Source organism: Heteronotia binoei, chromosome 8 (genome assembly GCF_032191835.1).
Source record: "Heteronotia binoei isolate CCM8104 ecotype False Entrance Well chromosome 8, APGP_CSIRO_Hbin_v1, whole genome shotgun sequence".
NCBI lineage: Eukaryota > Metazoa > Chordata > Lepidosauria > Squamata > Gekkonidae > Heteronotia > Heteronotia binoei.
The window spans coordinates 84,223,421-84,507,270 of record NC_083230.1 but is presented as its reverse complement, the minus strand read 5'-3'; the positions used below and the strand labels follow the sequence as shown (position 1 = coordinate 84,507,270).

General features: G+C 44.5%; 9 protein-coding genes across 12 annotated transcripts; 6 read left to right on the top strand and 3 right to left on the bottom strand.

The window, feature by feature from the left end:
* Positions 1 to 42,132: 42,132 nt before the first annotated feature.
* LGALS1 (galectin 1) lies at positions 42,133 to 53,450 on the top strand. The gene is made up of 4 exons (XM_060245490.1): positions 42,133 to 42,286; positions 46,188 to 46,267; positions 52,340 to 52,511; positions 53,228 to 53,450. Exons 1-4 carry the CDS (start codon positions 42,281 to 42,283, stop codon positions 53,372 to 53,374), a joined length of 405 nt encoding a protein of 134 aa, XP_060101473.1. The 5' UTR covers positions 42,133 to 42,280; the 3' UTR covers positions 53,375 to 53,450.
* Positions 53,451 to 61,507: 8,057 nt separating this feature from the next.
* On the bottom strand, positions 61,508 to 62,837 carry LOC132575742 (urotensin-2 receptor-like). The gene has a single exon (XM_060244433.1). The coding sequence runs from the start codon at positions 62,735 to 62,737 to the stop codon at positions 61,508 to 61,510; it is 1,230 nt and encodes a 409-aa protein (XP_060100416.1). The 5' UTR covers positions 62,738 to 62,837.
* A 10,225-nt stretch (positions 62,838 to 73,062) lies between these two features.
* On the bottom strand, positions 73,063 to 93,954 carry LOC132576388 (arf-GAP with dual PH domain-containing protein 1-like). Of its 3 annotated transcripts, none has more exons than XM_060245485.1 (11): positions 93,816 to 93,954; positions 91,625 to 91,755; positions 90,213 to 90,304; positions 89,822 to 89,904; positions 87,300 to 87,412; positions 81,208 to 81,354; positions 80,702 to 80,785; positions 79,852 to 79,914; positions 78,255 to 78,326; positions 76,388 to 76,619; positions 73,063 to 73,570 (listed from the first exon to the last, which is right to left on the bottom strand). In XM_060245485.1, the coding sequence occupies exons 1-11, from the start codon at positions 93,904 to 93,906 to the stop codon at positions 73,542 to 73,544; spliced, it is 1,137 nt and encodes a 378-aa protein (XP_060101468.1). In that variant the 5' UTR covers positions 93,907 to 93,954; the 3' UTR covers positions 73,063 to 73,541. The 3 variants fall into 3 exon arrangements, with proteins under 3 accessions (XP_060101468.1, XP_060101467.1, XP_060101469.1); XM_060245484.1 differs by having other exon boundaries at positions 91,625 to 91,834; positions 93,816 to 93,952; XM_060245486.1 differs by having other exon boundaries at positions 91,625 to 91,817; positions 93,816 to 93,936.
* NOL12 (nucleolar protein 12) lies at positions 82,107 to 111,144 on the top strand. 2 transcript variants are annotated; one of them, XM_060245489.1, is made up of 7 exons: positions 82,107 to 82,247; positions 100,990 to 101,226; positions 103,435 to 103,540; positions 105,223 to 105,271; positions 105,660 to 105,802; positions 107,854 to 107,939; positions 110,397 to 111,144. In XM_060245489.1, exons 2-7 carry the CDS (start codon positions 101,144 to 101,146, stop codon positions 110,566 to 110,568), a joined length of 639 nt encoding a protein of 212 aa, XP_060101472.1. In that variant the 5' UTR covers positions 82,107 to 82,247; positions 100,990 to 101,143; the 3' UTR covers positions 110,569 to 111,144. The 2 variants fall into 2 exon arrangements, with proteins under 2 accessions (XP_060101472.1, XP_060101471.1); XM_060245488.1 differs by having other exon boundaries at positions 82,150 to 82,196.
* Positions 111,145 to 118,177: 7,033 nt separating this feature from the next.
* Positions 118,178 to 185,538, top strand: TRIOBP (TRIO and F-actin binding protein). Its single transcript, XM_060245483.1, has 21 exons — positions 118,178 to 118,263; positions 120,613 to 120,777; positions 129,988 to 130,136; positions 131,037 to 131,178; positions 132,133 to 132,316; positions 134,559 to 134,955; positions 135,523 to 135,655; positions 136,748 to 139,147; positions 140,501 to 140,587; positions 166,072 to 166,128; positions 166,722 to 166,790; positions 167,148 to 167,237; positions 168,784 to 168,893; positions 170,391 to 170,940; positions 171,728 to 171,823; positions 176,116 to 176,263; positions 176,501 to 176,612; positions 177,538 to 177,697; positions 178,418 to 178,525; positions 181,272 to 181,358; positions 185,321 to 185,538. Exons 2-21 carry the CDS (start codon positions 120,664 to 120,666, stop codon positions 185,480 to 185,482), a joined length of 5,355 nt encoding a protein of 1,784 aa, XP_060101466.1. The 5' UTR covers positions 118,178 to 118,263; positions 120,613 to 120,663; the 3' UTR covers positions 185,483 to 185,538.
* Positions 185,539 to 193,920: 8,382 nt separating this feature from the next.
* LOC132576385 (histone H1.0) lies at positions 193,921 to 196,174 on the top strand. Its single transcript, XM_060245482.1, has one exon. It carries the CDS (start codon positions 194,448 to 194,450, stop codon positions 195,024 to 195,026), a length of 579 nt encoding a protein of 192 aa, XP_060101465.1. The 5' UTR covers positions 193,921 to 194,447; the 3' UTR covers positions 195,027 to 196,174.
* A 15,784-nt stretch (positions 196,175 to 211,958) lies between these two features.
* GCAT (glycine C-acetyltransferase) lies at positions 211,959 to 236,820 on the top strand. Its single transcript, XM_060245481.1, has 9 exons — positions 211,959 to 212,261; positions 215,435 to 215,565; positions 216,439 to 216,540; positions 221,082 to 221,228; positions 221,920 to 222,074; positions 232,032 to 232,114; positions 232,968 to 233,139; positions 234,118 to 234,239; positions 236,330 to 236,820. The coding sequence occupies exons 1-9, from the start codon at positions 212,063 to 212,065 to the stop codon at positions 236,479 to 236,481; spliced, it is 1,263 nt and encodes a 420-aa protein (XP_060101464.1). The 5' UTR covers positions 211,959 to 212,062; the 3' UTR covers positions 236,482 to 236,820.
* A 5,115-nt stretch (positions 236,821 to 241,935) lies between these two features.
* On the bottom strand, positions 241,936 to 243,031 carry LOC132575741 (noggin-like). The gene has a single exon (XM_060244432.1). It carries the CDS (start codon positions 243,029 to 243,031, stop codon positions 242,225 to 242,227), a length of 807 nt encoding a protein of 268 aa, XP_060100415.1. The 3' UTR covers positions 241,936 to 242,224.
* An 8,195-nt stretch (positions 243,032 to 251,226) lies between these two features.
* On the top strand, positions 251,227 to 259,694 carry GALR3 (galanin receptor 3). The gene is made up of 3 exons (XM_060244589.1): positions 251,227 to 251,415; positions 257,114 to 257,485; positions 258,532 to 259,694. The coding sequence occupies exons 2-3, from the start codon at positions 257,136 to 257,138 to the stop codon at positions 259,415 to 259,417; spliced, it is 1,236 nt and encodes a 411-aa protein (XP_060100572.1). The 5' UTR covers positions 251,227 to 251,415; positions 257,114 to 257,135; the 3' UTR covers positions 259,418 to 259,694.
* The last annotated feature ends 24,156 nt before the right edge of the window (positions 259,695 to 283,850 follow it).

The following is a 283,850-nucleotide window of genomic DNA, read 5'->3' as shown; positions in this document are numbered from 1 at the left end:
AAAAGGAAAAGAAAAGGATGTAAGCTACTATGGTTCCCCCCTGTGGAGAAAGGAGGGGTAGAAATGAATGAAGTAAGTCAATAATAAATATAGTTGAAGATGGGAGGCAACTCAAAAGTGGGTTGGTGAATGGCTGAAAAGGAGAGAATGAGGCAGGGAAAGAAGGGAAGATATGGGAGTTGCCAGGAGGAGGCAGGGGAGAAATAATGAGGGGAGGGAATATAGGGAAAGTGATGCGATCAGTGGTGCTGCTTCCTGAATGTTGCTGATCGTGCAGGGGCCACATACTTGTGGAGGAAGTATGTTCACACCATGCAGGTTACTCGATGATTGCATGGATACAGGGGGTGGGGCTACTGTGTGCCTGCCTGCTGCCCCCTCCCTTCGTAGTCAGTCAACATGCAGACAGGTTATTTGTACCAAGCTTTAGTGGGGGGCTGGCTGGGGGCAAATAAGCCTGATTCAAAATGATGCCATATTTGAAGGTAAAGCAGGGATAACCTTATTGTAGGCACAGGCATGTTCCTACCCCTTGCCACCTCTTGGAAGACTGAGATACAGCCCATGGAAGACTGCAGCCCATGAGAAGGATAGCCTTGTGGCAACAATAGAAAATTTAGGCAGTATGAATACTAGGAAAATGCTATTTCTAGGAAAATGGGAACGAGCACTTTCTTCAGGCAAATTAGTTGGGTTAAGTTAGGATTAGGCTCCTTGCAGCTTCCTTCCTCAACAGAATTTCAGCAACTGAACATTTATTTTATATTATTATTATTGCTATTAAGTCACAGCTGGCTTACGGTGACCCAGTGATGTTTTCAAGGCAAGAGGCATTCAGAGGTGGTTGGCCATGGCCTGGGTCTGTGTCATGAGTGACCCTGGTATTCCTTGGAGGTCTCCCATCCAAATGCCCCTGCTTAGCATCTGACGGGCAGACTAGTCTGCACCATCCGAGTCAGGGCAGCTAAACAGTTATTACACCTCAGTCAGGTTGAAAGGATAGGAAAGCTGCTAAGTGCCAATCTTACCCAGCAGAGGGCTCTCCAGTGTAGCTGTCAAAATGAAAGAGACATGCCTACTCCAGACCATAGTGGTGTGTGTGCATGCAGGCAGGATGGTTGTGAGATAACTACACCTGTTTTAGGATGTGGGGATCCTTTGTGCATAAAGTAGGAATTTCTTACTGTACAGAGCAGAAAAGAACAAAATGATAGCCCTGTATGCAGAAGAAAATTTCTGCTGATAGAGGGGAATTTACTTGCTCTCATTTGGAGTTTTCATGCTTTTGGAGGAATATGTGATCTGAGTAGGGAAAGGAATCCTCTTCTTTTCATGTCCTTCTGTTTCCAACAGAGAGAACTGGATGGGGCCAAGTATGATCTTATAAGCCAACCCTGTTTTGACTGCTGCACTTGGATAATTATAGTAATATTCAAATGGTTACAACAGGCCCGTAGCTGTGGTGGGGCCCACAGGGTCCTGGCCCCTCTACCCTTACCCTCATGGAAAGCACTTAGCTCCACCAACTGCAGTGGCTTTCTCACACTCACTGCCATTTCCTCTCACTCGACGCCACTCATAGGGTTGCTGTAAGTTGGGAAGGAGAGGAGCCCGGGGAGAGGAGGAGGCGGTGGCCGTGGAGCTTGGCCTGCATTGTGATGCTGCTAAGGGCACATGGGGCTCCAAAGTGGTGGTGGACAGATGGACAGAGAGCTTGGCAGAGACCCGTGCCACCCTGCCCCCTCTCCCCGTCCACCCACACTGCAACACCAAAACAAGAGGAGATGGCTGGCTGGCCCAGCAGGTACTCGCTGTGTTCCGCAGCCACTGTGGTCTCCTGCCACCCTGCTGGGGGACTCATCTGCTACCCTTACAAAGAGAACTAGTTAAACACTTAAGTAGTGAAAGAGGGGGAGTAAAGAGAGAGTTCAAAGTTCTGACTCATTGGCTCCATCAGCAGAGATTTCACCAAGTGAGCTGTTGGTTACTCTCATTCATTTTTCCACACTCTTCTCTAGTATTAAAGCTCTGACCTCAACTTGAGGCCCTTAAGAACATATGAACCCTTTCATTTTGAAACAAAAACTGAAATGACTCTGCCTGACTGGCCTAGTTTTACATAATTTTTTCTTGCTTGAACCATATGTGCTAACCTTTATTTTAAAACCTAGTTCCTATGCAAGGTTTCCTATTTAAAAGTTCTCTGGCCTACCTCCTAGATATAGTTTCCAAGATTCTTAGCAACAAAGCAAAAAGTACAATTAAAATGTAACCAATGTTGTATATTCCTAATTGAATGTCATATAAGGATCCATCAAAGATTCTGTGAAACCCAAAATGAGAAAACGAAGCTCTTTTAATTTTTAATTTTAAAGTCCTGTCTCACCAGTTTTCTAGAATTCTTTGAATATGTTAGTTTTATTTATTTACTTATTTATACATTCCCTTTCTCCCATTGCCTTTATACATTGCATGGGGACCCAAAAGCAACTTACATTGTTCTCCTCTTCTCCATTTTATCCTCACAACTATAGATAAAGGTAAGCGTTTTATACTTGCAATAAAAACAATTTTTTTTTAAAAAAAATAACTAAGTCCCTCACAAAAGACACTTCATAAAGTAAGCAGTTATGGAATGATAGGTTCTCTTAGGAATTGCTTACTTGTTAAAGAGCAGGAAGCAGAAGGTAACATTAAATTTGTACTGAGACTTATAGTATAACTTTCATAAATCAACTGGAGAGAGCAATGAAGCAGGAAAGCTTGCTGACCATGCAAAATTATTCAAGGTGGTGAAATTCAAAGCAGACTGTGAAGAACCCAAGAAGGATCCTTCCAGACTGAGTGAGTGAACAACAAATTGACTAAAGATCCAGTATAAGTGCTAAATGATGGGTATTGAGGCAAAAAGACTGCAGTTCCATACATACAGGGCTTTTTTTGAGCAGGAACGCACAGGAATGCAGTTCCTGCTTGCTTGGCATCAGAGGGTGTGGCCTAATATGCAAACAAGTTCCTGCTGGGCTTTTTCTACAAAAGCCTTGCATACATATGTTGATGGAATCTGCATTGGTGGGACATACACAGAAATGATTTCTTGGGATCACAGTGGACAGTTCACTGAAAACACCCATTGAATGTGCAGTTACAGTAAAAAAACAAAGGGCAGGAATCTTCCTGCCCTGTGAAGGTTTTGTTTCTTGTCTGCTTGGCCAAGGAACAAGCAACAGTTCAGTGCTATTGTGGGACAAGCATGATGCTGCCATAGCCAATCTCATGGATTCTCCTTGGGCCGGCTCAGGTGTACTTCAAACTCCTATTCCCTGCACTAGTGGTGGTGCCTGTTGCCATTGTGATGCTGTGATTTTTAGCTTGTTTATCAGGCTAAGATGGAATGTTCAGCTGCAACCAAAGCCAGCCAGAAAGAAAACCAATGGCTAAACTGGTATATTGGTTGTCGAATTCCCGAGCACGTGAAAAGCCGTAGCCTGAGCTACATGGGTTGTACATTTCAGCACGAAATTCAGTGGTGATGTAATTCTTAGCAATAAAGCTTGGGGACAGGACTGTGTACAACTAGAGCTTTTCTTCTACGTCAAAGAGATATCAAATAATCTTACCTAGATGCATATTGATCCTCCCCCTTTCACCATACAGAATAAAAGTGAAATGTTTTTACATGACAGCAAGCTGGGCGAGGCAAGAAATGTTTCTCACATTCCTTTCCCAGAATCCTACTCCCATAAAGCCACCTTTGAGATAAAGAAAAAAGTGTTTCATTCACATTCTTTAGTTTTGTGATAAAATGATAGCTGATAAGAACCAACAGGTAACTAAATGGAATAAATCTAATACCCTTTATGCTGTTAGAAAACTGGGAGACTTCTTCCCCCTTCTTCCAAGGAACTTCAAGAGAAATCTGGATGATGGAGACAGGTGGCACTTTCTTTAGGCCATCATAAAAGCTGGGTAAGCCTAAATCAAGCTAACCAGGCCTGTGCTTAATTTTTATTTTGTAAACCAGGTTTTAATACACAAATTCCTTTTCAGAGGCAGACCCACACATTTGTCAGTAGGATTGTCAACACTCAGGTGGAACCTGGAAATGTCTCTGTATAATTGATCTCTACGCTACAGAGGTTTGTTCCCCTGGAGAAAATTGATGCCTTGGAGGGTGGACTCTATGGTATTATACCCAGACCCCGCGCTGAGTTTTCCAGCACCCCAGGCCAAAACCTGACCCCACCCCCCTTTTATTTTTATTTTTCACCAGGCTCCTAGGGGGCCGCCTGCTTGGCCTACTCCCACATGCTAGCCCTGATTATACCCTATGGGGGCCTGGCCGCTCTCCAAACCCCACTCTCCACCCCCAAATCTCCAGGAATTTCTCAACAGAGTTGGCAATCCTTGTTCCCAAGGATTAACTATGTCCAAGTGTGCCTGGTGGGAGTTTTTGAACAGCAGATACTCACCTTAGGCCAGAACTCTTATGGCTTTGGGAAGTCCCCTCCCTTTCAGAACTATGTGGATTGGAAGATAAAAATCTGTACATAAAACTGGTTCATCAGCTCTCTAGATCCTGGCCTGTATTTATAAAGAGTCTTGGGTCTCAGTCTCTGATTGAATCATACAGATATCAAAGTCATTAGGGAGCTTCCCTGTGATTAAAAAAGCTGAAATGTAGGGCATGTAAATGCCAAGATCTGCTTCCTAAAAGAATGCAATTGGAATAATGGTGATTTTTAGTTCTTGCCTTTGAAAATGTTACCCTCAGTTGCTTCAGGTAATTCCACATTCACTAGAAAAATGAAATGTGCACATAAATTCCAAGCACCCTTATTATTAGAAAAGCTTCATGAAGTATTTGTATAGCTCTCTCTTGAAAAAGGGGATATTATATATACAAAGCTCCCACACAGTTAGAAAACTAACAGTGTGCGTTGCTGTAGCTTTGATAAGCCAGTGATCACTGAAAGTGTCTGAAAATGAGATGTTCTAACATTTAAAAGTCCAGAAATCAAGGGCATGAATTTTACCTCATGATAGATGGGTAGCACATATACCCACCAAACTATTTAATACACAGACATAAATAAATAGACAGACAGACAGGCAGGTGTGTGTATGTGTGTGTGTGTATTAGATAGTTTGGTGGGCTTCAGGAAGTTCCATTAGCCTTTCTCATATCTGCGTCAACCTTGGAGAAATTGCCAGTAGCATCCAGGGACATCTGTCTATGCATGTATTAGGCAACCTTTGTTCACTTGGCACATAATGAATATTGCTAAATGCCTTTCCAAATGAGACAATGGGCTCCCTCATCAGTAGTCTATGCATCATGCCCTATCTATCGTGTTACTCCTGCAAATTCCAATCTAACAGCAAGTGTTAAGTCCTGACTGCACAGAAAGGACGATGCTGGGTGTAGAGAACGTACAATCCACATAACCCCTTTTATTAGGAACATCCCAAGGGAACATAACAGTGTGCAAACTCTTGTGTTTGCCTCAACTCTTCCTCAGGCCAGATGTTACCAAATATACAAGAGGGGGAAAAGCAGATTTTCCAGGTCATGATTTTCTTGTTATGCCAGGTGTATAGGTATATAAAGTATACCTATTTAGGTATATAATATAGATATATAGAGGTAGGTAAATAGTGATATACATGCTACTGAGGGTTTTTTTCACAAAAACCTGGCTAATAAAAGGCTTCCAGAGGCATGGGGAGAGGGGCTGGCAGTTGTGAGGAATGGGCAGGGGAAAACCATGAATCATCCTGTGGGGACCTTCCATTGCTTCTGCAAATACCTCTGCATTAACAACTCCATTTCAAATGCCTAATAAAGATATCAGTATCAGTAACAACTGCATTGAGTCCACAACAGGAGATTGTCTGATTGTGGAAACAGCCTTAGAGAGATTTTGTACACCCAGCTGTTTTCCTCACAGAAATGACTGGCAAAAAGCAATCATTATATAGGATAAATTAAAAGGGCGTACTAGTGGATTGGAAGTTACATGTATTCCTTAGTCATTAGGAACCAAATGAGCCAGTATGGCGTAGGGGTTAGAGTGTTGGATTAAGATGTGAAAGACAGAAATTCGAATCCCCACTCTACCATGGAAGCTTACTGGGTAACCTTGAGCCAGTCATTCTTTCTTAGCCTATCCTAACTCACAGAGTTCATGTGAGGGCAAAAATTGAGAAAGGAAGAATGATGTAAAATGTTTTGGGTTTCCACTTGGGAGAAAGGTCGAGTTGCCAGCTCAAGGTTGGGAAATTCCTGGAGATTTTGGGGGTGGAGCCTGAGGAAGGCGGTATTTAAGGAGGGAAAGGACTTCAATGGGGTATAATGCCATGGAGTCCACCTTCCAAAGTAGCCATTTTCTCAAAGTGAACTGATCTCTGTCACCTGGAGATCAGTTGTAATAGCAAGAGATCTCCAGCCCCCAGCTGGAGGCTGGTAATCCTAGCTGTATAAATGTAGTAAAAAAATAAAACAGATAAAAGTCAGCCATGTCTATACTCAATCCCTGTCCTGGATACTGCTTCTTAGCCCTGCTAGAGCAGTGGTTTTCAAACTGGGTTCTTGGAAGCCCTGAGCCTCCCCAGGAATTTCTCAACAAAGAAGATCAATTGATAATAGCAGGCAACTTTCCCCATGAGATAGCATGCTCACCATTAGCTTCCTTTGCAAGAGTGTTAAGTGCGCTCTCAAGTTGTATAGTGATGGTGAGGCCCAACAGTCCTGGCCAATGCCTTGCATAAATTGAGTAAGCATGGTAGAATATGCCCTGGCATTCGCTGCAATCTGTAGGAACACCAAGGGGGTTGTCAGCACATTGAAAACTACTGTGATGGAGTGTGCTTGAACGCTATGAGATGTTGGGTTCAAGAACAGTTTTTAAAAGGCCTGGTGGCCAGAGCGTCCTTTGATTTAACATCCTGTTTCTAAGAATGGTCAGTCAGATGCCTCTGGGCAGCCCATGAGCAGGACAGGATGGGATTTTGAGTACCAGATGAAGGATGCTGTAATGCTAACTCAAGCCATCCAAAGCAGAGGTTCATGGGCATGGTGGAGGACAACATGTGTGGGATGTTTACGTAGTTACTGTTTGTCCTATACACAAAACGGGCTAGACACCCAGCTCAACAGGTCCTTGGTTTCACAGGCTGTGAGCTCACCTGAGGAGAAGCCTGAGAACTGAGAGTTTGCTCGGGCTTGTCAAGCTGCAGGCAAATGCAGCTGTGGGGCTTGTAAACCAGGAAAAGGGTGGGGACTCCCCACATAGTTTTGCCATAACCGCACAGTCTTCTCACCAATTATACAGGAGTGTATCCTAGCCACAAATTTTGAGAATTTTCCATAGCCAAAATAGAAGAGGAAAACCCTTTACTCGTCCAGTGTGGTTGGTTCATGACAGCCACGTCCAGCTATTTTGAAAGGACCTAGCAGCCTTTTTCTTCCCTTCCTTTCTTCCTCTTTACTGTCAAAATCCAGCCCTGTGTTTCTTTTTTTGGCAGAATACAGAAGAATATTCAAGTATGGGCAGATGATAAATGACTGATTTAGCTTTTTTAGATGATGCGGGGGGTTCATTTGAGAAGGCCACAATCCCTATTTCATATTTAAACCAGTTAATTATCATTCATTGGTTGGATTTATGTTCTGCCAAAGTGATTCAGAAGACCTGGAAAGGCAATGTACAATTCAAAATCAGTAAAACAAAGCAACATATCTGTAAACTGTAACTGCTACAAAATAAGCCAAATCATCATAAAACACATGCAATTCATGTGTTTTTTAACTGCAGTTTGGAACAGTTCTCATAACACTGCAAGAACAGCAAAAGCAATGGATACATCTGTGATTAATAAGTAAGGTAAAGGTATATAAGGGAGGCGGACAGAGACAAGTCGGTGCTCGGCCCCCCTCCAGTCTGCGGCCCATCCCAAGGGTGACAGGTAGCAGGACCAGGAGCAACCCGCCTCCGTCATTGGTGTTATGCAACGCCAGGTCCATCAATAATAAGACCTCAACTCTCCGAGAGTTCATGCTTGAGCAGAATATGGACCTGGCTTGCGTGACCGAGACCTGGATCCGGGAGGGTGATACAGTGGCCCTCTCGCAAACAGCTCCCCCAGGTTACTCGGTCTTCCACCAATCGCGGACGAGCGGGCGGGGGGGAGGAGTGGCATTATTTGCACGGGAGGCTTACTCCTTTAGGGCGCTCCCGGCCCCAAAGATTGAGGGCATTGAATGTGCCGGGCTGGCGTGGGGGGATGAAGAGGGGTTGGCGATTTGGCTGGTGTACCGTACGCCTAACGCACCGGCCAACGCCTTACCGTCCCTGCTTGAGGCGGCGACAGGCTGGGCGCTGGAGCACCCAAGGCTGATAATCCTGGGTGACTTCAACGTCCATGCCGATGACCCGTCCTCCAGTCAGGCGACGGACCTAGTGTCTTCCATGGCGACACTGGGACTCTCTCAATTCGTTGTGACCCCCACCCACCAGGCCGGGCACATGTTAGACCTGATCTTTGCGGCCGGGATTGTAGTGAGCGATATAACCACAGAGGTTGTGCCATGGTCGGATCACTTCGCCCTCAAGGCCCGTGTGAATATGCCCCCCCCGAACCTGTTTAGGCGAGGAGCCGATTATGGCTCGCCCGCGGAGTCAAATGGACCCGGAACGGTTCCAGATGGCTCTGCGGGACTCCTGGCCCTCTGGCGGCTCCCTTGATGGCCTGATTGAGACCTGGAATAGCCGGCTCTCTAGGGCCATCGAGGAGATCGCACCTCGGCGCCCTCTGCGACCTCGGATTAAGCTGGCTCCGTGGTATACCCCGGAATTACGCCAGCTGAAACAAGGCCTTAGACGGCTAGAGAGGCAATGGCGACGCACTCGTGACGAGGCGACTAGAACATCTTATAGGAAGTTTATGAAGTCCTATGAGATGGCAATCAAGGCCGCAAAGAAAACATACTTTGCGGCTAGGATTGCATCCGCAAATTCGCGCCCAGCCCAATTATTTAGAATAATTCGGAATCTGACTACATTGCCTCAGGGCAATTCTAAAGCTAAGGAATTGGAAATCGGCTGCGAGGCCTTCGCGAAATTCTTTGCGGATAAGGTCCAATCGCTCCGCCAGGACTGCCCCGCCAACTTGGAGGCAGTAAGTGGACTCGAAGCCCAATGCGTGTCTTCTGATTCAACTCTGGATTGCTTCGACCCGCTCAGCTTGGAGGAAGTCGACAGAATTCTTGCCACTGCACGTTCCACGACTTGCGATCTGGACCCCTGCCCCTCCTGGCTAATTAAGGCCTGCCAGGAGGAATTAAGATATCCTATACGGGATATTATAAATCGATCCCTTTCAGAAGGTGTTTTTCCAACACCTCTGAAAGAGGCACTGGTCCGCCCTCTCCTGAAAAAACCGTCATCAGATCCGGCCGAATTGGCACATTACCGGCCGGTCTCAAACTTGCCCTTTTTAGGCAAAATAATCGAGAGGGCCGTGGCGGTGCAGTTACAGGAATTCCTGGAGGACGCTTCCGTCCTAGACCCATGCCAGTCCGGCTTTCGCCCGGGCCATGGGACAGAAACAGTCCTGGTCGCCCTCATGGATGACCTCCGACGGCAACTGGATCGAGGCGGCTCGGCAGTATTGCTGTTGTTAGACCTATCGGCGGCGTTCGATATGGTTGATCATCGGCTGCTGACCCGCCGCCTCGCCGACGCAGGAATTCGGGGGCTAGCCTTACAGTGGCTCTCCTCCTTTCTTGAGGGTCGGGGACAAAGGGTGGCGATCGGGGGGGAACTGTCTCAGAGGTATCCACTCCATTGCGGAGTGCCTCAGGGGGCAGTCCTCTCCCCGATGCTGTTTAACATCTTTATGCGCCCCCTTGCCCAGATTGCACGGAGGTATGGGCTGGGTTGCCATCAATATGCAGATGACACCCAGCTCTATCTATTGATGGACGGCCGGGCTGGTGATGTCCCAGCAAATTTGGACCGGGCACTACAAGCCGTGGCTGACTGGCTCAGGCTGAGCGGGCTGAAGTTGAATCCGGCGAAGACTGAGGTCCTTTGCGTGGGCCGCGGCGGACCGGGAGGGGAGACTACTTTACCGGCCTTTGACGGTGTGCCACTGGTACCGGTGCGCAAAGTCAAGAGCCTGGGGGTGCTACTGGAGTCCTCCCTATCAATGGAGGCCCAAGTAGCTGCCACTGCTAGATCCGCCTTCGTCTATCTCAAGAGGGCGAGGCAGTTGGCCCCCTTCCTGGAACGCACCGACCTGGCAACTGTGATCCACGCAACGGTCACTTCGAGGTTAGACTACTGCAATGCCCTCTACATGGGGCTGCCCTTGTACCGAACACGGAGACTCCAGGTAGTCCAGAACGCGGCGGCCAGGCTGCTGGAGGGACTACCACGGTGGGAGCCTGCACGGCCTGGGCTGCGCAATCTGCACTGGCTGCCGGTTGTCTACCGTGTTCGCTATAAGGTGCTGGTCATTACCTTTAAAGCCCTATATGGCCGAGGACCTGCCTACCTAAAGGACCGCCTCTCCCCATATGTACCCCGGAGAGCACTGAGGTCTGGTTCTCAGAACTTATTAACAATCCCTGGGCCAAGAGAAGTTAGGTTGAAGGCCACTAGGGAGCAGGCCTTCTCGGTGATAGCCCCTCGCTGGTGGAACGATCTCCCAGAGATGGTGCGAGCCCTGCGGGACCTGAACCAATTCCGCAGGGCTTGCAAAACATTTCTTTTTCAGTTAGCATTTGAGTCACCATGTGGCAACTAAGACGGAACCTGATTAATGAATGAATAGACACTCAGCCATCTTAAATACATCATTTTAGCACCTATTTTTATATCTTATATGTTTATATGTTTTTATGTATTTTAAATAATTTATTGTAATTAATGTTTAAGTTGTTATGTTTTATGAATCACGGGACTCCCATGTCTATTATTGTTTAATGTGAATCATGAGACTCCCGTGTCTGTTAGCCGCCCTGAGCCCGCCTAGCGGGGAGGGCGGGATATAAAAATAAAATATTATTATTATTATTATTATTATTATTAGTCCCCTGTGCAAGCACCAGTCGTTTTTGACTCTGGGGTGATGTTGCTTTCACAACGTTTTCACAGCAGGGTGGTTTGCCATTATCTTCCCCAGTCATCTACACTTTCCCCCCAGCAAGCCAGGTACTCATTTTACCGACCTCATGGAAGGCTGTGTCAACCTGGCGCTGGCTACCTGAACCTGCTTTTGCTGGTTCGAACTCAGGTCGTGAGCAAAGGGCTCCAACTGCAGTACTGCAGCTTTACCACTCTGCGCCACAGGGCTCTCGTGATTAATAAGTACACAATACTTATTAAGCAGAAGATCCAGAAAGAACAAGCACTTACCTACACCCAGAATGATCTGGGACCCGGTACTTACTTGAATGCCCTGACCAGGATGGCCCAGGCTAGTCTGATCTTGTTAGATCTTGGAAGTTAACCAGGGTCAGTCCTGGCTAGTATTTGTGTAACACTTCCTAACTTTAGGGGGGGAGGGTTTCAGATCACTAAATGGCAGCACCCTTATGACTTGACAAATGTGAAATTGCTTTAAAAGTATAGAAAAAAACATTCAAGGTGTTATGACTTTCAACATAACAAACATTTATAATGAACCTAACAACTTTACAATTAAAAATAAAACTGAACGATGTCTATGAACATATTAACATTTGAATAGACAGGATCTTCTGTGCCCTTCAAGAAAAGCATTCAGAACAAAGGTGAATTTTAGCAAATTGTTTCCATTAACAGAAGGGAAAAGTAGGGTTGCCAACTCCCAGCAGGGATCCATTGGTTTGGGTGGCTTCTCCCCGACGTGAACCAGCTGGTCAGCAGGGAAAACCCCTCCCCTAAGCAGGGATGTTGCCACATAACACCCCAGACGTAATGACGTCAGCTGGAAGAGATGTTATCATGTTGAGGACATCTTGCAGGAGATGCTCAGGTTTTGGGGCAAACTCCCTGGTTCAAGCCCAATTTAACCATAGAGTCTGCCCAAAAAACAGAGGGTGCCCTGTACAACATCCCCATCCCCACCTGGAATACCTCCCAAATTCCCTTGCCAAATAAGCAAGCCTAAGAAAAAGAGAAAATCCCAAATGTCAACTTAAAGAAATGGAGGGCTGCTTCTTCCCTATATAGTTCTGCTGCTGCGGCTGCTCTGGAATCCTTATTCCAGCTTGGGTTTGCAAAGAAATTAGCAGTTTCCCTCAGTTAAGCTCTGACCTTCTCTCTCCTGCTGCAGGCCAGACTGACTCACTCAAAGGGAAAGAGTTTTAATCATGTCTTTAATCACAACTCAGCTTGAAAAACCTTTTCTTTATAACAAGTCCTAAAAGGGAAATTCTAGGATGTAATTTCTCCCTGGTTGTTGGGCCCATCACAAACCTGCAAAGAAGTTGGCAGTTTCCCTCAGTCAAGCTCTGGGCCTCCTTCAGGTGAGACCAGTGGATCCCCCAGAATTACAACTCATCTCCAGAGATCAGTTCCCTTGGAGAAAATGGATGCTTTGGAGGGTGGACTCTATGGCATTTTTTTCCTACTAATGAACCTGACCTCCCTAGGCTCCATCCCCAGATTGCAAGGTATTTCCCAACCTGGATCTGGCAACCCCATCCTACCCTCCTATTTCCTGCTGGTAGCCAGGGGGGGACCTGGCAACCCTAAGGCCAGACTGGCTGAGGGGGCAGGGCTCTTGCAGCTAGTGATATGTGAGCAACCCAAGTTCTGTGACCTTTTGCTCCCTAGGTAGGGATGCCAACCTCCATGGAATTCCCTGGAATTACTGCTCAGCTCCAGGGAATCCCCTGGAATTACAGTTCATCAGACCAGTGCATCCTGTTTCACACACAGCTCATCTCCAGACTGCAGAAATCAGTTCCCTGCTTGGGAAGGAACCCCACTGAAGTCCCTGTCCTCCCCAGGCCCCACCCCCAAATCTCCAGGAGTTTCCCAACCAGAATCTTGTAACCAATCCCCCGCTGGCAGCCAGGGGAGACCTGGCAACCCTATCCCTAGACCCTAATTTTAAACTGTCTAAACAGAAATAAAATGTTAAAACAAAGTTGGGTTACATTTGGATGGGATATCTCCAGAGAACACCAAGATCATAATGCGGAGACAGGCAGCAAGAACTTCTTTTGTCTTGAAAACCCTACAGGGTAGTCATAAGTCAACTGTGACTTCACGGCACTTTTCACCACACCACATCCCTGGACTGTAGCAAAACTGGCAGAAGCAGTTAGATTTTCATCTTGCCATTCCCATACAAAGCTCAGGGGTATACATGGTTCATCTCTCCTTCATGTTATCCTCACAACCACAAGGGGGGGAGGGAGAGAGAGAGAGACTGGCCTAAGGTTGACTGGTGAGTTTCAAGTCTGAACAGGATTTGAACCCAGGGCTCCCTAATCTCCAGGATTCTAACCACTACAGCACACTTTTTCTCTGGAAACCATGTCTTTGCTGACTCACACATGGTTGAAAACCACTAAAAGCTTCCATTAACCAACTGTTAAAATGTGGAAAGATACAATATCTCTTTCTTGATCTAACTGCATGGTTTCTACTTCTGTGGTCTTGTCCCATGCTGCACCCACAATGGACACAAGGAGTCCACATAGGATAGTTAGACCACATGGTCACTCCTCTTGCCCATAACCCCCATGTGTGACTTTTTAAGAATTTCTTTGAATTTTATAATTTTGATTAATTTAAACTACAAAAGGAAAAAGCAGTGCAGAAAACACATTAAATGGGGGAAAGAGGCATTAACAGAATGGGAAAAACAGAAACAGAAAAAGTACAAATATATCAATTATAATTCTACCTCCAGATAAAATACTCAGATCATTCTACTTGCAAGTATAAAGATCTCCATATATTTTACCATCCTTTCTTTCATTACAATTTTTTTTAATAAACTAGTCCTGGCAATATGAATAAACAATTCTTCTTGTACACAAATAAGTACATAAAGTTAAAAAAAATTCAAAAACATCTCAACGCCAATTTTATCTGATTTAACTTAACCCAATTATAGGCACAAATTAAATCGTTGGTTTAACAAAATCCTTGTTAAAGCAAGCACATAAAACTCATATCTTTATCTTTAACAAATTACAAAAGATACAACTTAATAATTTGTCTATTTCATTCTAAACAGTTTCTCCAAAGGAGCATGTTAGAAACAAATCTACCAGATTACAAAACAATTGTGCTATCTGCCTTTTCGACAGTTAATCCAGCTCTTACATCAGTATGAGCATTTTCACCAAATAAGCATACTATAAATAAATCTACTATATAATGAAATATGTTATCTGCACTCTTTAGCATTAATCCAAATTGACTATATATTTCATTACAATTTTACCAACTCTCTTCCTTCTTTGGGATCTCCCTTGTTCTTTTAAAATCACATATCTATTCATTATTAATAATTGCATATTTGTTTACCCACAAAAAAAAAAAAATCAAAATTCAGGAATCCTTCTTCCCAAAATTTAAAAGCTTTTGAGTTCTTTTAATTTCTATATCCATATTACATCAGAGACAGACCATTTAATGTGACCCAAACATCACACATTGCCTTTTGAAATCGCATGCCACTTCTTAATCAGGGTTCCCTATCCAACCATCCACAAAAGTGAAAAAAAACTCAAGATCCTTCTTCCAGAAAGCTTTCCACATCTTAATTTGCTGGCTGGAGTGTACCTTTTCTCTTCTCAATGTGGCCTGCCCCCTCAACAGTGGGAGGAAGAATTCAACGCCATTTTCCCTCTCAGCATGACTTCACTGGATCTTAATTTCCGGTCTTGTTTTAATACTGCGACATAGGGAACCATTTTGGTTTTCTTTTGTTTGTTTCGGAGCGTATCACTTTCCCATTCCGATTCCACAGATGTCAGCAGAATCTCTTTAGCACTCAACTCCTGTAGATTTGCAATTTCATTAGCTTTCAGCATAAAACAACCCATTTGCTCTTTAATAAGCTGCATAAATGAGCCAAGATCCTGTTTCAGAGATATGATATTTGATAAGATATCTTTTTATAAGACATTTCGCTAGGCAGTGCCATTTTTCTCTGACAGCAAACTCAGTCTCTTAATCCAAGTTGTAAAGCAGCTTCAAGAATCTGCTAAATCCACATTCCACAACAGCTCCAGCTGAGATTTCAAATGTTATCCTTTCAAATACAATCAGGCGATAGAGACAGATCTCTCTAAAATATATCTCCTTTATGTTCAGATCATATTGCATCCTAATAATAATCTCTTTAGTATATGTCCATTTATAATCCGGGTTGATTTTAGTAGTTGTATTCAATCCAATTTAAATAGTTACCGATACTTAAGACTGCTCATAACTTTCCGAGTCCTCATTTCTCTTCCTTTGAGCTAGTCTCTCATTGTTATGCAAAGTAACCCATTAGCCAGCGGAGTTGAAAAGTCACTTACTTGTAAAGTAGAATAGTCACATTAGGAGAAGAAAGACGCTACATCAAAGGCGTACTGAGAAAAGCGAAAGCAAGAAAGCAGTTGGGCGTTCTTCTTTTTCTGCTGGTGTGCCAGCTTTTCATGGCTGCGGAGCCTCAGGACATACAGGAAGCACAGGGGCAGCCGCCGCTGTACCCCTAGCTCCCCGTAAAAGTCCCATGCCAAAGAAAAAACCCCTTCAGGGCTTTCCTATGGGGGCATCACTTCTGTGACACTCCTCCAACAGCCAGACTCAGAAATGCCTCAGGAGGACGATTTGCGGACACCTCTGAAGCCAAGATGATGGAGCCCGGAAGTCCGACTTTTTAAGAATTTCATTATGTTATGTATGTGGACTCAAGGGAAGACTGTAGTGTTTCCACCTGGCTCATTGGAGCCATACGGACTGAGCTTGGCGACTTGGGAACAAAGGGCTGTAGGATTCAAACCCCCGCAGCCCAGGACAAATCACAAGCCCCCACCGGTTTGATTGACCCAATAAAGTGCTTGCGCAGGAACCCAGAGATGTATATAAGTTCGGCCCGTGGGCCCCAACATCAGTCTTGTACTGTGACCTTTTACTATGTGATTCCTATTAAAGAGCTTGTTATCACTTACTCCGAAACTCTGCCATGCATAGAACCCACTATATTATACGTTATTATATTTAATGTTTCAAACATGATCACATCTGTTGTGCTACCCTAGTTCAGCTCACCTATAAAACAGCAGTGCTTCAAAGTTCTGATTCTGGTTTAGTTATTTTGGGCGGCTCCTTGTGTTGACACTGTAGACCACGAGCTACAGGTGAAAGTATCAGTGCTTCATGTACAAATCCATCATTTGGTTACTGTAAACATCATGTGTGATGGAGCCTAGGGTTGCCAACTTTCCAGGTGGGGCTTGGCATTCTCCTGGAATTTCAATTGATCTTTAAGACCACACAGATCAGCTCCTCTGGAGAAAACTAAAGTTAAACAACTATTGTGATATGTTGGCTAACAAAGTTTAATAAAACCATTTAAAAACCTTTATATATTTTAATACTTCATATTGTAACAGAGGTCCAACTCTAACATTCCCATATTACAAAAAAAGGCCTATTTTAATACTTCATATTGTAACAGAGGTTCGATTCTAACATTCTCATATTACAAAAAAAAAGTCCTATGAGCACCCGGATGTAGGCTCATTTTGTCAATAGACTTCCTCAGGAGTAATCCTTTCTATATTTCTTCCAAGGTTAACAACCTCTAGTACCAACCAAATGTAAATGTTCTTCTGCATCATCTTCTCTCAATATATTAAAGGCAAGCTGTTCCTTAGATGGCCAGTGCTTTTTTACTCATTGTACATTTTTAATTTTAATTTCAAGCAAGCCGTTCTTTTGACAGCAATTTAGCTCAAAGCCACAAGTGTATGATTTTAATATACTGTAGACAGCTATAGGCCAGCAAACTCAGAAGGCTTGTGCATCTGGTTAAATGAATAAGTTTGGACTGGCTCAAGCTCCTATATAAAATATATATACATTTAAATGTCATTGACTGGTAAATTTTTTACAACAATATAAAAACTTAAAAAAATTTTATTTCCATTCGGCTTTGTGGTATCTCTTGTTATTATCTTGGTTTGTTCCAGAATGAGAGAGAAGATGTTGCAGAAGAACATTTACATTTGGTTGGTACTAGAGGCTGTTAACCCTGGAAGAAATATAGAAAGGATTACTCCCGAGGAAGTCTATTGATGAAATGAGCCTACATCCGGGTGCTCATAGGACTTTTTTTGTAATATGGGAATGTTAGAGTTGGACCTCTGTTACAATATGAACTATTAAAATATATGAAGGTTTTTAAATGGTTTTATTAAACTTTGTTAGCCAACATATTACAGCAGTTGTTTAACTTTCATAGCTTGTATCGTTAACTGTGATTCCTTTTTTGTTTATTATACTGCCTCCGGAGAAAACGGCTGCTCTGGAGGGTGAACTCTATGGCATTATACCCTGCTCCCCAGGCTCCAGGTCGCCAGGAATTTCCCAACATGGAGCTGGCAACCCTAGGCCAGATTACATACACAGAACTCTGTTTACTTAATATACTTGAGACTACTCCCCCAATTTCTTAATATAGTTCAAATCTCTGTAATCTCTATAGTTCTCTTTACAGTTTTCAAATCTCTCTAATCTGCATGGTAGGATGCTGATTTCACAAGACTTTGGTGTGTGGGGGGGATTTATAGGAATGAATCATGGAGAGGTGCAGCCCAGAACTGAATTCCAATATATTGTTCTGATGCAAGCTGTACTGTAGGTGGAAGGGAAGGCTGGGGGAAGACAGAACCAAGAACAATTCAGCTGGATCAGACCAGTGCATCCTGTTTCATGCACAGCCACCAATCAGGTGCTACTGAAAGGTCTAAAAGCAAGACATAGAGACTAAAGCCTCCCTCTCCACAAGTGGTATTCAGAAGTATGCTGCCTCTAATTGTGGAGGTTCCTTTTAATCACAATGGCTTGAAACCACCAATGGACCTGTCCTCCATCAATCTATCCAATTCCCTTTTGAAGCCATCCATGCTCTTGGCCATCACCACATCCACTAACAGCAAATTTCACAATTTTATTTACTCACTGAGTAAAGAAGAATATCCTCTTGTTTGACCTGAATCTTTGCCTTCAGTGCAACTTCATTGGGTGCCCCCAAGTTCTATTATTATCAGGGTAGGTGAAGAAGCCTTCTCATGGATTGATTGCTGCCTTGATGTGGCGAGAGGGCTTGCGCAGTTCAATGAGGCTGTGGGCTATGCCATGCAGGGCCACTCAAGATGGACAGGCCACAGCTGAGAACCCAGACAAAATGTGATCCACTGGAGAAGAAAATGGCAACCCGCTCCGGGATCTTTGCCAAGAAAACCCCATGGACAGTAACAAAAGGCTAAAAGATATAGCGCTGGAAGATGAGCCCCTCAGGTCAGAAGATGCCCAATATGCTACTGGGGAAGAGCGGAGGGCAAGTCCAAGTAACCACAGAAAGAGTGAAGCGGCTGAGCCAAAGCCAAAAGGATTCTCAGCTGTGGATGTGTCTGATGGTGAAAGAACAGTCCGATGCTGCAAAGAACAGTACTGCATTGGAACATGGAATGTAAGATCTATGAATCAAGGTAAGCTGGATGTAGTCAAACAAGAGATGGCAAGACTGAACATTGACATCTTGGGAATCAGAGAACTAAAATGGACGGGAATGGGGGAATTTAACTCAGAGGATCACTACATCTATTATTGTGGGCACGAGTCCCATAGAAGAAATGGTGTGGCCTTTATAGTTAACAAGAGAGTGAGGAAGGCAGTAATGGGATACTATCTCAAAAAATGACAGAATGATCTCAGTCCGTATCCAAGGCAAACCATTCAATATCACAGTAATCCTATTCTATGCCCCACCCACTGATGCAGAAGAGGCTGAAGTAGACTAGTTCTATGAAGATCTACAACACCTTCTAGAATTAACACCAATCCTCATCATAGGGGACTGGAATGCCAAACTAGGAAGTCAAAAGGTAACTGGAACAACTGACAAGTTTGGCCTTGGAGAACAAAATGAAGCTGGGCAAAGGCTAATAGAGTTTTCTCATGAGAACAAACTGGTCATAGCAAACACCCTCTTCCAACAACCTAAAAGGCGACTCTACACATGGACATCACCTGATGGGCAACACAGAAATCAGATAGATTATATACTCTGCAGTCAAAGATGGAGAAGCTCCTTACAGTCAGCAAAAACAAGACCTGGAGCTGACTATGGCTCAGATCATGAGCTACTCATTGCAAAATGTAGGCTTAAACTGAAGAAAACTGGGGAAGCCATCAGGCCATTCAGGTTTGACCTTGATCACATCCCTTATGAATATACAGTGGAGGTGAAGAATAGGTTTAAGGAACTAGAGTTGATAGACAGAGTGCTGGAAGAACTATGGATGGAGGTTCATGACATTGTACAGAAGGCAGAAATCAGTACCATCCCAAAGAAAAAGAAATGAAAGAAAGCATGATGAGGCTTTACAAATAGCTGAGGAAAGAAGGAAAGTGAAAGGCAAAAGTGAAAAGGAAAGATTCACCGAACTGAATGTGGGTTTCCAGAGAACAGCAAGGATAAGGAGGCCTTCCTGTAGGAACAATGCAAAGCATTAGAGGAAAATAATAGAATGGGAAAAACAAGAGATCTCTTCAAGAAAATTGGAGAAATCAAGGGTACGTTTCGTGCAAAGATGGCCATGATAAAGGACAAAAATGGTAGGAACCTAACAGAAGCAGAAGAGATCAGGAAGAGGTGGCAAGAATACACAGAAGAAATATACAAGAAGGATCTCAATGTCCTTGACAACCATGATGGTGAAATCGCTGACCTTGAGCCAGACATCCTGGAGTGTGAAGTCAAAAGGGCCTTAGAAAGCATTACTAACAACAAAGCGAGCGGAGATGATGGTATCCCAGTTGAGCTATTCAAAGTCCTAAAAGATGATGCTGTTAAAGTGATGCACACATATGTCAACAAATGTGGAAAACGCAAAAGTGGCCACAGGATTGGAATAGGTCAGTTTATATTCCAATCCCAAAGAAGGGTAATGCCAAGGAATGTTCAAACTATCGCACCATTGCACTCATTTCACATGCCAGCAAGGTCATGTTAAAGATCCTACATGCTAGGCTTCAGCAGTATATAGATAAGGAACTATCAGAAGTTCAAGCTGGGTTTCAGAGAGGTAGAGGAACTAGAGATCAAATTGCCAACATTCGCTGGATTATGGAGAAAGCACACGAGTATCAGAAAAATGTCTATTTCTGCTTCATTGACTATGCTAAAGCCTTTGATTGTGTGGATCACAACAAACTGTGGCAAGCCCTTAAAGAGATGGGAATACCAGACCACCTCACATGTCTCCTGAGAAACCTGTATAAGGATCAAGAAGCAACTGTCAGAACGGGATATGGAACAACTGATTGGTTTAGAATAGGAAAAGGAGTTTGACAAGGATGTATATTGTCACCCTGCTTATTTAATTTATATGCAGAATACATCATGCAGAATGCTGGCCTGGATGAAGCACAAGCCAGAATTAAGATTGCCGGGAAAAACATCAACAACTTCAGATAAGCAGATGATACCACTCTAACGGCAGGAAGTGAGGAGGACCTAAAGAACCTCTTGTTGAGGGTAAAAGAGGAGAGCACAAAAGTAGGCTTGAAACTCAACCTCAGAAAAACTAAGATCATGGCATCCGGTCCCATCACACTGTGACAAATAGAAGGGGAAGACATGGAAGTAGTGACAGACGTCACATTTCTGGGATCCAAGATCACTGCAGATGGTGACTGTAGCCATGCAATTAAAAGACGTTTGCTCCTTGGGAGGACAGCTATGGCGAACCTGGGCAGTATAATAAAAAATAGAGACATCACCCTGCCAACAAAAGTCCGTATAGTCAAAGCAATGGTATTCCCAGTAGTAAGGTATGGCTGTGAGAGCTGGACCATAAGGAAGGCCGAGCGCAGAAGAATTGATGCTTTTGAGATGTGGTGCTGGAGAAAAATCTTGAGAGTCCCTTGGACTGCAAGAAGATCAAATCAGTCAGTCCTAAGGGAAATCAACCCAGACTGTTCACTGGAAGATCAGATGCTGAAGCTCAAATACTTTGGCCACCAAATGAGAAGGGAGCACTCCCTGGAGAAGTCCCTGATGCTGGGAAAGACAGAAGGCAAAAGAAGAAGGGGACGGCAAAATATGAGATGGCTGGACAGTGTTGCTGATGTGACAAACATGAATTTGAGCAGACTTCAGGGGATGGTGGAAGACAGGAGGACCTGGTGTGACTTGGTCCATGGGGTCGCAAAGAGTTGGACTGCGACTGAACAACAAAGGTGAAGAAGTTCTCTATGTCCACTTCATACATGATTTTTATAAATGTTTGTCCTGTCTCCCAGCTTGTCCTGTAAAGAGCCTTGGGGTGTGGTTGGATTCTGCACCATCATTGGATAAACAGGTGTCCATGGTAGTGTGGTCAGCATCTTTTCACCTATTCGAAGCCCACCAGCTGGCTTCTTATTTGTCTAGGTCAGACCTTGCCACTTTGACCTGTGCAACAGCCACCTCCAGACTGGACTACTGTAATTTGCTCTGCATAGGGCCATTCTTGAAAATGCTTCAGAAACTGCAGGTGGTCCAGAATGCAGCTGCCAGGTTGCTGACTGGAACATCATGGTCAGCTCATAGAAGAAGCCCTGATGGATCAGACCAGTGGTCCATCTAGTCCGCATCCTGTCTCACACAGTGGCCAGCTAGTTCCTCTGGACAGCAAACAACAGGCAGAGAAGCCGAGGCCTACCCCTGATTACTCCAATTCTGCATCAGCTGCACTGGCTACCAATTAGTCTCTGGATCCAATGCAAGGTGTTGGTGTTAACCTTTTTGTTTTTGAGACTTATAGCCTAGCCTACCCTGTAAGTGGGCTCAGGGCAGCTCACAATATATAATAACTAAAACAATTCATTAAAACATCAATGCACTTAATTTAGTCAACTAATTTCAATAGTTACTAATAGCACAGTGGGTAGACTTTCTTCTTTGGTGTCTGCTGGACTCATGCCAGGGATGGTGGGGTGCATTCTGCATAATCAGATCACTGAATCTAGGTACCCAAGATATACATAGAGGAGCCAGGGTTGCTTAAGCAGGGGAGGCAAAATGATATTTGGCATCCACCTCAACCAAAGGTCTGGCAGAACAGCTCCGATTTGCAGGCCTTTAGAGCCCTTAGCAGTCTGGGACCCTCATAACTATGAGGCCACCTCTGCCATTACAGTTTACCATGCTCCCTTTGGTCATCCTCTAGGGGCCTCTTGCAGGTGCCTCAAGCTAGGAAATATCTGGGGACTTTGGGGGTGGAGCCAGGAGCAAGGTTGTGATAAGCATGACTGAACTCTGAAGGGAGCTCCAGCCATCACATTTAAAGGGACCGTGTTCCTTTTAAATGCCTTCCTTCCACTGGAAATAATGGAGGATAGGGGCACCTTATTTGGGGGCTCATAAAATTGGACCCCCTGGTCCAATTATTTTGAAACTTTTTTTTAGGAGAGGCACCATATGCTATGCTGAAAATTTGGTACCTCTACCTCAAAAAACAGCCCCCCCCCGATAGCCCCAGATCAATTCTCCATTATACCCTATGGGGACTGGTCTATCATTGGATAAACATTTCCCCCACACACACTTTCTGATAACCCCAAAGTAGGGGGAGGGCATCCAAACAAGAGAATCCCCTGCTCCCAATGGGGAATTGGCAACCCTATGCTGGCCCCAGGATGGATCAGTTAGCTCTTACCAGGGGAAGGGCCTTCTCAGTTGTGGCCCCCACACTGGGGAATGCACTCTCTGATGACACCTGTGCCCAGCTAGACTTGTTTTGTTTCCACAAGTCATGCAAGGCTTAATTGTTTAGGTTAGACTTTGGAGAGTAACCACATGTTTGGGCCATTTTAATAATGATGGCCACATATTTTAATAATCTGGTATTTTAATGTTAATATTTTAAGTTTGTTATTGAGCCTGCTTTGCAGGAAGGGTGAGATATAAGTCAAACAAAATAAATAAATACTTTTGTTTTTCTGTTGTTTTGTCTTGAATACCAATCAGAATCAAATCCAAGGTATCTTCTCCTGTAAATGGCTCCAAGACAAACAGCTGTATTTAGGATTTTTTTTCACTTTCTCATGATCAGAACCAGCACCAGCTCATGGACAAATAGCACCTTAGGCAGGCGCCCCCCACTGCCCCCCTGGGTGCACTCTGCTTGCCCCCCCCCCCCGCCACCACTGCTGTCGCCAGCCTTCTTTGGCCCGCTGTTGCACTCCTCTCGAGGCCCCACCACTACCGCACCACAGCCACCACCAGCGTCCTCTGGCCCCCTGCCGCCGCACTCCACTCAGTTTGCTTCCCCCCTCCGTTTGCCGCGACTAAAACAGCCCTACAGTCTTCTCGCAGCCCATGCCTACGTGTTTAATGCACAGGCGCGGGCTGCTAGAAGCCAGTAGGGCTGTAGTCATGGCAAGCGGGGGCGGGGGGGTGAGCAGAGTGCGGTGGGGGGGTCAGCAGAGCTCAGTGGCAGCAGTGGGCCAGAGGAGGCTAGCGGTGGCTGCGGGTGTGGAGTGGGGGGCAAACTAGCTGGTTGCCTTGGGCACCTGAGGGGGGGAGCCCAATTTGGCAGCCCCTGCCGCTCTGTGCCCTAGATTACCACCTAGTTTGCCTAGTGGGCGAGCCAGCCCTGATCAGAACCCATTGAAGCACCCATTACTGCACAACCCCTTTTAGTTCTCTTATTTCTTTCTTCAGTTCAAGAACAGTCTCATCAGGCAAGCAGTAGAATATCCTCAGTATTAAATCCTCGGTTTTCTGTTCATGGTGATTCTCTGAGGCAATGTATTCCTCTTAATTCTTCTAGTTTATTGGACATTCAGAGCCACTCCACTTCTGATACACCCTTCCCTACCCTTCATATGGTGCTTCAAGGGAAGACATATCCCACGGATTTTCCCAATCACACCAGGTTTCTGAAATGTGTTATCATTTAACACCAGCTCTCCCATCTTAGTTTGGGGCCTCTATCATTTCCAAGAAACAACAATACTTCATTTCCTTCTCTAAGTGCCCTCAGCATACACATTTACCCCTACAGCCCTTTATCCTCCTTTGACAGGTGTCATTTCCTGGAACCCTTTCAATGTTCAAATCTAACCTATCTCCATCTCATTATCCTCACCAATTAATCCATCATCACTTACCTCTGAGCTATCCTGAACTGGCTCTTTTCCTGCTTTTATCAGCTTCCTCCCAGGGACATTTTACACCTTCACATATGCTGAACAATTCACTTTCAATCCACTTTCAATGCACTTTGCAACTGGATTTTCACTGTGCAAAATGGTAAAATCTAATTGCAAGCAATTGCTAAAGTGCACTGGAAGAGGACTTAAGAGTGCATGAAAGTGTTAAAGCTGTTCTGCGGCTCTTTTGATATTAAACACCTGCAGGCTCATTCTATTTCTGGTTCAAGTGGAGTCCATCACTTTTGCTTAAGGTTGACTTGTCCCAAATCCTGCCTAGTGCCTAACAAACAAAACCCCTTCCTTCCAATGCACCATGTAATCCACAATTGGAGGTCCTGTGTTTACATGACCATGGACATGGACGAAGCAGCATTTCTGAGAATGCTACCTTAAAGGTCCTCAACATTAACCTCCTTCTTAGCAACCTACATTTTTCCTCCATGACCACACACTTTCATATGTCATTGAGCCACCAACATGAACCACCATTTCTCCCTCACACCAACAGCTATTCTGTTGTGGTGGTTGTTCAGTCGCACAGTCGAGTCTGACTCTTTGCGACCCCATGGACAAAGTCACACCAGGCCTTCCTGTCTTTCATCATCCTCTGAAGTCTGCTCAAATTTGTGTTAGTTACATCAGTATTGCTGTCCAGCCATCTCATCTTTTGCCGTCCCCTTCTTCTTTTGCCTTCTGTCTTTCCCAGCATCAGGATCTTCTCCAGGGAGTGCTCCCTTCAGCTTCACCCTTTGAGCTTCAGCATATGACCTCCCAGGGAACAGTCTGGGTTGATTTCCCTTAGGACTGGCTGATTTGATCTTCTTGATCTTCTTCTCAAGATTCTTCTCCAGCACCACAGCTCAAAAGCATCTATTCTTCTGCGCTCAGCCTTCCTTATGGTACAGCTCTCATAGCTATACATTACTATTGGGAATACCATCGCTTTGACTATACAGACTTTTGTTGGCAGGGTGATATCTCTACTTTTAATTTTTTTTTACTTTTTCTACTATTCTACTGAGACATAATATCTGCATCCTTCACTTCAGGCAAGCAAATCATGGTAAGATATCCAACACAGGCTGTCAGGAAGCCCTAGCCAGGGTCCCTCTGAGCCTCTGCCTCCCAGATTAGTAAACAGTGCTCGGACTCATGGGTCCAAGTTAAATCCACGCAAGAATAAACACAGGTTTATTGAGCAAATAAAATTAAAAATACTTCTGAGCAATGCAGTCTCTAGAGTTAATTAGCAAAAACACAACAAAAGCAAATTTTCCTCCCCTGATACTTTAGCACCCAGCATCAACTTGTGCACCACTCAAAATTGTAGAGTCCAGGCTAGAAGCTTATATGTCTGTCCCATGGGATCAAAAGTTAATGGAGTGTCACACTTATTTAAGTCCCAATTATAGTTTCTTGTTAGAGTGCTCGTTCACTGGAGTCCTTGAAGAGATGATGCAACTTGCTCCTGGCTCCCCTCTCCCACCTAGTTCCTGAACCGAGTGCAAGTTTTTCACTTAGCCGACTACTGCATTCTGATATCAGGCCTTGAAGGAGATACAGTCAGTATCTATGAGAAAGGCTAATTACAAACACCTGAAAGCTGAAGCAGACCCACTTTTATTCCTGTTAATCCTTGGTAAAACTAAGGTGCTTTACCTCACACAGGCCCATTTTGACATTCCTAAGGATCAAATCTCCCACCATCAGTAGCCTTTCTCCCCCTATTCCCAGAAGAGAATTCCTTGTGTGGGAGCATATTGGTTTACCATCTGAGGAATGGGTCCTTTCTGAGCAATCATTCCCCAGTCCTCATGTGGACACCCTCCTACTAAGACTGTCATTTTTCCTGACAGCATAGGAGCTGAACCGTGGGAGCTGAATATTTCTAGCAGATCCCAGGAAGTCATGTCTCTGCCTCTCTCAGACTTTCCGGGTCATCAGGTTCAACCTTATATTTTCCCAAGTTTTCCTATATTGCTCATTCCATGGAAGTGGAAAGCCAGCACAGTACATAAAGGGCAAGGCTATAACTTCTTTGTTTCCTGATGTGCTGCTGTTTTGGCAGGGAGTGGGCAGCATTAAAAACACAACCCCTGACTTGTCCTCTGAAGTGGTATAGCTTATTCTAACTGCTTCATTTTGCTTCATGTGTTATGTAGATCAGACCTTAGTCTTTGACAAGCTGCAACAATGGAAAGCTGTTCTTTGCCTGTAGGGTACATGACTTGCTTGAATGGTACCTCGTATGGCAGAAATAATTTATAACTCTTCTGTATTTGAGCCCCTGCCAAATGAAGATCTTTTAGAACCTTTTTGACAAGAATAAGATTAAAATGTTTCTTATTTTGAAGTCTTTTGATGAGGTACTGGGAAGTTTATGCAGGATAAAATCTAGAGTGAGTGAGGATACTTAAAAAAATTGTATGCAGAGAATACCTGAGTCAGATAACACAGGCCTCATCAGATCTCAGAAGTGAAACAGGGCCGATCCTAGCTAGTATTTAAATGGGAGACCTCCAAGGAATACCAGGGTCATGACACAAAGGCAGGTAATGGCAAGACCCTCTGAACGTCTCTTGCCTTGAAAACCCTATGGGGTCACCATAAGTCAGGTGTGACGACAGCACTTTCCCCTACCACTGTGCAGAGCATACTACCACCTACTAATATGTTGTAGTGTCAGGGGAGATCTGGGTTCACATCCCAATTTAGCCAAAAATCTCACTGGGTAACATATGAGCACATGAAGCTGCCTTCTACTGAGTCTAACCATTGGTTTCCCAAGGTCATGATTGTCTCCTATGATTGGCAGTGGCTCTCCAGGGTGCCAGATGACGGTCCTTCACATCACATACAACCTAACCCTTGTAACTGGAGATTCCAGGATTAAGCCTGGGACCTTATGCATACAGTAAGATTGTTTACCACTAATCCAATCCTTTTGCTCTCTAAACCAATAAATAATCCTTTTATCAGAAGATAAAATGGAGAAGAGTACGGTACCTTGTACTCTGCCCTAAGCTGTTAAAGGAAGAATTAGGGTTTTGTAAAAAAATAAAAATAGATCAGATTTTTAGAGTACCCTGAAAAATTAAGGTTGAAGATGGTGGAATCAGTGAGCAAATCTGACCACCTTTCTGAAAGGCCATAAACAGGGGAAGATCAGTAGTTGTCTCACTAAGTGTCCCTCAAAACCATCTTTCAGCACTGAAACTTTCAGTGGCAGCCCAGAAAATATCAATATGTTAATATCTAAGTGACTTCATTGTATGAAATTGAATCTGGAGATTATTTAATGAAACAGCCCTAGATACAGAAAGATGGTGCCCATTACGTGGTAGAGTTAATGCAAGTAAACTGAGACAGCCCCCTGCTTCATACAGGGCACCTAGTTATGCCTCAAATACTTTATCAGGTTTCCCTATTAAAATTCCATACTTGTATTTTGTATATGTCCTGCTTCTCAATTGACCTTAGGATGTAGAACAAACCTAAGGCTTATCACAACACTCTTCAACCTCACTCACACTGTACCACAGAATATGTCATACTGGCAGCTAGAAGAGCCATGCTACAATCTTTTATTCTGGACTACATGCTGTGAGACATGACTCAGAGGTTCAGCAAGAACTGTAGACATTTTAGTCTCTTTACCTAGTGATCTTATGAGCTCGTCCCTCTTGGTGAAAGATCCAGACACTAACTGACCAGAAAGTCTGCGAGCCAATGCATGTGTCCTTGGGAGTAAACCCAGCTGATCTGTTGGCTGAGGGTTGCTACATAGAGGCAGGGAATGGCAAACCATCTCTAAATGTTTCTTGCTTTCAAAACCCCTCAAGGGGGTAACTTCACAGCACTTTACAGTACGCTGACCTGTTAAATTTATAGGAATTTATTTAAGGGTAAACATGTACAGGGACATGACTCCACACCCTGACTGAGTATGGAGATTGTGACTGTTAGAAAATTCTAAAGGAACATCTGAACAGCATAATGAGAAATAGTTACTTGTGGACTGTTAATGTAAAAAACAGGTGTTCTTTAAATAGTGGATAAATTACATACTTAAGGGGTGAGCAAACCAGAATTCAATTCCCTTACTATTTAGTGATCCCATCCTGCTTCCTACATCTGGGATTAGAGGGAAAGGCCCCAAACCATGAGGGTGTGACCTCAGTGCAAAGCCTTCGCACAACACATAATTACAGAATTTGGTGCCTTAAGATGGAGTGATAACTACTAGTTTGGACAGCTTTGTGGACAAGATTACACAAATTCATTTAGGATGGGTCTATTAGTGGGAACAAAGCAAACAAAAACAAATAAAGTCAGGCCTGTAGCGACCCATGGGGCTCAAAGGCCCCAGCCTCCTTGTGGATTTTACGGGCCCCCTCCCCAAGCCTTGGCTCCCCCCTCCACCTCGGGACCCCTCACCCCTATCACTTCAGCACATGAAGCAGGTAGCAGCACTAGCAAGCTCTCCCTGAAGTACTCTGAGCAGAGTTGGGTGGGTGGGCAGATTCTGAAAGCTGGGTGGGTAGGTAGGCAGCTGGCCTCACCCCCTGCTCTCAGCAGCCCTTAGTCTGGCCATGAAGAGCTGGGGGCTCCATATGCTGTCTTGTTTTCCACCGCCATGAGCCTGAACAGTACATTCTTGAGTTGGTGGGAGGAGAGGCCCCTAGATTGCACAGGCTGCGAGGGCAGTTGTCACAAGCTGGGGCCGGGTCAGGCGAAGCTCAGGGGCAGTCCAAGGCCGGTAGCTGGTGAGCAAAGAGGGTCCGATGCGCCAAAGCCAAATCACAGTCCAGGTATCGCAGGTTAGGAGTTCAGAAGCCGAAGTGGATGCTAGAACGTCAGGTACGTGACTAGTTGCTTCCACAAAGCCTTCTCCCAAAGCCCACAGCTATATAGCCCTCTGCTGTCTGTTGCTCATTTGGGCTAAGTGCTGACTCAGAGGGCGGCCAGGATCCTGCTAAGACTCACGCATCCTTACTCCTAGAAGAGCCAAGATCCTTTCAAAACTCAGGGCTCAGGGAGCATCCTGCTCGTGAGTGTGCCGCCCTCCTTCGATCCCTGAGGTCCTGGCGAAGGCAGTCACGCACCCGAGCCACCTGAGAGGGCAAAGCAGGGGGGCTTGGGTCTTCTCCTGCAGGGGGCAGGGGCACTGGTGCAGGTGGCAGGGGCACAGTTTCTCCTGCAGGCTCGGCTTCTTCTGCAGGGTCCCCAGCACCCATGACAGCAGCTAGAGTCCTTTCAAAGTGGGGAGGGAGGGAGGGTGGCCAGGATGTCTCCCCCAGCCAGCGTGTACAAGCTGTGCATGTTCCCTGCTGCTCCTGGTGGGGGAAGGACATAGGAAAGCAGGGAAGCGGGGAGGGAGCGCAAAGATACAAATCAGCCTTCTTTTGAACTTCAGAATTGGAAGTTGATCACCGCAGGCTGAGCTCCAAGAAAGGTTGAAGGGGAATCAGAGCTTATATGCAATTTAAATCACAGGGGGGGGGGAGAGAGGAGTGGCCTTCAGCCTCTTCAGCTTCTTGCTCTCACCTCCATGCCCCCCCCTCCTACAGCCGCCCCTCTGGCCTCCTTCTCCTGTGACTCTTAGCTACAGGGCTGAAAAACATCTACATTTTCTGTCAGTCATTTCTGACAAGACCTAACACATTGACACAAAAATGTAGCTGAAGGCATACCACTTTCTGCCCGACCCCAAAATAGCTGAACCTTCTGCACAAGAGATTGCCACAGAAAATACACCTAATGGAAACATAAAAACAATAGAAAATTGTAAGTAAAGGTACTAAAATTCACTGATTATTGTTCTTGCTTCTTATGAATGAAAATATAACACCGAGGGCCTCCGCTTCCTCATTTACCTGGAAAGATTGTGCTTGGGAAATCGGGGGGGGGGGGGGGGAGGAAAAACCACCACCTGAAGTGTTGTTGCTATTTATTCAGAAGAAAAGCATTTTTAAAAACTCAAAATCATCTTCTGAAGAGTTAGTTAAAATGAAATCTCAAAGATGATTTGACAAAAGGAAAGCAGAGGAAAAGTAGTTTACCTAAAAATAAAATGAATCTTGTGAGATTTTTATACTCATCCTGCGGAGGAGGAAGAGGCTGGCTTGGAGGTGTTATTGGTTGCAGGACTGAAAGTGTAAATGTGTGTTCCTGGACATAGTTTGCTTTGCCTACCTGTGTGTGCTGTCCTTTAACTGTGCCTCCATTACAGCACAACCCTATGCATATCTGCTTGGAAGTAAGTTCTGATATACATAGGGTAGAGGGTCAATTGTTAGTTCACTCAGCTTTCCTGCTGCTCTAGCTGCCATGCAGTTTGTTACTTCTGTTCTTTCCTCTGTTCCTTTCCCCTGTTGCTTTTGGCTGTTGCTTCTTCCTCCTCTTTTTCATTATATGTGTGTGAGTATCAGGAGGCACATGGTCACACATAGGGGCTCCCTTCTGAACTTCCAGAGTGAGGCTCAAAGGTGGACTCCAGCGATCCACATGTAATGTAACAGCCTCATCTGAAGAAACAACAGCTTCACACTAGCTGAAGCTAGGCAAGTGAGATTGGTATTTAAACTTGCTGTTTGACCCAAATACCCACCCCATTCCAGTCATTTTGGAACCTCTTGATTTTTTAAAAAAAGTTGCATTTGAAAATATGGTTTTTATTTGAATTTGTGGTCACGTGGTGGTGAAAAGTGATGTGAAGTTGTAGTCAACGTATGGCACAATTGTAGGGTTTTCAAAGCAGCATTTCTAAATGGAGTGAGCAGTATTAAACAGCCTCCTCCTCTCAGCAACAGCCGGCATGCAAGAGCTTGTCTGTTATTCTTTTCCTCTAAATATCCCTCTGGAATGAAACTGAGTAGAACAGAAATTGTTTATGATTTGGTTTAACCAAGGATTATGGCTTATTCTTTTTTTTTTTTTACTTAAAACACAACATGGTCAGCTCAGAGGGGCCCCCCTCTTTTATCTCTACGGTCATTAAACTACTAATTCTAAATCAGGTACAGTGCCATAGTAGTGGAGAAGTCAATCTACTACTTTACAAAAACAGTTTGAATAAAGGTCTGAAGTCGAAGGGTTGAGAGGCATTCTTCTTCCGTTCAGACCCATCCACCAACGCCCTTCAAATTTTCCCATTTTTGTATTATGCTATCAAGGAATGAAGTTCAAGAATTTCTGCTGGAGGGATGATGTGATATGAATGTTGCTTCTTTAAACACAAAGACGTTTGAATAGGAGGCAGAGGCCAGAGAGAAAGAGATTTGTTCTGCAGCTCTTGGAGAAAGTCGGCCTGTCTTGTGATTAAAAAACGTAAAGGCAAGCAAAGCCACAAACCACAAAAGCAGACTGTTGGGCCATAGCCTGGATTTTGTCAGTTGTACAGATTTAATTATAGACAGGCTGTTTCCAGTGGAACAACTCCTTCCCTCTCCCCCAAACTCCTCTTTTTGTTTGCGGATAGATTTCAAAATTTCAAAAGATGCAGAATTTCTTGGAACATAGGGCCGGAATACTGTTTGGCTGTTGCATTTGTGACAAACTTTACTGCCACTCATAAGTACAACTTTATGTAATGGCTAGTATCTTAATGAGAATCTAGTTTACCCAGGCTGAAATCCCCACTTTTGTTGTGAAATTTGATGGGTGAGGTTGCCATCCTCCAGGTGGAGTCTGGATATCTTCTACAAGTGATCTCCAGGCAGCAAAGATCAGTTCTCCTGGAGAAAATGGCTGTTTTGGAGGGTGGACTATACCATTATACTTCACTGAGGTTCTTCCCTTCTGCAGAGTCCACCCTCAAGTCTCCAGGAATTTCCCAGTTTATAGTTAGCAACCCCACTCCTGGGTAACTTTGGTCCAGTATTACCTGCTAGGCTTTCTTTGTAGCAGGAACTCCTTTGCATATTAGGCCACACACCCCTGATGTAGCCCATCCTCCAAGAGCTTACAAGGCTGTTAGTAGAGGACCTACTGTAAGCTTCAGGAGGATTGACTACATCAGAGGTGTGTGGTCTAATATGCAAATGAATTCCTGCTACAAAAATAGCCCTGTGGACTGATTCACATAAGTGTTGTGAGGATACAATGAAAGAGGGGAGAACAATGTATGCAGGGGCAGACTGATTCTGAAGCTCTAGGCCAAGGTCCAGGATGGGACCCTAGAATCACTGCTGTCCCACCACTGTCACAGCACACTCTGGCCAAGCTAGAGATTGCCCTTACCCTGTGAAATGTGGGCAGAAGCCACTGCTGCCATTGGAACCCTGCTGCCTGAGCCACGGACAGAACAGGTGCAAACAGTGGCAGAGCAGTGGTATCCCAAAAGGGGATGGAGTGGTCTGCCCCAGTTGCAGCTTAAGCAAGTGAAGGGTGCCCTTGAAGCCTTCATTGTCCAGCTGCCGATAGCCCCGAACGTTTACCTTTCTATTTTTAAGTTGTAGTTTTGACTGCAGCCACTAGGGGTTCAAGGAAGTCTGAGTATGCAAAAAGCTCTAGGATCAGCAGAGTTTCCCTTTTCTTCAAGATTCAAGCAGACTTCCGTAACAGATCGTATTGATAGCTGCTACAGTAGTTGCTGTCAAGAGTCACTCCATCTTGTTCCTCTTGTCATGTGTATTCAATTGTACAATGCTAGGTTGTGCTTCAATGCTATGCTGCGCTTGCTATGCCTTTGATATAACTGTAACTTCTTGCTTATCTGGAGGGAGGATGGCATGTCTAAAAATTGGCTAGTTGCTAGGTAACCAAGGGCAAGAGCTGGAGGAGATGTTAACCATGAAATGATAGCGAGCACCTGCAATGATGAGAGCTTTGCAAAAACCCAGCGCAAACTCCCCGCTTTTGCTTGGCACGCTTTGGCTTGAATTATAACGGTCAGGGCAAAGGTTTATAAGTTGGGGGAACTGACAGAGAGGTCAGTTCCGACAATGTGTGTGTATGCCCATGAAGCTGGAATAAAGATCTTGAACTTCAACTGTATTTTCCTTGACTCTGGCTCTGACAGTTGCCAGCCTGCAGGTCATTTTCTCCAGTAGCCTAGTCCTTCTGTCTCCCCTTGCTGGCACCCAGCTCAGCAGATCTTGCAAAGTAGTAGTTAAGGTGTTGCAACAAGATAAAACAACCTTTCCAGTTTGGTATGAGAGCCAGTTTGGTGTAATGGTTAAGTGTGTGGTTTGATTCCCCACTCCTCCACTTGCACCTGCTGGAATGGCCTTGGGTTAGCCAAAGCTCTGGCAGAGGTTGTCCTTGAAAAGGCAGCTGCTGTGAGAGCCCTCTCAGCCCCTCCCACCTCACAGGGTGTCTGTTGTGGGGGGAGAAGATATGAGAGATTGTAAGCCGCTCTGAGTCTCTGATTCAGGGAGAAGGGTGGGGTATAAATCTGCAATTCTTCTTCTTCTTCCCTCTCTTAATTTCTCTCCCTCTTTCCCACTTGTTTCTCCTAATTTCTTCTGCGTGCCCCTCCCTCAATTTTCACTTATTGGTCTCAAGACTGTCTCCTCCCTATCCTACTTGGTGACAGAATGCATTTAAGAGTAGTAGATTAGCAAACCTTTGTTAATATAATGCTGGGTACTCTGTACATTGCACTGGTTCTGTTTGGGTTCAATGCCACTGGACACAAACTTTGCATTTAGTGGCCAGGAAAGCACAGTGAAAAAATTCTTGTATTTAACTTTGTATGTATAATCATGCCAGTTTTTTTAAAAAAAAATCACATTCCAACATGCTATTCTATCATGAGAGCCAGTGTGGTATAGAGCTTAGTGCTGGATTAGTGGGTGGGAAATTCAGATTTGAATCCCCACTCGTGCCATGGAAGCTTGCTGGGTGACTTTGAGCCAGTCACATTACTCTCAGCCTAGCCCTGAGCTGATAAGCCTGATCTCATCAGATCTCAGAAGCTAAGCAGTGCTGATGTGGAGGCAGGCAATTGCAAGCCACTTCCAAAGCCTCTTGTCCTGAAAACCTTTTTGCTGCTCACTGGCTCAAACTGAATGAAATGCTTTTTAAAAACAAGTACTATCAAAATGTGAACCCACTATTCCCTGAGTGCAGGAGTGAATTAGCAGCAGGGATCCACAGCCACCCATAACTGCAGCAGTAGGGTTCAGCTCCACTTCATGCTTATTGCCCTACTGGAAAAGCGACACAACTTGACATTTTGCTGCTACACCCCCCCTTTGAGGAGTACAATAATTGTTTGTGCACTCTGCATATAGTAAACTCTTTAGCACACTGAATAAAAAGTAGCAAAAGTGGGGAGGGATGGTGGCTCAGTGGTAGAGCATCTGCTTGGTAAGCAGAAGGTCCCAGGTTCAATCCCTGGCATCTCCAAAAAGGGTCCAGGCAAGTAGGCATGAAAATCCTCAGCTTGAGACCCTGGAGAGCCGCTGCCAGTCTGAGAAGACAATACTGACTTTGATGGACCAAGGGTCTGATTCAGTATAAGGCAGCTTCATATGTTCATAGCACTACCTATTCTCCCGTGATGGCAGCGATCCAGGGATCTTTGCATATAATATACATACTACTGTATGTATGCAAGGATAACGTCTCCAAACAGATTGTCTGTGTTGTCAGTCGTCTGTCAGAGTGAAAGATGAACGGGATGCCTTGATTTCAGTAGGCACACCCATGCAGTAACAGTTGAGAAGTTTCCATCTGCTAGCCACACATGCAGCACAAAAACATCGCACATACACTCCCCGTACACAGTAAGCACAATCCCTGTGAACAAAATAAGCACCTTTTGGTGCCTTCATATGGCATCCATACTAATAACCATTTGTTCCCATAACATGAAACTTGAAGGTTATGTTTCTTCTTCTAGATATTTGGATTATGGTACCTATTAGGTTGTATGACTTCTGCCTGTCTGATGGGAATGAGATTTTAGTGCAGAGGACAGAATCAAGTCAGCTGCAGCCATCATAACCAGAGCTGTTTTATCCAGGTCAGTGTTTTGTGGGTTCCATAAACTGCGGAAAGTGTTTTGTCAAATTTGCCATGTGGTCTTTTAATGCCATTATATCAGTACATGCAAAGCTTAGAGTTAAAATCATAAGAAAATTTCCACCCTGCAATGCATCAATGTTACTTAAAGATAAAACCTAGATGTGGCTTCACCACATCAAGTATTTTCCATAAAAACTGGGTGAATTGCTAGAAAATCACTTGATGCAATGACATCCATTCTGGGTTTTCACCTGGAAGTGACATTGATGCATAGCTTGATGCTCCCCTCAAAAGCTCTTGGGGTGTGGGGCAAGTGTCAGGTAAGCTGACATCCATTTCCAGTGCCTGTGGCTAGGTCTGAGCTGCTTAGCTTCTATAATGTTGGCCAGCAGGTTTATAGGCCAGCAGCCTGGCTTGTCCCTCCTGGGCCTTAAACTTACCAGACCATCCCTGATGTGCGTCCATCACAGAACTCAAATGGACATGCATAAGTAGTCATCATTGCTAACTCTCAAAGTACTGAGTTTCATACAGATGAGTACTATGGTTGCCTAGCACATGGAGTGAGATGGTGAAGAGAGTAGAAAAGCATGCCTCCTACTCTGGACCTACAGGTTGGTTTCTGAAGACATTCCGCTCCAAAGTACTGTGTTTTGGTTGGAGACAGCATAGCAATATCTGGAATGCCCAGGAGACAAATCTGTGTGGTCTATTCAAATGCACCTCCCAACTTTGGAATGGGATCCCAAGTCTGTGTATGCACAAGCATGCACTTGGGGCAATGTTTGGCAGAAAATCAAAGAGAGACAGAAAGGAAAACGTTAATTAATCTTTATTGAATACAGCAGTAGTCAGAAAGATCTGACAGTGGTAGGATCTGACGGTTCCCCATGTTGTTAGATGTTTCATGAAGCTGATAGCATTGATGTTTCTCTTAAACAGGTCAAAACCATCAACCAAGTTTGCCAAAAGACTAGGGGCAAATACAGCCTTGACATTATCATGTCAGTAGGTGGAATCCAAGCAATGGATCTTATTATGAACCTGAATTTCTTGCTGAATGTGGGCCAATATCTGTTTCATCTCTCACACACACATCCAGACACATCCATAAGCTCCATGATTGTCCCTGTTGACATAGAAATAAGTTGTTGATAAATCCAGCACCTACCACAAACCACCAGAAGAAACGGTGCCCATTAGAAGTCAAAGTTTCACAACGAAAAATGTTTAGTGGAGATTTGTTGTGCTGTTTGAGATAAGGCATTTCCGCTATATAGGCAAAAGAGTAGCTCAATGAAAGAATGTTAGCTCTTTATTTCCTCTCATTCTCCTTGACTGGCAAATTGTTTTGACTGACATTATGGCAACACTGATCTGAGAAATCCCATCTTATGGTGAGATAGATTTTAACAACGGAATGGAGAACACCTAAATCACCAAATATTTTACAATCATTTAAATTTGACTTTGTGAACTGCTGCCACACCATCGATGATACAAGCAGTTTTTCTGTGGGCTGTATGGGTAAGTTGCTTCTTGTAACACCATCATGGCCTACCTTGGAAGCTTGTGAAGTGGAAACTTCATAGGTTTCTTCAAGGAAATACCTGGGTAGGCTATGGCAGGAGGATGCTGCAACAGCTCAAAGGTTGCCAAGGGCCAATCATGCTAGTCTCAGTTCTGTGGTTTTACTTTTGAACCAACATGGCTGTAAACAACTCCTTTCGGCTAATAATGGTAGTTTTCAGAGGGATTTTGTGAACCTCTATATTGCTTCATGAAAAAATGCAATTACATTGAAATATCTTGCTTTCTTTGAAGACTGCCAGTGTGATCCTCCAGCACTATGCTTGTTTCCGCCCCCTCCCGTACCCCTCTTGCAGGGCTGACGTCAAACTTCAGTCCTTTTCCAGTGGAGTAAGCCACTGGAAAAAACAATAATACTAGGAAAAGTTACAGGCAGCAGGAAAAGAGGAAGATCCAACATGAGATGGATTGACTCAGTCAAGGAGTTCACGACCCTCAGTTTTGCAAGACCTGAGAATGCCTGCTATTGCTAAAACACTTAGGAAGACATTAATGGCATTTTCATTCTAAATAATACAGCTTCAATACACTTCAGCAACTATTTGCATGTGGATTTTGCCATTTTACCCTCTTATGGATTGCTGCCTTGACATGGCAAGAGGGCTTGTGCAGTTCAGTAAGGCTGTGGCCTACGCCATGCAGGGCCACCCAAGATGGACAGGCCACAGCTGAGAACCCAGACAAAATGTGATCCACTGGAGAAGGAAATGGCAACCCACTCCAGTATCCTTGCCAAGATAACCCCATGGACAGTAACAAAAGGCTAAAAGATATAGTGCTGGAAGATGAGCCCCTCAGGTCGGAAGGTGCCCAATATGCTACTGGGGAAGAGCAAAGGGCAAGTCCAAGTAAGATCCTGATGCTGGGAAAGACAGAAGGCAAAAGAAGAAGTGGACGGCAAACACTATTACTGATGTAACTAACATGAATTTGAGCAGACTTCAGAGGATGGTGGAAGACAGGAGGGCCTGGCGTGACTTTGTCCATGGGGTTGCGAAGAGTCGGACTTGATGATGATGATGATATTGGATTTATATCCCGCCCTCCACTCCGAAGAGTCTCAGAGCGGCTCACAATCTCCTTTACCTTCCTCCCCCACAACAGACACCCTGTGAGGTGGGTGGGGCTGGAGAGGGCTCTCACAGCAGCTGCCCTTTCAAGGACAACCTCTGCCAGAGCTATGGCTGACCCAAGGCCATTCCAGCAGGTGCAAGCGGAGGAGTGGGGAATCAAACCCGGTTCTCCCAGATAAGAGACCGCACACTTAACCACTACACCAAACTGGCTCTCCTGACTGTGCAACTGAACAACAACAAAATTTGCCATGTTACACAGTAACATGCTGCACAGTGCATTGAAAGTACATTATTTAGTATGTATAAAAGCACTGTAAAATTCATCCGTCTGCCATAAGTCAGCACTTTAAACATGCACACACATACACACACAAGCCCTATTGAATAACACAGCTTGCAGTGTGAGACTACATTTAGCTATGAGCAGGAAGGAAAGAATCTGTGTGGGCAAATAATACTAACAATAACTGCTTTTTTGGATGATCATCTTGACAGGAAATGTCAGGAAAACTGAGTTATCAATATTATGACATTGCAAACTGAAATTATTCATTTATATTGAGCACATACAGCCTTTTTATTGCTGCTTGTTAATCACTAGTCTGTATCTGATTACAGGGTAGGTGGTGTCCCTTAATATGTAAAAAGTGCCCTTCATTACTTAGTCACTGAGACAGCATCTCCCATCTCCAAAAGAATTCTGCTGACTGCGTGAGAGGGAGAGTTTGAAAATGAAGTGCGCTCATCAAAGAATGAAAAAAGATGCTGGCATGTGTCTGGTTCTTCTGCCTGCTCTGTATATATATGAAAAGGTGCTTCTGTGTGTGGTGGAGGAGAGTCAGTGTACATCTGCTGTAAAATGGTGTTATATTTCTTTTAGAACATGACATATCATATAAGACAGTGCATGAAGAAGTAGAAAAAGGAAGTAGGATGGCTGCATTTTAGATGTGGGTGCATTCAGTTTAGTCTGTGGTCTAGTTACCATCATTACTGTTCACAAAAGCTGCTTCCACACCAGGTTGATTCACCATTGTGCAATTGCTGCTGCAAATGAAGAGGTATTCACAGCGGCATGTTCTCCTTGGCATCCCCTCATGCCCACCAGTTTTCCCACACACACCACTAGCAGAATTTTGTCCACTTCCTAAAAAATGGTAGTAACTATATTGCTTGAGTGTCTTAGCATTATAGCACATTCCAACTACTGGTTTAAAAAAACAAACAAACCTGGGGGCGGGGAGGAGGTGGCGGCAGGTGCTAGGGGTTCCTTAGAGAAAATAGCACCAATGTAGTAGAGAGGTCCAAAAATCTGCACCTTCCAAACTCACTTGGAGTACAATACTTCCAGAAAGATTATGCTATAGCATATTTGAGACCTTGTGAAACCCGAGTGACAATGTTGTGTGCAAGTTCAGGAAAAAAAAATAACCATTAAAACATTTCAGCATTCAAAAGATTCTAAATAAAGAACATATACAATAGTTCAATAAAAACATGTAAACATACATAACACCAAAAACCAGGGAAGGGCCATTTATTGGGGGTATTATTGATTCATCCCTGTGATTCATCAGGGATCTTTCCGCTCTTGAAGAAGCCATCTTTGGACCCTATGGTCCTGCCAACTATCTCCCAGTCTTGGACCTGCCATTCCTAGGCAAGGTAGTTGAGAGAGCAGCAGCTGAGCAATTCAGGCTTTATTGGATGAAGTATCTGTCTTAGTCCCATTTCAGTCTGGCTTCTGTCCTGGACATGGGGTGGAGACAGCGTTGGTCGCCCTCACAGATGACCTCCTGAGACACCTGCATTGAGGCAGGTAGGTGCTTCTGTTTTTATTAGATCTGACAGCAGCATTCAACATGGTCAAACACGATCCATTGGTCCACTACCTTACTGACATGAGGGTTAAGGGGACTGCCTTGCAATGGTTTTAGCCCGAATCCTAGAACATCCCCAGCACGATGTGCCCTGCGCAATGATATCATTTCCAGGTGATGTTATCACAGTGCACGTGTGCATGGAGTCCCCCGCTGCAGCAAGGGTAGGACTTGACAACCCTAATTGCGCCCTTAGGCAAATTGGAAGCCACTGTGGATGGAAACTGGGGAAACCTTGATGGATCAGTGATCTGATTGACTACATGTTAGCTTTATGTGTGACTGCTAACAGAAGCTGGTGCCTGGGGGACATCTCCTTGGACCCCATGCACTTATGCTGTGAGTCCTGCAGAGTTCCATCTTGTTCCTGTTCTGTTCAACATCTTCTTGAAGCTCCTGGCAGAGTTCTTCAGGGAATGTGGAAGGTAGTGTCATCAATATGCTGATGCACTCAACTTCATTGCTTCTTTCCAGCTATCAGACAATTCAGTAGATGTTCCAAACTGATGTCTGGATGATATAGTAGGCTGGATGAAATCCAGTAAGCTGAAACCCAGTCTAGACAAGACTGATGTGCTTCTGGATGATAACATTGCCAACCATGCATCAAGGAGTTTACCTGCACTGCACATGCCCTTGAGTCCATGAGTACAAGGACAGCTCAAGATGGGTAACCATGTATTTTCTACTGCAAGGGAGGCTCAGACCTTCTCTGTGAGTCATAGTGTCTTTGTCCAACTTTGGTGGGTGTAGTAGCAGTGGCTATTCCTAGATGAAACAGCATTCGCCCATGGTTGCTGATGCTCAATCTGAACATACTCTGTTTAGATTATGGAGATACATTCAATGTCAGGCTGCCTTTGGAGATTGTTCAGAAGCTTCACTTAATACAAAATATTGCAGCCATTTCCCTGGTGCTAAGTCTACAAAGTTTCAAATGCCAAGTTAAAACTTTTCCTATGCTTGCCCCTCTTTCTTTTGGCTCTACCTCCATGAATTAACTGATCTAAAACTTTTATTTTGTTGGATTATTTCCTGCACTGACAATTGATTATTAATTATTGTTTTGAATTTGTTTTTTAAACCAATTTGTAAGATGTTTTTAAACCAATTTGTAAGATGTTGCATTTTATGTGTTTGCAGTGGTGCACTATTTTTGGTAGCTGCATTGGAAGCCACTTGACTGAGAGAAGGAATCTAAAATTATAAACTATTTTATGTTACTTGAATTGGAGAAGTATATAATTTTTAAAAATTGGTGGTGAGCGGGAAGGAAAATGTTGCCAATGTGAATAGAACGTTAAAAAATGCATACCTTCCGGTTCATGTTGTATGCAAAAATACTTTGACTATGATGTTTCTCAAAAGCTAGGTTTGGGAAAGATTGCTGCAAAGCAACGGAAAATCCAAAAAGTGGATGATTAGAGGATAAGGTTGTGTAGATGCTCAAAAAACAAAAGCAAAAAACTGTATTCCAGTTTGGATGTCAAACCAAATCAAAACCACCATATGGAAGACCAGGGTTTGTTGTAGAAAGGAATCTTTGGACTCTGCAATGCTGCAAGAGGTCCAGCACATTGCTGGGACCAATCCACTCCCGCCCACCCCATCACATCCCACCATTACGGAAGTAAAGACTGAGGTTTAAAATCTCTGGCAAGGACAGTGGATTTACAGTGCAATAGAATAATATGGGGTGCTAACAAATGCCTGTCATATCAGTTTTTAGATAAATTGATCTTAAATTGGTTTGTGCATTTGAATTCTGGCTTGATAATGGACTAAATAGCCTTGTGGAAGGCTTCGGCAATGCTATTTTCTCCTCCCTCCTCTTTATAAGAGCCTTTATTCAAATATCTCTGCATCTTTTGGCTCTGGTACATCTAGCTGTTCTAGGCTTATTTTTTTCTCCAAACAAAGGGGCCAAGGATCTTGCCTGCCAAGTGCCGTGTTTAAGTTTTTTTGGGGGGAGGGAATCTTGGACAATAAAATCTTCTCACTGTAAAACTATTTTCCATTGGCCTCATCCTTACCAGCCTGAGCAGGACATGCTCTTCCAGTGACTGCCTGGCTACATAACTGCAGGCGATCTTCATCCAAAAGGAGAGGCAAGACTAGGCCACCTCCCCCACAAATTGCTGCCTTGAACGTTCTGCCCCCCCTCTTCCCACCCATTCCCTGTGACTGCTTTTTGATTGGCTGGAAGAGCATGTGACTCATCAGATGCTTGCCTATTTAAAGGCAAGGGAGTGGCACCTCCGTTCCCGCTTCTGCCTGCAGGACCCCAGAGAGCAGTTGCAGCACAGAAAGCTTGAAGATCAGCATCATGCCTGTGAGTCTTGGGGGGCTGGGATGCTGAAGGGGGAATTTCCAAACACACCAGAGGTGTTTGAGTGCCTGCCTTGTGACTCTGCAGGAATGGAAATGGTTGGAGGGAGAGAGGCAGCATACTTTTCAAAAGTTGTGCTGACAGCTTTAGAGTGAAATTGGGTGCAGGCTGTAAAATTAAGCTGACAGTGTGTCCTTTTAAGACTTTGTCACTAAAGCTGGGTAGTGTGGAGATACATCCAGGAGAATCATTCGTAACAATGGACTTCCCAAGTTTGTTTCTCTTGTATCTGATGGAGTGTTCTGCTTAAACTTGCTTCAGTTCTCATTAATTTTCCCCTGGTGCTCAGCCAGCCTTTTTCATCCAGACAGCTGATGGAGAAAGCTGCTGAAACAACTTCTGGCTCAGCCTGAGCATCCTGCCACCAGACTCTCTAATCCCATTTACAGGATCTTGCAGAGAGCCCAGGGCTATCATAAATCCTGAAAAATGAAGCACTTAATAGCACCTGATGGGTGTGAGCAGTGGAAATTTCAAAGGGGTGTGTGAGGCATCTGGGTGTGGTTCAGAACAGTTTAGGCCAGAGGAGATGCTAAATTTAGCCCTGTGACGGAAAATTGTATTACAAGATTGATTGTTCTTCATTATGTGGAAGGGAAGTCAATAGCTTCTTTTCTTACCTTTTTGTTAATGCTCATATGCCACTAATAGCATCCTGAGGATGAAACTAAACAGTGGGGGCTCTCCTGGCTGCAGAGATGGGAAACTCTCCCCACCCCCTTAATTTCTGTCTGGCTGCTATTAAGGGGTAGGGCCAGGGAAATACACACCTGCAGCAAAGGTTGCCATCTGCCATTTTGCATGCATGTCAAATACTGTGCAAAATCTGATCTTGAGCCTCAAAACAGCCCAGTGAGGTAGATCTGTGTTCCCATTTCACTGACAGGGAAGTGAGGCTAGGAATGACTTGCTGAGCAAGCTGCACACAGTTTCCATGGTGATGTAGGCATATTTTTCCTTCTTGCAAAGCAGCAGCCACTGGTGTGTTTCCTACCAATTTCTCTAACGGCAAAAAGGGAAAAGAAGCTCCTTTTGACTACCTAAAGGTGATGGTGGGACTCATGAGGGTCAAAAACAGCATGGAATGGTGGCTCTGATAAAGAAGGGGACTTGGAAGAGATTGAGTGGAAAAGCTGGTAGGATCGAAAGCATTGCCTCTGAGCCAGCTGCCCTTGGTAGTGATGGGTCCACGCTCCCCTTGTGGGGAAGTGTTGCACATAGAAGCAGTGTGCTGCTCTTGGACTTGCTGCTCTGCACATGGGGACTTTCTTGGCTGTGTACAGACAGGGAAAATTCAAAAATCATAGAGGAGTCATGTAGATCTATTTGAGGGGCTGTCAAAATCAACTCTGTTCACACAAAATGAATGCCAATACCCCTTTTCTTCTCCTGACTGACAATTGGATTACTGCTTGATTTCACTAATTGTCTTGACCTCATTGATACCACTTACTTAAATTTACATAATTGTTTTCTGTGTTAATCTAGAAAAACTATTATTCTCAGCTTCTGGATTTAAGCATTCGGCACAAAGTAGAGTCCCCCAGTCCACCCATAAATATGAATTGGATTCTCTGTCCAGAATCAGTGCAACAAGATAAAGGGACAGAAAATCCTGTTATCACATTAATCTCTTATAGCTTCTTTTTTGTTCACACAGGTGACAATAATTTGTATGCAATGCTTTTTAAACATATGCAATGCTTTTCAAACATGATCTTGTATGCCTTTGAGGACCTGAATATCTTTGCTCCAGACTCACTTGTCTGGAATGATGCAACAGCAAAATGGCGACAGTACCCCAGGTAGCTCTCATTACAGCTGTGAATATAGAGGCATTGGCAGCAGCAGTAGGACTTCCATATGGCAGTTTCTCCTGCACTAACCTTGCCTCTGCTTCACCTCACAATGGTAGCCACTCCCTGCCCTCAGCCACTGGAGAGTTTTTAAAAGCATTTGTTTAAAAAAAAATCAGCAGCTGCTAGATCACTACAGCACAATAATCTTTTATTTCTTTTTTAAAAAGCATGAACCATTGCAAATATAAGGAGTGCACCTTTCCCCTTATAGTTCCACAATGAAAAGGGTGAGCTGATAATTCAAAGGGGTTAGTAGGTCATGTTAATATATTGGTATGTTATTATGTAGTATATTTGCCTTTATTAACAAAATAAAAATGTTCTCCAGTGAGAGAAGAATAGTGGTTATAAGGTGGCTGAGACAAGGAAAATGATGCCAGTATAGGTTTGATCTTTAAAAACTGTACCCTTTCCTACCAATATGGCAGTTACAAGTTATTTGATTCTGATCTTTCAAAAAAGATGGCATCAAACTCAATTTAGCAAAGATCACAGCAAAGCAAACCTACAAAATGGATTATTAGGAGATGACATCATGTGAACATTTTTTTTGGGGGGGGGGGCTTGTTCCAGTTTGAATACTCAGCTCAGCTGCAGGAAAACCTCCATGTGGAAGCAGCAGGACCGTCTCTACATGTTTTTTGAGGGGGGGGGATTAAAAAATGGTGCCTCCTTATGGGCCTGTTCTAACTTATGAGCCCATAGAATTGAATGGACTCCATACCCAATTTGGCACACACACACACACCAGTGGAGCCCAGGGCAAGAACCCCCCTCTGCCCTCCCCCCTAGATCCAGCCCTGGGAAGCAGCCTTGGAATTCTAATGCAGACTAGGATCTAATTATACTTATAATTATACCCTTCAGAAGTGTAAAAAAAATTACTTTTTGCAAACTGTCCTTAGTAATAAAAGAGCGGCCTTGGCACTGGGACCTCCCTAGGCTTCCCAACCCTCCCGCCCTGGCGGGGGACCCCAGGATTTCCACCCTCTTCCCCCACTCCCCAAAAAAAGGAAGCAGGGGGAGGGGGGAAATGGCGCCGGGGAGCATGGTGAGCTGCCCGATCCTGGAGCAGGCGAGGCCACCACCCCGCTGCCGCCCCCTCCCCGCCCACCACAGCTGCTCCTCCGAGATGGGCCCAGGCTGAGCCCATCTCGGAGGAGCAGCCAAGAGGCGGCAGCAGCGCAGGCAAAACCAGCGAGGCAAAACCAGAGAAGGGGAGGGCGAGGCAGGCCAGGAGCATGGCGAGCCGCGAATCCGGGCCCTTCTAGGACCTGGACTCGCGGATCGCCACACCCCCGGCCCGCCTCCGCCCCCCCCCTCCGATTCCACCCCAGAGGCGGAGCGGGCGAGGCCGCCATGCCGCTGCCGCCCCCACCCCACCGCAGCTGCTCCTCCGAGATGGGCTCAGCCTGAGCCCATCTGGGAGGAGCAGCCACGGTGAGCAGAGAAGAGGCGGCAGCCGCGCAGCAGCGTCGCCCGCTCCGAGACCGGGCGACTCGCCACGCTCCCCGGCGCCGTTTCCCCCCTCCCCCCTAGCTGCACCCCAGTGTCTCCTGGCTCCACCCCCAAAGTCTCGTGGCTCCACCCCCAAAGTCCCCAGATATTTCTGGGATTGGACTTGGCAACCCTAGACCTCCCATTGCTAAAGCTTCAGTCATGTTTAGCTGCTAAACTTAAAAAGTATATCCTGATTAATGCAATGAATCTTTAATCTTTAGGGTGTGGCAGGACTCCTTGGTTATAAGTGACTCATTTGCCCACTTGTTGCATTTGTTTTTAATAATATTCTGCTTTGCAATTAGTATTATGAATCCAAGTTTGTTTAAATATCTTATGGATAATAAGATGGTCGTGTTGTAGAGCATGAAGATGGAAAGAAGTTCAAAGCATAGTTGTTTGTAATACGATGAGATTCTGTTCATTTTTTTTTGCCAATTAGCAAAGAGAAAAGCCTGTAACCCATCTCTGGATTCCTTCTCTAGGGAATTACTTGCACCAACATCCGTATTGCCCCTGGGCAGCGTGTTGCTGTGAAAGGAGACATTCCAGCAGGACCCAAGAGGTAAACCGAGCCGTGGAGGAGATGCATCTGTGCTGAAAACTTGCCACAATTTTATCCTGTGTTCATTGCCTTGATGGTTTCCCCACAAAGAAACGTGGGGACTCTGTAAAGCCCCTCCTCATTCAGTTACCATTTTCAAGTTTCCCTGGGAATAGAGAATGAGTATTGCATCAGTTTAAGAAAACAAAGTTTGAGTCCACACCAACAAAGTTTAATTCTAGGTTTAAGCTTTCATGTGCATGCAAAGTACATCAAACAAAGCGTTGCATGCACATGAAAGCTTATACCCAGAATTCAATTTTGTTGGTCTTAAAGATGCCGCTGGACTCAAACTTGGTTCTATTGCTTCAGACCAAGCTACCCACCTGAAACTAGTTGAAGAGTTAGACTACAGATAATTTAAAAATTTCTTTTAAAAAAAATCCAAAGTAACCAGGATATGAGAAAGCTGGAGGTGCAGCTCTGTAGAGGCTAATCCTTTAATCATGCACTTTTCCTGATATATCTACCCAAGCTAATTTGTCTCCTGGGGGGAGATATTGTAGGCATCACATGTACTCCTCCATAGGATAGGCAGCAGCTTTGGGAGTGATATTTTTAGATCTGGATCTCACACACACCCTTTAGAAACAAAAGCAGCAATGGGGGTGAGAAGCGGATTTTCCAGCTCTCCTATGTCTCTTGCCTAAGTTGTCCCCTAAGTCTGTAGATATATCCTAGGTGATGGGGATAAAATGATTCTTGCCATGGAGTATAGAAGAGCCAATTACTCTTCCCCCACCCCTCTCTGTTGATGGAGAAGAGCCATTGCTGACTCTTCTCCCCACCCCCGCAAGCATTTTCCAATGAGTCACATCTTAACAAAGATCTGCATCTTCTGCCAAGAAACTAAATAGAAACAGCTGTTGGAGATAGCAGTTTCATTTCTAGTCCGGCTGTCTTCTCTCCCCTCCCTTTCCTGCCACTGTAATAGTCTATTCTAATAGTCTCTCCCCTCTGTTAGCATGTCATCTGTTATACACATTAAACCAACTCCTAGTTCATGTGGCATCACTGCATGTTGAGAAATGAGCAGGGGTGGCCCGATGCCCCATGGTGCCCTAGGCAGACTCGTGGCCTGGCGCCCCCCCCCAAGCACCTCTGCGCCTCCCCCTCCCCACTGCAGCTCCGTGCCCCCCCCCCGGCCTCCTCCCCGCCATACCTCCTCCTCCTCCCTCCCTTCAAACCCTTTCCCACCTTGGCGTGTAAATTTCAACGCCGGAACCGGCTCTAGCGCAGCGTTCCAGCTCTCTAAATCCCCGCCCCCGGACCAAACACTCAAATTGCGGGTAAAACCACGCCACGGGGCCAGGACACGCTCACCATCTCTCAGGAACAACATCCTGAAAGGGCGACCCCTGCTGCCACTGACTCCTCCCCTCCCCACTTCCTGGATGGGAGAGGAGTCAGTGGCAGTGGGAGGTCGCCCTTTCAGGACACTGTTCCTGAGAGACGGTGAGTGTGTCCCAGCCCCGCAGTGCGGTTTTACGTGCGATTCAAGTGTTTTGCCGGGGGGGGGGGGGGGGGCTTTAGAGAGCCGGAACGCAGCGCTAGAGCCGGTTCTGGCATTGAAATCAACATGCCAGAGTGGGAAAGGGTCCAAAGGGAGGGAGGAGGAGGAGGCGAGGGGGGAGGCATGGGGGGACGCAGAGCTGCGGCAGGGAGGGGGGAGGCACAGGGGCGGGTGGGGTGAGGCAAAGGGAGGGAAGGGAATGGAGGGGCAGGCGGCGGCAGCAGTGGTGGCGGGGGGTGGGGGAGGCAGGCAAACTAGGTGTTTGCCTGGGGCACCGGGAGGGGGGTGGGGAGCCCGATTTGGCACCCCCACTTTCCCAGCGCCCTAGGCAACCGCCTAGTTTGCCTAATGGAAGAGCCGCTCCTGGTGATGAGATGAAGCTGCAAGCACATGCTCTTTCCTCCGCTTGCAGTTTCCACTTGCTTCCTTTCACTCAGCTTTGCAAGCTCTTAACCAACATTACAAAAACTTGTAAAAAGTCGTATAATCTTTTAAACAACCATGTGAGCCGCCCTGAACCTGTCTCGGCGGGGAGGACAGGGTATAAATAAAATTTTATTATTATTATTATGTGTCCCAAGGAAGCTCCCTTTTCTCAAACTTGGCTTGGAAGTGTATCTCAACTCGAAGTAGATGTCTTTCAAAAGACAAAAGGCCCATCTCCTTTAACCATGTTCAGAACTAGATAGTTGGACTAATGGTCCTTTGGATTATTTCTGCATTGGGATAGGAAGATACCAAAGAACTTGCCTGTTGGACGTGCAGTTTAATCAGTACTAGTTTGTGATAAAACTGTGCAGATGGTGGAAAGAGATGTGGTTTGCTGTACAGGCAGCCTGAGGGGGAACGAGTTGTAGTAGTCAAAGACCTGATCGGACAGTTTTGCCGGCAGATGGATCCTCTTGCCAAAAGCCAGTAGCACAAGGTGCTTCTGCATTTCATGTGCCGCAGACAGGGTACATGTTGCTGCAGCAAAATTTGGAAGCTGTCCAAGTGCTTCTAGAAATCTTTGCCTAAATTCAAAAGAAAGAGGGAAAGAAGTTTGTGTGATAAAATTCTAGCTGTGCTGATTATCTTAGTCAAAGATCTGTGGTTTGGCATTCGGGGAGAGGGGGGGCTTTTGGCCCAGTAGAAAAAACTTGGCTCCTACAATGGGAACCGATAATTTCAAAGATAAACATGCCCCAGCTCTTCCCTTTCTCCCTATGACATCACTAAATTTTTCCTGGCCTTTATTTCTCAAAAGCTCCTTGGCTCCGAACTACCAGATGGAGCCTTGAGGTAGGGAGGGCTCCTTAGAGAGGAGAGACTCTTCCAAGCCAGTTTTTGAGAACATGGAGCTTCCCTGGGAAACATGCTTGGTAAGAAGAACAAAAGGTTCCCTTTCTTTGTCAAGGCAGAAGAAGGCAAATGATGGTTCTTGAAGGCTGGAAACAGCTCTAATGGGTCTTGTGTGGCCTGCAGCTTGAAAAAGCCACAAGTACTCTAGAAAGGGGCAAGGTACTTTCAAGACCTGTTTTAAATGCTGCAGTTAATGGATATGTGTTTTCATACCTGCACTGTGTACCTGGTCTGTAAAGTTTAAGGGTGTATTTCTCTCATGCACAATATAAAAGACATGCACTAGATAGCACAGGCCAATGCTGCTGTAGGTTTCTGCAGTGCTGCACGGCATACCTGTTGAACTGTAACATGTGAAGCAGTCCTAAGCAAGGGAAGTCCCCCTTGCAATCAGGTCTGTATCTAGGATTTTTTTTTTTTCTGGAAGGGGCACTTGGGGACACTAATTTAATTAACAAAGCTAGAAGTCTTCAAAGTAAAATTGGTGAGTTGGAATGTTTAGTGTTGGGAGAAAACATAGACATTGTGGGAATTTCAGAAAGTAAAATTGGTGAGTTGGAATGTTTAGTGTTGGGAGAAAACATAGACATTGTGGGAATTTCAGAAACTTGGTGGAATGAGGAGAATCAGTGGGACACGGTGATTCCTGGATATAAGTTATACCGGAAGGATAGGGAGGGAAGGGTTGGAGGTGGGGTGGCTCTGTATGTTAGAGAGGACATACGGTCCAGTAAGACTGAGGTCAGAGAATTAGACTCCCTTCTAGAAATGCTTTGGGTTGAAATAGAAGGCCCAAAAGGCAATTTAACTATGGGAGTTCGTTATCGCCCACCAAATCAAAAGATAGAGGATGACTATAATATGATGGAAGGCTTAAAGATGGTGGCTAGATGTAAAAACTGTGTCATCATAGGTGATTTTAACTACCCACAGATTGATTGGGTCAATATGTGTTCTGGTCGAGAGAAAGAGACTGGGTTTCTAGATGCTCTCAATGACTGTGCTATGGAGCAGATGGTCTCAGAACCTACCAGGGGTGGGGCGATCCTGGATTTGGTCCTAAGTAATGCCCAAGACTTGGTGAGAGATGTAAAAGTGATCACACCGCTTGGGAGCAGTGACCATAGCGTTATTGATTTCACTGTTTGTATAAATAGAGAGTTGCTCCAAAAGACCGGCACAACCATGTTTAACTTTAAAAGGGGTAAGTCCTCTGTGATGAGGAGGCATGTGAAGAGGAAACTGAAAGGAAAGGTGAATACAGTCAAACCCTTGGGGAAGCTTGGAGGCTATTTAAAACTACAATCCTAGAAGCTCAGATAAAATATATACCACAAGCTAGGAAAGGTACAAACAGGTATAAGAGAAGGCCTGCATGGTTCACAAACAAAGTAATGGAAGCTGCAAAAGGTAAAAAGGACTCCTTTAAGTGGTGGAAAGCTAGTCCAAATGAAATTAATAAAAGGGAACACAGACAATGGCAAATCAAATGCAAGACTGTGATCAGGCAGGCAAAAAGGGACTATGAGGAGCATATTGCAAAAAACATAAAGGCCAACAATAAAAATTTCTTCAAATATATTAGAAGCAGGAAACCAGCCAGGGAGGCAGTGGGGCCCTTGGATGACCAAGGGGTCAAAGGATTACTGAAGGAGGATAGGGAAATGGCTGAGAAGCTGAATGCATTTTTTGCCTCCATCTTCACTGTGGAAGATGAGAAGTGTTTGCCTGCTCCAGAACCACTTATATTGGAAGGAGTGTTGAAAGACCTGAGTCAGATTAAGGTGACAAGAGAGGAGGTCCTACAACTGATAGACGAATTAAAAACTAATAAGTCACCAGGTCCGGATGGCATACATCCAAGAGTTCTGAAAGAACTCAAAGTTGAACTTGTGGATCTTTTGACAAAAATATTTTTTAGTGTTTTTTTTTAGTTTATTTACGATTTATATCCCGCCCTTCCCACCGAAGTGGCTCAGGGCGGCTCACAGCACATAAAATCTAACATAAAAATATTAAATTTAAACATTTTACACAGTTAAAACATTAAAAAAAACATAACAGCAGTCTAATAGAACTACACTCAGTTTCCAATGCCGGTTCCATTTCTTTGAGGGGGTGAACAAACGTGGACAAAGGAGACCCAATAGATATTTACCTTGACTTCCAGAAAGCTTTTGATAAAGTTCCTCATCAAAGGCTCCTTAGTAAGCTCGAGAGTCATGGAGTAAAAGGACAGGTCCTCTTGTGGATCAAAAACTGGCTAATTAATAGGAAGCAGAAAGTGAGTTTAAATGGGCAGTCTTTGCAGTGGAGGACGGTAAGCAGTGGAGTGCCGCAGGACTCAGTACTGGGTCCCATGCTCTTTAACTTGCTCATAAATGATTTGGAGTTGAGAGTAGGCAGTGAAGTGGCCAAGTTTGCAAATGACACTAAATTGTTCAGGGTGGTAAGAACCAGAGAGGATTGTGAGGAACTCCAAAGGGATTTGTTGAGGCTGGGTACATGGCAGATAATGTTCAATGTGGCCAAATGCAAAGTAATGCACATTGGGGCCAAGAATCCCAGCTACAAATACAAGTTGATGGGGTGTGAACTGGCAGAGACTGACCAAGAGAGAGATCTTGGGGTCGTGGTAGATAACTCACTGAAAATGTCAAGACAGTGTGCGATTACAATAGAAAAAGGCCAACGCCATGCTGGGAATCATTAGGAAGGGAATTGACAACAAATCAGCCAGTATCATAATGCCCCTGTATAAATCGATGGTGCGGTCTCATTTGGAATACTGTGTACAATTCTGGTCACCGCACCTCAAAAAGACCTCAGGTTCAGTCCAGGTATCTTCATCTAAGGGATCTCTTAAAGCTGCCTGGACAATTATTTGGAGCAGAGAAATGTGGAGATACTTTATCTCCAACCCACCTCATCTGCCACTTCTTCATCACATCCCCAGAGGTCTGAGTCTCTTCAGGCTTCCAAAACCACATTTGGTGCCATCTGTTCAGGAATGCTTCAAGTGAAATATTGATGCCAACACCCTCTTCAGGTAGAGATTCTCGAGTCTGCGAGTGTTTGAGCTGGCTGGCCCAAAGTGACCCAAGAGCATGTTGTATTGCTGAAAAATCTACAATTCATGACAATGGCTTTGCAATAACCTCTTCTCATCTGTCTCTCAGTTTCGTAGTTAATCTGGGCAAAAAAGACGATGAACTCATGCTACACTTCAACGCACGTTTTGATGCTCATGGCGATGTGAGGACCATTGTGTGCAACAGCAAGAGTGGTAGCCAGTGGGGGAAAGAACACAGAGAGAGCAATTTTCCCTTCCAGGAGGGCACCACTGCAGAGGTGAGGCTTGAAATGGTTCAGCCTGAGTTGGGTGGATGAGCTCAGAAATGATGTGCACTCTGAACATCTAGTCAAAGTTGGAAGCCGTGATTTCCCATGGACCCTGCTATCTTGTCTAGTGAAAGTCTGGAGTGGAAAAACATTTCCATTTTCAGATGGATGATCTAGTAAGGACAGCATTGGTGTATCATGAGTCATTTTTTTGCTACCCCTGAGGATGAGTAGGCACAATCTTGGGGAGGATGCAGGAGTCCTAAGTGTGCTGGTATTGAATTCCTATCTCAGAGACTAGAATCTGGTTAAAAAGACCTGAGTTCAAATTTCCACATAGGGGAGACAAACAGATGTGACACAGGGGAGGTCTGCAAACAGAGCTCCCTGTGTATTTTTTCCAAAAATTGAGTGTAGGGGCCTGATAAAGACTGGAACCCTGGCACAAGGGAAAGGAGGGTTTAAACCTTCCTTCCCATACCATTTTTGAACTGGGAAAATCCCTTGTGAGCTGGCATTTGCCCCATCAGAGCAAACAGTTCCTCTTGGGCATGTGAAGCTGATCTGCAGGGATAATTGCCCCATTCAAATGAGTCACTGTGCAAGTGCAAATTCCTACCACTAAGCACTCTTCCCTTTAATTTGAACCTTATAGAAGGCTTGAAAAATAACTGGGATTTCAAATGGGGGATAATCTCTTACAATGAACACTTTGTTTATTTTAGATAATTTTCTCTCACAACAAAAATGAGATGACTATTACGCTGCCCGGCAACTCTGAGTTCAAGGTACCCAACACCTCTGGCCAAGAAGGCATCGAATATATCTGCGTAGACGGTGACATTGTATTCAAGGGCATCTCACTTCTTTAATTGTCTCTGTCCTCTCCTAGTTGCCTTTCCTGCTTCATGAGGCAGAAAAATAAAACTCAGCTACATTCTGGTCTTACTTTGTGTAATGTCTATAGTTTTTTCTGCTACGGTTTTGGAAGACCCTGCATCTCTGTGTACACCACACAAATAATGGTTGGTTACAGGGGTGTGGCCTAAGTGTTAGTGGCACATACTGGGAAGGGACAAGGCAAACCAGAGGGCAAAGGCTGTGTGAGTGCTAAAAACATCAACTTCTGTGCTGTCTAATCCATATGCTCCAGTCTGACTAAAAATGTAAGTGTACATATTCTTGCTTAACATGGCCCATTGTGAAAGATGAGCATCAAAGCTGAACACCATAATCACAGGATGTCCTGCTCAACCAATGTTCTGAGGCTTCACTAGGCACGGTCAACAGGTTTCCAAGGCTACTTCTGTACCATTGGTATATCATGGGCATTATCTGCCTGATACTGGAAATACAGGAGTTGTCATGTTTTCTTCACTGCTAATATTTTGTAAGTGTTGCTTGCCATGTCATAGTGCTTCAGGGTCTACAAAAGTCTCCCCTGCCAGAATCACTTGCCCATGTGGCTATTCAAGGTACAGCAGGACTGGCCTTCTACTCTGTCTTAAGGGCATCTACTTGGAAGTCACTGTCATTAAAGCAACGCATTCAAGCACCTCCACACAGGGTCAGCCCTAGTCAGTCTGGCAAAGCTAACTTCTGGCACCCCCTTTGCACTGATTTCACCAAGTCACATGGGGGGCACCCAATTCGTCACCCCCAGAAGGCCAGCACCCTAGGCAATCACCTAGTTTGCCTCAAGGCAGGGCCGGCCCTGCCTCCACACGACTCTGCTAACCCTTACAAAAGACCAGTGGTGTAGCTTGATAGCATACCCCTGTGGCGGGCTGGATGCAGACTAAATTTTCTGATGACATAATGGAATTTTGCTGCCTCCTACTCATCTCTATGAAGTGGTGATCCTGTGGGATGTGGGGGAATTTGCAGATTTAGTCTGGATCCAACCCAATGCCCTAAGGCTACTTCATTCATTTATAGCTGAGGTAAGACCTGAATGCCTGCCCTGGGTTTCTGTTCAATGATCATATCTATGTGCTAGTATTATTTTATTGGAAATGAATGGGGGGAAAACCAGAAGGGCTTGTGTATTGTCCTCAATATGCATGCTGTGAGAGACAGTCAGGGTCAGTGGGTAAACCAGGGACCACTTTGAATTTTGTCACCTTTACCTCAGGAAACCAAACTTAACCTTGTCAGAAATAATGAAGGGACTGATAACGTTTTAATAGCTCAAACAAATTAATAGATTTATTATGTACAAAAAGGCAAGGAAGGGAAGAAATAATACCAGATGAATGTAAATTGAAATCAGTTGTCAGGCAGAAAATCAAGTAATAATAAACTCAATTACTTATTTTGGCAGGCTGATGTTATAATGCAAAAAACAGTGTTTCCCTCACACTGGATAACAGTCTGAATTAGAGAAAGACTTTGAAATAGATGTTTCAGGCTTCTCATATATATCTCCACACATTCTCTTAGTCAGAGGACTGACTGAACTTGTGACAGATCTCCCTTTCACAGACACTTTCCCCTAGTGAATATTAGGTATCCTCTAGACTGTAGAGCTATACCCTGGACAATAACACCCTTGAGGGCTCTTCACACTAGCACCTCACTCACTTGTGTTAAGTCCCCTCACAGCTAGAATCTCTGTCTGCCTTCTGGGATTTCCACACAGCCTCAAGAACCTTTTGTCCCTCTCACAGTGTGTGTGTGTGTGTTCTGTCTTAGAATCAAGAGTCCACCCTTTGGTCTGACAGAACTCCTCAGTAGATTCTTTCAGTCTCACTCTGCCTTGTGACACTCAGTGCCACAGCCTTGAGAGTTTTCCCCAGAAATAGCTATTGTTTTCCCCTTCTCACAAATCAACTCTCAAACAGTCAAGAGCTCTGTCTCAGGAAATGAACTAAATTCCACATTCAAGTCTGCTCTCAGCTCCAAACTCAAAGTCGAACTGAACTCTCAGGAGATTTCTCCCCCTGGCTGCCTCTTTCCACTTGATACATTTGTTACCATGGAAGTGACTCAGCCAATCAGAGTAAGTTTCTTAACTCTCACTCAGGCAGACTGCTTTCAGTCCATCGCAATCACCCTCTACAATGAAGTCCTGTATGTCTTGTTTCAAGGTTGGCAGCTCCTTTGACACTGGAAGCTTTTGACCCTGATTGGCTTTTTCTGATCATGTTAGTAGGCTGGGGTGGTGAAAAAGAGTGCCTGGAAACACAGTCATTTTCAGCATTTCTGCCATTCCATGTAAAGACCTCATTTTCAGCCTGAGATAAGGCTGCCATCTCCAAGTGGAAAATTCCTGGAGATTTGGGGGGGTGGAGCCTGGGGAGGTTGAGACTTGAGGGGAGGGACCTCAGTATGGTATAAGCAGCTGTTTTCTCCAGGGAATTGTTCTCTAGAGTTTGGGGGTCAGTTACAGTTCTGGAAGATCTCCAGGCCCCACTTGAAGGTTGGCAGCCATAGAGGGATAGCAATGTATCAGATTTCAACTGTGCTGCTCCTTCTCAACCTAGAGGAGGCTCTGCCTTTCTGAAGGTCTTGGCTTATACATCAGACACTCGTGAGTTAGATCCCATCTAGAGTTTCATGCACACAAATTTCTCTGGTTTCTCCTTCCTGCCAGAGAGCACAGATTATCTCTAAGTGGTTTCTAGCACTCCCTAACCCCCTACATTTCAAGTGCTATTTTGGATGGCTACTGGAGGGTGAATGGGCAAAAATCACCCTTCCTCCTTGTACCTGTGGAAATCTAGGTGGGATCCAGCCCTTGGTGGAACACAAAAAATAAAATCTATACGTAATGTAGCAAACAATGTTTAATGGAGTGTGTATAGAACACATTAGACTGATAGCACTTAGCTGTGGCTTTAGCAGAGTTTTGCTTTTGGGTTTGGGTTTTGTTTGATTGTGAAAGTTGAAACACTATATATATAACAAAAATATATATAAATGCGCGTATATGTTCCTGCTGGGCTTTTTCTACAAAAACCCTGTGTGGAACAATGATGCAATTAAGGGGTGTGGCCTAAGATGCTAATGAGTTCCTGCTGGGCTTTTTCTACCTTTCTAAAGCAGCATATCCTAATCCACAAACCTACATTAAAATACAGTTTATTCTTCTATTAAAAAACATAGTAAGAACTGCTACAGAAATGTCAAATCTCAAATATACTAAGGGCCCAGCAGAACAGAATCCCCTTCTAAGCCTGACAAACAGATATTGGTATGGCCCTTTGTGAACTTCCCTTGGTAATGTATTTCACAAAACAAACACCACCATAGAGAAAGTATGAAGCCTTACAAAGGCATACAGATCTGGGGTGGGGGCTATAAGTACAGATTGCTATGTAGACCCAAGCCTGTGTGTGGAGTATGGAGTCTTATAGGAAGTAGGGTTACCAGCTGTGGGTTAGAGAATTCCTGGAAATTTGTGGGTGGGGCCTGGGGAGAGCAGAGTTTAGGGACAGGGTTGCAAGTTTCCCCTGGCCTCAGGCAGGGGATGGAGGAGTATGGGCTAGAGCAAGAAAAGCCACGTGGCATAGGGATGGGGAGCTGGCCACCACCTCTGGACTGCCTGGGATGTGGGGACTGCTAGTCTAGGTCAGCCAGACACCTCCCTCCCAAGGCACCTGCATTCTTAGTGCCTCAGCTGGACTGTCCCCGCTTGGCTGCACCACCCACAATGGCAGCCCTGGCAGACATAGGGTTGCCAATCCCCAGGTGGGGGCAGGGGATCCCCCAGTTTGGAGGCCCTCCCCTCGCTTCAGGGTCATCAGAAAGCGGGGGGAGGGGAAGGAAATGTCTGCTGAGAACTCTATTATTCCCTATGGAGATTTATTCCCATAGAAAATAATGGAGATTTGATCCGCGGGTATCTGGGGCTCCGGGGGGGCTGTTTTTTGAGATAGAGGCACCAAATTTTCAGTACAGCATCTAGTGCCTCTCCCCAAAATATCCCCCAAGTTTCAAAACAATTGGACCAGGGGATCCAATTCTATTAGCCCCCAATGAAGGTGCCCCTATCCTTCATTATTTCCTATGGAAGGAAGGCATTGAAAAGGTGTGCCATCCCTTTAAATGTGATGGCCAGAACTCCCTTTGGAGTTCAATTATGCTTGTCACAGCCTTGATCTTGGCTCCACCCCTAATGTCTCCTGGCTCCACCCCCAAAGTCCCCAGATATTTCTTAAAATGGACTTGGCAACCCTAGGCAGACAGCAGAGGAGGAGGCCCACACCAGATCACAGTGGCAGCATTGTCACCCTCACTCAGCTCTGGATGGAAATAGTGGAGTCCTTAAAAGGGACAACGGGTGGATCCTCCTTGTGCACTGCCCCCCCAGGCAGGATAAACAGGGGACCTGGGTTGGATGGGAAGTCAGGGGGTCTTGGTAGAAAGTTGGGGAGGGGGCAGGTCCCAAGTGGCCCCACTGTAGCTACGAGCCTGAGTAGGGTTGCCAGATCCAGGTTGGGAAACACTTGGAGATTTGAAAATGGAGCTTGGGGAGGACAGGGACCTCAGTGGGGTACAATGCCACAGACTCCACCCTCCAAAGCACCCTCCGCCCTCCATTTTTTCCTGGGGAACTGATCTCTGTAGTCTGGAGATGAACTGTAATTACAGAGGATCCTCAGGTCCTCCTGGAGGCTGGCATCCCTATTTGGGGAGGAGGGAACAAAGCTCAGCAGGGTATAATGCTAGAGAATCCACTCTCCAAACCAACTATTTTCCCCACAGGAACTGATCTCCATAGTATGGAGATCTGTTGTAGTTCTGGGAGATCTCCAGCCCCCATCTGGAGGCTGGCAATCTTAACGAGAAGCTGCAGTCCTTCAGGTATGTTGCTCTAGGGTTATGGAGATCCAAGACCTAGAGTTGAACGTGGAAGTAAATGAGAAGCCAGCGGACCTGTTTTAGCTTTTGGGCAACTCCTGACAGCAATCATGGGTGGGCTGCATTTTGGCAAAGATTTCTGTGCTCCCTCAGTCTCTTGGCATCCCTGAGATGACCCTTAAAGCCCCTTAAGCAGTCACAGGATGGTGTGGTCTCCCTGCCCTTCTCTATTTCACTTTGTTTTCTTTTGCCTCCAGAACTAGTCAGGCAATGAGGCATGTTACGGCCACACAAGACATTCCTTCCCTTACTGCTGAAGACCCACCCTGAAAAGCAAAGGCGGTTTCATACCCCTCGACCTACCACTGATGAAAACAGAGACATTTCTTTCCTTACTCTAAGCATCACCACTACCTGACCTCTGCTCTCCATTACATGTCCACATCTCCACAAATGCTTAGATGAGAACAAAAAAGTCTTTCAGCTTCAGCAAGGTACTCTCTTTGTTGCAAAAGACTAAATGCAGCTATCCCTCTAGAACTGTCTCCACCTTCTGTAGGCTGTATTAATCTCCTCAGCAATCAGCTGCCTTGCCCCAACTTCGGAAGAAAAGTGTGTTAATAAACAGACCATCATTTAAAAAAAAAAACTTGACTAGAATGTCTAATTTTACAACAGATCTATATAATAAAATAGCTGTAACCTGAGACAGATTCCAAAACATTTATAATCAGGGTTTTTTTTCTCCCACATTAAAATGATTTATTAAAACATTTGTATAGAGCCTTTCCTCTTGGTTCAATGCAGTTTACAATAATAGCTAAAACATCTCCAACTAATAAAATAACAAGCTCCAAATTCCTTCCCTCTCCCTGCCTTAAAAGACTCCTGGTATTCAAACCTCTTCAAAAGCCTGGCAAACAGGCAGACCTTTGCAGATCCTCCTGAAGATCTTCAGGGAGCGAGCCTCTCTTACCTCTTCAGGGAGTCCATTCCTCAGATCCAGAGTCAAAAGTAATTGCTCAAAGAGGTTATGAGAAGGTAATTGCTCAAAGTAATTGCTCAAAGAGGTTATGAGAAGGATGGAAGCAGTGAACTGGCATTCAGGTCCGGCCCTGCCACTAGGCCTAGGGCATTGGCCTTCTGGGGGTGCCAAATTGGGCATTCCACCATGTGACTCAGTGAAGCTATCAGTGCGGGGTGGGGGGAGCATCAGAAGTTAGCCTTGTCTAGGATGCCAGACAGTCTAGGGCCAGCCCTGCTAGCATTTTAAGACCAGCTACATACATTTAAATACTGAGTGTGAGGAAAACAGCAGGATCCCCCTTGCCTGCTCCCAGTCCAGCTCCATCCCCAACAAGAGGGAAAGAGGGAGACAGAGCAATGGCCTTCCAAAGAGTGAGAAAGCACACTCTGCTAGTGGCGCAGTTAGGTAATTTTAGACTGTGGACTTAATGGATTTAATTTCACAAGTTCTGGGAATACAATGCAGTGACTGTAGCAGAATAAAGACTATCATACATTTGAAAGGACACATTTGGGTCATCAATCATGCTTCACATTCTGAGGTATACACCTTAAAATCTAAAGTGTTGAGGCCTGGTATGTATAGTGGTTAGAGTTTGGGCCAGTCTCAGGACCTATCTCATGGTTTTGTGTGGATAAAATGGAAGAGAAGACAGCAAAATAGGTTACTTTGAGTTTCCACAGAGGAGAAAGGTGGGGTATACATGATATCTCTAAGTGAATAAAATGTTACAAGTGTGAGGTGTGCCTCAGGATAAATTCACAGTTGTTGTCATTGTTGCTGTTGTTGTTGTTTGATTTATGGACCGCCCTCCCCCATACAGGGCTCAGGACAGTGAACAATATTTTGATAAAAACATTAATAAAAACATATATTAGCATTTAGAACAGTAACAGTTCTACATTATATTACCTGTTGAATCACATCAGTTATTGCCTCTTATAGTCTGTGACACTGGTTTCCATTTGAGGGTCATTTGCTTAAGGTGATAGAGAAATATAAAGAGAAGTCTAAAGCAAAAAATGGGCACAGGCATATATTGTTTGTGAGCCCACTGAAGATCTGTGCTTACCTCTTATTTGACTTGATGTACAACTCACGACAATTAGTTTTTTCGAAAGAAAGAAAGAAAGAAAGAAAGAAAGAAAGAAAGAAAGAAAGAAAGAAAGAAAGAAAGAAAGAAAGAAAGAAAGAAAGAAAGAAAGAAAGAAAGAAAGAAAGAAAGCAGTAATTCCTTAGTTATATATAAATATACCAGGTTCCCTAATAACAACAACAAAAGCCAAATGCTTGCATGGATCATCTCAAGATTCAGACCCAAGAATAAAGGCAGAGCAGCGGAGCTCATATTGCAGCAGAAATGTATTGGCTCACATACTGACATAAACAATCAGATGACTGGTCCATCAAAGCACTATTATTCCCAGTTATGCTACTTGAGATCCCGTTAAGTGAAGATATAGACAATAATCTGTGGTTCCTTAAGTAATCAAAAATGGCTGCTGTTTTTCCTTTTGAAACTTTATGAAGGAGTGGGCTGGTAGGCAGGCAGGACCAGAAAGAAGCCTTGCGAGGGCAAGAAAGTGAAGCAAAAAGGAGGGAGATGGGGGCTGGAGTGAGGGAGCAAAGCAACAGGAAAGCGGAAAAGCTGTGTAGCAGCAAGAGAAGGACAGAAAGTGAAGATAGCATGGGGGAGACCAGCAGGGCGGATGAGAATGCCCCCTCCCCATGCGCGCACACACACACACAAGACATTGTAGGTCCCCTGCTTTTGCTCCGTAATAATACTCTAAGTGACTTTAGCCTTATAAATGTAAAGGCTCTGCCATTAAACTATGACTTTTCCTAGAGGGCTTGCACCATCTGGGGGAACCCAGACTTAGATCACAGGAATAAAACTCATATGATACCTCTACACCACATAGTAAAGTGGTATAAAGCAAAGCATGATAGTGATTCATGCTTATAGTTTCACATGGTTTGACTGTCAGCAGATAGCTGCAATGATTATCTTGAGAACAATGTAATGCATGAATACTTCCCAAATGAAAGGAGATAATTGCAGTGCTGTTCAGTAAGAGAAGAGACAGCTTGAAGGGTACAAATATATTTAATACACTGAGTATCCATAGAACTCTTCTGTATCTTGGTTACAATTTGTCTTGGGAGTTAATTATTTTCCTTTGCCTCCTTCATTTAAACATTCCTCCTTGTGACAACATAGCATTTGAGCTCCAGGTAAGCATTCTGCTCGGGACTTTTCATACTTCCTTCTATTGAAGAGAACTTGCCGTCCTCCCTGTCTTTCCCCTCCACGGGCTGCCATGTACTCATGGTAGTTCCTGGTGAGCAGGGTATAAAGGAATGGATTGATACAGCTGTTACCATAAGTCAAGCAGGTCACACCAAAGTTGAGGTAAGCCTGAGCAGTGGGGCCAATCTCCAAATCCTCTGACCAGTACAACTTGGCTAGTTGCCAGGCCCAGAATGGTACAAAGCAGGCCCAGTAGGCTACGATGATGCTGAAGATCCTGGAGAACAGCTTCTGTTTCAAAACCCTGCCCACCACTCGTGGCTGCATTACTTTCATGGAGGTCCAATAGGCCTGGGCAAGGCAGGAATACACTATACCCAAGACCAAACCAGGCCCCAGGATGCTTGTACTGAACAGAATTGTGAGGTAAACTCGAAAAGCATCAGGAGTCCATGTGGGAAAGCAGATATGTTTATGGCTGATGCCTTCTCTCTGCTGGATCATGACCATCATGGGTATGGTAAGCAACAATGAGAGGAGCCATACAGCTACACTGGCAACTTTGCGGTAGCTCTTTCCAGCCCATCTGGCCCTCATTGGCCTAGCCACTGCCCAGTAACGCTCCAAGCTCATGGTGGTAAGCAAGAAGATGCTAGCATGCATGGTGAGCAGGTCCAAACTGAGCAAAATCCTGCAGCCCAAATCCCCAAAGAACCAGTTGCGAGCAAAATATGTGCATACCACAAAGGGGATGGTGGAAAGGTAGAGTAAGTCAGCCAAGGCCAAGTTAATTATGTACACACACAAAGATCCAGTTGAGCGACCAGACAGACCACTAAGTGCCACCACCAATGCATAAATATTCCCTGTCATCCCAATCAGAAACATAATGATGAGAACTGCACCCAAGACTCCTGTGACAGGACTTTCCTCTCCAAGCCTGCCATCATCTGAGAAGTTGCCCCATGAAGCTTCTTCAATGAGCTCTGCCGTCATTGAATATACAAGGTGCGCTCTGATACTAGGAGGAACTATGGCACATACACCATACAGTGGCAGGTTAACAACTGGAGAAACACAAGTGATGATGGGTAAAAAACAGAAATTAGTTGAAGCATCCTGGGTCTCAAATGAAATGACAGAAGTCATCAGGATGCCTCAGTCCTCTTTATGTGTCACAATCATCAATGTCTCTTACCCATCCTGAGAAGCAGGAAGAAGCACATCTGTCCCAGTCCATAGATTAAATTGCGTTGTGTCTTCGCTGCTTTTTTGCCATCATGGAATGCTCTGCTCTCTGTTTGACTTTCCTTCTTCAGGAGCTTACGGCTGGTTCGTGCACTCAAAGAAAATCTACCTCCAGCAGCTGAACAGATTTCTTCCTCACCTTCTTTCCTTTTCATCTCTGAGAGAGACCCAGGAAAGTTGTCGTGCTCCCCACAAGTACTCCACCTATCCAGAAATATAATTTATTTCTGAGTGGAGGAATGTGTCTGATTCATAGCTTCACATTCAAGTGCCAATGATCTCAGTGGCAGCGATGGACTCTTAGCTAGTTACTGAGGAATTGCACAGGACTTAACAGTTTGGGGATTTTTCTTCTGCTTATCTCAGCTGTTTGTCTCTTTTTTCTTCATCCAGTCTTTACTCACCTCCTCCCCCTTTTCTATTGTTTTGTTATTGTTCGAGTTTATAAAGCGGGGCACATATTTTTGATATGGCCAAGAAAGAGAGAGAGAGAGAATTGAATGTAGAAGAACAAGGAGTGTAAATGAGACAAACAATTTCAGATCAGCTCTCAGATTTGTGGGGAGCAATGAACATGGCTCCCCCTCACACAGAATGGAAATTAGCCACTGCAAATATCTAGCAAGAAAAAACACAGAGATGAAATGTCAGCAGTGTGACATAACATCCAACCTCAAGATCAGCTAGTTTCATCATTTTATTGCACGCACACACACACTTTGAACATCAACTATTTCCCTGCTGTGGAAGTGCTGGCTTTTTATTTCATTATGATCAGGATACTTGTCAGCTCTATCCAAATGGTTTTCAACACCAAGATGAGAATTCTAACTGATGAGTTATTTGAGGAGAGCAACAGACACAGGAATTTTGGCACACAGAGAGAGGCTTGTAGTAGATTTTTATGGGTATGTATTTACTGACTCGAACAAGATATTTTTCAAATACACCATGCAGTCAGCAGCAACATTTATACCAGCACAGTAGCAATACTCTATGGACTTCCCTACCCTTTTATTTTCAGTTCTGAAAAGTATCTCAAAAGCAATTAGAATACTGGCTTTCAACCATTCCAGACCTGAGATTGTCCCCATGAGTCCCACTGAGCTGCAAACATGTGACTGGAAGTCATATAAGATCAGAGCCATATGACAGGAAGACAAGAAGCCAGAACTATAATCTCACTGGCATGAAGTCCAGGACCTTTGGAAGCAGCCCTTGAGAGCTGAGGACAAAAAATGCTACAAGATGAAGAATTATTCAAGCATCAAGGCAACTTAGAAATCTTCTCCACCACTTTGTAATGCATCTATTTGTGTACGCCTTAAAGTGAGCTCTCAGAAACTAGTTTTGGTTACCATTCCAAGACCTGTATGAGAGAGGCCTCATTTAATTCTAGCACAGTGTGTGTAAGTGCCTCACCCAATGGAAGCAAAAGAGGAGCCTATTGAAGCCACCAGAGTCTCCTGTGCCCTGACTATCTGGTTAGGTAAGCCTACTCTGACACACCAGGCCCCAGAGGATACTTGAAGGTCTTTTCACTGACTCACAGTATAACTGCTAAACTTTGAGTTTCCTTATTCCTTTTTTAAAAAAAAAAACCTGTTGTCTTTTTGTGGGTTTTCCCTCTTGGTTTCTATGTGCTTTCTCAATTCACCTTTGATCCAATTTGAGAAAGCAGGAAGAAATGACAAGGGAACTACAGAAAAACAAATGGAAAATGAGGAGGCTCACTACAATTAAATGATACATGTGATGGGAGCCAGGTCAGGAGGTCCCTCAACGTTGTGGATTGCAGACACAGACTCAGCTGCAGAAGTGATCATTACATAGGCTAGTGAGAGCTGCAAGAGGGGAGGAGGGGCTTCAGGCTTCCTTCCCCACACTGGTTTCTGAGTGGAAATAGCTGACTTGGGGAGAGCTGTTGGCTCCTCTCTCGGGCTCCAAGTGCCCTCAGTCACATGTTTCAGGGACACACAGAGCCCAAAGAAAAGGGTAAGTAGCCCCCATGACCATTTCTGCTCAGGAAAATGGTGGAGGAGGGAAGCCTGAAGCCCCTCCTCCCCTCTCACAGTACTCACAAGCATCTGCAAGCTATGACTGCTTTTGGCAATCAAGTCCCCCAGTGGTGTGATGGTGAGCCATGTTGGGAGACCCTTGACTCAACTTGCATCACATGTAGCCTTTTTTGTAGCAGGAACTCCTTTGCATATTAGGCCACACACCCCTGATGTAGCCAATCCTCCAAGAGCTTACAGGGCTCTTCGTATAGGGTCTACTGTAGGCTCTAGAAGGACGGGCTACATCGAGGGGGAGGGGTGACCTAATATGCAAAAAAAAAAAAAGCCCTGAATGTATCAGCCCTCAGATAAAAGCAGTCTCGGTTTAGTACCCAAACTACAGACAAATCTCTGTGTGAAAAGTCCTATGAGTGATCTTACCTTGCTATCCTACTGTTCTCAGTATTATGTGGGCAAAGTGAGGCAGGAGACATGACGTTCTTGGACTCTATGCATGCACTTAGCATAAGAATATAAGAAGAGCTCTGGTGGATCAGATGAGTAGCCCATCTAGTTCAGCATCCTGTCTCACACAGTGGCCAACCAGTTCCTCTGGACAGCCAACAATAGGGCATAGAAGCCGTCCCGATGTTGCCTCCTGGCTATGGGATTCAGAGATTTAATACCTCTGTGTATGTGGAAGTTCCCCTCAGTCACCATGGCTAGTAGTCATTGGCTGTTTCTATACTCAGTTGATTCTGATTTTATGAGCATTGAACCTGCCAGTGGAAAACTCCTGTTCAAAAGTACTCTTGTAAAGTGATGAGCAACTCTGGGGTGAAACCGCTTTCGGTGCCAATTCAAGAAAATGAGTGTAGACGACTTAAGATAATGCAAAGCACGACAGAAGTGACGGCGGTATGCAATGTAGATGAACATTTTAAATGTGCACTGAGAGGGGATCTTCTGTCAAGTGTAGAAACAGCCATCGATAGACTAAACAATCCTCCATGAATCTATCGAATGCCTTTTTAAAGCTGTTTATTCCTGTGGCCATCACTACATCCTCTGGCAGCAAATTCCACATTTTAATCACTCACTGTGTAAAGCAGGATTTCCTTTTGCCCATGCTGTACTTACTGCCCATCAGCATGATTGGATACCCTCAAGTTCTTGTATTTTGGCAGAGGGGGGAAAGATTCTCTTTGTCAATTCTCTCCACCCCATGCATAATTTTATCAGCCTCTGTCATGTCCATTAGTAGTCTCTTTTCTAAGTTCTAAGCCTTTCCTCAAAAGGAAGGTGATCCAACCTTCATCATCTTCATTGCCCTCCTCTGTACTTTTTCCAGCTCTGCAATGTTGTTTTGGAGAAACAGTGATCAGAATTGTACACAATATTCCAAGCAAAGCCACACCACAGATCTACATAAGGACTTTACAATATTGGCCATTTTATTCTCAAGTCCTTTCCTAATAACCCCTAACACAGAGTTTGCATTTTCTGCCACTGCTGCACATTGGCTTGACACTTTCACTGAACTATCCACTGCAACCCCAAGATCTTTTCCCCTCTCCATCTCACCAAGTTCAGACCCCATTAGACTCTATTTGAAGTTGGGATTTTTTTTGCCCCAATGTGCCTCACCTCACACCTTAGAAGCATTGTTCTGATTAGGGATGGCACGAAACGAATTACAAACCAAAGTCCATCACAAATAGGGCGCTGTTTGTGCCATCCCATCATCACGTGCTACATGAACCTCCCACAACAGACACACTGGTGCCGGTGGCAGGGTTTGGAGAAGGCAGTCTCTTTAAATGCCTTCTCCAAGCCACACCACCACCACAGCACAGCTCACGAGTGAACTGAGAAGGCATTTAAATGCTTTCTCAGTTGACTTGCTGAGTCGTGCTGCCAGGGAAGGAAGCAATTTCAGTTTGGAAGGGGGCAGGAATGAAATGGATCACTGAAATGGTTTGCAAGAGCCATTTAAAGCAAACAATCCCTTCAAAGGGCTTTTGCACACCATTTCAGCAATCCCTTTCACTCCCCTCTCCCCACTTCCAGCTGTTAGATTGAAACAGATGCAAGCCAAGCTGCCACCAGGTGAATTCCAAGCAGTGAGTTCATCTGGAAGTAGTAAACTTGCCACTTAGACTTCACTTGTACATGGCACCTGCTTGCAAAAGCCATTTAAGGGGAACGTTCTTTTTAAATCAGCGGTGTCAAACATGCAGCCTGGGGGACGGATCAGACCCCCGGAGAGCTCCTATCAGTTCCACAAGCAAGTCTTCTTCTTTTTCCCTCTCTTGTTTCCTTCTGCATCATGGCTTGCTTTGCCAGGCTTGCTCAATCGCACAGGAGCTACAGAGCAAAGCCTCTATTTTCTCCATTGACTGAGGCTCCTCCCTTGGGGAGGAAGAGGGGAGAGGGAAAAATTGTTTTGCCAGGCTCTCTCAGTCACACAGCAGTACTGAGCCAAGCCTCTCTTCCATCCACAGGGTGAGGCTCCTTCCCCTCCTCATCTTCTGGGAAGGGAGGGAAACAGCCAGAGCTTCCTTTGCCCAGTTCCCTAGATCTCATGGATGAGAAACAGAGAAAGCACCTTTTTAAAAGAAGAAAGCACCTCTGTGTCATTTATAAAGTTTGTATCTCTACTTTCTGGCATTACATTTTATGACATACATGGCCTGGCCTGACAAGGTCTCATTTATGTCAGATCTGGCCCTCATAGCAAATGAGTTCAACACCCCTGCTTAAATGGCTTTTGCAAGATCTCCCCCCCCCTTCCGTTCTGCTGGCCTTGGGGAGCTGTTGCCAGCAGAAAGAAGGGAGGGAAGATCCACGAGCCTCACAAACTGAACTGGTTCACAAACCAGGGGAAATTTGTCCCAGTTTGTGGGACCTCACAAACCAGGATGAACCTCCATGTTCCTGGTTTGTGCCCATCCCTAGTTCTGATCTGTGTTACCTACCTGATAGGGTCCTGACCTGTGCCTTGAAGGCAGCTGAATCAAAAGGTGAATCTGCTATTGTTGGATGAACTCTTCTGCAAATTTTACTCGATCATTATAAGGGAAAGCATGACAGTACAGGGCTTGGCAGTAGAACTGACTTTAATATTCTGTCTGGATTTAGTTTAATAAAATAATGCTCCCAAGGAATATTTCTATAGCCCTTCCAAAACTACTGAGATGCCACTTCTTTAAATCCAAGTCCATACCAAACCTTTAATGGCATAACAGTTGCAAATAAAAATACACAGAATATAAAAATTTAAACATTGCAGATAAAATCAAAATGAAACCAAGCTTACAGATGCATTCATACATGGATGAATATTAGAATGAAGTTTCCTCAAGAGAAACAGCAGACGAGGGTCCATTCTCAGGTAACCTAGCTTAATCCATAGTTGGGCTCTATCTATTGAATCAAATGTGCCCTTCAAGTCAATGAAGGCAGCATATAATTTTTTTTGACCCAGTATGCATATATTTTTCAGCAAGGAAGGCCAGAGTGCAGCAATGGTCCATAGCAGATTTGCCTTTGGAGAAGCCAATTTGTTCAGGACCTATGATGTTGCCTAGGCGCATCCAGTCAGTTAATCGGAGTTCTAAATGTTTGGCATACAATTTGCCCACTATAGATAATAAACTAATGGGGCGGAAATTTTCTGGTAACTCCAACCCCCCCTTTTTGTATATTGGGATAATTATAGAATCAGGCCAAGAGTCTGGGACGGAGCCATGCAGATCAATGAAAGAGAACAATTTTGCAAGGGGCAAGACCTACCAATCAGCAAACTTTGTGAATACCTCAGCAGGAAGGCCATCAGGGCCTGGTGCTTTACCCGCTTTTAAATCCTTCAATAAATCATTGATTTCCTCTGGAGTTACTGGAGGCCAGACTGGCATATCAGTAACTGTGGGGTTTGCTAAAATAGGAGGGGATACACATGGAGCAGCAAAAATGTTAGAGAAGTAATCAACCCATATTTGCACAGAAATATTTGGGTCAGTAACAGAATTGTTTTTTAGATTACCCGAAATGATTCTCCAGAAAGCCTTATTATCATTAGATTTTATCGAGTGGTAAAGTTGGTCCCATTTATTCTGAAAGAAAACTTTCTTTTGGGATGTAATAAGCTCCAGGTAGGCTGTCTTACAAGCAATATAGGCCTTAATTTTTGTTGGGTCTTTGGAGTGACAGGCCTCTTTAAATTGTGCTCTCAGTTCTTGTTTCCAAGCTAAACAATCTGTATCTGTAAACAATCCTGACCTGTGCCTTGAAGGCAGCTGAATCAAAAGGTGAATCTGCTATTGTTGGATGAACTCTTCTGCAAATTTTACTTGATCATTATAAGGGAAAGCATGACAGTACAGGGCTTGGCAGTAGAACTGACTTTAATATTCTGTCTGGATTTAGTTTAATAAAATAATGCTCCAAGGAATATTTCTTCAGCCCTTCCTAAACTACTGAGATGCCACTTCTTTAAATCCAAGTCACAAATCATGCTCTTACAGTGTGCATCTAAGACAGCTGTAGTCCTTTTTTGAAAACCATTTCATTTGAAAGAAAGCCAGTTCTTTTCTGTGCTGGCTTCCTGTTCCCCATAATGAACAGAAGCATGGAATTGTGATCATTTCCAGCAGCTGGCCTTCTATCCATTTGCCTTCCCCTTTCCTTCGCTCTTTCCTCAGCCAGTGGGCTCATCTGCCAACCAATGAACAGACACAAAAGCACACAAACACCCCTGCTGATGCTGGAACACAACAACTACTGTTTTGAAACCCCAGGGACCACACCTTGCTGAATATACTGAAAATTATGGAGTTGCAACAGGTATCCTGATAGCATGATGACATTTAGTCTGGTTCTGGAAGAGACATGTGGCTTTCTGGAAGCAGTCTTCTTTTTTGTCCTGAAGGAAGCCACAGAGAACTTTAAAAGGCTAGCAGTATTGCCAGCAATCTGAAAACCAAGGTTGAGATAAATCTGACAAGACATTGAGGAGACAGCAATGGAGGCTGGTCCAGGGCCAGCACCAAGGTTTTTGGTGCCCTAGGCCACAGCCCCTGACTTCCTGCTCCACCCCCATGCAAGAACTTACCCCAGACCTGCCTTTACCTATCCCCAAACCTGCAGGTATTTTAGCAACAGTAGCAACCTCTCCATGTCACGAGCGAGCATGCAAGCTTTCCAGTCACACCTGCTCTGTCCCCAGCAGGAGTGCCCATTGCTGGGCACCCACTCAGCTGCCTCAGCCCCCTTTCCTGCCCAGAGGATCCAAGTCCTCCTCTCTCTACCTTCTCCTGGCTCCACTGCCCAGAAGCACAAGGCCATCGAGGGGCCAGTGGTGGAGGGGGCTGCCCAGGGTTGGAGGTCTTCCTACCTACCTGTGTCCTGGAGGGGGCCCTGCATTGTTGCCGCCACCTCAGAGCATGGTCCCCCAGCCTCCAGCTCCTTGTCCAGCTCCTCCTCTGGCACACGCCATTAAAACTCTGGGCCCAGCATGCGCCTGGGTGGGGATGGGCTGGAGGCTGCCTCACCCCGTTGCCCCTTTCAGGAAGGGCTGGGCAGCTGCTGTGGCTCCTCCTTGCCAGGCCTAGCTCAGGGGTGGCTGCTGTGGCTCACCCTTATGCCAGGAGCATGTGCACCCAGCTGGCATGGTAAGGTAGGCCTGCAGGAACTGTCCCTGCCACCAGATGGTACTCTAGGCAGCTGCCTACCTTGCTGACTTGGTCGTGGTGGCCCTGGGCTGGTCCCCTCCACCAGACAAATGGGACAGTGCCCCACCAACACAGGCTGCCTGCCCACCTCCCACCTCTCCTTGATGTCCTCCCCAGACAGTCTAGCGAGTGGCAAGTTGTCCACTCAGTCTGTCTTTAACTGCATACAAGCAAAGCCCCTTCCTACAGACGCTTGTTTTTCCCTTTAAATTGTTAGGCCCATGCATAGCATTACATAAGTTCATTGGGCAAGGAGCCTTTCTTAAAGCTCCCTCTGTTCCTGATAGAAAATAAGAATCCATTGACCAGCCTGTCAATCATTCTTATTTCCAATGGAGGAGAAGGAAAAAATGGACCAATCTCAGCGATGGAGACATTCACTCAGGAGGCAATCATTTTCTGTTACTAATAGGGGGAACGGATTTACACAGGCAAATGCCTTGCTGCTGCAGACTCCTCCATCTTTAGTGTGAGGGGGGAAATATTGTCCTCCTATTTTGATCAGTATAATCTGCGATAGGACTTAAGAGGTGGGGGCATGCGGCAGGATCTTTCTCCCATATTGATTGTGCTTACTGCTGATGTAAACACAGTTGCAAAAGGAAAGGCTGCACTAGACTGGAACCTACATAAGGCTTGGTGCTCCCATTTTGTACAACGGGTCCGGATGGCATACATCCGAGAGTTCTGAAAGAACTCAAAGTTGAACTTGTGGATCTTCTAACAAAAATCTGTAATCTTTCATTGAAATCTGCCTCCGTTCCTGAGGACTGGAAGGTAGCAAATGTCACCCCCATCTTTAAAAAATGTTTCAGAGGAGATCCAGGAAATTACAGGCCAGTCAGTCTGACTTCAATACCGGGAAAGTTGGTAGAAATCATTATCAAGGACAGAATGAGTAGGCACATTGATGAACACAGGTTATTGAGGAAGACTCAGCATGGGTTCTGTAAGGGAAGATCTTGCCTCACTAACCTGTTACATTTCTTTGAGGGGGTGAACAAACATGTGGACAAAGGAGACCTAATAGATGTTGTTTACCTTGACTTCCAGAAAGCTTTTGATAAAGTTCCTCATCAAAGGCTCCTTAGAAAGCTTGAGAGTCATGGAGTAAAAGGACAGGTCCTCTTGTGGATCAAAAACTGGCTGAGTAATAGGAAGCAGAGAGTGAGTATAAATGGGCAGTCTTTGCAGTGGAGGACGGTAAGCAGTGGGGTGCCGCAGGGCTCGGTACTGGGTCCCATGCTCTTTAACTTGTTCATAAATGATTTAGAGTTGGGAGTGAGCAGTGAAGTGGCCAAGTTTGCGGATGACACTAAATTGTTCAGGGTGGTGAGAACCAGAGAGGATTGTGAGGAACTCCAAAGGGATCTGTTGAGGCTGGGTGAGTGGGCGTCAACGTGGCAGATGCGGTTCAGTGTGGCCAAGTGCAAAGTAATGCACATTGGGGTCAAGAATCCCAGCTACAAATACAAGTTGATGGGGTGTGAACTGGCAGAGACTGACCAAGAGAGAGATCTTGGGGTCGTGGTAGATAACTCACTGAAAATGTCAAGACAGTGTGCGTTTGCAATAAAAAAGGTCAACGCCATGCTGGGAATTATTAGGAAGGGAATTGAAAACAAATCAGCCAGTATCATAATGCCCCTGTATAAATCGATGGTGCGGTCTCATTTGGAGTACTGTGTGCAGTTCTGGTCGCCGCACCTCAAAAAGGATATTATAGCATTGGAGAAAGTCCAGAGAAGGGCAACTAGAATGATTAAAGGGCTGGAGCACTTTCCCTATGAAGAAAGGTTGAAACACTTGGGACTCTTTAGCTTGGAGAAACGTCGACTGCGGGGTGACATGATAGAGGTTTACGAGATAATGCATGGGATGGAGAAAGTAGAGAAAGAAGTACTTTTCTCCCTTTCTCACAATACAAGAACTCGTGGGCATTCGATGAAATTGCTGAGCAGACAGGTTAAAACGGATAAAAGGAAGTACTTCTTCACCCAAAGGGTGATTAACATGTGGAATTCACTGCCACAGGAGGTGGTGGCGGCCACAAGTATAGCCACCTTCAAAAAGGGTTTAGATAAAAATATGGAGCACAGGTCCATCAGTGGCTATTAGCCACAGTGTATATGTGTATATAAAATTTTTTGCCACTGTGTGACACAGAGTGTTGGACTGGATGGGCCGTTGGCCTGATCCAACATGGCTTCTCTTATGTTCTTATGGAGAAGTGTTTCTAGAATGTCTTCTAAATTCTGCTGCCTTCTGCAGTGCTGCAATGGAGGAAGATGGGGATAAAATCAGAATTAGTTAACTCTGTCTATGATGGGTTGTGGCTCCCACTGGGTACCAGCTGCCACTGGTGGACACTTAGTTAGGGAAAGCTAGTAGCCACAAGATCAGAACAATGACGAGGAGAGGCACAGCAACATCACCCCAGAGTCGGAAACAACTGGTGCTTGCACAGGGGACCTTTCCTTTCCGGTGCCTTTAATAGTACTCAGCAGCCAATCAGCAGCAACCAGTAAGGAGCCATTCAGGACGGCACCTATATACATTGGCCAATAGGAAGCAAGTCTACCAGGCCCGTGGTGTGGCAGCACATTGTCCTGCATCAGCAAATCTAGTTCAATCCCTTTGCCTGCCATCCTTGAATCCTTTACCAGGCCAAAGTCTGAGTAGCTGGCAGAATCATCTAATGTGAATTTGAAGCAAACGTTCCTGAACAGTAAGGGTTGGGGCTAGTTGTAATTCATATGAATGCATCCCTCAACAAAGAAGAATGTTTAAAAGGGAAATACAGTCTATTTTGATGCGACGTGGTTCATACATTTAAAGAAGCATACTCCTCATCATGAGACATTGAAGTACCGTATAGCAGCTTATTAGGTGGAGGACTTGTCTCATTCCCACCACACTTCCTGAAGAAAGGAAGTCAAGGAGTTTAGCTGTCAAGTTCTCTCTTTCTGAACATCAGGGCTTGAGCTTGAAATAAGCTTCAGCTGTAGAAGAAGCAGAAACTATGTTAGAGGGGGGAAATAGCAATTCTGCAACTATGTGTTAGCACTGAATTCAGTGTTGAGCATAGGTTTATTTTTTTCTAAAACAAGTTTGTAGACCCTATGACTGTGGACCAAACAGGGCCGGCCCATGCACTAGGCAGACTTAGGCAGCTGCCTGGGGCGCTGACCTGGCAAGGGTGCCAGTGTGGGCCTTGGGATAGGGCCCTTTGGCCCTCTCACCCACCCTCGCCTCTGTGGTGAGGGAAATACTGGCAAAAGTGACTGGAGCGCCAGTGTGCCAGCACCTCAGAGCACACCGTGAGGCTGCCTGTTACTCTGCCTTGTGCATCAGATATAGGGGGCAGAGCTACAGCAGCCTCACAGCGTGTTCTGAGGCACAGGAGCACTGCTGCCCTGGTCACTTTCACTGAGGGTGGGGTGGGGGCAGGGCACCCTGCTTAGGTTGCCAGGCTTGTGGCAGTTCCATAGAGCCAGCGCTGGGACCAAGATAAATGTGACGGCATCCATGGATCGGACTCATGAATGCTGCTGCCATTCTAAAGCCTAATTAAGTGATTTTAAAAATACCATGAGGATCTGATCCTGATTGGTCCACAGAATGGCAGGATGAGGTACTCTTGTTCCTCCCTGTACCCTTTCAAGTTCCAAAACAGCCATAGGGGCAAAACAGCTATAGGGAAAAATGTTTCAGCACTTAAAAAAGGCAAGGAGGGGGGGAGAGGAGCACCTCATCCTTCCACACCTTTGTGGCATTTTTAAATTGCCTCATAAGGCTTTAAAATAGCAGTAGTGTCTGCAGGTCGGACCTGTGGACACTGTTGCATCTACTTTGGCCCTATGAAAAGCTTCAAAATGTATGGGATATTACCTGGTGATAGGATTTTCAAAAGTCTGAGGGCAATGGTGAGGGATAATAACATTTAGTGTTTAGCAATCTCTGCTTTGCCATATTGTAAAGAAATGCCCCTAATTTCCAGAACATCGTAGTCACCCGTCTGGTTGCCAGAGTGCCTGGAGACAGAGCTCACACACATCTGCCAGAAGGACGTGAATTTGCCAACCGACTGGAAGGGACTTATGAGTACTAACAGCCACAACGCTAAAGCAGCGCTCTGTGTCCCTGGAAGAGTGCCAGCAAGGAGAACGGATGGTTTCCAGTTGCTTCAGGCGAACGCTGTCTCTATCTTGGAGCAGAAGAAAGTGCACCATTAGGAGCTATCCAGGCCACGCGGTTTTCAGCCTTGACCATAGAATCCACTTTGGGAGGCTAACACCAGCTATCTTCCAGCAGTGCCAAGACTCCATTTCAGCACAACGGGAAGCACACGTACGCAATAGATGTTACCCACCCAAGGAGCCATCAAGCTTATCCAGGCGTGGACCCCGCCAGACCACCTAAGCCTTTGTCCAACGGAACTCAAGACAAAGACTGGTGGCAAGAAGAACACTAAAGAAGAGGAAGACCATCTTCAGCCAGAGCCAAGTTCCTTTGTGCAAACTGGGTGTTACCTAGGTAGTAATTTGGCCATCTATTGTAACCTTTTTAGATAAGTTTAATAATCTTAAGCACCCCTCCACCCAGTAATTTCTCCTATTCCTCTCCCCCACTGTCATCCTGGAGCCTCCCCCTTGACCCATGATTACCTGTACAGCCAATAAGGTAACCCGGGTCCAAGCTTGTTCATTGGTCAGTTATGGGCACCCAATTAGGTGCCACCAATTAACTTGCTATTGGCTAATGCAGAAGTCCAGCCCTTATGGTCACTGCAGAGCCTCCCCTTTCTCCTCCCCGTACCTCCCATCCCCTGAGGGTTCAAGGTAGTCTATTTAACCTCTGACCCAGCTCCACTCAGGTGTGCATCTAGCAGTACCCCAGTTCCACTGTCTAGATCCATCCCCGATTCTGGCCACAGTTGAGGGTCCCATTTCCCCCGTCCTCTTTTGTCACCATTGGAGCCTTCCTTGAAGACTACGATCGGTAATTATCACCCTGTTTGTCTACCCATGTGTTGTCTCTATATCTCTCTCTATTTTTCTTAGGACTGTATGTGTGTTTTGTGAATTACTTGTCTTGTATGTAAGCCTATATTTTTCTGGAATAAATTTTAATTGCTTTTACTTAATTAGAGTCCTTGATAAATTTAAGCATTAATTTCTGGATGTGGATCCTGTATACATAGGTAAAAAGATCCTGATTAAGCCAGGTGCCCACCTGACAATTCCCCAACCTCAGTTTTGAGGGCATTTTGGCTTACAATATAACTTACAAAAACAGATCAAATTATACTATATAAGTAAATATGTGCATTTTTATTTAATCTGCATGATTTAGACATGTCACAGAATTCGACTTTGGGGCAGTATTTTTACTTAATGACTAAGCTGTGAACCAAAAGGTTCAAAATCTAGCCTGGTGGTACATGAGGCAAACCCACAGTTTCCCACAGTTTCAACTTTATTTCCATATGCAGTATGGGGATGATACTAACTTACCTTGCAAGATTGTTTTCTAAAAATTATAGAACTAACATACAGGAAGCATCTTGAAATTCGTGCTTGAATAAGGACTATTTAAATGTAAGAATTATTATTAATGCTCCTCTTACCTACTTTTATTATTGATAGGATTTTAACAGTTTACAAAATATACTTTTTATTAATCTTGCTATAAGTCGCTTTGGTCATTTTTAAAAATGGGGAACACAGCTATCAGTAATATCAATAAACAAATGATAAATTCTGACACAGAACCCCAGAACAAAAGATACACAAAGTACAGCTACCTCTGGCACTTACTTGCATACTCCTGAGGTGTCATGGGCTGCTCTATAACATGGCTGAAGGCTGCAACCCACTCTTGCTGATCTTGCTCCGTCTCACAGGTAAAAAGGTAATTACGGTCAGGGGTGACAATGGTGATGACGTATGGCCAGGTAAAGCTTCCCTGCACCCCTGCCGGTAACCCTTGCTTGACACTGTACCCATTCTCTCCACTGCCCACAAATACTTCACCTTTAGCAAAAGCATCCTGTGTGATGGAAGAAAATGGGAGACCTGTCAGGATCCATGTTAGTGGCAAAACTTCTAGACCCCATCTAGTTTTTCTGGAAGGGTACCATGAAGGGCCTGTGAGTAGACAGAACAGCGACTCCATCCCTTAAAGTGGCTGGTCATTTTGCGCAACAAAATGAGGTCATAAAATTCTAAATTGGTAGAATGGGCTCTACCATTTTAGACTGCAGATGGAGTGTGTCACATTTCCAGGCAAAAAGTCTTTGCAAGTTTTTTTTTAAAGCACATTAGGGAGAAAAGTTCTAGCTTAGCCCTTTGTGTGCTGTGCTAGATTTCCTCTGCAAAACAGGATTAACATAGGGGAGATTTGAAAAATGTTATCCATATCTGCAGTGGAACATCCTATCACTGTGCCCAATATTACAATATCATTCAGCTGCATGTTTTAGACCAGTTATGTTGCCACAGATGCTACTTTTCCCACACTACTTTTCCCTCTAGGCCAGTAAAAAGCCAAGAAAGAGAAGGCAGCTTATCTAAGTTCCAGGTTCAGGCCACTACAAGTAGACTATAGCTGATCTGATGACAAAGTACAACTGTGTGGTGTTGTGTATCTGGTGCTGAGAGATCTCTTGGAAGTGTCTCAGATGCTGCTTCTGAACAGAAACAAAGCAGAAAAAACTCCCCTTTTTATTGTTGTTGACTTCTAGACAGTGATGTTTTCTTGCTATGGTCCATTATAAAAAAACAAGAGACTGAAACCACAATATGAAGCTGGAAAAACTGAACCACCAAGGTGATCTTCTGGAGAGACTAAAAGAAGGATGATCTTGATCTCTCGCTTTGTATGAGTGTCAAGCAACCAGTTGTTGGATAACTTGGCTGCTGTGAAAACACCAGTCTAAGATTCAAACCCAGTCTGTCTCTCAAGAATTTGAGGTGAGCTAGAAAGTTGGCTCTATGTCATCTTTTAGTTTTCCTTTCCTGTCAGGTCTTAAGCCCTTCACCAGAACCTGAACCAGGAGCATAAGAAACCCCAGACAGACCAGGTTTCTTACATGGCAACCGGCTAGAAAAAGTTATCTGCAAAAACCTGGTCTTCTCTAAAAGCTGCCTGGTCAAGTATGTGCTCCAGTGTACACAACTGGAGAATTTATTTTCCTGTCTTCTGCCTTTCCCCCTTCTCATTTTGCTAACCTGATGTAGCAGCAGCTGGATTTAATAATCTGTCAAGAACAGTACTATTTGGCAGGGGTTGGAGGATGTGAGTGGGAATAAAGCAAGGATCTGGGTGGCAGGAATAGAGGCACAGAATCTGGGGAAGAGAGTGAGCCTTGCCAAGGTATCCTCAATGATTATGACTAATCCTATATGGAAAGAAGGGATCCACAGCCCTAGATTTTTGAGGAGTTGTCCCTTCTCTCTTATTTAGAATTGCCAGTTAGCTAGAGGAAAACTACTGTGGCCAGCTTCTGTTTCCTCTGGCCATGGCTTTGAAGTGCAGAAATCAACAGAAATCAATCCAAATTATGAAAGGAGCTAAAATGGCTTAATTCAGAAGTTGGTCCCCCATATTCTTATTTCAAACAAGAGAATGGCCATATCTAGGCTAAAAGGAGGTAAGGAAAATTCAGTTTGAAGCCTGGCTTACCAAAGGATCCTTGAAGTACATGAGTCTGCGATGGTCCAATGTAAACCAGCGTTTCTTGAAGGGTTCCTTTTGCTGTGAAAGAGAACCAAGACATGAGAGAAGAAAGCCCTCTTCTGGTGAGAATTGGAAAATCACACCACAGTTGCATTCAAGTCTATGGTGCATCTGACAGAGTAGTGGTAGTTTTGGAGTGAAGTGGTTTTGGGATAGCGTGGGTGCAGAATCGTTACATTTCTATCCCAAACTTCCCTAAGAGCTCAATTCCTCAGTAGTGCTGCATTCAGGTACAGACCTGCTTCAGTGAGACAACTACATCAGAAGCAACTGTGAAATTGCCAGTGCAGAAATACAGCCAGACTATGGGTTGCTGGATCCCAAAAAATGTGTAACTTATGTGCAAACAGCAGCTTTGTGTGTGGAGATATTAACTGGGGCCACGGTGATGGGAAAATGGGTTACCTTTTTATCTGTGCCATTTTCCTGATAAAAATGTTCTCCTGGATTATTTCTAAGTGTGTTAAGGGATGAGATGAGAAGGCGGGTCCCTCTACTGTACCTCTCTTCTCCTTTACAGAACTAAAACCAGGGTCATTTTCAACTATAGAAATGGCAAGGGGAAGAGATTATTAATCCCCTTTTTCCCAGTGCCACACACCCAATCCATATTATTGTTCCCTCTACTGATGTTTTTTGCAGCTGACACATTGAGAGATCCAGCCACACATCACTGACATCACATGAACTTGGACTCATCATCTTAGTAATGCCTCTGAATGGAATAAATTTCCACTTCATAGTGGCTGTACATTGGAGGCAGGGGGCAGGGGACTGAAATGGGCCTTCTGTTTGTTTGCATTCAGTACGCAGCCAGTTCTTAGCATTTCCTCTATCTTTGACTTCTTTATGTTTTCCTCTTGGCTAAACTTCAGGTTATTTCTCTTTCACCCATTCACCCTTTCTCTCTTGCTGCTCCCCCTTGGAACTTTCTTTTGAACTCCTGACACCTGACCATCTCCCTCCTGGCTAATATACTTGTCCCAAGGCTCTGACTTTTAACCTCTGCCTCTTCCCCCACTTTCCTTTGTGTACTTTCCTATTTTATGGTCTTGCCTTAAAAAACATGGGAATCCAACAAGCTTTTAAACTGCCTAGTCCCTGAGATTCTTATAAACATTATGAGAGGCGAAACCAATTTCCAGTGCTCATAAAATCCAAGCACAAGTAGCATTTGAAAGTGCCTGAAGATCAACCAGGTTAGGTAGCCTGTGGGGTTCAAGTTGAAATTGGGAAAGGGTCTGGATAATGTTGTGTGGACATAATTGTACACTGTTTTGCTAAAATTTACACAGTTAGCTTCACATTCATGTATTACTAGGGCTGAACCCCCTTCACTGAGGAGACCAGCTCAAGTCAGGAGATAGCTATTATGATCTAGAGGTCCCTTCCAACTCTATGATTCTATGATCTCTCCTTATTTGGGCTATCATTTGGCACTTCATAGCAGTACAAAGTGTTTAAATCTGGTTTGTGTGTGCATGTTTTCAAAAAGCTTTTGAGATTACTTTAAAAAGGAAATATAAATTTAAAAATGAGCTACCCTGGGACCAGTCTTCTCCATGTAGCCTTCTTTCAAGAAGCTCCGTGTCAGCCGACTCTTGAGCTACAATAAAAGAGTACAAGCTACTAGTTTATCAGAATGGCCTGAAAGATATCTAAACTATATCTAAACTGGGGTTGTGGGAGGCAATATAATCGGAGGCTGCTTTCACTTGGTTTTCTTGAGAGCTCTTGTTGCTGCAGCAAATGCAGAGGAATTTGCAAGTACATGGCAACTCTCCTTACCCCTTAGCCCACCATGGCTGCCACACCCCCCCCCCCAATTTTCCCCACTTAATCCCTTATATCTCTGCAAGAAAAGGGTTAGATACTTTTAAAAATGAAAACCTGGGAACTCAGAGAAGTTACTAAATTGGGGTAATATGTAATATTGTTGTGACTTTTTGGTGAATGTTCAAAAAGCAACCCCCCATCCAATGCCTGGTGGTGGTGGGGGGGGGAATACTGATTAAAATGTGGGTGGGAACTTCAGAAAACATGCACCTTCCTAGCACACAGCGTGTAAATTTGCTTTGGCTGCAATCTTTCAAAAAAGATTGAAGCAAAGTGGGGGGAAACATGGAAAGTGGGTTATTAGAGACAACATCATGTGGATTCTTCCCCAGAAAACAGCAAAAATAAAAGCAAAAATTCTGTGTGGAAGCAATCTTACCCAGGATACCAAAAAGCCTAACATTGCTATGGCCATGGAGTGGACACATCTTCATATTGATTATGTCATCTCAGATTGTACATGACTAAAGAGCAATGAGATTTGGAACTTCACTGAGACAATGAGTACTCTGTAGTCCAGCCTTGCCAATACATCTTCTTGCTTGTAATTCTCGTACCTCTTTATCACTGGCAACAGGAAAGGCCACCTTCAGATAGTGGAACAGCACTGCACGGATTGCATTGAACCAATCCACTATTTCCTAGGAAGACATAAAGGCCTTGAAAGGACAATGCAAGAACACAAAGCCCAATAGACTATAACTTCCAAGCAAATGTCTATGATCATCTCCTATAGCTATAATTCAAAACAGCCCCAAAAGAACATCCTCCTCTGTTTCCATCTTAGAAGATATCCTACGAAAGACAGTTTTACAAACTACCGTATGCTTAAGCTTATTTCTCTATGTGTGTTCACCTTGGGAAGAAGATGGGAAGAAAGAATGAGTTCCTGTAACTGCCTGAACCTGAAAGGTCCTAATCCCCGGACAAAGAGAGACCGCAAAATCCTTACTGGAACCAGTGATGGCCTTAGGTCTCTAGGATCATTTAATATAGTGACTCCAGGTTTTCTCCCTCATTTCCTGGACACGCTGCAGCATACAGGTAGGCCAGGCTCATGTACCTTTCCATCCTCATGGTAGAGGAAGATGTTGCGAGTCTTGTTATCTTTCAGATAGGTGATCTGCAGGCCATTGGAGTGCCCAATCTTCTCTGGCTGGAATGTGGCATTGATAGTGTCAACTTTAATCATTACTTTTGGTTCTTTGGCCTAAAGGGGAAAAGAGAATTCAGTGTACATATCTGTTTTCAAAGCTGTCTTTCTATCCCAATGAGCAAACTTTTTCTTATTTATATAATTCCAACAATGCATACAGGACTTTATAGGATTTCACAAGCAAAAAGTTATTGTAACAAGAAGATCACTTTTTTAAAAAAAAGTCTTGCCAAAAAAGAGAGAGAGAGGAAAGAGTAATGCCAGGGCTTCCTTAAAAGAAGAAAAACAGAAATGGACTTAAAACATAGCCACAATTTCTATATGTTAAATATTGATTCTTTCATGAACTTATCACTGAGTTACAAGAGCCTTTGGGTTGGACCATAAAATTCTCAGATGTGAAATTAGGGACAATGCTGCACAAAAATTATGATTTACCTTAGTTTAAGAAATTGGGACAACCAAGATAAGGGTAGAGGGAATCCATAATGAAAAGCTTGGAAACTGCTGCAAAAGAGCCCCACAGAAGAAGAAATGTTTTCTAAAGCCAGTGTTTTGAATGCACTGAGTAGAAGGACTTCAGAGAAGTGACACTTCCAGTTTTATGTTAAGGGCTGTGACCCAGTGACAGAGCACAAGCTTTCCACTCTGAACAGAAAGTGGTGTTTCTGCCTAAGATACTGTAGAGCTGCTCCAAGCCTGAGTAGGTCACAGGTTAATGGCCTGACTTGATAGGTCTGCGCCACTGTTCCATTAAATGTTCCTGGTGAAAACTGTTAAATAAACTCCACACAGCTGTGATAGTTCTTGGGCTTGAGTTTTATTAAGGTCTCTGGTGCTAGAATTATTAATGTGTTGTTGCCAGAGGAGAGTATTGGAGGACTCTGTGCCTGAAGGTAACAGTTTAATGGCTAACACATTCTAGAAATATAATTGAATTAGATTTGGTGAGTATTTTTTGCCACTGGAATTTTAATGATGTCTGACACTGTGTGAAATTCCTGTTTTGTAAAGGAGATTTTTTTGTTTTTAGGTATTGTTGTGCCTTGTGAATAAGTTATCTTATGCCTTATGAAGAAATTGTGATTTTGATAAAAGCTAAGCTGAAACGAGGAGCAACCTTGGACTATCTGTCAGCCAAAGCCCAAGTTTAAAATGAAGGGTGCATTCTATCAAAGTTGAAATTCACAATCTAAAGGCTAATTGTCATTAACAATATTGTGGACTTTATGTGTTTGGCTATTGTAAGACTGAATGTATGAATACTGTATATTTACGGTAATTGCAGAAACTTGTAAAAGGTGTCTTTAAAACCATTTTGTTTTTTTCAGAAAGGGTCCATCATATAAAACATATTATTTATGTATTGATTCTAAATAGCCTGTTCTCACAGTGTTTTGTTTGAATTGTATGTACCATGCTGTGTATCCTTGTTAATCAGTAATTACGTCTAGAGGCTATTATGGCTCAAAGGAGCCATGTTATTGCCTTCAGTGATAGAGATAAGGAAAGGATCTTGTCTAATTCACTAAGAATGTTTGGAGAACATGCAGGTGCAGACAGTAATGTGTGGGCTCAACTCCAATATACTTAAAAAAGAAGAAAGTGAGACTATTTCTACATGCAGTTTCATTAGCTGATTATAGCAAAGTCAGTTGAATCCTCAGAGGGCTTAGAATTCACAAGCCACCAGAAATGTTCCTGGATGACAAAACCTTTAGGTCCAAATGGATCTCTATATTAAATAAATGTTCCTTCAACCTTATGCTCCTAATAACAGAAAGATCATTGAATCCTTTACTGATATTTCTACTGTGGAGCAGTTCTTAAAGTGCAACACTACCACCTCAGTGTCCAATACCTGTATGTCTAAAATTGAAAAGAGTGTAAGTCCATTTGAATCTAAATTAAAAGAGTTTAAATTAAATAAATTTGAGAGAGATACTAAAGATTATAATTTATCTAAAGTCTATAGGTGGTATAGACTAGCTCCTAATAAGAAAAGAGTATCTTGGGCTGATCGTATTGTGATCACTTTGGATATAGAGATGTCTGAAGCTGACGAGTCAGCTACTACTTCAGGAGAAGCATATGGTTCAGGGAGAAGTAATTTGAAACGTCATACTAAAACAAGAGCCTGTGAGTCTTTTTTCTCCTATCACCTGTATTGAAGGGGGAAGAGGAAGTTTTAGTGGTAAATCTATCTTCTAGGGCATTAACATCAACTGCATTGGAAGAATTAAACTTGGGCCTTGGATATACATTGTTCCCTGGATATGACCTGTTTCAGACTCAAGTAGACATTTTCAGGTTAATTCAGCCATTTAAATTAAGAACTTTTTTTGGCAATATGGAATATACAGCTAATAAAGTCTGTAAACCTGTCCATTTTTGTGCTGTCTCTCAACATTCCAAGGCAGTATAATTTAACCAGAGAAGACTATTGATCACATTAACCTGGGATCAATTTTGATCACATTGGCCCGGGATGGGTCAATCATAATAAAAGAGGTGGATAAAGGTGGAGCTACGTGATAAAGAATGTGGAAGATTATTGGCAAGACATCCTTTGCTTATTAAGAAATACTTCTGATCAGGGCTTTTTTTGAACAAGAATGCACAGGAATGCAGTTCTTGCTGGCTTCGCATCAGGCGTGTGGCCTAATATGCAAATGTGTTCCTGCTGGACTTTTTCTACAAAAGAGCCCTGTGTGAAACAATGGTGACATCAGGGGGTGTGGCCTAATATGCAAATGAGTCCCTGCTGGGCTTTTTCTACCAAAAAAAGGTCCTGCTTCTAATTATGTATAACTCAGAGAAGATCCCAAAGCCCATATCCACGGTATTATTAAAATCACAGTGCAAGAGGCTGTAATTATGGGTTGATTGGATGAGTTGACTTCTAAGTTTTTAATTAATAATTTTCTTATGATACCCATGTTCTACATTTTACTGAAGATACTTAAACAGGTTCAGCCCAAATAGAATCATCCTATTGGGGTCCAATTCCTTATCAGAATGTCTCACGCAATATGTAGACTGCTTCCTACAACCCTTTGTGGCTGAGGTTTTTTCCTTTGTAATGACACTAACAATTTTATTAAGATGGTTGAAAATCTACAAGTGCCTCAGAGGAATCAGGTATGGTTACAATGGAATTATGTCCTTGTATACCGATATACCCGCTGTTGAACAAACACTTCTTAAATTATCAGTACAACAGCCTCCAACTTATTTTCTAATGGAGCTAGTTGATATCATTTTAGACAAAAATTACTTTAGATTCAGAGACACTTTCTATTACCAAGTCAAAGGAGTGGCTATGGCCAGCCTGTTTGCCCCATGAGTAAAAATAAAAAAGGTAAAGGTAGTTCCCTATGCAAGCACCAGTCGTTTCCGACTCTGGGGTGACATTGCTTTCACAATTTTTTCACAGCAGACTTTTTACAGGGTGGTTTACCATTGCCTTTCCCAGTCATCTACACTTTCCCTCCCCAGCAAGCTGGGTACTCATTTTACTGGCCTCGGAAGGATGGAAGGCTGAGTCAACCTTGAGCCGGCTACCTGAACCCAGCTTCCACTGGAATCAAACTCAGGTCATGAGCAGAGCTTAGGACTGCAGGACTGCAGCTTTACCACTCTGTGCCCCATGAGTTGCCAACCTCTTAATGATGACTTTGGAGAATACATTAATATGCCATTTAGTACAAAATCTTTTTTTATAATGAAATTGTCCTATATAAATGTTTTATTGAAATAAGCAAAGGTTTGGTGATTTTTAAAAATTAGATGATGTAATACACGTCACAATTAAGTTTAAATTCCATCAGGATGACAGGTCCATTGCATTTTTGGACACTGTAGTGTATAAGGATTCATATATTAGGTTAGGAGTGAGGTTGTTTAGAAAACCCACATAAAAATTCATCCCTCCGTTTTAGGTCCTTCCATACCCACCACACATCAGATATAATCTTATGGACAATTTTTAAGGATTAAGAGAAATTCCATTTTACAGCAGGATTTTGTTAGAGAGAAAGCAAATTAGAACAATTTATATGGAGGGGGTATCCACAAGGAGTGGACTGAATGCTAAAAATAGAGCCCTAGCTGTTAATAGTCATAGTTTATTTGAAGAGGATAAAGAAAAAGTAGTAATAGGATTTCATGGGTTGTGCAGTACGCCTTTGTTAGCTAATCCTATTAAGAGAATCATCAATAAACTAAAAAATCTGATCACTAATCTGATCAGGTTCAAGGATTTGATTTGGCCACTCAAACAGAAGGCTTAATTTGGAATGGGAATGATGGTAAACAAGGCATGATTTCTGACCTTTATAAATTATTACTATCACCAATACATAAATACCCGCAACCCTACAAAAATAAAGGTCTGATTCTTTAAACCCTGCCCTCCCCAAATCTGATTGGAAACAGATATGGAATTCTCCCTCCAACAAATCCCATTGTTGGAACATTAAACTTCAATTTTACAAGTTGTTATCTAATTGGTATTTAACACCACACAAACTGAACCTGATGAACAAGTCTTTGAGTCCACTATGTGGAGATCTTGTAAGCAGGAAGGCACTGCCTTATGTATGTGGTGGAAATGCCATCTTGTTTAGGACTTTTGGAAGGTGGTTCATAAAGAGATATCCAACATGGTGGGTCTTTCATTGTCATATTCCCCAGAATTTTTGTTATTGGATTTTTGGGCCGATTCTCTGCTTGATAAAAATACCAGATCTCTTGTTTCTACATTAGTTGCTTCTGCTCATTTGGCCATTGCCAGAATTTGGAAATCCCTCACAGGATCTTTACTCAAAAAATGGTACCAGAAATTGGGAACAATTTTTGATGGGTAGGATAATGCATTATCCATTTTTTTGGTACATGCATGATAGTTCCTTTATTTGAATATGATGAAAACAGTTCTGGATTTCTTGTGTTCTAAGGATGTAATTCCCTCAATGCAACAAAGTTTAGGTGATTGGTCTTTGTGAATCTTGGCTTTGTAGCAGATTTTTAAATGTTGCTCATTATTTTTTTATGGTTTGGTCTCATGGTTTCTTCCTGTTTGTATCTCATGGTTTTATGGTTCCTTCCTGTTTGTATCTCTGTTTATATGAGCTAAATAAAATATTTTTTTTAAAAAAAATACTTTTTTTCACTATAGTTTGCAGAGGGTAGAAACTATGGAAGGGAGTGATCAAGGCTGGAGAAGGCCTTGCTAATAGTGACCTAACTCCAAAATGATGGAGGTTCAAAACAATAATTTACTTTCTTCTAAACATATGGCAGTTGAAGATTGTGCATTCATGGTCTCCTTTATCCTTGACCACAGAGAGTAACAGGCAAGCCCCTGCGCAGTAGGGCAGGAAAGTTTGAGATCTGTAGGATGCAAGCAGCTTGCCACACTTCTGTTCAGACTAACACAAGCTTCCAGTTAAATCAGCTAAGCACTTTTCTGAAGTGATGAGATGAAAGTTTTTCAGTAATGTCTGCTTCATGTAAGAAAGTGCTATATAGGGCATGAGCCCAGGAGAGGGGCTCAAGAAGTAGAAGGACATTGTGGGATGGGTCCTGGAACATATCAGGATTGCTTCACTTTTGTAGAGGTAAATCCTAGTATTTTAGTTTAACTAGGTGATTAATAGAAATGCTGGCATTTGTCTCTAGAAAGGGGAAGATTGTTTCTCCCTTTCAAAAGCATTTTACAAAAGGAAGTAATGCAGTAGGTGAGTCACCTGATTCAGTGATCAATGATACAATGAACAGTTCAGGGAGTTATTCTCTGGACCATGAGGCTTAAAAGACATTATTGCACAGGATATTAATTATATATTAATTCTAGTATACCTGAGAAAAATTACTTAATTTTACTGACATTTTACAATACCTCAAGAGCACTTATGGAACTAAAATTAGTCTGTCCACCTCTAAGAAAGGAGACATGTTCAAAGGTGGGATACACGCAAAAGCAGATGTTTACTTACATCCTGTTTGGTGAAATACTTGAGACACCCCTCTCTCTCAGACAAGAGGAACCTCCGTGGAAAATACTGCCCATTGTCTCTGCCTCTTTTCCACAGGATCCCTTCTTTTAGACCTAGAAAAGGAAATACAAGCCAGAAGATGTAGGCAAAAGCCAGAGTGATAGTAAGCAGCCTTTATTATTCTTCTGCATACAGTGGTAAAATCCTTTCATCTTTCACTCCAAAGCTCTATTTTGGAAAAGTAGTTTTCTCCTCCAGCCATCTATTTATGAAGGCAGGTGGTAAGGAGTGGGGGGGAGTATCAGGGCTGTCTTAATGCATGGGCCTGATGGGCACTTGCCCGTGGGCCCCACAAGCATAGAGGCCCCATACTAATCTGTGTATGATGCAGGACTTATCAACCATTTACATTTTTATTCCTGTAAGTAGTTGTAGGGGCCCAGTACACTGCTTTGCCCGGGGCCCATAATGCTGTTAAGATGGCCCTGGGGATTATTTTAAGGAACATGCAGCTACAAATATCTTAAGCTACATGCAGCTACAAATATTTGATTTATAGTTGCTAAAGTCTGGCACCTTTCTTCTTTCAGTGCTCCTGTGTATTTCACTTGAAGTCTCAACTGCTGAACTGTTGAATTTCTGTCTGTCAGGTACAGGACTTGTGCCTGAAGAAAAGGTGGCAGCTATATATTTAGCATTTTAGTTCCATGGGACTGAGAAGTGAACCTGAAATTTTGCTTCTCTTCCCTCCTCCTCATTCAGGGGTATGGAAGAAAGTTTCCCCTCCCTACATTCTCACTCTTTTTCTGCTGTGCCAGCCTCATACTTTCAGACAGCGGTAGGGTGCTAGGTACTGAGAGCAAGAATGCTGTCTTGCTGCTGGAAGGTTTTCAGATTGAGTATTTTCTTTTGTGGTTTTCACACAAAAAGATGGTGTCATTTAATGGCGCTGCTTCATAACCTGCCCTTGGGCTCGAAGAAGGCAGAAGAGCATTCTGCAAGGGCCTTAATCTGCCATTGTGGTTTTTCACATATATGCACATAAACAGGGAGAGTGGTGCTATCAGAACCTAACAATGAGAGCTGTGTCCTGTCACTTTGGGGGTGGAGCAATTCTAGGACTCCTGCCAATAGGGTTTCCACATATCAATAACATTTCAAGATCTTCAGAACCAGTGTTCATATTTCAGGACCTTGGGACACAGGAAGCAAATGTATTATTGACAAAGCTTCTCTGAAGATATATTTATGCAGTCAATAACCATTTTGTATTTTCATTAAGGAGCCTTTACTGACAGCAAGCAGCAATGGCACATCTTTAAAAACAAAGACTACATCAGGGTGGAAAAACACAGGGGGCTGCTGCTGAAAATACCATCCCCATATAAGTTTGTGCTTACCTGTGTAGTGCATAGCAACATTTATCTTTGGGATGATATCATATCTTATGCTTCCCTTCCCCACCACCAGAAGCCAATAGGGGAAGTGGGAGCAGGGAAATGCAAAATGTCCTGAGTTAAGTGCAACTTGTTATTATACTGTATGTAGATAGATCCAAGAGGGCAGCCGTGTTGGTCTGAAGCAGCTGAACAAAGGAGGAGTCAAGGTGCACCTTTAAGACCAACCAAGTTTATTCAGAACGTAAGTTTCATGTGCTCTCTAAGCACACTTCATCAGATGAGGGGATCAGGTATTACCCTCGTCTGATGAAGTGTGCTTAGCAAAAGCTTGTGTTCTCAATAAAACTTGGTTGGTCTTAAAGTTGTTATTATACTGCGAGGAGAGGGAAAAGAACTAAAAAATGGGCTGCTGTTTTGAGTGGCAGCCTGCATCTCCTGTACCATGTAGTTGTACTCTCAGTACGAGTTGTTTTATAGAAATAAAACCCATTATGTTATTGTTCGTCACCACCTCCCTGCCTCTCTAGAACCTGACAGTGCAGGATAAGATGATACTGTATTGCTATGATTCACTAATGACTAATGATTATTACAGAGTTAGAGCTGACAAGGTTGTAAGACCTCACCCATTTACCTATGTTGTCCAGTTGGTATGGTGAGCCGATGGACTGTCCAAAATTTGCCAGGTTAACAAACAGCAACTTCCCCTTGAAGGGGAAATCCCACCAAGTGTGGCCACAAGCATAGCCAGCTTCAAGAGGGGTTTAGATAAAAATATGGAGAAGAGGTCCATCAGTGGCTATTAGCCACAGTGTGTGTGTATATATAAAAAAATTTTTGCCACTGTGTGACACAGAGTGTTGGACTGGATGGGCCATTGGCCTGATCTAACATGGCTTCTCTTATGTTCTTATGTTCTCCCATCCTTGTGGTGATATGCCTAGGGAAAGCCTCCCCAGTTGAGATTCTCTCTTCTGTATTAGAAGTACAACACAACCATCAGTCTCATCCAGACCTATGAAAGTTGCACTAAAATTGTAATGTGGGGAGATACCTTCGCACTGTGTCCCAAGGCTGCTGAAAAAACATTCAATGGGACTGATTCCTTTGCAAAATGGTTACCGTTGGAAAATGGCAGTTGCTTTCCTGGCTCCATGAATTCCTTTCGTTGGTATTTGGCTTGTATCCATTGTTCTCTTAGGAGTCTGTGGGGATATTACAATGTAACACATGAAGCTGCCTGAAACTGTGACCATTAGTGTATCAAGGATAGTATTGTTCTGCTGTGACTGGCAGCAGCAATCCAGGGCCTAAGGCTGATATCTTTCACATCTCCTACTACACATACATGTTGACTAGAAACAACAGGGATTGAACCAGGAACCTTCTGCATACAAAGCAGATGCTCTGCCTCTGAGCCACAGCACAGACATGGCAGCTTAATGATAGGTAGAAAAAACCCATAACATCCACTCCGCTTTGCCCTCCTCCCAGATGAACTTATGACACTTACTGGCAGTCAGTGTGCACTGGATGGTAATAATAAATAGGAACATGGGCTTCATATGTGGCTTTGGCCACTGCATTCCCGTGTTGGGTCAAAAACTGTAATGCAAGAAGATGAACAAATTAGCTTGCATTCTCTTCTCTAATGATGCTCCTGCTCCTAAGAGCTGTGAAATCTTACCACCTGCAAACAGTGGAGGGAGATGGATTTCCACTGAATCCTTTTCCAGGACTCCTACCATTGAGCTAAGGGCCATTTCACACACATTACAGCAAAGGCAAACCAGGCAACTCAGCATCCATTCAGTAGGAAGCTACAGCTCTCTGGAAGGTGTCCCCTCTGGCGCAAGTCTTGGCAAGTAGGTATATTTGTTGCATTCATCACTTTTGAAATGCTTTGGGGGATTCTTTTATTTATCTAGCACAATAGATACACATGGTATTTTGTGAAAACAAGCAAAAAAGCTTATGCTACAATTAATCTGTTAGTTGAAGGTGCCACAAGGATACCTTGGTTGTTTCTACAATAGATTATTGTTGCTGCCTTGCTGGCATCTGGTGCTTTGCAAATTAAATTTAAAAGTCACATTTCAACAGATGGATGCTTTAAAAACCTCAGGTGCACGTTTAAAGCTATTGTGTATGAAGTGGCCTTAGAACTGTCAGGTCTTGACCATGAGGGTGGCTTCAAAAGTTGCACAGAAGCTGAACTGTGTGTGGTGCAGCTTTTCCCATCACAGTTCTGACTGGAAAAGCTGCATCTCAGAGAGTCCCTCCTATGCAGATGATGGCAGCCTTTCACTAAGCAAAAATGGAATTATCTTTTTCTGACCTAGCTCCAATGCCTTTGTATAAACTGTATTTTGCTCCTCAAGGTGGCCAGGCAACCAGAACTCAAAAAGTCCTTTATCTATTATTCTCACCGCTGCTCCCTTCTTGAGGTAGAGCAATGCAGAGAATGTTAAAGAACCTCATTTTAGAGAGCATATATTTCATACTGGTTAGCTTCTCCATGAGCGAGCTACAGAAATTGGCACTCACAATTTAGCTAGGTCTCTGTGGAGTATGTAGGATAATAGTTAATCCAAACTTGCTAAAATAATATAGCATTACAGGGCTGAAAAGAGCTTGAACATTTTCTGGTTAAATATTCAATACAGCAGGATTCAATATATTTCCAGACATTTTCAGATTGTTTTGTTTTTCAAGTACGATATAATTTGGTTCAGAACAATACTCAGGATCTAGCTAGCTACTTTCTACCTGGGTTCATTTGGGCACCTGGCAAACAGAAAACCTGAACAGTAATCCTTAAGACAGTACAATCTCTACACCAGTGCCACTGAGAGTGAAAAGGGGAAGAAGGAGGCATGCCCCCAGACATAAGGGGAGCAAAACATTCCTCAAAGCCAAACATACCTGCACCTGTGCATCATCCCAGCGGTCCATCCTGAGCGACTTAACTTTGCTGACACTGGGGATATTGCAATGGATCCTTGAACAGTCTAAGCAGATGAAGACCCCCAAAGTGTAGGAGGCCCAGTCAGGATCTGAGTGGAAGAGAAGTGGGGTCAGGGGTTGGAGGATTGGTTCTTGACAGAGAGGACTATTCCTGAATGACCACTGTGTCTGAACAGAAGTATAAAGGATTCCTGAAATTCCTTAGGTAAAAATCTGAGTACTGCTGATTATCATCTTAATTTATTGTTTATGTTTCTTCAAAGGTCCAAGGCTGAGATCAGAACCAGTAAAAGTTATGGTGAGAATCAGAATAATAGGGAGGGACAGGACTTGGAACCTGCAAGGCCCATTATTTATCTCTGAGCTTTCATATTTCCACTCTCCTGAAACATAACTTACACCATCTAGATTATATAGAAAGTTACAGAGTTAATAAGGTGCTCTATTGCCAAGGGTGCCTGAAAGAGTCCACAGTCCTAGGTTTGAAGGAAGTCATCTTTGTTTTCAAAATAGGGGCCAGGGCACATATAACCTGAGCAAAGTGCTACAAACTATCATCTGTGGCAGAGCCAAATGTTGACGATAATTTCTTGTGGCAACTGAACAGGTTTGCCTGTGGTCAGACTCAGCGGGTAAGGTTTCTGTGCTTAAACTCTCTGATCTTCCTCAGAATTAGCAGGAACAGAATAAATTTTCAGATATGTGTAAATTTACATAATTTGCATGATTTATACAAATTGCTAAGCCAACATGGTACAGTGGGTAGGGTGATGGATTACAGGGGTGCCAAATGTCCATCTCATATGCCAGAACTGGCCTGCCCAGGGCTCTCTTCTCCATCCTCCTTCTCCTCCTGTCTTCATCTTTTGAAACTCTGAGTCTGACACAGTTCCCTGCTCTTTCAGTTCCCTGCCTTTTCCCCTTGTCTTTAAAATAAAAAGTGGAATTTATTTTCCATTAAGGTCTCTGTGCCCAGATAGATAGGGCCCAGAGACCTTAATGGAAAATCCATGTCATGTTTTCCTTGCAACTTTGTCTGTGCTGCAATGTGTTTCAATGGAGTAGAGATCACTTTCAGCATTCCTATATAGACAGCTGAAGCTCATGCCTCCTGGAATTGTGTCCTTGCAAATAAAGCGTTGATGCTTTGAGCCAGCTTTTCTCTACTGAATGGACCTGACCTAGTGAGTACTCTAACCAGGGAACCCACAGCCAAAGGAGGATATTACACTGGAGAGCCATTGCCTATCTGAATAGACCCGGCGGGGGCAGGAGAGACTTGCAAAGCCATTTCATTGTTTTCCCAGGCTCACAGCATTTTATATTTTTAGTTTCTGCTGTGATCCTTGTGCTTTTTCTTGATGTTTTATTTTTTAAATTGCATCGCCAAATCCCACTATTCCACCTTTCCATTTTAAACAAAATATTGCAAAAGTTTTAAGCATGTTTGTATTTTTAAGTTATAAAAATAATATCTTTAATGATGTTTGTCTGTGTCCTTTATAAAGTTTATATCTTCGCTACCTCACATCACATTTTATGACACACATGGCCTGGCCCCGTAAAGTCCCATTTGTGTCAGATCTGGCCCTCCTAAAAAATGAATCCAACCCTCATAGATTAGGATCTGAAAGTCTTAGGTTCAAATCCCAACTGTGCCATGGAAGTTCACTGAGTGACCTTGGGCGAGTCTCTCCCCTGCCCCCCAAACTATCCTACCTCTGAGGATTTTTGTTGGGAGGACAAAATGGAAAAGGTAAGGATGAGGTTTAAGCTGTTTTAGGGTCTCTGTTGCGGAGAGCAATATCTTAACAATGAATTGATATAAATAGTTGGTTTTTTGCACAGAATCATAGAGCTGGGACCCCCCAGGTCACCTAGTTCAATCCCCTGCACAATGCAAGAAATTCACAAATACCTCCCCCTTAATGTATACATTATAAGCACAACTGTGCACAGCATTATGTACACTGACAGGTGACCTGACTTTACAAGGCTTGACAAAATTCAGCATCTCTGACCCCAGAGCCAACATTGCTTAGGGCAGCTGCTCCTTCCTCTCCTTCCCTCTAAGACAGGATCACCTGGTCTAGCCGGGTTCCGCCTGTGCTCTCTTCCATCATCATTCACCACACAAACAGGGTCTTACCAGGTTTCCCACAGTCAGCACATAAGGCATTTTCTTCTCTTCTGCACACTTCCTTGAGGGCCATACCATTCCCGTGATTTTTTGCAGCCATTGGCAGTCTGGACTCCTCTAAACAAAACAGGCTTCCTCTGCAACTGCAGTCACACTTCCACCTTACAAAAGAGAGAGAATTTGAGAAGACTATTTAATGCAAAGAAAAGTGTGGGTGCTAGGATAAGGTAAGCGGGAGGAGTAGAAGCTGGTTGTAGCAGATTAAGGCTGAGGTAAGCTGGGCTCAGGGCGCAGCAGCAAAGGAAGCCAAGCCTGTGGGTGCAAAAGGAAGTACAGCTATGAACCATGAAACCGGTTTTTCCACATCTCTTACAGCTAAAGGACAAGCCATGCACTGGCAGCATGCAAACTGATAAATGCAGCACTGCCCACATGGGGCCCTTAACACCACAATATGTTACTATGCCAGCATTTGATAACAGAACAGAATGATTGGATAGGCTTGCCAACCTCCAGGTGGAGCCTGGAGATCTCCTGGAATTACAACTGATCACCAGACTAAAGAGAAAATGGCTGTTTTTGGAGGGTGGACTTCATGCTATTGCATGCTGTTGAGGTCCTTCCCTTCCCCAAACCCAGCCTTTCCATTCCCAGGCTCTGACCTCAAAATCTCCCAGAATTTCCCAACCTGGAGTTGGCAACCTTAGCTTGTAACCTATAAAAATCATGGCTTTGGAGTTGATGTTTGCGTATTTTTTAAAAAGACAAACTCAAAGGATAGAAAGCATGAGCCACTTGACCAAGGTAATAAAACAAATCAGTAGCAAAGAATGGGAAGGCCTAGAGCAGGGGTGGCCAAACTTGCTTAATGTAAGAGCCACATAGAATAAACATCAGATGTTTGAGAGCTGGAAGACATGAACAAATAACACATACACACCACCCCTTTGTTAAAACTCTTAATATTTTTCTTTGCGCAGAAAAATATGATACACATGTATGACCATGCTAGGAGACTTTTTAAAAAACAAAAGCTGGAAATAACAGTCCCCATAAGACCAACATAGGGAAAGGTTAAAAAGGTAAAGGTAGCCCCCTGTGCAAGCCCCAGTCATTTCCGACTCTGGGGTGACGTTGCTTTCACAACATTTTCACAGCAGACTTTTTATGGAGTGCTTTGCCGTTGCCTTCCCCAGTCATCTACACTTCCCCACACAGAAAGCTGGGTACTCATTTTACCGACCTCGGAAGGATGGAAGGCTGAGTCAACCTCGAGCCAGCTACCTGAACCCAACTTCCGCCAGGATCGAACTCAGGTCATGAGCAGAGCTTAGGACTGCAGTACTGAAGCTTTACCACTCTGTGCCACGGGCTCTAGGGAAAGGTTAGGGAATTATTTTTTGGCACCAGTGGAAGAAGGAAACACATGTACCATATAAATCATTGACCACCATTTACATCCCTTGGTTCTTGCACTCTCTTTCCCCACTTTAGGTCTCCAGGTGACCTCTATGGTGGAGAAAAGCTTGAAAGCCTGCCTATTTCCCCTTCCTTCTTTGCTTCACACATGGCAGAAATGGTTGCCTATCTATGGGTCAGTGATCAGCAGCTGACTGAAGTCCTGATGCTAAGCATGCTTTCTTGATAGCAGGCCTGCATTAAGCTCCTCCTTGACCTCCGGGAGCCACACAATACGTGTGAAAGAGCTGCATGTGACTCCCATGCTGCAGTTTGGCCACCCCTGGCTTAGAGACCCACAGTTCCTGCTCTGCTGATTTCTTCCATGAGAGTAAGATTTCATGGTGGCTTTGAAAGATGTACCTGAACCAGTTAAAGCTGCCAACTCCGGCTTGTGAAATTCCTGGAGATTTAGGGGTGGGGTGGTAGCCAGGAGGGGGTGATGGAGTTTGGGGAGGGAGCTCAATGGGGCTATGATGCCACACAGACTGCCCTCCAAAGCTGCCATGTTCCCCAGGGGAACTGATCTCTATAGTCGGGAGATTCTATAATATGTGTTTCTCATGTCGAGGCTCTGTCAATACTAGATTTTTCTTGTCAGCTGTGAAATGGCCTGCACATGGTCACAGATTGGGATGGAAAACCCCATGCTGTGCTGTCTGGGTGCCCACAAATCCAGATGTTGTTGTTATAATAACCACGAAAAAGTATGTGCACTTCTCATACACTCTGCATCATCTTAACAGACCAAACATCATTTTGTTTAAAAAAAACATAGCATGTGTATAGTGTTTTCAGTGCTAAAATACTGAAACTGAAATGCATTATCTTACTATCTTCAACTGTCCTGCAGTGTACATTAAGATGAATTTCCCCAAATTTCACCAGGATGTGTATGTGTGTGCTATGACACAGTGGCCTTTGCTTAAAACAGCCCCAAGCTGGTGGAATGAGTTGCTGGAAGAGGTCAGGGCCCTGAAAGAGCTCATACAGTTCCGCAGAGCCTGTAAGACGGCACTCTTCCACCAGGCATTTGTGAACTAGGCTGCTGGCCACTACAGTTTACAGCAACACGTGAACCACCACCATCTGCTGTATAGCAGCTGCAGAGAGGATAACTTAAGATCTGCTATACGGAGAACTATAAAATTGGAAAATGTAAGATCATGGCACCGAAACATTTTTTATGTATTTTATGTTTATTTTACTCTATGTTTTATGGTTTTAATGCTGTACTACTATGTCGAATCATGCACATGCATGTCTGTGTGAGCTGCCCTGAGCCCGCCTCGGGGGGAGGGCGGGATATAAGTGGAATAAAATAAATTAAATAAAAATAAATAAATAAAACTATTTTCAGTGCAGTCCTAAACTGTTATACCTTTTTAAGTCCAGTGACTTTAATGGACTTAAGGGTGTGTGACTTTGTTTAGGTCTGAATTGCTGATGTATTCATGGCAAAGTTGAAAGTTGAACTTTGGCACAGTACATCAGCTTCTGGGTGGATTTTATATTCCTAAACCATGATACAACACAGGCTACATACACAAGACCACTTTTTAAATTTATGAATGCCATGAGTATAGAGGGCTTTAAGAGGATATTAGGCAAATCCAGAAAGGACAGGACAATCAATGGCTACCAGGCACAATGACTAAAGGGAACCTCTGCATACACTGGCAGCATCAGCCTTGGCCTCTATGTCATTTGTTGGTCTTCCAGGCCAACTGGTTAGCCACTGGATGAAACAGGATGATAGACTAGATGGGCCACTGGTCTAATCCATAAGGATTCTTCTTATGTGAATGCAATTCATGTAGAACAGAAAGCATATTTTAAATAAAATGCATTTTGTACACTGTAGGTTTTACTTTAAAATGATAGATATGAGAAATGCTAAAATATTATGTACACTTACCCAGTCACTGTCGGAATTTATTTTGGGATAAACACACATAACATCAGGCTGTATGTAAAACATCTGACCATGACTCAAGATAGCACACAGCCTGATATAGCATACTAACTGGGTGGGATGTGAATCCCATTTTGTCAATTGAAGTCACTTTCAAATTAGGATGTTAGAATTCTACTTGCTTAGGTGGAGAAGAGGAAAAAAAGTAAATTAGTATGATTGATAATAGCTACTATTCTTGTCTGCAAAAGAAGCACTATCTTTTTATTGTGTCAGTTTTGTTAGCAGAATGCCAGACTTTTGAGTTGCAGAATTGTTCTGTTTTCTGTACAAAGAACAGAAAGACTACAGTATCATTACATTCTTATTCTACCAGCAGAACCAGATAAACCCAATAGGCCAAGTAGGCACTGCTCTAGGGGCCTTCACGCCTTTAGGGCTCCTGGGCAAGGTCCCCCGCCCCTGCCCCAGTTTGTTCTGTCTGGATAATAAATTATTTGCCAATTCACTCTCTTCCCATGCTTTCTCCCCACCCCCTCTTCTCAAATTGCTGCTTTCCCTCCTCTGCTACCGCCTTTCCCCACCTCCTTTCACTCCAGCTCCAGCCTTCCCACACTCCCAATTCGCTCTCTCCCTGCCCCCCCTTTTCAATTTGCTGCTTTCCCTCCTCGGCCACCACCTCCCCGCTTCCTTCCACCTCAGCTTCAGACTTCCCACACTCCCGATTTGCTTTCTCCCCACCCTCCCTGCCCACCTGATTGTGGTAAGAGCCTGGCGGAGGGGCAAGGAAAGACTAGACCCACTGAACATGGCGGAGTGCCGCTTCTCTCCTGCCCCCCTAGGGCAAGTTGTGCTGATTTTTTTAACAGAGCACAGCACCTTTGCTTTTCTGGATGTGGGAAGGGATTGGGCTGAGTGACAGGAAGCAGTGCTGTCTTTCTCTTTGCTCTGTTGTGCACAGTTCAGGGCACCTTTCCTGTCAAGGCTTGATAGAGCTCACCACCATAGTCACCCAGCTTCCCTAACAGCCCTTGCTCTGATCAGCATCATTTCAGTTCCCTTCCAAGCTGTGGTTGTGCTGTACTCAGAGTGCATGGCTAGTACCTCTTCCATTGTCTCTAATAGTGCAAGCAGTTGATTTGTTAGTTGTGAAAGTGGGATAATCCATGTCGATACAAAACTGTTCTGGGCTCTGCCATTTCACTAATCACCACTGCTTCTAAACAACATGAGGCTTAAAAGTTTTCTGATATAAAATGTTCTTAATAAAACTTTGTTGGTCTTAAAAGTGAAACTTGACTCCTGCTTTGTTCAACTGCTTCAGACCAACACAGCTGCCCACCTGGATTTTTCTGATATATGTTAAAAGCTTCCTAGTTATTGACTATAACTTACTTAAAAGCTGAAAGCAAGACAAATGCAGTGAGATTATGCAGTGAGAAAAATGTAAAATAACATTGTAAATGTATAATGTTAAAGTGAACTACAAGAATTGTGCATCATTGCAGTGTTTGCTTGGTTAATCCAGCACTTCACTTGCTGAGATGGTTGAATTCTGGCTTTGAAATTCTCCAGGCAATATGGGCTGTTTTTCATTTTGTGCAGGTTGAATTGCCTAGCTTCCTTTTACAATGTATTGCTTTTATAATCATTACATGAGTGAGAAAGAGACACTGAATAGCTTGATCTCCTCTCTGAAGGTAAGCAGGGTCAGTACTTGGATGGGAGACCACCAAGGAAGGCTCTGCAGAGGAAGGCAATGGCAAACCACCTGTGTTTCTCACTTGTCCTTAAAGTTCCTCTTCTGGGGTCACCATAAGTCAGCTGTGCCATGCTTTTCATGGACAGAATCATTAAATATAGTTGTGATATTCTTAAGAATAGTACGTATTTTCCTCCAGCTTGTATGTAAACTATTATTATGGTGAATTTTTCAATTAAAATATAATTGTTTTTCTTCATATTTAAATGAAGGGTTTTTTATTATTTAGGCTGTTTCCCTCATCCTTGTCATATTGTCAAAATCACAGACTGATTTTGCATATACTCAGGGGTCATTTCATAGAAAAAGAGATGCCAGAGCTCATTAGCACCTCATTTGCATAACTCTTTTGCATCTGCAACACTGGAAGGTGTACTGAATTATATCAGCTCAGCATCTACCTTAAAATGCTTCTTTTGTCATAATAAAACCTTACTCCCATCATCCACACAGTGTTTATTATAAAACACTGTGTGGATGATGGGAGTAAGCAGGGGTCATTTTGTAGAAAAATAGGTGGTGGAGGGATTGTTATGCAGCTGCACATACTTTTCAATGGACAAGGAGGTGGAACTCTTAGAAGGAGGAGGTGGAACTCTCAGAAAGGTTCAGGAGCTGTGCTCCTGTGAGCTCCCACTGAGTCTGAGACCTGGGAGTAAGGTTTTATCATGACAATTTTATGACAATTGTAATTCAAGAAGCATCCTTTTTAAATTACTTTTTCCTATGTGGCCACAGTGGCATGATGAAGACTTCCATCTGTCTGCTTTATATGTTTTGGTTATTTCCCCATTTTTTGTGAGGAAAAGTATTAGAAAGTTTGTCCAATCCTACAGTTCAGCAAAATTCTCAAAGGGGGTTTGAACAATGAAGCCCAGAAGCAAGGGGGTGTGTTTTTTTTTTGGGGGGGGGGGGGTTAAGAAAGAAAGAGCACAATAAAATTTAGAGGTTCTGGAGCGCCACTCCTGTGATCTTCTGCCCAAAATGAAGAAGAATTGCAGATTTATACCCCGCCCTTCTCTCTGAATCAGAGACTCAGAGTGGCTTACAATCTCCTGTTCTCCCCCCACAGACATCCTGTGAGGGCTCTCACAAGCAGCTGCCCTTTCAAGGACAACCTCTGCCAGAGCTATGGCTAACCCAAGGCCATTCTAGCAGGTGCAAGTGGAGGAGTGGGGAATCAAACCCAGTTCTCCCAGATAAGACTCCACACACTTAACCACTACACTAAACTGGCTCTATGAGACTTACGTATATTTCTGTTAAAGTAAATCCTGCTGTGTTCATAGATCCAAGTAGGCAGCCATGTTGGTCTGAAATAGTAGAGCAAAATAGGAGTAAATTGCACCTTTAAGACCAACTTAGTTTTATTCAGAATGCAAGCTTTCGTGTGCTCTAAGCTGTGTTCAGTGAAAGTTTTTTGCAGGTAAGTGTACAAGGCCAGGCAGGGCCAGATTAACATATAGGTTGAATAGGCGACAATTTGTGAGGGGGGCCCCCAAGATTTCAGCTGCCTAGGGGCCTCCACGGGGTTTAATCTGGCTGTCTACCAGTGCAGTTATTTGAAGTAAAGCTATTAGGCGCATCATTTGAGATGCAACAATGGCACAAGATAACACACCTTGTTATCCAATATCATCTTCTTCTTCTTCTTGTCCAGCATATTTTATCCCCCCAAATAGCTGAAGAGAACGGTTTAGAATAGAAGTGCTCCTCTCGGGTCCCCGTTTTCCAAAGTTAAGATTTACTCCTTTTGGCGCCTGTCAGGGCTTAACCCCGCATGAAAATAAGAGCGGGGTGTCCTTTCACTCCAGGCATTAAAGGCTTGCGAATGAGAAGCAGTTGTTTCCAGAGAAAATTAAGATCCAGGGGCCCACATTTTTGTTGAAATTAATATTTGCAAAGTAAGCAGCAGTTACCCGGTGAAAAGCCTCTTTTCATAAATAGAGGTCTATGACACCTGAACGAGATTTTCACTGTGCCAGAACTTCCATGACTGAATGGAAAGCCATGAGAGAGGAACGTGACTTTTCACCCTTCTTGCCTAGGAGGGAAACGGCCAGCGGGAGGCGCTGTGCAACTGCTCACAACAGCGAAGAGGAACCAGAAGAGGCGGTGTTTGGCATGCCGGGCCTGGGGTAGCCGCTGCTCCTCCTCCGCCTGGGCGGAAGCAACTTCGCTGAGGTGGTGGCGGCCGCCACGATGGGTCGCAAAAACAAGAAGAATCGGCGAGACGCCGCTTCGGAACTCCGGCGAGTCATAATCTTCGATGAGGAGAGTCGACGGTAAGTCGTAGGGAAGGAGGAGGATGAAGAAGTGGTAGACACGGGAGAATGACATTGGGCCACCTTCCTGTAGTTACAGCGAACCCACGTGCATCCTGAGAACAAAACCAGGGACCAGTACATGGGGGCGGGAGGGGGGAGGAACATTGTGCTTTTAGCTGTGTACGAATGACTTAAAGTATGTGCAAAGAAACATCGTATGTATACTGCCCATGCATTGTTTACACGTTAATTGAACCGTGTATACTGGACTGGACTGTTGTGCTACCACGTGGGGAGAGAGGAGACCTTCGCCCCTCTTCTGGATATTGCCCTTCCCACCCTGGCAGAGGAATACCGTGATGATACATTCACTGCCGCAGGTTGCTAATTTGGGAAGCATCGACTTGATCCGTCTGGTACTACTGTCTTTTCCTCTCTCTAACCCTCCATCTCCTCTTAGTGTGCTTAGGGGTACAGCCCATACAGCCTCTTCTTCAGTGGGACTGACTCAGGTCTGAGTGAGAGTATTCGAGTGTGTGATGTTCAAAATAGGCCTGGTTCTTGCTGAGATGTACGTTTTTGTGTCTGAGTTGTAGGGTCTTGTAGGTAGCAGATAGTTAAACAGGCTTCCATACAGAACTAATCCCTGCATATAGAATATATAATTACAAGTCATGAAGAAGGTTAGGTTAGGTGCCTGCAATGTCTCTTTCGAGTTCTCTGTATGGTGTATTCATTCATGCTGGCTCTTGCTATTAGTCTGAAATAGTAAAACCCAGACTCAGGCTTACCACTGATTGAGGACTTCTTCTGGGTGTGGAGCAGATGTCACAGTCTGGGGGGAGGTATTTGTGAGTTTCCTGCACTGTGCAATGGGTTGGAGTAGATAACCCTGGAGGTCCTTTCCTACTCTATGAGTCTGTGATTCTATGACTAGGCTGTTTGGGCTTTGGCTCCAGTGATCTTTGTGGGGTGAAAGAATAGCAGTATTTTTAAATAATAATAAATAATGATTATTGCATGGCAGTGTGTGCAGTAAAGCAAGGAGATCCTAAGATTGTCTGACAGCCAGAAGTTCTAGCTTTTAGCATTATGCATGACTAGGGGCAAACTAGACTTGCTTTCAAGGCAAGAGGCAATTCAGGTGCCTGCAATGTGCATGACTGGGGGCAAGCTAGACTTGCTTTCAAGACAAGAGGCAATTCAGAGGTGGTTTTCCATTGCCTGGCTCTGCATCAGACCCCTGGTATTCCTTGGAGGTTGCCCATCCCAACACTAGCCAGGGCTTGCCTCTGCTTAGCTTCCAAGATCTGAAAAGATCAGACTAGCCTGGGCCATCCAGGTCAGAAATCTTTTAGCTTATGAATGTGCTACAACCAGATCTTGTACCTCAGTGACCCTTCATTCTTTTTATCCCTACCCCACCCCGGTTTAGTGTTTGCATTACAAAAGAGAAATTTAGTTGATTGCTTATATTAATTTTAGAGACCAACATTGTGCTTATTAGATGTCTCCTCTTATTGACTTATAACCACATAATCTTCTTTGAGTCTCATTGAGAACAGTGACTTCCAAATATAGTAAATAAATAAACAGATGTATTTTCTCTTATCACTAAAACAGGAGGAAAAAACACAGAAAACGTAGTTTGCCCATTGGTGAACTGGGCAGCCCTGGACATGTATAGATGTGTCCACATGGAAACTTAGAGGGGTTGTTAAGTGGCCAGGAGCAGGATCCATATAACTTAGCTACTACTTAACTTTGCCATTGGTTTTGGATGAGCGCATAGAGCATCACAGCATGTATCAGGATCCCCCCTGTTGTCCCTTCCTATGACTGAGACCCAAGGCTCATGACCAATTATTACAAGGTCTCTCTTGGGTTTTTTTTGGGGGGGGGGGTGGAATCTACTTATTTCTTTGGAATTTTTTCTGGGAATTTTTACAGTGTGGGGAAAAATTAATTTTATTTATCTTTTCCAAATCTTTTCTAATAGATTTGTGGCATACCCATTGCTTAGGCATTGGTAGTTGCATGGTTTTATTTTATGCTTATGTACAGTTATTCTTTTGTTTTACAAAATGTTACTTGCAGGCAATTTAAATGACATGTTTTGTCTGCTGATTGTTTGTGGTTAGCTTGTTTGTGAAATTCCACAGGAAGAAAATGGCTCTCTTTTTGGCTTACTTCCATGCAGCTAACTTACCATGGTTGTGTTCTCAGGGAATACTTGACAGGATTCCACAAGCGAAAGGTTGAGAGGAGGAAAATAGCTGTGGAGGAGATAAAGCGCAAACTAAAGGAAGAACAACAGAAGATGAAGGAAGAGGTACTGTGTCTTTTAGTGTTTTGGAGTAGAGGGATGGCTGACAGTGCAACAGGCACCAGTGTGTAAAGCAGGGGGCTTTTCTACTGAAACAAATCACAACACCTTCCCTCTTTCCAGTGGAGGCCACAAAGGGCAGCGGGAGCCTGTTCTTGTTACAGGCTTTGTACATTTTTTGATCCCAAAATTATAAAAAGAAATTTTGCTTTTATTAAATGCCACATACATCAGGAATGAGGAATTTGAGATTCAAGCTGGCCTTCTGTAGTTGAGGGATGTGTAGGACTTGATACAAAGAATATGGTGGTAAGGCAAGACAATTCTCTTTTGGAGGCCGTGCCTTTATACAACATCTTGTTTAAATTAGAACAGGCAAAGCACCCAGTTCTGTTCGTACCCTAGATCTCAAAGAGGTTCATAATAGTTCAACATTCTGACAGCCTTTCCTAGTGATAAAGTATAGCTGAACTCTGTAGCATTATGTCTCCACAGCTAATGGAAGCACATGAAAGGTAATTAGGAGTCACCTAGTGTGCTGCTTTCATCCAGTTTTCTTCTCTGTGTTCACTGAAACAGCTTGTGACAATATGAGGGCTTTAGCCCTAAACCAGCTGGGAAGTCCATTTAAGTCCAGTCTGCCAGACTACATGAAAACCGCAGATGTCTTGGAGGATGCTAGCTGCCAATTGCTATTGCCAAGGAAGCTTCTCATAAAATAAACTGGCTGTGGCCAGTTAAAAAGTTATAAATGTTGAAGAGTTACTATTAGATTTATGCATTCATTTCCTGACATTTTGTGGTTGGGTGTACCTCCTGTAGCAACTTTTTTTTAGGGGGTTGCACCTACCGCCCTGTGTCAGAATTCTAAAGTGCCTGCAGGCTCAAAAAGGCTGGAGGTCCCTGCTCTAGGATATCATTGAGTGTGTGTATAATTACACTTTCTTTTACTGTCTTACTTCACTTTGGTGTAGTGGTTAAGTGCGTGGACTCTTATCAGGGAGAACCGGGTTTGATTCCCCGCTCCTCTACTTGCAGCTGCTGGAATGGCCTTGGGTCAGCCATAGCTTTCGAAGGAGTTGTCCTTGAAAAGGCAGTTGCTGTAAGAGCTCTTTTAGCCCCACCTACCTCACAGGGTGTCTGTTGGACGGGGGGGGGGGGCGGGGTAAAGGAGATTGTAACCTCTCTGAGATTCAGAGTATAGGGCGGGATATAAATCCAATATCATCATCACCTTCCATTGTTTCTCCTGGTTTTCTAGTCTTAGAGATGCAACCCAATCCTATAAATGCTTTGGTCCTGCTAAACTCTGCATAATGACTTGTAAGTTAATCTGTGTAGGATTGCAGCTTTAGTAGGGTCAGATACTAGCTTTGTAATATGTGCCTTGATGGCATCGTCTTATGTGTGAACCAGTTTTAAAAATCATTGTTTTAAATGCTTTTCAGTTTTATTATATTTGCATTTTATTAATTGCTGAGCTGCTTTGAGTACTTTTCTTCAAGTGGCATTTTATAAGTAGCTTAAATAAATCATAAATAACTTATTTATGCCACACTCTGGAGGAATCAAAAGCAAGATGGGCATTTAGGGTGGTAGGTTTTCATCTAGTATTTGGGAGAAACCAAGCAAGCGGTTGATAATCCAAAAATGATTGGGGTTTGTTTGTGTTTGTTTTTTATGTGTAGCGCCACAAGGAATACATGAAGATGCTGAAAGAGCGAGAGGAAGCCTTAGGTGAGCATCCTTTCTTATGCTGAAAGGTCAGGTCAGTTATGGGTGGGGAGAGCAGAGTGTATGGAGTGAGTGAGTTGGGAATTGTGGTCTGCACTGCAGTTAATCTTCTATGTCTTTCTTAAGCATGTTTACTATGAGGCACGTTGTATTGTGTATAATACTGTGTGCAGGTTAAATTATAGGCAGGAGGGGGTCAATAAGTTCCTAGTTCCAGAACTGTGAATGCATGGGGAAGGAAGTAGTACTGCAGCATGTGAGAAGAGCTCAGACTTAGAAAGGAGATCCAGCAGTTTCTGTTGTAACATCTCCACTTTGAATGTGGTGGTCTCCAACAGTTTGATTGGGGAAACTGCTTTCAGAATTCTATGTTCTCCTTTAACCTCTTCAGATGAGGCTGACCAGTTGGAGTATATGGTGACCTCACAGAAGGAGTTGGTGAACTACGATCACCCAAACCACACAGTTACTGTTACTACAGTCAGTGACCTCGACCTCTCAGGAGCACGTCTGCTGGGGCTGGACAGTCAAGAGGTAATGCTTCTGTTTGCTTGAAAGTTTTAGGAGTACGTAACACATTTGTGGATTTTGTAGATACAGTGTGAAAAAGTGTCAGAAATTCTGGATTCAGAATTAATCTTTTTTTTTTTTGCCAATCTCCTGCATTTATCAATTAAAAAACCTTAATACAAATACTTTAAAAAAAACAAATGCAATCTAAGACATTCCTTTTTGTATGTAAGAGAAAGGGTAGATTCCTATTTTAAGCTGATGCTGACTTCAACACATGGGCATCATCTTTGTTGTTGTTCAGTTGCATAGTCAAGGTCGACTCTTTGTGACCTCATGGACCAAGTCACGCCAGGCCCTCCTGTCCTCCACCATCCTCTGAAGTCTGCTCAAATTCATGTTGGTTATATAAGTAACACTGTCCAGTCATCTGATCTTTTGCCGTCCCCTTCTTCTTTTGCCTTCTGTCTTTCTCAGCATCAGGGTCTTCTCCAGTGAGTGCTCCCTTCTCATCTACACCCTCAATATACTTAGTTTTAAAAACTATTTTTCTATTATGCAGATTCATTATCTAATACTACTCAGCATTTACTTAGCATTTTGTAGGGTGGTGGGAATGGTTTCAAAGCATTTTATACCCAGCGTTTCAGTAAACCCTACAAGTTGCCAGAAATCAACTGTGACTTGACAGCACTACACACACACACAAATCCTTAGAACACCGCTGTATGGTAGGCCAGTATTATCTGTATGTTGCAGATGGTGGGAGAGATTAGGTTTTTCTGATTCTGCTAAGTGGGTGAAACTTGAATTGGGACTTCCTTGATCACAATAGATCTGCACTTGTAAAACTTATCCTGTTTTTAGGGGTGTGCAAAAAGAAAACAAGAAAGCAGCCCCATGGCGCAGAGTGGTAAAGCTGCAGTACTGCAGTCCAAACTCTCTGCTCATGACTGAGTTCGATCACAGCAGAAGCTGGTTCAGGTAGCTGGCTCAAGGTTGACTCAGCCTTCCATCCTTCCAAGGTTGGTAAAATGAGTACCCAGCTTGCTGGGGGGAAAGGGTAGATGACTGGGGAAGGCAATGGCAAACCACCCCATAAAACGTCTGCTGGGAAAATGTCGTGAAAGCAACGTCACCCCAGAGTCGGAAACGACTGGTGCTTGCACAGGGGACTACCTTTACCTTTTAAAAGAAAACAAAACCCTCTGGTATTTTGGGGGTTTTGGTATATTGAACCCAAAAAATATCGGTATTTCCCGATGTTCCTGAATCCCACTATCGATATGGTATTTGGAGTTGGGAAGTATTTGGGATTCCTGAATTTTTAAAGGTCCAATGGACCCAAGGGGGTGAAAAATGAGAGAACCAGCTGGGGTGACAGGAGCTTAGAGCTCCATGCCACCCCAGCTGATCCTGTGCTGGTTCCTCTTTGCAGGGGCTGATAAGGGGAGCCAGCCCCAGCTGAGTTTTCTCCCTGCAGGCTCTGCTGGGCAGCCCAGTTTAAACCATGGTGCCCAACAGAGCCTGCTCAGGAGCCAAACCTATGGGGAGAGTTCTCCCCAGAGACTCAGCTGGGATTCTGCTAGGCATCCCAGTTTCAACTGCACTGCCTAACATAGCCACCCCATCCTCGATTGTTTTCAGTGGGGGGTAGGGCATTTAAAGGACTGTGGTCCCTTTAAAAGCCTTTGCAAGCTGCAGGTGCCTTTTAACTGCAGCTATCTGGTGGTCCTGAAAATCCTGAATATTTGGGGGATTTTTCAGGACAGCCGGTTTTGGATAGATGAATCAGTAGGCCACTTGGTAACCAGCTGTGTAAATACCCGATAAATACCAATAAGGTATTTTTTGGGGGGAGGGGGGGTGTTTGACTTGGTTTATACCAAGCACACATCCCTACCTGTATTTATAAAAGTGGCTGTCATTCAAAGTGAATAATTTTTGTAACAACCATTTCTGTAATATCCACACTTATTAATCTGCACTTTAGTGAATTATTTGGCTAATTATACTTGGGAAGTAAATGTTTCCTCTGGCAACTTTTTGAATGGTGCTTTCTGGCTTTTCATTAGGAAAATGGTGGGCAAAAAAGAGAAGATGATGACTCAAGAAAATCAACATTGCCTAAGAAATCTAGAGACCCTTTCCTCTCTGAGAGGTAGCTCTAACACTGTTTTTATCTTTTCTTTGACCATAAGGTTCCACATACTATCCTTGTTGAAAAGTTGGTAAAATGTGGTTTGGATCCTGTTACTGTTAGGTGGATCTGTAACTGGTTGACAGATCGCACCCAAAGAGTGCTTGTGAATGGTTCCTCATCCTCTTGGAGAGGAGTGATAAGTGGAGTGCCTCAAGGATCTGTCCTGGGACCTGTTTTGTTCAACATCTTTATAAATGATTTGGATGAAGGAATAGAGGGAATGCTTATTAAATTTGCTGATGATACTAAATTGGGAGGGGTTGAAAAAACAGTAGAAGACAGAAACAGGATACAGGATGACCTTGACAGGCTGGAAAACTGGGCTAAAACCAATAAAATGAATTTTAATAGGGATAAATGTAAAGTTCTGCATTTAGGCAGGAAAAATCCAATGCTTGGTTATAGGATAGGGGAGACTTGTCTTAGCAGTAGTATGTGTGAAAAGGATCTAGGGGTCTTAGTGGATCATACGCTGAACATGAGTCAACAGTGTGATGTGGTGACTAAAAAGGATTTTGGGCTGTATCAACAGAAGTATAGTGTCCAGATCACATGAAGTGATGGTATCACTTTACTCTGCTCTGGTAAGACCTAACCTGGAGTATTGTGTTCAGTTTGGGGCAAATTTTAAGAAGGATATAGATAAGCTGGAACGGGTCCAGAGGAGGGCGACGAAGATGGTTAGGGGTCTGGAGACCAAGTCCTATGAGGAAAGGTTGAAGGAGCTGGGGATGTTTAGCCTGGAGAGGAGGTGGCTGAGAGGTGATATGATCACCATTTTCAAGGACTTGAAGGGCTGGTGGATAGAGGATGGTGTGGAATTGTTTTCTGTGGCCCCGGAAGGTAGGACCAGAACCAATCAAAAGAGTTTCCAGCTTGACATTAGGAAGACCGTTAGAGCGATTCCTCAGTGGAACAGGCTTCCTAGGGAGGTGGTGGGCTCTCCGTCCTTGGAGGTTTTTAAACAGAGGCTAGATGGCCTCCTGCTAATGAAGATCCTGTGAATTTAGGGAGAGGTATTTGTGAGTTTCCTGCACTGTGCAGGGGGTTGGACTAGATGACCCTAGAGGTCCCTTCCAACTCTATGATTCTATAAAAATGTGAATCATTCTATCTATCCTCTGAAGAGCTTGCTGAAAGCTTTGTGTTGGGGGTGGGGAATCTTTCTCCATTTTGATTACAGATCAATCTCTGAAAAATCTGCTGTTGAATGTCTACTCTCTGCAGTGTAGGAAAGAGAAGGATGTTGCACCCTTCTCTTGCCTACCCTTTTCTGCAAGAGCCCGCTAAGGGAGGGTAGAATATGTGTTTAATAAAATAAATATAGAAACCCAGTTTTTAAACTGTTTGGTGGCAACTTGCAGTCTAACACTGGTTGCTTCTTGCTTGGTTAGACTCAAACAGTAAAATTCTGATTCTTTGTTGCGCCACAAGAGGGCAGCCAACTTCCTATTGTCCTTGCTCAATCTATGTTAGGGGCAAATTAAATCTGTGTTGTTTTATGACTTACTTTTAAAAATTCTACTGTTCCAACAATGTGGGTTTTATGCTTTTTAAAAATAAAATTGTATACTATTATGCTTGAAGTGCTTTAACAAAGAAAAACAAGATAAGGAATCCAAAATACACACATATGATACACCAGATAATTTGAGTTGCATTTAGGAAGGCAAGACATAATTGGAGAGACATGGACAAGGACAGCCATGATTGGGGCAGAAGAAGGCTGTGTGGACATGATAGTGTAGCTAAGACTAGGCTGAGGGTGGTCTTTGTAGAAGAAGTAGGTCTCAAGGAAAGAGGTTTGGGGGAGGGATGGTGGCTCAGTGGTAGAGCATCTGCTTGGGAAGCAGAAGGTCCCAGGTTCAATCCCTGGCATCTCCAAAAAAGGGTCCAGGCAAATAGGTGTGAAAAACCTCAGCTTGAGACCCTGGAGAGCCGCTGCCAGTCTGAGAAGACAATACTGACTTTGATGGACCAAGGGTCTGGTTCAGTATAAGGCAGCTTCATATGTTCATATGATTAATAATTTCAGATATAAGAAACAGTACAGTGACTTGCAGGAGGCAGTTCCATGGGTGTGTTTTAGCGTACCACATTCTTTCTTCAAGGAGCCTTAAGTGACTTACATGTGTGTTCCAGTCACTGCTGACGAGTTGCAGAACACTCCCATGTTTACCTTCCTTGGGTCCCATTTGTTCTGGAGAAATGTGGGCTTATATATAGGTATATTAAACAAATAAATACACCTGCTTAATATCAGTTGTAGAACTGCATCATGGGCCTTCTGCTGAAGTTGTCTCCTAGCATTGGGGTAGGGCAAAGAGGGAGGGAAGGCAGTGAGGCAGAAGGAGCTCTATAGTAGACTGGAAACTTTGTATGGCTCTAGAACTAACTGTCTTCCACCCTATACAGGATCTCTTCGCTCACCGCCTCTCTCCATACTCGCAGCGAAAAAAAGACCAAAGGCAAGCTGTCTAAACAGAGTCTAAGAGTAAAGAAGAAAGCCCAGAAACCAAGTACAGGCCGAACAAGCAAGTCCCAGCGTCGAAGAATGACAGGCAAAGGCCATCGTGTTCAAGACTGATGACCAAAAGGAAAGGAAGGTGGTGATGTGAGCAGAAGCAAATGGCTTTTCGGCAGTATGGCTTCCTAGGAAAGCCCATTTTATACAAATTGTGACTCCATTGTTGGAGAATGGCTGTTGAGCTGCAGAAGTCTCCTGAACTAATCCAGGAGTTGAGGAATGTTGGGTAATCTCTTTGTCTTGCACAAAGACTTTCTGCCCCTAAGTGCGCAAGCACACTTCTCCAGGTACAGTGCTCCTGAGGAAGTTTGCTTGTACTGTGTAGGGCTCTCTCAGCATAACTTTTTTTCCCTCCTGTGACAGAAAGGGAGAGTGCTTCCTTCTCTGCCTATCCAGGTGTGGATGACAGCCAGATCCATTTAGTGTCACAAGTCTCCTGGCAGGGTCCACTTGGCATTCGTGTTCTTGCTCTTGCATGAATGGTTTTTCACCTCTGTGATATCCCAGACCATCCCTACCAGGAAATCTGGTGCCATGGGTTCTTACTGTACAACACCGTGTTCCAGTGGGTGAACAGACACAGTAATAGTTCTTCTGAGGTATTTCTGTTGTTGATAAATAAATTTTGTAACAAAATTGTGCATTTTTAGTGTTTGCAGAGCCTTCTAACACTTGATAGGTCAGAAACAGTGCCAGCTACTATTAGTTATGGCAGGCCAGTGACCAAATGCTTAATTACTTACATGTTTATCCTATGTTGCCTCAGATTTTATTCTACTCCTATATCTTTGAAATGAGAACTCGGAGACTTGCTCATGGTTCCAGGCAGAAAGGCTGTTACATAAATGAGTTGGAATCTTAGGTTTCTCAGATCAAAGGCCACCACTGTACACATTAAAAAGTGCCCAGGCTGCAAAAAACAAAAAACCTCCCTCCTCTTTAGGAGCACCTTAAAATATCACAGAGTCATGAGCAAGCTTTTCCGCTTTTCTTTAAACTGATAAAACAGAGCATGTGGAGAGGAGGAGATGTTGTTTATCTAAGCCTACAGATTCTGAAAGTCTGAATATAGACCAGGAGAGTACCCTGCCTTTCTCCCCACTGGGGAACCAAAGCAATTTACACTGTTCTACTGTCCTCCATTTTGATCACACAAGAACCCAGTGAGGTAAGTTAGGCTGAAAGTGGTTGGCCCAAGCTTGCACAGCAATGCAGGAACTGAACCGTGGCTCTCCCAGAGGCTTGTCTGAAAGTCAACACTAGACAACACTGGCTCTCAGTTTCTGAATCTTTCTTAAATTTCAAAAACAAGAAGGGGGTGAAGGCTTTTATTTGGAAAATAGAAGTGGGGAAATCCCTAGGTTATGGGGACAAGCTATAGTTTCTTTGATGACTATCTGTTGCTTGTGTGGAGTTGGGCTGGTAATGAGAATCTTGGGGAGCAGGGAGAATGTATTTTTTTCCAGCAGAAGCTGATAGTTTTTTAAAAGCATCTTATGGGCTGCTATTTACATAATCTCTCTCTACAACTGCAGCAGCAATCAGCTGACCAGGGATCCCTTTAGCCATGCGTGAACTAGAAAAGTCAGCTGTTATCGGCCTCTTGTGCAACTGCACAGACTGGATTGTTCGGGAAATGATTCTAGCTTGCAGATCTGCCAAAAAGGTTCTCTGCTGAACAGCTGTTCAACTAACAACATGTTAAAATTAGGTCTCACTTAACTCTTGGATGCTGCATGACTCTGCTGCAAGGCTGGTCTTAATTAGCACAGCTTCTCCCCTAAATTTGAGATGGCACAGTTTAAAAAAACAGTTATGGCACGTATAGAAGCATGGGTTGAACTGACAGTATGGATCATTGGAAAGCCTGCCCAGATGTCACAGGATAATTTGTTGTTTATATAACTTCTGCTCAGAAAGCTGTAATAGCCTGGTTGGCAACTAATATGTTTTGGGCCATATTTTGCATTCAGCAAGGGCTGCTGAGACTGCAGTATTTACTGTGCCCCCTGACTAGCTTCCACTATGAACCAGAAAGGATTCCTTAAACCTCCTCTGGGCCTGCTCGGTCTTGCTTGCCTTGCATCTGCTTTTGGTGGTAGAGCTCTTATTCACCCACAGCAGGGTGGGGGTTAGAGCCCTTTGACTGGGTCTTGGCTCAGAGAAAAGGTGCTGAAAAAATAATAGGTTCAGGGTGGTGTTTGGCAATCAGGGCCTGTGTTGGAGCAGTGCTGATAAGGAGGCCCTGTGGGCTGGATTTGGGGTCCAAGCTGCTAGTTGCCTACCCCTGCCCTAGAATGTTGGGTCTTGCACCAGCCAATAAAGTTGAGGGTGTTTGGGCTGGGTGAAAGATTGGTATGGTTCTGCACCATGCTGTTGTTGAAGATCAGTGGGAGAATAATGTGCTGTCAGTTCCTTGGAGAAAGAGGTATAGCTGGTCTCAGCCCTGCAGTTTATTCCCAGCAACTCAAATACTATTCCCTTGCAGAGCTTCAGAAACAGGCTTGGACTTTGAGTTCGCAAGGGGTGGTAAGTGCAATGAGGCACTTGCTGACAGAACTTTCCTTCCTGTCGGCAGTGCATGGGTCTACAGTAAGTTCCCCTCTTCTGCTGGGACAGAATGGAAGAAGCATTTGGACGTGTAAGTCAGGACTTTGAATTGTGCTGTGAGGCTGGGGAAAACCAGTGTAGGCGCTGTGAGATTAATACAGCTTTCTGAAATAACCAGCCCACTTCTGGAATAGTCTGCATGTCTATTTGTAAGTGGCAACGGTGATCAGAAGGGTGTTTGAAACTGCCCATGGTGATGCGGGAGGCTGTTTGTCCAAGAGAGTGTGCGTGTCTTGTGACTCTCAAATCCTGTAAGGATTTTGGTATGTAGCTCACAGGATTAAGAATGTAGGCTACTCCTGGTGATGGACTACAAGCCAAAAAGCAGGAGATTTGTGGCATTTAATGGATGTTTTTCAATGCAGCCTGCTGATTTCTAGATTTGCTGCAAGTGATTTTTTTCCCCCATGCTGCTGTGGTTATTACCAAGTTCAGGGCCTGGTCCTTAGCTGGCTTTGGGTGTGTTCTCTCTGCCTAATGCAGCAAGAGAATGGAAAAGGGATGGGTATAAAGTAGGATGTCTTTACACAAAACACAGATAAACAGGATTTCCCACTTCTGAGTAACTAATATTGTCTTCTCACATTCCTGGCCTGGTGAGAACAAATAATATCTAAGCACCTTGCACCCAAACAATGATTTCTGTGAATCTCGCTTTCATTTAACCAGTAGCATGTAATCCTCCGAAACTAACAACATGAAGCAGTCTTCATTCTGAATTTTACAAAATCCAGATTAAATTTCTAATACTGGTTTGCACCATTCTGTTTCACTAGAACGTGCCAAACGACACAATCCTATTCCTAAATTACAGCAGCCAGATGGGGATAAGACTGGTGTGTAAATCCATTATGCTGGCACTGTGGAGTTAACGGTAGTGTAATGATATTGTTACGCCAGCAGAATCTTAAATCCCAGGGATATGAAGGGCATATGATACTGCCGCATTGCTGAAGCTGAGCAGGTGTGGGTCTCTGGCCAGTGCCTGGATGGGAGATCTCTTGGGAAGTGTTGGGTTTCAAGACAATAGAGAAGGCAGAGTATAAATGGAGTTAAGTAGCTGCTGTTATTAAGTGCGGAGAGTTATGTTGTCTGATTCTAATAGCATAAGGGAGAACACGGGTGGAACTGGTGTGTTGAGGGGAAAGAATGGCTAGCTTCATTCAAACCCGGCACTTTTGGTATCTAGATTTCCCTCCCTGCCCATGTAAAAGTGTACTCTAATATAGCTCTTGTAAGTCAGTGCAAATCCTTGGGAGATTATGCAGTGCCCAAGATTGCTCCCTCCCTCCAAAGAATGTCTCCATATGCCATTCCTTAAGAACAGTCTTGCTTCATCAGACCAATAGTCCACCTAATCCATCATTCCTGTTTCCAACGGTAGGCACTCCAATGCCATGGTGAAGCCCACAAATCAGGGCACATAAACAGCGGCCTTCGCTTGTTGATCACTACTCACCAACTGATAACTGAAAGTCCCACTGAGATATCATAGCAGATAGTGAACATAGATCTAGTCCTTCTATAAACCTGTCCAACTTCCCTTTAAATCCATGCATGCTGGTACCAATCATCAGATCTTGTGACAGTGAGTTCCACAAGTCAGCTGCTCAGTGTGTGAAGTGCTGTCTGAACTCTACTGCCGATCAATATCAAGGTTGACCCCAAATTCTACTATGGGAGAAGGAGAAAAGCTTCCATTCACTTTCTCTGTACCATACATAATTTTGTAGACTTCTATCATGTTACCATTCCATTGGCTTTCCCATGCTCATTTTTGATGCCGTTTTCTAGTTCAATATCCCTTCTGACATGAGATGACAAGAACTGTGCCTAGTATTCCACAGCCTTGTATAAGGGTATGAATAAAAGGGCATGAAGCTGGTATGTGGCAGTGGTTAGAATGTAATACTAGGATCTGGGAAACCCGGGTCTGAATCCCCACTATGCCATAGTAGCTTGCTGGGTGACCTTGGCCAGACACACACCCTCAGCCTAACCTACCTCACAGGGTTGTTGCGAGGATAAAATGGAGGAGAGGAAAATGATATGCCTTTTCACTGAGCTATGCAGCACGAGGCAAAAACTTTTTTCTGGTCTATCACCATCAATGCTTAATTTTGTTTTAATGAACTTCCTGCTAAGTGGGGAGATCCTGTATTAATCAGTGAAACACAATTTTGGGAGTACTGTCACAGCAGCTCAGGACAGAGGAAGGCAGAGAGTAAAGAAATGGAGGATGGCTGTGGGAATCAAGCATTTAAGAAAGCAAAAAGACTGCTACAAATGGAATAATTGCTGTGGAATCTAGAGATCAGCCCAGCAGCATGTGAAGATGCATGTTTTATTGTTTCAAATATGACAACCTATCCTTTAAAAAGATGAGAAAAGTATTTGCTTCACGTAGCTTTTTTTACAGAAGATCCTGAATTTCTTCAAAAATACCAGTTTGCATTTTGATGATGTAAAGGAGATTAATCAGAGGAGTTTCCCCTCCTCTTAACAAAACCTGGGACTTCCCACCCACTACAGATTTTAACCAATGTTCCCTCTAAGCTGCAGAGTCTTGTGAGCAAAAATTCTACTTTGTAAGCTACTGGCATTAAAGTTGGGAGCTACTGCATAAATTAGTGTGCTCTGGGGGTCATCCTTCCTAAGCTAAGACAAAAATGTGTGAATTGGAGGCTAAAAATCTGTGAGCTAGCTCATGCTAACTCAACTTAGAGAGAACACTGGCTTTAACTATCCACTTATATAATATAAAAGCCCAAATGTACTAGTCATGACTCACTACATCAGCCATTGGCCCATCAACCACTACTCAAGTTCCATTGTGTTCCATTGGTTGAGTCTACTTACCCACTCTCTGTGGCATTCGAAAGAGAAAGGTGGCAGGGATACGGCAAAGAGACAGGGAACAAAGGTGGTAATGTGACTAGTCAGCAAGGCCTGGCCCTGCTAGGAGTGTTTCCTCAGAGGCCACTTCTTTTCTGTCCCTCCCTCCCTCTTCCCCTCAGTCTCGCTCCAGGACACATGAGGATTAAGCCATTGGGGAAGCTTCTAGGCAGTGGCTGTTGCTAGGTAATGAAGCTTGATTCTGTCAGTAAAGTGAGAGGTCTCAGCTGAATAGAATGCCATGAAGTCCACCCTCCAAAGCAATTATTTTCACCAGGGGGAGAGAGATTTGTTGTCTGGAGTTCAGTTGTAATACCAGGAGATCTTCAGGCTTCACCTGGAGGTTGGCTATACTAGGCCTGGCTGCTTGCTACTGTTCAGTAGCAGTCCCCCTACAACAGCCAGTATGGCATAGGAGCCAGTGCTTCAGAGCAAGGTCTGCCAGACCCAGGTTCTTGCTGTGAAAGCTGACTGGGTGATTTCAGACCAGTCACAGACTCAACCTGTGTTCTGTCCTAGCTCAGAGACTCCAGCCATGCAGTCACAATAATTTTGTAAATTTCAGTACAGTATTATGCAGGAGGCAGAAACAAGGCACCTGTAAATTAATGTCCAGTGGGGGCAGGTATGAGCAGGGCCACCAACAGCGTTGAGGGAGAAAATATGCCCTGTCTCTTTTATAGAGGCTTAATGTGTGGAAATGGGCAACTGAAGCATTCAGTGGTATGCAAGTAAATAATATCATGTACATTAGAAAGGGGACTACATAAATTTATAGAGGATAGGTCCACCAGTGGCTACTAGGGTTGCCAACCTCTAGTTGGGGCCTTGAGATCTCCCACAATTACTACTGATCTCCAAAGCACAGCAATCAGCTCCCCTGCAGAAAATAGCTGCTCTGAAGGGTGAACTCTATGGCACTATGCCCCACTGAGTCCCCCCCCCCCCAATTCTCCGCTCCCCAGACTCCACCTCTACCCCCAAATCACAAAGGATTTCCAAATTCAGAGCTGGCAAACCTATACTGGCCATGGTGATTAAGGGAAACCTTCACAATAAGATTATGTAAATCTCTTGGGTATCAGTGCTGGCCTTGGGAGGCAATATCAGGGGAGGAGCTTGGCCTCTATGTCCTCTGGTTGGCCACTGTGTGAGGCAGGATGCTGGACCAGTGGTCTTATCCAACAGGGCTCTTTCTATGTTCTTCTGTTAAGACCATAACATGCTTCCCTCCCCCACACCCCCATCCAGGCTGTTGGGAACCCTATTTACAGACAGAAAAAAGAAAATAGCAGAAGGGGAGGGTGACAAAGATTCAGTTCTACTTTTTATCTTTGTTTCTTAAAACTAAGCACATGAGAACCAATCTGTATTAAAGCTTCTATGCCTATCTCATTGGTTTGCCAACAATCTGGAGACAATATGCCCCCTTAACAGCGACTTAATCGGGATGTCATTTACCAGCTGAAGCTATTTACTCCCCTGCCATGAAAAGGCTTCAATTGCCCATTTCCACACATTAAGCCCCTGTTAAGCAGCCAGACACTCCCATCCCCCGCCCGCCAGGTTATCGGCAACTCTACCAAGCTCCACCCAAACTTTGTTCCCATTGAAAAGTTTCCTCTACTGTATAGAAAACGTGCCTAGGGTGGCTGGACTTTACAATAATCTTTGAGCTAGGGACCACTCCAAGGGCAAAATGGATAGTAGAGGAAAACCCGGAGAAGTTAACCCGGGGAGGGGGAGGCAGGGTTTCCGTGCTCGCAGAAGAGAAGCGATTCACTGAATAGAGCTAGCACACATGCTCGCCTTTTGGTGTCCTCCTCGTTTCCCTCCCTTCTCATCATTAAGACACATCAGGAAAACATTGCCTTGGCACGCAGGCTTAATACTAGAAGGGGAGCGGGGAATCAATCGCACATCAAGTGTCACTGCAACGTGGGTTACAAAACATGAGAGGAAAAGGCATCGAGTTAATTATATAAAAAGAACAGATTCGCCTCTCAAAAGTTCCAATCGTAATCCGCGTTCCCGAGGTTTCATTCGCCACCAAACCAGTCCACCCCTTTCCCACACAGCCACTCAAGACTCAGCATTCAAATAAAAGTGTCCGCTTAGCCAATTAAAACGAGGCTGGTGGGTGTGGCCTTGGTTCCCCTCCCCGGGGAAAGTTTGTATTCATTGTTTTAAAAAAATTAAAAGGAAAGAAGGCAGCGGTGGGAGCGCTCCGAAGCTAGAGCGATATCTTTGGTACTGTAACATAAAAGACGTGTGTTTGTGTGATGGGGAGGGGTTGTTTTCTACCGGTGTGTTTTTGATAAATGATAGTTTTCCTGGGCTTTGAGCTAAATTGTTAGAAATTTATGTAGTTTAAAAACGGACCAGAAACTTGCCCTTGTCGAAACGCAAACGTGAGAGTGGTGTTACCTCATTAATAGGCAGAACCTGAATTATAAAGTGTTCTTAGCTTCTTAGTAAAATCCTGTTTTTGTGGTTGAGATCTTAAGTAATTGTAAATAGTTCTGCTTCTTTTAAATTAATCCCCAGTTGTGTTGTATGGTAATTGAAAACAGCCACTTTAAAAGGGGAAAACAACAGCTGAAGTCCTCCAACTCTTAGAGGCGAAGATGCTGTCTGTAAAGCACGTGTGGCGTACAAGAACTTCTTTCTGATCCTAGGGAAGAAGTAATGCAGCCTGTTTCAGTTGGCTTTTAGAACTGTGGATTTGAAACACACTTCTGAGTATGCAACTGAGTAATTTATTAATAAATTGCGTCTCTCTTATTGATGAGGGAGCAAGCTGGAGTTAAGGGCTCACAGGTGGCATGGTGTGGTCTTTCTAGCTATGCTTTTTCCAGTGTTATGGGCAGTTTGGTTGAAAAATGGCCAAATGAGAGAGCACAGGGACTTCTTTCAGATAAACTTGCATTGCGGGAAGCTTTGCCAATTGAGAATGCAGAGGTTGTGTATCTGTAAAACAATTACGGTTGAGAAATCTGTTTTAACTCATTGCAAAGGTGGTGTTACAGTTTTTAAAATCCTCTAGTATTATTATTGTATTTGTTCTTATGAGTCAATAGGTTCAAAGGAGGGGTGGCCAGGATCTGTGGGTGATTAAACCGGACCTTATGTTTATGGAAACAGCCATTGATTGCTGCCTTGCTGGTAACATTCATTTAGTGACCTAGCATGTACTTCTGTCTTTTCACCTTACATGATCTTTACTGTTCACGGTGCCTAACAAAGCTGGCACAAGGATGACCGTGACAAAGGCCTTATGTAGGTTTGTAGCAAACTGCTAAGCAGATTCACGCAAGCACTCTGGATGTGTTTAGCAGAGTTGCAGCACTAAAGATGCTCAAATGATAATTTGCACAGAGGACAGTTATCTGCTGTAGCTCTTATTCTTAGCAGTGAAAACCAGTTTCTTCTTAGTACAAATGACTGTTTGGTAGTCCCTGCTTGTATCTATTTCCAATCAGCAAATGTTATCAGTGTGCTTACTGTCAGGCGAAGTGAGCACAAACAACCATGAAATAAGATGAAGGTAGCAAATTTGGGGATAAAATTAAGGGGCCTCAAATTTTACTCAAACTATGTTCCCTCACAGCTGTAGGTGGGCTGACCTCAGTTCTGGGTGATGTAAAAAAATTATAAATCCTGAGCACCTACTTAGGACCTCTTATGTTAAGTTGTTCTACATAGGCACCCTTGCTTTAAAAATTCTTTACTACATAAGACCAAGGTCCCATCATCCAGCATTTATTGTAACCAGCAGACAACAAAAAGTGGCCACTAGTATACCATGATCTTTCTTCTGGTCTCCCATGCCATAGACCATAACCTCACCAACTTGGAACGCTTGCATCTTTGTGTGGGAAACTTACCTAAAACCAACTTCTCTTGGAATTCTGTGTTCATTGCACCTTTCCTGATGCCTTCATGGGGGTGTCCCCTGCTGGAGGAAAAAGAGGCTGAACAGATGCATGAGCTGAGTAAAAGAAGGCCGTTGGTAGTTGTGGGAGGGGGCAGCAGGGGCAATAGAAGTAGCAAGTAGTCCCCGGGCAAGGCAAGGAGTTGGCATCACACTGTCACGTCAGTCAGCACAAAGGCTTACACCTTATCAACTGTGCTATTCTGAGCAGTAGTTATTGATTTTCCTTTGGCAAATGGGACAGACTGAAATGGCTATGTCTACCAGTAAAGATTTAGCTATGTTAGTATTGCACTGAGTTATGTTCAAATGTTCTTGCCGTGTGCGCTGTTTTGTTTGTGCTGGCACACCAACAATCAGTGTTTCAATTGTGCATACTACTAATGTGGACTCTTGGATGGGTCAGCACGTGTGGTTAAGCGCAATTATACATGGTGGGGTGTGAATGCCCCACATTAATGGTTGAGCCCTGGCCTAAATAAGCTCCTCTGATATTATTGAAGATCAAGCTGTTCCCTGCTATTGCCCTTGTATGTCTGGCTATGTGAAGTGTCTGTTCCCTGTCTCTCTTTTTTAAAATAAGACTGGGAAGGCAACTGAGGGTGTTCCTGTGTCTTGTCTTAATTATCCTGTTGCTGCTGCTTTCCTCCCCCCTCCCCCTGCAGTTGCCCCTTAAAACCGCATGCCTGAGGGATCTTCCCTTCCCTGCATGGACCATGTCAGAAATTGCAGATAATACTCTCTGTGAGAAGTTTGAGGCCAACGTGTTTGCCAAGAGCCGGTGCCAGAACTGCTTTCGAGCACTTGGCGCTCATCAGCGTGTTAACCAGGTGAGCTTATCATTTTATATTGGGTAATGGGTATGGAAGTTTGATCACCAGCTGCCTTATTTCGGGCGGAGTGTTCCAGATGGAAGTGCATAAAGTAGAAATTTCTAAACTGATAAGAACAAAGAGTCAAGTTCCCTGGGGCTCAGGTTGTAAGTGGTCAGTCTGAACTCTTCAGAATGATGGGAGGGTATAGCAAAAGCTGTTGGTGAGGTGCTTATTGACATTCATATGGGAGAGGTCTCAGAAGTCTGGACTATGAAGGAGATGTTGTCATGAAGTCAGCTGGCCAAGTTGAAATTGGAACATAGCCAAGAAATGATTTTGCTTCAAAGGATTGGGTTCTATTAGTTACAGCAGTGCAGAGCTAATACTTTAACAACCACAAATGCAGCCTAAATTTTTAAATCTTCAAGGACTATCAACAGTGACATTCCAGGCTCCTAGCTGACCTTGTGTTCCCACAGTATAGTACTAAATCCTTAATAGTGACAGTGTGGTTTCTTGGGAGACAGTCTGACTTGGGTCTAGAATAGAGATAATCCAATTCTGCCCAAGAGATGAATTGGGCAAGCAGTTATCTTCTAGCCCATAGTCCCTTGCAGTGTTCTCTCTAAACTGAGTGGTCACTTGTGCTGTTTAGTGGACTTCCTCATCTCATTGTTGGCTCCAGAACCCATGATTTCCAAATCTTGGGCAGTGCACTCGTGGATCATCTTTCCCCTTCAGCACATACGATTCTATTAGCATGTGGTCTGATTGTAATTCACTTTGGCTTTTACTTCTTTGTGCTCTGCAGTAAGAACTCAGACTTTGTCTGTTAGGGCTTCCATACCTTTGATGGTAGTCAGAGGGAGGGAAATTTGGGCAGCACTGTCTTGTGACATCTTCATTAATGCAGCTGCCCAAACAGAGCAACTGACTGGGCTCCCCTGGTTCCTTTGGGTTTTGGTGTTACAGTAATCTGAGCATTCCTTCTAATAAAGTGGTAGCTTCTCCTGCTGACCTGGAAAAAAAAATCCTTCAAGCAAGTCAATTGAGTGCTGTTTGCAGTTGAGGACTTGGAATGAGCCAGTGGGTCTAGTAGAATAATGTATTAATGCGATATTAATTGTTCTGGCAGGAGGTGCAAAGGACTACAAATGAAGCCTTAATGGCTATTGTGAAAGGTAGTTGTCACCTTACTGAGGAGCTCTGTCTCTTGAATAGCTGCATAACAGGTGAATCAACAGGTGAAGCTTTTCTTATGATTACTCTATGCAAGGGCATAAATACACATAGTGCTTTACAGTCCCTGTGCTGGGAAACATAACATCAGAATTTCAACCAGGGGGAGTAAACCAGAGATGTCAAGGTCCAGCCACACACACACACACCCCAAAAAAAAACTTGGAAGAAAAAAAGCTGGCTTTTTCTAAAAACTCCCCGCCCCCATAACAGGAAAAAATTGAAAGTTTAGGGGGAACACTGGAAGGAGGGAATCTCCAATGAAGTAATCTCTCTTCTCACGATCGCTGTGCAGAATAACATTAGAGGATCACAAAAAAGAAAACCATGCAAATTTGCAAAGATGGGCAGAAAATGGGTGTTACTATGCAGCGGGGCTAGGGCATCAGTGAAAACACCCCCATTGTTTTTCAATTTTTATTTATTTATAAATAAAATTTCTCAATTTAGTGGCACAATACTAAAAAAGCTCTCCAGGGCTTCTGCCAGAGGATTCCTTCACCATACAAATTGCAGCCTTGTGCAAGGTGTGGTGGAGTTGCGACCGACTTTGCATAGGCATGTGTATGCTCGCATAGACACACACACACGTTGCCAATGATCACAGCCTGCAATTCCAATGTCAGTGGATCCTACTGTCCATTCTGTACACTCAACAAGTTCCCCCATATGAGATCATGACTCTTTCCCATTTTTCACAGTGGCTAATAATAAAGCAGAAAATCACCTAGTATTCCTCAGTATGGAAAATGGGGCTTTGCAGCTCCTTGACATTTTCAGAATAAAGTCTGGTCGGTTTCAACAGTGGGTTTTCACCCTTTGCCTACTTTCTTTTCTGTTCCCTTTCATTCAAGAAACTGACACTAAAATGCATGTGTAAAACCTGTACTATGAAGATTTAAATGGAAGGCGCTTGCTTGGACGCTACTGTGTAGCTGTGATATGGCAATGTAAACTTAAAAAAAAAACTGGATGCCTCCCCCACATAGGGTTGCCAAGTCCAATTAAAGAAATATCTGGGGACTTTGGGGGTGGAACCTGGAGACATTGGGGGTGGAGCCGGGAGCAAGGGTGTGACAAGCATAATTGAATTCCAAAGGAAGTTCTGGCCATCACATTTCAAGGGACCGCACACCTTTTAAATGCCTTCCTTCCGTAGGAAATAATGAAGGATAGGGGCACCTTCTTTGGGGGCTCATAGAATTGGACCCCCAGGTCCAATCTTTTTGAAACTTAGGGAGTATATTGGGGAGAGCCACTGGATGCCATCCGGAAAATCTGGTGCCTCTACCTCAAAAAACAGAGCCCCAGATACCCGCAGATCAATTCTCCATTATTTTCTATGGGAATAAGCCTCCTTAGGGAATCATGAGTTCCCAGCAGACATTTCCCTCCCCTCCCCCCCCCTTTCTGTTTACCCTGAATCGGGGGGGAGGGCCTCCAAACCGGAGGATCCCCTGCCCCCACCTGGGGATTGGCAACCCTACCCCCACACGTCACAAGTGATGTTCCACCCTGATTTAGAAAAGTGCAATATTTTTAATTATAGCTACAGAATAAATACACTGGAGGAAAAATGGTGCATAAAGCAGGCACAGAATCTGAAGTCAAGATTAAAGGCTTGCTGCTCTGAAAATGGGCAATAAGATGTGCATGCATAATAGGCCTATGTGAGACTGTTTTGTGCAAATAATACACTATCCTTTGTTTACTATGTACATTGCCTTCTGTGTTCTTATTTCTCAGATAGCACAAACTAAGCTATATGTGCTAAAACACCACTGGGTACAGAAATATGCAGCTGGCTCTGACTTTTTGAGTTTTGCTTGTAGAATTCGGAAACATTTGTATCTTTACATTCCATACATATGCAAACAATTCAATTGTATATGCTACATTAAAATGGTGCCTTTTATGTGAAAATATCAGATGTATCCCCCCACCCCCATTTATGTTTTCTATGGCTTCAGATTTTTTAGAAATGTTGTCTCTAGCCACAACTCTAATGATAATGCCAGAAGACAAGACAAATAATAATGGAATATATATTGGCTGAAGAAGCTGTAGAGAGCAAAGTTCAGCACTTGCATAAAGCACATATCCTAAACTTGGTCCTGCCTATGCTTTACTCGTGATTCCTTTCTGTTCTTCCCCCCTCCATTGTAATAGCTATTTTGTCATGAGTAAAGGAGTATTGAAGTTATAGTACAGATACTTTGGACGATTCTTTCTGCCAATGGCATAGGGGGAAAATATACTGCAAATCCTGAAATTGTCTGTACTGTCCCTTCGTGTTTTTCCTGAGATGCTCATTACTAATAATGGATCTTCCATTGTTAACTGAAGTTATATTATTACTGTTCTAATAAGCAGAATCCTATTGGCTCCTTAAAGGCTAACATGTGTTCCAGCATAAGTGTTTGTGAATATAAACTAACTTTCTCAGATGCTTTGAAAGGTCTTTAAAGGGGAATTAAACAATCATGGATGATAGTTCTGCCAGTGGCTACTCACTATGGTGACTAAAAGGGGCCTCCTTATTTAGAGGCAGGATGCTTCTGAATGCCAGGGGTAGGAGGCAACATGGGGGAAGGCCTCAGCCTCTATGCCCTGTTGCTGGCTACTGTGTGAGACAGACGTTGGACTAGATGGACTGCTGGTTTGAACATATGAACATATGAAGCTGCCTTATACTGAATCAGACCCTCGGTCCATCAAAGTCAGTATTGTCTTCTCAGACTGGCAGCGGCTCTCCAGGGTCTCAAGCTGAGGTTTTTTCACACCTATTTGCTTGGACCCTTTTTAGTTGGAGATGCCGGGGATTGAACCTGGGACTTTCTGCTTCCCAAGCAGATGCTCTACCACTGAGCCACCGTCCCGTTTGATCCAGCAAGGCTGCTCATATAAATTGACTCATGAAAGCTTATGCTAAAATACGCTTTAAGATGTCACTAGGTTTCTGTTTGATTTTACTACAAGAAGCTATCATCTCTGAAATTATCACTGTATTTGGTATCTATTACCTAAAAACAGAACATCCACAGCATTTTCATTAGTGAAGTGTCACTATCCATTCTTGATGTTTTAGATACAAGATTATCATGACTCTTTTACCATTTCAGTAGGAAGATACAGGTTGAAAGAATGGGGTGAGAGGCTCTGAACACATTCTCAGGATAGGAGCAAGGCTACATCTACAAAACAAACTTGGACTGGCTTTTAAACTGTTTTGGTTCATAAAGTACCCTCAATCTTTCAAAGTGCAAGGGTACTAAGAATAGATTAAAACATCTTTAACTTTTACTATAGAACTACAGCTCCCAGAATTCTAGTGGGGATGCAGAACTATAACTGTTTACATACACAGTGAGTAGATGTGCGTGCAGTGTTTCACATCAGTGTTTTGTTTTACTCTTATTATCCTGATTTTTTTGTGCTCTGTAAGATGTAGGAGTCCTGGGCATTGCAATACAAGATGTGTGTTTCTTCAGCATGAAAAGGCTTTTAAATATACAAGGATTAGAAGGCCAGAATGAGTCACCTGTATGGCTTCTGGCTCACCCCCTCGTCTGGGCCAGGTGTAAAACTCCATCTCTCCCTATGGGGTGCCAGCTGGTGTCCTGTTAACAAAAGGTTTCGTGTTGTTCATTGTTTGCTAGGCTAGATCAGTCCAGGATTATGAAATAGTAATGAGGTTCCCTCTCTCCCCAGTCCTGGCCCTCTAGAATTTCCTCCTGGCTCACCTGCGATCTGCTCAGAACTATTCCCTCTGAGTGAATTGCAGCCTGGGCAAGACAATGGAAGGGAAGTGGTGTTGACAGCCAGCCTGCTAGGGACCCTCCCTTTGGTGATCACAGCCTGCTAAGGTAATTGGGGTGAAGGCGGGGGACGTAGCAAACATGCTAGGGCAATGCTGACGGGCTTTAAAGAGACATACAGGTTTGCGAGTCAATTCTAGAACTGAACATGGGGAATAATCTGCTCTGTTGCCTGCAAGAATCTTGTTAAACCCCTTCCATACCCCTTTTTCTCCTTGAAGGGAATGGCACACAGGCAATCGACACTGTTTTCCCAGTCTGTGCTTCAGCTGGCTTGGGCTTTAGCCAGATGACCCTACAGTGCTTCGCCCTGCTGCGCTGCCTGTGGGTCTGAGTGGGTGAGGTGGTAACCACTTGAATCACAGAATTGCAGGACTGGAAGGGGGTGGCCGTGAAGCTTAATTTTCTTTCTGCATCTCTGTCAGATTGGCCCAGGCCATTTAGAAGGTTATGTGCGTGCCACAGTCAAAAAACAGAGACAAGGCATACCATATTGAAGGAGCTGGGAGAGCAAGGATTCTCAAAGTACAAGGCATGAGTCCATGAGTGGGGGCAGGAGACTGTTGCCAAGTGAGGCACAATCTCCTCCCAGTATGTCAGAGTAGTGGGGGGAGAGGACTCTTGTCCTTGATGTTTTCTTAACATTTCCCAAATAATATAACATAGGAGACCATGTGACACATTTGTCTTTGATTGCTAGGGCCTTTGGGATAATCTGCTGTTTGTTTTCAAGCTTTTAGATTCAAGGTTGCCCTAAAGTATCCTTTGGCCTTAAAATTAATACATTCTTAATCCTAGGATTCTTCCATAAACGGACATGAAAAATTGTCTCGCCTGTGGAGGCAGCACTAGGGGCAGTGGGTACAGGCAGGGATGTTGTCTGTGCGTTTCAGGCACATGCTGCCTTTTTGCTGATGCCAGTCTTCTTTCTCTTTGTGTTGGAAGGCTGTGGTGACAACAGTCATCTTCTGGGTCTTCCCACAGCCTGGCAATCCTCCTTTCCCTCCTTCACAACTGAGTTCCTTTGCTCAAAGCACAGCAGCTCAGCTGTTGGCCATGAAAGGGCTGAAAGAGGGGCTTAGCTCTCTTTTAGCCCCAGCTTCCTCTGGTCTCTTTGGCTGAAGATAGAGTTTTGACTTGAAAGCTTCACCCACAGTCACCTTGCATTTCCTAGCTCGAATAGTATTAAAGACAGGTGTCCGTCTTTGATCCAATTGAAACAGGGAAGTCTTGGGAGACTCACAAGTTGTGCTTATTCTGAGCACAATGCTGTTTGGAACCTCCCAGCAATGCAGAGCCTTCCTGTGAGAAAAATCCCCCTGTGGATGCATGCGGCCTTAGTGAAGCAGAAGGCTCCCTTTGTCTCAGCCATCTAGAGACTGACTAAAGGGCTTTTTATTTATTCAGACTATTTCTGTGCTGCCTCTTCAGAGTCCTGCTTGAGGTGGCTTATTACAATTAAAATCACATGCCCTGAATTACCCTTGTGCTAGTTCTGGCAGATTGGGGGGGGGGGGGGACAATTATCCATGTCTGCTGTGTGGCTCCCATCCATGGATCAAGGCCATACTTACCCAAAACAGATTTTTCTACAAACTTGGGGGGATCCCCTAGGTTTGCAGAAAAATCTAAAATGTTTTTTTAAAAAATGCATTCTGGGGGTTGAATTCCCCCCAAATTAAAGCATTGTTTGCTAATGTGCAGTCAATGTACTTACCATTGAGGAGCCCAGTGGCAGTTACTGTGTCAGTGGAGCCCTGGAGCCCAGTCATGCTGGAAGCCAGGGGCTGCCACTGGACCCATCTGAGGTGGTAGATGTCGAGACAGGCTCCAGGCCTGGCCACCACTGGGAGCTGCTCTGGATGGAGTGTCTCCCAGGTGCCGCCACTGGGCTTAAAAGAATGGGGAGGGGGGGAGAAGGGATTGTCTGAGGGAGATGGAAAGAATGAAGAGGGGGAAATTATCTGGTGGGAGAGAAAGAGAGTAGCAAATTGAAAAGGGGAGAAGAGAAGGGAGTAAGAGAAGCTCTGGGGGTCAGAGATGGGCAGATTGACATACAAGAGGGGAAGGGAGAAAGAGGAGTAAGAGAGGACAGCTAAAAGGGGGGTGGGGGAGAAATGGGAAAACTGACATAGAAGGGGTGAGGGAAGATTCATAGGTAAGTGGTAGGGGCAGAAAGAAAGAGGGAATTTTGACAGAGAAGGAAGGAAGCAAAGGCAGGGGAATATCCCTTCCCAAGTTTTTTGCAGAAAAATCTAAAATCTTTAGCAAAAATGAGAGGTTTAAAACCTCCCAAAATGATAAACGGAGTGCCTGCAGCTTTAAACCGCAGATTCCCTTGGAGGCTGCTGCTAGGCAACCACAGTATCCCAGACTTTGTTCTGTCAGTAAAAGGCAGGTTTAGTGGCAGGGACCTATTTTACCCCTGTAGGGAAGATTCATTGGGGCCAGGCAGAGTGAAGGAAGCAGAAAAGGGGAGAGGCTATGGGAGCTTTCAGGAAAGAAAAAGAGGAAATAGTGTGGGAATGGGAAATAAGATCCCTCCTGCAAGTCCTTTGGGGTTCCTGCTTGTACTTGCCTAATCTTATCCAAGTTTGCAGAACTAATTCATTTGTTATAGGGTTGCCAGTTCCTTACCTTGAGCCAGTGGGGAGTGGGAGGGAGCTTTCCAGGAGTGGAAGGTGGGGGTGACATCGCTGAACATGACATCCCCGACATGATGATGTCATGTGGAAGAAGATGATATTGGATTTATATCCCGCCCTCCACTCCAAATCTCAGAGTCTTAGAGGGGCTCACAATCTCCTTTACCTTCCTCCTCCACAACAAACACCCTGTGAGGTGGTTGGGGCTGAGAGGGCTCTCACAGCAGCTGCCCTTTCAAGGACAACTTCTGCCACAGCTAGGACTGGCCCAAGGCTATTGGTGAAGGAGTGGGGAATCAAACCCGGTTCTCCCAGATAAGAGTCCGCACACTTAACCACTACACCAAACTGGAAGTGATGCCATTGCACCAAGGACATCACATGGAGACACTTTTGTTTTTGGGGCAAACTCTGGGCTCATACCATAGAGTTTTGGCCAAAACCCAGAGTGTCAGTGTTCCTGGCATGATGTCATTTCTGCATGATGTCATCACATTGGGAATGTGATGGGTCATGGCTGTTGGGGATGGGGCTTCCCCCTGGCGAACAGGAGCCCATGAAATTGGAGGAATCTCCCACTTTCACCAGGAGACTGGTATCCCATTTGCTAACAGTATAAAGACATTTTAAAATGGTAATATGCAGTAGCTTGTATCCTATTACTATGCTAAGCAAAGTGTGAAGTCTTCCTTGTGCCTAGGCACTCTTCATACCACTTAAGTGGATGGATACCACCCATCACAGTCCCCCTGAACCTTTAAAATCATACCTTTTCATCTCCGCAAAAGTTTAGTTTGAACAAAAAGCTGATTGTGGCCCACCTAAAAGAGCTGACTGAGCAGAGCTTGTTTGTTCTGATGGGAAAGAGTTCAACAATCAAAAGACCTGTACCAGAAACTTGTGGTATGTTTATATGTTTTAAAATAAGATAGCAGATATAAATAAAACGGCACCTTACAGTCCAACAAAACGTATCCCACCTAAGGAACTCTGGAATGTCTTTTATTTTGCTGCAAGACATCTGATGTAGTGAGTGCTGAAAAGCCTGTAGTGGGGTGTATTTTGTTAATCCCTTGAAATAAAATAAAACAGAACTTGAGTGGCACATCAAAATATTCAGTTACTTTTCTGGGATTACATATTGGGGAAATCACAAAACCTATGGGGACTGTACCAATAAATGGCTGTATTGCCCCAAGGAGGGGGAAGACAACAAGGAAGGCATCTTCTCTTCCACTGAGTAAATGCACAAATGGATAAGCCAGTGTCTTTTTATAGGCCTAATCTCTGTTATTAAAAGGAATATGGCCTGTCTTATATTTATATGGTACTCTCTTTGTCAAGCAGAATGGAAAGGGCAGGTAACCTTCCATGCCCATCTCTGCTGAGCTGGTCAGGTAATGGTGGGCAGCAACCTTCCATATCTTTCTCTGTTGAGCTGGGCAGTCCCCATCTTTACCTGCTAAGGGACCAATGTGATAGCATTGATGCCTCTTCTGTTAACTCTCATCATCTCCTTATAGGTACCAGAGGAACGCACAGAGAACACCTCTGGTTGTGGGGATGGTACCAGCAACAAATCCAGCATCAATGATCAGTGGGACCCCTTATGCATCTTAGTGCCTCAGTGTGAACTCTATGTTTGTGTGGGCTCTGAGGAAAGGTCTGAGAGGTAAGTTCTGTGGTGGTGGAAGCACTTAGCAGGTCCTGCTCAACTATCTAAAGCAGAGGTTGATAAGCAACCATGCACTGCTGTGTTTGGGTATAGATGACATTTGATCTGAATCACCGTAATGCAGGCAGGAGCTTTGAATTCCTCAGATGGGCTTAGACAAGCCACAGCCTCTTGGCCTTGGGGTGGTCACCCATTCCTGTAGCCCACCTTACAGAGCTGTTGTATGATTCTACATAAATGCAATGTACAAATGCAAATTCTTGGATGCTACCTTTAGTAAACGGGACTGTGCTAGAATGAAGTTTCATTGCCCTTGGGTAAACTTTAAAAAGTAGATTCCTGCCAGTGGCTGAGGTAATTCTTTTCCCTATCATGTGGCATCCTTAGGGGGAATATACAGAGCCGTGCTAGTATCCTCCCCATACCTGAAGTCAGCCACCCTTTCTTTCCTTCATGGCTGTTGCTGCTGTTATTTCCTGCATTTTATACTATTTTTCCTCCCTAAATTTCAAGGTTGTATACGTGGTTTCCCCACATTATCCTCACAACAATCCTGTGAGGTAAGGTAGGCTGAAAGACTGATCCAGTGAAGCAGAAAGGTTTGTGCCTAAGTAAAGCTTTGAATTCACATCTTCCAAATCCAACTCTTGCAATACTAGAGCACAACTTGTTTACCTGGGAACTAATTATACTGAAGTTGCAGCAGCAAACCATACCTTGTGAACTTGTTCACTTCCTGTTGTTGAGGCAAATGCTGTGTGGCCATCATTGGCTCTTATTGTTGGCAATAAGACTTGCACAGTCTTCTGGATGTATCTGAACCTTTCTGTGAGTGATTAGCTTGGCCATTCTATTCAAAAATGTTGGGTAGCTGACCTCCTTTTGCTTGCCCTTCAGCTGTCAAGAAAGCTTGGAATACACTCAGCTCAGAGGCAGAACTGACGAAGAATCTGAGGAGGAATCAAAAGAAATCACTGCTTATCCTGATGGTAGCACTGGCACCAACATTGATGTGGATACCGATGCCACATTCAGCAGGGTAAGATGGAAACAAGGGGTTGGGTGTGCTTCCTTCGGAGCAGCCAAATTCTCCCAGACCTTGGCTTCTTCCATCTCTCTGAGTTTATTTAGATCAGTGGTCTTCAACCTTTCCAGATCTGGGACTTGCTGAGCACCAAGCACATGACAGGAAGTCATATGACACAAAGAAGCAACATAGTTACATCCTCATGGGGGTCAAGGCCAGATTGCTCCAAACTAGAGAACTGGAGATAGAAAACACAAACTGAGTGCCAGCTGGTGTACTGTTAATAAGGAACAAGTCAATGGTAGGAACCAGGGAGGAATCTTCTGCAGCGCTTGGTGATCACCCATGCTATTCTGCTGTGCCTTTGAGTGTGCGTGCAAAGAGGGGGCACTCTATGGATGTGTACTAGCAGCATGGACCTTCCAAAAAGCAGCAGAAAAATGGCAGCTCTTGTAGGCACTCATGACTCCATGATCCACATGGGGTTCCAGCCTGTGAGCTGAAGATGACTGATTTAGATGACTGCAGAGAAACTCCTGTGTTTCAAGCCCCTAAATAAAGGGAGGCAGGGATAGTTATCTGTCATAAAGGATTAGATGTCTGTGCTGGGGATTCAGTGTTTTGGCCTTATTTACTTTCACACATGCAAACTTCTCTTCCCATTAGCCAGGTACAACTGTAGCTTCCTTATATATTAGCACATATTTATTCTGTGTTTGGATTGGGAAGCTCAAGGCAATGCACACAGTTTTCCTCTCTTCTATTTTATCCTCACAGCAACCACCCCATGAATTAGGTTAGAATCAGAGAGAGTGACTGTCCTAGACCATCCGGGGAACTTCCATGGTGGAGTGAAGATGCCAACCTGGGTATCCCTAGTTTAACACAGTGTTACAACACCCTGGCTGTCTGCATTACTACTCCTCTGCAGGCTCTTTGAGTGACATGGTACAACCTTTTTCTTAGGACTGGGAGATGACTAGGCTCCTCGACAGCATTTTGGGATCTGACAAACAAAACACAATGTACTATGCAGGCAAGAAGCAAGAGATACGGACTGAAAACTTGCATGCTGACAGATCCAGATGGAGTGAGGCCACAACCTCCAGAACCTGTGGGAAAACAGAGCCTTCGGGTTGTCTGAAAGCAGGTATGCCTTAACTCCCACTTACCACCCCCTCCCCCCAATCATCCTGTAGATGATCCTGTACATATGGTTTCTCTATTTCTTGTGCTATACTGAGACCCAGATTTCAGGCCTAGAAGAAGTACCTGTGTATATATTTTCATAATCAGCTGTGCTCCCAGAATTTTAAGTTTTCAAAGATCTGGGAGGTGGTTTGGGTAGGCAAAGCAGTAAAGCAGGGGTGGGGAACGTCAGGCCCGAGGGCCATTTACAGCCCTCGAGATCATTTGGTCTGGCCCTCGGGGATTGCTGGGCCAAGCCTCCCCCCCTCTCTCCCCCCCCTCTCTCGTGGGCATTGTGAAGGACTGCTGCTGGGGTATGTGGGTGCCTTTAAAGATCTGCTGGGAGCAGCTGGAGGGAGGGAGGGCTGGCAGGGGTGGGAGCCAGCTACCCCCAGTTCAATTTGCATGTGATTATCCCAGATGGTGTGGCCTAATATGCTAATGAGTGTGTGACCTAATATGCTAATATTAGGGGATGTGGTCTAATATGCCTGGACCTAGGCATTTGCCTAGGGCAGCAGGCTCACCCCACATGACTTCAAATAGAAAAACAATTATTTACATTAATTTTGCCAGCCTAAATCATTCTCCCTCAGCAGAGCACTGTTTTTTAAGTTGATAATTTTGTATGGCCCGTGAATGATGTTATAAATATCCAAATGACCCTTGGCAGAAAAAAGGTTCCCCACCCCTGCAGTAAAGGAAGGATGGACCATCGAGAACACTGTTAAAAGCAGGCCTGATTTAAAACATGAGTCTTGCAAGGCAAAAATAGCTGCCTGGGTGACTTTGCTCTTGCAGAGCATATAGCATAAACACTAGTATACTAGATAAGCATGTGAAGCTGTTCTGCATGGGAACATCAGCTCAGTTTATATGAGATGGTTGGGAGTGCCCTTACCTGCCAGCATTGTGTTTAAACTAAGCCAAGGGGATGCTGGGTAAGAATAATCCTAAATAAAAAGGATGACTGCACTGCATGTTGGGAGTCCTTCCCATTGTCCTGGGATGATCTCTCAGTCCCTCTTCTTTCAAATCTGCTGTTTATGTCAATAGATATGATGGCAGGAAATGTGTTAGTTTTTATGAGCTCCTTGGGGTATCAGAACTGATTCTACCCATGGTATATTGACTTCATAGTGGCATAGAATAGCCAGAGATTTTTGCTTAGGTTAAAGGCCCTATATCTAAAGCAGTGATCCCCAATGTATTGCCCCTGGTGCCATGGTGTCCAGTAGTGGGTTTCCTAGCACCCATTTGCTTCTTCCCCAAATTAAACAGGCAATCCTGTCTTTCCTCTACCACATCTGAGCAGAAGGTACTTCAGAAGCATTTATTATCCCATTTGGACACAGCTGCCTCCATCACAGCTTTCTAACATTTTTGTGGTTGGTCTCACTCCCCTGTGGTGGCAGTTTTGTTCTGGCACCCACCAGCTGTTCTCAAAATTCCTAGAGCGCCACCGTCTCAATAGGGCTAGGGACCTCTGATCTAAAGATTCTGCCCTTTCACCCATACACAGGTCATTCAAACTTGTTTCTTACCCTACCTGCAGGTATATTTAAGTTTGCCCATCTTAATGGCCAAAATAATCTTCTGAACTGAGTGCAAATAAGCTAGCACCAATTGGTAGTTACAAACCACACCAGTTTGAAGAAAAGTAAGACAGAATGGCTTAATACAGTTTTGTGGGGTTTCTCTCCTAGTCTAAAGGCGCCTGTGCTTGGACTAGTGATTCTGTGCTTCTCATATGAATATGTTGGTTATCCATACCTTGTTTCTTTACTAAAGATGCTAAAAGTAGTTTACAGCTAATCACAGAATAAATAAAAAGCAATATTGTTTGGTGTGGTGTAGCACTGTAGCTACAAAAGTGAACTATGAATTGAGAAGACCCCAGTTTGAATTTTGCCTCCACCATGAGTTGTTGTTGTTGTTATATTTGATTTATAGCCCACCCTTTCCTGGATGGGCTCTGAGCGGGTATATTTAAAGCTACCTAATGCAAGTATTGGCCTTGGTCCCCCTTCTGTGAAATGCCAATAATATTGGTAATCATCTCATAAGAGGAATGTTCTGAACACACAAAAGCATTATACAAATGCTTTTGATTATCATTATCAGTTTGAGTATGGTTCGAGCTCTTACTCCTTTCCTCCTCGTGCTTGGGAAATGCTGTTGCTATGTTATTTCTGGTCATCCAGAGCCCAAGGTCACAAGGCAAGACCACACAGACAAATGGAGAAAGCCTGAAGCAGAGAGTGGCTATTTCTCTCTGGAGCGTCGGAAATCTGAACCAAGCTGTATGTCTTCACCTCCCCCCATCAGTCGCAGTCCTTTGCCTGTTCATGGTGATGCCTCCAGAGCTGGTGGGTACCCCACTTCTTCCATCAGCTCTGCAGACTCCAACCTAAGTTGTCACATGAGTGGCAGAAGTGAGAGCCAACATGGACTTATGAGGCAGGAGTACACAGTGCTGGCTGACCTGCCCAAGCCAAAGCGCATCAGCCACCGGGAAGCCTTTGAGAAAGAGCGCAGCAGTTCCCGCACTCGTAGCCCTGGCCGGGCAGAGGTGGAACGGATCTTTGGCCATGAGCGCAGGTGAGGTGAGGTGAGAGATGGGATGGGGAAGGATGTGTGTACAAACTCTGTCTTGTCCATGCTCCTTTGAGCCAGGGCTGCACTGTGCTAAGGAAGTTATAGCCTCAACCCCCATGAAGGCATGTGGCATATGTGATCACAAGGGCTTACAGGGCCTAGGTCCAAATGAAAAACTGGAGGGTTTTTTTTTAAATGGTAAGTCACTCTGTCAAAGAAGGAGAATGGTAATAGGAACAGCCCAGTAGATGCAGGAAAACATTACGAGATTGGAAAGCACTTCCACATAGGAAATGACCTGCAATCCAACTGCAATTATGTCTTCAAATTTTTAGCTGAACGTAAATACAAAGGGAAAAACACTATTGCCGTTAGTTTCATAGCATATATGTATACATTCAAAAAATGTGTATGTGTGGTCCTCTCAATCTGCATATAGGTTGGAGGTTGTATGCAGCATGGACTTACACAGTCACTAGAACTAGCGAGGTTTTTTTGGCGGCGGGGGGGGACTCACTGAAGCTTAGCAGTGTCAATACTCAATAACTGTCCTTTTTGTTTGGCCATTAGGAAATCGGAGACACTGGGGGCTTTCCAAGCTCTGGAGGAGGGAATCCTGGATCGATTGGATAGTAAGACTCTGAAACTGGCCAAGGAAGGGCGACTAACTAGGAGGAAATCCAGCCCCACTCTGCACAGAGAAGTGAGTGGCTAGGCTAGGGTGTGGGGTCACAGTTGAATCTTAGGGATTGGAATTATCTGTCAGCATTGTTTTGCCAGTTTTGGCTCTGTGCATATCACAGTCCACCTCAAAGAACTAGTGCTTTGTCTCTCTCTCTCTCTCGATAAATCTGTACTAAAATCTTTGCAATTCAGACAACTGGATATCTCTACAGTACAATACTGCATAAGGCTGTACCACCTCCAATAGCACGTGGTGAGGGGAGAGTTGGCCATTCAAAAGCATATTTATTTCAGTTTCTTGGTTGTAATATTCATGTATCTGTGTCTGTTTAAACCCTCCTTAATACCCTGTTTAATTTGCAGCATTAGAATTTTCAGCATTTATTTATGCTACAGTCTGTTAGCTTTTGAGGGGATACAAAATTTTGTTTGGTTTATAAGGAAAGAAAGCAGTTGGAATACACACTAACGTCTTTTACCACAGAGCAATGATCCCTTGTGATGGGTTAATAATTTTATTTATTTCCTTCATTTACAGTTTGCCTTTCTGACTGAGATTATACAATGACAATGAATGCAAATGAGGACAATATGATACAGTGTGATGCAACTGGATTGCAAAGAACAATACACTCCAGCATAGAATAGACAATGAACAATGTAGTTAACTGTCTAAAATTTCAGAATTACAACAGCCCTCCTGAATTATTCTTTTACACGTTCTGCAGAATAATAAAAGTGTGGAGACTTCCCGACCTTTTCAAGCAAGCCAGATTTAACATTAAAGAAATAAAAAATAAAAGTATCCTAAGAAACAGAAGCATTTCCCCCCCCCCAACAGGAATCTTTGTTGCATTGTTTAGGACTAAATATCATGAATCAACCCTGTGGTTGGGAGGGAGCCTCATACTGCAGGAGTAGGGAGAGGGCAGAATTGTGAGGGAATTTGTTGAGGGTGCAGAAAAAATGTGGGAAGAGGAGATTTAAGGCCCGTAAGGCACAAGATTTAACAAGATGCATATTTTCTGAGAAAGTTTAAACTCCAAGGTAAGATACTAAATGTGGCCTTCAACACTGGCTAATTATGGCCTCTTTCTCTTCTTTTTGCCAGATGAGTAAGAGACTCCCATGGGAGCCAGAACAGCCCAAGAGAAACAGAGGAGAATCCTTGCACATGGGAAGACCACAACAGCAGCATGAAAGAATTAGTGGAAGCCCAAGTGGATCTTTGCGCTCAGGGAGTCCAACTCTTCGACTGGAGAGAGAGAGCAGGAGCAAAGGGGGTTCTCTGCACTCAGCAGTCCCTCCTCAGCAAATGAGGGGAGAGAGGAGGAAGCGGGAGGAGTCTGCTCATTCTGCAAAAGGTGATAGAGAGAGGACTCCTCTTCATGCCTCAGCTCATGGAAAACAAATGGATAGCAGTAGAAAGAGTGGCCTGGAAACTGTGCACCAACACACTAGTTCTGGAAAGACCACAGACAGCAAATGGAAGAACTGCTTGGGTGCCCTACACACTCCCAGCCCTGCACAAAACTTGGACAAGAGTCAAACAAAGCAAAGGGTGCAACTGGAAAGGTACAAAGAGAGTGACCGCAGGGCCCGAGGCAAACCTTTGCTCCCTGTGGATACAGCTGAGCATCCAAGGAAGGATGTAAGAGACTGTAGAGAAGTTGTGCATACTCTCAGCCCAGGAAGAGGAATGGCAGCCCCAGGAAAAGATGGACCCACTCTTAGCCCTAGAAGACAAGTAGGGGGTAGCTGGGGAGGCCAAGAAGAGACCAGACACTCTCTCAGGCCAGGGAGTTCCATGGGAACCAGTTTGAAAAGCCACAGGGAGGTTGGGGGTAGGGTTATTCCTGAAAGATGTACAAGGGGCAACCAAGGAGATACCAGGCGTTCCCTCAGTCCAGAGAGATCTGTGGGTACTAGCTTCAGAAGTCATGGGGAGGTTGAGCGTAGTACAAGTCCTCAAAGGTATACAGGGGACAACCAAAGAGAGACCAGGCGCTCTTTCAGTCCAGAAAGATCTATGGGGACTAGCTTCAGAAGTCATGGGGAGGTTGGGCATAGTGCAAGTCCTCAGAGATATACAGGTGGAAGCCAAAGAGAGACCAAGCGCTCCCTCAGTCCAGAGAGATCTATGGTCAGTAGCTTCAAAGGTCATGGGGAGGTTGGGCATAGTGCAAGTCCTCAGAGATATACAGGTGGAAGCCAAAGAGAGACCAGGCGCTCCCTCAGTCCAGAGAGATCTATGGTCAGTAGCTTCAAAGGTCATGGGGAGGTTGGGCATAGTGCAAGTCCTCAGAGATATACAGATGGAAGCCAAAGAGAGACCAGGCGTTCCCTCAGCCCAGAGAGATCTGTGGGCAGTAGCTTCAAAGGTCATGGGGAGGTTGGGCATAGTGCAAGTCCTCAGAGGTATACAGATGGAAGCCAAAGAGAGACCAGGCGTTCCCTCAGCCCAGAGAGATCTGTGGGCAGTAGCTTCAAAGGTCATGGGGAAGTTGGGCATAGTGCAGGTCCTCAGAGATATACAGGTGGAAGCCAAAGAGAGACCAGGCGCTCCCTCAGTCCAGAAAGATCTATGGGGGCTGGCTTCAGAAGTCATGGAGAGGCTGGACATAGTACAAGTCCTCACAAATACACAGGCCAAAGAGAAACTAGGCATTCCCTCAGTCCGGACAGATCTATGGGAATTGACTTCAGAAGTCATGGGGAGGCTGGCCATAGCTTAAGTCCTCACAGGTATACAGGGGAAAGCCAAAGAGAGAGTGGGCGCTCCTTCAGTCCAGAGAGATATACAGGTGAAAGCCAAAGAGAGAGTGGGCGCTCATTCAGTCCAGAGAGATATACAGGTGAAAGCCAAAGAGAGAGTGGACGCTCCTTCAGCCCAGAGAGATACACAGGAAGTAGGGACATCTCTGAGGAGGTCAGACATTATCCTAGTTCTAGAAGGCCAGAAAAGATAAATTGTTCAGGTCCAAGACAATCAAGGTGTCATGTTCCTCCGCAACACCCAGAAAACAGCTGGAAAAGCCAAAAGGAGATTCTTGTCAGAAAACCAAGGATCAGTGCAGATAGTGAATGGCCTAGCAAAGGAGAGCAATCAACCTCTTGGACTTCTAAAAAGGAGGATGACTTAGACAGATACGGGAAATCCTTGTATCCCACAAGTCCACCTGTTGCTGAGGAGATGAGGATTGACCAAGGAGAGCCTTCTCCCCCTGTGAATCCATTTTGGACACTAGAGAATAATGAGGAGAGCCTAGAAGGACCTTTGTGCCACACGCATCCAATGCAGCTCATGGAAAAGGAGCAGATAAGTAGCAGGGAACATCCTCATTCCACAAAGCCAGGACAACAGCATCTAGAGACAGAAAGGAAAACCCAAGCAAGTTCAGCAGGGTGGATCGAGAACAAATGGGTGAATCAAGAAAGGTGTCAGAGTCCTATGAGGCCAGAGAAGAAAGTGGAGAATGATGGGAGTAAGGAGGAGAAGTTCTCGCACCAGGTAAATAAGCCCAAGAAGCAGTAGAATCTCCCTCTGTCTTTGTAACCATGATAGATTCAGGTGGGCAGCCGTGTTGCTCTGAAGCAGCAGAACAAAGTTTGAGTCCCGTGGCTCCTTTAAGACCAACAAAGCCTATGCAGGTATAAGCTTTCGTTTGCAAGCACACGTCTTCAGATACTTTGCTGGTCTTAAAGGTGCCACTGGACTCAAACTTTGTTTTGTAACTATAAATTACTCTTGTTTCTGTAGAGGAAGATTTTTTTTCTTGGTGCCCCCTGCTGCTGAATATAGCCATGGCCAGGTATACCACTTCCATTTTCTGCCTTGAGGACAAATGCAGATATAATTGCTTCTTAAGCCTGTTTAATGTAACATTCAGATATCACATTGATAGGGCCCTAGCAGGTATCACATTGCTAGACCACATGATCTAGATAAAAGGCTGAAATTCAGCGTATCTGTGAACAAAGAGATGCTGATTCTGAAATTGGTACCTTTTGCGTATAAAGGATGCTTGGGTTTTTTTTTTATTTCACAATAAAGTCCACTGAGCCACTTACAGAATAAGATATTAATCTGTGAGTGTGTGTGTCCAGCAAACCACTTACAGGATAAGATATTAATATTGTGGCAGAGGTTGGCATCCTCTGGCATCTGCCAAGGACTGCACCCCAGCAGTACCTCACGCTAGGAGTACCCTGACCCTGATGCCACTTTCGTTTCTCATTGATGCCTGCTCCCTTTGTCCTCCCCAAGAAATGAGCGACAAATGAATTGGCAAGCTACCCCACAACACGCCGTATGCATCTCTTAATTTTTACAAATGAACAAATGTCACATGGAAACAGAAGATCTTTGTGATGACTACTGTCTACACAAGACTAGACTTGGATGTGGAGGCAGGGGTATATTTCAAGCATCATCCAGAAACTTAAGTTTCTGTTTGCAGAATGCAAGTTTTGTATATCCTATTAAATGCACACACACCTAAGTATGCAATACAAGGTCTAGCAGGGTTGTGGACAAGGTAGAAAAGGATGAGCAGATCAGAGCAGTAACTGAGACAGGAGCTTGGAATCACAGTAAGCAAGAAGGATTTGTTAAGGACACAAAAGGTCCCAGTTGACAGTTGCTTATTGCTGCTATCATACACTAGTTAGCATTGGTACCTAACAAACAAGCAAGTGTTGATGCAATCGCAGAAAGCAGTGTTCAATAGCTCAAAAACATGCCCGAGTTTCAGAGTAGAAACTACCACAAAATCTTGAGAGACTGTAAACTGAGTCTTAACGCTGATATTCTTAGAACTAAGCAATTTGAACATGGCTTTCTTCTGTGCTTGTTTCCTTGTAGCCCCAGATAGACAGAGGACCACCTCCAAAAACTGCTTGCTCCTCACAAAGCCAAGACCCTAATCTGAATGCTAATCAAAAGCACCAGGTATGATAAGCCCCATGGAAAACGTATGAGTGAGCAGCTGGAGATGGCTGTCCCAGAAAGGGCTCCAGTGCCTATTAATAATTGCATGACAGGAGAATGATCTACAGATATGGTTTTGCGGTTGCTTTGGTGGTTACGACTGGTCTGTTCTCTGTTGGTTATGCATGAACGGGTGCGTTAGGGTGGTATTTTTTGTTGTCTGTTGATTTGCTGCAAATGTTTATACCCCATGGTTCTAAAAAATTCTGTGGCTTACAAAATTTAAAGACAATAATACTAATTCAGACCCATTAAAATTGCCAATAACTAAAGCAACGAGAAGATGAACAGCAGAACAGCTGCTAAGAACTTAGCAAACATTTTTAAAAAGTCTTTGCCTAAGTGCCAGCAGTTAGGGTACCAGGTGGACCTGACTGTGGAAGGAGTTCAAAAGATATGGTGCCACTTCTATAAAAGCCAGTACCTTTCCTTCACAAGTTGGGGTGAACCCACAGAAAGGCTTCCAAGGACTATCAAAGTGATTCTGCAAATCCATACAAGAGCAAGAGGCTGTTTACATACTCTGGGTATACAGACTATTTGGGATATGAAGTTGGGATAATTTAAATCCAGAACAATTTCCTGTGTTTTTTTCTGGCATGTTTAGTTTTGAAATAGAAATTGGGAGTGGGGGGGGGGAGGAAAGTCAGTGGTCTGTTTGTTAAAAGTGCTCCAGCTGGGGAGCTGGCATCCTTGGCTGTTGCCTCAGCAGGCACTGCAGCAGCACATATCTTCTGTTCTGTGCCTCCAGCCCTTTTGTGCATTGTTTGAGCAAGTCTCTGCTTGGAATGCGGCTACCAAGAGAACAACATCCATCTACCTGTCTGCCTTGAGCAAGCACAACACCTGCATCTCTGTTGCTGGTACAGGCTTTACTGCTGAGCATGCAACATGCCTTTATTGTGACAGTGGCAGGGTAAATAGCTTGAGGGTTCAACTCTCTCCTCCCTACCCCCCATGCATGCACGCTATTGAACAGAGATTGATTTAAGTGACACAAAACCACAGTGTACGTGGCAAAAATTTGAACTGGGATGCAAAATATTTAGCAGTAAGCTTAGATCAGGGATATTGTTTATAGATGTTTTGAGACATCTCTGCAGATACCTAGACATTTATGGGTGCTATGTGATCCCAGCAGAAATTAACCTCTATTAGAATTTTGGGACCAAGCTGTTTGCCGCATCCCAATGCCTGTCCTGGATTGCCCTGAGCAGGATGAGATAGAGCACGTGATAGTTGGATTGACCTAGTAGGGTGTTGGAATAAATATTTTATCTTATGAATGCCTAGGGGAAAATGAGACTTTCTTATAGAAGTACTGTTATATAGAAAAAGTATCTTGTGCAACATATGCGCTGATCACATTGGGTATATATAAACTTTTGCATCTATACCAAAGTGCCCTTGCTGTAAGATTCTGTGAAGCAGCCCTTGGTGGTCATGTGATTTTCCTCTCAACACTCAATGGCAAGTGCCCCCCCCCGCATATATCCTAGCTAATACTCCATCCTCTGCTAAATAATTTTATAACAAACAATTGCAATTTATTCAACAATACCTTGAGATTTCAATGTGTTTATCTAAAGCAAATTACTTCACATGCATTATGTATCCATTCTTGTTTTGGTTGTGTAACATCCCCCCCAATATAATTGGAGAACTTGTGTTTTCTTGTTGAAGAACTTGAAATTATTTGATGCAGTTTGTATAATTTCTTCTGGTGATGGCTCCTGCTTTGTAACTGGGGAAGGTTAGGCAGTGTGCAAACAAACTAGGAAAAACTGCCCTTGTCTTAAAGGGGCACATGTAACCTTAGTTTAGGATTGGTGGAGAGAAGTAGCTTGCTAAGGCAGATGTACTGCTGAGCAGCAAGATGAGCAGTGCCTCTGCCTCCCATCTGCCAAAGAGCTTAAATGAACATGGTATAGGTGACACTTTGCCTATATTGATCTCACTGCATGGGGCATTGCTGATGTTAAGAGCCTCCTTCTCCTGAACAAGCTGCTAAAAGCCACTGAAATGAGGTGGCCTGTTTGTTTATATTAAAAAAGGGACAAGTGGGGAATCCCTAGGCACCTTACGGAGCAGATGAGAATGCTTTGAACTAAGCCTACTCGCCTGTAGTTGAAAGCTGATCCTCTTTGTAGACATGCATTTTTAATGTGCTATTAGAACCTAGTGAAATACAATGAATTTTGCTTATAAGGTGGAAATGCTGCTAGTGGGAAGCACCATTGTTCCCGCAAGAGGTGATCTTCCATCCAGAAGCAGCAAAAGAAATGGAATTGGCCCAGGTCAGACAGTATACAGAAATGGTTTAGGCTATGTCTGCATCGCATAGGGCTGTTAAACCACTGGATATTTTTTATAAAATTTGTAGGGGGCCGTCTTGTTAGGATTCTGAATAAAAGGGACAAAACCAGGCAAGATGTTGGCAGTTTCTTGTATGGAGTGTCTAGGTTTTTGTCTTTTCAGTAGCCATCACATAGGATTCCCCCCCACCCACCCACACACACACTGTTTTCCTGGCCCTAAATTTGCCCTGTTGGGTCAAAGATTCTGATACAATGCAAGCATCCCACTGTGGTCATTTACCATATATAATAGTACGACGGGATAGTAGTTGTGCAAATGCTGAAAGTCATCTGTTGGAGTCATAGAGAGAAGGAAATGAGATATACATGCAGTCTGAACTTCTGGTAAATTCTGAAGGCAGCCAGTTCAGTTTAAGAGTTGCAGTTCCAATAAATACAGCATTGGGTGTTTACCCCCTTGATCACTGGGTATCATTCCTTTAAAGAACTGGAATGAGAATGACTGGTAAATCCATTTAAGTACATCTGTGCCTTATCTCCTGGTAGACTGCTAGGCAGTTTCTATGGAAGTGATCTAGTTCAGGAAAAAAGCATGGTGGGAAAGGGTCACGGTTTTCCTAGCATATTAGCTCTGATCAGTTTTTGAGTGCACTTACTTTAAAAAAAAATAGTTGGGAGAGGAAAGAAGTAGGAAATAATATTGGTCAACACAAATGTTATTAAATGAGTTCCGAACTACAGCAAATAGTGTAGTGATCAGAGTGTTGGACTAGCATCTGGGATACCCAGGTTCCATCCCTCCTCTGCCCTGGGGATGCTTGCAGGGTGAGCATGGGCCAGTCACATGCTCTCAGCATAACGAAGTTTGAGTCCAGTGGCACCTTTTATGACCAAAGTTTTATTCAAGGTATAAACCTGAATGAAACTTTGTTGGTCTTAAAGGTGCCACTGGACTCAAACTTTGTTCTGCTGCTTCAGACCAACATGGCTACCCACTTGACTCTATCTTCACAGGGTTGTTCTGAGGATTAAATGGAGAACAGGAGAATAATGTAAGCTGCTTTGAGTCCCCATCAGAGAGAAAGGCAGGGTGTAAATTAAGTTAGTAAATCATTTATGTTGGTGATCTGTAATAGGATTTCCCAATGTATAGCCTCACTACCTTAAATAGCAGCCACAGGGGAGGAGGGGAGAAGTTTGGATAGGAGCTGAATGGCAGGGAAAGGAGGGGGCATGAATTATTTGCCAGGAGGGGCTAGGTTTCAATCTTGGTAAGCCTTGGCTACAATCCCCCCTCCCAGCTTTGTAAAGGCTATTAGGCTAAACTGCACCTGGAATTCTCCCATGAAGAATCGCAACGTAACTTATAGGTTGGCTCTCAGTCTGTTTAGATGACCTCATTTCTGAACTAAGACAGGAATGAATTTCCAGGCTGGAATTCAAGCATCTGGTAGTTTACAGTAAAGGGGTGGGGGGTGGGGGTTATGGAAATCCTTGAATATGTATAATTCTAGTGTGAGATATAGTAATTTTCAAACTCTTTTGATTAATTCCATCATTGCTAAGCCAAAGCTTGGAGCTTGGAGCCCACAGTGGGGCCTGGGACCCACAATAGTGACCAAATATATAACTGGATGAATTGTGGCTTTTTAGCTTGGTTTAGACTTGTGTGTTCTGTTGGCTTTTTATTAATGTGACTGGATGTATTTGAATATTTCTATGTTTGTAAAGATTTAAACTTCTAGTGTTTTGTTTGATCTCAGAACCTTTTTGAGCAAGGTGTTCTAGAAGTTGAAACTTGTGAATCTGTGGATGATAATACATATCAAAATACAAGGCTTGATTCCATGAGTGAAAAATCCCAGTTGTATAGAAGTTCTGACATCTAGGTCTAGTGTGCTGTTTGCAGTTTTATTATTTATATGCCTTTTGTGTTTATGGACCTGATCTCAGTGTGAGCCCAAGGTTCTTTTCTTGAAATGCAGACATTTAATTAAGGCTCTCCTATGTAGCTTAGGCAGGTCATTTTTCCTTCTCCCTCACTGTCTGATCTGCAATACAAACAATACTGGGTCTACCTTACTGGGCTATTGTAAGGATTACAAAAAGATAATATAATGAAGAAGCTTTGAATACATAGTGTTCTGCTAACACTTTTAGTTTAAAAAAATATGGCATGACAGTAGGATTGCAAGGTCCAGCTCAGGAAATATCCGGGGGCTTTGGGGGTAGAGCCAGGAGCAAGGTTGTGACAACATGACTGAACTCTGAAGGGACCTCCAGCCATCACATTTAAAGGGACCATGACGTTGCTCCTGTTAAATGCCTTCCCTTCACTGGAAATAATATTGGATGGGGGCACCTTCTTTTGGGGCTCATAGAATTGGACCCCCTGATCTAATCTCTAACTTTAGGAGTTTTGAGGAGAGGCACCAGATACTATACTGATAATTTGGTGCCTCTAACTCAAACAAGGATCCCCTGCCCCAGATACTCATGGATCAATTCTCCGTTATACCCTATGGGAAATCAGTCTCCATGTAGGGTATAATGGAGTGCCCAGCAGACATTCAACCCCCCCCCCCCCCGCTTTCTGATAACTCTGAAGGGGGGGGGTGGCAGAGGGGATTCCCTGCCCCCAATGGAGGATTAGCAACACTACACGACAATAGATCCAAGCGGGCAGCTGTCTTGGTCTGAAGCAGTTGAACAAAGCAGGAGTCAAGTCTTACCTTTAAGACCAACCAATTTTTATTTAGAACATAAGCTTTCATGTGCTCTTAAGCACAATTCATCAGATGAGGAATCCAGCACAGTGAGCAAAGCCATACATAGCTGAGCAGAGTCATACATAGCTGGTAAGCAGTGGTCCAGAATGCAACATGGTACAGATTTAAGAACCAATGACAGTGAAGTAAAATTATCTGGTAGGCAGTGGTTTAGAATGTAAAATGGTACAATGACAGAATAGTAAAATTAACAAATTGAGCAAACCTTTGATCTGAGTAGCATGAGCATGCGAAAGCAACAAAACAGCAGTATGCAGTAAAATTATCAAATTGATCAAACCTTTGATCTGAGTAGCATGAACATGCGAAAGCAACAAAACAGTAGTATGTCAAAATGTGAGATTGTCTGTCAATGACAATGGGAGATGGGTTCAGTATATGTAATGAGATAAGCAACCAAAGTCCCTGTTTGAGTGTGTCAATACAGCTAAAAGAAAATACATTGGATAGTGATGTTCTTGTCCACCTAATTTACTTTTTAACATGTAAACATAATTCTAGTTTGCCATAGGAAAAAGGAATACAATAAAATATAGTGAAAATGGGTAAAGGATATGTAATGAGATATACAGCCAATATCCTTATTTTGAGTATGTCAATACAAATAATTATACTGATTATTTGTATTTGTATTGTTTTGTATTGATTTTTATTGTTATTTGTATCACGACAATGAGGCTTTCGAGAAAGAGCTCCTTTCCAGACTGTGTGCACTTGCAAACATAGTTCTTATCTCTGGTATGCTTAACTGCTGACTTGTCTTCTTCAGGTTCAGGTTGCAAGAGTGAGGAAGTCCCATGGGCTGATGCACCAATGCTCTGGTTCTCCTGATGCTCAAGGGAAACAACTTTTGCAATAGTGGTGATTTTTCCAAACAGCCCTCTCCTCAAGGAGGAAATTGCCTTAGGGTTACTGAAACCCTAATGTAATGAATGCATTGAAGGATATAATGTAATGGCCATGAATAGTGGAGTCACATTTTCCTCATATTCACTGGGAACTGGCTAGCCTTTTACTCTCTTGTGCAATTACAAAAGTGATAGGAATCATACAGGGGGAGGAGGAATTGTTGCAATTTCCTAGTGATTGCCACAGGTAAATAGGAATTGCCTTCAAATGTAGGACAGTGCCTAGGGGAATGAAATGCAACCCTCCTGTCAAATGAAATTAGAGATGAGGATTCCCCAATTCACCTGGTGCAGTGTGCTTAAGTGTCCAGGGCTGAGGAGTCCATATTCTTTTCCTATAGGCTTTTTTTTGTGGGGGGGGGGGGGCATATATGCTTGCTTTCTGTCTGTGATGCATAATTGGGTGGTGGTCAAGATCAGGATAATCCTGTTCTGTGTGATCAGAATTAGGAATACTTTACAACTCTACCACAACAATACTTTATGGAAATATAAATGCAACAAATTGGAGATGCAAACCATCAAACAGTCGAAGCACCTGATGTTCTCCAAAGCAAAGCCAGTCTGGACCTGGATAGGAAATTGTCTAGGATGGGAACTCCCTTCTAGTTTTGTGGCACACTTAGAAGTCACTAGTGCTATAGCAGCGTGGGGTTTCTCTAAGGCTCTATGTGTGTGTACTAATGTGCAAAAGAGTTCACTGCCTTCCCTTCACTGGAAATAATATAGGATGGGAGCACCTTTTTGGGCTCATAGAATTGGATGGAATGGGAGCACATTCATCCGGTGCTGAGAGAGCTGCACTGGCTGCCTATAGTGTACTGAATCTGCTTCAAAGTGTTGGCCAAGGACCTGTCTATCAAAGGGACCGCCTTCCCCCATATATACCCCAGAGAGCACTGCATTCAAGAAGTCAACATCTGTTATCCATCCCCGGACCAAGGGAGGCCAAATTATGCTCTACATGGGCGAGGGCCTTCTCGGTGGCAGCCCCTAATTTATGGAATGCACTCCCAGAGGCCACGAGAGCTCTGCAGGATTTCTCTCAATTCCGCAGGTCCTGTAAAACCGACCTTTTCCGGCAGGCCTACAGTAACGCATGAGGAGCTGCCACTGCTTTGCCCCTGAATACTATTATCTATTTATATGACACCCAATACAGAGAATTAAGAGCTAAAATGAAGCTGTACCACCTTTGTAAGAAATTTTATAGCACAATTTTTAAGTTTTAAATTATAAATCGTTTATGTGTTGATTTTATAGCCATAAAGTATTGTTATTGTCGTATTATGACTGTGAGCCACCTGTGAGAAGCAGAAACCAATGTTGTAAGCTGCTTTGAGTCCCAGTTGGGGAGGAAAAGCAAGTTATAAGTAAGCAAATGCATGTTTGTGCAATGAGATTTTGTGTGCCCTTATTGGCCAGGTACAATGCTGTCCCATATTCTTGTGTGGAATAGCGCAAATAGGAGTAGGCCATGTTGAACAATGATTATGAGCATCTGAATAGCCTGCCTTTATAGCATTTTTTGCATTATAATCACTGATTTGGAGACTCTGTGGGTTCCTGGGGGGACTCATGTCTCTGAACAAGAGGTAATATGGCAAAGAATGTTTTGTTGTACATTGTTGATAAGATGTAGGTGGGCAGCCGTGTTGGTCTAGAACAATAGAGCGAAGTTGGGAGTCCAGTGGCACCTCAGACAGAATGAGGAAGTGTGCTTGGCACATGAAAACTCACATTTAATACAACTTTGTTGGTCTTAAAGGTGCCACTGGACTCCAACTTTATTCTGTTGTCTGTGTGCCCTTGACTTAGGAAGCTCACTTCAACATGAGAACTGCTCTAGGGACTTCTTTCTACTATAACTGTTATAAACTGCTTCTGTAGTGCTGGAGCATACAAACAGCTAATTTTATATATCTTGTCTAAGAAAACTGCTTCAGATCAACACAGCTGTCCACCTGGATCTATTGGCCTAGAAAAGAAAGTCTTATTAAAAATGATAATGGCTTCCTAGTTCTAAAAGGCCAGGTCTAAATATGGGAATAAACAACAACTTAATGACAAGTTTTTATTATAGCATAAGATTTCATGAATTAGAACCCAACTTCCACTGAATCCACTTGAGAGTCTGCTAAATGACCCTCCCGCCCCCTGCAACTCACCTCGACTCTGCTGATTCCTCCTGCAATGTCTAAGTGGCATTCAGATGTTGAGGAATGCTGAGAGGCAAAGTCATTATCAACAGATCTCAAGGACTCCTTCCTCGCTTCTGTAAATTGCAACCAGATGTCGTCCCCCACACCCTCTGTCCTTCCCGCCCCCTTAGAGGAGGAAAGTGCAGGAGCCAGCCGAATGAATCTGGGATGTGGAGGCGCAAGAGTACCAATACAGCTTGTATTCAAATCCTGTCATCTGCTCCTTTGCCTGGTGTGTAAAAATTGGTGGTGTTGGATATCTTGTATGACTGCTTATCCAGCTTCTCTAATTGGGACCAGAACCTGAGCCTGTTGGGGGAGGGCAGGATATAAATCTGATAAATCAGATACTCAGGTTGGATAGCCATGTTGGTCTCAAACAAAAGAACAAAATTCGAGTCCAGTGACACTTTTAAGACAAGCAAAGTGTTCTTCTGGGTATAAGCTTTTATGTGCACGCACAATACCTCAGTTAAAACTGTATAGGTCTTAAAGGTGCCCCTGGGCTGCAATCACACACACTAAATAATGCAGCGCACTTTCCGACTAGATTTTGCCAGTTCAGATAGTAAAATTCAGTTGGAAAGTGGATTGAAAGTGCATTATTTAGTGTGTGTGACTGCAGCTCTGGACTCGAATTCTGTTCTGTGTTCAGTGCTTTCCTTTCTCTCCATGAACGATTCAGCCGGCTGCGCTGCTGGCGCAATCGACGGACTGCAGAGGGACTTGCGGGCGCCTCTCGGCTTACGTCCCTCCCGTTCACCCTGCTGCCTCCCCTCCCCTTTTCACTCTCCGCCTCTTCATTGGCTCCCGGCCCTCCACTTTTTGGCGTTGAGTAGCCGGGCTACTCCGCCCCTTTCTTCTTCTGTCGCTTCATTGGCTGTTTATAACTCGGGCTCTGCAACCGTTCCCATTCCATGGTTTCCCATTGGCCGAGAAGGACCCTCCCAGGAAGTTTTAAAAAAAGAAAAGGGAGGAAAAAAAAGTTTCTTTCTAGGCAAATAGAAGAGGCTGGAACTGCAAAGACGGAGAAAGGAGGCAAGAGGAGGAAAATGGATCTCTGTGCTGATCCTGATTTCAGTTCTGGCTGTTTCTAAAAACGCACGAGAAGTTTTTTTTTGGTTTTTAGTAGCTGGTCCACTCGATTTGCAACATGACGGTGAGTTTTTAAGTACTCTTCCGCGGGGCAACGTTGCCTCCTCCCAACTTTCCCATAAGGACTTAGAGGACGTGTACAGGTAGTGAAAACCGTGTCCCAGGCAGCTGGCCCTCGGTTGTAAGATTTGGATTGCCCCTGGTGGTCTGGCGGAGCGCGGAAGCATGGGATGCCGGTCAAACTGCTGCTTTCACCTACGGCCCCGCTCGGGAAGGCTCCCGGGGCGGGTCTGGAGTTGATCCTCCGAGCTAGCTTGTCTCTTCTGGCCTAGTGTTTCCACAGCGTGATCGGGCAGGGCTGGCATGGCTCGGGCGGGGCGGCGATAGGTTGGTGTTGCCATCTTTCCCCTCCATGGCATCTTTTTAGACCGCTTCTCTTGGGAGAGACTGATCCGGCTGGATCAGGCCCCCGACGAAAGAATTCTGCGTGAGCTTGAAAGTCAGCGCACATCCGTCTCGACAAACTAGAAGATCGCTCCATTATCTTCCTTTATATCTTTCTTGCTCCGTCCATACCTCCTCCTGCCTCCTTCCCCGCCCACCCGCGCCACTGCTTCTGCTGCTGGGCTACACGCATGTTTGCGAGTCAGCGAGCGGGATTGTTGCCTCCGTCGGAGCGGTTTTCCGTCTTGGTCATCGGAGGTGCTTAAGCTGTTCCGCAACCGCAGCCCTTCCCCGAGCCCCTCTTCCACTCCCTCCGACCTCCTGGGAGTGGGTGTGCTGTAATTAGTCAGTGGATCTGCTCGCTGTCTTAGTCTTGGCAATGAATTTTAGGTAGATAGCAAATTTCCTGAAGTCCTGAGTTTTCTCTCTAATATGATCATGGTAAAAAGAATCCAAAGGCTTGTCTCTCTGCCACAGTTTTGAAAAGTTCTGTCTCTTTCTGGTGGGTTCTTTATAGACAAGTACAAATTCCACTCGAGGTTAGGCATGTTTAGTCTGTTGCAACAAAACCAAAAGGTTTTGTCACTAAAACTAACAGTGTAATTGCAGCACCAAACTATTATGGGATGGAGCCCACTTCTAAGGACAAGCCTGAGTTTTGCCCTCTCTTTCCCCCTCTGGTTCCATGGGGAGTGGGTGTGCTATTAGATGAGAACAGCATGTAGGTATTATGCAACAAAATCAAAATGGGATGTTGCTGTGTTCAAATTATCTGAGATGAGGGTGGGAAGGATAATATCTCATGTGCATTGTGGGGGTGCAATTTCTTGGGGGGCTGCTGGTGGGATGCTGAAAGAGCTGGGAAGGGGGTGCTTTGGAAATGCAAGATATCGTCTTCCTGTTGGAAGGCAGTTTCTTTCAACTGTGGAGTGGCTCTGTCCACCTAGCATACACAGGCCAGTAGGTCTGTAATATGGCTTGACAGGTGTGTATCAAGCCCTCCCCTCCCCCCCCCCAAGTCTCTTCTGCAGTCTCACATAAGAAACAAAAAGAGGAGGTTTGGGGAACTGTGGGCAGATCATAGTAGCCTGCTTGGTCACACAGTTGATTGCGGAAGAAAAGGCAAAAAATAGTGGAGATGTTAGAGGTTGTAGTCCCTGTAATATATGTAGGTTTAGTAGAAATCTGAAAGAAGACGTTACTTCTGTCTGGGTCAGGAGAGTTGCCTGGTGTAATGCAGAGCATGTGTTGACTCATTAATTGTGACAGCAAGAGCTTGTTGCACAAAGCCTCCAAGAGATGCACAGCCATATTAGGTGAATGCGAGTGACCCTGAGCTCTTTCAGGAGCTCTTGTCCAGTGCTTCCTACAGCCTCACAACATCCTGCAGCCCTTCCTATCCTTCCTGGGGACACCACTCCTTTTCCTCTTTTCCCCTGAAACTCAGACCAAGTTTGATTGCTAATTGAAATGAAGAGGAAGAAACTTGACATGTGAAATCTCATGTCTCTAAGAGGTGGGATTGTATTGAATCCGTTCTTTGTACAGCAGTGGCATGAATTAGAACCACGTCTGCCCCTTCCTCTCTGTGTTTGTGTTTTGCATTTTCTTTGCTTTTGTTGGGTGGTGCTGGTGGATGATTTTGGCTGATAGCCAAACCTTGCCTGAGAGTGCAGAAAAGGAGCTGTTTAATCTCTAGGAGTGTTGGATTCCATCTAATCAGATACGCAAGACTGGAGTAGGTGATGTCTCTCTCTTTTTGCCTGCACAGTTACACTATTGACATACTTCCAGTTGCTCTTCCATGTTCAGAAAAATAGTTAGAGCTAGACTTTCCCTAATGTGCTGTGCATTTCTGAGCAGAGAGAAAAGGGGAACTGACTATTCCATGACTATGTTCCCTTGAACTAAGGCTGTTTGGCCTTGGGTTCTTAAATTGAGACTCATTGTGGCTTACTGGTTAGTATGTTGTTGGATTGGGCAGATCCAGGGTCAAAATCCCCACTCAGCTATAAATCTTGGGTCAGTCATAGGCCTCAACTACCTAATGTGGTTACTTTGAGGATAAAATGGAGGGACAACTGCATGCACCATCAGTAGCTCCATGACAGGACAATAAGAGGAGCCTGTTGGGTCAGGTTAGTAGTCCATGTAGTCTAATACACTTTTTCACACAATGATCAACCAGTCAACCTGGAGGGCCAAATAAACAGGATTCTGACCTACCAATCAAAGAAGCTTATCTGGTGGGCACACAAGGTATGTCCTTTTTGGTGGCAGCCCCACAATTATGGAACAACCTCTCCAGGGAAGTGTATCAGGCCCACTCACTTTCGATGTTCAAGAGTCAGTTGAAGACATTTTTATTTAGGAATGTATTTGACTTACCTAGTTTTTGATTGACATTCTGAAGTTGAGATTTTTAATTGTGGTCTTTTAGGGTTTTTTTTTTAAAAAAAATTACAGTATAATCCGCCTTGTGTTATACAAAATAGAAAGGTGGCAAATAGGAGGCCAAGGCAGCCCCTTGCAGCTGTCTGTCACCACTAGTTTTCAGAGGTTGGCTGCCTCTGTAAATGGAGACTCCCTTCAGTCACCATAGCTAGTATCTGTTGCTGGACCTCTCCATGAATCTGTTGAACCCCCTTTTAAAGCTGTGCTTATGGCCATCACTGCCTCCACTGGCAGTGGATTCTATAGCTTAACCAATCAACATTTCCTTTTGTCTGTCCTGAACCTCTTTCCCAACAATTGCATTGGGTACCCCCATGTTCTAGTATTATGGGAGATGGAGGGAAAATACCCTAGTGCATAATTGTATAAGCCTCTATCAAGTCTCCTCTTAGCAGTCTTTTTTCCTTGGAATGGAAAGAGCCAGGCTCTCCAGCCATTCTTCATATTTAGGAAAGGGACTTCCAATGCCCTCATAATCTTGTTTGCCCTCCTTTGTACTTTTTCCAGCTCTGCAATATCCTTTTGAGATAGAGCAACCAGAACTGCATGTAGTATTCCAAGTTAGGCCACACAATAAATTTATACAATGGCATAATAATACTGGCCATTTTGTTCTCAGTCTCTTTCCTAATAATTCCTAGTATGGAATCTGACCTTTTTCACTGCTGCTACACGCTGGGTCAGCATTTGCATTGGGCTTTTCACTACAGTCCCAAGATCTCTCTCAGTCTCAGTCAGTTCAGACCCCATCAGTATATGTTCCAGTATGCATCACCATAACCACAATGAACCTCATTTGCCACATTGTTGTCCACTCACCCAATTTAAAGAGATCCTCCTCTAGCTATACACAATTTTCCTTGGTTTTTAGCAACCTGGGTAATTTGGTATTGTCTGCAATCTTTACTGCTACCTGTTCACCCCCAATTCCAAATTATGTATGAACAAACAAAATGCCACTGATCCCAGTAGTGATGCTTGTGGGACCCCACTGTTCTCTTCCCTCCATTGTGTGAACTGTTCAAGTATTCCTGTTGTCTATTTCCTGCCATCAACCAACTTTTAATCCATGACAGAACGCATCCCATGACTGCTAAACATAATCAAGAGCCTTTAGTGTAACTTATGAAAAGCCTTTTGGAAATCTGAGTATATGATGTTTACTGGATCATGCTTATCCAAAGGCTTGTTAACCTGCTCAACAAATGAAGGTTGGTGAGGCAGGACTTCCCTTTGCAGGAGACATGCTAATACAGTCTCCAAGTGATGCACAACCATCTGGAGGGCATGATTGAAATGTTATAGATCTGGGCTGATCATGAGGGCTGCCTTCTATATTCTCTGTGTTTCCAAATCACATTTTTCAATGTCTTCTCAAAAAGTACCTGGTAAACCTATGATGGTGTACATACTTTTCCTGAAATGCATATCCATGTTGCAGTTTCTTCCCTCGGAGAGTGGAGAGTTTTACTGAGCCTACTCCTTCTGTCTGCTTTCTGTACAGGTGTTAAAATTAAGTGCTACTTAGAGTAAACTGTGAATATGGATCACACAGTTGATTTGAATATTCACACAGGTCATTTGATTACAGAATCAAGGAACTCGTTGATTTTCAGTTTGGAGTAAGACCAGCTACTTTGTGCTCTTTTACATTGAGAGTGCAAATTCATTTAAGAAACAGCAAATTGTTCCTTGTGAAATGAAAGTGACATGCACTTCTGTAGGTTTGGGCAGATTTGTTCTTAGCTGCTTTCAAGACCAGGAGAAAGATTCTTTAATTGCTGTTCAAGAGTGGTACTTCTGCTCTGACATGTCCTCAGTAGGACTGAAGTTTGGAATGAACATGATACTTCCCAAGTGGGCTTACAGTTCCTAGATTCGCTGTATCAGATGAGAAACTGTGTATGCGGGGGGTGGGGGGAATGGGAGAGGTAATTGAGGAAGATGCAAATGGCAACCTGACAGCCAGCTGCTTACCTTATGGCCACTCTCCACAGTATCCAGGAGATACATCCTGTTGCCAAGATGCGAAGTTAGGACTATACTGCATTCTGCAGTCATAGATGCTTGTTCCTGGCTGTATGGGGCAATGTCAGCTTCCGTGACTAAACCTAAGTAAATTTTAAATGTGAGAAATAGTTTTATTATCAGACTCAAATGTGTGCTACTTAAGGCAGATGAAATGTTCTGTGAACAACTTCTAGAACTGCTTAACACAGGCACCACCCTCAGTATGGATTTTTGTCTTATCGTGCAGAAATAAATTAAATGTGTACTGGAAAAAAAGAGTTAGAAAATAAACATTGCTATGATGTAACTAGGGAGGATTTTTATTTATGTATTCACTTCATTTGTAGGCTGTCTTTCTCACTGAGATGCAAGGTGGGTTACTACTGAAGCAATGCAGTAAGAATAATATACAACCAACAGTTACTCTCTAGTAGCAGTGACTTGATATAGTCAAACTTCATTATATTAAACCTTTCAACATCAGGTGCAATATAGCAGCAAACCTACACATGCTTTGGTATAATCTACACTGTGCGTTATGAGATCTGCCTTCAACTGAACATGCATAGAAGGCTGTGAGTATCCATAGTTATCTGTAGAGAGATTTGCTATTCTGAATGCGTGTATTTTATTTCCATTGAGTCCTATCTTGCTAAATAATATAGCCTTTGAAATGGGAACAGTTTTCTGTAATCAAAGCTGGTGTCTGAAAGCTCTATAGCTTTTTTTTGTCACTTGGAGTTTCATGGATTTTGTAACCAAACTTTAAAGTTATAATAAAGTTTATGCTATGGGGGGGGGGAGAAAAAAGAAAATGGGAATTTTGTACAAAGTGAAACCAGCAGTTTTCTTGCATGTTAGCTTGACTATGCACATGTGCAGTTTACTTTTCTATTATCAGAGTCTAAGGATGGTGCTGGTTTGATAATCAGACAAATTTTGAATGTAACAGCTTTTTGTTTTTTGTTATTTTGTGGCAGTCTAAGTTGTTGATGGAAAAATACTTCAAAATATACAGCCTGGAAAAAAATGGCTCATCCTGATAAAAGGGGGAAAAACAGACTGCACAATTCCATAAGGATTTCCAATTTTTCCACTAAAACAAATGGTGGAAACAATGGAGAGGGGAGCAAATTATGTACCCTCTCCTTCGTGCCACTTCTCCTAACCTTCATGTATTTACTGTGTGCTATAATGCATAGAAGTTATGTTTTTGAGGTAAATTCTGTCTCACGTGCTCACTGCTAGAAGTTTTTAAAAGCTCTATCTTCAGAGTTTTCCTAGTAATCAAGATGTCTTGATCTAGGAATATATCAAATTTCAGCTTTCTAGGGGTAAGTCTGAAGTAACAATTTTGTAGTATGTTTCATTTCCTTACCACATCCCTTGGAAGATGTACAACACTTTGTTTTCTTTCAGAAAGCATTAGAACTTGGGGTTACTTGGCTTAAGTACACCAAATTTCATTCCACTGTGTCAATTTGACCCTTTGAGTTATTCTCTGGATAGGTTCTTCAAATATTGCTGGAAAGGCAGGACCGGATCTATGTGGTTTTTGAGGGGGGGTGGCAAAATTAAAAAAAACGATGCCCCTTTATGGACCTGTTCTATCCTATGGCCCATAGAATAGAATTGACTCCATGCCCAATTTGGTGCCCCCCCCCCCGGTTGGCGCCTGGGGCAAGCACCCCCCTCTGCCCCCCCCAGATCCAACCCTGTGGAAAGGTTCTCCCCACCCCCCACCCTGAAGCCAGATTCTCTAAATTCAGAAATGTTGCAGTATACCAGCTTTTGTTAGTCTCTTGGGTCACATTAAAGACCAGTTTAAATTAGGAGTTGAAACACTAAGGCTTTTTAAAGAATTGGAGGAATATCTTTCTTTCTGTTGTCCTTAACTTCTCTGTTGGCTTTTGCACCTATGTTCCTTTCTTGTATGGCCAACCCATCAAAGCCAACCCATCTCTTTGTGTGTGTTGTTAAAATCCCTCTCATATTTTTGTATAGCTCATTTCACTTGAATGTTTTCTGCTGTTTAATCCCTCTCTGGTATAGTTGGGTTTTTTACTCTGATTTGATTTCCTCAAGTGGCTCTTGATCATGGGAAGACAATAGTTTCTTTGCTTGAATCATGGAGTTGGCCTTGACAGATGGCCTTGGATCATGGAGATGTCCTTGACAACCCTTGAGAGGTTTTTTTGGGGGGGGGGGGTGAGGGTTGACAGTTCTGGAAGAGGGCAATTGTATAGGCTTGAGGTTGGGGGACTTGACTGAGAAGCCCATATCCAAAGACAGTGTTGGAGTGACTAAAATCTTGAGCAAGAGAATGTTATCCTAGGTCAGGGGTGGCCAAACTTGCTTAATGTAAGAGCCACATAAAATAAATGTCAGATGTCTGAGAGTCGGAGGAAGGAAGGAAAACAGATGACGAGGAAGAGGTGGAAATAAAGTGACTTTAACTTTAAATGCCTTCTCCAAGCCAACTGATGGAGCAGAGGGTGGGGCTTCGAGAGCCACACAATATACATGAAAGAGCCACATGTGGTTCCCGAGCCACAGTTTGGCCACCCCTGTCCTAGGTCTTCAAGACAGTTGTGCTTTGATTATGCTGGTCAGACTTGACCACTGAAGAATTAAAGTGGTAAAGGTTAAAACCTAAACTAGGAACAGTATGTTATATTTGGTTTCTCTGTAATCAGTATTGCTGCCTCCTTACCTCATCTCTCTGTCCCATAACCTTTTTAATAAAGTACATATTTGTTTTTCCATAAACTTGATGCTAATTATTGTTTGCTTTGAGGGGAGAGGGTATGCGAGAGGAGCTGGCTGGTGGTGCAATGAAATTTGTGGATCCTAAATGTTTTTCACTGCAAGGAGCATTCTCACGCCCTGATGCATGTGATGGGGGGGCTTCTTTTGCACCACTTTCTGGTGGGTTGTTCAGGGCACTGAGGAACCTGTTGCAGATACCAGTGAGCTTTAAGGGATTATTGCAATTTGGCTGGAAGCAGTTCACTTCTGCTAAGATGTCAATTTAGTAATTTCTCTTATGTTGAAGCTGTGCAGAGATCATGTGTGCCTTTAACCATCAGTACCCATTATTTCCAGCCAGGGAAGCACTGAATCTTGTACAAGACTGGAAAATAGGGTCATAGTAATGGTGGAGGCTTGAGCTTTTGGGTCTCGGGTGCAACTCTCCTTTCTTGCAGATACCCTGTTTGAATTCTTGGGTGATAGGGAGGACTCCTTTGCTTGCTTGAGCTTTTGCTGATTCAACAATCCTTGATTTGCTGCCCTTTTTATCCTCTTTCCAAAGCATGGAGAATAAGAGGTTTACTTTATATTTTGATTTAAACTACTTGCATTTTGATTCTGACACCAGTCCTCTAAAATAGACATTAAAAGTTTGCATTCCGCCTTTCCAAGGTGGATTTCAAATACCTAAAAGAATAGCAGTATCTTGTATAATATGGAAAACATTATATAAAAATAGCAGCCAGGTAAAAATCACATACCAAGATAAAAGGAATTCTTTAAATAGAGCCAGCAATTCCAGAAACAATAAAACCAGTGCTGATTTACAAGTAGCTTAACAGTGGTTGCCAAAAAAAGGTATACTCAAAGAGCTTTTTTCAATACACAGTGAAAGGCCAAAAGGTCAGTCTGACTTTCCTTGAGAGGGCATTCCAGAATCACAGTGCTATTACTGAGAACTCTCATACCATGTAGTCAAAATATTTCTCTCAGTTGTGCTTAATTCTGTTGTGTCCCTTGGCCAATTCTGCACTGTGTGGCTTTCTTTCCTCCCATTTCCTAGCTTTGTCCATGCTTCTACTGCTGTGTCTCTTGTAGGTCAAAGGTGTGAATGTGCAGCCCACCGTAGTTGGCTCACTTCCCTAGCATGTAAAGTATCTGTCCTCCCATCAGGAGATTATACTGAATAGAAGGGAGCTGTAGTTACACTTACGGGAGCAGTAAGCTTATAGTAATAATGCTCACTCTCTTTGTTCCTCCTCTACCCTTTTGTGCCATCCCAAGCAATTCCTTTCCTTCTTTGGTGTTTACATTCTTTGCATACTTGCCGACTATTATCATGTCCCCCTGTAGTTCTGATTTTGCCAGGCTAAGCACATTCAGTTCTTGTTAATCTCATCTTGCAATGCAGCCCCTCCAGTTCTCCCACTGGCATTGCGTGTGTGGAGGAGGGGGTTGTTTTTCTGTATCAATCAGCATAGTGCCCTAAGATGAAATGCAATACTTGGTGATTAAACTGGAGTTGTGTTGCCTATCCTTCATTAAGATTAAAATGACTGGTCTTTGGATCTTTAGCTACCAGTTATTAAATCACAGACCTTTAATATGGTGTTTTCTTATGTTTCACATCACCTCCATTTTCCAAGTTCATACACAAAATCTCTTTTGGAGCACAGCCTCAATTGTGGCTTCCCCTAAAGTCACTGTGCTCTGTATTTTTTATGGTAGTGCCTGAAGTAATAGGGCATCTCCTGCTTCAGCTGAACTACCAGTTTGCATGAAATGTAGAAAGCACTGGGCTCCTGTAATTTTGGGGCGCTACAGCTTTGTTCTTGCTGAGTTGAGCAGAAAACTACACCTCCTCAAGGTTAACAACCAGATGGCAATGATGCTCATTCTTTTCCCAAGTTTGGGTGCAGGCTGCCAGCAGGCACATGGCAATTTCAGCCCACTCTGTGCCTTTAAGGTGCCTAAGGGAGGGAGGCAAAGTACAAAAGAACCACTGGAAAATTGATGCTGTCCTAGTATCCTGTCCCTGACATCCAGTAGTTATTCCAGAGGAGGATTCTTCTCTATAGGCAATGTAATGACTCTTGTGAACTGCCTAACAAGACTGTATTAAGTCATCTTATGTCTTGCTTTGGAGTATGTGGCTGTAGTTTGACATCTTCCTCACAGCTCTGGCCTTGTTTAGAGCACAAACACAGTCAGACAATTGGTCTGTCAAGGCTGGTATTGTCCACTCACATTAATAGTGGCTTTCCAGGAGGTGGTGCCAACTTTGGTTGGGAAGTTCTGGAGATTTGGGGGCAGAATCTGGAGAGGGACCTCAGTGGGGTATAATGCCATACAGTTCACCATCCAAAGCAGCCATTTTCTCCAGGGGAACTGACCTCTGGAGATAAATCGTAATTCTGAAAAATCAGGCCTCACCTAGAGGTTGGCAGTCCTGTTTCCAGGGCTTTAGATTAGTCTTTCACAGCATGTTCTACTTTAACCTTTTAACTGAAAGTGCAAAAGATTGAAACTGGAACCTTTCTTGTGGTAAGCAGATGCACTGCTGCTGAATCACAGCCCCTCAGATCATTGGGCTTCAGGAGGGCCCTTAATACTGTTTTCTCCTCAGCACTTCCCTTGTGTTTCTACAGGGATTCTTCTTACAAATTTTGCAACCACTTTGAAGCAGCTTTCCAGAATCATGTCTCTTTGGTATAACTCCTGCACAGAGCTAAGAAAAGAAATCCAATCCATACATAACGTTTTGAAGTCTTAGATTTCCCACCCCCACCCCTGACTGTGTATGATGCTGTATGGAAGACCAGATCCTCATTATATACATCTTGCTGTTGAACACTTCATGATTTGGTTTCCCTTGCAAACATGTAACTTTATGCTTAATTTATCCACTCAGAAAAGTACTGTGCTTCTTATTAGAAAAAATTTCCTCCTCCTCATTACTTTAATATTCATCATGACTTTTCTTCCATGGTATCTTGCTTCTAATCTTCATGGCATCCTAGTTTATTTGGATTTTAAATGCCATGGGAACAGTACAACATTTTGTCTGCAAGATACAAATATATTACACATGCTCCATTCCCTTGGCCGCTTCTGAAATCCGGGTGTAACTGGTTAGAGTTATCCATTACACGTTCTTGTTGTTTATTGCTCATACTTCCGTAGCCTTCTATGTACCTAGAGATTTTCTTGAAAACTCCTCCAGACTTTTTCTAGGAAGTGGACATTAGAGGCTTCCAGAAAACAGGAACAGAAAACTGTACAATGCTTGGTCGGTGATGCTTGGCCACTTCTGATGTGCTAAACATGTTTTGTTTAAACATGTACTGTTTGGGTAATCCCAAAACAGCTTTCATTCCTGCAAATGTATTAAAACCAATCAGAAGCCTTTAGAGAAGTTCCGAACTTGGTGGCTTGCTTGGAGAGCACTGTAATTTCATTAGCTTAATTCAGAATCACGAAGAGAATAATGGGGTGTAAACGGTGATCATGGGAATGCATACTTAGTTGCAGCTCTAGTTGTAAACAGGGGGGGGGAGGGGTGGGCTCCCTCTTGGGTATCCTGCCCCCCCAGGGAAAGTGTATGCGCAATACATAGCCTCTCCTTCCCGGTGTAGTGAACGCCGTGTGGTCACTGTCCGGCTATGCCTGGCAGATGGTCACTGCAATGGCCTCTCCTGCATTACTGCATCCGTGGCAACACCTTCTCGCTGGTCCCCCCCCCCCCCCCGTTTCTCACAGAGTTTGCCACGTCATGGTGCGACCGAATGTCCGGCGGTATAACCGGATGGGCAGGCTGGGCTCACCAACCTCGTCAGCCAAGAGAAGGAAAACTCTAATATCAAACCCCGGGCAGATAGAGCTCGTTAATGTAACACCTACCACCTGGAGGACTCGCTGCCGGCGTCCCGGCTTACTGGGCCATGGCAGATGACCCCAAGGTGAAAGGGTGGAGCCAGTACTGCGCACACTGTGCCTCACCTAAAAATTCCTCTGCGCAGGCCTGAAGGGCATATCCACATCCACAACCCACAACACACCAAGTCCTGCAGCGATGGGCAAGGGGCGAAACGGCAGGTGGAAGATGCCACTGGAAGAATCGCACTGCTACAACACCAACCCCAAATCAGACTTTTCCCTGCAGCCACTGTGGCCGGATCTGCCTGTCCCGCATTGGTCTTGTCAGCCACCAGCGAGCCTGCAGCAGACGTGGACTACTGCACCCTTCTTAAATCTTCGTTCGCGAAGTCAAGCCGAGAGAGAGTTGTAAACATCTATCAAGTTAATCCGTTCCTATTACGGATGATGTGTGGGAGCCCACTATCTTGCTAGAGAGCCAGTTTGGTGTAGTGGTTAAGTGTGCGGATTCTTATCTGGGAGAACCGGGTTTGATTCCCCACTCCTCCACTTGCACCTGCTGGAATGGCCTTGGGTCAGCCATAGCTCTGGCAGAGGTTGTCCTTGAAAGGGCAGCTGCTGTGAGAGCCCTCTCCAGCCCCACCCACCTCACAGGGTGTCTGTTGTGGGGGAGGAAGGTAAAGGAGTTTGTGAGCCGCTCTGAGACTCTTCGGAGTGGAGGGCGGGATATAAATCCAATATCATCTTCTTCTTCTATATACTGACTGCTTTTTAAAAGTTATTCCAAATAGAGGCATTGGACCCCTAAATCAAGATCTGTTGACCGTGTTTCTTCATGCTTGATTTAAGAGATTATGGCTCTTCTGCCTTCCAACAAATGTTCAGCATTCATGCTGCAGCTAATGTTTAGATGGTGTATGTGTCAAATTTAGCCCAGTTGTCAGAATGTACTCCTTGGCTTCTGGTTATTTGTCTTGGCTAAATGGATTGAGGCCTTTGATTTAATTTGACCATGGTATGTTACAAACTTACTATTTGAAGACTGAGATAAAGATGGGGGTCTTTGTGTATTCAAAATACAGTTCTACATTTCAGGTCTGAATACCTGCTTAGCCTGTTTTTGAGAGAGCCATGATACAGCAAGAACTCAAATACTGGGTTTACTAAGTAGTTTTAATGTTTTCTGAACCCAGTTTCTGGGCAGGCAGCTGTTTCTACCACCACTTTAATCCATTTAATGTATCTCAAGATCAGCGTGAGCTATGAATACGTGCCACCGCAGACAGATATACCTCAAGAACACGGTGATCTATGAAATACATGTCACAACAAATTATAGTCTCCCCACATATTTTTGTATAGGATTTCCCCCTCAGTTTTAATGGCTGCTTGTTTCTGCAGTGCCCCCCCCCTTCTCTGCCTGTTTTTGGACCATGGGATTTCATTGCCTTTGCAATGGAAGCCACAAGTGCTGGCATATATATATATTTATTTACATGGAGGGGGGAGAGTTGGTGTTTGGAGAAGGAGAAAAAGTGAGGGAAAACAAACTGAGTGGACAGCCTTTTTGCAGAATCCTAACTGTTGACTTATCGTCCCATTTTCCCCTCCCTCCCAATCATTTGGCAGCGCTGGAGGTGAGGAGAGAGGAAGCCTGGGTCACCTAGCTCTAGTTTCCATGTGGGTTTTCTTTTTCCCCCTTCCTGTTGACATCCAGTCCCTGCAATCGGATACCCCAACCAAGTAGCTCTGCAATAGGCTGGGACTTGCAGCTGCAACAACAGGTGGCACTTCCCTTTATCCAATCAGGTTGTAATGTTTGGGGCGGGCCAGGACTTCTGCTCTGCAGTCTGCTGTAACCTTGGGTGTAACCCAAGAGCTGAGCCCTAGGAGATGAAAGGAAGGGAAAGTTTCACATAGCTGGGCTGCGTGGGAGCTGGGTTTACGGAACTACCCAGCACCTGGTGGATGCATTTTTGGAAGCTCAGGGAAAAGACTGAAGACTCATCCAGGTGTAGAGCAGCTCCCACTACTGTCCTGTTCTTGGCGGGAATATGTGGCATCTGACCCCATTGGAGAGATTTCTCATGAATGGACATCTTGATACCGACGGGTCTCCGGTACAGACGTGGTCTTGCTTGCATCTTTCTGTTTCTCTCCTGCAGTGTTAAGTGTTGTGGTGGAGGGGAGAAGTGTTGGGGGTTGGAGCAGCACTGAGCTAGTATAACTCCGTCACGTAACCCAGTCCTTCCCCTAAATGCTCTCTAGAAGTTTCCGGGTAATTGGTTCTTCTGGAAAGTAATGCTGCCTCTCTACTGCAGTCCAGTAGGAGGTGAACTTCCTTCCGGACTGTAGCATGCCAGGAATTTTAAGTCTTCGTTTACAGACATTCATAACAGCATGCCCAGTCCATGTGAGATGCTGATTTTTTTTTAGCTACAAGTGTAACTTTGCTGTTCTTCTGGGAATGGAGCTGAGCATGAGAAACTTCTGCCAGTGACAGGGAAGGAAGTTAAAGTGTAGGAAAAGAAGGCAATCCTGGGCTGGGAAGCAGGGGCAGTATTGCTGTCGGTGTAAGAAATATAGAGCTGTATTGACATAGAAAGACAAAAAGGTGGCACATTTGTGTGTAGAGTAGAGAAAAGGGAATTGAAAGCGTGCACACACATTTTGCTTATGAAGGGAAGCAATTAGAAAATGCTGTTTCTGGTCCTTTTTGTTCCTTACATTCTCCGTGTCACATATAATGTCTGCATATATTTCATTGCTTTCTGGTTTTTCCCCCTGTCTCCGATGGCTGGAAGGTGGAAGAATCAGCCGTGTCTTACTTGTAGAAAGGTATCTCTGTTGCTTCACCATGTCAGCTGTTCTGTGGTTTCCAGTTCTGAATTGGGAGGCAAAACTGGTTGGGGTGCAGCCGTCAAGTGAACGTGTGTGGCATTACCCCTTTGGGTGAGTTAGCATGGTATCCACCCTGTTCATGTTGACACACAAGTGCTGTGCCAGGGGTGGGTGGGGGAGCCAAGATGTGTGTGACTAGCAGAGCTCCGTACTTTTTAAAGATTATTTTCAGTCCTGTAGCTGTGAGCAAGTAATTTTAATGCATTTGCTCATCTCTGCATGGACATGGAACTTGACACCTGTTGTGCTTGTTTCTTGTAATTGGAGTTGAGTGTTGATAAACACACCTTTTAAGAAGTGCAATGGATAGAATTGGATTAGCATATTTTTTTTTTTTAGATGCTGGGAGAACAAGGGAGATTCATTGCTGCCAAGTAGTGCCAGTCTTAACTGAGAATTTCAGTTGTTCTTGCTGTCTTTTGGAATGTTTCTTAAAGTCTCTAATAAGCATGTAACTTAAATTTATCCTCTGAAGTCACTTGTCCCTGGCATTTTTTGTCCCTGAACTGTCTTGTCATCTAATTAAACCAGGAATCCTTCTAGATAATTGTTACAAATACTTGATGCAAAACAGGAGTCTGGAGTGGGGGTTAAAACTTTGAATGTATGCCTGTGTTTAAAATCTCTCTTCTGGTACAGATTTACCAAATAGCCTTGAGCAGATCCCTTATCTTTCTCAACACAATCTGTGGGACAGGGATAAGGTTGTTGACCGTCCTCAGCACAATGCAGCAGACTGCAAAGGAGTATATCAAAGGGCATGCACAAAATGGAATACTGGAGTAGAGTGACTATCCATATATCTATTCTCCAGTCCATCCCCTTGCTTTGAGGAGGCTTTCTTGGTGTTATGTCAGAATCTTTGTTTTTTAAATCCTTGCCATTCTTGACTAGGTTGGTTGGGGTGGACACACCGACTCTTTTGGCCTGCTCATTTAATAAACTTGTGATCCAATAAAATGTTAGTACCAAAACCCAGTAACATTAAAGGAAAAAGCTATCAAAGCAACATCACTTAACAACCAGCAGAAGGCCTTCTGTCAGCTGGGAGTTGCTGTGCCTTCCCTTTCCCAAACAAAAGGAGAACCTGGAATACTAAACTGTAATAGTCTGGAGCCGTATTAAGCCAGACCTAGTCAACACTTTCCTGTAGAACTTTGGAGAAGAGTACTGAGACACCAAGCTTGGGACACTACTTCCCTTGGTCTCTGGTACTGAAAGTCAGTGTCTAATGGTTAGAGTGTGCGTCTAAGCTCAGTAGGACCCAGGTTCAAATCCCTACTTGGCCATGATGCACTCTGAGAGATCTTGGGCATAACTGTCTCAGTCTAACCTACCTCATGGCACTTTTGTGAGGATAAAATGGAAGAGGGGAGAGCTACTTTGTTTTTTGGAGGAAGGGTATGGTAAAAGTATGGTAGATGAAGTAGGAGCAGAAGGAAGTATGGTAGGAGCAGAAGGAAGTTCAGTACTGGAGTGTTTTTGATGGTGTGTATCCTTTTTTTGGTGCTCTGTTTTTCAGTTTGGGTAGACCTCATTTATATTTGAATCTGGATAAGTCGAGAACACTTGTCAGAGATGCTTTAGACTGCACTGAGCCAGCAGTTGGACTAGATGGCCTGTATGGCCCCTTCCAACTCTGATTATTCTTCCAGCCCCTTTTATTAAACGACTGTGCACTCTTTTCTCTCTTTCCAGCCAGATCTTCTCAATTTCAAAAAGGGATGGATGTCCATACTGGATGAGCCAGGAGAGGTAAGGCTGCGAAGATCAGAAAGGGATCTTCCTCCCCCCCAGTTGTCATTGCTTATAACCGTGGGCTTTCCCTCACCCCTTTTTCAGCAACCCTTGTTGAAGAAGCAGGCCCAGGAGCTGCTTTTGAATTCCCTTTCTGGTCGGTTGCGCTGCTTCTCGCAAGCTGCTGCTCGTGCAATGTGGATGAAAATCTCTCTGGGTTTACAAATAAGAAAAGTACACAGCAAAAGGAAGCTTTCTAGAGCAATCTTGGAATGCCCGTCTGAATGGAATGAGATGGATGCATAGCTGAGATCTTGGGAAGGATTCATTCATAAGAATAGAATGCTTATTAACAACTGCTTTTTTTTTTTGCCTAGCATGCTTTTGTGTATTCTGCAATCTCTCTTGCATGTTTCCTGCCTATGTCTCACTAAATAAACACGGGGAGGGAGATGCCTCTTGAGGAAGATGGGGTAGACAGCTAAGAGGCTGAGAGTTGAGTGCGAGCATGAGAAGCTGGTCAGGACTGTGCTCTTCCTTGGTCCCTTTAACCTAGCTCTTTCCTCTTGTCTTGCCCTTCCCGGTCCCCTCCCTGATGGTCCTGTCTGCAGTGGAAGAAGCACTGGTTTGTACTGACAGATTCAAGCCTGAAATATTACAGGGACTCCAATGCTGAGGAGGTAAGAAGGCATCCCAACCCTCATGTCCTTTCCTGCTTTGGGTCAGTTTGGCTACTACTCAGAAGTACATATGAAACACTTAGGGGAAGAACTTCAAACATTACCTTAGCTTTCTTCTGAGCACAAGGGGAGTTGGGGACCATGGAAGCTACACCACTTGGTTATCTCTGTATTGAGGAAGGAGAGTTGATAGAGTGAGGACTGCAGCACTTGGGGAAAGTGGTCCAGGAAATTGAGAGAGGCTGATGCTGACTATAAAGAGAAAAGGCAGATGGGAAGGAGGCAGATAACCAAAGAGATTATAGCTGTGCTTTGGTAGGTGTCTGGCTTAAACTGATGGTCTGGAGGTCCTTTCAGGCAGATGATCTGGATGGAGAGATTGACCTTCGCTCCTGCACTGACGTGACAGAATATGCAGTGCAGCGGAACTACGGCTTCCAGATACATGTGAGTGCACTAACTAAACAGCCAACTGACCTATGACGCTTTGCAAAATAGCTCTGACCAAGTCTTGCTACACTATAAGTGGCATTTCCAGGCAAGGCGATAAAATTAATCTACATACATCAGCACATTTCCAAAAGTAATAGTGGGATATATACAGATGTGTATAGCATAGAATTGTAAGCTTCCCATGGGAAGATGTGGATACTCTTCCATGGCATTAGCTTGTCTACATAGTTCTTCCTCCACAAAAGAAAAATTCATTCAAGACAATTAAAAAAAAAAGTGCATTTACTATTTGGGGGGCACTAATGGCTTCTGCCAGTACTGCTGCTCACCTTTGCTCACTCATTGAGTTACATTTCACTTTTGTTGAACTGCAAGGGGAAGAGGCAGAAGGGTGGGTGTATATCTGTACCTTTTTTACAATCAGAACTTATTGGTAATTGACAGCCTCGGTCTATATCATTTGAAAGTCATTTTAGTCTTTTGGCTCTGCATTGATTTTGGCTTAATCCATTTTTAAAAAATTATTTGTTTATTTGTTTTTCTACTGCGGTGTGATGGTTTTCTTGCATTATGCTGACTCACTTTTGCCTTTTACCTGTATACTTGTACGTCTGTATATTTGAACTTTTTCATGAAACTCCAATAAAGCTTTTGTTTTGAAATAAAAATCTGTAAAACTCAGGTACAGTTTACAGGTAGAAAGTGAAGTTCAGTAAAGAAATAGCTTAATTTGGTTCCAGGAGATCTTGGGTCAGATTTTTCATGGTTGCTCAATATCTTGTTCTCTGTTCCTCTACTGAAGAATGAAAATAATGAAGAATTTTCTCATAAAGATAGCACATGTTGGTAAAAAGAACTGTAAGAACTGCATTGCTAAGGATGTTTGGTCTGACTTCTTGAAAGCCATTCTGTTAAGGAAAGAATGTATAATAAGATAGAGAAAACTGCTTGTTTTCCATTTCCTAGCCACATGGACTCTTAAGTACAGAGGCAGGCTGTACATGGTTTTAGTAAAATAACAATTGTCTGGTTTTTGTTCAAGTGGAAAGGCCAAGCAACATGGCAACCATGTTGTCATGAATCTTTATTCCTAAAAGGCAATGATCAGAGCAGATTCTATAAAGACCCTGTTAGGGTTCGTTTTTCTTCTCCACCATAATTAATGTGAGCCCCTTTAGTCATGATGTAGATGTTCTTTATTTGGGTTACAAGAAGAACTTAATGTTAGACAGAAGTTTAAGTTCATTGAGACTGAACTTTGATTTAACACAAGATAATGCTTCTTGTACGTGGTTTTTAGTGTGACACTAGCTACGTTAAATAGGATTTTAATTCAAAATGTTGCCTGGGACAGTCAGGTTAAACTTGTTATTGCCTGTATGAAAAGCAGATGTTTTCCCGATATACTTGTGTGCTTCCATAAAATACCGGTAAGTTCATTTATATTTCTTGTCAGATCTCTTTTCAAGTATTGGCTGTAGTGTACATGTCTGAATGAAATAAGAGGGTGGTTATGCCATGTTTGATGTTTGCCTTTCAGACTAAAGATGGTGTTTTCACATTGTCTGCAATGACATCAGGGATCCGACGGAATTGGATAGAGGCACTGAGGAAAAGTATACGTCCTGCCAGTGTTCCAGACGTCACAAAGTATGTGCTCCAGGCACATTTTCCTGTTTCTCTGAACTTGCAACCGTTTCTCCTTCTGCCTTCCTGATAAGTCTTTGAACAATTTTTTTTTAGATTTTGTATGGGGCTATCACATTGACCATTCGGAAATTTCAGTTTTACCTCTATGCAAGTCATCTGTCCCTTCCAGCAGCTCTGTGAAGCTCTGCAGTTAATATCTACAATAGTTTGCATTCAGGAAGATACACTGTCTCCATTATCAAACTAGTAAAACTGCTCACCATGTCTGAGGGGCACACTTTCAGTTAATTGCCTCTTGATGCAACACACAAAAATGAAAAAGGAGTGTTTATTGTATAACACATGCAAGGGCCTGTCATAAGCTCCCAAGGCAGCTAACAAAAATTCAACAATCCCGTTTACAGCAATGAAATTGAATTGAAACCAACAGCATTTCAGAATGGCAAACAGGACAATATAGCAGCACTACAACATGCAACAGACACTGCCCATGTGTCGTAAGTGTGGTGCCGCTGTACCCTCCAGTGTTTTTAGTTCCAATAGGAAGGGTCTGATCCTCCCTAGTGTTACAGTCGGGGTCCTTTGACAGCTGTGTAGCTATGGTAATAACCATAGGATTCTATGTAGGGGTAGAACAGAGAATGATTGCTAATTCCACCATATTTCATGCTTGACTCAAACTAAATTCAAGAGAAGAAACCTCTGCTAGAATTGTAGTACTTGTGGGCTTGGGTCACAGTATGGGCATTCAGGAAGATGAAAGATAAAAGTCCATTGTTGGAACTCATGAGTGTCTATTTCCTACCTTTCCAGGTCAAAATAAATGAGAGATCTGTGTGTTGCAAATGGAGAGAAAATGAACTGTTTAAAAAAGGCCTTTATAAAGTAAATTTATTTTAATATTTTTATTAAATTGATTTCAAATAGCTAATACAAGAAAGCCATACTTCAGGCCACAGAAGCCAGGATTAATGCTAATCTGACCGGAGAGGAAATTCCTGTCTGATCCTAAATCTAGTGATTTCTTTGTCCCTGAATGTGGGCCAGACCATCTGAAAGGAAACTCAAATTGGGTGCCATTGACACAGTATGCCATACTTTCCCTGGTTCTGGCCATTCTCAGTGGCAGAAATTAGGAATATGGAATCCCCAAACCATTTCATCCTGGACACTTCCCCGCATCCCATAAAAGGGGGAAGAATTCTCAAGAACATCTTGCTGTGACCTTTTTCATCCCAAATGTCTCATTGCAGAGCACAACATGAGTATGGGGCCACAGTTCCAATGCTTGAGTTTTTCTGCCCTCTTGAAATCCTTCTTGTTGCATTGCTCTTGTATGGTGTAACAGGGCTGGGTTGTGCTTGGGTGTTTCCCAGGACTCAAAAGAGCATGGGGTGTGACTCTACCTTGGGCTTGATAGAATGTGTCTGGACTTTCACAATACCTGCCTATGCTATTCCCACCTGTAAGCCCTCTTTGGCCTCACTCTGATTCCAGGCTATCTGACTGCAACAAAGAAAACTCCTTCCGCAGCTACGGATCCCAGAAGAGCTCCTTGAGGTCAGAAGAGCAGCGGTCAGGCACGGGGCCTGAAGTCATACCCAGGGGCGCCAGCAGGAAAGCAGACGGGCAGCGCCACGCTTTTGACTACGTTGAGCTGTCCCCCTTGCAGCATGGGCCTTTAAATCAGGGCTCCCCGCAACGGACAAGAGGGAGCACAAGAGCCTCTGACGCCAAGCGTGAGGAGCTGGAGCGGGACCTGGCCCTTCGTTCAGAGGAAAGGCGGAAGTGGTTTGAGGCTCCTGCCAGCGGGGTCTTGCAGACTGATGGCCCAGCAGGGGATGCCTCTCAGAAGGCAGGTGGCCAGGAACCTCTAGGGGCCCCCCTTTCAGAGGCCCAGAGGAGTCGGCTGAGTGAAGAGATTGAGAAGAAATGGCAGGAGCTGGAGCGCCTGCCCTTCAAAGAGTCCAAGCGAGTCCCCCTGATGGCCCTGCTGAACCAGGGCAAAGGGAGCCACGAAGACACCAGTGAGGCCCTGGAGAAAGAGGTAAAGTTAGCAGCTAAGCTTATGGCTACTTCTTCTCTCTGTTTCGGCCTTTAGGAAGAGGTGCTCATACAATCATTCAAAGCATGTATTTGAAGCCTAGCAGTTTGTGATGTATCGCCTTGTGGTGAAGTTAGGCTGGGGTGCAAGGAGAGGGGCGGATTCTGTGTTCTTTGTGTGCTATGTTTTTAAGTTACACAACTCTTATGAGGTAGCCAGTAAACATCAGTGTTCCCTGGGGCAGAAAAGAGCTGGTACTTCCCTGTCCATGTCACATTCACAGGAGCAAAAGAGTATATACTTGTTTATTCTACACTTCCAAGATCTTTGTTGCTCACTTCATGGAAACTACATGGATATGGCAGAACTTCCAAGGGGGGAATTTGAAAACTGTCAGTTCTTGAAAGCGGAAATGCTTTCACTACTCTGTCCACGTTGAGATGTATTTGAGCTGAGTGGCTGTAAAAATGTCTTGCCTCTACCCCCTCATGAAGTGCCACTACCATATGGGGTATTTTTGTTGACCGTGCGTGACTATAATTCTTGAACCAAGCCAGTCCACAGTGTAAATAGTGTGTAAGTTGTAGGACTAAGGACTGAAGTGATTGTGTTTTGAACTGCTGTCCCACTCACTGTTCAGTTTGTCATTGTGGCCTTAGAAGCCCACATTCCCCTTCAAACAACCCTGCTTTGTTCTATCATGCTCAGCTGTAACATTTCGATTTTAAAATCAATGCCTTTTTGCTTCACAGTGGCTAGATCTCTCTTCTTTTTCCCTTACCTGACACAGGTCCAGGCCCTGAAATCACAGCTAGAGACCTTGTGTGCCCAGAGCAAGGCCAAATCTCACACAGATGGGCACACGCCCCGAGGCTATATCTCTCAGGTAAGGGCATAACCAAGAGTGGCATTCTGCCTTCATTTCTCTCTCTCTCCCCTCCCCAGTCCTCTGCTCAATAAGGGAAGACTGATGACAACCAGGGATCACTCCCCACCCCCCTCCCCGCCTTTGCTTGCGCTTCATAGATTACTGCTGCTATGGCAACTGCAATTGGGCCCTGCTGTAATCAATGTTAATTATAGAGCAACCAGATGCAAGCGTCTCCCCAAACTATGGTGAACCCTGTTGGCTTTGAAAAGGATCACAGAGAAAAATTCAGCCATGTTTATGCATCACTTTTAGTCTTATTGTAGGCTATTAATGCATCTTGTAATGCTGGAGCACACTTGGCACTATGAGTAATCAAAGGTTACGTTTCCAGAGCAGATATGGCTGAGTAAAAGCTTTCTTGAAGTCAGGGGTCATCTAGGTTGGTGGAATGTCCCTTCTAGGATGTAATGCTTCGGAGTGGATGGGATGTGCCCAGGTTCAGACTGCTGCTTCTTTGAATCCTTCGTCTGCAGTTTGCTCCTCCTTTGTTTTGTCTTAAATAGAAATATTGTATATAAAACAGAATCCACAGACGTGAGGCTTGTGTGTTTTCAGACGTGAGGTTTGTGTGTATACTGACTGTGTGTCCTGGCAGATTGAAATTACAGTTTGCAATGAGCTTTGAATTGTTAGCCAGCTCCTACCCATTTGTATGGTCAAGCATTCAGCCCCTTCAGGAACTGCATGAGCAGATATGTGAGCAGTGACCCAGTGGCCAGGATGGCAATTTTGCCTGGCTGTGAAACACTTGTTGAGCAATTTCACCCCTTGTGAAACCTGTCCAGGTTTTGTGTGGTTTTTTTCACAGCCACTCTGCTATTCAGCCTCTAAATTTCTTTGTCTTCCTTTTGGATGTAGTTGGGTGGCTAATTCCTGGGAGGACGACTGTCCATGGATCAGTATGCACTTCACATCAGTAGCCCTGAAGTGTATATTGCTGGCAAGAGTTTGTCTTCCCTCTTTCCTTTTTCTGTGGAAACCACTGCACTTTTATCAGGGATTGTGATCAAATAGATGGTTGTGTTGCGTGACTGTTCTGCCTACCTAAAAAGGTAAAAGTAGTCCCCTGTGCAAGCACCAGTCGTTTTTGACTCTGGGGTGACTTTGCTTTCACAACGTTTTCATGGCAGACTTTTTACGAGGTGGTTTGCCATTGCCTTCCCCAGTCATCTACACTTTCCCCCCTGCAAACTGGGTACTCAATTTACCGACCTCGGAAGGATGGAAGGCTGAGTCAACCTGGACCCGGCTACCTGAACCAGCTTCCACTGGGATCGAACTCAGGTCATGAGCAGGGGGCTCCGACTGCATTACTGCAGCTTTACCACTGTGTGCTACCTACCTGCTAGTATATCTGTGAACAATGTCTTGTGAGCAAAAATTCTACTTTGTGAGCTACTGGCATTAAAATTGTAAGCTACTGCATAAATTAGTTTGCTCTAAGGCCATTTTTCCTGAGCTGAGACAAAAATGTGTGAGCTAGAGGCTAAATAATTGTGAACTAGCTCACACTAACTCAGGTTAGAGGGAACACTGCCTGTGAAGATATCACTTTAAAAAAAAACATTAACCTCAAAAGAATTTACCTGCCCAGCCCTCTGCATGTCAGAGGGGTTGGGGCAATAACTGACGGTTGTGAAGAGACATGGTCTGGCTCTAGCTGTGCCAGAAGGTTATTGGTTAAAAGTCCCTGATGCATGCTTGAGGACTAAGGAACTTTAGATAAATGGCTGAGACATGCACTTGTTTCCCCAGGCAACAAATGGTTTTGGATCAGAGTTTGCCATTCATGAACTGAAAGCTGTCTTTCTTTGAGCTTGAAATGCAGTATTGTCAGGACTGAATATCCCAGAATGCAGAGCTGCAGTTTTGAGCCAGCACTGTAGAACTATGTCGCTTTAAGGACTGGTGGGGTTTTCTAATGGTGACAGTCTTCCTGGGAGCCAAGGTCTAGTAACCAAACAAATGCAAAGAGCATCTTTTGTTCTCAGCTGTGAAGCAAGTGAATCATGCGTGTGCAGCCACATAGTTAACCAGTGAAAGCTTTTCATTATCCTTTATCCTAGATGGCCTAAGTTGGAAATGTATATGCTAAGCTAGGGGTGTTGAACTCATTTGTTATGAGGGCCAGATCTGACATAAATGAGACCTTGTCGAGCCATGCCATGTGTGTCTTAAAATGTAATGCCAGGTAGCAGAGATATAAGCCTTATAAAGGACACAGACAAACACAATTAAAGATTTTAAACAAATAAAATAAAACATGCTTAAAACATTAGCACTCAATGGTATTAAAGACACTTTCTTTGTATCTCTCCCATGGGATCCAGGGAATTGAGCAAAGGAAGCTCTGGCTCTTTCCTTTCTTCCCCTGGGGACCAGGAGAGGGAGGTGCCTCAGCCAATAGAAGGAAGAGAGGCTTGGCTCAGTAGTTATGCTGTGCAATTGAGAGAGCCTGTCAAAGCAAGCTCCCCTAGGGAGGAGACTCAGCCAGTAGCTCTCTTTGCTCTGTAGCTCCTATGTGATTGTGCAAGCCTGGCAAAGCAAGCTGTGATGCAGAAGGAAGCAAGAGAGAGAAGGAGAAGGAAGCAGTTGACAGCCAGTTGCTTGGGAGCCTGATTTGACTCCCAGACCACATGTTTGACACCCCTGTGTTAAGCTGTCTAATTGTTCCAGACAAGCGCCTGCTGATAAATAAGAAGTTTGATAAAATATATATGAAGTTAGAGAATAATTCTCTAAGCTAGAAATGACAGCTGCTCAGATAGACACCCTGGGCCCCACAACACAAAAGAAGATATAGTCAGCATTGCCCAGTGTGCTAGCTTTCATTTTTTTATAAATATTTCACTTTATGGTTGTCTCCATTTTGTCCCGTCAAGATTTCAAATTTAAAGCTGCATTCGGATGAGCATGAACATGGTTTGTTTGGGTGCTTATATCTATCAACCAGCCTTCCCTTTACACAGAGCCATGAATGAAGAATTTGTGGTTAAGGAAGACTTCTAGTTTTCTGTGCTTTCTAAATCTGGGCACTGAAACAAAATTTGAGGGTTTTTTCCCCTCTTCTACATCAATCAGGATTTGAAATCGCCATTTAATCCTGGATTTGAATTCCAGTTACTGAGGAATAAACAACTCCCAGTTTAATGAGACATTCACATTCTGATATTGCAACATGTTGGAGGGTTTCCTATACCAAGAAGTCTTCATCTGTCTACTAAAGGTGAAGCCTGAAAATGGGGTTTATGCTTCTGAGAGTCTTGTAAGACAATTCAGCGTATACTGTTTTATATACCAAATAGATAAAAATTTAGACAAAAAATTGCAAATATGTGTAGGGGTATAGCAAAAAATATCCATAGCAGAACTCTTGTAGCTAATGGGTTTACAACATCCTCATAAGGTATATATATTTTTATAACTTAGAACTGTAGCCTTAATGTGTTGAGAAACCAGTTTTCTTATTATATCCTTTTTCTGATTATTAATGTAATGTTTTAAAACAAATGTTAAAGCACACACAGAAAAAAGGAAAGAACTAACAAAATGCATTAGTATTTGGTGCAAAGCATAATTAAAGCGCTTGAAACCTATTATAAAATGTTTTTGCCATCTTCTATATTTATGATGTTCCCTCTGTCTGAACGTAGGTAGTTTAGCTTTTTGCCTAGCTTTCGTTTTCCAACTTTGAATATTCAAACTTTCAGCAGATTTCCAGTTTCTTGCTATTAACATTTTACATTTTGCTGCTATAATAACTACACTCCTTAGTTCCATTACTGCAGAGTCCTGAATAAGTCCTAACAAAATAGTCTTTGGGTTTTTTTAGAATGCTAAGACGTAATATTACTTGTTCTTCATATGCCCCCACATGGTGAACAGAGATACATCCATGAAAGTAGACAGTTTGTGCTTGTGATTAGTTTACTGTATGTATTCATAAGACATGCAGCTAACTTTAGGGAAGAGTACTGAGGTTTTATGTTAATGTTTCCTTGTAACTATGCTGATTTTTGTCCAGTCAACTAGAAGTCAACTAGAATACATGAGGGAAGAAAGGCTTGGCTTCTCTGTGCCTTGCCAGCAGATATTCCACTTTCTGCCAGAGCAGCTGAGAGGTCTTCATAGCTTAGATTGCCTTGGTGTGAATGTGGTTCCCTCTGCCTAACAATCAGACTGCCAATTGCTTTTTTAAAAAATTCTCTTACATCCCCCCCCCCCTTGTCATTCCACTTACCTGGCAGGATGCGTGTGAGCGCAGTTTGGCAGAAATGGAGGCTTCCCACCGGCAGGTCATGATGGAACTGCAGCGGCACCATCAGCGGGAGATGGAGCGGCTTCACCTAGAGAAGGAACGGCTTCTGGCAGAAGAGGCAGCAGCCACAGCTGCAGGTAAAAACTGCTGGCTGGCTGTGGGCTTCAGCCCAATACTGGTCTTTAGAAGACTCTCCTGTCTGCTTTGGCTGGAGAATCTTGGCAGCATTGCAAAGTATAGCTTACGGAGTGTAGAACAGTAGCAGCTGATATTCTCCCATTAATAGAAGTCATTTTTTAAAATCCAGTTATTTCACCACATATCCCTGATCATGTTTCTCTTCTATTCCCTCCCCCCTTCCTGCTTTGCTGTAGCAATTGAAGCACTGAAGAAGGCACACAGGGAGGAACTGAACAGAGAACTGGGTAGAACCCGCAGCTTCCAGAAAGGTGACTTAGATTCAGACGCTCTTCGGCGACAACATGAGTAAGCAACTCTTCTGCAGTGACAACTTGCCTCCTCTCCAAGCATCTGAGTATTAAGATTGAAGGGAATGACCACAGAATTGCTGAAAAGCAAGGATGGGATTTTGAGACTGTGATGAGCAATTGCATGGCTGTCTTAAGCTGCAAAGTGCTATAGAAAATGTCAGTTTTATTAGAAGTGCTGCGTGTACAGAGTTCGTAAGATGCTATTTTTCTTTGTGCTGTTCAGCTAAAGACAGTATTCCTCAATGTGGCACCTGCTAATGAGTTTCCTGGCACCCACTTTCTTCCTCAAAAAAACTCTTCCTAAAGAAAATAACTAGTCCTGGATTTCCTCCCATCTCATTAGCAAAGGTGTGTCTTCAGGGATCACCCATTTCTGAAACATCCATTGTAGGAGGATGCTTGGTTTTTTAACATCCCAACATTGTGACCCCAACACCCCATGGCAGTCATTTTTGCTGTGGCACTCACTCCATATTCTCAAAATTCCAAGGGTGAATATGATTGGGAACCCCTGACTTAGGGTAGCTGAGCATGCAGTAATCAAAGGATGTGCAGTCCTGTCCCTCTCTTCTAACAACCCCAGTAACTGTGTGAGCTACCCACCAGAATATCCAAACCTACCTCTGTCTTCATTACGGCAGAATTTCTCAATACTCAAAAGCTTGGAGTGGAAGAAATTTGTTAACTTTTGATCATGGTACAGAGACCTGGCCAATCCCAGTCCTCTCCCCCTCTTCCAAAAATAGTGGCTTAGTTCTGTGGACAGGGGAAGAGCATATTAGGAGTATCTTGAGACACCATGGGTAGAAGACATCTCGTCCTAGATCCTAAGAGTGGGGGAATGATTGACAGATGCCCTGTGTGAACAGTTTCTCTGCAATGGGACCTTATTGGTGGCAGTGTTCTGACCTCTGCTGCAGGTCTGATGTGGAGTCTCTAAAGCGGGAGCTGCAGGTGCTTTCGGAGCAGTATTCCCAGAAGTGCCTGGAGATCGGAGACCTTGTAGCAAAGGCAGAAGAGCAGGAGCAAATACTGCAGCACTGCCAACAGGAGGGAAAGGAGCTGCTGCGGCACAACCAGGCAAGTGGCTTGTTGCATCCCTGGATGGAGGAGATGAGTGGTGTATAGAACAGTGAGGAGGGGATGGTATTTGAGGAAGGGATGCTGTTGAAAGACTTGAAACTGCTTTGCAGACTGCACAAAAGGTTTTGGGTGGTGGAAAGTGCCATCAAATTGCAGCCAATTTATGGTGACCTTGGAGGGTTTTCAAGGCAAAAAACGTTCAGAGATTATTTGCAGAGATAATTGCCTGCCTCTGTGTAGCAAACTTGGAATTCCTTGGTGATCAGCCATCCAGGTCAGGGTGAAAAGATTCTTAGTTTTTCCTAATATTTCTATGTACTCAGCTGCTGGTGAGTTTGTGGAGAGGGGAAGGGGTCACAATATCTGAATTTTGGGGCAACCCTTTTGTGATGATGGCTAAATATCTCTTTACTCAGATTCTCATAAATCAGGGGTAGGGAACATTGGCTCTCCAGATGTTTTTTGCCTACAGCTCGCATCAACCTCAGCCATTCACCGTGCTGGCTGGGGCTGATGAGAGTTGTAGGCAAAAAACATCTGGAGAGCCAACGTTCCCTACCCCTGCCATAGATTCAAAAATTAGAGAAAAGTCTTTGCTGTGTTTGTGCTGGATTTGATTGCTTGCATGAAGAAGCCTCTACGAAACGGGCTGTTGAAGATGCAGAGTGCTTCTTTCAGTCTAAATGAGATCTCATCCTCCCTGCCTCTCATCCCCAGGAGTTGCAGAGGCGCTTGTCTGAGGAGATTGGGCAGTTGCGGGCATTCATCGCAACTCAGAGCTCATGTGATTCACACAACAATGAGAAGAACACTTGTGAACTAGAGGTGAGCACAAACATTACTGCTTTCCCATATTTATTTGGATTTATTTATGTGAAAGCAACATCACCCCAGAGTTGGAAATGACTGGTGCTTGCACAGGGGACTACCTTTACCATTTTTTATGTTATTTATAGACTGCCTATCTCACAGGGACTTGAGGCGAATTGGATGTAGTGAGCCAGTGCAGGCGCAGAACTGGGACATTCAATAGCCAGTGCACTGAGATTTTCAAACTCTGGAACCACCAGAAAAAAACTGATGTATAGCATAAGTATTCACATGACACAGGAAGCAGTACAGAAATTACATAAATAAGCTAAACATAGCAGGCCCTTTTCACCATTTTTGAGTCAGTGCATCTGAAGAAGATCACACTGTGAAAAGGGGCAGGGAAAAAGCATCATTGTAGGAAGCGCTATGGACATTTTAAACAGCACACCACAGCAATTTAGAAATGCAGAAAAGGGGTTGAAAACAGAAAAAAAAATTTCCCTTAAAACAGCTCAACCACGCTTTTGCTAATCCAACACAAGCGGGTTTGTATGAACAGGTAAATAAATTCCACTAGCAGGCAGTTACTAAAATGACAGAACACCATTAGCAACCAGTTACTAAAGCAGAATACAAAAGCAGTTTGAAAAGGGTCAGCAGTACAGAACACAGTCCTTAATCATTTATCAAAGGAAGTTTGTAAAACCATTTTGTGCACTGCAACCCTATTATGTGCACAGAAGAGCTCTTTTGAATAATTCAGTTTTGCATAGTTTGCAGAAGGGCAGGAGAGTGGGAGCTTTCTGGATCTTCGCAGGCAGGCCTTTTCTACAATGCAGGAGCCAAAACAGAGGAAGCACATGTGTGGCCAGTTGTTGTTTTTGCCTATTTGCAGGTTGGCATCTGCAGAAGCCCCTGCTGACTTGAGCAAAGTTTGTATGACGGAGCAGAGGGTGAGAGGTGGTCTTACGAATAAGAGGGGCTAAGGCCATGAAGGTGTTTGTATGGGATAGTCAGAAGTAACAGATTGGCAAACTGAGTGTAGTAGCAGATTGGCAACCAATGGCACATCTGCAGAGTGGGATATTCATGCTCCATCTAGCTCCTGTGAACAGCTAAGCCACGACATTTCCAAGCCACGAGTTTCCAAGTTGATTATGAGGGGAGATAAATGTACAATGCATCTTGATGTTACTGTGGCATGGATCCCTTTGTTAGCTAGGTGTGCACTACATACCTAGGTAGCTACTTTTAAAGCAAAATAACCCTAATGCTGTTCCAAGAAAAAGCCTCTCTGCATGATACGAGCTGGTTATAGATTTTCTTGGGGCTTTTTGAGGGCTAATTCAAGTAAAGAGGAGCAAGAACTACACAGAGCACTGATGCTTCTCTCACCCTGAGTGCTGGAAGTCCAATTGAGCCAGCAGAATTTCTGAGCTTATCTTCTGAGGCATGACTGCAAAGTCTAAGTGTAGTATTTCTGGCCCTGGTACAAACTTCTGTCTCCACCCTCAGCCTATACATGCAATCTCATGAGTCATGAGAGGTTGATAAATATGTTTTTGCAAATGGATCAGCTTGTTGCAATAGGCTTGTTTCCCAGGCTGGTACCCTTGGGTCCAAAACACCCAGTTAAGTGTACCTCTTTCCCTTTCTATCCTTTGTTGGGCCCAGAATCTAGTACACTGTGTGTAGGTGACAAGAGCAGAAATTCTTAAGCTGCTATACCCACCTTGTATACTGTGTGTGCAGATTCATGGGTATGCAGAGCCCAGGTTGTACTAGATTCTGCCATCTGTACCCATGGCTTTGTTCCTATGTTTTTCTCTGTTTATGATCAGTTGCATTTTTTCCTTGTGTATTTGTTTAATCACTGACATTTCTAGGAATGACTAGTGTAGTGAAAATTAGTGATTTCATCAGGTATCTAGCAAAGTCTCCAAAACTGTTGCCTAGCATTTTGATCTTCTTTGTTTTTTAAAGCAGAATAATGTATCTTTAATAAATCTGAGTCTGAAGTTCAGTGCTTGGAAAAGGAGGATTTGAGTGGGATGCACAGCCTTAACTTGATTTGTCATGAGGATGCTGAAAAGCATTGGTTTCAGGAAATTACTCTTCACTTAGCAAACAGGTATTCTTCCAATAAAAGCCCCCCCCACCCACCCATTCATTCCTAAATTAAGGCTTCCACAGGCTAAAATGGATGTGGGTCTAAATTTTAATTCTGGATTAAGCTAAAGAGCTTTTGTTGGGGGGAATTCCTGTGTGGTCTAAAAAATGTTTCCCAATACCAACCTCTAGTCATGTAATCCTACAGTCTACATCTGCTAGGTTTGCACTGTATCCAGATTTCATTGACTATTGGTGTACTGCTGCATACATTATTTTGTAGAGCCAACATAATTTGTGTTGAATTCAGAGGATGGCAGCAGATACGCTCAAATAGTGGGCTTGTAATGGTGCTATTTTCTACACACACACAGTTGTAAGTTAGTTGTGTGAAGGCTTTGTTGAGGTTGGTTGCATTCCAGCCAGTCTGTAGTTTTTAACATTAGAAACCACTTGACCCATTTATGAAAACTTACATATTTCCGCCTTTTTTGTCATACTGTAAGGCATTTCACAAATGTGTTGTACAAGATCCCAAGTAATCTAACGTTTGACATTTCTCCAAGGTAGTGCACAATACCTTTTACTCTACTGAACATTTGTGTGCTTGGCAAACACTCAGACTCTTTCTCCTGTTTTTTTCCTGCAGGTTCTGCTCCGAGTAAAAGAGAATGAACTTCAGTACCTGAAAAAGGAGGTCCAGTGTCTTAAGGAAGAGCTTCAAATGATGCAAAAGGTTAGATTCCTAGGACTAAATTAAGCCTTACCCTTCCCTGTAGGCTTTTTTGTATAGAGATCCAGTGTGTTTTAGTCCCTAACTCCTCAACTTCCACTGCTAGTGGAAGTAGCAATGGCTGCTGGCAGTGAATGGCTTTGAAATGGGTTTAGATAGATTTGTGGTCCATTAATGTCTACTAGCCATGGGGAGTAGAAGGAACCTCCATATTCACAGGCACTAAACCTCTGAAATTTAGTGCTAGGAGGCAACATCAGGTGAAGGCCTTGGACTCTATAATCCATTTATTGGTCCTATAGCTGTGATGGCGAACCTTTTAGAGATCAAGTGCCCAAACTGCAACCCAAAATCCACTTATTTATCGCAAAGTGCCAACACAGCAATTTAACCTGAATACGGAGGTTTTAGTTTAGAAAAAACAACTCATAGTGAAAGTAACAAACTAAAAGAACATTTGGTCTGGATAGCATTTGCTTAGGAAACCAACAAAATAGCATCATGTCAGAAGGGGGAAATGATAGTGAGAGTGTCATAAGGCAATAAATGGAGGCTGTTCATTGCTCTGCAACTTGCAAGTCTGGGTTGAACTGAGAACATGCCTTTCCCAGAGGTGCTCTTGTTCACCTAATTTACTTTTAAGCATGTAGCATACATTATAAGCATCATTCTAGTTTGCCATTAGGAAAAAAGAATACATTAAAATATAGTGTGTTTAGTAGGAGCTGGTGGTTAGAGTGTCCAAATCATATCTGGGAGGTCCTGATTCATCTTCCCACTCTGTCCTGGCAGCTTGCTGAGAAACCTTGGACCAGTAATATACTCTGAGTTAACCCACCTCATAGGTTCGTTGTGAGGATAAAAGAGAAGGGGAGAGTGTGTCAGACCATTTCAGTGTCCTTTTGGGGAGGAAGGCAGGGGATACATGATGTTAGTTAATAAATTAAGTTGATGAAAGGAGTCAACTGATTTATATGGCTAAATCTGAGTCCAGCAGCATCTTAGAGAACAAGATTTTTTAGAGTCAAAGTTCCTTTTATCTAATCGAAGGAGCTCTAATGCTGGAAAGCTTGTGCCCCCTCCCTCAAATCTTGTTGGTCTCTAAGGTGCTCCTGGGCTTGAATCTAGTTGTTCTGCTATGGACCAGCACGGCTACCCTTGGAAACTTCAGGGATAGTCTGAATAGTATTAACTAGAAAGTCTGATGTGAGAAAGGAGGGCCAGTTTGGTGAAGAGGTTAAGTGCGTAGACTCTTATCTGGGAGAACCAAGTTTGATTCCCCACTCCTCCACTTTCAGCTGCTGGAATGGCCTTGGGTCAGCCATAGCTGTCACAGAGCTGTCCCTGAAAGGGCAGCTTCTGGGAGAGCTTCTCTCAGCCCCACCTACTTCACAGGGTGTCTGTTGTGGGGAAGGAAGACAAAGGAGATTGTGAGCTGTTCTGAGACCCTGAGATTCAGAGTGAAGGGTGGGATATAAATCCAATATCTTCTTCTTTCTTTAAACTAAAACTGCAATCCTATGCATGTGTAGAGAGTAGGTGCCACAGTACTCACTGTAGATTACTTCCGAGAAACCATGGAGAGCAAGGCCAATGAGGAAAGGCTAAGGGACTTAGGGATATTCAGTCTGGAGAAGAGGAGGTTGAGGGGGGAGACATGATTGCTCTTTTGAAGTATTAGAAGGGCTGCCATTTAGAGGAGGGCAGGGAGCTGTTACTGCTGGCAGCAGAGGAGAGGACTGGCATAGGAAAAACTTATTAACAGTAAGAGTTGTTCAACAGTGCATTCAAACCCCTCACTGGCGGTCGTTAAGCAGCGGCTGGACAAACACTTGTCAGGGATGCTCTGGAAAACCAGAATAGCAGTGCAACAGTTCAAAAACAGTTTATCAACAATTTGCCTTATAGTCCCTGTAGCTTGAAAGAGCTCTGCTCAGATACTGCTGTCAGAAGCATCGTATTTGAAAGCAAGGAAGCCTGCAGTTCCTCCCTTACCACTCCTAAACCAGAGGTGATCCCAGCTGCTGTTTCTGCCAGATTAGTGGGATCCAACATTTCCTGTAATAAACCCACATCCCTTCAAAAAAATGTGCTCGATTCAAGGTCCTGATCTCTCCTCCCCCCTCCCATCCCCACACACCCATGTTCTCTTCTTCCCTTCGGCTTGGACCGTGCCACAACAGTTTTGAAATATGAAATGCAGCCAGGTCTTGGCCACATGAAAACGTGAAGCTGCCTTATACCCATCTCTCTAGTGCAGGGGTGGCCAAACTATGGCTCGGGAGCCACATGTGGCTGTTTCACACACATCGTGTGGCTCCTGAAGTCCCCACCAGAGAAGGCATTTGTCTCTTTAAACCACTTCTTCAAGCCATGCCAGCCAGTGGCTTGGAGAATGCATTTAAAGTTCAAGTTGCTTTCTTTCCACCTCTCTCTCTCCACCTATTTTCCTTCCTTCCTTCTCTCAGACATCTGACCTTCATGTCTGGTAGCTCTCACACATGTGACATTTATTCTATGTGGCTCTTATGTTAAGCAAGTTTGGCCACCCCTGCCCTAGTGAGTCCCATCTAACTCCCTCCCTAAAACTGCAGGAACACCTGCAAGGATTTTCCTCTGTGTGTGGTGCTTGGGGCTGCATTGTGGTTGCACCCCCCCCCACACACACACGTCAGAATTCCAAAGGTGCTCATGAGCTCAAAAAGGATAGAGTGCCCTGTTCTTTCTGAAAGAGGCCCAGTTAGGGTTGCCAGGTTTGGGTTGGGAAATACCTGGAGATTTGGGGGAAGGAGCCTGAGTCTGGGGAGAGGAGGATCTTCAATGAGATATGACTCCAGAGCCTCATGCATGGGGGGGGGGGGACGAGGGAGCGTGCGTGCCCACAGAGAGGGCTCCGAGTGCCACCTCTGGCACCCATGCCATAGGTTCGCCACCACTGTCCTATAGGGCAACTGGTCGGTCACTATGTGAAACAGGATGCTGGACTAGATAAACCACTGGTCTGATCCAACAGGGCTCTTCTTGTGTCTGATATTGTGGTCGGTAATTGATCTGTTTCTCAGCTCAAAAGTAGTGCATGCCTCACTTTCCATTTTTTCTCAGCCCACCAGAGGTCCAGAGGGTCCAAAGGCATTGACTCTAGGAAAATAGAAAAAGGGTTAGGGAGCTATACATTGTCTAGGAGTTGTTAGGCTTATTGCTTCTGATGATCAACTAGCATTCCAGCTAGACCTGGGGTAGCCAGACTTGCTTAATGTATGAGCCACATAGAATAAACATCAGATGTTTGAGAGCCACAAGACATGAACGTCAGGTGTTTTGAGAGTTGCAAGGAAGGAAAGAAGGCAAATAGATGGGGAGAGGGGGGAAGAAAGCAACGTTAACTTTAAATGCATTCTCCAAGCCAACCAACAGGGTGGTAGGGGCTTTGAGAGCCACATAATATGTGTGAAAGAACCACATGTGGTTCCCAATCCACAGTTTGCACCCTTGAGCTAGACTGTTGCAGCAGAACTGCGTAGAGGAGTGTTCAGAAAGATCTCACACAAACCCCTGTCATGCTATCTGCCCCTATTTTCCCATTCAGCTTCTGCAGTCCTCCTGCCTGTATTGTGAGTGGGTTTGGATATATTGTAGAACACTCAAGCTTATTCTCTGCACTTTATTTTATCTTGAAATGCTTCTCTCCCACCTTTCTCCTGCCAAAGGGGACCCAAAATACAATAAGTCAGCAGGCAGGACACTGAAAAGCAGTAATAAAAAAATTCTAACATCCAATAAGTCTTAGTCCTTTTTTCCTAGGCTAGAATATTCTCTTCTCCCCCCCCCCTCCCCCATATCCTAGACCAGAGTGAGGGAAGGCAGGGCTGAGCAGCTTGTCTTCATGAGTCCAGGCTTTCCCCCGTAGTGGACTAAATGCCACTCACACTGTGGTACTTCCATCCCCCACTCCCGTCCCCATGCAGGATAAGAGGTTTGCCTCTGGGAAATACCAAGATGTCTACGTGGAGCTGAACTACATCAAGCGGCGGTCAGAGCGAGAGATTGAGCAGCTGAAGGAGCATTTGCGCCTGGCCATGGCAGCCCTACAAGAGAAGGAGACACTGCACAACAGCATTGGCAAGTAGAAGAGAGAGTCTGCTGTGCCTTGTAGAAAGCCAAGCCAGCCAGTAAGCAGGAGAGAGAATAATTTGAGAGGCTGCCTGCACTTGAGGGGGAGGGGGGTTGGGGGGTGCTTAAGGAGGAGAGAGGGCCGCCTGTCGAGCACTCTGCTGCTTGCCAGGGATCAAGGCTGATATTTCCATAAAACAACGTGAAGCCTTTGCTTCAGGCGGAGGTTCCAAGGGGATGTCCTTTACCTGGCAGCAGCATCTGTCTGCCTTGGATTTTTCTTTTTTTAAAGGAGGGGAAATGCAGGCAAACTGAGTTTTGGTCCATGGCCTCTCAGGGCCAACCATTTTGTTTCTTTATGATACCATGCATGTGTTTTTTTCCCCCCTCCTTAATGGTTCTGTGGCAAACATTCAGATTACAGCAATGTGTAGGCATCCTGGATGTGTGCCCTTGTGACTGGCTGATTCCCATGTATTTATGTTAGTGTAACCTCCATTTGGTTATTTCTCAAGAGTCTCAGCCCAAAATGCCCACTTGCTGCAGCTGGTGCCCTGTAGCTTACTTGTTTTTGCAACTAGGCAAAAGGAGCAAAACTTGGGAAGCTCATACCACAGCTGTCGTCTATACATTGCTTGGCCCACCGCAGTATTCAGGGTTAGGCTGGTATCACACACACTAAATAATGCACTTTCAGTCCACTTTCAATGCATTTTCCAACTGGATTTTGCCGGTTCACACAGTAAAATAAAGTTGGAAAGTGGATTGAAAGTGCATTATTTAGTGTGTGATCACAGCCTAAGTCTGGATTTTTATGTCAAGTCTAAACCAGTCTAGGGGTATGAGCAAGGCTAGAAAAAAAATCCAAAGCCTCATGGGATCTAGGTTTCTAAAGATCTGATATTAGTATCTAGAAACTGGAATATTTTTTCTCAGATTTCTGCACTGTGTGCTCATTAAATCTTGAAATATTTTTCCCACGTTTCCATCTGTATCCCTTCAAAACACAACTCTAGTTCTAAAACAGGTTATATACACCCTTGCTTTATAAGGCTTTGTGCATCATCTATCTCCCAAGCAATACATATCTCTGTGCTTTTCAGGTGTTACATTTGTTCCTTGCTCTCCTTAGGTTAGCTGGCATTACATCCCTCACCTTGGAGGCTCTATGTTGTTCATGGATGTTCCCTTCCGGGAAGCTGGACCAAGACTCCCATCAGTGAATATCCATCACATGCACCTGCACATCCGAACGTGTTTGGGCTGGATCCTACTGTTTGCACCTTCTTTGGGGATTTTATATGTGAAAATATATTTTATATAGTTTTGGGGAGGGTGTTACATTTTAAAATCTATACCGTGTTTTTAACTAGCAGTTGACCAGAGAAGTGAGCCAGATCTTTGCCGCCTTGCAGTAACAATTGATCCCTCTTGCAGTTCTCTCCAGATACCCCACCCCCACCCCAATGGATAGTGTTGATCCAAGGGTGGGAACATATTTTGAGAGGCACTGTGCTGGAGGAACATGATCCTGATGGTTTTCTCTGAAGCACCAGCTTTTTCTGGAGACCAGGGACTGTACAGTTTTGTGTTGTGTTGATTCTCTTTTTTTTGTTGTTGCTGTTAAAAGTTTTGGGGGCAGGCTATTTATATTAATGTACTAGAAACACAGGCAGATTTTCTATGCCAGTGAGACTTCTGTGCATCCCACTACAAAGCCAGCCCCTTTCTATAGCATTCCAGAAGTGCATCTTCTACCTGTGTATTCCTTGGGTGGGGCAGGGGAGGACTTCATTGCTGACGTCGCCAGAGCCAAACAATGAAGGCGGCTGCTTCTCTCTGCACAGTTACTATTGTATAACTTAATAAAAACCTTCAGCTATTCAAAAGTGATGTTGCTTGTTTGTGGGGTTGGGGGGGGAGCACAGAAGTAGTCACACTTTCTTAAAATGAGAACCCTATAATAAATCCTGGATTTTGCTGTTGTGGGGTCTACTGCTGTTGCATAACAGACACACTATTGCCCTTTATTACCAACTGACCTTTTTATAGCTGTGTTATAGAATGGGGTCTGCAGCTTGCCTAAAGCTCCAAATGAGTGGATGGTTGTGGTGAAGTTTGAACTGGGCTTTTTTGGCTCACTGCTTCTACATTATGCCAGTCCTGACTAGACACTCATCCTTCACAAGTGCTGAATGGTGATAAGTGTAAGCTTGGATAGTGGGGATGGGCAAAAACTGTTGGTGCTCCATCAGCTGCCCGGCATAACTCTTGCTCCCTGTTGGGGGCTGCTGTTGAAACTCCTCTCTGTCTAATTCAGATCAAAAATGCAAAGGAGAAAACTAAACTTCAGCCATCCCCCCAATAGAATTCATTGCACAGCTTTAACTTTCTTTTCTGTAATGTTTGCTTTCTATTAGAAGAATTTTGTCCTGAGTTTTTACACTTAGATGTAAAAATGTCCCATCTTTGTACTTCATTTCAGGTAACGGGGGTAATCAGAGTCAAGATATATTTACAAAATTACATCTTTTAAGCTAGTGTGTAAACATGGGGGAGGCATAAATGCATGAAGGGGTAGAAGGGCTGGGTTTAAGACTAGTGTGACAAAGGCTGAAACCCTCACCCAGTCTCTTAAGTCATGATCAACCATTTACTTTCTGACTAGCTCACCTCCTGGGGTGGTTGTTAGGGCACAATATAACAATAAAATCTTTCCTCTATGGAGGAGACATAAATGCTCACATCTTTAAAATGTCATATTTGAGTGTCATGCATCTATTTGTATAAGGAGTTATGCAAGTCAATACAAAGCCCTACGAAGTCTGCATCAGATATGGGAGCCTGCCTTTACTCCTAAGGGCTGGTAACTTGTCTTTGTATTACAAGAAAGCTGGGAATACCAACATGCTTAACATTGTGCCCAATCCTGAATCCTGTGGTTTTCTTTGAATAAATGTGGTCAGAGAATATCCAGACATGTTCTCAGTGGCCAGCAGGATGAGCTTTCTAAAGCTTTTCTGCTGCACAAGCTACTACTAGCCCTGTATCTACAATCTATATAGGGAAGGGAAGCAGATAATGTTGCCCCCCTTTTATCCTCAGCACACTTTATATGAGCACAATGCCCATGAATATCCAAAGCAGCTTCCATTGCAGAGTATGGGATTATAAGGATGTTTGTCTCCCATATCATAGTTAATAACGGGTCCCCAAGCGTTTCCAGCTTGCAAGCATCTTTGGAATTCTGACACTGTGATGGGCACAACTACAAAATGGCTGCCACAGGAGACAAAGCCAGTCAACAATCACTGCCACAGGTTATCTTCATTCACACTGAACATTTTGTGCTGTGGCAGCAGTTGCTGCCAAAGCAACATTTTTAAAAATCTGCACAGCCAATCAAATTTCCAGTGACCAATGAAGGAGGAGGGACAGTGGCTTAGTGGTAGCGTATCTGCTTGATAAGCAGAAGGTCCCAGGTTCAATCCCCAGCATGTCCAACTAAAAAGGGTCCAGGCAAGTGAAAAACCTCAGTTTGAGACCCTGGAGAGCCGCTGCCATTCTGAGTAGACAATACTGACTGATGGACCGAGGGTCTGATTCAGTATAAGGCAGCTTCATGTGTTCATATGAAGCCCCACCTGACCCCTGCACACTTTCTAAAACGCTTGGCGAGCACCACATTGGGGACCTCTGCACATCAGCTGTGGTGTAGTTAAGAGCAGTGGACTAATCTGGAGAGCTGGGTTTGAGTCCCTGCTCTTCCACGTGCAGCTGCTGGGTGACCTTGGGTCAGTCACAGTTCTCTCAGCACCACCTACCTTACAGGGTGCCTGTTGTGGGAAGAGGAAGGAAAGGAGATTGTAAGCTCCTCTGAGACTCTGAATGAAGGGCATAAATACAATCTCTTCTAAAAATAAAAAGTTCTGCAAAGGGAAGTCCTACTTCAAGTTCTTGGAGTTAACGAAGTTAACAAGCCTATGGATGATGGTAGATCCATAGACTTGGATTTGCAAAAGCCCTCTGATGTTGCATGTTTGCAGACTTTTCCCATGATTGGATTTTTTTAAAAAAAGTTCCTTATCACAGGGGTGCAGATCCTGTGTGCATCCAGCTTGTAGGTGTAGCAAAACATGCCTAGATGGGGCCAGCATGCTCAGTAACAAATAGAGGGTAGTACCAGCTTCCACGCACCACATCTACATGCATTGTCCCTGTCCAAGCACATAGCAATACAATGAAAGAATCATAAGGGATACAGGATAACAAATATGATGTGCTTTAAATATTAAGAGCCCTGTGGCACAGAGTGGTAAAGCTGCAGTACTGCAGTCAAACTCTCTGCTCATGACCTGAGTTCGATTCCAGTGGAAACTGGGTTCAGGTAGCTGGCTCAAGGTTGACTCAGCCTTCCAACCTTCCGAGGTTGGTAAAATGAGTACCCAGCTTGCTGGTGGGGAAGTGTAGGTGACTGGGGAAGGCAATGGCAAACCACCCAGTGAAAAAAGTCTGCCGTGAAAACATTGTAATGCGATATCACCCCAGAATTGGAAATGACTGGTGCTTGCACAGGGCTATATATATATAGGGTGACTATATACATATAGACACACACACATACAGATAGAGAGCAGTTTAAAGTCCTGAACAAAAAAATGAATGAGCTGTAGCTCCATGATGACACAAACTATTGGGAAGTGATCTCTTAAGTCTGGAGACCAGCTGTAATTTCAGGAGATCCACCTGGAGGCTAGCAACTCTACTTACACATAAGGCAGAACAAACAGTATTATTGTGCCTATGCATATTATTTTAATCTCATTTAAAGTAGCAGCCCGAGATTAAAGAAAACCAGCAGGAGAGACCTAGAAAAGGCATCAAGATCTTCAGGGACCTTAAATGCTTTGCTAGATCAGATCAGGGTTCTAGTGGACGCAGGTGCAGCCCTGTGTCTCCGGTGGTCCCATACCTTCAGGAAGTTTACAAGGGCTTTATATAATTGGTAGCTATTCTGTCACGCATCATCATAGGTGGATAACTGCAGATTCACTGTCTGAGTATGGAAATCGTATTTTTGAACATATGAAGCTGCCTTATACTGAACCAGACCCTTGGTCCATCAAAGTCAGTATTGTCTTCTCAGACTGGCAGTGGCTCTCCAGGGTCTCAAGCTGAGGTTTTTCACACCTATTTGCCTGGACCCTTTTTTGGAGATGCCAGGGATTGAACCTGGGACCTTCTGCTTCCCAAGCAGATGCTCTACCACTGAGCCACCGTCCCTCCCCAATGGTCACCTTAATGGTCACCTCAATTGCCACATCTGCAATTACAGTAACTCTAATAACCTAAATGGTGGGGAGGCAGGCATTAAAATGCCGAGTTTAGTTTTAAAATAACATCCACCTTAAACCTTACTCAATGTAAGACTGGTCAAAACATTAATGTCTCTGCCCCCCCTCCCCATTTTCTTCTTACAGGCAGCCTGCCCCATAAAATGAAAAATAGCTTTGAAACCATCGGCATGCATTTGCAAACCACTACTGATGTTTATCATTGGTACATCCGAGGTAAAAAGCATGAGTTTTGCGGTAAGCCACAGACAGGAAGAGTCTACATGCAATTAGAAATCTTGAAAGAGGACCCCTTAGTGGCTTCGATCAGTACAACAAAGGAAACGAAATCCTGCCTAGGAACTCTGTAAGACTTGGGTGTGCATAGGGCGACGACACAGCGAAAGGGTACTCCTTGTATAATACAAAGAAGTGAAGACCTAGATAGACACCCTCTGCATTTAATGAATCAATGGCAGTTACGAACAGCAACAACCAAAAAACACCGATGCCTAGATTTGTTGTTGTCAGCGGGAAAGAACACATCAGTGCACTTGACTACATTTCCCACAATCCTACGCATCCTACGGTGGCTGTCAGTGATGAAAGCTAGTTTGTCTCGACTGTTACCCCCCCCCCCTTAAAGAATTAATTAGCTGACGGATGAGAGGCTCTTCAAAGCAACTATGACTGCTGTCAACACAGAATAGTCAATGAAGTTTGCACGGCGTTGCTTTGTCAATGGAACTTAGATGGATACTTCTCATCTCTTCTCAGTGCTCGTATAACTTGACACATTTACATTTCATTATTGCTATTTCCTCAGCCCACAGTACGAAAACAACACAAGCCCACCGCATTAGTGAATTGGCTCCTGTAAAAGACTTCCATCATTAAGTTTCAGAAAAATGCAGATGTGATTATTTGTTTCCCTAACTTTCCATGCCCCCAATGCACGTTTCCTCATTTAAGAAGGTGGGGTACGTCTTTGAGTTTAAGATTTAATTTGTTAGCATGGCCATTTCTCCCATTACAAAGTTTTTGACAACACACACACAAGGGCAAGTTATCTTTCTCTACCACTCTTCCTACCAAACATTTTTTTAAAAAAAATCCCCCGCTGAATATCATAAACACACACGCATCAAGATGCTATAGCAAATATCAGGGTATTGTGCAATCCTGATACCGAAGAACCTAACCAAGCTCGGAACCCCATCTTTATCTTCCTACTGGCAAAAAACAAGCAAGCCAGCAATTCTTCCGGGCAGTTTGGAGTCAAAACAGCTGAACCCGGGTGGAGAGACCCTCCTCCCTCCCGCATCTCACTTTGAAACTAACTTCTGCTGCAAAACTGTTAAGTGGTACGATAAGACTGCAGCTGTCTCCCGCTGGGTACAACCCTATCCTGTCACTTGCTCCCCCCTTTCATATTTAAATTAGTGTTTTCACTTCTCAATACACAAACACCTGTCCATTTCTTTAAAAAAAGGAAGGACTCTAGGCTCCATTATAAATATGTTAAAGATGTTGACAATTCAAAGACATTGACACTCGTTTAATTATTCGTGTTCTACAGCTAGAGACCAAAACCCTATAGTAGAGGGTTTTAAAAAATATATGTTTTTTCTTTACTTAAAGTGCAATGGGGTGGGGTGCAGAAGTGTTAAAATGTATGGATTTTTGCTGCTAGTGTTCTCCGTGTTGCTAGGATTCCAGGTTGATTTAATAATTCTTTTTAAAAAGTGTTCCAGAAGCGTTTTTACTTTCCCTCTCCTGAGTTATTCGGTACCACGAGCCATCAGATTTCAGATTCGCATCTTTAATGTCACATCCACGACGCTTTTAATTAATATTTTAATTCAGAACAAAATCAGAAGAGGAGAGAGAGGGGAAAAAACAACCTCAGTTCTTCCAGCAAGATGGCGATGGCACGTACATTTAATCTCCTAACAACAGTTAAGCACTCCCCCAAGAATGGAAAATTAGGGTTCATCCGTTTAGTGCAACTGCCCTTCGACACCCCCCTTGACACCCCCTCCCCTCCCCTACAACTTTTGACGAGAAAGTGTTTTTTAAGTAATACAAACGACTCCACCTTCAAAAATGCAAGAAGAAACAAAACAGCCAACGTAAATCTCCATAGTTCTTTGGTGGGGTACAAAATCATTCGTGGGGGGGCAGGGGCACAGGTGTGTCCGGGGGATGTTGGGGTGTTTGCGACAATGCCGGACTCAGGAATAAATAGGCTTTGGGGGTGACAGAGTTCCCCCCTTTCCTCAATGCCTCCTTATCCTTATACATATTATTGAGAAGCCACTGCAGCCGGCGAGTTGTGTTTTGGGGTGCTAAGGGGGTGACAGAAGCAAGCTCTCTCCCTGGCCCTTCCCACCCTTCAGTCCAAGGAGGGTAGGGCCGTCTCCCCCACCCATGTGCCCCCAACCCCAAACAGGGAACTGCCAGGTGCTTCTTGGGGGAGGGGATGGCTGCAAACTTCCCATCTAACAAAAAGGAAAGTTTTTGCAAGCGCTGGAGCTTGGAGTAGGGGGCGGCTGGAGGGGGGGCACGGGATGGGGAGCGGGGATCCCCCCAGGGACCCCCCCAACCTTGGGGGAGCCACTCCTTCCCCCCTCCCCGGCCAGGTCTGGGCTGAGCGTCGCCTGGCTCGGGGCTCCCTGTGTTAGTTGGGGTCTGCTCCTGGGGCTCCTGCGCGGCTCATGGGGCGCCCAGAGAGCCGGGAGAAGGGTCCCCGGGCGGCCCAGGGGTGCCCCTTGCTCCTCGCCTTCGCCCCGGCCGAGGCTCCCTCCGGCTGCTTGGCTATGGGGGCGCAAAGGGGAAATGTCGCTGCGCCCCACTCGCACCCAGCGCCGTTTGGGGCGCCCTGAGCCGGCAGGCGACGGCGGCAGGGGGAGCCGGCCGCGGGGCCCGAGAGATCAAGGACCGGAGCAGCCGGCGGCGGTGGTGCGGAGCCCAGAAGCCGCCGGGAGACGCAGGAAAAAGCCGCTTTAGGCGGCAGAAGAAACACAGATGTCGGCGGCGAGGCGCCATTCGGGGCCTGAGCAGGCAGCCAGCAACCCTGTCCTCACCGCGGTCCGCGCCTGAGCGCTAAATACCCGGATGAGCCGGCTGCTGCCTAGAGAGCCAGACACAGAGCAGGAGGCAGAGGCAGGAGCGTAGCTGAGGCTGACACGAGAGGTGGGGGATTCGGCCCCAGACAGAGGAGAGGCGCGAGCAGGCGGTGGGTTCTGGGACGAGGCGGCCCCAGAGCCTGACAGCGGGGCACTTGGCCAGAGAAGAGACTTGACAAGCTGACAGGCCCCAGCCAAGAGCTCCTTCAGCCAGCCCCGAGGGGCTATTGCCTGGGAAAGCTGCCCTGGCCACACCCTGCCACCAACTGCCAGGAAAGGGGCTGACATCCCACTTGTGTGCATCTGGCCGGCTCAGTGGTGGTGATTTTGCCGCTTCTTCCTGTTTTCATCTGCTGCAAAGAGGGTCGTGGCGAGAGTGTCATCCGCTTCATCAGCTGGATCTTTTGCAACGAGGCTGTTGGGAAGGTGCCCCACGTGCCTAGAGAAAGTTCAGGAGCAGCCCAAAAGCCAGGTGGCTTGAGCAACCAGCTTCTCTTCCCAAAAGGAAATTGCAAGGCAAGATGACTGAGAACTCTGCTGCAGCACCTGCTGCCAAACCTAAGCGCTCCAAGGCGGCCAAGAAGTCGACAGACCATCCCAAGTACTCTGACATGATAGTGGCTGCCATTCAGGCTGAAAAGAGCCGAGTCGGCTCCTCCCGTCAGTCCATCCAGAAATATATCAAGAGCCATTACAAAGTGGGGGAGAATGCGGACTCCCAAATCAAGTTGTCCATCAAAAGGTTAGTGACAACAGGTGTTCTGAAGCAGACCAAAGGGGTTGGTGCCTCTGGCTCGTTCCGCTTGGCTAAGGGTGATGAGCCCAAGAAAGCCCCAGTGAAGAAGGCCAAAAAGGAAGTCAAGAAGGCTACAACGCCCAAGAAGGCAGCAAAGCCTAAAAAGGCTGCTGCCAAGTCACCAGCCAAGAAGCCCAAACCTGCGGCAAAGAAAGCCAAAAAGAAGCCAGTGGCTGCTCCAAAGAAAGCCAAGAAGCCAAAGACTGTCAAAGCCAAGCCAGTGAAGGCATCAAAGCCTAAAAAGGCAAAAGCATCAAAACCCAAAGCAAAGTCCAGTGCAAAGAAGTCAGCCAAGAAAAAGTGAAGTACACACTTGGGATCTTTTCTTGGACATTCTTCTTGACCTGTATTCTGTAAATAGATTTCTCCTTTATTCTCTACGCCTTTCTATTGCAGCTTTATAAAGACTGAACTATTTCCTCCCTACAATAGTTTAAATAATCCATTACTTTTTTCTGTATGGAAAGCTCCATTTTGGGTTTGCATTTTGTTTTCATTTGTAATGTTACAAGATATCTGTCTTCAGCTTGCTTCCCTTTCCCCTTCTTCCCCCAGGTATGCAATCTACTTGTGTTTTTGGGCATGAGATAAGAACAGATTGGATAAGGGGGGGATGAATATCCTATATGCTCCTATTGCGTAGAAGGAATTTTAGAAATAATGTGCTAAGAAGGATACATATTATGGATCCTCTTGACCAACACCACTTAAAAGAAGGGTTTGAGAAACATTGTCACATTGGAAGCTTTCAGTGACACTGTAGCATAATTATTAAAGAACAAAATTAGCCTTTCCTAAACAAATAAAATTCTGAATACATGCAGGATGGTGTGTTTCTCTTTAGTGCTGGTAAAAGGGGTGGAAGGGTTGAGGTTAAGCTTTCCATTGACTTTCTTCATTCAGAGGAAGAGGAATGGGTGCTGTGATTTTTGGAAGATTTTTAAAAAGTGAGATCAGTGAAAAATTTTGCAAATATTTGGATTTTCTATGTTTTTAAAAAAACTGTTGGTGAAACACCCTGAAGGGGGATAGTGTGAATATTTAATTCCCTTTCTCCTCCCAAATAAATTAGAACTAGGTGTCATCTTCATTTCTAGACTCTGGTCACCAGGTCAGTCCTGACAACTCTTAAGGAAGGTGTTCTGAAAACCGTCCTTTCTCTGCAGCGCATGAAGTCATGTAACGGGATTCTCTGAGTGCTTCCCAGCCCTGCAGTGGCTGGTTCCTAATCCACAGCTTTTGTGTTTAGAGTCTCATGTCTACAGTGCAGCCCCCTCCTTGGCAATCTTTACTTTTGAAACATTGGGTTTCTATCTGGGCCAAGGGTGGGAAGAATGAATGTGGAAGGTGATGGAAATGTAGCCAATATTGAATCTACTAAAGTAGCTTTTTGAAGCTGTGTACAATTACTGCTTAGGTCTGAGATGGTTTAATTTTCCAAGGGGGCAAGTGGAAACTTCAATTCTTAATTTTTTTTAAAGTATGCTTGTATAAACAAAGAAAATTCTCATAGGATTGACACCTGATTGTCTATTTTATTTTGTATGTGTAATTTTGTGCAAGAAGGATTAGCTGTCTTTGTAATTTTAGGGTTTAAAATAAAATGTAAAAAACAATGACTTTCCCCTCCTTTTATTGTTGTTTAATGTATTTAAATTATAAAATTTGAAAATGATAAGCTCATCTGTACATATCACAAATTGAATAGGAGCCCAGTTCCTATTCTGATCTGTAAAGGGGAACAGGAAATGTATGTTACACCAGTAAAGGAGTGAAAGAAAACAAAGTTTGGTGCCTGAACTATGAAAACACCTTCCTAGGGAATTATGAAGGATCTAGACATCTGTCAGGCTGGGGAAATAAAGCTTTCCTCAAGAAAAGTCAACACAAATCACCACCAGATGGCGGTCCAGTAAAGCATTATTCCACTTTACAATTGGACAAAAAAAAAAGTCTCATCAAACTGTTGTGTGTTTCAGCTGAAGGGCTGATTGATTCCTTGCCTAAGATGATCCTATGTAAACTAAGGACCTTTGCAGTGCTAGATTCTGTAATGCATAAAATGTGTGTCTTTGTGAACACGCTAGGGACATGCACTAGGAAGCCCCGGTTGTCTTTTACTCCCTGGGGTGTGTTCATTGTGTGTTTACAAACAGATTTCTGCTTCATTCTAGAGTATATGTGGCAAGGCAAGCACATGGCAGGGAGATAGCTTGATTATGGGTGAAAGCAGCTACCCCTTTATTGCATGGTAAACACCAGATGTACCAAGCTGACTGCAGGGTCTGGTCTGTGCTGGTGCTACAATGGCCATTTTAGCAGGAGCGGGGCACCCTGGGTAGAATGCCTGGCACCTGTGTAATGCAGGGAGCCACTGCACAGAATGAGCACATTGAATCCCTGAGATACCCATGCAGAGGTGCTTATTTTAATAGAAATAAGTGTAATGATTACACAGGGAAACAGACCTACGTGTGCAGATTGCCTAATTGTGCTGGGACTTGCTAAGGCAACATGGTTCCCCTGTCTGGGTACAGAGATTGAGGTTATATGTGAAGCTCCCAGTGTGAGATGAGGGATGGTACAGGAAGCCATCTACATGCGGTGTAGATAGGAGTCAGCTGTGCTTTTACATTGCATTGCAATGTGTAGGCGAACAAGCAATCCCTAGCAACTCTGCACAGTCTGATTGGAAATGAAGCTTCCCATGTGTCTTATGATGCAAACAGGAATGTATATCCCCCTGCTCTTTATGTGGGACCAATGCAATTTGTTAGTTACACATTGCTAGTCATTTGAGATGTGTGAGACTACCTCTAGTATAAGAAACAATGGGTGCATTCACATGGCAACTGTTGGCAAGTGGATTTTCTTATTTTTACACAGTGAAAATCCAGCTGCAAAGTGCATTATTTAATGTGTGTGATTGCACCCAATGTCTCAAACCTGAGTTGACAATACACAACATTGTGAAGAATGGTTTTAAGCTTTGTGGTCTAGTTTATGGAATTAATTACTTGAAATGTTTTTGAGGGCTGCAACATTTAAGTCAATCATTACATTAATTTTTACAAAATTAATTTTAAAAGGTGCCCTGAACTAAACACACAGCAGATTTAAGAAGAAGAGGAAGATATTGGATTTATATCCCACCCTATACTCTGAATCTCAGAGTCTCGGTGGGGCTGAGAGAGCTTTTCACAGCAGCTGCCCTTTCAAGGACAACTGTGAAAGCTATGGCTGACCCAAGGCCATTCCAGCAGGTGCAAGTGGAGGAGTGGGGAATCAAACCCAGTTCTCCCAGATAAGAGTCAGGGCACTTAACCACTCCACCAAACTGGCTCTCAGTTAACCCTAAAAGGGTTAAATATTTGTAACCTAAGAACTTCTAGAACCTGAAACCAGCAGGTGCCATCTTTAAAAAGATGTTGCTGTTCCACACACATAGGTCGTTTTCGCACTCACCTTAATCAGCAGCGACGACCCTCTTCACCGCGCAGGATCTGCGCGGATTTCGCACTAATTGCCGCGGAGCACCCAGAAGAGCCGGAAAGTCCCGGCGCTTTTGCGGCGCAAACAGAAACTGGTTTTTGGCGGTTTCCGTTTGCGCCGCAAAAGCGCCGGGACTTTCCGGCTCTTCTGGGTGCTCCGCGGCAATTAGTGCGAAATCCGCGCAGATCCTGCGCGGTGAAGGTCGTCGCTGCTGATTAAGGTGAGTGTGAAAATGACCCTTCACACAGAATGTGAGTGCATTATCTAAAAAGAAAGAAAACTGAAGTGTACTTTTGGCTTTACTGTTGTTTTATATGTGTGTGTAGGTATAAAGATATACAATATTTATGCAAGTAAAGCATATTAATAAGTTGAATTGTGTAATTAAAGAGGTCTGGGATTTTTTGTAGGCTAAGTTGTGTAAAGCTGGGTGCATAATATTTGCGCAGAAGTAAAACTGTCTCTAGACCTTATGAGAAGAAAGAATGCATTGGGAGTTTTTCTTATAACACCATACATTTGGCCAAAGGAATATGGGTAGGATAGGCACTTATACAGAAGGCAGAGAAGCATGGTTCATTAGGTAGATGGTCATATCGCTGGATGACTTGGTAAGCTGAGGGCCTGTAGGCGAAGGAATGGGGCAGGGGGAATCTGTTGGAACATGGGAGCTCAGGCAGCTTCTAAAATGCTGTGGGACTACAGCTATAGATTCAGCAGAACCTTTATTGAAGCAAAGGGGAGAGTGTGACCTTGGACCAGTCACTAATTTCAGCCTAGTCTGCCTCATTGGATTGTTGTGAGGATAATATGGGCAATTACATTACCCCGAGCTCCTTGGCAGGAAGTGGGAAATAAATGGAATAGGGAATCTATATGTGGATCCTCAATGCCTATTCATAAACAAGTAGCAAGTCATGTGATTTGTTTTCATACCATGATGTAAGGGGAAGGGCAGAGGGAATCTTTTGTCCGGGGTCCTTTAGTGGCAGTTCTGGGTAGATTTTCATCTAGGCAGTGTATGGAGTATAAATGGCTCACCTGCAGAGTGATTATGAATGGCAAAGACTTAAGGTTGTGGACTGGATGGATGACTGCGGTGGTGATTCCAACTTTGAACATTCATATTAAAAACTACAAGAGAAAGCAGGAAACTAGCACAACAGGGTTGCTGCCTGTTGTGCAGCCTGCCTACTTTCTGGGATGTTTTGACATAGGGAAGTATTCCCAAACGTGATCCTCCACTTGCAGTCTGAAGTAGCTTAGTCCACTTGACCACCTCAGCCTTCTGCTGCCTCTCCTGTGCCTCAAATAAAGTCCATCTGGGTGTTGCAGAAAGCAGGTAGTTATGGTATCAATTCTTTACCTCTGAGAAGCCTCCTTTACGCCTGAAAAGCCTCCACTGTTTGAATCCATTTATGGAATTCTCAGTGGTTCCAATTTCTGTGCCTCCACCACAGGCTAACTAGCTGGGACAGAGTTCAGCGCAAGCTTGTGAAGAGGGCAGTCCTGCACTAAAGGCAATGGAAGGGTGTGTACATGCTAGAGGGTGTGAGTCCATACCAAATTATTTTCATGCCAAGAATCTCTAATGTGAAGGCAATTTGGGATTCCTATTATCAAATGTACTGATAGCGCACCTGTTATTAGCTTGCAACAGAACATTACACGTATGCATGATTTCCCAGGGTCCTAGGGTATGTCGCAATACACATGATATAACAACTGCTAAAGTTAGGCAGGTCTAGGAGACCTGAATGCTACTGTGAAATCCTTTATGAAACACAAATAGGATATAAACAAATAGTTTATCTAAATGCAAGAAACCACTGTGTACTGGTCCAATATCATTGGATGAATGGTGAGCATAGTCTAAATTGGGTAAAATTCAAATATTTCTGTTTTGAGATTACAGTCTGAATGGTCAGCTACTAATAAAAGTCAATCTGTTTTCAGACTTTTTGTTTAAATGGCACCTTTTCACTTTCATGGCTAGACAAGAAAGCTGAAAAATGTAACCATGTATTCAGGAATCATTCAAACATCATGCAGTCTAATTAGAAACTGTGTACACTATAAATAACAGAGTCCTGTGACATTTCAAAGACTAAACAATTTATTGTGGCATGAGTATTTTTGGGACAAAAGCATGAAGTCATAGCCCCACTGAGCAGGAATGTATATGGAACATACCAAATGAAGAAAGGTAGGGGAGGAATATGTGAGGCCAAAAGACCAAGCAACATCAGTGAGAAAGACAGAACTCAGACAAAGAGGAGTTTGTCCAAAGAGCCAATTACAATGTGCACTGAACCATTCCTAACTGGTTAAGAATTAGCAAGCAAGGTGCATAATGTACAGCAAAAGGCTGTATGTATAGTGGTTGGAGTGTTGGGCTATGATCTGGGAAGAGCCATGTTGGAATCTCCCCCCTGCTGTGGAAGATCATTGCATGAACTTGGGCCAGTCAATTTCTGCTGCAATTTTCTTGTTGTGAAGAGAAAGTGGAGGAAGGGAGACTGATTTTGTAAGTTGCTTTGGTTAGAAAAGTGTGGTATAAATATCTAAATAAATAAATGAAAAAGCACATTAAAAGGGACTATAGAGGCAACTGTTCACTTCTATCATTTCCCACTCTGTTAAGCATGTCTCCCAGCCCTAATAGTCCAGCTTGGCTTGAGTTCATCTGGGCCTGGAAACTAAGCAGGGCTCAGCCATGGTTAATACTTGGATGGGAGACTGGAGTAGTTGCTAAACAGAGGAAGGAAATGGCAAACTACCTCCGCTCATCTCTTGCCTTGAACAGCCTATGGTTAGGTTCCCATAAATTAGTTATGAGTTGACAGCATGTTCTTCTTCAAAGCATCTCTAAGAAGCCCTTTAGCCTCATAAAACCTTTTGGGGGCATTCTATTCAAAGCTGGTTATTCTAGCATCCCACCAACACCCTGCCATATACCTAAACTTAAAGCTGTAGTTTTCTTTTTTAAATGGCCATATTTGGTTCCATATTGAGCTACACTGACTCTAGAGCCATAGGTTAGGCTACAGCCTAAATCAGCAGATATATGAATTTAGCAAATATGTCTAAGACTATACCACAGGCATGGAGGAAGGGCTATCACTTGGTGCTAAAGCACATGTCTAACATGCAGAGGGTCTCAGATTCAATTCTTGGTGTTTCCAGTTTAAAACATCAGTGTCTTCTCTGGTTGAGAGCCTGTCAGAATGGCTGTTGAGAGCCTGTCAGAATGGACAGGACTGAGCCAGATGGTCCAATGGACAGATTTCACATAGAGCAGTTTGTGTATTCATCTCATTCCCTTTTGTTTATATTTTTTCACTCTAACTCTGCAAACGTGTGTATGTGTGCATGAACGCATGCATTTGCCAACTGAGAATTCCCTTTATGTATCTGATCAAGCAGACTTTAGTCCACGAAAGCTTCTGCCACAATGAATCTGCTAGTTCTTAAAATGCCATCAGAACTCTTTTTTATGTTTTGCTGTAACAGACTAACACAGCTGTCCCTCTGGAATTTGATGTCTCTGGGGGATATGCTCCAATCATTGGGAAGTCTGCAGCCACTCCTACCTTCTCCTGCCAGCATTTATATCAGTAAGGTTGGGGGGTGTAAATAAAGGTTGAGTTGAAGTGAGAAAGGAGGCTTGGGTAAATATTAGATAACAGAGAACAGCTGTTTTTCCCTTGACAAACTGTTTAAAATGGGAGAATAACAAATGTTGCTGAAACACAGCTATTGTCTGTATTGAAGACCAATTAATGTAAGTGTGTAGATATTTTGAAGCAGGGGTGTCGAACTCATTTGTTTTGAGGGCCAAATCTGACATAAACGAGACTTTGTCGGGCCGGACCATGTGTGTACCTATTTAAGAATAGGTAGCAGAAATATAAACTTTATAAAGGACACATACAAACACAATTAAATATTTAAAAAAAAACACTTAAAACATCCTTAAAACATTAGCACGATCTTAAAGGTGCTTTCTTGGTATTTCTCCTATGGGATCCAGGGAACGGGACAAAGGAAGCTCTGGCTCTTTCCTTCCTTCCCCAGGAGGGGGAGGAGCCTCAGCCAATAGAAGGAAGAGAGGCTTGGCTCAGTAGCTGCTGTGTGATTGAGAGAGCCTGGCAAAGCAAGCTATTCCTCCCCCCCTCCCTCCTCAAGGCAGAAGCCTCAGCCAATGGAGAAAGAGGTTTTGCTCTGTAGTTGCTGTACGGTTGAGCAAGCCTTGCAAAGCAAGTTATGTGGAAAGAAGCATGAGAAAGGGAGAAGGAAGCAGATGACAGTGAGTTGCTCGGGGGCCTGATAGAAGCCCTCCAGGGGCCTGATTCAGCCCCCGGGCCACATGTTTGACACCCCTGTTTTGAAGGATTATTATATATTGTATTGAAAATGCAATCTGTCAGTGATCTGTGGCTGATTCAAAACAACTTCACTGATTAGTGCAGCCTTCCAAGTTATACAGAATTCTGCATCAGAGCAAAATCTATCACTTTGGCAATGTTAGAGCAAGATTTGAGTCCAGTAGCACCTCAAAGACAAACAAGATTCTCAGGATATAAGATTCTGAGTCTGACAAAGGGAACTTTGACTCTTCAGAGCTTATATTCTGAAAATCTTGTTGGTCTTGAAGGCGCTACAGGACTCAACACTTGCTCTTCTACTGAAAACCAATATTACTACCCACCTGAAATTATTGTCAATGTCATAGACTGCACTGAAACTGAGCATATGAGGTCACTTATGAAGTGCTGGAGCAAAGCTTTGGAATGCTGCTGTTTTACTATTATAAGGTTTTAGAATGTTTCAGAAACCATTTGGTCTAAAAGTTCTGCCACTTGCCCTGGGAAGAAGTCCAGCTCCTTAATGTTGGGACAAATTATAGTTCATTGTGGTGGCTTCTGTGCAGTGGGATATGCAGGCAAAATGTGTGCTCCTGGAACAGAAGACCACTGAATTAACAACAGTGACAGGAAAGTGCAACCCTACTTTATCTTTGTCTTTGTCTATGTTGAAGGAAAGGCACTCTTTATATGCTCAGGTCCTTTTACTATATACTTCTAGTTGATATGTGCTATTGTGCTTAATCCACATGGTTTATGTAAAAGATATGCTAGAGAGAGAGAGCTGCATGATTTTTTTTCCCTGTTCACATCCCTGATGAGTATACCAACTTACCAAGAACATTTTCCCACCAGAAACACTAATTTGTCCCATCAAAACACTTAAAACACACACAAAGGTTTTTACAATTTAAGACATCACAATTTCCATTTAAAGAATGTGGCCTTGTTTAAAAAGTAAGTGATTTTTAAAAATCTGTGAGGACTGACAACTCCCCCCCCCATTATTGCTGCATGCACCACTAATCTATCTCAACTCACCTTAAATTCCCTCTAGCTCAGGAGGAGCAATTTTTTTAAGATCACTGTCATCTAATATGTGTTTAAAAACATTTAGCTACTATGACTAGGGGTGTGTGGCCTAATATGCAAATGAGTTTCTGCCCAAATGAGTTTTTCTACCCAAAAAGCCCAGCAGGAACTCATTTGCATATTAGGCCATACACCCCTGGTGTCACCCTTGTTTTGCACAGGGCTTTTTGCAGAAAAAGCCTAGCAGAAACTCATTTACATATTAGCCCATACCCTCTGACACCAAGGCAGCCGGAACTGTGTTCCTGCTAAAAAAAAAAAAAAAAGCCCTGGCTATGACCATGCAGATGGCTTGATGTTTAATGAGGGGATAAGGGGAAAGAAGAAGTTCTTTACTTTAGGAAGACAATCAGAGCTTTTGGGCAGAAAAAGCTCAGCAGGAACTCATTTGCATATTAGGCCACACCCCTGGCGCCAAGGCAGCCATAACTGTGTTCCTTTGCATTCCTGCTCAGAAAAGCCCTGAAGACAATCATTATATGCTTGAAAATGCTTCTGCAATTTAAAAAAAATCCACTTAATTCATATTTGGGATGGTAATAATTTATATATACTACAAGTTGGCTTGACAAAGGGGTAATAGAAGTCTGCATTTGTAATGTGGATATTCCCCTTTTCCCATTCATCTATTCAGTCCAATCATCATTTAGCTAGAATATGGCAGAAGACAGGTATGCCTGTTTTCTGGCCTTGCATATTTTAATTGTGAGATCCTATAAATCACAGTCTGCTTTGTCAGGTCATATGAATTTCTAGGCTTGTTTATTCAAACTCTTATTAAGGTATATTAAATAGCGCTTCTAGGAAAGTTTTTTTATTATTATTGAAATTGCAATCCTAACAACTGGTTGGAGTAAACCAACTGAATAAAATGGGACTCACATCTAAGTAATTAGGATTTGTTTTTAGGTTCTAATCCTAGGCAGGTTTGCCCAGTTGGAGTTAGCCTAATCCAACAGAGGAGACACACACAGGCGTGTGCAGCACACCCAAATCCCAAGAAGCCTTCGTGTAGCTATGGTTTTCTATTGTTACATACCTCTCTCACCTTGAAATTTTGCCAAAAAACAAATTTTATCATAATCTGATATTTTTTTAAAAGCAGAGACACTCCTTTACTATTGCATTTTGGCTTTATTGTATATATGGTTTTTGTTTGTTTGTTTTCCCTCTTTCCCCTTCACTTTCCTATTCTGGAAAGTTAGTTCACCCTGTGCATTCCATGCATTTTATAAGCTGAGCTCTTTTGAACTCTGTAAGTATGATTGCTGCCTTGACGTGGAGAGAGGGCTTGCACGGTTTAGTGAGGCTGTGGCCTATGCCATGCAGGACCACCCAAGATGGACAGGCTACAGCTGAGAACCCAGACAAAATGAGATCCACTGGAGAAAGAAATGGCAACCCACTCCAGTATCCTTGCCAAGAAAACCCCATGGACAGTAACAAAAGGCTAAAAGATATAGCGCTGGAAGATGAGCCCCTCAGGTCGGAAGGTGCCTAATATGCTACTGGGGAAGAGCAGAGGGCAAGTCCAAGTAACCACAGAAAGAGTGAAGTGGCTGGGCCAAAGCCGAAGTTTTGTCAAGAGAACAAGCTGGTCACACACTCTTCCAACAACCTATAAGGAGACTCTACACATGGACATCACCTGATGGGCAACAGAGAAATCAGATTGATTATATACTCTGCAGTCAAAGATGGAGAAGCTCCTTAACAGTCAGCAAAAACAAGCCCTGGAGCTGACTGCGGCTCAGATTATGAGCTACTCATTGCAAAATTCAGGCTTAAACTGAAGAAAACTGGGGAAGCCATTAGGCCATTCAGGTTTGACCTTGATCACATCCCTTATGAATATACGGTGGAGGTGAAGAATAGGTTTAAGGAACTAGAGCTGATAGATAGAGTGCCTGAAGAACTATGGATGGAGGTTCGTGACGTTGTACAGAAGGCAACAATCAGCACCATCCCAAAGAAAAAGAAATGCAAGAAAGCAAAGTGGCTGTCTGATGAGGCTTTACAAATAGCTGAGGAAAGAAGGAAAGCAAAAGGCAAAGGTGAAAAGGAAAGATTCACCCAACTGAATGCAGATTTCCAGAGAACAGCAAGGAGAGATAAGGAGGCCTTCCTGAAGGAACAATGCAAAGCAATAGAGGAAAATAACAGAATGGGAAGGACAAGAGATCTCTTCAAGAAAATTGGAGAAATCAAGGGAACATTTCATGCAAAGATGGCCATGATAAAGGACAAAAAAGGTAGGGACCTAACAGAAGCAGAAGAGATTAGGAAGAGGTGGCAAGAATACACAGAGGAATTATACAAGAAGTATCTCAATGTCCTTGACAACCATGACGTGAAATCGCTGATCTTGAGCCAGACATCCTGGAGTGTGAAGTCAAATGGGCCTTAGAAAGCATTACTAACAACAAAGCAAGTGGAGATTATGGTATCCCAGTTGAGCTATTCAAAGTCCTAAAAGACAATGCTGTTAAAATGATGCACACATTTTGGAAAACACAGCAGTGGCTACAGGATTGGAAAAGCTCAGTTTATATTCCAATCCCAAAGAAGGGTAATGCCAAGAAATGTTCAAACTATCACGCCATTGCACTTATTTCACATGCCAGCAAGGTCATGTTAAAGATCCTACAAGCTAGGCTTCAGCACTATGTAGATCGGGAACTACCAGAAGTTCAAGCTGGGTTTTGAAGAGGTAGAGGAACTAGAGATCAAATTGCGAACATTCACTTGATTATGGAGAAAGCACAGGTGTACCAGAAAAATGTCTATTTCTGCTTCATTGACTACGCTAAAGCCTTTGATTGTGTGGATCACAACAAACTGTGGCAAGTACTTAAAGAGATGGGAGTACCAGACCACCTCACATGTCTCTTGAGAAACCTGTATAAGGGTTAAGAAGCAACTGTCAGAACAGGATATGGAACAACTGATTGGTTTAGAATAGGAAAAGGAGTTCGACAAGGATGCATATTGTCACCCTGCTTATTTAATTTATATGCAGAGTAATAATAATAATAATAATAATAATAATAATAATAACAACTTTTTATTTGTATCCCGCCCTCCCCGCAAGCAGGCTCAGGGCGGCTCACAACATGTGAATACAGTATACAATAAAACCATGTGCAATCAATTATAAATTCATATACAATTTCAATATAAAATCATCCTTAAAATCATTAAAATTACATTAAATTTAAAATTATGGTGCTATAATTAAGATCTTTCATATAATCCAGTGATTAAAACATAAAACATAGAACATATCCAACAGGACTTTCTTGGCTCGGTTTATGTGAAGGCTATTTTAAAGAGGTGGGTCTTACAGGCCCTGCGGAATTGATCTAAGCATCGCAGGGCCCGTACCTCCTCCGGGAGTTGGTTCCACAGTATGGGGGCCGCTACAGAGAAGGCCCGATCCCGGGTGGACTTCAATCTGGCCTCCTTTGGCCCAGGGATATTCAGCTGGTTCTTTCCAGCTGACCTCAGCGCTCTCTGGGGTTCATGCGGGGAGAGACGGTCCCTCAAGTAGACAGGTCCTCGGCCATATAGGGCTTTAAAGGTAATAACCAGCACCTTGTAACGAACTCGGTATTCCACCGGCAGCCAGTGCAGTCCACGTAGCCCTGGATGTATGTGCTCCCATCTTGGGAGCCCCAACAGCAGCCTAGCCACTGCATTCTGCACCACTGCAGCCGCCGAGTTCGGCACAGGGGCAGCCCCATGTAGAGGGCGTTACAGTAGTCCAGTCTCGAGGTGACCGTAGCATGGATCACTGTTGCTAGGTCCTGGCGCCCAAGGAAGGGGGCCAGCTGCTTCGCCCGTCGAAGATGAAAAAACGCGGACTTGGCAGTGGCCGCTATCTGTGCCTCCATTGATAACGAAGGCTCCAGAAGAACCCCCAAGCTCCTGACTCTATGGGCCGCTTTCAGCGGTACACCGTCAAAAGCCGGAAGGGGGATTTCCCCCCCCCCCCCCAGGGCACCACGGCCCAAGCAAAGGACCTCTGTCTTCATTGGATTCAACTTCAACCCACTCAACCTGAGCCAACCTGCCACGGCCTGCAATGCTAAGTCCAGGTTCTCCGGGACGCAGCTAGGCCGGCCGTCCATTAGCAGATAGAGCTGGGTGTCGTCTGCATATTGGTGACACCCGAGCCCAAACCTCCGGGCTATCTGGGCAAGGGGGCGCATGTAGATGTTAAATAACATCGGGGAGAGAACTGCACCCCGTGGCACCCCACACACTAGTGGGTGCCTCTGGGACAGCTCTCCCCCAATTGCCACCCTTTGTCCCCGCCCATCAAGGAAGGAGGAAAGCCACTGTAAGGCCGACCCCCTAATCCCTGTGTCGGCAAGCCGGCAGGCCAGTAGCCGATGGTCGACCGTGTCGAACGCGGCCGACAGATCTAACAACATCAGCACCGCCACGCCGCCTCGATCCAGATGCCGCTGGAGGTCATCCACCAAGGCGACCAGCACTGTCTCCATCCCATGGCCTGGACAGAAGCCGGACTGGTGGGAGTCTAAGGCGGAAGTGTCATCCAGAAATCTCTGTAACTGTGCCGCCACTGCCCTCTCAGTAACTTTACCTAAAAATGGAAGATTCGAGACCGGTCGGTAATTCGCCAATTCGGCCGGGTCTGCTGTGCTTTTTTTCAAGAGAGGGCAGACCATGGCCTCTTTCAAAGATGTTGGAAATTGCCCTTCCAAGAGGGATCTATTTATGATATCCCATATAGGATATCTTAGCTCCCTCTGACAAGATTTAATCAGCCAGGAGGGGCATGGGTCAAGGTCACAAGTTGTAGGGCGCACAGTAGAGAGAATTCCGTCGACTTCCCCTAAGCTAAGTGCGTCGAAGTGATCCAAACTAAAATCAGAAGACAGGCACGGAGCCTCGGGTTCCAATACTGTATCCAACGTGGTGGGAAAGTCTTGGCGGAGCGACGAGATTTTGTCTGCAAAAAAATTCGCAAAAGCCTCACAGCCTATTTCCAATTCTTTTACATTTGGTCAGCCCTGAGGCAGAGTAGTCAGATTCTCAATTATCTTAAATAATTGTGCCGGGCGTGAATTTGCAGACGCAATCCTGGTCGCAAAGTATTCCTTCTTTGCGGCCTTGACTGCCATCTCATAAGACTTCATAAACGTTCTGTAGGATGTTCTCGTTGCTTCGTCACGAGTATGCCGCCACCGCCTCTCTAGTCGTCTGAGTCCCTGTTTCAGCTGCCGTAGCTCCAAGGTGTACCATGGAGCCAGCCTACTACGGGGGCGCAGAGGACGCCGGGGAGCGATCTCGTTGATGGCCCTGGATAGCCTGTCATGCCAGGCCTCTACCAGGTCATCAAGGGAATCGTTGGAGGGGCAGGGATCCCGCAGAGCCATTTGGAACCGTTCTGGGTCCATCAGACTCCACGGGCGAGCCAAAATAGGCTCGCCGCCCATACAGGGTTGGGGTGGTGCACCCACACAGGCCTTGAGGGCTAGGTGATCCGACCATGGCACCGCTTCTACAGTGATATCGTCCACCAAAATCCCGGACGCAAAGATCAAGTCTAACATGTGTCCGGCTTGATGTGTGGGGGTGGTGACAAATTGGGAGAGTCCCAGTGTCGCCATGGACGACACTAGGTCCATCACCCGATTGGAGGCCACGTCGTCTGCATGGATGTTGAAGTCACCCAAGACTATAAGCCTTGGGAACTCCAACGCCCAGCCCGCCACGGCCTCCATTAGGGATGGTAAGGCGCTGGCCGGCGCGTTAGGCGGACGGTACACCAGCCAGACCGCCAACCCCTCCCCCACTTCCCACACCAAACCGGCACATTCCAAGCCATCGATCGTTGGGGTCGGGAGAGCCCTAAAGGAGTAATCCTCCCGTATGAGTAGCGCCACCCCTCCCCCTCGCCCGTTTGTCCGTGATTGGTGAAAGACTGAGTAACCCGGGGGTGTCATCTGGGAGAGAGCCACTGTCTCCCCATCTTGCACCCAGGTCTCGGTCACGCAAGCCAGGTCCATGTCCTGCTTAAGCAGGAATTCCCTAAGGAGTGAGGTCTTATTGTTTATGGACCTGGCATTACATAACACCAATGATGGAGACGGGCTCCTCTTGGCCCCACTACCTGCCACTGTCGGGATGGGACGCAGCCTGGAAGGGGGCCGAGAGTACATCATGCAGAATGCCAGCCTGGATGAAGCACAAGCCAGAATTAAGATTGCTGGGAAAAACATCAACAACTTCAGATATGCAGCTGACACTACTCTAATGGCAGAAAGTGAAGAGGATCTAAAGAACCTCTTGTTGAGGATGAAAGAGGAGAGCACAAAAGCAGGCTTGAAACTCAACATCAAAAAAACTAAGATCATGGCATCCGGCCCCATCACTCCTTGGCGAATAGAAGGGGAAGATGTAGAAGTAGTGACAGACTTCACATTTCTGGGGTCCAAGATCACTGCAGATGGTGACTGTAGCCATGAAATTAAAAGACGTTTGCTCCTTGGGAGGACAGTTATGGTAAACCTAGGCAGTATAATAAAAAGTAGGGACATCACTCTGCCAACAAAAGTCTGTATAGTCAAAGCAATGGTATTCCCAGTAGTAATGTATGGCTGTGAGAGTTGAACTACAAGGAAGGCTGAGCGCAGAATAGATGTTTTTGAGCTGTGGTGCTGGAGAAGAATCTTGAGATTCCCTTGGACTGCAAAAAGATCAAATCGGTCAGTCCTAACGGAAATCAACCCTGGCTGTTCCCTGGAAGGTCAGATGCTGAAGCTGAAATACTTTGGCCACCAAATGAGAAGGGAGCACTCACTGGAGAAGATCCTGATGCTGGGAAAGAGAATGCAAAAGAAGAAGGGGATGGCAAAAGATGAGATGGCTGGACAGCATTACTGATCTAACTAACACAAATTTGAGCAGACTTTGGAGGATGGTGGAAGACAGGAGGGCCTGGCGTGACTTTGTCCATGGGGTCGCAAAGAGTCAGAATTGACTGTGCAACTGAACAACAAAAATGTGTGTTCTCTGTGTAGAGAGCTTATTATGCAGCTTTTTATTTTTGATCATATTGTCTACCTCTTGAATTTCACCTGTATGAATCTGATCCTAGGATAATGGTATAGATGTATTATTATAGGTTTCTGTTTGCAAGGAGGGGGGGATTTAAAGCAGGGGTGTCAAACTCGTTTGTTATGAGGGCCAAATCTGACATAAATGAGACCTTGTCAGCCCAAGCCATATTGGGTTGGGCCAGGCCATGTTATGATTAGGCAGCAGAGATATAAACTTTATAAAGGACACAAACATGAAGATTTTAAAAAAAAGTAAAACATCCTTAAAACAAAAACATCAGCACTCTGTCTTAAAGGTGCTTTCTTTGTAGTTCTCCCAAGGGATCCAAGGAACTGGGCAAAGGAAGCTCTGGCTCTTTCCTTCCTTCCCCAGTGAACCAGGAAGGAGAGGAATCTCAGCCAGTAGAAGGAAGAGAGGCTTGGCTCAGTAGCTCTGTGATTGAGAGAACCTGGGAAAGCAAACTATTCCTCCCCCCTTCCTCCCCAAGGGAGGAGCCTCAGCCAATGGAGAAAACAGAGGTTTTGTTCTGTAGCTGCTGCGCAGTTGAGCAAGCCTGGTCAAGCATGCTGTTATGCAGAAGGAAGCAACAGAGAGGGAGAAGGAAGTAGATGACAGCCAGTTGCTCAGGGGCCTGATAGGAATCCTCCTGGGACCTGATTCGGACCCTGGACAGCATGTTTGACACCTCTGATTTAAAGGGTTAAGTATTTTGTGAATATTTGACTGCACTTGTATATTGTTTTTAAAAGTTTAATTTTAAAAAGAGAATTAAAAAAACATAGGCATGTGTAGTTTGATGTAGTAGTTAAGAGCTGTGGACTCTAATCTGGTGTGGAGAACTAGGTTTGATTCCCCACTCCTTCACATGCAGCTGCTGGATGACCTTGGGTCAGTCAATAAATTTTCTCAGAGCCGTTCTCTCAAGAGCAATTCTCCGAAGAGTTCTCTCAGCCCCACCTACCTCGCAGAGTGCCTGTTGTGGGCAGAAGCAGGGAAGGAGATTGTAAGCCGCTCTGAAACTCCGAGGGAAGGGCAAGGTATAAATCCAACTCTTCTTATTCAGTTAGCTACCGTATATCCACCCTGCTCAAGCTCCCCCGCCTCAGCAAAGTGTACGCTCGAAGGGGGAGCCTGTCTCTTTAAACAAACCCCCTTTCTAAGGAATTCCACTTGCAAAGCCTCTCTTCTCTTCCTGATTGGCTGCTTCAGTCCACACCGCCTTCTCCATTCCTGTGGCCTCCCTTCCTCCTCTTCCTTCCTTCCCTTTTTTGAACTGGAACGCTTTCTTGTCGGGGGGATGTGGTGCCGCCAGCTTCGAAGAGGCCCGCTTTCTCTGGGCTCAGGCAGCAATTTCAGGGCGCAGTCTGCTTTAGCGCAGCTCAAGCACGTCCTGGAGGGAGAGCTTGAAGGCATCCGAGGGGCCGGGACGTGGAAGAGCGAGAGGGTGATCACATCGAAGCAAGGGCCGCATATTCGCGTTGAAGGCAGCCGAGGAGGTGGTTGGGGCAGGCGAGGAAGGAGGCATTTGGGTGGTGGAAACTAACTGGTGGAGGGGCGGGGGGCGTGTCGAGGTGGGCGTTGCATTCAGAGGCACAGATTAATTAGTTAAGCTTCACCTCTGTGTTGGTATAATAGCATCTGCATATCGTTCTTCACTCTGCCATAGATCTGTTTTGCGTTGATCCTGCTTTGTTTGCATATCAAAAGTTGGGAGCAGTTCTCAGACACCCCGAGAATATTAATTAATTTTGGGTTGGGTATTGTTTTGAGCGGCTTTTGTAATATCGGGGGACTGTCACCTTCCTGTTGTGGAGTGGAAATGTCTCAAGTCGCAGCAGATTGAGGACGATCCTGTAAGGTTTTCAAGGCAAAAAACGTTCAAAGGCCTCCTGCCTGCTTTGCTTTAGAGACCCTGGACTTCCTTGGTGGCTTCTCAGTTATTTGTGTTATTTTGTTTATAAATACGCTCATGCTTCCGAGACAATGAGTGAGATGCAGTTTATGAAAGCATATGCTGAGATAATTTTTGTTAGTTGTAAAAATACCACTAGTCTCTTGTTTTATAAAGTGCTGCAGAGGACTGATTGGCAAAATCTCTGGAATACGGTTTCTGCAGAAATTAAAAACTGTGCCTCTGCTGCTGAATGTTTGCCTGTTGTGTAGCTGTGAAAGGCACAGGCACCCTGCTAGGAAACAAAATGGTGTCAGCCCTAGAGAATCTGAAGAAAGTATTGTAAAAGTTGTCCAACATCTTTTGCTAAACAAGATAATCCACTGTAGCCCAGATGAATGGAAAAGTATAACTTCAAAGCCTCCATCTCTGCAAATCTGATTGCTGAGCATATAGCACTACAATAGGTGAAATTCAGCTTCCATGAGTAGCAAACATCCCTGAACCAAAACAGCCCAGTCTGTGGCCAACTATCTCCACATGCTTAAGAGAATTACTAAATAGGAGACCCCTGGCCTTATGAAACATCTATGCATGGCAGAAACTCCTTTCATACCTTGGTAAGGGGAGGGTATACAGAAATTATTTCACAAAATTGTGCCATATTATCAAAACCAAAGTGATTCAGCATGATTTTTTAAAAGTTCCGCAGAGATTGAAGCTGGACAAAGGCACTAATATTAAAAAGAGGCAGTAGGGAGAGCTTACATAGTTATGAATTGTTGAACTTGACATAGTATGCATATGCCAGTCATTGCCTGGGGGTGAATATAAAAGGGCAGATGCAGAATGTACATCTGTGATCATAAACACCTTGTATGCTCTGCCTTTTTTTGGTTCCTTCTGCAATTGCACCTGGTTTTTTGGCCACTGTGTGGGACTTGGATGTGCCATTGGCTTGATCCAACATGGCTTCTCTTATGTTCTCAAATGTTTTTGCATTGTATTTTATAAGAAAATATTTGCAACATAGTTTTTATTCTTGTCTAATAAAATTGTCAACGTCTGAAGAAAGAATGATGAATAATTTGGACTGCAAACTTCAAATTGTTGTTTCTTTTACATCTCATAGTGCTACTCTGGAAATCCTTTATTGTTTAATAAGCACATTATGTTGTAACACAAAATATTTAGTAGGAAAGTGATTTTTTTTAAAAGGCGGGTTTAGGTTTTGTCATTTTTTAAACTGTTATTTCATCCAACATCTGTTCCTTAGCCTGAGGTTTTAACAGATGATCTCATCTCTGCAGAGCTGGTGTTGTCTTGTGGTTACAGTTTTGAGCTAGGACCTGGGAAAGCCAGGTCCAAATCCCCACGCTACCATGGTAACTGAGCCAAGGTCACTCAGCAACTCACATATTGTACACATTGCAGGGTTGTTGTAAGGTAAAATGGAGGAGAGGATAATTATGTAAGTCACTTTGGGTCCCTCACAGGGGGGAGGGCACAGTGGCTTCATTCAATGGTAGAGTAAACTGACTTAGCCTACCAGATCTACTAGTACTAGTCACGGAGCAAATAGGAAAGTTTTTATTGCCCAGTAATCCACTCTTACTTTTCTTGGCTTATCCAAGAAAAGTTCCATCTTGCCCATTTGAAGCATCTTATCTGTTTGAAGCAGCTCAAAAAGTGAAAACAAGACAGTGAAACTATAAAAAAAGAAACAAAAGAAGACCCAACTTTTAAGAATTAATAATCTTTAAAATGGTGTAAAACAACATTTATCAGCCTAAATTAACATCTGTAAAACAGTTCTCAAGTTAGAAGCGAACCATAAAAACAGTTTAAAAGATGAAACCATTCAGCTTGGATAAAAAAATAATGTTTTGGCCTGTTGCCTAAAGTCCAGTAAGGTAGGTGCCACATGGGTGAGATGAGGATTCCAAAGACAAAGTGCCACCTGTGAAAAAGCCTGTCTCTGTTGCCATGCACTTCACCTCTACAGGTGGTGGCGGCACAGAGAGCTGGGTATGGAAGTCTTTCTAAAGTCTTGATGCTAGTATGGGAGGAGAAGCCTTCAGTCTTTGTGTGTAGAAAGTCCTATAGTGGCCAATTTGTTCTGTTCAGTCCAACACTAGCATGTAGTAGCATTGCTTTTGCTTCTTGGCTTATCATGTTCAGGCATTGATCTTCAGTAACCAATGCTTACACTCTCAAAACTGTCCTATTTTGCATTCCCTGAACTGGACATTCTTTCTCTGTTAATTGTCAGCCTCTCCACCAGATACTAAGATCAGCCTTGCTCTCCCTTTCTTTACAATACTGTTCCACTTGTTTAGTGCTAAAGCATCAACTGTCCTTTTTTGTTCCTGTAATCTTGAAATATCTTTTCCCACAAAGACAGTAGGCAACAGAAACTGGAACTATTCAGAGGGTCAAAGGTTCAGACCACAGTTTCCTTGCCTTCTCCATTTCAGGGGCCCAAATACAGCTACAGTTGATGAACAGTTTAATTATAGTATACAGTGGTCTCTTTGGTGTGTAGGAGAAATTCCAAGAGGGGTGTCTTTTTTTTCCCCTTTGGACTTTGGCTTATGGACACATCTTGTCCTTTTTGTGTGTCAATCATGCTGGGACAAACTGAGTTTAAGCCTTTTTAAAATCAAAAGGAACCAAGTGGCCTACTGAAGCCAATGACTATAGCTATAGCTGCCTTCTTCCTGCTGATTCTTACCTTTTTTTGTTTCAGATATTTTTGTTTACCTTTTTTTGTTTCAGATATCTTGAATTTCTGTGCCAATAATTACCTTGGTCTCTCCAGTCACCCTGAAGTGATCAAAGCTGGACTGAATACCCTGGAGAAATATGGAGCTGGCCTTAGTTCTGTCCGCTTCATCTGTGGAACACAAGTAAGATAGAGCAGGAACATGGAGCCAGACGGGGCTTCCATCTCTCTTTCCCCACCTCTTCCATTTCCAATGATATAACTGTATTTGCAATGTAAGCATGTAAAAATGCTGCTCATTTTTTTTTAGTAACTGCCATAGTGGAAGTCTTTTGACTAGCTCTGCTATTATTTCAGTGAATAACGGAAACATAGCCAGTTTTCAGTACCATTATTATGTCTTCTTCTGCTCTGAGTGCACCAGACATACTGAGTCTGCCATTTCCCCATCATGGTAAACTTGTATTTGTGACCAGCTTGGGCTGAACATGGGCACCATGTGGCTTGTATGGATCAGTGCATCTGAGCCATCCCAAATGACCTGGAAGCATCAGTAAACACAGAATTGAATCTGCTGGAAATTTCACTTATGGAAGAGGGGGATTTTTGCTGATCTCTGCCATCGCTTAGCAGGACCCTGATTTGCCTCTCATTTTGTTCTTGAGGGTCCTCTAAACGCGCAGCAACAGCATTTTGGGTTGCAGTGGAAGTCAGGCAAGAGGTTCCACTCCAGTGACAGAGATGTTGCCCAGGATCCAGTTCAAGAAGTAGGAGGTTTAAGATCTCAAATCCATTTTCTCTCTCAGGGTTGCTTGAGGGATTTTTAAAATATTATTTATTTACAGTCCACCTTACTGAGGCTCAAGGCAGATTACACCATCAGTGCAATTAATATGATATATCTAATAAGCAAATGGAGCTGCTTTCTGAACAAAGCATAAGTATTAAATATTACGTCAGTAGAAACACAATTTTTATTACATTTCTGCTGACTGTCAATTTTGTCTTCTGCCTGCATTTTGTCTTCACTTTTTCTGTCTGCTCTCCATCTCTGTAGGATATACATAAGGACCTGGAGGAGAAGATTGCTCGTTTCCATTGGAGAGAAGATGCCATTCTCTATGCCAGCTGCTTTGATGCCAATGCTGGAATCTTTGAGGTTTGAAACACTTTGTGTACAGGAGATTGATGGGGACAACTTGGAATTCCAAAATTCTCAATTATCTTTTGCATGGGATAGCTAGTTTGAGAGAAGAAGGAAGCCCAATTGCTATCAAAAAGAGACACTTCCTATTAGCAAAAGAACTGCCTTGGAGGATGAAATTGATCCGTAGTAGGAAAGGACAGGAGCAGATGGAGGAGGAACAGAAGTCTTAGTGTATTCACATAGCCAGATCTAGCCCTGAAGTCACTGAATTTAGTTGAGTCTTGAACCTGCAGATACAACTTAATGTGGCCATGTGCTTGTCTCCTATTTTGAGGGAGAATCTGTTTCACATGAGTGTCAGCCAGAGTTGGAGACAAGATCTTGCACTGTGCATGGCCAAAGGGGAAATACCAAACTCTGTTCAATCTATCTTGGGGCTGGCAGACATGACCATCACAAATGCAATTTAAGCAGGCATGTATAGCCACTTCTGTCTTTTGGCAAGTCAGTCACAAGATACGATACCATTCATAGGACTAGGGTTTTGTGTACCACAGGGATTCAATGCTGCCTTGTGCTTTTAGTAGAAGGTGGCTTTTGCAAGCAGGGGGGGCTGGCACAGGAAAGCTTGACTAAGTTCTTCATTCCCTGTACTCCCAACCTTATTGATAAGGCAATAGAGAAAGTACAGCACTCCTCAAATCTAAAGTGTGAGCAATAACACTTAAATGCATATATTTATATTAGGAGCTTAAGCCAGTCCAAACTTATTCTTTTAACCAGATGCACAAACCTTAGTATTTGGACATAAGTTTTTGCATTCAGTTATAGAAGAGGCACAGGACTGGCCTGCTTAAAATATACACTTAAGTGGCTTTGAGCTAATTTGCTGTCAAAAGAATGGCTTGTTCGAAATTATAAATAAATATATAAACAAGCAAATAAATAATTATAAAGAGTATAAGAGCAATCGGCCATCTAAAAGAACAGCTTGCTTCTAAAAATATTACAGAGAGCTATTGGCCAGCCAACTCCAGAAGGCTTGTGCATCTGGTTAAAAGAATAAGTTTGGACTGGCAGGAAGCCCAATCCAGACATAAGTGGCGGACAGCCATGGCGTAACTGCCGCGCCGCTAGTAGACTTCCTGAGGACTTCGGCACGCTGGAGCGTGGGGAGGGGAGAGGCATAGCTTGCCGTGAGGGAGACGGTCGCCATGGCAATGCCGCTGGTGTAGGCACGCAAGGGAGGCGGAGGCAGCCAGAGGGGAGGACCAGCCCATCCCCCCCCATTGGCGCATGCGCCGTTGCTCATGACAGTCAGGGATGAGGAGAGGTGGCCCCGGAGAGGCTGATAGCCATCCCCAACCCACCCCCAAACAGAGAACGGAGCCAATGATGGGCAGACGATCAAAGGCAAAGGAGAGACGTCCCACCAACACGGGGAGGGAACAGGAGTGAGGCTGGGCACAAGAAGCCTGGCTTGGTGGCGAGGTGGGGGCGGGACAGGGCCGCACGGGAGCACGGAGAGGCCATCAATCCCCTCACACCCTCCCGCTGTCAGAGACTCTGCCAATGGCAGGCAGACGGGCAGAGGCATGCGCAGACAAGCAGGAAGTACCAAGTGCAGGAGTTCGCTGTTATAGACAGCGGCTGGAATGTTTGTCTGGGAGTGAGCAGCCCATCAGCAGACACCCCCCCACCCAGAGACCCCCTGTGTTGCCTTGACACCCCCTGCCATGTGCACGGAACACCTCCCCCAGGGGCCGCAGAACTCAGAGTGCGAGTTCATCAGCCTCAGAGCTCAGAGTCCACTTCATCAACCCCCCGCTTAGTGCCCTGCACACAACAGCCCTATGGGGTTGGGTAGGCTGTCAGCCTGGGCAGGCTGACGGGTGGCACCCCCCCCGCCCCTGTCCAGCCACGCAGGGGCAGCATGGCGACTCATAGTCCACCCACCCCCGAACCAAGTCTGCCCACCATCCCAGGCATTCTCTCGGAGAGACCACTGACAGAATGGGGGGGGGGCTGCCCAGGGAACGTGCAGCAGATGCCAAGCAGGAGAGACAACAGAGGGCACAGCTCAGACTTTATTTTTCCGGAACAGAATGCAATGGTTGCCCTGGTGCGTGCTGGGCAGTCTCGCCGTGGGCAGGGCTCCATTCAGAGCAGCAGGCAGAAACAGCTGAAGGAATGGGTGGGTGGTGGAGTGACACACGCAGAAGCCTCTGTGTTGGATTCTCACCTGCAAAACAGAGACAGAGATCAAGAGCATCTGAAGGAGTGGCAGCTGGAGGAGGAGGCCGCATTTCAGCCAGGCACTCTCTTAAAGGGACAGTCTCTGACCCACCTCCCTGCATCGGGGCAGCTGCCATACATACACACACACACACCCTGCCCTGCCAGGGGTTGGGAACTCGGCAGAGGTCAGACCGAGGGAAGGGAGCAGGCAGTAGCACAGGGGAGCAAGGTCAGCAAATGCCCCCTGCTGGAGCCCACTGCCTGGTTCAAGTGCAAGAGACGCTCACACACCACCCTGTCTAGAGCAAGGGGGGGAGGACAGTGGGGGCGCACAGTTGAACTTACCCAGCCATGGGCGACAGTCCTCGTGTACAGAACTTCCGGGAGCTGTGAACCTTTGGAGACCTGGAAACAAGAGCAGATAGCCCCAGGGGAGAGACCTCACTCTCCCCCTAGCAAGCCAAAGATACTGTCAAAGCAACCGCGCAGTGAAAACCAACGTGCCTACCTGTCCCTCGCTCTAAGTCCATATCATGGGGAGCTCACAGGCAGAGTTTCTCGCCATGCGCATCTGTCCCTAACAACTGAGTTGCGGGAGGTCAGAGCGAAAGTATTTCTAGGAGGGGGGGGCCTGCCAATTGGCTGCTGGGGAGGGGGCTCGCCAGTCCAGGACATGAGGGGATTGGTGAGGCCAAAGGGGTTTGCGAGCTCCCGCGACGGCCTTTGTTTTAGGTTTCAATGAGTGCCTATGGGGCACGCCGCCATTTTTGCAGACGTAACTTTGCGCCTCTCAGGGGGGCGTGTCATGGCCCAAACTACTCAGGGAGCCGCCTAAGCCTGGCCACACCCCCAACTCCACCCCCTCCTGGCCGCCTAAGCCTGAGCGCTACGCCCCGCCTCACCTCTGCCAATGCTCGGGCGCAGCCCTCAGGTGCCGCTACTCAGGCAGAGCGGTGCTGGGGCGGCCCCATGCGCACATAGCTCTCCTCCGCTGTGGCGGCGCCGGCTATACATCAGCACAGCTGGTACTTGCACCCGTGTAGCAGATCGTCTGTTCCCAAAGGACTTTCCGCCCCACCCCCTTAGGATTGTGCTGTAAAGCTCCTAATATAAATATATGCACTTAAGTGTTATTGAGTGGATGAAAAAACTTAAGATAGAAGATGTTGCAGAAGAGCATTAACATTGGGGTCGTTACAAGCAGCTGGTAACCCAGGAAGGAATATAGGAAGGATTACTCCTGAGGAAGTCCATTGACGAAATGAGCCTATATCTGGGTGCTCATAGGAACTTTCTTGTAATATTGGGACGTGAGCCTGGACCTCTGTGATAATATTGTTATGTGAGTGGAGATTTCTAGTGAAGTATAAAAAGACATTTAAAAAGGTTTTAAAATGGTTTCATTAAACATTGTTAGCCAGCACATCACAGTATTTGTTTCTTTCATTGCCTGTCTTATCAACTGTGATCCCTTTTTGTTGATTATACTCAGTCAAGGCTACTGTCAGGGTTGACATCCACTGAATGCCCCAGTGGGCCCGGCACTGCCAACCCCAAAATGGTTGCAGCATAACAACAAACGCTACTCAGCTGCTTTATTTCTTTAATGGCAATAGAATTAGATCCCCTTAGGAGGATCTAATTCTATTGTGGTCTGCTGGAATAGCAACTTTGCCTCACTCTACTTAAATGCATTGAGGAAAAAGAGGGAAAGGGTGCTCTTTTTCTCTCTGGCTACTGCTTGCGATTGCCACTACTCAATGGAAGAATCTCATCTGTCCCTTCCCAGCACTGTAGCTGATGTTACGCCTTGCTTTTGTTGCTTGCTTAGTATTTGGACAAGCCACTGAGGAATAGCAAACTACATCTTTCACCCCTTGCCCTCTGTTTGTTTATGCCTGAATGAGGAGGGAGCAAGCAAGCTACCCACTGCAATGTGTTGATGAGGGGAGGTATTGAAATGCATATTGCCTAGAACACCCCTACACCAGGAGTTAACCATTGGGGAAGGGGAGTTTGGCTCAACAGTAGGGCATCTGCTTTCCATGCAGAAAGTCCCAGCTTCAATCCCAAGCATCTCCAATTGACAGGATGAAATACTGACCTTGATTGACCAAGGTCTCATTCAGTAGAAGGCAGCTTCATGTGTCCATTGGCTTTCCTAAGGGCAGTGCTCTCCAGTGTCTGATGCAGTAGACTTTCCCAGTTTTTCTGCTTGACGTCTTTTAACCTGGGTGCAGGAGACTGAATTGGTGACCTACTTACTGTATGGGAAGTTTCTGAGCTGCCTGCAATTTTTATTTTGGTACCTCAAGGCCTTACTAACCCCAGAGGATGCCGTCCTTTCTGATGAACTGAATCATGCCTCCATCATTGATGGGATCCGGCTCTGTAAGGCCAATAAATATCGGTACAAGCACATGGACATGCAAGATCTGGAAAGCAAGCTGCAGGATGCGCAAGTAAGTTGGAGCTGTTTTCACCCAGAATGATCTGTTAGCACATTACTTCATGTGAAGGGACTGGGTTTACAGTTTACAAGGGATTGGTAATGGTGGAGAAGCTTAGGCAACATTGACCATCATTTCCATCTTGCCTTGGTGCGCAGTCCACAGGGAACTGCTGAATGGGACTTGTATTTTCAGTTCACATCGGGCAATACAGCAGGGCTGGACAGTGTTCTTTGTGAGCAGAATGTGCAGCACTGAGCATGCCCCAATCTCTTCTGCAGTGCACCAGTATCCAAGGGTACAAGGGTTCCTATGCAAAAGTGCTGATGTGGAAGAGATTCCCAGAGGACAGAAAACTTTGAAAGTCACCAATCTAGGTTATCGATCAGGTTCTGGGAGATGTGACAGTTCTGTGATTGTTTGTTTGTTTATTTATTTAATTTTTATGTTCCACCCTTTCCCGAATTGGGCTCAGGGCAGATGACAACATAGATAAAACAACAATTAAAACGTATAATTAAAATCAAAACAATATGAGACAGTACAATAAAACAATAGGCAAGTTGTAGACCATAGATGGCGGTTTCAATCGGGCACATGTTCTTTGTTCTTTGTGTCAATGTCTGTCTCCCATTTCCCACTACAAGCAGTGTTCTCAAGCATTACAGGCTTTTGCTCATGAGCTACGTGGTTATCTTCCCAGGAATATCGCCTGCGGTTGGTGGCCACTGATGGTGCTTTCTCCATGGATGGTGACATTGCCCCCTTGAGGGAAATTTGTAACCTGTGCAAGAAATACAATGCCATTGTTTTTGTTGACGAGTGTCATGCCACTGGATTCCTTGGGCCCAATGGAAGGTATGAGATCTGATTGTCCTACTTCGTCTCCTTCTTTGGTGTTTAAAAAAATCAATAGTGATGTGTGAGGCTGGGTCATTTGTGGGTCCTCTCTGCCTCTTTGTTTATGAGGAGTGGTATGTGAGAAAGAAATTCTAAATCTCTGATGTGTTCATTGTCACTTGCAGAGTAGTTCAGTGAGTTTTAGACTGTGTTTCTAGGAAACTCTGGAGCTCCTTGCTGAGAGAGCTTGTCTGCTATTACAGTTTTTCTTGAATAACCACTTCCATCACAATCATCCCCTGCAATACACAGTTGTGTGTTACCAGCAATATAGGCTAGCTCAGCAAGGCCCAGCAAATTTCACTGGAGCTTTTTATTTCTTCCTTAGCTTTTAAAAAAATCACATTTAAATCATGCATTTTCCCCCATAATGGAACTCAATAACAGTGTATGTAGGACTCCCAGGAGGTATCCCATCCAGACCTATTGAGTTTCAGCAAGGTTGCTAAGTCACAATCCTTCAGTCCATACCATGGGAGCCTTATAATTGGAGTATATATTCAAACATGTTCCAGAAACTCTCCAATACACAGGAGTGCTGTTGCAGTCTCAAGGGCATTCGTCAGTTGCAAGCTTGCAGCTCTCTGTGTTTAGAGTAGCACTAGGCAGCAGTTCTGGATCTTGCTTTGGTGAGGCCTTTCTATTGGCAATGGCAAGAAGAAGGAGGAAGAAATTCAAACTGGTGATTCTAAAAACTTCCATTGGTGCCTGGGCTTCTCCTGCTGACACACAAGGAGATCTTTGGAAAGGGCAAGAACAATATTCCTTCAGAGGCTGGACACCTAGATGACTAAATAGATCCCTGTTCCAGCAAAATAGCAGCATCTGAACATCTTTCACTTCTACAACCCTACACTTTGGAATGGCCTAAAGAGAAGCCATAAGGGAAGCCTCAGCACAGGCTTTAATTTACTTGCTTCATATACTGAAAACTGTTACCTTTAGCTGGACCACAGATTCTAATATTGCAACTCTGACAATATTGTAAACCACCAAAGAAGGGAAACATTTATTATGTTCCTATCAGAACATACCTTTGTTTACAGAGTACCATTACATAGCACCCTTTCGAATTGGGTTAAAATTCAAGCTACATCTACATTCTTCTGTGTTGGGTTTCTTAATGGAAGCTATTGAAAATCAGGGAATACATATGAAATTTTTTTGCCTGGTATCACCTTAGCACAATAACAAGCCCATCTTTTAGTATCAACACATTTATGCCTATCATTCTTCAACCAGATGTCAAAATGCCCTCAAACCATCACTTGAGAAAACCCAGGCCTGAAAATAATTGAAACTAGTGGATACTTTCCTACAGCTGAATAACATATTTATGTCCCATGTGAGTGGGGACATTGTAAGACTTACAGGGGAAATCCCATCTGGTTCTTGCTGACCCCCGGTTTCTCCCATACCTTTGCTGTTTTCTGTCCCTTTTCCAGCTCCCCCTTGTTTTCTGGCATTTCTCTGGGCCCCTCCAACAGCACCCTCCAAACCCCCTCTGTGCACATGACCCCATTGTGTGGCATTTTGATCCACATTCTGGAGCCATGTTTAGAATTAGATATATGGTTGACAGTTTCCCCATGTTTTACGTTCTCTATCTGAGAGAAAGAGGTTAAGAGAGTTCTGCTATCCCAGTGTTCTGGCATTGATATTTAAACTATATTTAAACCATGGTGTAAGTGTAACAGCAGTTAGCACTGCTGCATGAGAATATTTAATGATATTATTGATGCCATTTCACCTTTAACTAAGGTGTAAAAGTCTGGTTTCAATAAAATGGAAGTGAGAAGACAAATGCTGCAAAGGAAAGAATCTTTAATGATTGTATAACCCCTATGTGTTCCACATGCAGTTTCATCAAGGGGAATCTATCAAAATAATGCAGATACAAAAGTATATTAAATACATCATTTTAAAGTCAATTAAAACATATTGATAAAACACGGCATTTTTATTGAGCTTGTACAGAGTACAATTCAAAATAAGTTATTTATATTAAGACAACTGAATCAGCATTACCATCCATTACATATTACATAATCATATAAAGTCTTCATTTAAATTTATTGTTTTATTTATTTATGCTTTACTCCACCCTCCCTGCAAGCAAGTTTAAGGCAGATCAAAACAAGAGAACAGTGTCAGCAACTCATCACAATAAAATTCCAATTAAATATACAGTTAATAATTATAAATATACACTTAATAAAAATAAAATAATTAAAATAAGACTAGAACAGGTAGCAAGAATTGCATAAAGACCTCTTTGAGTCACATAGATGGAGTCAGATGGACCCTTCAACAATATAGGAACTACAGCAGGGAGGCCAGCTGAAGTAGACACCCATTTAAGGATCATATCAACCTTCCAGATTCTTTTTAAATTAGTCCTGTATGTACACTATAGCAGAGTGAGCTGTCTGGGCATGTCTTGGCTTTTATCTATGTGAGCATCTGAAGAGGAAGAAGATATTGGACTTATATCCCATCCTATACTATGAATCTCAGAGCGGTCACAATCTCCTTTATCTCCACTGCCCCCCCACAACAGACACCCTGTGAGGTGGGTGGGGCTGAGAGAGCTCTTGCAGCAGCTGCCCTTTGAAGGACAACTCCTCCAAGAGCTATGGCCGAACCAAGGCTATTCCAGCAGGTGCAAGTGAAGGAGGGGGGAATCAAAGCCGGTTCTCCCAGATAAGAATCCACACACTTAACCACTACACCAAACTGACTCTCTGCCAGGAAATGTTCTCATTTAACCCTTTAGGGTACAGAGTTCCGAGTTTCAAAATCCATTCAACTTCTTTTCTTGATTAGAAGTCTATAGTCTTGTCTGTTACATTTAAATATAGCCCCAAACAAAAAGTCTGCAGGTTTGTGATTGTGCTCTAGGAAATGTTCTACCAGAGCAGCACCAATTCTTTTATGTGATACATTATTCTTGTGTTCAGAGACTCTTAATTTAAGAGGCCTATGTGTTCCACCTATATATTCCACTTTCACAAGAGCTTGCATAGGCCATATGATCACTGTTGGAAGTTGAGAATTTTTTAAGGTAATATTGCTTATGGCTTGTAGGACTGGTAAAATATTTCATAGATTTTGTATTTTTACAGAAACAGCAGTGCCTTTAGGGAAGCTGCCCTACTGGAGGGCTGGATCCTGGTAAAACAGCTTGTGTATTCTTCTTTTGATGAGTGTTGCTATGGACTAAAAGATCTTTTAGGCTAGCTGCTGGTTTTTTTGCACTCAATAAAATGGGACTTATACATTTAAAGAAATATTAATTTAAGATTTTGTTCCATTGAACACAGGAATAAAACAGAAGTCTAGTGGTTATCTTGAAGACGTACCCAAACTTAAGGTGCTACTAGCCTTCTGTTTTATTTTGTTGCTACAGGTTAACACAGCTAGGGTGACCATAATGTCTGAAGGCCAGCCAGGGACACTGGGGGGTGGGTGGGTGGGTGGGTAGGGGTGTGCGCGCGCGAAGCGCGCGCGCGCCGCCGGAAACAGGAAGTGACGTCACTTCCGGTGACGTCACTTCCGGCGACGTCATGCCACCACCGGAAACAGGAAGTGGCATCACTTCCTGTGACATCATTTCCCCCGCGTCACCTGCCGGAAACGGGAAGTGACATCACTTCCTGTGACATCATTTCCCCCAAATGACATCATTTCCCCCAAATGCCACTGCCGGAAACAGGAAGTGACTTCACAGCACTTCCTGTGACGTCCCCAAAAATCCCCCAAATATCACCGCCGGAAACAATTTTGTTCTCAAATCCTGTATATACTTCATCAGTATATGGGATAAGGCACTTTCTCAACTGTGCTGCATAATGCAGCCTATTTATTTTGTCCTGTTGGCTCTGTTGGCTCTATCTGCGCCACCATCATCACTTTCGGGGTGTGGATCCCCCAGTGGGGTGGTCTCCCGACTCCCTCCGCCGACTGTTTCTGATAGCCCTGCGCCCCCTCTTTCATTTGATATGTGTCCCGTGCGGGTGCCACCCTCCCGCCGGGAGATGCCACAAAATGAGCCCCCTTGAGGCTTATGGCGGCAGGGCTCGGGGGAAGCGAGCTAGACTGCTGTTCTTTTGAGGGGTTATAGAGTGTTTCGAGCCCGTCCCTGTGGCATCGGTCCCATCGTTGAGGGACCCAGGGGGCCGGCGCAGCGGCACGCCGAAGCAGCCTGTCACTAATAACACCGGTCGAGATGCAGGACAGGAACCTGGAAGTGACCGACAGGCTGCTTCAGCGTGCCGCTGCGCCGGCCCCCTGGGCCCCACAATGATGGGACCGATGCCACAGGGACGGGCTCGAAACACTCTATAACCCCTCAAAAGAACAGCAGTCTAGCTCGCTTCCCCCGAGCCCTGCCGCCATAAGCCTCAAGGGGGCTCATTTTGCGGCATCTCCCGGCGGGAGGGTGGCACCCGCACGGGACACATATCAAATGAAAGAGGGGGCGCAGGGCTATCAGAAACAGCCGGCGGAGGGAGTCGGGAGACCACTCCACTGGGGGATCCACACCCCGAAAGTGATGAAGGTGGCGCAGATAGAGCCAACAGGACAAAATAAATAGGCTGCATTATGCAGCACAGTTGAGAAAGTGCCTTATCCCATATACTGATGAAGTAAATACAGGATCTGAGAACAAAATTGCACTAGAAGACACAAACACAAAGCTCCCTTACACTGAATCAGTGCTTGGGTCCACCAAAGTCAGTATTGTCTACTCCAGTCACAAACACAAAGCTCCCTTACACTGAATCAGTGCTTGGGTCCACCAAAGTCAGTATTGTCACATAAGAGAAGCCCTGTTGGATCAGGCCAGTGGCCCATCCAGTCCAACACTCTGCGTCACATAAGAACATAAGAGAAGCCCTGTTGGATCAGGCCAGTGGCCCATCCAGTCCAACACTCTGCGTCACATAAGAACATAAGAGAAGCCCTGTTGGATCAGGCCAGTGGCCCATCCAGTCCAACACTCTGCGTCACATAAGAACATAAGAGAAGCCCTGTTGGATCAGGCCAGTGGCCCATCCAGTCCAACACTCTGCGTCACATAAGAACATAAGAGAAGCCCTGTTGGATCAGGCCAGTGGCCCATCCAGTCCAACACTCTGCGTCACATAAGAACATAAGAGAAGCCCTGTTGGATCAGGCCAGTGGCCCATCCAGTCCAACACTCTGCGTCACATAAGAACATAAGAGAAGCCCTGTTGGATCAGGCCAGTGGCCCATCCAGTCCAACACTCTGCGTCACATAAGAACATAAGAGAAGCCCTGTTGGATCAGGCCAGTGGCCCATCCAGTCCAACACTCTGCGTCACATAAGAACATAAGAGAAGCCCTGTTGGATCAGGCCAGTGGCCCATCCAGTCCAACACTCTGCGTCACATAAGAACATAAGAGAAGCCATGTTGGATCAGGCCAGTGGCCCCTCCAGTCCAACACTCTGCGTCACATAAGAACATAAGAGAAGCCCTGTTGGATCAGGCCAGTGGCCCATCCAGTCCAACACTCTGCGTCACATAAGAACATAAGAGAAGCCCTGTTGGATCAGGCCAGTGGCCCATCCAGTCCAACACTCTGCGTCACATAAGAACATAAGAGAAGCCATGTTGGATCAGGCCAGTGGCCCATCCAGTCCAACACTCTGGGTCACATAAGAACATAAGGAGGGAGGGAGGGAAGGAAGGAAGGGAGAAAGGAAGGAAGGGAGGAAGGAAGGAAGGAAGGAAGGAAGGAAGGAAGGAAGGAAGGAAGGAAGGAAGGGAGGGAGGGAGGGAGGGAGGGAGGAAGGAAGGAGGGAAGGAAGGAAGAAAGGAAGAAAGGAGGGAAGGAAGAAAGGAAGGAAGAAAGGAAGAAAGGAGGGAGGGAAGGAAGGAAGGAAGGAAGAAAGGAGGGAGGGAAGGAAGGAAGGCCACCCCCTCCCGCCAGCCCCCCCCCCGGCCCCCTTACCTGCGGCTAGTCCGGCGGCGGCGGCGAGTCCGGCAGCGGCGGCGGCGGCGGAGAGGGCTTTCCGACGCCCCCCCCCCCCGGCGGAGGAGAACGGGGGGGAATGCTAGAGGCCCGGGAGGGCGTCGGAAAGGCCCGCGGGGGTCGCTGGAGGGCCTCCAGCGACCCCCGCGGGCCTTTCCGACGCCCTCCCGGGCAGGTAAGGACGGGGGGTGGGGGTTGCGAGGCCGGGGAAGCCTCGGGAAGGCCCGCGGGGGTCGCTGGAGGGCCTCCAGCGACCCCCGCGGGCCTTTCCGACGCCTTCCCGGGCAGGTAAGGACGGGGGGTGGGGGTTGCGAGGCCGGGGAAGCCTCAGGAAGGCCCGCGGGGGTCGCTGGAGGGCCTCCAGCGACCCCCGCGGGCCTTTCCGACGCCCTCCCGGGCAGGTAAGGACGGGGGGTGGGGGTTGCGAGGCCGGGGAAGCCTCGGGAAGGCCCGCGGGGGTCGCTGGAGGGCCTCCAGCGACCCCCGCGGGCCTTTCCGACGCCTTCCCGGGCAGGTAAGGACGGGGGGTGGGGGTTGCGAGGCCGGGGAAGCCTCGGGAAGGCCCGCGGGGGTCGCTGGAGGGCCTCCAGCGACCCCCGCGGGCCTTTCCGACGCCTTCCCGGGCAGGTAAGGACGGGGGGTGGGGGTTGCGAGGCCCGGGAGGGCGTCGGAAAGGCCCGCGGGGGTCGCTGGAGGGCCTCCAGCGACCCCCGCGGGCCTTTCCGACGCCTTCCCAGGCAGGTAAGGACGGGGGGTGGGGGTTGCGAGGCCCGGGAGGGCGTCGGAAAGGCCCGCGGGGGTCGCTGGAGGGCCTCCAGCGACCCCCGCGGGCCTTTCCGACGCCTTCCCGGGCAGGTAAGGACGGGGGGTGGGGGTTGCGAGGCCCGGGAAGCCTCGGGAAGGCCCGCGGGGGTCGCTGGAGGGCCTCCAGCGACCCCCGCGGGCCTTTCCGACGCCTTCCCGGGCAGGTAAGGACGGGGGGTGGGGGTTGCGAGGCCGGGGAAGCCTCGGGAAGGCCCGCGGGGGTCGCTGGAGGGCCTCCAGCGACCCCCGCGGGCCTTTCCGACGCCTTCCCGGGCAGGTAAGGACGGGGGGTGGGGGTTGCGAGGCCGGGGAAGCCTCGGGAAGGCCCGCGGGGGTCGCTGGAGGGCCTCCAGCGACCCCCGCGGGCCTTTCCGACGCCTTCCCGGGCAGGTAAGGACGGGGGGGTGGGGGTTGCGAGGCCGGGGAAGCCTCGGGAAGGCCCGCGGGGGTCGCTGGAGGGCCTCCAGCGACCCCCGCGGGCCTTTCCGACGCCTTCCCGGGCAGGTAAGGACGGGGGGTGGGGGTTGCGAGGCCGGGGAAGCCTCGGGAAGGCCCGCGGGGGTCGCTGGAGGGCCTCCAGCGACCCCCGCGGGCCTTTCCGACGCCTTCCCGGGCAGGTAAGGACGGGGGGTGGGGGTTGCGAGGCCCGGGAAGCCTCGGGAAGGCCCGCGGGGGTCGCTGGAGGGCCTCCAGCGACCCCCGCGGGCCTTTCCGACGCCTTCCCGGGCAGGTAAGGACGGGGGGTGGGGGTTGCGAGGCCCGGGAGGGCGTCGGAAAGGCCCGCGGGTGTCGCTGGAGGGCCTCCAGCGACCCCCGCGGGCCTTTCCGACGCCTTCCCGGGCAGGTAAGGACGGGGGGTGGGGGTTGCGAGGCCCGGGAGGGCGTCGGAAAGGCCCGCGGGGGTCGCTGGAGGGCCTCCAGCGACCCCCGCGGGCCTTTCCGACGCCTTCCCGGGCAGGTAAGGACGGGGGGTGGGGGTTGCGAGGCCCGGGAAGCCTCGGGAAGGCCCGCGGGGGTCGCTGGAGGGCCTCCAGCGACCCCCGCGGGCCTTTCCGACGCCTTCCCGGGCAGGTAAGGACGGGGGGTGGGGGTTGCGAGGCCCGGGAGGGCGTCGGAAAGGCCCGCGGGGGTCGCTGGAGGGCCTCCAGCGACCCCCGCGGGCCTTTCCGACGCCTTCCCGGGCAGGTAAGGACGGGGGGTGGGGGTTGCGAGGCCGGGGAAGCCTCGGGAAGGCCCGCGGGGGTCGCTGGAGGGCCTCCAGCGACCCCCGCGGGCTTTTCCGACGCCTTCCCGGGCAGGTAAGGACGGGGGGTGGGGGTTGCGAGGCCGGGGAAGCCTCGGGAAGGCCCGCGGGGGTCGCTGGAGGGCCTCCAGCGACCCCCGCGGGCCTTTCCGACGCCCTCCCGGGCCTCCGCCGCCACCGCCGGGCCCCGTGGGCGGGCGGGGAAAGCGGCGAGGGAGGGAGGGAGGGAGCGTCCCTGCGCGTGCGCAGAGCGATCTGCGCACGCGCAGGGTCGCTCCCTCCCTCCCTCGCCGCCTTCCCCGCCCGGGCGCGCGGCCCCCGGCTCTCTGGCTGGCTAAACCGGGACCTCTTAATGGTCCCGGTATACCCAGGCCGGGAGCCGGGAATTGGGGGCCAGAACCGGGAAAGTCCCGGGAGACCGGGACGGTCTGGCCACCCTAAACACAGCTACCTATCTAGAATTATTTAACACTGGGACCAATTTCCCACTAGCCTTACGCTGCTCTCACTCTCCTCTTCTCCACGGGGCTTCTGTCGGATTTCACACTATCTGCCCCGGGGCTGCAACTCGCTCCGCCTCTTTTGCACAGCAAACAAAATCCTCTAAAAACCAGTTTCTGTTTGCTGCGTGAAAAAGGCGAAGCAAGTTGCAGCCCCAGGGCAGATAGTGTGAAATCCAATGGAAGCCCTGCTGAGAAGAGGAGCATGAGAGTGGCATAAGGCTAGTGGGAAATAGGTGTGGGTCTTTCTGTAGAGTCTTCAATGAAGTTAAGGAAAGAGGACTATAGCAGCGCCCGCCTCACGGCCTCACCGGATCTCTTTATATCAGTCTCTTCGGGGTATTTTACTTTATTTATCTGATGGAAATATAATTCACTTCGTAGGGGACCACAGCAGCTTTGTTAGTTTTTTCCAAATATAGGCTCCAGAGAAACTTTTTAACGCAAACCACAGAATTTATTGTAACACAAAGTCTTAAACTGGGGATATGGGAGATATTTACACAGGCTAACACATTGCTCAGTTGTTTCAGGCTTTACATTAACTTTTTCTTTCTTGAGTCTCTCAGTTTCCAGTTCACAGTTTCCCTATAGTACACACTCTCCACCTCTAGCAAAGGTCTGGCCTCTTGGGATTGATGTGCCAAGTCTCACCCCTCGACTGGAGCCTCTCCTCCTAGCCCTTCTGGTTTCTTAGACCCACATCCGTCCCCTCAACCTCTTCACTAGTCCTTCAGAGATGCAGATAGGTGTCTGCGACCGTACAGGTCTTGACTGACTCACACTGGTTACACACACAGCCCTCGTGGCTATTTTTGTCGCGCTTGCAGTCAGCTTTTCTTCTCTTGAAGACTTTCCCGCCACTGTCCCAAGCTCCATCAAAGAATCAGCTGCCCTCTCAGCCTCTGTCAGGCACGAACTGACCCTCTCAGTCTCTGTCAGGCTCCAACTCTGACAGACTTCTGACAGGCACAACTCTGTCAGACACCAACTAACTGACTGATTGCCTCAGCAGTTTCTGTCCCTCACAGACTTTCCCTCCCTGAGAGTTCCGAGCACTTGGCCCCCACCCTCAGGTCACCTGACGCAGGCCCTCTGCGTCTTCAGTTTCTGCTTAACCCATGGCTTACCGTCACAAGGACACTTGGCAGAAACCTTCTCATTTTAATTGTAGATATCCTTCCTTACTAATTTTTTTTCTTTTTTGGCCGTAATCTTGTAAGTAAGTGGATCACAGTTGCCTATACCTATTGAATGGGATGTTGAAACTTTTCTCCTGCTGTGCAGACATCTCTGGGAAAGAACAAGGTTGCATGAGATAGGCAGTGCCTGAGCTACCTAGGCTAATAAAGGTAATTCTCCTTGCAGGGGCACAGATGAGCTCTTGGGTGTGATGGATCAAGTCACTATCATCAACTCAACCCTGGGGAAGGCACTTGGAGGAGCAGCAGGTGCAGTTTCTAACTAGTGGTGTCCTGTTTCTCTGTTTGCAAATCCTTGAATTTTATGTCCAGCAAGTCTGCCTAGCGTCACCATCTACAGTCTGTCACCCTTTTCAAATTAAAAACAAAACACCTCGTATGTCAAGACTTTTGGCCCAGGCTGAGAACATTAGGCTCAATGAATGTCATTGCAGCAGGGGCAGTTACTGAAACCATAGAGTTGGTGCGTACCAGTGGTATTTGAACATAACCCATTGCTCAGCATTGATGCCATTAACCCAGCAGCCCAGTAGGGTGCAGTTGTGTGTGTTGAGAGGAACATTTGAAGACAAACACTGCCACCCTGCATGAGCTGCTGATATAACCTTTGCACTAGAAGGTACCACTGTTTTCTCCATCACAAATGATTGAGAAAAGGCCATCTGCTGAGCTCTTTCTAAAGGAAATATGAGGTATTGGATTGGGACAGCAAAGCCTCCTGCTATCCAGCATTCCTTTTGGTAGCACCTGATGTCTTGAGTCTGTTATGGTTATCTGTCACTGACTTGCCAGGTGTGAAGCCATGGCAGGAGAGAAGAAGGTTATTCCATGGCATGGTGAAGCCATTCTGCAGATTCTTCCTGCTGTTTGCTTTCTACCTTTCTTTGTCTTCCTCAAGATCTCTTCCAAGAACACAGCATACTGATCATGTACAGTGGCCCATCAAGGTCTTCCTGAGTTTGCTTTTTGCCTAGGACTGCAACATTTGAGTGTAGGGATGGTATCAAGTACCTGGTAGGCCACAACATATGGGCTATGTGTGGTTTGTTGGGTCCCAGGTTTTGCAAACCAGCTGTATAGTAATAATTTCTTCTCTTTGTAGGTGGCTACACAACAGGCCCCAAAGCACTAATTGACCTTCTGCGCCAGCGATCTCGCCCTTACCTCTTCTCCAATAGCTTGCCTCCTGCTGTTGTGGGCTGTGCTTCGAAAGCTCTGGATCTGCTCATGAAGAGCAATGCCATTGCACAGTCCATGGCTGCCAAGACTAAACGGTGAGAGAGAGTAAGTGAATTATGTTGGAAGAGCTTCAGGGGGAAGCCTTGGATGCCCAGTTGTTTCCTTCACACCTTCACTCACAGGCAGCCAGTTTAATGTAGTGGTTATGTGCACGGACTCTAATCTGGGAGAACCAGGTTTGATTCCCACCTCTTCCACATGCACCTGCTGAGTGATCTTGGGTCAGTCACAGTTCTTGAAAGAGCTGCTCTCTCAAGAGCAGTTCTCTCAGAGCTCCCTCAGCCTCACCTACCTCACAGGGTGCCTGTTGAGAGGAGCAGAAGAAGATTGTAAGCCACTTTGAGACTCTGAGTGAAGGGCGGGTTACAAACCCAATCTCTTCTTCTCTTCTTCTCATCCCCCGGTTTGTCACTTTTGAGAATGCCTTCATTTTTATACCACAACTAAGGAATTAATCCATCTTGTTCTTTCTCTAAGGATCTCATAATTCTGTTATTCTCTGTTTTTGTTATCTGTGGTTAATTAGTCCACTGGTAGAATGTAGAATCCCCTTTGGTTTCTGTGGAGATGCCTACCATCCTAATTGGGTCCTTCAGTATCCTACAAGAAACGAGTGTGGGCCCACCTGCCAAGTCCCATTGGATATCCATGGCTTGGTTTATCAAATGTTTCTTCACTCCCATTTTCCCCTTCTCATACCCCAGCTATTTCAAATGTGTCCTATGTATTACCTGGCACCATCTCAGTTCTTGCCAGCTTTAAGAGAAAATGGTGATGTATCCAGGACCAAAGTGAAGCACATTTTTCTAGCTTCCTTAATTTGTACTGCTGGTAAAATAATTTTGTAGAAGTTTCATAATTTGGAATGGAAGTAACACAGAAAAATACAGTCTTGTCATTGCACAACATTGGATAATGACAGTTGGTACTGTAGTACTGGTTTGTGTGTCTGGCCAGTGATCTTTGGGTGGAGTTTAGAAAGAGAGAGGTGAAAACTTTCCTTTCCCTTTCAGGTTCCGAAGCAAGATGGCCTCAGCTGGATTCACCATTTCAGGAAATAATCACCCAATTTGTCCTGTGATGCTGGGAGATGCCCGGCTAGCTTCAACAATGGCTGATGACATGCTGAAGAGAGGTAACGGTAGTCTTTGATGTCTTGCCCACAAATTGGCCACATCTCAGCCAACCTGAAGCTGTTCTCAAACTTCAGTCAGGGAAGGGGGAAAACTCACCTGGCTCCTCTTTAACTTAGAAGTTGCTCCATCATAATGCCTTCCGTCTTGTCCGTTCATAAAGCAGTCCTGTGAACCAAGAGATAAGATGAGCAAGCAAGCATGAAGATGGGTAATATTTCATCTCTTTGAATACCTGTTGTCATGCAATTGTTAATTTACAGCAAGCCCTGCAACCTTACCACTGGCTGACTGGAGCAACATAGACACTTTTCTTTCTAATCCCATCTGAGTTCAGCACGAGTCCATTTGAGATGAAGCAAAACTAAAGCCCCATTTTTGAATTGGTGTTTTCCTTGACAGCTCTGTAGAGGGTAGCATCATCCTTAGAAAGCAGCCTTAACATGAGCGGCCCATGGAGGCGCACTATATAGCCAAGTATTCTCTTTCTTCTTGACCAGATTTGAAGACATTTTGCTGCCTTGTGTCAGCAAACTTTCCTCTGTGACCTTGCAAGGATCCTGGGGGTGCACCTCTCAACAGTGTCAGCAGCATTGAATAATGTCAGTTTGGAAGCTTGCAGTCCAAACATTATGTATTGATCTGATCTTGCCATTTCCCTAGTTCCCAAATTTTGCATGTTCAAATACCACTGGTACGCACCAACTCTATGGTTTCAGTAACTGCATGTATTGATTTGAACTAGCCATTTACCTTCTCCCTCCGAATGTGTTTTGGCTGTTGTTCTCCTGCACCCCCAGCATTACTGGGTCACACTGCTGCAGTGATTGTTAAAGCCCACCACTGTCAGTCAGGATAGACTCTAGACCGGGGTGGCTAAACTGGCTTGGGAGCCACATGCAATTCTTTCACATATATTGTGCGGCTCCTGAAGGTCTAGGAGAAGCTTAATGCAGGCTTACTTTCAAGTAAGTGTACTTAGCATTGGGACCTCAGTCAGCCTCTGAGTGCTAACCCATAGGTAGGTGACTATTTCTGCTGTGTCTGAAGGAGGGAAGGAGGGGGAAATAGGCAGGCTTGCTAGCTTTTCTTCTCTACCACAGAGGTTGCCTAGAAACCCATGGTGGGGAAAGAGAACACAAGAGCCGAGGAAGCCACTGGAAGGAGGGATGGAATTAAAGAGGGAGGCTCAGAGTTCCCCTTTAGTTTCATAGCTCTTGTAGCTGCTGTATTTAATAACTTTGGCATAATGATACAAAGGGTGATCAGTGATTTGTATGGTGTATGTGTGTTTCCTTCTCCCACTGGTGCCAAAAAATAATTCCCTAACCTTTCCCTATGCTGGTCTTATGGGCGCTGTTATTCCCAGCTTTTTAAAAAAAGTTTTCTTCTAGCATGGTCATGTTGTAAAGTGCATACATATGTATTTTATCTTTCTGCACAAAAGAAAGCATTAAGAGTTTTAATAAAGATGTGTGCAATATTTGTACATCTTGCAGCTTTGATACATTTATTCTATGTGGCTCTTACATTAAGCAAGTTTGGCCACCCCTGCTCTAGACCTATCATCAGCTTCCTTTTTAAGTAGTCTGATCAAGAGTCACAGTGGTTTCTATCACAAACAGCCCCTCTCTGTGTTAAATGCTGTGAAGTTTTTTCAGTATTTTTAGAGCCCACTCTCTTGAGGCAGGAGGTGGCTACTTCTTTATCACCTGTATCTCTTTCTTCAAGCCACCTTTGTTTCCTTCAAGTTCCTTTTTTCCTCATATGTTCCCTGTTTTTTCCCTTCCTTTCAGCCTCCTTATATCTGATTTATCTTATCAACCAATCCTTTGTTTAGATCCCAGCCAAACTGGCAACTTCTCTTTCCTCACAAAAAGAATAGACTATAAACTGTTCAGTTCCTTGAGCAGCTGCATAGTCTGCCATCACAAGGGTTCAGTCCTTCAGTATCTGATGCTTCTTCACCATAGACATTTTATCACATTTTTGATACAGCACAGATTATTGCAACTGGCTATTGCTTGGGATAGTTAGGGCCTTGTAACACTTCTGTTAGCCTACTACTTCCCTTTGTTTGCTCATCCAACAGGCATCTATGTCATCGGCTTCAGCTACCCTGTGGTGCCCAAGGGGAAGGCACGGATTCGTGTACAGATCTCAGCTGTTCACAGTGAAGAAGATATTGATCAGTGTGTGGAGAGCTTTGTTGAAGTGGGCCGGAAACATGGGGCCTTGCCCTGAATGGCTGGAAAATCTAGGCTTTTCTTTCAAACCCTAAGGATGGAAACTGTTTTCTTTTTCCTCAGAAGGGAAGGAAGTTTGAAATGGGGATCATTGCTCATGGTGAATTCACTTACCTCATTTTCATCACTAGTTGTTTCCAAAAGCTCATTGAGGCTAATGTGCCAATGGCCAAGAGAAATGTACATACAGTACAGAAAGTGGCGCATCAGACTACTCTGCTCTTTTTTTAAAAATGCCTGTCTCCAGTGTTGGGCATTCTTCCTCTACTCAAGAAAGACCATGTTAGGACCAATGTCTGGAAGACTGAATAATAATAAAGGCAATTTTGAGACTGGCTTCAGGGCAGGTTTTTCTCCCACATGGCAGCCACTGAAGGAAATGTTGAACACTGTGGCCAGTGACTTGTGTTGTGTCCATGCTTTATGGGTCTCTTAAATATTGGCTTGTTTGCCGATCTCCTGATCATCTTCTACACAATCCGCATTTTCTTTCTTTCAGCAGCTGCTGGCTGGAAAGATGGGGAGTTTCTGAGCTCAGAAGTTCCAGTAGCAGCTACATGGGGAAGAGTGCCCTAGGCAGGGCACCCCGCCCTCGGCAAAAGCAACAGGGAGCAGCAGCATGCCTTTGCCTCAGAGCATGCGCTGTGAGGCTGCTGTAGCTCCACTCCTGCGTCTGACATGGCTGTGGAGCAACAGGCAGGCATGCTGCTGCTCCCCATTGCTTTCGCCAGTATTTCCCTCGCCATGGAGGCAAGGGCAGGTGGGAGGGCAACACCGGCGACCGCCTGAGGCTCACACCAGCACCCTTGCTAGAGTTGTGCCCCAGGCAGCCACCTAATCTGCCTAGTGCAAGGGCTGACCCTGCATTGTTTCACCTTAGTAGGAGTTACTCAGGCTTACTAATCCTGTCAATGACCCACCAAATATTTGCCCCTTTCCTTTCCCCTGCTCCTGCCAACCTCTTCTGTTGTTCCCAGTGGTTGCCATGGTTGATTCTGTAAGATGGCCCTCTGGGATGAATGGATTCCACAATTGCAGTATATGAGCATGGAGTCTGATATTGGATGGAGTCTCATCTGGTATGGTTCTTGTCATAGGTTTCATTGGCCATGGTATCATGGGTATCCACCTGTTGATTCCAGCATTGCTTGGCCACATTCCACATAGTTGGTGTGGAGCCTGAGACAGTGGGAGGAAGTTGTTTCTCCCCTGCCTTTCATTCTTGAACCTTATCAAAAGAGCATCCTTAACCCACTAGAGGGCATAATTGTAGCAATCCAATTGCATTGCTGAAGGGAAAAGGGAAGAACATGCACACCCCCTGCTGTCTCAAGGGGGTGTGCTTTATGAAATCTGTTGCTTGGTGGTGTTCAGTTTTGCAGAGTACCAGAGAAAACTCAAAGAATGGCAGGTTCTTGTTCCTCTGTATTTAGTAAGCAGTAAATTCAGACTGGGGTCAGAAACAGGAAGTAAGAATGTTGTTTCTTCTGAACTTGTATGGAAAGTACCTCTTGGGCATGCTCCGGAAGGCAGCTAAACTGCCCTTTACTGCCCTTACGTATATGTCTCCCACTTTTACAGCAGAGAGAGACATAGCAGGAAGGGATAAGTATTTCAGTTACAAAGATCTCATTAAAGTCCTTGCAAAAGAAGGCAGGTCACACTAAAATGTAAAGGTAGTCCCCTGTGCAAGCACCGAGTCGTTACTGACCCATGGGATGACATCACATCACAACATTTTCTTGGCGGACGTTTTATGGAGTGGTTTGCCATTGCCTTCCCCAGTCATCTACACTTTGCCCCCAGCAAGCTGGGTACTCATTTTACCGACCTTGAATGGAAGGCTGAGTCAACCTTGAGCCGGCTACCTAAACCCAGCTTCTGCCAGGTTCAAACTCAGGTTGTGAGCAGAGCTTGGACTGCAGTACTGCAGCTTACCACTCTGTGCCACAGGGCTCCTTTGGGTCACACTAGATAGGTGCAAATCTGTACAGTTTTAGAGATTACAAGAAGACTACTATGCTTTTTCCTGATCAAGAACTTTAGTTTACTTGTTGTTTTAATTCCCTACCCCCCCCCCCCAAAAGTAGACTATGCCTCTGACTGGATTTATCAGGGTTATTTTGTTACCCTAGGAAAAATAATTATTCCTTCCCCCCCCCCCCACCCAGTCTTTTTGTATGCAAGGGAAGCAATGGTGTTCCCTTCACAGCTACACCTCTAGCCCCTGAACGGAGTGTGAAGAATGAACTGATTAGGGAAACCCTGCAGATGGTGGTTTTTCAAAAACTTTGGGTAGGGGCAGTTATATTCCATCTAAGTGCATTCCCAGTTATCCTGCCATGCTTTGATTTAGCCACCTCAGAACCATCTGTCTGTCGCAGTGGACTTCAAACCCTGTTTCAGGGCCCTCACTTTAGAGAGCCCCACCCCACTGGATTGTTATGAATCTACAGAGTTGCCTTGAGAGGGGGGCATTTATTGGAAGACCTGCTACTAGGGCACATATGTGGAGAAAACGATCTCCACTTTACATGGTGAGAGACAATGAAGTCACTCAGCAATGGAAAGGATTCTTTTTAGCACAGGCAGATTCAGCAGCGACTGCACAGGGACACACAGACTTTGCCTTGTAGTCAGTATGTTGTCTTGCCCCAGTACTACTTTCCTCCAATGTTCTGTACATGCTGAGTTACCCTCCCCACAATGAAGTAATAAGGGAGGGGCTCTTTCTCCTGTCATTGCAGTTTGGTAGGTTGCCCTTCAAGAAACCATTGCTTATATAGTTCAGTTCACACACATTCAAACAAAACTACTCACAATTCAGCAGTTCAGCTCAGGTATAAAGTAGATGCTTCTGATTAAAGGAAAGGAAGAAATCCTGATGCTTGGGTTTTCCTTATACTATGATCCCTTGATGTTGTCCTCTACTTCAAATACAAGGAACCTTCAGTTAGGCCAAAGTTCCTTTTCTAGTCACCTACCCGCCCACCCCACACACACTTTGAGCTGCTAAATAGTTTGTGTTGTCTTTACCTTTTCTGTTTCTTTTTCTGGCAGCCAAATGTTGTACCATGTTACAGATTTTGTCAACATTGAAACACAAGCTGAGAAATCAAAGAGCAAGAGTCCAGTATAGTATTAAAGATGCAGAGAACAAATAATATAGTTTGTAGACATTTTTAATCTGCCCTGTAACTCCCCTTCCCTCAACCATGAAACTCATTATTATGCATTTTATCTCTGTTCTTCTTGTTCTGTTGCTTTCAACTCAACACAAGTTTGTTGTTTTCTTACTCTCTGTTCATTCCAGTATGGTCTGGGAAAGCATATTTGTTTTCATGTTTAGCCCTCAATTATAAGTTGATGTCAGCTGCAGTCCACCACCCCATAAGGTTGCCAGGTCTATCTGAAGAAATATCTCAGGACTTTGGAGGTGGAGCCAGGAGACTTTGTGGGTGGAGCCAGGTAAGGTTGTGACAAGCACGGGACTCCACAGGAACTCCAAAAGGAGTTCTGGCCATCACATTTAAAGGGATGCACACCTTTTAAATGCTTTCTCTTAATTAGAAATAATGGAGGATAGGGGCATCTTCTTTTGGGGCCAACAGAAATAGACCCCCTGGTCCAATCTTTTTGAAATTGTGAGAGTTTTTTCAGGAGAGGCACTAGATGCTATGCTGAAAATTTGATGCCTCTATCTCAAAACACAGGGCCCCCCAGAGGCCCAGATACTCACAGATCAATCCTCCATTATACCCTATGGGAACTTTCTGATAATCCTGTATTTCCTGTATTTGCATGGTGGTACTGAGATGTAAGACATCCCTAACACATATGCCTGTTCCTAGAATTACAGTGCCTGCATATTTTGAGGCACAGTGCGTTACTGTTAGGCCAGTTTAAGTTATTAGTGTGAGTATGCCCCAAATACTGAAGTGTGGAAAAATACTTTGCTTTGAGAATGTATACTAATGCCCTTATCATTGTGTGATATAAGCCCATTTATCTGCCCCCTTCATTTACTTGTACGTTTACAGTATAATTAAGAAGAGGTGCAAACTTGTGGGGTTTTATAATGTTTAAACTGCAAGGTATTTGTCTCAGACACATGCTATCTAGTAAGCTTCCCTGAGGCTATGACATGAACATATGAAGCTGCCTTATACTGAATCAGACTCTTGGTCCATCAAAGTCAGTATTATCTATTCCGACTGGCAACAGGCAATTCTCCAGAGTCTTCAGCAGAAATCTTTTATATCCCCCACTACCTGATCCTTTTAACCAGAGATGCTGATTGAAGTTGGAGATGGGATTGAACCTGGAACCTTCTGCATGCCAAGCAGATACTCTACCACTTAGCCATGGTCCCCCCTGAGTGTCTCCTCTCTGGTTGTTTAGAATTTAGGGGGGGGGGGGATCTATTATTTTTAATGAAAACACATTCTGTTTTTAAAGAAAAGGAGAAACTTAACCTGTAAGAGGAGGCCCTCCACTACCAAGCACAGACCAGAACAGATCTTCCTACATCCTTGCATCTGCTCTCTTCACCCCTCTTCCATTCTCCCCCCCCCCCCATGGGGCTTGTGTAGGGAAACCTCCAGATTGATTGTGCCCAAGATCTCTCAACCCCTGTCTGGCTGAGTTGCGTTCAAGCAAGATAGCAGCCCTGTGCACCCAACTCCATGGCTGTTGTTCTAGCCCCAGATAAATGTGAGACTAGATTACATATCTGAAAACACTTAATAAGCTGATTTATTTCTTTACAGTTACAAGGGGTTCCCTCCTTTAGCAACAACAAGTACAATTTGTTGTTTGCTTCTGAGATACCAAAGCTTTAGCATTCAGCTTCTACAGTAAAATTATGCATTTACATTATGTATAGTCCTTCTTTCTCACTGAGACTCAAGGTGGATTGCATAGTGTAAGTCAAATGCGATCAGTTTGTAGAGATATCCAATAAAGAATGCAATAGGGTTTAGATTGCAGAAATCTGAAGCAGAGTTGAAACAAGGCATAAGCATTTAAACATGACATGCTAAACAATGTAGAAATTACATACTTAACAGCAACAGACAGGAACATACTTAACAGCAACAGACAGTATATTCTTCAGTCCTTACCAGAGTATCTTTCTGAACCATTTCATTACAGTACAGCCCTATTACCTCTGTTTTTAAAAAAAGCCCTAAACAATTCAGTTTTGCATAATTTGCAGAAAAGTAACAGAGTTGCGCCTTCCTAACTTTATCAGACAGGCCATTCCATAAAGTGCAGGCCACACCAGAGAGAAAAAAAGTTGTTGATTTTGTCCATTTGCAGGGTGGCACCTGCCAGAAATCCCTGCTCAGATGAGTGAAGGTGTTGTAGTGGAGCATAGGCAGTTCTGCAGATATGAAGAACCAAGGCCATGAAGGGGGTTGTATGTAACAGTCAGAATTATAAAGCATATAAGCCCAACAGATGAAGGCACCAGTGTTTCCCTTACATTATTCCCCTTGGCATTCTTCCTCTCATTATGGCAGTGATGCCAAAGCTTAGTTTCTTCCCCTTGCTGTAAAGAAAGATATCTCCAGGGCACTGTCTTTGGGGAGTACCACTTCAATCATCTCTTGGTCTATTTTGTCTCTAATTCAGGTAGCAAGATAATGTTCTTTCACTCTGTGACCAACTATGTAGCTGAAGATTTCCATTGGCTTCCAGCAAAACATCCAGAGTTGGCACTATTCCACATTATCTGTTCATTGGCAAACACACTTGCATGCAGCCACCACAGGATAAGGGATCTGCCTCCAGGCACATTGCTGTGGAGGCCTTCTAGGGCTGACAACCTCCTCCTTGCTTGCCCAACAATGCCATGCCAGAAGCTTGATGTGGGTGACCTGTGCATGTTGGCAAGTCATACCAGGAGGCCAGGAGCAGCCTGCATGCATTGGGTCACAGTCTGTGTGGCGTATCCAGCGTGGCCAAAAGATGGGTCCCATGTCCACCCATGAAGAGGTCAAGTGGCAGGTAGCGGTATCCACAAGCCACTGTTGGAGGCGGTGTTTGAGAGCTTGGCTCTGATTGTGAGGAACGCCATCCTCAGAAGTCAGCAGCTCAGGAAGATCTAATCCTTGAGCTTCCTGAAGGAGTTTCTTCTTAAGTCGGGCTGTGCGTTCTGCCAGGTCCTCGCTCAGGGTGCCCAGTTCCTCTAGACTCGTGTTCCAACTGCGGGGGTTCTCAAGAGACATCCAGAAGGGGTCAAAGGATGAGCCCAGCATTTTCATCAGCCGAGGGGTGCGTAGATGCTTGGGCTTGGGGGAGTAGTGATAGTCATCAGGAGAGAGAGAAAGGCTATAGGGTCTTGCTTGGTTGCTCGGTTTACTCCGGATGAGGTGGACGTCAGGATTGTATTGAGAGATCTCAAGGCTCTTTTCCTGAGACAGAGGGACCTCGCTTAGGAATGAGTCTCTTTTCTGAGGGAGAGAAACAGCTCCTGTATGATGAGATCTGTGAGCCCACAGCCACAGAAGCAGCATGCAGACTAGCCGTGCTCTGGCATCCATGGCTGCCACAATTCCTTCAAGAACTGTGTGCCTCTTAATACAGCAAGCTGACCCTGTGGGCTGCTTCTCTCCACCCCTTTTCTTATCAGAAGATCCTTTCACAGAGAGTTTCCTAGTTCCCCTTTTCCCTAGTTACAAGCTTTGATATCAGACAGTAGTACTGCTCTCAGGGTCTATGCAATTCTAAAGTCTCTTTACCAAATGGACATTTCTGGTGACCATAAGGCATGAAGGGTAACACCAACTATATTTTGTATCTCTCTGGTCCTCAGACATTTATGGTATGCCATGGTCCACCTTGAGGTAAGGGATACAAGAAGTCTTAGAGATAGCAAGCACCATCCTAGGACTACAGCTTATATAAATTGTTCAGGCATGACAATTGGCATCCAGGGACTGGTCTGGATCTTCAGTCTGCTTGTTATAAAGAAACCTCTACCCTGCTGCTATGTCAAGTAGATACAGAAATGCAAACAAAACTACATGGACATAGAGTTGCCAACCTCCAGGTGGAGACTGGAGTTCTCTTGCTATAACCAATTGATCTCCAGCTGACAGAGATCAGTTCATCTGGACAAAATAACCACTATGAGTTGAATTCAATGGCATTATGCTCCAAACCCCATCCTCCTCTCAAATCTCCAGGTATTTTCCAACCTGGTGCTGGTAACTCTACCTGGGCAGCTTGTATCTTCAGGAAAATGAATTGCCATATCACTGGATTGTTCTCTCCATACTACAGCTGTAGTGGATGGTACAAGAGCCACTTCCAGTAGAGAAGGTGTAACTGTAAAGATGTTGCTGCATTTGGTTTCTGGCATTGCATGATTTTGCTGGATCTTATGAGGATGTAGGTGCCACTGATAGAGGCAGGCAATGACCAACCACTCTTCTCACCTCTTGCCTTGAAAACCTTTTGAGGGGGTACCATAAGTTTGTTGCAACATGGCAGCATTTCATTAAGGTGCCACTGGATACACAAGCATGCATTTCAGAACTACTGTTGCCAAGGAAGGTCTAGCAGGTGGGCTGTGGATCCTGTAGCAGCCATTCAGAAAGTGGATCCAGCAGCTGGGTAGTAACCAACAACTGGGAAATGTCCTTGCTTCTCCACTTTGCTCCCACTCCAGTCTCCAGTAGCACCAGAGCCAAACCATGTAGAATGCTATGTTCAGATCTCCAGGTATGTATCTGACCTGCAAAAAAGTAACTGGGGAGATGCTGATGTGGATTAGGGCTACTGTGCCAGGGGAAGGGGAAATTACCTCTCCTCCTGCATGTGAACATTATTTTCCTAATCATAAATAGCAGGACTGGCCCAGGCTCTGGGAGACCTAAGTTTGAATTTCCACTCTGCCATAGAAGCTCACTGGGTGATCCTGGGACCAGTCATTCTCAGTGTAATTTACCTCACAGGGCTGTTGTTAGAACAGCGTGAAGGACAAGGAGAATGATGTAAGCTGTTTTGCATCCTACACTGGGGATAAAAGTTGAGTATAAATACCTAAAATAAATACAAATAATTTTATGTCGCTGTAAACCCTGGAAGGAAAACAAGACTGCTATGGGTGCGGTCACATGTCGTATTAAAAGTGGGCATGTAGTGCTCAAATTTGAGCCACTGAATATTGATTCGATGCAGGGCTGATCAGACGAACATCCAAGAATGCGACTCATCCTGTTGTTGAGTGATCAGACATCCAATACTATCACGCTCTTTTCTTGGAGCATGCGTGATCAGATGGTGATTCCCGGGAGGGGGTGGGTCCATTGAACATGCGCCCAACTGTTTGGAGGTGGAAAATCAAACGTTGCTTCAGAGGCGGGGGAGGGGAAGGGGGGAAGTTTCCAGAATTAAAGTTGCAGATTCAAACCAGGGGACTGCCAGGAACTACTTCCCTGGAAATTGGCAGTGACAGTGATATCTGGAAATCCTCCACATTGGAAAAAAAAAGATTTTTTTTCCTGTTCTGAATAGTGGGATAATGTTCCCTCCCCGCTCCAATCCTGTGTTGATCGGAGAAGCAGAAGTGTCACCTCAGATTCCCGGATGATCTGGCAATGCGCATGTCTGCTGGGGCTTTAAAAAAAAAAAAAAAAGGTGGGAGGGGCAGTAAACATTCCAAGGGGCAGTATCACATATGAGCTGTCCAAACAGGAAAAAACCAATAGTGTGCTGCTTCTGTGAAAAAGGGCCGGACTTTCTGCACTATCAATGCGGCATTGATCTGGAGAAAGCCGGGATGACCCCAGATGACGCTTGATTGTCAGATGTGAATGTCTGGACGAACATATTTAATCTGTCAGCGAGACAGAGCTGTATCACCACTAATGGTACGTCTGAATGCACCCTATGATATGTTGCCTGTCTACTCCCCACAAGGAATTTCCCTGCTTGATGAGCAGATCCCCCACACACATACATACTGTTTTAAGCCCTGGGAGGGGAAAGAGTTAAACATACTTTTTTTGTATTTTTCTGTGTATGAGTGTGTGTCTGCTCCTGGAAATCATCGTGGCTGAATAAAGCCTGCCCCTGTTCTCCTGATTGCTGATATTTCAAGGAGGCCTCCCTTCCAAGTATGTGCCAGAATTGACCCTGCTTAGCTTCTGAGATTTGATGAGATTGGGCTTGCCTGGGCTATCCAGGTCAGGGCAAACACAACTTTTTGTTGTTGTTGTTAGCACCACAGACCACAACCTCATGCGGCGTTTGGCCCTAATACCCATATGCCAAGCATAATGGACTTCAGTGGTTCAAACCTCTCTCAAAAGCAATTCCACACAAACCAATAATGTCAGCGTTTAATCATCTCTCACTGTAGTTCTTGTTACAATGGCAATTGAAGTCTATAGTTCAGTGAACTTTTGCCCTGTCCTGTACATAATGTTTAGCAAGGCACTGTTCCTGGCATTCAGAGAGAATAAAAGATTTCTCAAAACATTGGTCTCTTCTCATATGAAACACTCTGGGAAGTGAAAAACAGATAGGAACTCTTTGCTTGAACTGCACAGTGACAAGGCCGCATACCTCCAGATGCACCTGTTTCCATAGCAACAAAGGACTGTACTGAACACAAGCTTTGTAGGCCCATTTGTTTCTTTCTACAGAATTGGTGTTTAACTCTGTGTGTAATGAGAGGATGAACAGTTCATACATGACAGGAACATTCATCTCCTTTGGGGCTTGAGCAAGCAAGAGCAGGCATTTTAATCAAAGGCTCCATGTTCGGGATAGCCATGGCTCAGCCAATCATGGTGGTGACATTTTTCAGATGGCCTCCTGTTCCTGCCAATCTGATTCACATGAAGGTCTCCTGTCCTCTCCATGTTTCTTCAGATACTTGCTCAGGCTTTTACACTACAATTACAAATTATTCTTGCTGCCCTCATAATGATTCTACATTAAGGTTCACAACCTCAGGCACTATGGCATCTGCCAACGCCTTTCCTGGCACTTGCTTTTTAAAGTGTTTTTAAAGAGGCCAGGGCCAGAGGGGGCTTTGGCCCAGCAAGGCTTCTGATTGGCCATTAGAGATCTGATTAGCTGCGTAGATTTTTAAAAGCATTGCCTCAGCTGCAGCTGCCACCACTGGCTCCACCTCCTACAGCAGCCATATTGTGGATGTACCCTCCGCACTGTACAGGCTGCGATCACACACACACAAAATGCACTTTCATTGTACTTTCCAGCTGGATTTTGCCAGTGCACACAGAAAAATAAAGTTGGAAAGTGCATAGAAAGTGGGTTGAAAGTGCATTTTTAGTGTGTGTGTGATTGCAGCCTGTGTTAGAATTCCAAATGTGCCCCCAGGCTCAAAGGGGTTGGGGGACCCCTGTTCTAGATGTTTTGCAGAACCTTGGTTTGCCATTCATTGTATGATGAGCTGTTACTCAAACACTGTTTATAGCCCTTATCCAGTCTTCCCTTTTTCCTCCCTGCCCTCAAACCAACTCACATAATACATCTTAAAGTTAGCTTATTTATTTAATTAAATATTTATACCCCACTGTTCTCCCCAATATGGATCCAAAGTGGGTTGCAACATTGTTCTGCCTTCCTCCATTTTATCTTCACAGCAATAACCCAGAGAGGTAGGTTAGGCTGCGAGAGAACAACTGGCCCAAAATCATGCTGTGAACTTCAGTGGTGGAGTGGGGGTTTCAATTTAGGACCGTGTTAGATCCAAGTATGATACTCTAGCCGCTATACCATGAGTCACACCTGTACATCAGTTACCCACAGGGCTACATGTAAAGATCAAATGACAAAAAACTATAGTAGTCATACAAGAACAAGACTCTTTCAGCAGCCAGCCCCGCTTGATATTGTGGACATTCTCTTCAGACTACATTCAGTGGCCAGCAGCCACTCAGCAGGATAGGGCAGAAGAATCAGCGAAACCCCTTCCACTGATTTCACCAATGTGCTTTTGTTAGCGACCCTGAGGTTTTCTTTTGAAAGAGAAAAGTAGGATATATTATAAAATTAATTTATTGGTTTGACTCTTTGGTTACTAGACCTCTTTATTCTCACTTTACAAACACACACACTTTTCCAGTTCCAATAGGAATTAAGTCTGTTCAAATTCTGTGTGCTCATTGTTTTAAGCTGGAGAAATACCTTTAGCAAACTGCAGTCTCAAGCAAGATACGAATGTTGCATTGGACTGGATGCTTATTCCTACTGCTGCTACTTTGTGAGTGATTATGTTGTTAGAGCCCATTGTATGCAGGTATGCTATCCTCAATTCACTCTCTTCACTTAAAAGAGGAACTGAATAATGTGCCTTAGAAATCTCTACATAAGATCCCAAAGAATGGGCTGTTAGTAAAATCTGGCAGTCAAAGGGCAGCTGTTCTGTTAGGCTGATGTAGTTTGGCAGCTCCTTGATTATCACATTTTGATATAAGAAAAAAATGGTCTCTGAGCCTTCGTTGAGGAAAATTTGTCAAATTATTATTTTTCTTACCAAGAACAAGATGTATTATACATGGAAACAGCTGCACACAGTCTGTCCAAGCAGGAACTCTCTCAGTTCCTCAGGTATAAAATACTGCAGTGCTGCAGTTCTTAAATCACAAAAAAAAAAGGAATGTCAACCTAGAAAGTTCAGATGTACTCGCAACAAGCACTGGAGCCCTTCTTCCTGATTCCTTGAGTCAAGGCCTCAAATTATTTTTCTGTGACAAGGGGAAAGCATGGTGCACGTGCTTGGCAACATTTGTCTTTTCTTTTGTTCTGTCAGAATCCTGGCATTAAAAGCAAGTTCTAGGCATTAGTCTTGAACAAATGCTGCCCTTCTTCCAAAGCAGCATATGTGGTTCTCCCCCTCTTCCATTTTATCTCCACAACAATAATGCAAGGTAGGTTAGGCTGAGGGAGAGGGATCCTCTAATATGCTTCATGGCAGAGTTTGAAAAGCCCTGCTGCAACACTCCAACCACTATACTATGTTTCAAAGTACTAAGGGGCAACACTTTTTTAGCATAAGTTCCATCAGAACATGGAGTGTTTCCCTTTCTGTTTCTATTTGTTTGGGGGGTTTTGCTGCCACGCTTTAGCCTTCATAAAGAGTTTGGTATCTCTGCATACTCTTGAGCATTGGACATGCACACCAAACACTGGAATGCAACCTGGAAATCTGGGTTTAAATCCTGCCATGTGCTTACTGAATTATTTTAATTAACCTCTTTCTTGCCTTCAGCTCCCTAACTTTAACATGAGTACACTCAATTAATTCAAAGAGAAAAGGAAAGGAAAGGTACCCTGTGCAAGCACCAGTCGTTTCCAAATCTGGGGTGTCATTGCTTTCACAACGTTTTCACGGCAGACTTTTTATGGGGTGGTTTGCCATTGCCTTCCCCAGTCATCTACACTTTCCCCCCAGCAAGCTGAGTACTAATTTTACCGACCTTGGAAGAATGGAAGGCTGAGTCAGAAGCTTGAGGGGGGGGAGGGAGGATGTCACTAACCTGTCCCAAATTCTAGAGGAAGTGCAAGTTCAAAATCTATTTGATGACATACTTTATTTGCAAAATGAAGTGTTAATCACCTGCAAATCTCATGCCGAATCCTAAATGCTTCCAGTTAGCTGCATATATATATTTAGTTACTGGGATATATATAGTTACTGGGATAAGAGAAAGGTACTTTCCTCTTCACCCATGCAAATACTCATAAACATTTTCACAGCTTATGGTATGAGTAAATAAAGGACCTCCCTTTATGGCATGACCCAGCCAAATTAAGCTTCTTTAGTCCCATTGATTATTACAGGAGAGTAAAGTATGTGCTCAGATCTCTCCTATTGCAATCAGTGAGACTTCAAGGTGGTTAACGATGGCTAACTCATGTCCATAGTGATTTCAGTATAGACTGTGCATAATTATTACTTGTTTATTGTGGGAGAATCCTAACATCTTTTCCCAATCTAATGTGCTTGTTGTCAGTACATAGCATTTCCCCCATGGTCGTTCTAGTTTTGTGACATTGGGAGAATGCTGTTATTTCTGCCAGGTAACAAGTGCAATGTCTTTCCACTTCATGTACAAAATGTGATTGCATGGGTGTCATGGACAGTGTCATGGACATAATGTGACGAGTAAAAAAAATCCTTCCCTCCCCATCCTTGTATCACTATAACTTTGTTTAGAAGTCTTATTAGAGCTGCAATATAATCAATCAGCTAAATGAGTCAGTTAAACTTAAAGCCCTCTTGACAGACAAAAAATAGATCTCCCCAACTCATTAGGCAATGGATTTGTGACAAGTTATTCTGAATACAAGCTCTTCTAAAAACTATACATCTCTTATTATTTTGTTACTTTCCCACCAGATTGTTCCCATTCTCTCTTCCTTGCTACTTCATGTAGCCTGGACTGTGTACTGCTATATCTTGATTAGTGCTAGCATTACAATACCAAGTGCAAATCTGTGTTTTTGTTTTTAATTGCCTGACTAAGATCTCAGACTCCAGAGCACATTACCAGATTCTGAAACGGGTTCCCACACCTGCCTGCAGCAGGAATACATCACTGGGACCAGGGATCTATTTGTGCCACTGTCAGGCACATTCTGGCACATGAAAAGTTTGCATACGGGGTGATGCCAAGTGCATGCTGAGCTGATTATTTGTTCTTGTTGCCACATGCCGAATCTGGCTTTCAACACACATCAGGAAATGTGAAGGAGCCCACACATCTCCAAAGTGTGCTGGAAAGCAAATCCTCTGCATGGCAGCGATACACAAGAACGGATTGTCACAGTGGGGGAAGCATCATGAGTTGCTTTCCTTGGGGCCTCCATGGGTAGTTGTGTGAATACTTTTCTCTGTGACAACTGAGAATAAAATCCTGCAGCTTAAACCTTGCTGTAAAATATGCATTACTCTCACCGTGGGGGCTAGCCCCTGGGATGTGTATATTCTGTTCTGCATTCCTGCAGAATAGTAAGAGCAGCATCTGTAAAAAATGATAGGTAGGTAGGTAGGTAGGTAGGTAGGTAGGTAGGTAGGTAGGTAGGTAGATAGATAGATAGATAGATAGATAGATAGATAGATAGATAGATAGATAGATAGATAGATAGATAGATAGATAGATAGATAGATAGATAGACAGATGAAAGACAGATGACAGACAGACAGACAGATAGATGACAGACAGACAGACAGACAGACAGATAGATAGATAGATAGATGATAGATAGATAGATAGATAGATAGATAGATAGATAGATAGATAGATAGATAGATAGACAGACAGACAGATGAAAGACAGATGACAGACAGACAGACAGATAGATAGATAGACAGACAGACAGACAGATAGATAGATAGATAGATAGATAGATAGATAGATAGATAGATAGATAGATAGATAGATAGATAGATAGATAGATGACAGACAGATGATAGATAGATAGATAGATAGATAGATAGATAGATAGATAGATAGATAGATAGATAGATAGATAGATAGATAGATAGATAGATAGATAGATAGATAGATAGATAGAAAGTATACCTGAAAAGCAGGTCTGGCTATAGAAGAGTTAACCCCCAACCAAATCTCAAAGGGAGAGGGGGAGGATCAATGGGCTTGGCAGAGCAAGAGCAAGAGAGAGGGAGCAGCCAGAGAGAGAGAGCAAGGGAGGAGGGAGCCAGAGAAAAAGCAGCGGCAGTTGGAGGGAGGAAAGATGCATTGAGAAATAGCCAGAGAGAGAGAGAGTCCCTGCTCATCTCAACTTGCAGACCAGTTTCTCTGGCCTTGGCACAGGAGTGAAGAGGGGCCAGCCAGCCAGGGCTTGTTTGTTGCCCAGTCCTTGCTGCTGGGTGGCAAAGACCCAAACGTGGCCCCTGAGGAACCCACCTCTGAACTAACAAGTGAGTACTTGCCTTTTGAGGAGGGAGGAAGAAACAAGGCAGAAAAGGAGGGACAGGATTGTTTCAGCCTGGCCCAGAAGGGGCTGGAAAGAAGAGAAAAAGAGAACAGTCCTTCCTAGAGTTGTCAGAGTCAGCAGACAGGGCATCCTTTTTTATTTGTATAGGAAGGAGAATTCCAGCCAGTGCAGCTTCTTGTAGCACCCACTTTTAAGGAGGTAGGAATGAAACTGGTGGTGCAGACTGGTTTTGAGATACACACAGAAGGGCTTGCACGGGAGTGGCTCTTTTATATGGCGACCGGTGAGTTGAAGACAGGTACAATTATAGTCCACCATGGAGCAAGTAAGGTCCAGCAGAGTCTAAGCATCTTCCAAAGGCAATATTATGCAAGGGTGTTCTATTTGGACATGGATTTAATGGCCAGGAATATATATGAGTTTATTTAAGTCACATATTGTAATAAGGTGCATTTTATAGGTATGTTTTAGTGCCTGCTATGTGATTTTTTTTTAAAAAAAATGTGAGTATTGATTTTTGCCATAATACTGTGTTTGTAAATGTTGCTACATGCTTTAAGCCCTTGCAGATGGGATATGATAAGAATAACATACTAGAAGTACATCACTTGTCCCTTGGGTAGGTCTGAGAAAGGCAAGCAGAACAAAGAATGCCTCAAAAGGATTTGGGGGAGGCAGGGTGAGTGGACAAAGTGCTATTTCTGCCACAGATATAATGTGGGAAAAGGCGAAATGTTCACAGCTCCAATTTTACTTTCCTCTGTAGCACTGATCTCTCTCTCCCCTTCTTGCTAAGCAGTTCTAATTGTATAAGTGTTGTTAATAACAGTTTACACTTTATATTTTAATCATTAGTACAACTGACATGATGAAAATGCAGCAGTACTGATTAAAATCCATGAACAGTGTTAATCTTAAAGACACGATTGTTGTTCCCCTCCTCCTTTCCCTCTTTAGAGTTTTCTTTTTGTAAATTGTGAAAATGGCAGCCCAGTATTATAAAATGTGTTTGATTTTGAATCAGATCCTAATTCAAATGTTATTTTGATCAGCTGTTGTGTCTCACCAAACTTCAGACCTTAGGCTCTAACACTTGTTGTGTTTCATTAGGAAGCCAGCCAGCCTCAACCCAGTTAGGAACCTCTGCAGATGATTAGCCTGCCTTGTGTCTGTATCCACTTCTTGCTCATGATGAATCAGCTGTTTGACTCATGGGCCACAAACAGAACTGTGGAACTGTGCATGCTGCTATAGACCCCCCAAAATGTATGAGTGCACAAAATTTCAGGGTTGGCTTATAAGTAGCAAATGAGTCAGATTTTCCACTTGACATGAGAAGAGACGATCTGTGCTAAGGAAGAGGGGGGAAGCATTGGCTACAAGCAAGGTAGTTGCAAGCAACGGAGCTTAGTGGACTGTGATAGGATTGGGACAGGTTTGAGCACTCCAAAGGGATCTGTTGAGGCTGAGTGAATGGGCATCAACATGGCAGATGAGGTTCAGTGTGGCCAAGTGCAAAGTAATGCACATTGGGGCCAAGAATCCCAGCTACAAATACAAGTTGATGGGTTGTGAACTGGCAGAGACTAAGAGAGAAATCTTGGGGTCATGGTAGATAACGCACTGTTAATGTCAAGACAGTGTGCAATTGCAATAAAAAAGGTCAACGCCATGCTGGGAATTATTAGGAAGAGAATTGAAAACAAATCAGCCAGTATCATAATGACCCTGTATAAATCGATGGTGCGGTCTCATTTGGAATACTGTGTACAATTCTGGTCACCGCACCTCAAAAAGGATATTATAGCACTGGAAAAAGTGCAGAAAAGGGCAACTAGAATGATTAAAGGTTTGGAACACTTTCCCTATGAAGAAAGGTTAAAACGCTTGGGGCTCTTTAGCTTGGAGAAACGTCAACTGCGGGGTGACATGATAGAAGTTTACAAGATTATGCATGGGATGGAGAAAGTAGAGAAAGAAGTCCTTTTCTCCCTTTCTCACAATACAAGAACTCATGGGCATTCAATGAAATTGCTGAGCCGTCAGGTTAAAATGGATAAAAGGAAGTACTTCTTCACCCAAAGGGTGATTAACATGTGGAATTCACTGCCACAGGAGGTGGTGGCAGCTACAAGCATAGTCAGCTTTAAGAGGGGATTGGATAAAAATATGGAGTAGAGGTCCATCAGTGGCTATTAGCCACAGTGTATGTATGTATGTATATATATATATATATATATATATATATATATATATATATATATATATATATATATATATATATATATATATATATATATATATATATATATGTGTGTGTGTGTGTGTGTGTGTGTGTGTGTGTGTGTATACGCACACACATATATTGGCCACTGTGTGACACAGAGTGTTGGACTGGATGGGCCATTGGCCTGATCCAACATGGCTTCTCTTATGTTCTTATGTTAAGATGCCCTCCATTAAATACTACTTCTTCATGTGCAGAAGCACATATCCCAGTTTCACTCTTCTTTTAAGCCCCATCAGCAGTTACAAAGCTAAAGGAAACATGGAAACCTCATCCTCTGCTCCTTCTGTGTGCCTCAGTATGAAATGGAAGACTGCTTATTACAGTCCCTGTGATCTCCCATTCTGAGTGAAAACTGTTGATGGGCCAAGCATCTCTGGTCCACTGTGATCCCTCTGCCTCAGCAGATGCCCAGCTGTGATGACCCTAAACAGTGTCCAGACCAGAATAAATGGATTTGCTATAGTACAAAATATGATCTGGAGACAGATGATAGCTTGTTTCAGAAAGGTGAAGGCAATTTGAAAGGGGTTACTTATATACACCTCTCACTTCCATCTCTGATGAGCAGAGTTGTGTATTATTTCAAATATCTGCTTGACTGGAGGCCACTATGGGACACTATAGAAGATGATGATTCTCCCAAAGCAATTCTCAGCTCTCCTATAAATGATTGTCTATCTCCAGCCTTTCATATCCCTAAGGTGGCCACATGCACAAGAAAATAAGGCCCTTGTACCTTTAACGGGGAAAGGGACATGCCCCTTTCCAACATTGTGTGATGCCCAAATTCCCTTTATACACTATAATGAAAGGTAGAACATAGGATCTGGGAGTCCAGAGGGATGGATGGTCAAATTACCACTTTTCACACAATGTCTTTAATGATTAAAGATTGGAACAACACTGTCCTTTCAATTTATTCATGTAGAAGTTGTCATACAGCTGCTGCCTTTTCTTCCAAATATTAATATACAGCCTAATGTTTGGAAAGGGTTTGAGATCGGCTTGTTTGTATGGTTTATTGGAAAATGGTAATGAGGGCTCTTAAACTGGTGTACAGCATAGTTAAAACACTATGTCAAAATCATGGCGGGGGTGGAGAGAGACATAAAACAATATCAAGTAATTCCTGTCAAACTCCCTGAAACCACAACATCTGCACTATTGTTATAACGCATCCCAGGGGCCTTCAAAGCAAATATGTTGTTGTCAGTTTTTTTAAAAAAAGAAAAAGAAAAGGGGCTGGCAGCCTTCTGCTGGAGAAGAAAAAATGCTTTAAAACAATGTATGTACAGATTTTCAGTTTAATGGTTTTTCAAGCAGCATACACAGTAAAATTAACAGTTAAAACAAATCAATACCATAGTGATTCAAAGGCAAATCATTACCAAAAAGCACCACTGAACATAACAATTAAAATTAAGATTATTAAAAGCAACACCCAACATATTAAAAAAATGGAATAGAAGCAATTTGTATTTGACATCTCAAAAAATTCTAGCCTAATATCTAAAACTAAGAAGGCTGTAGGGAGGGCATTCAATTGCTGAGATCCACCACTGAAAAGGTCCTGTTTCAGTGACCTTGCACCCTCCATGACAGATCTTAATAGTCAACCAACTTCATATTAGGGCAAATGACTAGAAAAAATCTTGCTGTTTCTAATAATCAATCTGACCTTTGAAAAAAAGGAGAAAGTCTAGAGAGAAAAGATGATCTTAGCATAAGGTTGCCAACTCCAGGTTGAGAAATTCCTGGAGATTTGGGGATAAAGACTTGAGAGGGCAGGGTTTGGAGAGGAGAGGTACTTCAGTGGAGTACAATGCCATAGAATCCACTCTCAAAAACTTTCCATGACAGTGAAAATTTGAACTAATCCAGTGCTCAAACCACTCTATCATGCCGGCTTTCTTGCTGACTGATCTGTGTGATAGGCAGGAATCCACCAGGTGCAGCTTCCCCAGCATTTGTATGGAGCGACAGAGAAAGCTGCAGTTGTTGAATTTATATTGGCAATGCTGATGTTAGAGGTGGCCTGAGGAAGAAAAGACAACAATTTTAGCAGAGCCTGTACTCCACTATCTAGCTTGTAATTAATGCATCCCATGGCCACCCTCCCATTCTATTAATATTCATTATAAGCATTTAATTCTTTCCTCCTGTTCTGCTTCCTAGAGGCCTGCACCGAGCCCTGTTGAACAAAGGCAGAAATTTTAATTGACCAAAAGCACAAAAGCGGTTTAACAGCTTTGGGAATGTAATGAAGTAGAGAGAGTCAAATGGTGCCTGGCTCAGGCTTCCTCCAGGAAGGGTTGCAGCCAGGCTTCTTGGCTGCTAAGGAGTGTGGGATTTTGCTCCAAAACACCTCAGGTGACTTAGAACCAATCCAGGTCTACTGGCACTGATTACATCACAGCAGAAGAATGAGCAATAGCTCTCCAGCTGACAATGCAAGATCAATTTAACAGCTGATACAAAATAAAAGTCACTGGCCTTGGGAAAGGAAGTACAAGCTCATCAAACAAAAATTCCCAATTCAAGCCCATGTAGGAGAGGAGCAGGCATCACTGTGCATTGCCATCTTCTGGGCATAGCAGATGTGTCAGATTCCAAAGCCCATGCCAGCTGAAAATCTTGTATCTACATTGGCACCTTGATCAAAGATACATTTACCTTTCATAGACAGATATGCCCCCTTTTATCTCTCAGATTATACCTGCAGCAGCCCACCACATATAAATCATTTAGCTTAATGAAGCTTTTCCTAGCTCTTACAACCATACAAGTAAATGATTGCCTGACTACAGTTTCTGGATCATATTAAAAACACTGGACTGAGGTAAAAGGAAAAAGCGCTAATCCAGTTTGTGGGATTTGGGTATGAATCAATCACCTCCTCAGTGGCACCTCCAACTACATATTCATGTATGCAGTGCCATCTGTATGCATGCTGTACAAGTGTGTACTGCAGTGGCATATACAGCACAGATATCTTAATAATACCGGTAGCTCTTTCTTTCCATATCCCCCATTAAAAAAAAAAGCCCTGAAGTGTGTTTTCAACCCTTTTGGGTTTTAAAATCCATTCAGGAGGTTAGTACAAGGGAACCTGATGTGCACTCACTTTTCTTATTGTTGGTTGCTGTTGCTTCCAATCAGATTCCTCAGAAAAACCCCTTTCTGCAGTGGCTAGAATCAAAGGTTTTATGTGAAAGAAATTCTGGCTAGAATAATAGGTTTTAGGAGACATAGGGAACTGGTTCTTTTTGCTGAGTTGGGGCTAGACTGTAATTTTTCTGCCTGTTGGGGTTGTGGATGTTAAGTTGAACACACTACTCCACTTTCATCTCTCTGGCTGCCACTTTTAATATCTTTCTCTCTATCTTGCCAGGCCCTTTCTTGCAGATGGAGAGATGCCAGACAGCTGGAATACATCAGCAGACAGCCTAGAAGCGAGAACTGCAGGCATTATTGTGCCAGTGGTTTTTTCTCTCATCTTTATCTTGGGCACTGTAGGGAATGGCCTGGTGTTGGTTGTGTTGCTGCGTAATGGACAAGTAAAATACAACACCACCAACCTGTTCATCCTCAACTTGGCTGTTGCAGACCTCTGCTTCATCATTTTTTGTGTGCCCTTCCAGGCCACCATCTATACCCTGGATGGGTGGCTCTTTGGTGCTTTTGCATGCAAGGCAGTGCACTTTCTCATCTACCTCACCATGTATGCCAGCAGTTTCACCCTGGCGGCTGTCTCGGTGGACAGGTAAATGTCAGCTTTCCTCTGGGAAAATAAATTCTTTGTCCCCCAAATCAACAGACATGACCCATGTAGCATTGCTCACTTCTTCCATGGAAGGAGACAATACATTTTTTATTTCATCCTTCTTCAGGATGAAGTGTATATCATTTCCCCCTCCTCCATTTCATCCTCACAAAAACCCTCTGAGGTAGAGGAGGCTGAGAGAGAGTGAATGAGCTTCATGACAGAGGGGGAATTTGCATTCTGGACATGGATCCACATCCAGCACTCTAACCACTATATCACAGTACCATACTACCACAGTAGCCCTCTTAGACCTATTTCACAAGTACTGAGTCCCTCTACTTTTAATCCATTTTCTGCCCAATTTATAAGCCACACACAATATTTCTTGCTTTCTCCTCTTAGACTTTCTCAATTTTATAACTCTATATCCTTCTCATATTTCTTCCTCCCTGGAAGGCTTGACACTTCCCTTAGCAACCTCAACTTACTTAGAGCACTTTTTGTTTCCTCACAAAGGTTCCTGTCAGAACACTCATTCTCCCAGTTAGTTAGGTTTTTAGCATCCCCTAGGCCTATGGATTTCAGAGCCCAGACTGTATTCTGTGTTTACTGAAAGAGAAACCTAGAAAACTGCACACCAAATTCTGTGGGAATTATGCAACTGGGGCCTATTGAGTTGGATCAAGACTAAATTGGCCATTGCTGCTGATTCCCCCTTTCTGCTGCACACCCTCCTTATGACATTCATCAGGTTGTCTTGTCACCCATGAGTAGTAATTCTTGGAGATCAGAGGGCTGCAGAGGAAGGGTAGAGCCAGAAAAGTTCCATTCTGCAATTGGAAAATTTAGTCTGGATCTGACATATAATATCTACACTCTGTAAATTTTTGTAGGTCCAAATAACGGGTTACACTGGAAATTTTCATGACACTTCAAGCAGAGTTGGCGAAGAACCTGGAAAGGGACTCTCACTGGGGTGATGGCATTTAAGGGTGTGTGGCATCAACAATAATCCCTATATTAAACATTATCTCCTCCTCTAGGTATCTGGCTATTCGATACCCACTGAAATCCAGAGACCTCCGCACCTCTCGCAATGCAGCTCTTGCCATGGTACTAATCTGGACAATGTCATTGCTCTTTGCAGGACCTTATCTCAGCTATTACCAAATAGTTCACTATCAGGAGATGCCAATCTGCATCCCAGTTTGGGAGGACCAACGCCGCAAGATCTTGGATATCCTCACCTTTGTATTTGGCTACGTCCTTCCTGTATTTGTTGTCAGCCTGGCTTATGCTAGGACCATTAAGTTCTTGTGGACCTCTGTAGACCCCATTGAGAGAATCTCAGAGTCCCGTAAAGCCAAGCGCAGGGTCACCAAAATGATAGTTGCTGTGGCTGTTCTCTTCTGCTTGTGTTGGCTGCCTCACCACTTGGTGATCTTGTGCTTTTGGTTTGGCTCTTTCCCTTTCAACCGAGCCACTTATGTTTGTCGCCTGGCTTCGCATTGCCTGTCGTATGCTAATTCTTGCCTCAACCCAATTGTCTACGCGCTTATCTCCAAGCATTTCCGCAAGCGATTCAAGCAGGTCTTCACATGTCTTCTCATTCAGGACAAGAACAGAAAGAAGCAAACTGACAACAAGGTCCATGTTGCCAATGTTGTCAATGGTCTAGTCAACCCTATGGGGGGCTTCTATGGAGGAAACACTGAGGTAACCCAACTCCATGAGGAAAATATGAGGTGTTACCATGGTCTGATGCTGAAAGAAACAGAAGGGGTTCTTCCTGAGGCATGGCCTCTTAAGTTAGAAGACACAGTTCTCGCTGATCAGCAGGGCCTGGTGGATGAAGAAGGTTCTGGAAAAGCTAACACCTCAATGACTGACACATCACACAGAACTCCTCATCATATTGGAGGGCTCTAACCTAGCTATCAATGGCAGATATTATGAATGGAAGAGACATTCTTTTCAACATAACAGCCATGATCTCGTCCGTATCAGATGTGTTGTTGTTGGAGAACAGGCTGATTTCATTGAACTTTCATCAGTACAGTCAGACTACCTATAACTCCTCAGTAAAAATGTCAACAATGGGTGTGGTCAGACAAAAAGCTTAGTGAGGTCTGGCCATGCCTCTAATTTGATTCTTATTTTTTTGTGCTGGATAATTTTATCTGAACATCTGCTGCTCTGCATCCTCATCCCATGGTTGGCCATTTAGATTATTTCTGCACGGTAACCACGAAATGGTTGGTCAGTCAGCATCCTTTTACTGTAGTTGTTTGTTTTTCACACATGTGCATAAGCATGCATCAAAATCGCCAACTTCTTTTTGACTGCCACAATCCCTGTGCAAAGTACTATAATTGGTTCCTATACAATTCTATTTCTCCACCAGAAATCATTCCCTTTCTTGCCTGATCTTACTTCTTTTCCCACTCATTTCATAGGGAAATTTTTACTTTTTCTCTCTCCACAGAGCTTTTCCACTGGAGCAATATTATGAAGTGGCTTGGAATAAAGTTCCGAGAGCAGAATCCTGGCCACCAATATAGGAGCCTAAATAGGGACTATTTCCAGTGCTGTCCCACCCCAAGAAACAGCAGAAAGAGTTGTTTTTATTGAAAGTGTCACTCAAAAACAACTCCCCAGGGGCTCCTGATACCAACAAAACATTGTGGCACATAAACATGCAAGTTGTGCCTTATGCCCCTGTGACAGATTTCTGCTTATATGCATTTCACTATAATATGTGTATCCTTTTTTTTTTTTAAGGAGCAAAACTAGAAGGGAAGGTTCAAACTTCCTGGACAGGTTAACATAGCAACGGGTAGTTCAGACGTCTTGAAATGCTTGGTGAAACCAGAGAAATCCATAATCCCAGACTTCCATCAGTGTAAAAAAAAAAAAAACCCAAATCAGCAGGGTGAGATTTGGGGGGGTGGGGGGGAGGCAATGACTTTGTGATGCAATATGGATGATGCTCCCTGAGCATGCATTTTAAATCCAGAGAGGAACAGCAACAACTTCAGATCAGACAGCACATCTGATCACACTTTGTTTATAGTACCAGTTACACTCTGTCCTTGCACCAATAGCTGCAGAAAAGCATCAATTTCCAAAAGACTGATGCATGCTGTTGTAGAAATTAAGGGTCTGTCTGAAAACTAGAACTAAGGGAGACAGAATTAAATCCCCCATATGTAAGGCAATTCTTATTACACAGAAAGAAGCAGGCAGGGACATTTTTTCTTCATTGTAATATTTATTCTCCAGTTAGTCATGGAATCTGGCTGGGTGATTTAGGACTAGTCACGCATTCTCATTCTAACCAACCTGACAGGATTATTGTGAGGATAAAAAGGATAACAATGTAATCCAATTTGGGTCCCACTGGGGAGAAAGGCAAGATATAAATGTAGTAAATAAATAAAAATAAAAATGTAATGAACATATTATGCAGAACAGATAAGTGCCATAGATCTGCACAGGGGGATAGTATGAAAATGTACAGGACCAACCAGAAAAGGAGGAAAGAGTCAAGGATTTGTTTGGGGATTTTTTTAATTAAGGTAGACTCAGATAGAAATGAAGGTTAGGAACATGTGGTGGGAAGTACACTCAAGTCACAGCCATAGGGTTTTCAAGACAAGAGAAGTTCAGAGGTGGTTTGCCATTTCCTGTCTCTGCTTGGGGACCCTAGATTTCCTTGGTGGCCTCCCATCCAAATACTAACCAGGGCTGACTGCTTAGTTTGATGAGATTGGGCTAGCCTGGGCCATCCAGGTCTGGGGTTAGGAACTTATGAACTGTCTTTATCCTCAAAGTGTTGGGCCATCTATCTCAGTAGTGGCTCCTCTGACTGCTGGTGGCTTTCCAGACAGAAAAAGGAGTGAATAAATAGAGGGGGGTGGACAGCCAGAAACATGGAGACTGATTATAGCTGAACTTGTGTGAGGGGAAAAGTGCAAGGAACTGGCCTGAAGAAAAATGTCCATTCTTTTAAATAAAGGGTTAAATGTGTGGCAGCTTAAGCTTTTCAAGGCAGGAGGGTAAATAACATCACCTGATAAATAATATCAGGGTGAACTTTATTCCAGAAGTCTCTGTTCTCTTTCAACCTCTCCTCAGCCAAGAAATAACAGTAAGGTAATAATTGGTCTTGTAACAGTAATTTAAACTTCTAAAATATTTCTAACAACTTGAAAATCTCATGCTTAAAACAACATGGTGCCTGCGGTTGTTATGGTGCCCACCAACACCTCTCCTGTATAGGGAGGTGAGGCTTGTGCCCAGCAAGGCTTCTGACTGAATTACATCTCATCTGCAGACTTCTGAGATCAATTTCCCTGAAGAAAGTGGATGTTTTGGAGGGTGGACTCTATGGCATTGTACCCCACTGCGATCACTGTCCCCCTCTCAGGCTCCACCCCCAAATCTCCAGGAGTTTCCCAAACTGGATCTGGCAATGATTGCTCTCTTTAAGTATTTGAAGGACTGTTTCTTAGAGGAGGGCAGGGAGCTATTCCTCAATCTCATACAAGGATTGCTTGGCCACCAGTGGGGGATGGGGGTTAGGCTTAGAATCATAGGGTGCATTCACACTACTCTAAATAATGCATTTTGTAACTGGATTTGTACTGTCTAAGAATAGCAAAAATCCAGTTGCAAATGCATTATTTAGTGTAATGTGAGCACACCCACAGAATCACAGAGTTGGAAGGGGCCATACAGGCCATCTAGTCCAACCCCCTGCTCAATGCAGGATCATCCTGGAGCATCCCTGACAAGTGTTTGTCCAGTTCGCCACCTGCCTCAGCAGTCAATTACACTGTTGAACAACTCTTACCGTAAAGACGTTTTTCCTAATACCCGGCTGATACCTTCCCGCCCTTAATTTAAACCCATTATTACAAGTCCTATCCTTTGCTGCCAAGAGGAATAGCTCCCTGCCCTCCTCTAAGAAACAGTCCTTCAAATACTTAAAGAGAGCAATCATTGCCAGATCCAGTTTGGGAAACTCCTGGAGATTTGGGGGTGGAGCCTGGGAGGGGGACAGTGATCGCAGTGGGGTACAATGCCATAGAGTCCACCCTCCAAAACATCCACTTTCTTCAGGGAAATTGATCTCAGAAGTCTGCAGATGAGATGTAATTCAGTCAGAAGCCTTGCTGGGCACAAGCCTCACCTGTCCCTATACAGGAGAGGTGTTGGTGGGCACCATAACAACCGCAGGCACCGTGTTGTTTTAAGCATTTCAAATATGTAAGCAGAATTTACTGCAGTGAGAGAACCAAGCATATGCTTAACACCTTCAGTAAAATCAGCTGGACTTTAAAAAGCTTAAGTTTCACTTAATCTTTCTTTAAGATTCTAAACCTCATTGACACAGAACTACAGCAGCATATCTTGATGTGTTTATCTGCCTTCCTCCACTCTTTCTGTGTGTATATTTTTGTGTGTACTCGCCAATCCTCTTTTTTTTATTTCAGGCATATCATTTAGGGCTTTGTTACATGTGTCTTGGCCTTTCTGGGGCTTTGATTATATTGAGTTGGTTGGGTCTCCAGAGGATTGCTGTACAGCCTTCTCTTCATATCTCTTTACAGTTGAATTACTTTATTCTTCCTAACTGTAAATCATTTCTTCTATTCCTACTCTGAATTACATCCAATTTCTCTGCATCCTTCTGGCAATATGATTCATGCAGCCCAAAACTATGTATATTTACTCAGCATTAAGCCCCACTGAGTTCAATAAGACTGAAAATTATTAGATCCAAGCATAATGTTTCAGGTGATTTATCATACAAAAGAGTTTTTTTCTTCTCTGCGTTGTGATGTCTGCTGTGGCTTTATTTACTTAATTTAAAATATTTCTATCCTGCAATCTTTACTGCCTTGTCTCCCTGCAGCAGCTGAGGATAAGCTGCTTTTCTCTCAGCAAACAGACTATTTTTCACTTACAAAAGTGAATTTATTGAAATGTGAAGCCTTTTAAAACTATTACCACAAACTATGCTTTTTCAGTTGAGCTGAAACAATTTCAGGAACCATTGCAAGATTAAGTTCTTAACATTTCCAACGCCAAGCTGGAGACTGGAGTTATCCTGAAATTCAGACTGATCTCCAGGCAACATTTTTTCCCTGCAGAAAATGGCAACATCAGAAGACAGAATCTATGGCAACACTTCCCCGCTCCTCAATAACTGAGCTCCCTCCCCAAACTCTGACCTCCCTAGATGCCACTCTTTAATCTCCTGGAATTTCACAAATCAGAGTTTATAACCTTGGCCCTCATAGAATGACTTCTTCAAGTATTTCCCACATATAGGTACAGACTTATGTAGTTTTCCCAGTGCAGCATAGTGCTAAATGGGGCTTCCACATGGGAGGTGTTCTCATAGTTTCCCAGTCCCAGTTCCCATCAGCAGCCACCCCCATCCTTATGCTCCATCAGGGCTATTTCATTTTTTTAAAATCTGCAATTGAATAGCAGATATGACAATCAGTGTATTGGTTCTCTGAATTCTCAGCTTTTACTTTTTAAAAAAGTAAATATCTATCCTCTTTCATTGAGGGTATATGCCTTTCCCCTTATATTTCTGCAATGAAACAGGCTAGATACAAGGGATATCAACTTCCAGGCTGGACCTGGATCTCTCCTGGAATTACAGTGGATTCCAGACTACAGAGATCAGTTTCTCTAGAAAAAATTGCCGATTCAGAGGGCAGGGTTTTTGAAGTTAAGGAAGAATGAAAGAATAAGTTGTAGCGCTTCCACTATGCTGCCCTAAATTAAACAGAACAATGGTTATAGCAGCTGCTTGTGCAACTGTCAGAGGCCATTATGGAAGCAAAGGGACACCCCATCACTTGTTCTGTCATTGTAGGGTTCCCAACTCTGAGTAGGGTTGCCAAGTCCAATTCAAGAAATATCTGGGGACTTTGGGAATGGAGCCAGGAGACACTGGGGGTGGAGCCAGGAGATACTGGGGGTGGAGCCAGTAGCAAGGTTGTGACAAGTATAATTGAATTCCAAAGGGAGCTCTGGCCATCACATTTAAAGGGACTACACACCTTTTAAATGCCTTCCCTCCATTGGAAATAGTGAAGGATAGGGGCACCTTCTTTGGGGCTCATACAATTGGACCCCCTGGTCCAATTTTTTTGGAACTTGGAGGGCATTTTAAAGAGAAACACCAGATGCTATGCTGCAAATGTGGTGCCTCTGCCTCAAAAAACAGCCCCCCAAAGCCCCAGATACCCACAGGTCAATTTTCCATTATATCCTATGGGAATCAGTCTCCATAGGGAATAATGGAGTGCCCTGCAGACATTTTCCTCCCCCCCACTTTCTGATGACCCTGAAACAGGGGAGGGGTCTCCAAACCAGGGGATCCCCTGCCCCCACCTGGGGATTGGCAGCCCTAACTCTTGAGTAGGAAAATTCCAGGAGATTTGGGGATGAGCCTGCAGAGTTTGGGAAGAGGAGGGGAATGAGCAGATATATGATGCCATACAACCCATCCTCTGAAGCTGTCCCCCTTTCTTCATTTCTCTAGTCTGGATATTAGTTTAATTCTAGGAGAACTCCAGGCCTCACCTGGAGGTTGGCAAGGTGATTGCTACTTGTGACCAGGGCTGGCCCTCCCTCTAGGCAAACTAGGCAGTTGCCTAAGGTGCAAGAAGCGGGGGGCACCCCCCTCTCCGGTCCACCAGGCAAGCACTTAGCTTGCCTCCCTCCCTGCCGCTGCTGCCACCACTAGCCCCCTCCAGGCCACCGCTGCCCGACCCCCCAGCACGGTGTGCTGCCCGACCCCCGTGCTCTGCTGGCCTGCCCGCTGTTGCTAAAAGCAGTGGCGCTCCACTCGTTCGCTGTCTTCCTTCCCCCCAGGGGCTTGCCAGCTAAAAGTAAGCTTAGCCGGCGAGCAGCCCGCGCCTGCGCGTTTTGTCACTTAACAAAACACGCAGGCGCTGGCTGCCAGCCAACTAAGCTTTCTTTTAGCCAGCAAGCCCCAGGGGGAAGGGAGCCAGTGAACAAGCGGCCAGTGGAGCGCCGGGGAGCAGGCGGGACGCCACGCCGGGGGGGTGGGGAGAGTGGAGGGTGCACAGAGCTGCATGGGGGGAGCCGTGGAGGGTGCTTTGGGGAGGCACCAGGCAGCAAGTCTGCCTAGGGTGCTCCAGGCCGTCGGGCCAGCCCTGCTTGTGACAGGTAACCAAGTGTTAAAATAGGACTAGGTGGTTTGGAAGGAATATTCCTGAGAAGAACTGTTTTTGAACATGCTTGTTATGGACAACCTTTATGTACCCATTATTAGGCAGTGTTGGTGCCATAAGCCATCCTGTATAATTCTGAAATCATCAGCATATCTTGATGCTGTCCTGACCAGTTAGGGCTCTGTTCCTTTGTGCCTCTTGCATGTTTGCATTGCCTGCTTTGATTTCCAACTAAATCATGGGGACTCTCTCAGTTGTTTGTTGAGAACTAGCCAGAAGGACCTGAGGGACTGGAGAGCATTCTTCACAAGAACATGTAGGAATTTCTTGCTCACTCTGATGTAAATAAAATAGTGAATTTCTCCGTGTGAATCTTGTATGTCTCTGGCGATGTAGCACTAATCCTTGCATGAAGACTAGGGCTTGGGGCTTTCTACAGAACTCAGCTGGCAGTAGGAGTAGGGTGGGGAGTAAGTATGCAGTATTTATAAGTTTTCCTACTGCTTGTTCTGCAGAGTGTGAGCTACTGGGGGGGGGGGGGACAGCTTAAGGATATAGCACCTAGTTGGGTGGAAAATGAAAGTCAAGATCTCCCAGCTGAAAACAACATCAATGGAATGGAATGAAGTCTGAAAATATGTGCAAGAGAGGTGAGACTTGAGACAGAAATGAAGCCTGACAGGAGAAAGAAAACAGAGGGATGAAAAGGAGCCATCTACTGCAGTCTGACCTGGATGGCTCCTGTGAGCCCAGTCTGGAACTAAGCAATGGCTCTGGTTAGAATTTGCATAAGAGGCTGCCCAGGAAGTCTGGGGTCACCACACAGAAGCAGGCAATGGCAAACCAAACCACCTATGAATGTCTCTTGCATTGAAAACTCTATGGCATCACAAAGTCAGCTGTGACTTGAGGGCACTTTCCACCACCACCACCACACCATTTTCTACAGAGATGTCTGTAATGCTGTACTCTGCAGGGGTATAGCCAGAATTTTTTATGTCAGGGGCTTTTTTAAAAGTTCAGGGGGCACTCAATTTTTTTTAAAAGCCCCCTGGACCTAAAGAGGCTGAGCAAGCAGGTAGGTTCTTCCTGCTTCTCACAGGCAATGAATGGACTGCGAGAAGCTCAGAGACTCTCACTCTCCAATCCTGCTTGCTGAGCAGAAGCGGGGAGAGAGGCAGGGACATCTCGAGGGCCTTGAGCTGGGGGGCCTCCACAAGGTTAGGGGCAGGGCCTCCAGAGGCCTTCCATAGCTACAGGCCTGGTACACTGATACCTCAGGCACTGTTTTGTGATATATTAGGACCTGAGGTTTCCTAAAAAGGTAAAGGTATTCCTTGGTGCAAGAACCGGTCGTTTCTAATTCTGGTGTGACGTTTCCGACTCTGGAAGACTTTTTACAGGGTGGTTTGCCATTGCCTTCCCCAGTCATCTACACTTTACCCCCAGCAAACTGGGCACTCATTTTACCAACCTCAGAAGGATGGAAGGCTGAGTCAACCTTGAGCTGGCTACCTGAACCCAGCTTCCTCTGGGAACAAACTCAGATCATGAGCAGAGCTTGGACTGCAGTACTGCAGCTTACCACTCTGTGCCACAGGGCATTGAGCTTTCCTAGGCAACAGCATATTTCATCAGGTGACAAAAAACACATCCAGGATACAGTCATATGAGCAAAAGAAAATGGTACTGATACATCTAGGGTTATTACCAAGAATTAAGTCTCTCTTTCCTTACAAATATTTAAATACTTGGTATAAATATCACTGCATTGCCACACAAGGATACCTCAAGACTCTTTACTGCTTTTTAGAGAAAAATCTGTGTTGAATGGAGCCTCTTTGTAAAGATCTCTACTTTGATAACAAGCAAATAGCTCTTTATACTAGAGTATATGTTCCTCTTTGACGTCTCAGGCCATATTGATATTGAGAAAGGAGCTGAAATGAGAAAGGAACAGCAAGAAACACCACAGGCCTTAAACCATTAAGCTTATAGGACAAGGCAAAAGTAGAGCCTACAAAGAACCAGTGATACACATTTAGTGGCTTGGGAATGACACGTGGCTCTCTGACATGTTACCTGTGGCTCTTCCCCAATGTGGTACCCTTCTAGTGTTCCAGAAAGTGAACATGATAATGCCTGGTAAGGCTTGTGGTTGGCAGGTAGTTCTCACCTTGAAACAGCTGCCACTGGATGATGGGTAATCTATGAGTCTCCTAGAGCTGTGGCATGGGCCTCGTTCCAGGGATGGACTCTCCCACTTCTCTGCAAAGTCTCCTCAGGGAAATTGCCAGGAAGAGACCAAGCTAACTGAAGAGAGAGTAAAACCACCACAGCAGCCACTCAAGTGGTGGTGGTGGTGGTGGTGGTGGTGGTGGTGGAAATGGTGATAATTTTACTCCCCTTTCTCCATGACACTAGCCCTCTTCTGGGCACCTTGGCAATTTCACTGTCTCACCTGAGCTGCTGTTCTTTCATGCTGACAAACAGGGCTTTTTCTTTTTTTTTTTAGGAGGAACGCAGTTCCGGCTGGCTTGATGTCAGGGGTATGTGGCCTAATATGCAAATTAGTTCCTGTTGGGCTTTTTCTACAAAAAAAAAGCCCTGCTGAGGAGGGAGCAAGAAGGAAGAGAGGGGAGCCTTTTTCCTTACTCCAGATACACAAGGGCTGCTGAAGGTTCAGATATGGTGGGGAGCGACAAATGTGCAGAGATAAAACAATACTTTTAACAGTTATAGTTTCATATAATATAACAATTGTAATTGTGAATATGGCTCTCTTTGAATCAAAGCATGAGTACCAAGAATGTCAGATTTTATTTATTTATTTAGAATTGTATCCCGCCCTTCCCTCAAGCAGGCTCAAATTAAAAACAGGAGAGAATTCTGCGTTCATATTCTCCTTCTTTGTCATGGAAGCTCACTGGGTGACTGTGGGACAGTCACGTTCTCTCAGCCTAATGTGTCTTACTGAGTTGCAGTGGAGATAAAATCAGGGAGGGGGAAACCATGTATACCTCCCTAACAGAAGGGCAAGATAAAAAATGAGACACACAGTGTTCGTTCCCTTCACAGGATAAGTAAAGTTGCCTGCTCTGTAGAAAACCAAGCAAAAAGGGGCTCTGGGATAGTCCCATATGACTTAACTGAGTGGAATCTTTCTGGATTTTTAAAACAGGTTTTAAATTGGCCTGGTTTTAAAACAGAGCAATGAACTCTGTTTGGTTATAAAGGAGGAGGTTTCCTTGGAAGTAAGCTCCACTGTGCTAAACTTCCCCCTGCCTGCCCCCATCCAAGAAAAAAATCCTGGCTATGGTGCTGGAGGTAACAGTACATTAAGGGCATGTAGTACTAAACTAACTGAACATCCTCTCTGAGGGAGCAACAAGGACTCAGTCAGAAGTGAAAAGAGGACAAAAGTTGAACAATCGGTGGGGAAGAAGAAGAGTTGGATTTATACCCTACCTTTCACTCAAGAGTGGCTTACAATCTCCCTCCCTTCCTCTCCCCACAACAGACAACCTGTGAGGTAGGTAGGGCTGAGAGAGCTCTAAGAGAACTGATCTTGAGAGAACAGCTGGCTGCATGTGGAGGAGTGAGGAAATCAAACTCAGTTCTTCAGATTAGAGTCCACCACTCTTTACCATTACACCAAACTGGCTGTGAAAGAAATACTATGATACAGGGCATTTTGGGGCATTTCTCCTGATAGATTTGCTTTGTCTACTTAGTAGAACAGTAGGTTTTTCTACCCTGCTTTTCTATCTCAATGAGTCTCAAAGTGGCTTACAACTGCCTTCCCTTCCTCTCCCCACGCTCAAAGGTAAAACTTCTGAGTGCTGAATCTCACTAACAGCAACCTACTTGGGGGAGTGTTCTCCGATATTTTCAGCTTAGGTTCATCACAATGGGCATTTAAAATAAGCACCTGGACTACAGCAGGTACATATACAATTGGACTGTAGAATTCAGAGAAGGAATGGGAACACAGAGAACTATTACTCATCCTAGAATTACACTGCCTACCATATAAAAATGTGAAAGCCTTCTACTCATACAAACAGCTGGATGTAAGGATAAACAGAACAGGTGGGAGCTGAAGGTCATACCTGTATGAAATGTAGGATTCTCCATTTTGATTGCTGACTTAATCCGCCTGCAAAACAAAAAACAATACCCTGTAATCTTTCATAGTCTACCAAACTGAGAGCAGGAAGTAAAGGTAGATAGCTATTAAATGTCAGTTGAGTTGAGCAGCTATGCCACTGCTTCAGCCTGTGCTAAACTGCATAGTTTTTCAGCCCACACTCTCTACGGGTCAATTTTATCATTCCAGGACCAATTCACAGAAGCAAATATAAAGAAGCACAGTTAGCTAAATGGCAAAGTATCCCTCCAATTACTCCATCTCATGGAACAGGTCTATTTTTAGCACAGGATGTGGTGCATAGAAAATAATTGCACAGAAACTTGATGGGTCACATAGGACATGCATCAGTTAGATGAGCACTGAGATACACTTGAAATCTGATGTGTGTTCGAGGTCATGTTTTGTTTGTATGAAGCAGCCTTTAATGAATTGGGAAGCATTCCCCAAGTGTATGTTAACAAAAGCTGAGAATATACAAATCAACACTCCAGAGCAAATTCCACAGCTGCAGAACTGCATAGTATGGTATTGCGTTCATTGTTAATAATTGCACTTCTATCCCACCCTTCCTCTAAGGAAGCTGGGGCAGCTTTGAGACAGTCCTCCCTTCCTCCATATTGTGCTTACAACAACCTTGTGAAATATATGAAGTGAGCAGTGACTCACAAAAATTCATACCCTACCACAAATTTTGTTAGTCTTTAATGTCCCCCCAGAGTTGGAAATGAGTGGTGCTTGCACAGGCGACTATCTTTACATTTGAAGGTGCTACTAGACTCTTTTCTTCTGCTACAGACTGACATGGCTATCCATCTTGTGAAATATGTTATGCTGTGAGAGTGGGGCCAACCCAAGGTCATCCAGTGAGCTATATAGCAGAGTGGGGATTGGAATCCAAGTCTTCTCATCCAACACTCTAACCACTACATGGTAGAGATGACACATTGTGGAGCTTGGATTTAGGATTACAGTTGCGTCATCTGCAGCCTATGAGAAAAAGGCTCATCACCTCCTACCCCCTTCCAGATATATTAGGAACAAGGAAAGGCAAATTTTCAATGTCAAATGTAGTCAATCAGTTCATTATAGTTGGAGAAAAAGCGGGAGAAAGACAAGCATTTGAATAAACGTCAAAGGAAAACAGTCAGAAAAAAATGGGGGGCGGGGGGGAGAGACCAAATGAAGAATGCTGGGTAATAATTCATTAATTCCACAGGGTATGGTTTATAATTCCAGCTCATATATTGGAAAAAGCAACTCGTAGCTATAATTTGAAAATAGAGAAAATGAAGACTTCACAGGAGAGTTGGAGGAAGGGAAATTTCAGACTAGATTGGTTGTCAAGTCTGAGTATAACTCTGGCTCAACCAGAGAGCATGCTGGGTAGAACCAAAGTAGAACCAAATGCTGCTAGTGCCTCTCCACTATTCCCCCCTCCCTTTTCTTAGAAGCTCTCCCTGCTTTGAAATGGTGATGTGTGAAAAGTCTTATCTGAACCTTCTCAGCCCAGGCCTGTGGAAGTCGTAGGAGCCTAGTAAAACATCAAGGCCACTATGCCTAATCAACATGAGAATGTACTGGTAACATCTATGTGTGAATGTCCCCTGCACAATTTCCCTGCCCGTAGGAATGCTTTTGAAGTGATCTTTACATGCAATGTATTTACTGTATGGTTTTAGTTCCTTCAAACCCTGGCTCAGGCCACAAGTATCCAGTATCAATAAACTAGCTTCTTGGTATCTACATCGACTCGTTAGTAAATCTGCAGACTTGACATTGGTTGGGAGAAGCTGCTTACATAAAGAGGGGAGAGGAAATGTTATTATTTGGGTACAACAGGCTACTAGCCTACATACATTTACACATAAATGGTACCTCAAAATGTTGGTGCTAGACAGTGATGCTTATCATTCTGATGCTGTTTCCTTTTGAGAGGGGGGAAGCAGTTTAAAAACTCTCTAACAAGATGTGTGAGCTTTGGTTACAACAAAATGACAGGAAGATGGCTGTCAGCATCTGGAGCCCACTGGCAGCTGTGCAAAATAGCTTGGAGGGAAGGAAGAAAGATTGTCCGAGGGGTTCCCTCTTACCTCAGGTCACTCAGAGAAAACCTACTTAGGCTGCTCGCTAACTCCTAATAGGAAAAAGAGACCTTGAGGTGAAGATCCACAGCCTGGAATATGCACTGGATAACTGTGGCTGCCTGTCACCAGGAAGGCAGTGCCAGCCGTCTCTTGCCTCAGGGCAACTTTACAAAACATTCTTTATAACAGCCCAACCGAGAAACAAATGCTGCTCTAGGTAGTGAGTCTCTGTATGTTAGGCCCAGAAAGACATACTATAGCAACCTCTACCCTCCAAGCACTGCTGCTCTGACCCTATGAAACAATTAAGGAGTAAAAGCAGTACCATTCCTGAAAGAGAGCCTTGTATCACATATGGCATCTCATTTACCACACAGCACTGCCAATAGGGATACTCTATGAGAACGCTACCAAATGCTGCAGGATAGAGACTGGCAGTGGCATTCCAATAAGAGATTCCATATAAAATATCAATTTGGAAGGCTAGGATATGAAATACAGCACTACAGCATTACTGAACCCATAAATATAAAAGACAGTCCCCTGAAGGAGGGTTCTTCCCGAAACAAAATGGACCAGTTCTTTTTATGATTCGCTGGACTTTAATTAATTTTGTATTGTTTAGACAGTAGGAGTGTTGTGCACAAGATGGTTTTTTGTCTTTACCCCTGGAGGGCATGGCAGATTCACAGATTAGAATGTCTATGGCATCACATTCTAACTAAGGTCCCTCCCATCCCCAAAATCTACCTTCCCCATGCACTGCCCCCCCCCCCCCAAAAAAAAAGATCACCAGAAATTTCCCAGGCTGGAGTTTGCAGGCAGCCCTGTGGGAGATGTCCTTCCCTGTCCTGTCAGCTAAGCTTCGGCAACAACAATGTTATCAGCAATGGTGCTTTAAGCAATGCAAAGCACATGGCCTTGAAGCCTCAGCCATGCCTCTTGAAATTGTCATGGCCAACAACTAGGGATGCCAGCCTCCAAGTGGACTTGGAGATCCCCTGGTTTTACAGAGATGGTTCCCTGGAGAAAATAGATGCTTTGGAGGATGGACTCTATAGCTTGAGGCTCCTGCTCTCCCCAGGCTGCATTCTCAAATCTCCAGGAGTTTCCCAGACCGGATCTGGCCACCCTACCCCCATCCTTCCCCCACCAGTGGTTGGCATTGGTGACCCTACCCGCAACCATCTGTGCACATTTCAAATAATCTCTCCTTAGCGTTGTCTATGCTCCCTTCTTGTTCAGGAAATGTAAGATGCATTAGCCCGCTGTCCCTATGAAGGAAAGACCCAGGCATGCAGGGATGTGTTGGTGTCTTGATGGTGTATGTGTGTGGTGGGGAGGGGAGGGGAGTAATTTAAGCACACAGGGAAGGAGAAAAATAGAAGCAACTGGAGGATATTCTGCACAGAAGAGGGAGGGAGGACTGGAATTGTGCTGTGAGGGGAAGGGGGGGGAGGGGAAGGAGGTAATTTTGTGAGAAGGAGGTAGAGGGCAATTCTAAGCAATCTATGTAGATCTCCTTATTTGTTGGAATTGGAGGACTTTGTGCTGTCTCTTGTCTCAGACTTGAGAGATGGCACCAAAAAATTCAGATCAACAGAGAGGTCAGGAAGTATACAGCATCTTTTCCTTCCTGCTATCAAATCTTTTCCTTTGAAATAGAACGCTACTCTTAGGGGCAGTTTCCTGTTTCCACTCTCACGCTTTTCTCTCACATGCACATAAAGAAGGTGCATGTTGCTCTAATTTTGCTCCATGGAGACTGGACATGTGTCCAGCATCCAACACCATCTAGATATATTGTGTTTGTCTGAAGCAGCAGAACAAAGTTTTAGTCCAGTAGCACCTTATGACTAATAAAGTTTTATTCACAGTGTAAGCTTTTCATCTGTATTCATCTGTTCCTCTGACATAACACAGCACCACCACCAACACCCCTTAAAGGAAAGGATGCTGTCAGCTAACTCCATGTTAACTTAGAATGAAAACGTATATACTTCTGGGACACTAGCTTGGTTATTATACATTCATACCCCATTCTTTCATTATGCACCTAGATCTAAGATAAATTTGTTATATTAGTTGACAAGACTTTGAAAAATGTATTATGCAGTTCTGCAGAATTCTGCTAATGTAATGCTGATCAGTGATGATTTTGATGCAGTGTTTCCCTAGAATTTTATTATGTTTTTCCAGTACTCCTTATTAGCCTGTCTCTGTCCATTTTCACTGTTAAAATCCTTTGCAATCTTTATTTGTCATTAGCTAGTGCTGCTGCCTCTTCCACCTCCACTACAAAATGTCCACCATTTTCACTATTTTCTCTAGCTTCTATAAAATTACATTAGTGGCTGTGGTTTGCTTCCTCCCTCTGATTCAATTGATTGACCCTATCAGTTCAGCACTAGTTTCTCCCATTAAAAACATGTACATGTGAATGACAACAGTCCTGCCCAGCAAGATCTGCTGCAATCTTTATCTGGCTCATCCTCTTAACAATCATGGGAGATAGGTCATTTATACTCATCACATAGAAGTACAATTCACACACTCTGGAGGATTCCCCCGTTCCTTATATTACAGTGCAGAGAAGGCTATGATTTTTGTCTGACTTGTTATCAGAAGATGATTGAAAAACAGCATGGCAGCAACATGGGTCAAGCTGACCCATTCTGCAACCTAATTCACAGATGTTTCCACAAAAGACAACCAAACCAAATAGTCATAACATCTGTCTAATTTTGCAGATGTACATGTCCTACAACCCAGATTTCCTTTGGCTGCAAGCAAAGTTATCATGCTCCAACCCATGACACAAGCAAATAGGAACACAGGCTTCATATTAAGTAACTGGGACTGTAACCGAGTAAACCAAATCAATTAAACCTAAATGTCCCAAATGTTTGAAATCCTAATCTTAAAAATATACACAAAGGCTTGGATCCTACAGTAAATTTCCACTAATAGAAGGAGTGGAGGTGATTTTACTGATTCCCCCCTACTGCAGATTCCCATTTTGCCCCCAGAGGGTATAGCAATTAGGGTTGCCAGCCTCCAGGGGGCATCTGGAGATCTCCCACTATTTCAGTTGATTTCCAGACGACTAAGATTAGTTCCCCTAGAGAAAACAGCTGCTTTGGAGGGTGGACTGTAGCAGGAGTGTCAGACATAAGGCCCAGGGGTGGAACAGGCCCATTCAGAGCTCTTATGAAATCCATGAGGAACTGGTGCAAGGGAGGGAAGTGGTGACTGCTCAGGGTGGAGTGGGTGCATGCATACCAATTGTGGCTTCAGCAAGGGGGAACAACCTTGCCTATGTGGTATTTCCTCTGCACCCCTTCCCAGTCCATAGACCCTTGCAGTGAAGATGCACCAACTCGGAGCTTACCAGCTGCTGTCCTATATATACAGTTTATATATCCAGTACCTGGCATTAAGTTTTATGGCACACATGGCCCAGCCCAACAAACTGATATTTATGTGAAATCCAGCCCTCATAACAAATGAGTTTGACACCTCTGCTCTATGGCATTATAACCTGCTGAGATCCCTCCCCGCCCCCCAAACCCCACCCTCCCCAGGCTCCACCCCTCAAAATCTCCAGGTGTTTCCCTAACATTTCTCTAACATGCAGTTTTGGCTGCTGCTTTGTCGGTATACTTGTGGTGTGAAAAACACTGATGGCCAAACTAAAGATGAGGTTAGATGCATGACTGGAGGGCACTGTCTCCCATAGTAGCCATGGGGCGAGGAAGTAGATTGTGGCTCTGTGGGAGGAGTTGTAACCCTTTTCCTCACCCATTTTCTTGATGTATGTTGGAAGCACTAAAGAGCAATCAGTGGCATCCAGGTTGAACACTTCTGTGAACATTTGCTAGTCTTCAGTATATTTTAGGTGTACATATACAGAGGGAGGTTGCAGTCCTATAAGGAAATGTCTTGCTTTCTACATTTGTTCTGGATCACAAGTAGCATTAGCATTTCTAGCAAATAAATAAATAAATGGATTAAAAAGGGTGTACAGTGAACCCATTCTCCCCTGCTAAAAGCTTTTTCATGAAGTTGTTCAGCAACCTGTTCATTTCCTGCCTTTCTCCAATTAATCTGGGCTCCAGCAGTGTGTAAGGGAGGTCATAATTGCTCTTTATAGTGAACACAGCTTTATCCATCGTTCAACTTTATCTGTCATTAGCTAGTGCTGCTGCCTCTTCCACCTCCAGTAGAAGTGAAAAACATCAGGCAAGAATTTTCTGTAATTTCTGCAACTTCATTTTCCCCACCCTTCAAAATGTGTGTGCCATCAAGTCACGACAAATTTATGGCAGCCCCAGCAAAGAGCTTTTCAGGCAAGTGAAAAAGGTGATTTGCTGCTGCTTTCCTCTGCAAGTGTGCATGCACTCACATGCACAGACAAGCAGGAACCCGCAAGGACTTATCCCTCCCCTTTTCCATTTCCAAAAAATCCCTATAGCCTCTCATGCTTTCCTAACTCATTCTCCTCTTCCCTACTCCTGGCAGTCTCTAACCAGGAAAACTATGACCCAGCCAGGCCAGTCTTGGTTGCAGGGTCTGGAACCTGCAAGGACTTGCAAGGGGAACCTCATTTTCCCTTTTATCATCTTTCCCACACCCTTTCCTAATCTCTCCTCCTAGCAACCTCGATATCCTCACTGTTCTCTGCTTCCTTCTCTTCTTCTCACCAACTAGGGTTGTCAAGCCACCCCCCCCCCCTTGACTACCAGTGGGCAGAGGATTGCCAGTTCCAGGTTGGGAAATTCCTGAAGATTTGGGGATGGAGCCTAGGGAGGACAGGGACCTCAGTAGGAGGACAGGGTCAATGCCATTGAGTCTACCCTCCAAACGATCCATTCTCCCCCCCCCCCCAGGGGAACTGATCTCTATAGTCTGGAGAAGAGCTCTAATTCTGGGGGATCCCAAAGTCCAACCTGGAGGCTGGCATCCTTACTACCAACAACCTACCTTATATCTGCCCCCCATCTTCAGTTATATGCATTATTTATTTACTTCATATACCCCACCTTTCTACACAACAGTGTAACCAACAGTGTAACCAAAATGCCCTCAAAAGAGTTTGGGAAATTGACAGGTGGGCAACTTTGGCTCAAAAAGGATCTAGAATCTACATATACAGGATTCCACTTCCAAAAATTATTGCTAAATTTACTAAGGACACTAATTAAGTAAAACAACTATGATTTTATTACAGAAAAATATAGAACACACACACATACAAGATAATAGACTCATATAACATACATACAGACCTAATAAAAATAGAGAGAAATGCATAGAGATAACATGATGGACAAACAGGGTGATAATTACCAATCGTAGTCTTCAAGGAAGGCTCCAATGGCAACAAACGAGGACTATGGGGAAGGGGACCCTCAACTGGCCAAGAATCGGGGATGTATCTAAACAGCAGGAATGGAGTATTGCTAGATGCACACCTGCGGGGAGTTGGGACTGCGGCTATAAGGACTACCTTGAGCCCTTAGGGGGCAGGAGGTACAGGGGCGGATGACAGGTGGTCAGCTGGTGCATTACCTCAGAAAAAGGGGAGGCTCCGCAATGACCATAAGGCTGGACTTGTGCAGTAGCCAATGGACAGTTTATTGGGGGCATCTGATTGGATGCCCATACCTGGCCAATGAGCAGATCTGGCCCTGGTTACCTGATTGGACTTCCAGGTAACAATGGGCCAAAGGGGGTAACAATGGGCAAAAGGATGACCATTAAGAGAAAGAATGGGTGAAATTATTGGGGTGGAAGTGATTAAAAGGCTATCAAAACTTATCTAAAAGGTGACAATAGATGGCCAAATTGCTACCTAAGGTAACATCTGATCTATACAAAGTAGCTTGGCTCTGGGTGAAGATGTTCTTCCTCTTCTTCATTCCTCTACTGGCACCATCCTTTGTCTTGGGTTCCGTTGGACAAAGGCTTATACAGTCAGGCAGGATCCATGCCTAAGATAAGCTTGATTGCCTTATGCATAGGTGACATCTGTTGAGTACGTGAGCCTCCCGCTTCCCTGTCATGGAGTCTGGCACTGCAGGAAGATAGGTGCTGATGATGTTAGCCTCCCAAGGCTGGAAACTGTCTGCCCGGACAGTTCCTGGTGGTGCAACTTCTTCTGCTGCAATGGCCGAGGTGGTGCGCTCACGGAGCAGCTGGAAACCCATCTGTTCTCCTGGTGAGCACTCTCCCAGAGATACTGAGTGCTGCTGCAGCGTTGTGGCTGTTAGTACTCACATAAGTCCTTTACATTCTGGTAGACAAAACCCACGTTTTCCTGGCAGATGTGTGTGAGTTGAATCTCCCGTTACCCTGGCAATCAAATGGGTGACTATGATGTTTTGAAATTAGGGGTCTTTTCTCACAACAGGAACCTAAAGCAGCTTACATCCTCCTCCTCTCTTCCATTTTAGCCTCAGAACAATCCTTTAAGCATGGACATACTGGGAGTGAAAAACCCTGGAAAATGGCCCTGCCCATCCAAAGAAGAAAGGGCGAGAGGAAGAAGCGGCCTGCCTGATCAATTAACTGGTCACATCTTTCCTCACTTTGTGTGGGGCTTGAGTGAGCTGGGCTCTACTTCTCTCTCCTGTGCCAGAGTGAGTGCCATTTCCCTTGCCTCAGATGGGCTGGTGCCACCTCACACAGGACTCAGGTGGGCTTAGTGAGGTGCTGCCTCACTTAGCCTCACCTTACTTTGTGTTGACTCAGGTAGGCTGAGCCAGGTACTGCTGCTGCTTCCCACACTTTCCACAACAATTTCCATTGCCAGTTATGACACTGGGAGCCGCACCAAAATTGGGGGGGTGGGAAGTGGCAGCAACTTGGGGAAGCTAGGGACCCATGCCAGCCCCAGGGTGATAGTGATATCAAGAACCATGCTGGGCCCAGATATGGCAATAGTGACAGTTGTGGGGGGAGCAACACTGAGCCTGGGGGCTGCAGCAGCAATGGGAGAGGCACAAAGACTTGGAGGTCTGCTTGCCTTCCTCTGCCATTCCACGGTCTGCCATGACCGTTCTCCTATCTGCAGCCTTCTCCTGGGTGAGTGTCTTCTCAGGGCTGAGTCAAGGCCACAGGTAATAGCCTTCTGGGCCAGTGTCCTTGCTTGTATCTGGCTGGGGATAGGCTGCCTGGAACCTGTTGGGAGGTGTTGCCAACCATGGTGAAGATGGGAGAGGCTGGCTGCAGCTCACAGGTGGCTGCTGTTTTTTTGGGGGGGGGGATTCAAATCCCCGAATGTGTTTGCCAGGTCCAATTCAAGAAATATCTGGGGACTTTTGGAGTGGAGCCAGGAGACTTTGGGGATGGAGCCAGGAACAAGGTTGTGACAAGCATAATTGAACTCCAAAGGGAGTTCTGGCCATCACATTTAAAGAGACTGCACACCTTTTAAATGCCTTGCTGTAAACCTCGGGGAATTCCCTATATGTACATAACTAGCTGTTTTCTGTCAGTGTGACCCTGATCCGCAGATTTAAGAATTCACAGTTGGGCCACACTTCACTGTTAGAATACATGATGATAATTTAAATTGTATTCACCAGCATCTTAGTCGTTGGAGCTTAGACATCTTTCCTGTTGGCTACTTGGGTTCTTCAGACAACCTGATTTTACACACACACCCTCCTTTTTTTGAAAAAGGTTTTGTTCAGAAAGCCTTGTCACTTCCCCTTTGTTCATATGTCTATCAAACCATGCCTCCTTCACTGACTCTGGACTGTTCTCCCACACTGGTCTTGCTTGCTGAAGGGGGTGGGGGGTGGGCTTTGCGTTACAAATGCCTTGTAGGAGGTGGAGGTGGAGGTGGAGGAACAAATCCAATGCTTTGCATGCAGGGGGTGAAAAAGAGGGTAACAGAGAGGTCAGAAAATGGATAAATAGAGATCCTCTTCCCTTTTGTTCTTAACACTGAAATAATGAGTCTGGAATATGGAGAAAACCTGATAATAAGCAAAGCTAAAGAAAGAATAAAGGCATATTTTGATTCTTGACAATCTAGTTGTCTCAATGCCTAACTTAAATATTTCAGTAGCGAAAGAACGAGTACTATTGGTTTGGGTTGTGTGTCCCAACACACTGGAGTGTCACAAAATCATGAATTCTTCATGAGAGCAGATGTGACACAAATGCTGTTTCTAGTAGCACTGTTCAAAGTTCATTATGTGCATCAAGGAGCAGCATTATCACGGCACTGATGATCTATGGGCAGAGGATAACAACACCATGAATTCAAGTACTCTCTCCCTCTCCTCAAGTGACCATTTATGACATTTTAGCACTGAACTGCACTGCAGGGAACAACATGAAACCCATCTGCCTTTTTCTTACTTTTTCATTGCCTAGCCCAGCCACTGGCTCAGACACTGACAAACTGGACAGGCTGGTAAAACACCAGCCAAACTGGCAACACTACGTGGACAGAGCTAGATGGCTGGTATTAATTTTGGCTTATGTAGACAAGCAGTGTTATCTTGTTTTTTCAATGAGACCAGTCATCATCATCATCACAGCCATCATCACCACAGTATCCAATTGTTATAACAAACAGCTTATCTGATCCCAGGCTATGGCTGAGGGTGTACAATGCAGCAACCAGGGCTTTTTTTCTAGGGGAACATGGTGGGATCTCTTTGTGGAAACAACATTATTTTTAAAATGTTTAAAAGTTCATGAAGGACACCCATGTGTTTCTCTTTCGTCACTCGTTTGAGAGCTCCGGCACCTGCGGCTGATCTAGGTCTGGCCAAAGTGCTGTAAAAGACTGACCAGGAACCTATGTAAAGTTGCCTTGAGTTCCACAACGGAAGAAAAATTGGATATAAAAATAAGAAATAAATACATGGATATAGATAAGTAATCAGCAAATTCAGCCTCTCACCCAAGGAACCACTCACCCACTCAGTCAAGAGTGATGTGTGGTGGAAGTAGCCATTGTGGTAATGTCTTGCCATCAATTCATGGCAGGGTAACCAAGATCTCCAAACTGGCTGATCTTGTGAGCACTTCTGGAGAAAGGATAGCAGTACGATCACAACATGGCTACCATTAGTGAGCCAGTCACAAAATCTTGGGAGGTTCTATACAAGACAGGATCCTCATGTGATGGAGGCAGCTATTTCCTCTCTGCAGACCCCCAACCAGTGTTCCCTCTAAGCTGAGTTAGTGTGAGCCAGCTCACAGTTTTTTAGCCTCCAGCTCACACATTTTTGTCTCAGCTCAGGAAAAATGGCCCCAGAATAAACTAATTTATGCAGTAGATCACAACTTTAACGCTAACAAAGTAGAATTTTTGCTCACAAGACTCCACAGCTTAGAGGGAACATTGCCACCAACCCAAAGATGATGCATCTTGTGTGGCACTTCAATGAAACTGAGAAGATCCACAATTGGCTATGTTTGGGGAAGAGATGCTTTTGGGAAGGAACTAGTGGACGCCAGGAAGCACATCAGTGGGAACTGCATCAGCCACCACTGCTTTATCCCCTCCTTGTAGTGGCTCTCTGGAGCCTAATTGCTGCCCTGGAGTTCAGAATTAATTGCTGCCCTGGAGTTCAAAACTCTTCCCTTGTTCAATGGTGATGTTGAAAACTCCCAAGTACCTCCCATGAGCACCTAGAAACTGGATGCTGGTATCTAAATTTGCAGAACTTTTAGACACCAGCCTTGTAAAGGGTGCATAAACGTTTGATTATCACTGTGAAGCTGAATGTTGGCATCTGGCTCTGACTGGCATCTGGCTCTGACTGGAAATTTAACACCAGGGACAGGGAAAAGATTTCAGAGCTGCAGACTGCAACTTCAGCTTTTTTATCCTCTTATATAGGGAAGGGAAGAAATAATTTTTAAATATCTAGACAGCCTAAAAGCTCAAATCAAGGGTTTGTTTTGTAAGACTTTCCCCTCCTCAAAACCTTCAGACACCCAAATTTTGTCAGCAGAACAAATTACAGATAAATTGTGAGGGCTTCCGCTCTGCTGGTTCCAAATCCACAAGATTACACATTTGATGTCTAATCATACTGTTAGAGCAACTACTAGAACATCCATTGACCTGGAAGTTTTTCAGAAGCAGACTTTTAAAAAAGCCTCTGCATCACTTGGCAATCAAATATCTGGACAAACTCGGGAATCATCTTGTCAGAGTCTCCATCTTTAAAGGGGCCAGCAGCAGAGGCACAAGGAAACAAGAGTGGCAGAAGAGCAGTAGAATCCACCACAAGCAATGACCCTTCCCTCATCCACTGTGGGAGCCAAGAAGGCTTCTTTGTAAGGTCAGGGTAGGAAACAGGCTGCAGTAACCTCCTTAACTCAGGGACCAGAGGAGAAAACGTGCAAGGCTTCCCATGGGGGTGGGACAGAGAAAATAGGATTCCAGGCAGGCAGCTGCCCATTGGACCTAGGACATGCCATTTCATAGGCCCATCCCCCAGAATAGATGGAGTGGCTGAGGCCAGAGGTGTCCTACCTAGGGTTGCCATGTCCAACTCAGAAAATATCTGGGGACTCTGAGGGTGGAGCCAGGAACCTTTCCCATTCCCTAAAATAAATAAATAAAAATACAGCAGCACAGTTCCCCTGAATACAGTCTTAATTTCATCATTCCCCAGCAGCTGCACTTCCACTAGAGGAAAGTGAACACACACACATACACTCACACAAAGTAGCCAAAATAAACACCGTTTGCAAACACACACTTTTGTGATCTCACTGGGGCAATTTACTCACAGGAGTTACTGAATGTAACCATTTGCTGTATTTCAACCAACTTCTGCAGATGAACAGGAAAACAAAAGCAGAGCAGTCTAGGGGGTGGAGTTTTCCTCAAAACAAACGGACTTTGCTCACTTCTCTTCCTTTCTCATGTGCTTCACAAACTCACCAGGAAGACCCACCTGGTTCTGCCTGCTCACCCTGCCCATTCAGCTTTCCTCTTGCTGAGATTTAAAGGTACACACACAGTCCAAAACTCGAAGAGTTTCCAAGCTTCTTCTAAACCTTCTGAGGTGAAAAGGCATATTGTAGCTGTTGAGGCAGGACTTTCCCCCCACAGCCAGTTAGCTAGCAGCAGGGAGGAGCCTGCAAAACTGGGGGATCTGTGAGAAAAAGACCCCTAATTTCAGAACATCATAGTCACCCGTTTGGTTGCCAGGGTGTCTGGAGACTTAACTCACACACATCTGCCAGGAAAACGTGGGTTTTGTCTACCAGACTATAAGGGACTTATGTGAGTACTAACAGCCACAACATTGCAGCAGCATTCTGTATCTCTGGAAGAGTGCTAACCAGGAGAACAGATGGATTTCCCGTCGCTCCGTGCAATCACCCTCTCAGCCATTGCAGTGGAAGAAGTTGTGCTGCCAGGAACTGTCCAGGCAAGCTGTTTCCAGCCTTGACCATAGAATCCATATGGGAAGGTTAACAACACCAGCAGCTATCTTCCTTCAGTGCCAGACTCCATTACAGCGAAGCAGGAGGCTCACGTACTCAACAGATGTCACCTATGCATAAGGCAATCGAGCTTATCTTAGGCGTGGATCCTGTCAGACTGTATAAGCCTTTGTCCAACGGAACCCAAGACAAAGGATGGTGCCACTAGAGGAATGAAGAAGAGGAAGAACATCTTCACCCAGAGCCAAGTTTCTTTGTATAGATCGGGTGTTACCTTAGGTAGCAATTTGGCCATCTATTGTCACCTTTTAGATAAGTTTTGATAGCCTTTTAATCACCTCCACCTCGATAATTTCACCCATTCTTTCCCTTAATGGTCATTCTGGAGCCTTCCCCTTTGGCCCATTGTTACCTGGAAGTCCAATCAGGTAACCAGGGCCAGATCTGCTCATTGGCCAGGTATGGGC

What these genes read in the sequence shown, in the direction of transcription:
- LOC132576385 (XM_060245482.1), top strand. Translation starts at nt 194,448, where the DNA reads ATGACTGAGAACTCTGCTGCAGCACCTGCTGCCAAACCTAAGCGCTCC.
- LOC132576388 (XM_060245484.1), bottom strand. Translation starts at nt 93,884, where the DNA reads ATGGTATGGCCCTCAAGGAAGTGTGCAGAAGAGAAGAAAATGCCTTAT. An exon ending in GCAACTGCCATTTTCCAACG is followed by an intron (nt 87,413 to 89,821) that starts GTAACCATTTTG and finishes TTCCTTTTCTAG; the next exon opens with GTCTAAAAGAAGGGATCCTG. An exon ending in AGTATTTCACCAAACAGGAT is followed by an intron (nt 81,355 to 87,299) that starts GTAAGTAAACAT and finishes TTTCCCCTTTAG; the next exon opens with GCCAAAGAACCAAAAGTAAT.
- LGALS1 (XM_060245490.1), top strand. An exon ending in ATTCCAGCAGGACCCAAGAG is followed by an intron (nt 46,268 to 52,339) that starts GTAAACCGAGCC and finishes TCTGTCTCTCAG; the next exon opens with TTTCGTAGTTAATCTGGGCA. An exon ending in AGGAGGGCACCACTGCAGAG is followed by an intron (nt 52,512 to 53,227) that starts GTGAGGCTTGAA and finishes TGTTTATTTTAG; the next exon opens with ATAATTTTCTCTCACAACAA.
- LOC132575741 (XM_060244432.1), bottom strand. Translation starts at nt 243,031, where the DNA reads ATGGATGCCAGAGCACGGCTAGTCTGCATGCTGCTTCTGTGGCTGTGG.
- LOC132575742 (XM_060244433.1), bottom strand. Translation starts at nt 62,737, where the DNA reads ATGACTTCTGTCATTTCATTTGAGACCCAGGATGCTTCAACTAATTTC.
- TRIOBP (XM_060245483.1), top strand. Translation starts at nt 120,664, where the DNA reads ATGTCAGAAATTGCAGATAATACTCTCTGTGAGAAGTTTGAGGCCAAC. An exon ending in GGCAGCAGCCACAGCTGCAG is followed by an intron (nt 176,264 to 176,500) that starts GTAAAAACTGCT and finishes GCTTTGCTGTAG; the next exon opens with CAATTGAAGCACTGAAGAAG. An exon ending in AGAACACTTGTGAACTAGAG is followed by an intron (nt 178,526 to 181,271) that starts GTGAGCACAAAC and finishes TTTTTCCTGCAG; the next exon opens with GTTCTGCTCCGAGTAAAAGA.
- GCAT (XM_060245481.1), top strand. Translation starts at nt 212,063, where the DNA reads ATGTGGTGCCGCCAGCTTCGAAGAGGCCCGCTTTCTCTGGGCTCAGGC. An exon ending in CGTTGAAGGCAGCCGAGGAG is followed by an intron (nt 212,262 to 215,434) that starts GTGGTTGGGGCA and finishes TTTTTGTTTCAG; the next exon opens with ATATCTTGAATTTCTGTGCC. An exon ending in TTCCTTGGGCCCAATGGAAG is followed by an intron (nt 222,075 to 232,031) that starts GTATGAGATCTG and finishes TTCTCCTTGCAG; the next exon opens with GGGCACAGATGAGCTCTTGG.
- NOL12 (XM_060245489.1), top strand. Translation starts at nt 101,144, where the DNA reads ATGGGTCGCAAAAACAAGAAGAATCGGCGAGACGCCGCTTCGGAACTC. An exon ending in AACAGAAGATGAAGGAAGAG is followed by an intron (nt 103,541 to 105,222) that starts GTACTGTGTCTT and finishes TTTTATGTGTAG; the next exon opens with CGCCACAAGGAATACATGAA. An exon ending in GACCCTTTCCTCTCTGAGAG is followed by an intron (nt 107,940 to 110,396) that starts GTAGCTCTAACA and finishes CACCCTATACAG; the next exon opens with GATCTCTTCGCTCACCGCCT.
- GALR3 (XM_060244589.1), top strand. Translation starts at nt 257,136, where the DNA reads ATGCCAGACAGCTGGAATACATCAGCAGACAGCCTAGAAGCGAGAACT. An exon ending in GCGGCTGTCTCGGTGGACAG is followed by an intron (nt 257,486 to 258,531) that starts GTAAATGTCAGC and finishes CTCCTCCTCTAG; the next exon opens with GTATCTGGCTATTCGATACC.